Consider the following 270,859-nt stretch of genomic DNA (forward strand, 5'->3'; position numbering starts at 1 on the left):
AAGTAATATCCTTGGGTTTTGAATGAATTTTCTTCTCCTCTTCATCCAGTACAGTTTGAGCCTGGACAAGTATGGACGTTAGCTGCAGCTGTGCTGGTTATACCTGCTCGGTATGTGAATTTGTATCCCATGAGATTCTTAAAAAAAACTTACGGTGCATGTTACCTGGGGTACTCACACACACGCAGATTTGCGTAGCTATCCTTATTAGGACATTCCATTGACTTCCATTCATGTGAATATCCTAACCCTACACCCTAATCTTAATCCTAACCCTAACCAATTGATGCCAAACCTCAACCTCAAGCTAACTGCAGTTTACACCTTCACTCTAACTTTGACCAGGTGTTCATAAATTAAGTTCTGCCGCATTAGGACCGGTCTTTGGTCCCCATGAGGACTAGGGGTCCTGAAAATGTTAGTGTTTATATCAGAAAAGGTCTCCAAAACATAACAAAAACCAAGTACACACACACACACACACACACCTGGTTGGGACTGAACAGCCTTTCATTGGTGCAAAAATCTAATTTGAATAGTATCAATCCATCTAACATTGGCTGCAGTAGAGATGTTGTTATGTGTCTTGCTGATTTAGTTAGAGACTGAGACTTGCATGAGGACTTTCATTTTCAAATCTGCTTAACGGCCCCTCTAATGTCCCTGATGTCGACCATAACAGTATCAGTGAGTCAGCGCAGAGTTATCCGTCTCTCTACGGTTATTGTCAAACTCCTCCGAGGATAACATGACAATAAAGCTGTTGCCTTCGCAACTCCTTTGTCTCGTCACTTTTATGAAGGGAACAAGATTCAAATTACAGTGTTAGACCAAGCATGAAAATATTAGCAAAAAAAAAAAAAAAAAAGATTTATGGCGCAGTCTGCGTGTACCCCTCTTAATTAATAGAGTTCCACTCTGCACATGTGCGAGTTCAGAATGAGAAGACTGGGAATCCTTGACTGTTTTCTCTGAGAGGCAAACAAATAAATCATGTAGTTTTCTGAGGTGTGAGCTGTGGGGACGACATGTAATTAAGTAAATGACATGGAATCGCACTCCCATGTTCCGATGTGATACTTTCAACACGTGTGTGCTGAATGGAAATGGGGAATTGTGTCTGAGCAAAGGGCCATGAAGCCACTGAACGAGTGTAAGGTAACGTTTCACATCAACATTCAGGCAGGTGCTGCTTTCTATCTGATAGTAAGTTATTCATAACCAATTATAGCTTCCAGAGAAATACACGCTCTTCAAGTATTTTTGTATTATCTGACGTGAGAATAAAACCTCAAAGATTATTTTTGCTCACGGGAAGAAAGTTTAGCAGCCAGCGGAGGAGGGAGGCTTGATGAAACATATGGCTGTGGCTTCAAATTAAAACTGATGAGCGAGAAGTGACCCCTTCTGAACAAGCACATATCGTATAATGTTGTGAGAAATGACAAAACTCAGGGTTTCACGCACAATGAAGACTTCAGTTACTCATAACGGGGCCTTTTTTTAAATCATTGAACTCAATCTTTATTAATGCTGTATCTCTGAGTAACACTCAGTGTGAGCCAGGAATAATTTGGAATAATCAGTCTGATCAAACTAAATATTCATATTAACTCTTCAACACCTACTTATGCCTCTGTTATTAGTGCCTGTCATAATGACCTTTGACTTTTGACCTCCAACCAAAAAATTCCATCAAGGCGTGAATCGTGTTTACAAGATGGGACAGATATTGTATACATGTGCAGTGAAACTGACCTTGACCTTTGACCTCCCTCCACCAAAATCTTCTTAATTCATCCTTGAGTCCCAGAGTACAGTTCAGCTAAATTTGAAGACAGGAGGGAATGTGACATGATCTGAAGCTCCACAGCAGCTACCAACTGGACCTGGAGGTGAGATCATCTGGTCAAATGTTTTCAAGAGGAACCAGAATTCTGTAACGTGTAGTTTGACTAGACAATTCAAGAGCCTTCAGCAGCCCCTCCCTTCAAGTACAACTGCCAGAAATACCACCAATCATCCAAGACAGAGATCATGTCCACGTCTGTGCGCTGGTGTCTGCGCCCATCACTCAGCCTGCTACTGTCAGCAATTCTACCATCAAGATTCCCACACCGCCATGTGGCAATGAGGGTCACATTCTGAGAGAAACTCACAGTTAAGACCCCCTCTGGGGCAAAGCACCACTTATCCCCCCAACAATGTTGCCCGATCTCTTCCAAAAATTCTTCCGCCCCCGGGGCACCGCAGAACCCAAAAATAACTGGACACATCAGCACTTTCATGTGCATCCCGGAGCACGCTCTGACACTGCTGCAGCAGCTGCTCGACCACTCACAGCCACAGAGAGATAGAGTTCTGAGGAGTACTGAGGGGCTATAGTTGGCACACCCCCTCTCACCTCCAGTGATAGGAGCACAGACGGAGCCAGACGTGGATAAAAGTGCCAGGATCGGTGCGGCTGACAGAGCTGTCCTCCAGCTGTCCTTCCCATACACAGACGTGGATGGAAAAGACAATGTATCTGACAACACTAGGTGATTATAGTGTTGTTAGATCAGTGAAAGTGACATTTACATATTCAAATGCCCACAGGATAAAACATTAAACCCATTTGTGCTGATTAATTGATTCAAACTCATGGCGTAGGAAAAATTAAACATAAAAAACACAGGCAAAATTGAGAACTAGCAGTTTTATAAAGGGCAGGACCAACTGATACATACCCCTTGGGACTACACAGAGACAAGGAAATAAGAAAATTCTAAAATTGTTATATGGGCTGAAGTATGAGTTTGTGTTTATTTACTGATTAATTTATTGCTCATTAGAATCCCCAGATGTTGCTATCAGACATATAGAAATGAAATGGAAGCAGGATATTTCACAGTTTAAAGATAAATTCTGTTTTCCAAAATGACAGCAGAGCACTGAAATAATAAACTTCACTTGGTATTTGATATTGTAAATCACACCAATTATTTATTTCTCTGAATTTCATGGAATACAGCACATATACAGGTACATCAATACCAGTGCGTCTATGATTGGTCAGTATTATTGGCTACGGTGATATAGCGATTGCGATTGCGTTGCAATTTTTTGTACAGGTCTTCTACAACTGATTTTATTACAAATTATAAGCTTTTAACAAAGACATGTCCCTCCAGAGGAGCCACTTGCATCACCTCACGAAGGAACCACTTTCAATCTATCACTATTAAATGAACAAAGTAGGGTGGTGTCAGCAGCAGAGAGACAGAGAAGGTAGCTTTGATCAAGGTCACAGCTTGAGACAGACTGATTAGGTTGCTGTGGCACTTTGTGGCTCAACAGTCTAAAACGCATGACTTATGTTGCAAGTTGTGACTTTGCAACAGAGCCGCTGCGCTGCCTCACGTATCTGAGGTCGTTCTTTTCACGACGCCTGACAGAGGAGAGCAGACCTGCCGGTAATAACTCACAGCCAAGTTGTTAGCTGCAGGATACAATCACTAACCTGATAACATGTGTGAGGACACGGAGATTCACACCCAGCAATCCATCAAGGACATCACGGCCTGATCATAGAAAAAACACACGTTTGATTTTACGCTCAGAAATGTGTTTTTTTGTTGTTGTTTTTTTAAATCAGTGTGTGCGTATGGAACATATCCAGGACAGGACCAGTGTGCTGGAAACACAGAATTACCACAGCACGTGTAATGTCCAAAAGGCAGAAACCTTTTTGAAAACAGTACAACAGTGCACTAATACTGTCTATACATTTTGTTCATGCCTGTGTATTTGTACTGCCTACTGAGCGGTAAAGGCCTGCTGAACAGGAGGATTAGATGTCTGGTTTAGCATTTAGCACATGATGTCCCTTTGATGATGCTCTGACACACGAGTGATACAGTTTTTTGAGCATTTGATACTGTAAGAAAAGGGGAGGGAAAAAACTGGAAGGTTTTATAGTGTGTGTGTGTGTGTGTGTGTGTGTGTGTGTGTGTGTGTGTGTGTGTGTGCTCTTCTTGTTTCCCTGGCAACGGACATATTGACATGCTGCAGTGCTGCTGCTGGAAGTTGGCAGGGCACCAGGAAGCACCCTGCCTGCACACAATCTCACATTCTGTCTTTTGCCAGCATCACTCCTGCTTCACGCAATTCCCGCATCACTTTTTTGTTCTCCATCTTGGCGGGTTCCTGAGATCAGCTGAACACTGCACTGAAGACTAATGACTTGGGTGGATTGTGTGATGTGTGTGTGTGTGTGTGTGTGTGTGTGTGTGTGTGTGTGTGTGTGTGTGTGTGTGTGAGAGAGAGAGAGAGAAGTGGATGGAAATACAGCAAGAGAGACAGAGAGGGAGGCGAGGGAGGAAGGGAAGGAGGGAGAGAGGGGTGAGGTCTGTGCCATGCAGTGCTCGCATGTTAGGATGAATAGAGGGGAAAGGCGATCCTCGTGTTATGTTACATAGTACTGGCTGGGCTGGAGTGGGGGGCTGGGCCAGGGTGGGGGGCTGGGCTCCACATCAACAGATGGATAAACCCAGGAGAAGAATGTGTGCCAAGCGCCAACTGTATCAGCGGCTTGCTGGGGCATGAAAATGTCAGGTGTCAGCGACGAGCCACGCGTTCATTGCTATTTATATAATCCACCATGTGCTGGATGTACACATAAGGCCTTGAGAAGGAGAAAGGCAGGGGTTAAGGGTAAGAGTATTGCCAGGCAAAGGCGGAGCCGAGCAGGATAGATGGGAGGGTGACTCACCTCTCTATCAGCCAGACAGCCTGAGAGGTGCCTCCATGGCTCTATGTGTTCAGACAGATTGGGCAGGGAAATGTCAACACCAGGGAGGGTTGTGCATGGCTAACAACCTCATGGACAGATAAAGGCTAGCATTATCTCATCTGCCAAGCAACACTGCTGGTAAGACGTACTTAGACCCGGGGCAAGTGATGACTGGTCATGTTAGAAACATAGCAACGCATACCAGCTACTTGCCTTTTCAAGTGCCGTCTTTGTTTTCCTGCCGCAGTCTTGGCACGAGGGCATAAATGACACATGCAGTATGGAAAGGAAATTTGCAAAAAGCTCCATGCTCACAGGAAGAAATTAGCTTCTGCAATAAGTGACTGGCTGATGAACAAGTAACCCCATCAAAACACATCAGTTGGCATTTTGTTCCACGGCCCCTCAGGGTCTGTGTCAACTGCGTCCTTGTCCAGACAAAGCCTTCTAAACCCTGGATTTCATTTCCACATTGTGCCCCGGTGTCCCCTTCATTGTTGATTTTTCCACTATGTGCAAGGCCAGGGCATTTGTACCCGTCTGTTAGGCCCACGTCAAAAGAAAAAGTATCCGCTGTTGACGGCTAGGCCATTCTTGTTATTCATGTCATGCCTGGTGGTTTAGTAGGGCAGGGTGCAGAATTTTCCAGAAGCAGCTGTGTGCTAGTGGAGCTGACAGTGCGCCAGCCCAAAAGGGTTTCTATCTCTCTCCTTTCTCTCTCTCCAAAACCCCACAGCCCCTCCCTTCCCCTCCATCGGCATGTTTGGCTTAGTGCCCGGACTTACTCAAACTCACACTGAAACAGAAATATCCTCTCTCTCCCACTCCGCCCTCCCTCCCCTGAACATATCCCTCTGGCTCAACAGAGAAGCTTCCATCACTCCGGATGACATTGGATCATTTTTCTCCCCCTGCACATTCCAGCCAAAGAGAAGGACAAGGGAGGGGAGCGGCTGCTGTTTCTGCTCTGTGATTATATCATTACAGAGCAGCAGACGTGTATACAGTATATCAAGCACAACCTGTCATTAGCATACTTTATTTGATGATGGCTAAATACAAGTGTGCTTTTGTTGGATCCAACCGATTGGATCGCCTTTGTGCCAGTACCGCAGATCTGATTTGGGAATGCTTTTCCTCCGAGCGCTCCAAACTTGAGCTATAAAAACCCTTCTCCTATTTACTGTACCATTATCCCCAGACACCTGTTGTGAAATGCTCCGCCCGAGTTATCAGATACTCGAGCAAAGCTCTGCTAGTGGTTTAAATAAACCTGTCCGAGCGACAGTTGTGTAATGCACTCGAAGTCACCGGCTCCAATAATAGAACCCACCTGTCAAACACAGGCCCTGCTTGTTCTCTCTGTTGACCTGACCTCCTCTCGCTCCTTAACTCCACCTCAAATGTTCCATGGCTCGGAGACAACATAAACACTTCTCGAGAAAATTATTTCCAACAAGCCTAGACACAAAGGGAGGGAGGAACAAGGGGGCGAAATAAAAAGTAAGAATAGCGAATTTTGACTGGCAAAGGGGGAGCGAATAAAGACAATAAAAGCTTTATCCTGCCTCGGTGGAGATTGTGCCGTGGCTGCCACTCTAAAGCCTTGATTGACAACAACATTAGCACTCAGAGGAGAAATAGCTCCCACTCAGTTATGTAACATAGAAACTACAGTGAGATTGTAGATGGATATTAGTGTGCATGTGCTGTGTTTATGTGCAGGCATGTACACACAACGTATTCCCAGATAAAAACAAAAGTGACAGAATATCTAAGAGTGTTGTTCTTATCTTCTGACAACTGTATGGCGTCAAGGAGATGAAAGGCAACGTGCGACTCACTGAGGATCTCTCAGGAATCCTATATTTATGCAGCACATAAAAGTTGTCTCAGACATTTTTTTGTGGCGCTTTGTTGTTTGACGACCCGATGGTGAAAGTTTAATTGTGCGGTTGTGGTGGAGGCAGTTGATTTCGTAGCATGCAGACTCTCTGTGCTGTGTCCCATCTTGGAAAGGCAATAATTGTCCGTGGCTGAGGCCCTAAGCGGGGGGGGGGGGGGGGGGACAGACAAGGACAGGAGGAAATGAGTTGCTATGATCATCCCATAATACATCACCACAGATCTGCTGACACACCCCAGAAACCCAGCCATTCATCAGCCCAGCAGCCAGTTCCCTCGTCAGATGCGGACCGGCAAAGCAGAGACAGTTCAGCTACGGCATTTTACAACATCATAGCTGCTGTCCTAACACATATTTCTGATCCAAACCATTATTTGACATCATGTGCTTATCGTCCATAGTGTAACTTCAGGCACATTCTGTTTCCCTTACACGGGTTCTGTGCTGTTGTGTAGCTAACAAGGCTGTGCACAGATGGCCTCCACGAGCGCCGCATCCATTACAATCTCAAATTCTCAGCTGACTAAACAAGCACCTTACCTTGGTGTCACAAAGGGACATTCACCTGCTCACCTTCCACTCCCACCCGTTTACACACACACACACACACACACACACGCACGCACACACACACACACACACACACACACACACACACACACACACACACACACTCCAAAACACATCACTACCTCCACAAAGCTGAAAGCGCAGCAAAATTCAGTAGCGATAAAGAGGTGGCACATGTCTGAGCAGCAGACAGTAGATATGGCCTCAATCTGACCTGCACAGCGACCTGCACTCACCTCTATCCCATCACAAGTGGACAGTGCAGGTGTGAATTCCCAAGATGCATTGAGATCCAATCACTCAGTCAAAGGTAGCCAGGGCCACATGAGGCCACTTTTCAGGATGCTTCCATGATGTAAGAAAAAGCAAAAAGCAGAGTCCAACTGAAACTAAAATACATGTAACTTGTTACAACTGGGATCATTCGGTTCTAAATCAGATGGGCATGTAGGTCAACCAGCCCAGAGTTAAGGGTGGAATCATCATGGCAAATGCCTGGGCGAAAATCCCAATGTTGGTAGTCGGTTTTTCTTGAATAGTCTTTGAGGTTTGGGCACCTTTCAACGATAGCACCGCTGCGAGCTGCTTACCTTGTTTTGTAGGTGAACCAGATTGCAGCCAACAGTAAGGAGCAAACAGCCACATCCCCTTCATGTAGATGGACATGGACACTGAAGGACCACCCCCTCATCTTCAAAAACGCTATGCATGAACTGATTTTGTGCACAAACGCTGTTGCATTGTTATTGTAACATGATGCCTTAAAATGTCTCATAGAGATTTTTGATTATTTTGAGTGCATTAAACCTCTCACATTTCGTTTGCCGGGTAATAGACCGAGTCTTATTTCTTTGAATTTCCACCGGACGGGAAATGCATCGCTGTTTCATGCTGGTTAGAAACAACCACACATTGGTCTAAAAATGGAAATCTTATCAGAGTTTAACTGCATATCCTACAGGGAAGTGAGAGCTGATCACCGATGACACACATATGGAGATGTGATCTAATGCCAGCTGTGAGCTCATGGAGCTGCGATCGCAAGGTGTGATCGCAAGGTCCACGTTAATCACAGGCATGAACAGGTTCTCTGTTTGAATCGGTGATTTGATCCTGAAAAGATTTAGTTCTCTTGTCTTACAGAATACGTTACTTCTGCTTGAACTGTAGTTGGTTTATATCAGAGCAGCTGGATGAGAATCCTGGAGCAAAGCTGAGCTAGCTGCTTATGTTTGCTTTTCCATCCATCCATCCATTTTCTACCGCTTATCCTGTTCAGGGTCACTGGGGGGCTGGAGCCTATCCCAGCATCCTTCAGGGGAGAGTCAGGGTTCACCCTGGACGAGTCACCAGTCCATGGCAGGGCCAACACATAGAGACAGACAACCATTCACACTCACAGCCACACCTACGGTCAATTTAGAGTCTGGATTAACCTGGTCCCCTCTTGATGTCTTTGGACTGTGGGAGGAAGCTGGAATACTGGGAGAGAACCCACGCAGACACAGGGAGAACATGGAGACTCCACATAGAAAGACCCGTGCCTGAGCATGGGCTCGAACCCAGAACCTTCTTTCTGTGAAGCGACAGTGCTGACCACTGCACCACCGTGCTGCCCATGTTTACTTTTAGCCTTCTTCAATTGAGAGCTAAATCTAACTTTAGCCTGGCATCTCAGGGGGGTGGGGGGGTAGAATGTTGCTGTAGCTGGCATGCCTCTCGTGGAGACTCAGAATATATACAACCAAAAGGAAGAGTTTAGCAGGAGATTAAGGGGAGTCATGACTTTAGTAGGATGTCTATAGCTGTTAAAATAGGCAAAGTATTTTTACATTATACATCCAACACACAAGGCTTAAATTTAGAACTCCTTGTGGGCTTCATTCTGCTGCCACATTGTTATGTACTGAGCATTCTCGATTGCAGCAGATAACGCCCTCCTCTCTCACCTCCCATTTTTCATTTGGCATAGTAGCAGCACGCCATCTTATCAGCTGATCCTGAGCCAGAAGCCAGGAGTAGTTGCTCAGCAGAAAAAGAAGGGATTGTGCTGGGCTCGGCTATATAATGAGAAAAAGTCCAAACACTCATGGATCAGCCCAGTGCTTTGTCCTCATCTCTCACGTTGCCTCATTCCCTTGTTCATTTTTCATCCTCTCTCCTTTCATATTTTTGTCCTGGGCCTCCTTTCCTTCCTCTGCATTCTGCTCACTCTCCTCCTCCACCTCTCTCTCTCTCTCTCTCTCTCTCTCTAGCTCGCTCGCTGCTCCACTTACAAGATTTGGCAGCACTCCAAGATCTGAGAAAAACATTGGAGGCATAGCCTCGTTTTGATGTCTGGAAAGAGAGGGAGGCCGAGAGAGAGAGAGAGAGAGAGAGAGAGAGAGAGAGAGAGAGAGAGAGAGAGAGTCCTCATTTCCATTTCACAGACTTGATTCACAGCAACACCACAGCAGAAAGGAGAAATGCAGGAATACATAGCATGAGCGTAACCACCACTCGGAGAGGAAAAAGGATAAGGCAGGCATAGAAATACGATCGTAAGAAAAAACATTTACGAAAATAAAAAAATGTGATGCAGAGGTAAACATGAAGGACAGAGGGAGTGAAAAGGTAAAAACACATTTTCTTTAAAAAAAAAAAAAAAAAAAGATGGAACATTTTGTTTGTGTGACCTCAGTTTCTCACTGCTCTGCTTCATCCGAACAACAGCAACACAAAAAGGATCTGAACTAAGTGAACTCAGGCAGAGAAAACAAACTATTCGCAGGCTCTGCTGTACATGGATGTCAATAGCAGTCTGAGAGAAAACACAGTTGGCTCTCAGCATTGTAATCATCTTAACTTTGCAGGCCTTTATGGCCAACGAGCTAAACCAGTCCGATGAAAACCCTCCTGGATGCAGCCAAGAATCTGAAGGGAAATTTTACACATCCTGCGGATTCAGCCGTGCTCCTCCTAATTGCTGGTTGGAGCTCCAGACTCTCCCCCGGTGCTCAGAAGAGAAACCTTCATTGCTAGTCTCACAGGAGCCAGAGCCCAAATCCGAAGGGAAACTTTGATTGATGAAAATAAAAGAAAAAGGCAGATCCGAGAGCGTCCTCGATACAACATTTACTGTGACCTTGTTTTGCCTGACAGATCTAAAATTAACAGAGCGGATCAGTTATACTGGGAGCAGGCAAATGTAGACCAGACTCTCCTTTGGCGCATTTTTGTGCTAAACATAGATTGGTTAATAAAACAGCTGGATACATGTAATCTTTCACTGTCTCCCTCACAGGTCCACCCTCCACCCGGTCCATAACCGCCATGCAGCAGTTCAACTTAAGAGTGTTTTTCTCTGCAGACGGTTGAACAATGCCACGCTTTATCATTTATAGAAGCATTTCTTAACTAATGAACACAACACAAACGCTTATCTCGCAAGAAATATTGCACCGCATGTGCTTTAAACCGCACTCCAAAGACAACAACACTGAACTCTGACCAACCCAGTTACGGCTTCACCATCATATCTTTGTGTGACTGCGTGCCGACCAACGGTTCAGTTAACCATTAAAAGAGGAGAGGACGGCCGGGCTGCAGACTCCCGCTTCACCTATCTGTTATTGCCTTTCACTTAGCTTAATGAACAAGGGCCTGTCAAGTAAATCAATCCAGCAGTCAATGAGGGATTTTATGACCATTGATCGAGCGATATGTTGTAGCGACTTGATAAAGAATGACTGGGTTAGAGAGCTATTTCACAGCTGGAACATCAAATACTTGGATGTAATCCTGCGATCGTAGACAAAAGTGATCATAAAGCAGCCGACGCAGGGGGAGACTAAATTCATCTTTGCCTTGGGTGCTAACAGTTTCGCCCGACGCAGCCAGCATCTCCTACAGCAAGAAAAAAACAAATTCAAGTTAAACATTGAAAAGCCTCGGGTCGCCATAAGTACACAAATCAGTGAGTTATTAACCACAAATGTCATGAAAACAGAAGCTGTCATGAGTGGCAGTATAAACAACAGAATAAAATAGGTTTTTTGTCATCAACTCTATGTGACCTTGCTTTTGCATGCTGTTTGTTTACTGAAATCTCTCCACAATGTTCCTGCATATGAATGAGGCTGCACAGGAGCATCTGCCATGCACAGATTTCCCTGGTAACTATGCAACACCAGAGCAGAGTGTTATGACAGAGCCACTGCCAGGCACACATTATCACAGGATTACATGCAGGGCGAGCTATTTTAGTGAGCGCTGACTGAACAAACAGGTACCGGTTCTACCGGGATAAACATTTACGGGAGAGAGAAATGTTCCTTTAGGTGACATTGCATCATATCACGTTACGTCAACCCGCATCTCGTCTCCGATATTCTCGGATCTGGCCAGTTCAGTCAAAGGGCATGCAGGTCAAAGTGCTACTAATAAAAAACTGAGCTGTGTGTGTGTGTGTGTGTGTGTGTGTGTGTGTGTGTGTGTGTGTGTCAGAGGCAATCTGGAGTGGGTGTGTTGTTGACAGTTAAAAGCGAGTTTATCAAAGTGTGTTTCTGGTTTTAAAAGTCCAACTGATGAATGACTGGGAAAAAAAAAAAAAAAAACCTGAGAAGGGATTATAAACAAACAGCAGTCATCGAAATGTGCACTCGTCAAAAATCAGCCGCTTCACAGCTTTTGAGACTGAAATTCCTTTGTGAACGCTTTTATTTGCTCTTATTGTTTTGCTAAGGGTTCATTTTATCCCCCTATTTGTCTTTTCAAACAGGGCACAATAATGATCCGCGCCCTTGTGAGCGAGCTGAACAGTGGTGGGGGGCAAAGGCCATGTTTTCATTCAACATTATGAATCAATCGGGAGCTTTTTTAGAAAGTGGGTTGAGCCAAATATCATCTATAAAAGGACCACATTCATATCACTGCTGAGAGTCAAGTGAGGTAAATAAACCCCCCGATGATGAGAACACTCATTTCACTACCAAAGAAAACATTAGGATCCGTGCTGATTTTTCGGGATGGGGGGATGGGGTGGGGCTGCATTGACAGCTCAATAAAGCATGAGCAGGAAGCAGATTGTGTCTCAAATAATTACGCAACTGCCTACTACAGCAACCACCACCACACCACCCCCTCACCACACACACACACACACACACACACACACACACACACACATACACGCGCCCCCTCACCCTCCTCTTCCTCCGCTAGAACATATCCTCCATGCCTGTGTGCTGCTGCAGCGTCAGCTACATGGGAGTTCTTTGTCTGAAGAAGCGAGAAAAATCTCCAGATTGCTTCTCATTTGCAGGCACAGTAGCTGCCGTTTGTCGCTTAATGAATCCATAAGCTGCCGGCGATCTGTGGAGATGCTCTCAGCAGCCTCCTCGCCGTCACACAGGCTGAGTCGCCATCACACGGACACGTCGCCGTGAGTCTGGAGAGCTGCACACTGAGACCTGATCTTAATGAGTGACCCAGCGAGAGACAGAGTCAGAATCAGTGACGACAGATCGCACAAAAGCTCTTTTTCGTGTTCCAAATTCCAGCTTTGGGAATGTTTTTGGAGACTGTGGGATTCTCTCCCGATAAAGAGAGCCTCTGATGTCAGCACAGTTTGCATACAAGCTGGAAAATATGTGCTGCATGTCTAAACATTCTTCAGAATGATTAATTTCAGCAAAAGTTGTGTGGTTACACAACGTGCTTCCACTGTGGTATCGTGTTGACAATCACACACTGTCTCACATTACTGACTCAACAGATTCCAGCTGACTGAACATGACTTGGCACATATTTCTGTACGCTGCAATCGGTTGATGCACAAACTGTAGCATATCCGGGACGGTGTGCCATTTTTTCACGCTTTTACACGAGAGGCGTGTGTGTGTGTGTGTGTGTGTGTGTGTGCGTGCGTGTGTGCAGAGGAGGTGCCTCGGTGCAGCTTGAAACAGTAGCCTACTTGTGTTGTGCAGCGTAAATCAAGTCTCCTGAGCCGTCACAACAAGCCAAAGAGAGAGAGTGAGAGAGAGCAGAGGGAGAGAGTGAAAGAGAGAGAGAGAGAGCCCCGGTTCTAATCTGTCTCGTGTAGCTTAATCACTCAAATGAAGCAAGCTCAGACAATAAGTTCATACAAGATCAGAAATTGTATTTGGCAATTTTTAAACAAGTGCATACAAGTACAGCTAAAAGCATTTCAGTTTTGCCAAGTGCTCGTAGAGTAGCATTAGTCACATTCTACGTTAAACAGGAACTGCCACCAGACCTAGAAGTACATCAAGAATTTTGTTAAACATCAACAAAGAGGAACGTAGTCCATTATAATGAGTACATACCTTTATCTTCAAAAATATAGAAACACAATGTATTCAAAAATCAAAAATTATACAACCATGTTTACGAAGTATACTCTTCCCTTGGGTCCAATATGTACAAGTCCGTTAGTTGGTTTGAATGGTATGTATGTGATATTTATATATTTATACTCATATTTTTGCTTCCCCTCCCCATAGAAGTGTTCAGACAAAATCAAGGGTCCCTCTCCTTTTTTACTTTGACGTCTCCTGCAAGGATGGTGGCGATTTCTCCTTGCATGAAAGCCCACGGTACGTTCGAGCCAACCAGGGGACATTTCTCACCACTTGGACAGTACACTTCACCCGTGGCACCTTGCTGCTTTATGCTTTCCCTCGAGCACGGGAAGCAGAACTTGTGAGAGGGCACAGACGGGCACTGAACAAAGTGTGTGTCCTCTAAACGCTCGTGACACAGCGTGCAGCACAGGGGTATGCTGCCGGGTACCGAGGAGTCCGGAATGCTTTGGGGGTGCACTTGGTCCATGCCTGGCACGTGGGGGGTACCAGCACCAGATGCATCTCTCTGCGTCAGCCTCCTCTGATTCATGGAGGACGGCGACAGGGGGCTGCTGCTGTTCCTGCGGGTGGTGGAGTGGACCTGGTTGGCGTCCTTGGGAGAGCTGTTCCCACCTGCATTGTCTGCCGCCATGATGAGCGCCGCCATGGGGGACTGGCCGTTCTGGGCAGCTTCTGGTGGGGTGGTGCGGGCGTGGGGGGATATTGTGGAAGGGGGAGAGGCGAAACTCGGAGGGGGAACCGGTGGCATTTTCAGTACGTCAGAAGGTGGTGGTAACCACTGCTGTCCTTCTCCATTCAGCTTGGCGGCCGTCCCCTCTCCCTCTGGCTCAGGAGATGCTTTTCTCTTCATAGTCCGGGGGTGTTTTCCTCTGTCTGGAGGTGGGAAAGGGTTAAACACAAGAGTTGAGTTGCACAGCTCAGACAAGGACAAACACACAGGAGGAGAGTCCTGAATTTTTACTGTTCCAGGCTGCCACACAGGCTGCACAATGGCAACAATAATAATAATGTTACTACTACGAATAAAAATAATAATGCACAGAAACGAGACACTCTTTTTTCTTTTTCTTTTTTTTACAGAAATGCAATATTCGAATTATCACCTGACCATTTTTAACCACTTGGGTGAATATTGACGTCATAATCCCTCAACCTGTAGAGAATAACCACGGTATTATTGACACGTCGCTCCTACCTGACTTGGTCGCGGTGGCGCTGCTCTCGTAGCCCATCACCCTTTGTTGCATAGCCGCATGGTCCTTCTTGAGCCGGTTGTCGAAGGTGTGCAGAGCCATCAGGTCCCTCACCGTCTTGCCTTTGCCCATCCAGTCCGGGTCAGCTCTGCCTTTGTGGATGTCGGAGATCTCCGGCGTGAGGCTGTCCGGTCTGTGTTTCTCCTTGCCTTCTCTGTCGTGCTCGGTACTGGAGACCGAGGCGGGTCTTTTGCCCAGGTCGGCGGGGCTACCGCCCGCTAGAGCGGTGGGGAGCCCCATCTGGCCCTGTCTACCGTTGACGGCGTGCACCGGAGGAATGCTCCCGTTAACCAAAGGCACTAGATTCGGGAGGACCGTGCTATTCCTGCGCGGGTTAGGGCTTTGGCGGTTCAGCTCAGGCGGCTCGTCGGGTTTAGGAAATCCATTGGGGACAGGAATGCCGTTCGCCTGCCTGCTAGACTGATACTCCGGACCCAGCCTGGGGGGGCGGTCGGAGGAGAGCGGGTAGCGGTCCAACGGCTGCGGCGGCCGGGAGCCTGGGTCCCCCGCCGCCGCCGCCGCCGCGTGGTTTATCGCCTGGATCTCCTTCCCGGAGAGCTGCGACTTCCCCGGCCCGGGAGACCTGCCCTCCTGAAAGCCGTGAGCCCTCTTGAGCTGCCGGGCCGTCTCGATGACAAACTCAATTCGGTCTGCTCCTTCATAGTTGACACATCCCCGACACACGGGCTCGGTAAAATCCCAGATCATAGCCCACGGCATGCGGGGCAGGTCGCATAAATAACACGACTGCCTCCTGGAAGAAGCAGCGACCGCCGCGGACGACATAGCAGCTCGTCGTCGACCCCCCGAAAAGAAACCCAAAATGATATCTTCTTGTCCTGTTTTTCGTCCCGAGCTCCCGTCACAAACGAATAAACAGCAAGTTCCTTTGGTGGGGGAAGAAAAAAAAAAGAAATGTCACAGCCGTAAACTGGTCCTCTCCCGGTTTTCAGAGCAACAAGGGTGAAGTTTTACAGGGAGAAGTTCATGTCGGTGTGTACTTTACTACGGCGCTGCTCTATCTATCTCCACTGACTCGCTACTACTGGCTCAATGTGGAGCAGTGACGTCACCACGGAGCTCTAAACGCCTGCTTCCACTTCAGTTTCTATTGACTTGATTTCTTCGACAGACCCCCCCCCCCACACACACACACACACACCACCTCCCCCCTCAGTTTACTGCAGCCTCTGTCACTCACTCTTCTTTTTTTTAATTTAATCACTTGATCCTCCGCCAAAACTGCACCCAGATCAGCTCCGACTGAAGGAAGCCCGCATTTCTTCTTCCTCGTTGTTGTTATTATTATTATTGTTGTTGTTGTTGTTGTTGTTCTGCAGAAATACGACACCAGCGAGCGTGAACGCGGTTAGGTTCTAAGTGTGAGTGCAGGTTATCAGGGAGTGAAACCCTCCAGTTGCCTGCTGCTTTGTCCTGAACTCACTGCTTTATCCGGTTTAGGCAGCTTGTTTTTCTCGGTGCGAAGCGCCTGGACTCCATGTGCTGCTGCCGCCGCCGCCGCCGCCGCTGTGCGATGAATGAGGTGGGTCCCCAACAAAAACAACCTTTTTCTTTTCTTTTTTTTTTGTAGAGTATTTTTGGAAATTGCTTATAATTTATAAGGGAATGTTTTTTTATTTTAATTTTGAAATTCCCAGATCTGCTTAATTTTGTGTGCCACCACCAGCATGAACTGTGCTGACCTGGGTTTGATATGCCCCCCCCCCCTCCATGTTCACATGAAGAGAGAGAGAGAGAGAGAGAGAGAGAGAGAGGGAGGAGGGAGGGGGGGCTCCATTAGCCATTAACCAGGAAGCTCTGTCATGAGGTGGGGATTTCCAGCTGGTGTCTTGAATGGAGCAGGGTTGCAGCATGAATATAGCTCTGCCCACATTTTTTTTTTTAGTGCACTTCCAAATATACTAAACAACTCCAGTGAATCAGCCGTCCGTCAATTAAAAGATAAGTCGAATACAAGCCACTATTAGGGGGTGATTGACGAGTAATGCAGTGGAAAAATGTAACAAGCAGCATGTCGTGAAGCAGCCAAAATCCCCTGAAGTAAAAGTGTAGGTTGGAACTGGAGGAGTGTCTCAGATTCCTCCCTCTCATCTGGTCTCATTCCAACTCATTGCAGTGTTTAGCCTCAGGCTTTTTTTGGGTGAGGCAATGCGTCTGAAACCTGCAGACACAAAGCAGGATATGTTTGTGCAAGTCCATGTGACGTTGGGAAGAAGAAAAAAAAAAAAAAAGGAAGCGAGATGTTTAGTCACGTACCCTCATCCGCCTCACCCATGTATGGGACATGAGGCCATTTGGCTCGCTGCCTGCCGCCTCCACCACACAACCGTGGTATGGGGCTCGCTTCAAAGCCGGCTGATATTCATCTGAGGTGCGCGATATTTGTAGCTGCCAGCATCTGAATGAAGCCGCACAATAATAGACGTTTAGTTCCTTTCAATCGAACTGTTGCCACCGCCTCCTTCTGGAGCTTCGGAACAACACCAGGAAGTGCGAGGCTTTCTGACACAGTTAGGAAACTACTCTTGTGAGGGACAAAACCAACAAATTCTCCCCTTAAGGTTGGTGGGAAGCCGTCATCTAAGGCTCTGATCCTTCTGCTCTGTAAATGTTGGTGCGGGCAAATAACTGCACACTATTATGCAAGACGGATACATGCTGGGATTCAATTAAATCCCAAATGACCTGATTCTACAATAGAGACATCCATTTGTCTCTTAAAAAAAAAAAAAAAAAGGCTGCAGAGGCTGCAGAGAGATTGTACTGAAGGCGAAAAGGTCTGAGAGGAAGCCAGACATGCACAGATGGCTGCGACTGGCAAAATGAAGCATGTATACAGTAAAATCATCACAGTGTGACCCGGCTGACGGCTGCCTAGTTTGAGAGTAGCTGCTAAACCAGATGGATCGGCTGCAGAATCCACTATGTCTTTTTCTTTTTTCTTCTTCTTTTTTTCTTTCCCTTTCAGCAGTAAGGAAAGTGAGGCATGAAATAGCTAAATAAAGAGTGAGAGGTCGGTGACGGCCAGGGGAATACCCAGCATGTGACAGCACCACAGGCCTGATGAGATGACGTTATTTTTGTTCTCGGAGCCTGTTGAATTTTATATTGGCCATCTTTTATTCATGGGAGAGAATGATTACAAATTCTCTCTGAAGTTTTCTGCCTAAGCGGAGCACAACACTGGCTGTTTTTTCTCCCCACCCCCCCCTCTCACTCCACCAGCACTTATATAACCTCCTTAGCTGCTGAGGTGAAACTGTAACATGTTGCAGTGACATAAAAGGAGACGGTGTGAGGACACATCGGGGGAGACGTGTACCCGGTGGATGACTAGAGCGGCCGGGGTTGGGGACGCAACGCAGCGAGGTAACCATGAAGGCGCTATTCGCCTGTTTATGCTGCTATTTTTAACCACAGCAAAGAAGTGCAGATACATTTTTGAAGCAACCGTCTGTCACACGCCCTGATTTATAAATAAAACGATTCTATTTCTACACGGGGAATTTAATAACAGCACATGCAGTTTGATATCTGTGTAAAATGGAGGAATTCAAATAAAATGGAGGGTCCATCGGCGAAAGGGAAAAATGCGCTGGGGCGACTGGAATCTGGGGGCTGGAGGCTGCAGAGGTGATGTCATTGGGCCAGAGCAAGAGGCGAGTGAAAAACAAGTCTCTCTCTTTATTCTGATCCTCTTTGCAGTCCCCGCGGGGGGGGGGGGGGGGGGGGGGGTCCTGGCAGTCAGCCAAGGCAAGGGCTGCTGGGAAATGGCAAAGGATGCCAAGCAGGCCCCACCGCCAACATTAGAAGCTCACATCTTTGTTCTCAGAAACCTGGTGTGCTGCCAAAGGCCTCATTTCAGCTCCATGGCATGATTACACTGGATGTAGGCCAACTACTGAGAGCCTGCTCTCCCTCCCTCCCTCCCTCGCCAGCTCTCCCTTTATGCTCCCTCCCTAGGCTCTCTCTCTCTTTTTCCAATGCCTTCAAAAGCTTTCTGCCAAACATGCAGCAGTTGCCATGGCTGCAGAGAATGGAACATAAAAAAGTGAGTAATGAGTCAGGCTTGGACACAGATGTGCCACATGTGTATCCATTTAGAGAAAAAAAAAAACCCAAGATGGTAACATATCCGCTTGATCGGCCTGGAGACAGGCGACTTGGTTAATAGCTGAGGGTTGGGTTTGGGGTTTTTTTTGTTGTTGGTTTTTTTTCATGGAGGGAGAAGAAAAAAAATCCCTGCAACAGAAAAATGTAAACAAGCAGCAGCTTTGTTTTCACATCCATTATTATACAGAAGTTTGTTTCTGTGGCTTGCATGCAGATGCACTTTGGGTAACCAGGAACAGGAAGGCCCCCGCTTTGCTTCCGTAATGTGTTTGAGTAAGCGTGCAGGCTTCATGAGGAGACAACGACATCATTTCCTGTCCGCTGGAAACCCCCAAACATTTTCGGTTACAACCTGATGTAAACAATCTTTCACTTGCATTTTTTTTTTTTTTTTTTTTTTTGGTACATCAACTGTTTCGGCTCCTGTGATTCACGATCCTCTCTGACCCACTGCTACGAGTGTTTCCATGTTTAACACCTTACTAGGAACATTCACATTTGACTCACACGCTAAGCATCTTCACCTGAGCTGTGCAATCATTCCAGCTGTGTGACAGAAGTGAAACTTGGACAAACTGTTCAAAATCTACGTCAGCTGCCTTCTCGAAGATAAGAAAGACACAAACATTTTCAACTCCCAGAAGGACGGGAGCAGCACGCTGGTGGCTGAATGGCCTGTTTGTTCTCACGTCTCATGCGAGGTCTGGAGCGATCCATTATCCTAAAGATCTTATGTGTAGAGTGTGTCACAGTGTGAGTTTGGAAGGGTTTTTTCTTTCCTTCCTGATGCTGGAGAGATTACATGTCTTTTTTTCTAGTCCAACCAAAAAGAATGAGGAGTATTTAGTCTTATGTAACCCCTCCCTTGGAGCCAAAATAAAACTTTCCCAAAGTGGGCTTATTTATTACCAGAGCTTGTGTCTATTTTAGAACTGTCTTACTAGAAAATGGACTCTGACGTCCCCGGTGAAGCAGTTAACACTGCAGTCTGGTTCCATTTCCAGGTGCGGAGGACATTATTTATTCACAGCCTTTTTTATTTTGACATTCCCACTGTCCTTTACTGTCGTTAGCCGGAGCACCCAAGTGATTTGTTTTAACTCCTTTGCATATATTCATTTGTTTAACCAAACAGTTGCATAAACCCTGATAAATAATACATAGAAATATGCGTGAACATGCATATTTATAACATCTTTATTTTGGTGGCTATTTCAGGGCTGCTGTTGGAGGAAGATCAAAGTTATTCGTTTTCTTGAAAGCAGATGAATATATAGGGACATGTGAGAGAACAAAATAACGCACGCGTGCGAGGAAGGAGCACCAGGAATAGCAAACGCTGACCTAATTTGCAGAAGTCTCATAATTGTGGGAGAAGTTGTTCATAGATAGCGTGTGGCTGATGGGGAAGATCATGGGTAAACGCAGGGAGAGTTTACAGATGTTCAGTTTTAATCAGGCCCACGCTAGCATTTGGAAACAGGCCTTTTTTGGTCGCGGCCATGAATCACTTGAGGTTGCCGTTCAGATTCCACAGATGACTGCCCTCTCTCTTTGATCGTCTGCTTTATGGAGGATGTTTCATCGTACACCGCGAGCGCCTGTACCAGAGATGTCTGTCCTCCTCTTTCCATAAAAGTGCAAGTTGTCATGATGGTGTGGCATTCATTATCCGCCTGTGGTTCTGCAGGCCTGGCGTCTGAGCAGCTGGGGAGCATTGGTTGTCACATTCCGCCTCCTGTGGCGGTGAGAGATGGGAGGGCAAGAGATGAATGCTGTCCCCCCGTCTGTGAGATAAAGCCCCTTTAACCGCAGCGTCTGGGCATCTGGGCACATGTTCACTCACCTCCCTCATCCACTTCAAAGCTTTGTCCCTGGACAAGACGGCGTGAATGACAAGCACAACATGTGAATCCAAGGACAGTCAGGATGAGTCCAACTCTAATCAACTAGCTGCAACTTAAGCATCAGTTCTCTCAGTGGGGAAAATGTCACTGACATCTGGAAACACTGCAGCAAAGTCTAGCCAGATAATCGGAACCATTTTGCTTGCCGGTAAAACAAAGGTTGCGATTGACATTTTGGTTAATGATTTTACAGACGTGCTCACCACGAGGTTTGTGTAACTTGTCTGATAGTTAGGCGGCTTTGGTTCCTCTTCAGTGAGTAGTTAACTCCGCAGGTCAAATGCGCAGGTCAAAACGAGGCTGACTCAAACTGCTCCGGTGTGACAACATTAACAGCTGTTTCTGCCACAGAAACAACGGACCAGATCTCAGTGGGTGTATTGCTATCTACTAAGCTTCAAAAATTAGAGACAAAAAAAAAGGGCTGCTTGCATGGATGAGTCAGTGTTAGGGATGCAAAAGAAGAGCTGGTTCCAAACTGTCCAGTCCATTAGAACAGTATACCCAAACAATGACATCATTGCTTCCTAACCGAGCAGCACCGCGTGCCCATTACAGAGGCTGTAATAACATTAGTGCCACGTGGGCTAGCTAAGCATGTGGTTTATCTGACTTAGAAAAAGCCACATGAAAACAAGTGCTGTCCAAATATTGTCTGTGGCACTGAAAACCTAATCAATATACAGTATTAGTCAGGAACAAATGAGGACTCGGTGGTGATTAAGATCTGATTATGACACTGACAAATCATTACACATTTTACACTTAAACAGAAAGTTATACAGGGTTGATTTATGTGCTTTGATGATGCTGGAAATTAGATTTTTAAAATTTAGACACAGAAAGAGACGAAGCAACCATGGAAGTCTTGTCACTTGTAGCAAAAACAGACAGTTCAGCTGCTGCAGAGGCGAAGTGGGAGAGCGAATGAATGAGGGCAGCCATCAGTGCTGATAGACGGATGGGAAATTCATTCCACCTGGCAACCAGATACTTGAATGTCGAGCGACCGACTTTCAACGATGCGCTGCTTCTAATGTATGCAGCTTTGCACAGAGCCTAGCTGGCTGTCTACCACTGTTTCCAGTCTTTATATGAAGCTAAGCTAACTTAGCATCCTTATAAAAACCAATGGGTGGAAATGGTTAACAATCTAAAATTGATATTTTATGAATATTTATTCATTAAAGCGTGGATCTGGGGCCGGTGTAGTAGTTACGAGTTGTCGAGGGATGATTGCAGGCCTGACATAGTGGATGGTTTAGTCACCACAGCATGCTCAGCTGAAACGCTACGGTAATAGTGTGGGAAGCACATGGAATAAATAGAAGAGCTTTGACGCAACGGTCCCAAAGGAGCAGCGAGAGCAGTGTGGGAAAGTTCAGTGCCCTTGAAGGAGTCTGATAAGCTCAAGGTGATATGAACCGGTGTGTTTGTATTGTGCAAATTTGTAACGACTACAAGCACGCTGCTGATAGAGAGCCGTCTTACACCATGTGTTTGCAGAAAACCTGCCTGTCCAAAGGGCACGTCGAGCTGGGTGTGTTGAATGTTATCCGAGCCATCCCAGTTGGAAATGCAATACTGGGGTTGTTTAACATAGTCGCCATACAGGTTTAGCTGTTTTGGAGCTGTTTGAACACATGAAAGTTGTGATTCCCCCCCCCCCCCCCCCTTAAGTGACGGGACCCACATTGTTCAGCAAGCTCGCAGATGTGTAACTTGACCTTGTTCTATGCAAATCAAAAGAAAGCTCTCTCTCAACAAAGCAGGATAAAGTTCACCTACACAGCGTTGCCACACAATGGGAGGGAGGAGTCAGACAGCCTTGAAGAGGAAATGGTTTCACTCTGACTGACAAGTCTGGCTACACCCAGGGTAGCCCTGAAGGACAACACACACCACCCTTCCCCGCTCTTATTTTCACATGTACATATCGACCTCGCTCATCAACAAACATCTTCGCAGAGAACTCGTTTCTGCCTTCCTTCCTGAGGCGGTGTGACGTGTTCCGCTCTCTCTCTCTCTCTCCTCTCATGATAAGAATCACTCTGATCAAAAATGTGGTTGCCTAACAACAAGGTGAACAAAGTTCACCTCCCTGGAAGTGCAAAAAAGAAAAAAAAGCTTAGGCATGATCTGCTCGGAGTTAACCATTTACAGGCAGGAAGAGGCTGTTTGAACTAGTTAACACAGCTATTCAGGACCTGAGCTCGCCGTTCATTAACACACAGCATGCAGAAACATGAAACTCATCAGGCCACAAGTCATCCGACACCAAGCCCGAGCCCCTTCCCCTTCCTCCTGCCAGAAAACAATGCACACAGGCAGTCAGAGCTGTGGTCCCATTATGAAACCGCTCTGTCACAAGACAAACGCCTCGCAGGAATGCTGTTGTGACACATGTGTGCTGTTGACACAAGAGTTAAACATTGAACTGCTCACACACACTTCAGCTGCCAAAAGGGTGGGAGCTTTAACCGCCCCAGCACTGGTTTCTGTTTATCTTTCCACTTTGGTTGGCTTGCCACCTCACGACAGTCACCAGGTTTATCAAAGGAAAGTCCTCCGACTGCAGCCAGGTGCAGCACAGAGCGAGGATTCGCAGCGCGGACAGACACGCCGCTCCACAACAGATTGTCTCCTATGTTCGGAGCTCTGTGGAGGTCAGCGGGTGCGTGTGTGCGTTGGATGTCATGTGGTGCTGATCTCTGGCTTGGTGCTGGTGCAGAGAGTTCAGCAGGAGTTCAGCACAGATTCATTATTCATGCTTCTCTGTGTTCCAAGTGATGGCACCGGAGAGCTTTTTCTCTCTGGAAAGTGCTCGTCTGTTCCCCCTCACTGTTTTTTCCTTTTTTAAATGAATTACAGAATTTGGGAGGTTTATTTATTCATGTCCATACCGGGGCTGTTAAAAAGCAGTCAGTGTTGGCGTGCGTATGAGCACAGGAAATGTTTCAGTGTAATTCTTTACAGAAGGGGGGGGGGGGGGGGGTTGTCTTCAGTTTAATGTGTGCTGGCAAGACTTTGAAAAATCCCTGCTTAACAATTCTAGGAAAGCCGAGCCACCTGGAAATCTCATGACTTCCCGAATCTAATTCCAGGCCGAGCTATCAGACGGTCTGACTAGCAGCTTTCATTGAGGGGTGTAAACACTGAATGTCAGGCATGTTTGCCAGAGCCAGTGTTGAATCAGGCATTAGAACTCATGTAACGCCTGCACTGAACTCGAATGCCCCGGCAAAGCCCTGATTATATTTTCTCCAGTCTAACAAAATCATAGAACATCGTGAACTCCCAGGAGAACACTGGCTGGACCCATGAACAGGCCTCTGCGTGCTCTGCACAGTCTATTCCTGTTGTCTTCAGATGCAGGCTGCAATTAACTATGACCATACACACACACACACACACACACACACACACACACACATTCACCAGTTTGATAACCTGTAATCTAAAAGGCTCAAAGAGCAAACAAGAGGGGTGGAAAAAAAAAAAAACACAGAGCAAAGGTATGACACCACCAAGGGAGAATCCAGAACAAAATCCCCTCTCATGTCACAGTGTGTGCTGCGTTGGCGGACCGTGACCTCATCCAAAGTTTACACTCAGCCGCCTCATGCTGCTTTGTTATCTTTGAAACTTGCAAACCAGCACATTCCAGGCCTCAGCGGCAACAAAAAAATGTCAGCGTGCAGATCCTGCAGCGCCGAGAGAAACCCAGATAAGCAAATAAATGAAAGCTTCACCTAGTGAGCCATTTTAGAGAGTAAAACACACTTTCACCAGGAGAAAGATGTATATGGGTCAGTTGTGGAGTCTGATTGGAGCTTTCGCGTGCGTGCTTACTCAGCAGCCTGCACCCAGCTTAGCTCGCATTCAGTCTTTTTTTAAACAGACCACCGGGTAGTAAATAGCTACGAGGAGGATCACAGCCTTCACAGCTGATTGGCTTGATGCTCGCCTGACATAAACAGGAAGCCGGCCGTGCAAGTCAGAGACGGGAGCAAACAAAGACGGAAGGACAAGAGACAAGCAGAAGGCCGGGGCAAGACAAAGACAGAATGTGTAAAAGCCTGAGGGACTTGGATTGAAGAGGCAAAAAAAAAAAGAAGAAGAAGAAAAGAAATAAGGCCTTTCTGTTTATAGCGTGCCATGTGAGTCATGGAGGAATTCAGCCGGTGATTCAGTTCTCTGCACCGTCAGCACGCAGCGGCATGATAATGGTGATGATGTGTAAAGTATTGCAGGAGGAAGAATCACACGGTCACAATGCTGACAAGAATCTCTCCGCCCCACCAGACTTTAACATACATCACCTGACCCAACTTAAACCAGACAGTTTTACTTTGCTGCCAGTTTATTGACTGTAATCCAGTGAATGAGACCACGCAGCAACTGGAAATGTCAGGCTTCTGTGTTTATTGTCATTGAAAAGTGTGTCGTTTTAGGCGAGGCTGCCCCTCCAACGGTGCACTTCTCCTCCGAGCCTGATATCAGATGAAGTGATTGGATTTATCAGGTTGCATGACTTCAGTTTAATGGTTTCACTTCCTGTATTCACCACTTTGGTTCATACTCGACAGGTTCCTTTTTTTTTTTTTTTGTTAACCCAAAAATAAAATGTCTTACTTAGTAAGGTGTCGGGTATCCATGAGCTGCGGTGGATATTACATTATATGCTGAATATATTTCATAAAGTGTCTGGAGGTCTGCCAGAGGGATGAATAACATTTCTGTCTTCAGTGTTTTGACGGTGGAGAACTTTGTTGAACACGTCTGTCCTAAATAGCAACTCACTGATCCACCATTTATTTTCTCAGTTCTGATCCAAATCCCGTACAAATCTGCCGACGTGGTTTCTGACACCCAAGCTTATCTTCTTGAATATTACTTCCATTATTGTTGTTGTCATGTTTGAGGCTTTAGTAGAAAAACATGACTCTTCTTATCCGACAGAATTAGAAATAAACACAAATGCTGCGGATTCGCCCGACGTCTGCTGGGATCGACTCAAGCCCCCCGTGACCCCGCGACCCTTAACGGATAATTGGGATAGAAACTAAATGGATGGACGAATGCTTTCGATTTAAATTTATTCCAAAGAAATGAATTGATCTGTACGTTTGGATGGAGGGCGAAGTCTCACGTTACAGCTCTGATCCAGTGTAATCTATGGAATGGAATCTGGAGCCGAACCGTTATTCAGACGTCTGATACGTGAACGAAGTCAGCTGATCAGCGGCACTCAACTTTGTATTGATTTGCAATAACAATTCCCTCTAAATGGACCTAATCCCTGCCAGAGCCACTCAGGTACACTCAGCCACTCTTACACCACTTTACTACTTTACACGTGCGTGTACTCACAGCTTTTTCAGACCTGAGTAAATCAGCTAATAATTGCTGATTGATCCTCCTTCAACAGCCAGGAGATGAGGGGTTGCCTCTCTGTTTTTTTGTTGCCGTATTTTTCTTGTGCGTGACTCTCAGCGTCACCACAACACAAGGAAGTGGCTGCTGTATAATCTTTGGTCGGTGTAGTAGAAGCAGCGTGGAGGACGGCGATGGTGTTGTCGCTGTTTTATTATTCTGCTTCTGTCTGTTTTTAAAACTCAGCACCAGCTGACCGCTGTTTGAGCGCCGCTGCTGGAACACGGACCGGTTGAATTTGGGGCAGAAATGGCAAAAAGCCACAGACTTTACCGCTCCTCGTGTGCATGCCAGTGACTGGAAGCGCCAGAACACGGTCACAAACGACCACGTTTAAACAAGTTTTTATGTTCCCACCAATCAGTGATAAATACTCACATCTTCTGCGGGGTCATGTGACCTGGGAGCGAAGGCTGTTTAAAGCTGTTCCCACTGCAGAAAAAAAACCTGAGTGCTAGCAAGTTTTGTTTTTTTTGGTTAGCTGGAATGGGGCTGATGTACACCTCACACACGTACTCGCGCTCACATCGAACACACTGTGACACATTTGACCATCACCCCTTTACACATCTGTAGACCGGAGTCTCTCTGATCACGCTGCTGAACTCTCAAATGTGTATTCATCTTGGTATTGGGGTTTTTTGGTTGTTGTTGTTGTTTTTTTACTAACAAATCACACCAGCGCACGAGTATAAAGGTCCTCAAACGTTGACCGTCGACCTAAATGTTGACCCTGTTTACCGATGTTTTCCCGTTGATGGAGCTGCAGATGCTGCGGCTGTCATTGTTACTGAAGTACGAGCTGCTCGAGTGTCTGTGAAGGAATAAACTTCTAACTTAGAGGCTTTCTCTCGCCTTGTGCCTGCTCAGCAATTTTATAGTTGGGTTGAAGCATCAGCATTTATTTTCTCCACAAACAGGTTTTTTTCTTTAATTTGTCATTTTTAACCCATTAACGAAGAAACGAGTCAGGAAAACATCCCACTTTTTAAATTTTTTTTTTATTATTGTTACTTCTACAAGAGGTTGAAGCCCAACATGTTTAGTTGGTGAAAATAGTCGCCCCGTATGACCACCAGCAAGGACAGGGGAAAAAAAGAAAAAGAAAAATGCAGCCTCATACTCTGACGCATTCGAAACATGTCGGCTTGTACTTTAACTAGCGAAAAGGAAATTCAACCATTCCTCTGTGGACACAAATGCCAAAAAGATATGACAACATTTAAGATGACCGCACAGCCCAGATAATGATTGTGTTATCTCATCCGGTAACTAAGGCCTCTCTGCTTTGGCTGAGCGTGCAGAGCTCTGCGTTGCTGCATGCTTCTCCGAGGGCTGTGACAGGGCAAAAGCAGGGAGTGGAAATAATGAGTGACATATCAGCCCTGCTGCCCAAAGAGCTTTTAGAAAAACACCCCTCCTCCCTTCCTCCTCTGTCAACCTACTGTCCCTGCGCCTGCCTTTGAAGGTCAGATGAGAAACAAGAGACGGTGAAGCAACCCCTCCACCACCACAGCCACCTCCGACTGACTGGTTCAAACAGGCCCTGGGAGGAAGGAGGGTGTGCGGGGGTGGGGTGCGGCCCACTGAGCATGCCCAGTGATGAGGAATGCCGTGTGATGGCAACACAGTGGGCTCTCCCATCTGCTGATGCAGTGTGCACTTCTCGCCCCAGGCCCTTTTCCATCCAGTCTAGAGAGCAGCCAGATCAATTTACTGTGGGATGAGCACACACACACACACACACACACACACACACACACACACACACACACACACACACACACACACACACACACACACACACACACACACACACACACACACAAACACACACACACTTGAACACTCATACACGGACACATTCACACACTCTACATGTACAACAACAGCGGCGACGCATAGCCCTGCAATGCAGCAGGCACAGACAAGCACGCACAGGAATTTACTCATGCATGCAAAAAAATAGTAAGATGCAGGTTGAATGAAAGGGCCGATCTATTATTCAGGGAAAGTCCCCCTTTACTCCAGCTGAAGGTTACAACGCAACGCTGCACGCAACGCTTTAAAACACCCTATTCTGGCTCGGGTCCTGTCCAAATTCCTGCAGCATGGTGCCGACTCATCGGATCCACACAGGCAGAGACGCCTGAATTAATCATCAGGGTGGATGGTGATGGCTGCAGACGGTGTTTTTAGTGCCGTGTGCTATTTCATCACCTCAGTTTTGCTCAAATGCCAAAGCAAGGAGCTCCATTTTTGAGGAATGCTATCATCTGTCTCCAGTTTAGTGGAAAAAAAATAGGATGGTGGGGGTGGACTCTCTCTCTCTGTCTCTGTCTCTGTCTCTGTCTCTCTCCCTCTCCCACACATGCAAAGTGAGACCACATGTGTGTGTTTTCCCCTCTTATGAATAATTGAGTAGACGCTGACTAGGCACCCAGGGTGGCGCTCTTAACTGCTGTGACAAAATGCTGTAGCATGAAAAGTGACATTTAAGGCATATTGATGCCGAGGCGTATTGTCAGGCCACTTAATCGCCTGCGTATTAAAAAAAAAAAAAAAAAAAAAGGCAGCAGAGCAGACAGGCGAGGCGAGCACACTCACACCACCAGCTCAAGGGAAAGTGAGAGCCCAGACTGAGTGGAAATCCAGGTGTACCTCTGCTCAGTCTTAAATAAGAGTATTTGCTACAGATTTTGCGTATGCATGTGTGTTGGTCTGATGTGTTCCTTTATTTGCAGAGTCACGCCTGTGCTTTCTGATATAATAATCTCCCTTTGAGTAATTGAGCCATGCTTTATAAAATCAGCCGGGGCCTAATGGTGCATTGTCCCGAGGATGATCAAAAAGCTGCCAATATGAGGAGGAGATGTTCTCTGTCCGTCCACAGATGACACCGATAATGAGGCACTTGAGGGGGTTTTCAGGCGTGACGGACACGGCGGCCGTTTCAGTCACGAACCCACAAAAAAAGAAGCAATCAAATCCCTTTTCCAGATTCAGCTCTCAATCAGATGAGGAGTTTTCTGCGCAAGGGAGATGTCCTTTGCGGCGATGCCCTTCATAACCCCCCCTCTTTGACCCTAAACCCTGAAACCATTACAGCCCACTCCAGACAGCAGCGCCACCGCTTTGCCGCTCCTCGTCTCTGCTTTCTGCTCGAGGGTTTCTAAATCAGGAACATCTGACAACCTCGCCACCTACTCATGTGTCTCTCTGTAACTCCTCATGACCTCAATCTGTTACATTTGAATATTGCAGGCTGCATACTAATCTTCCTTTAATACTTCATAACAGCGCTGTGTTCAAACACAACCCGTGACCACATGTAACGCGTATATAACGCCGGGAGAAGACAGACAGCTGCAGTTCAAAGCTTAGCAACAGCTGTGTTCCATTGTCTGACATGGAGCTGACTGGCATTTGAAGCCTTCTATTCTTTTTCTCGCCTTCCCTCTTATTTGCTTCCTTCCATCCATCCCTCTTTGTCCTCCGCCGCCAAGCACTTCTCATTCCTGTAATGTTTTGGGTAGTGCTGAGGTCTGCCTAGATACCGCACTGTCTCGAATTCTCACACAGTTACCGGGGGAAGTGCAGAATATGCTCCTTATTTGCCTCCCACAGAAGGCAGACACTCTATCCAGCCACTTCACTGTCAAAAAGGGCAGCAGAGATATACTTGGCAAGTTGTGTTTTGGCGTTCACACCCCACCCCCTCCTCCTTTCTCACTGTGTGTATCTTTTAAGCCCTTCATTTCCCAGAAAGGAGTGCGGGATTTATGAGTGCATGAGCGGCCGCGGGGCAACATCTCCAGAGAAGGATGAGTGTTTCCTGCAAACAGTCAGGAGGGGAGGGAGGCGCTGCTGCTGCGGTGTGTGTGTGTGTGGGTGGAAAGCTACCATCGAGACACTATCCAGTAACACTTAAAGAGCGTCATCATGGGGAGGTGTGTGTGTGTGTGTGTGTGTGTGTGTGTGTGTGTGTGTGTGTGTGTGGTGTGTGGGTGTGTAGGAGCGTCTTTCTGAGAAAAAGCCCTTGAGGCCTGCAGACCTGATTGGCAGTTACCTCTGCTGATTCCTGCCCCGTGGGGACGCACCTCTCTCAACAGCTGCTGTTTCAATTTCAGGATCCCTAAATATGTCCAAACCAGACTTCTCTTTCTTTTGTTCTCGAGGAAAATTTCTTTGCGTGAATGTGGCCCCATGATCCTGCCGGAATGACATGCAGACCAACCAAGCCCTCCGTTGTGGCTTCCCCGTGTATCCTCCTCCGTCAGGTGCGGACGTGAGGAGGAAGAGTGACTTCATGGTGAGTTGTGTAAGCACTCCGGGCGAGGCTTGAAAACTGAGCCATCTGAGACAAACGAAAGTGCTGATGTGCCGGGAAAAAAAAAGGGGGGGGGGGCTGAGTTTCTAGAGGCGTTCACACACAAAAACAAACACCTTGCAGAAATCAGATGTCAGAGAGGACAAGGCCTGAACTCATTGAGGGGGGGCTGTGGACAGTGAGTGGTAAAGGGTCAGATAGCCTACAGAGGGCGGGGGGGGGGGGGCTGAGAGGGGGATCTATTCCAGTAGAGAGAGAAAGGTCACAGTGTAAGCTGATAAAGGCAGGAGGCAGAGCTTCAGGCCAGCCAGTCAGCTGACGCCTGCAGCTGTGTTTGGAACATCAATATGAGCCTTGTTCAGCCCCCCCACACTCCCCTCCTTCCATCTCAAACTCCCCCTCCCTCTCCTGCTCACTCGGCATCCCCTCTCGTCCCTCCTCCTCTCCCTTCACACTGTTTCCTTTTTTTCCAGCTCTGATTTATGAAAGTAGGGCATGTGCCCATAACTGCTGCATCAAGGCACATGGCTGAGCCTCCAGAGGCACTAAGACTCTGTTTACATCAGCCCAGACAACTGCACCGCATTGCACAATCGCCACAGGCAAGCTGAGTTATATAAAGCACGGGGGCCACATTCACTTGGCTGTTTTTGTTTTTCTGCTCTGCCCCGGATCCACCTGTAATTCCTGCACTGCACAAAAATGGACACGCATGAGGTCGTCTGATCTTTGACATCCATTTAATGTGTCAAACTCCACATTTCCCAGGCCGGCGTTGGGTTCACATCAAACGATTCCACGCTGTTGTGTGTAGTTTGTTGTTTCCACCCATTTCTCTCCCTCTCGCGCTGGATTTCAGGGGCTTTGTGTCGGGATTTATTGTGGAGAAGTACTGGAGCATGAGAATATTACAACAAAGACTAATGCTGTGATTTCAGCTGCTAGCGTGAGCCTACGAGCATGCATGTTTGTTTGGGGATGACAATTAGTCCCAAATGAAGCGCCGGGGCACTTTCATGATCAGTTTCCATGACGACAAATCAGACTGCACAGCCGGCGTGAGACGGAAAAAAATCTGTTCTTAATGAGCACGAACAAAAGCGTTGGAACCAGATGCCAGAAACAGCGCTGAAATGACATAATGGTGTTGTGGCGAAGGACTTAAGGTTCATGAGTGTGTGTGAATGAGCAAGTCAGAGGAGGAGGATTGTAAAGACACACAGTCATCCTTTTGTTATCAATCATCCGACGCACAGATGAGGCCCCATGGGTGTAACCTGACTTCTAAGGGAAAACACGACCAGCTGCTATTATCACAAATCATTAACTCACATAACATCCTAGATTACAGGCCATATTTCCACTGCATGACACCATGAAACCGAGCGTAACCTTCCGCGTCCACATTCTAGACCAGTGCTGACTCAACAGTGGGCCGCATGCCGTCACTGTGAGTCTGAGCCTCCTGGACTACAAGGACACCATCATTTATAGCTGAGAGCTCTGGCGCTCCTGATATTTCTCTCCCTGCATGAATCATTACAGACGTGACCTCGCTGTGGCCATGTTAGAGGTGGGGTCTGCGTGCACGCACGCACACACACACACACACACACACACACACACACACACATTCAGTGCTCCAATTTTCTTTTCATGAAGGGAATTATCAGGGATGCAACATGAGGCAATTTGTTTGTTGCACTCTGCTAATATTTCTGGCATTTTGTTTGTTTGCCTTTGCTTTGTTGTGCACCCAAATATTAATATTCTCTGGCAAGCAGGCAGGCAGGCAGGCAGGCAGGCAGGCACACACACAGATCTGAGATGTCTTATTTTTTCAATCCCTCACCTAAATAAATGCCGGGTTGTTTTTTTTTTTCGACAAAAAAAACCCTCCGAGATATTTTCTCCTCATGCTTCCAGTCTTTGTTGCTCGTCGTCTTTGTAGAAGTATCCTCGGCGCTCTCTCCCTCCCTCCCGACACCCACGCTTCTCTCCTCCACTCTCATCACTCAGCTGTTACTTGGCAACATAGTCCCAGCTGGACCAGCATCAGCCGCGTCGCCAAGGCAACAGAACGAACACATGCAGACGTGGTAAACATGTTTGTTTTTAGAAGCCCGCGCGAGGTGCGTATTAGAAAAAAGCTCAGACTCTCAGAGAAGAACAATGGCTGCCAGTACGGCATCGTGCACCTGCATCCTCACATCAGAATAGCCGGGAAGTGTTGCACAGTTGTGCAGCACGACGTGATGGATTGCTGATGTTGCACAATAAATCCTAATTGGAGATCCTCCATCTGGCTGTGTTTAGTGAGTTCTTAATATTTTCCTGCTTTATTAATCACATCCTGCATAAATTCTACACACTCGTACAGTTCTGGGAAACAGACCTCGTCTCCGTGCTCAGGGTAACACTGCATCTGTCGTCATAGCAACCTTATCCATCATCTGCAGGGGGATCAATTGATTCATTATTGAGCGAGGCGCAGCCCCCTTCTCTGCTTCCAGTTCACGTCTACTCGCTCTGTCTTCAAGCATCTATTATTGACGTCCCAGCCTGCCCACTCACCGGGCTGAAGAATAGGGGGCTGTCAAGTCTGCCTTGTAGAAATATAATTCAGATTCTCTGAAAAACAATGTTTGTTGACCCGATGCTAGAAAATGTACAGGATGTTCTCTTCTCCTCTTGTGAGGGATCAGCTCAATCCTATCGGATCACTTCATAAAATATCCAGACATAAATTCAGATAACGATGTAACGAAATATTCCAGGGGTCCTTTCCACATGTGGCGTGAATGAGGCGTGCATGAGTTCTGGAGAATGGGGGTCATTGTTGTAGGAGACGAGATGAATTAGTATCAGCTGAGGCTTAAGAAAGGGAGGCGTAAATGTAACAGGACATGGATAGCCTGCTCAAAACACAGCGTTCTGAAGAAGGGCATTTATAGCTGCGGGGGGAGACACGCTTTGATGACATGATATCCCGTCTTATTCCGGCTCACCGCCACACGGCTGCTCACCTAAGAGCAGCCTAGAGGCGCTGGGATGGGTGTGGAGCTCCGGTTTCAAGGGAGGAAAGCTGAGGGAAGGGAAAAGGAAAGACAAATGTGTGTTATTGGAAAAAGTGTGCTAAATGGATGATGTCAGCCACGGCACTTTGACATTTTAATGTCATCTCTCAGGGAATTACATCATTAGTCCACTCTCCTGGCCTGGCTCAGTGATGGGAAACCTCCTAATGGATGTCAACAAGCTGTCCCTCTGGAAGAATGGTGTATGTTGGGGGGGCAGCTTTCACTCAGGCCTCACACCGAGCATCAACTACACTAAAAGCCTACAGTGCATCTCTCACTTCAATATGAACTCACTCTGAGTTGAGATCCTTTTTCCACCAGTCCCGCCGACTACCCTACATGACCCCGTGTGTAATGGCGTCCTCGCGATGGACTCGTTTGTTAATCAGTTCACGCGTTTATAATCAAAGGAGCACATTAAGTTGGCAGCGGCTGAGTCTCCACTCAGCTTCTTTCCATTTTGGAAAGCTGTCGTGATGCCACTGCAAGTCAGATGATGGATCCAGTTGTTGATTCATTAATCATCTACAAGTCCGTTAAATTAAAATTCAATTAAAAGCTTTTGAAAGTAGCGCTGTGCCAACAAACATTCATATTTTAGGCATCAGAGTAGCTGCAAATAGACTGGAGGAGGGAGATGAAGGCTTCAGTGTAAAATAGGTCAGACGGAGGATGTTCATGCTGAGTCTCGGAGGCAACTGGGGATGTGTTAGCGAGAGATCACATGACCATGTGATGAAATAAATTAACAGCGAGGACAGAAATAAAGGATACCATGATTTCTCCAACTTAAATCGATCGAGTATTCGGCAGGATCAGCTCGGCCTCCAGGGGGATTTGAGTGAGAGGCTGAAGGAAAGAGTGGCGTGGCTCTGCAGCTTAGGTCCACCCAACAATCGTGAGGCTGACCAGTATTTCAAATGGATTTCCGGCAGAAGAATATCGTTTTTCCAAAGGGACACAAAGAAAGACGGCGCTCTGGCGGTAGCATGAGAAATGCTCCACTCCCCGCATCATCCTCTTGAGGACTTTCATTTGAGAGTCAAAGCCCGGCTTGCTGTTATTATCTTACTGACTATGAGCCTGTAATCTCCCTCCCCAGTTCATTGAGAAAAGCAGATTTGATGTGACAAATCCAGGGCCCCAGATGACAAATAAGTCCGGAATTTGCTGTGATAAGTACCTCTCACTTCAGCTTCCTCATAGGCTGGAAATGAGGGAATATCTGTTTCGCTCTGTTTGGTTTCTTTGCTGCTGCTGACGACATGCAAACAACTAGCAGGCATTCAGACAGGGGACACCTCTGCAAAGGTGAACATTTAATCCCACGCTCACACGGTGCCTGTATTAGTTCCTTCACCCACCAGGTGGCACTAGAGAACACACTGAATGATCTAGTCATGGGTCATGTGAAGACATCGTGTGCGTTACGTCAGGTATACTTCCTGTAACCACTAGGTTGCGCTACAACTGACTTAAATTCAGCTGGTAGATGTCCTCAGGTTGAGCCGCTCAGTCGCTGTGGGAAGTTTGGTAAAGTTCTGATGTGTGGAGTCCAGTGAAATCACTTGGGACCACGGTGATGCAGTTTAGTGAAAACTTTCAGGTTTCACAGTACCTCATCACCAAGTTATTGAGGTACTTCTGTCCAAATGTGATGAGTATCTGGCCCACCCACAAGAAGACAGACCACCCTTGTTTTTTTCAATTTCTTGAACAGTTTAATGCCTGGTACCACTAAAGGTACATTTGTTTGAACAAATTTAATGATAACAACAAAAAAAGCTCGTAAGAGTTAGCCATTTTTCCATGGTTTTCTTGATAATAACCAAAATCACTTGTTCTTACATTAATAACCATAGCGTTGCACTGCCAAAAACAGTGTTTTTAGGCATTCCATGTTTTCTTTCCTGTCTCTTTTAGTCACATGGTACACAGGAGTTAGTACATGACTGCATAACCATTGTTCTTGATGACGGCAGCCATGCGTCTTGGCACGCGATCCACCAGCTTCTGATATTGTTGTGCTGTCACAGCAGCCCATTCCTGTTGCTCAAATTCAAACAAATTTGCTTTGTTTTTGGGGCTTGTGGTTCTCCATTTTGAGTTTGATGATTTTCCACAGGTTTTCCATCGGATTTAGATCTGGTGATTGAGCAGGCCAAGGCATGGTTCCAATGTTCTGATTCTCCATCCAGGCTTTAACTGACCTTGCCGTGTGGCAAGGGGCATTGTCTTGTCGGAAAATCCAGTCATTTGAGGCAGGAAAGAGTTTTCCAGCTGATGGAAGAAGACTGTTTTCAAGAGTAGCCCTGTACATGACCTGGTTCATTCGCCCTTCACACAATTGCATTTGCCCTGTTCCACCCATACTGAAACAACCCCAGATCATCACTGATCCACCCCCATGTTTTACTGTAGGGGCAAGACAGTCTGGTTTGTAGGCTTCTCCAGGCTTCCTCCTCACCAGTAAGTTGGCTGGAGTGGGCATCAACTCAACATTGGATTCATCACTGAAGAGAAGCTGAGCCCAATCATCCACAGTCCAGTCCCTGTGAGCCCTAGCAAAGAGTAACCGGGCCTTCCGCTGCCTTTCATTGATGAAGGGCTTCTTCCGTGCCCTGTGTGACTTCAGACCAGCTTCAAGAAATCTGTTTCGAACTGTCCGTGCCGAACAAGTCACATTTCTCCACATTGCCCACTCATTTTTAAGGTCCCTGGAGGTCTGACAACGATGATTCCTGACACAGGAACGGATGAGTGCACGATCGTCTCGTGGGGTAGAAAGACGTTTCCTGCCTCGACCAGCTAGCAGTTTGGTAGTACCAAGTTCGGCTTGTTTTTTCTCGGTGTAATGAACGGCTGTCTTGGAGATCTTCAGTTTTTTGGCTACCTGTCGCTCACTCATGCCACTTTCCGGCAGTGTCAAGATGACTGCCTTTGTGGCTTCACATAATTCTTTTGTTTCAGGCATCATGTGAGAGCTGACAACTTCTGAGTTGTGCTACAGCTTGAATGTAAGCAGGAAACCACTCCAGGCCTTTGCATGTGCAGTGCTGCTAATGACATGAAATGGCCTCTTATATACCCTGGGAATACAATGCAGTTCAAGCCTGTCAAATAGGACATAAAGTTTGATGTTATCAGCTGCATTTTTTGTTATGTTCATTGTGTTCTTCATGTAATATACCTTTAGTGGTACCAGGCATTAGAATGAACAAGAAATTGAAGAAAACAAGGGTGGTCTAATAATTTTTTCCATGACTGTATATATCAAAGCCTTACAAAAAAAAACTGTTGCCACCAGGTGGCGCTACAATTAATCTGCCCCAAATAATAATGGGTTCTTCCTCGGCTTATACGTCAACCATGCACCATGTTTGGAGAAAATCGGCCTCATAGTTTTTATGTAATCCCATAATAGTAAAAAAAACAACAACACACACACACACACACACACACACACACAAAAAGAACTCACGCCACCCAAACCATGGCAGCGATAACCAGAATGACCAATGACTCAACATCAGTTTTCATCTTTTACCTACAAGAACATTACAAACCATCATGTCTGATCACTTCCTGCATTCCAGGAAAGCAACCAGTGCCTTCTGCCCCCAGTGTAAACATAGGCAGGTACTCATAAACAGGCCTGCGTATGCAGACGGAGGATGGTTACATAAACAACAAAAAATGTAGAATAATTCTGCATGCACAGCCTGTCATAAAAATAGTATGCATGAATGAATAACATTAAACGAGTGGGGCAGATAAGCTACCCCCTCCTTACTCGCTCGCCTCAGATTCAAATTTAGCTTTGCGTAGGGAATTGATGAGACACAGAGCTCAAAGCCAAAGTCTTCAAAGACCACGGTTACACAAGATGCAAGGCGTCAAACCCACTTTGTAGTTCTCGGGTGAACGAGTGGGTTGTAGCTGCCGAGCGGCGCCGGGCGATACGGCAACAGAGCTCTACCAGCCTATTTAAGACAAGAGGGTACGAGTGAGAAGTTACACCAAGGTTACGTCGTGTGCAGAGGAGAGCAGGAGGGATCCCTTTTATTAAAAAAGATTTCTACAGTGGTGGGGGTTGCTCTCTAATGTTTCAAGGTGAAGGTCCCCTTTATCGTTCTCATAAAAACCTGGCTGGTGTGGGAGAGAGATTGCATTGGGACATGCAGGGAGAGTGACACAGAGAGATGATGTTAGAGTAGTTTCATCACAATCAAAGAGAGGCAGGCGGAGGAGTGAAAGAAAGCCTCAAAAAAAGGAGCGTTTCATCCCAGATTACTGAGTGAAGACTCGTTTTTGCATGAGCCGCTACTAGACGAGCTTCTGAGCTCGGGTCCCGCTGAGAAGCTCCAGCATCACCACATCAATACCTCCACCAAGGAGGTCATGTTTACGCCGCTAAAACTACAAGGCCAAATTTCAGCGGCTGAAATGGGTTTCGTCAGGAGGGCGGCTGGCGGAGAAGTTGAGTCATCCACGAGTGGAGCCGCTTTGCACCAAAAGGAGCCAGTTGAGGTGGTTCGGGCCTCTTAGTTGGGACGCCACCTGGGCACCGCCCAAGGGCACGCCCAGCTGGGAGGAGCCGGAGACCCAGGACCAGGTGGAGGGACTAAATCTCCACGATGTCCAGGGAACTTCTCAGGATCCCCCAGTCAGAGCTGGTTGATGTGGAGGACGTTGGGGCTCCCTGCTGGAGCAGTTACCTCTGCGTCCCGACTGTGGATGATAGCACCAATGATTACACACCCAAGGATGAATAATAAGGAAAATCAGGTAAACTCTTGAAGATGGATGGACGGATGGAGATTGAGGGAGATTCATACGAGCAGCCAGCAAACATAAATTCCATGTAAAAGTTCAAATGTAACTGTGTATATTTGAGCCAACTTAAAGACAACACACGGCATTTACTACAACAGATCAATGTTCACCAGGAGAGAAAAAACCCAAGCCGGGAATTTCGCCTTTTTCTGATTCCACGAGTTGTTTCATGAACTTTGAATCATGCTGACAGTATTAATGTCAGTCAGCAGCGGTGGACTGCCAGTCTGGAACACAGCGGAAGTGGAGGATTGCAACATTCTTGCTGAGGCCTCACATTCCCCAGAGCACCGCAGCCAGGTTGTTGTAGCTCACGCCCCCCTCCCCTCCCTCCCCCCTCCTCCCCGTTCCCAGTTTCCTGTGCAGCAGCAGCACGGCCGCCCCTCCATCCTCTGTGCTCGGTCAAGTCTCTGCTCCCTCCACCCTGCCGTTCCAAATACATTATTTACACTCTCTCCTCCCCGCCCTTCAGCTCAAAAGAATCAGGACAGGGAGAAATAACACCACTGTACACCCCCCCCCCCCACACACACACACACACACACACACAGTGCACTTACACACACCGAACCCCCCTCCTTCCTACTCCACCACCCCACCTGCTCACTCTTTTCTCACTCTGTGGGATGGAAATACAGTGCAGGGCTGGGCTGTGACAATGGGAAACTCTGTGAGGCCCCGGCCCCCCATTAATCCCCCCTGACATGCCTCCCGAGGGCAGGGATTTGCTACAAGTCAATGCAGGAGACCTACAATATGCAAAACAAGCCTGTCTGACTCTCTCAGGATTTTCAAAGCCTCGCTCTGCTCTGCCTGTGAGACAGGAAGAGAGAGAGAGAGAAATAACTGAGCGTACAGTCTGCTTAGTTAACCCTTTCCTCACCCTCCCACTCAGCGTATGTGTCACTTCCCTTTTTTGGTTTCAGTCATAGCTGTGATGACAGATGACAGGAGGGGAACTGATGCTGAGCAATAGTTTTCTCCTCCCTCCTCTGCCGTTGTCCTCTTTGTCTCCCCTCATGACAAACAGCGCTCAAACCAAAACATCAGAACAGGAATCCGCAGGTCATGTGATCCACTTACGTCTCCCAGGCCCAGCTATTGTATTTCAATCTTATCAAGGATCTAGAGATGAGGAGGAAAGGGGGGTGGGATGGGGGGCAGGATGACATTAGTGAGAGGCAGTGAGGGTGGTTGGGTGGTGTCCACACCCTGCAGCTCACACTCATGGGGAATGTAAACAACAGAGCTGAATAGACGAGCTAGAAATACACACGCTGAGGTGGAGGAGGAAGGGCCACAGTTTTATTACCACGGGGAGAGCTGTGGAGAAATGGAAAAACAGATGACAGCCAGGCTTCGCCCCACAGAGGAAGAGAAATCCACCAGGATTTGTACCCTGCTTTAGATTCACGTGATTGGCTCCGCCGCCATCTCCCCTCCCTCTCTTTTTCCTCAGACCCTTTGAGATGGAAAAATGGGTCATCTGTGTGGAAGTTAATACTCTGAGCACGTACAGTGCTGCTTTATTTTTAGGCCATGCCTTGGAAATTTTTCTTCTTCCCCTCACTGGTGAATGACACGGAGGGTAATTAATATACCGAGTTGCTGCTGCACACAAGTGTTGCAGCAGACGAGTCTTCATTAGAGCTGCTGGCACAGCTCGCTCTCCATGACAACATGGTAGACCTCTGTCTCCAACGCCATGACATCAGCAACAGGGTGCAGACAGTGTGACTCTGGGTGTCAGGTGTTGGGGAAACATGTTCCACAACACAGATGCATTAGGCCCCTGCGGACACCTCCACCTCACCGCCGGTGATCAGCAAATATCTCCCCGAGAGGCTCCTGCTCAGAGGCAACACTCTAGTGAGGCCTGGTGCTGAGGCTGCCATGGCAACCACATACAGCCGTTTTTTTGGGTTTTTTTTTTATAGCTTCTTTAAAGTCCAAAACACAGCTGCCGCTCCTACATAACCAGACATCTCCACTTGTCAGAATCTGTACACAGCATTAATCAAGGCTTGACATTCAAACCCACAAACTGCAATAACAGAGCGAGGGTAATTACTGCGCGCCATAATTTGTTGACAGGATTTCCAGTAATGAATCTCACAGCTCGACTGATTAAAATATTCCCAATACAACATTTAACACATGATCGGAACAAGCTGATCGCAGTGGCAGTCAGATTGCTTGTTTTCTGCTGTGAGTCAATGACAGATTATTTCCTGCACCTGTGATGAAAGAACAGACTGACTCTGTCACTGCAGCCACATTAGGGAGAAAAAGATTACAAACTGTTAAAAAAGCACCACTCCCAAGCACGTGGGCTCTGGGCTGCAGCCTGGGCCCTTGTTATTGCTGTCAACTGGAACTGCTGTGAGCTCCTCCATTCACTAGCAGAGGACAGAATGGAGCCTGGAGCAACAGTGCCCCCTAATGGACGTCTCCTCTGATTTTAGGAGCTGACTCATAATCCATTCATACTCACAGAGCAGGAATGCGATTCGAAAGAATGTTTAATTATGATAATTACAACAAGCGCTGCTTCCTTATTTTACTGGCACACGTTCGCTGCATCGTGTTGGAATGCAAACGGATGCTTTTTGCTTCGTGATAGCTTGGAGGCAGGTCGGGGGCCTGGTATCCTTCAGCGACCTGTCAGCTGAGGGTTTATTTACCGGAGACCCGAGGAACCCGTTACTCCAGCTTGACCTCTGACACCGTTTTTCTTCTCCCTAAAGGAAACACGACCGACCAGACACACACTTAAGCCTGATGACTCCCTGACAAGCTTCTCCTCTCCACTAAGCAAAACAGCAGGAAACCCTGAAGTGAACATTAGTTCACGGAATATGAAGCCATCAAGTGTTCGCTCTACATTTCTGGGCTGCCGTTCAGTTTTCATTCCTAATGTAGAAAAACTACTTTCCCCCCCGCTCGCTGCTGTTTCCTGGCAACCTCGAGGCTCAGGCAGCGCAGGCCAGAGCTCTTCGAAAAACAGCTGCAGACAGGGATAAAAATAATTACAGCTCAATTTGTCTTCCAAGAGACACACTCGAGCAGACCTACTCCCTTCCACCCTGACACACAATAACCCCATTCACAATAAAGACGTTTGTCTTTTTGTGGTAAAATGTAACATATCCAGACATGTGGGCTCCGGTGATTGAGGCCCATGCGCAGGAACTGAAGGATCTTTCTACATGTTTAACAATTTTTCACATACCAGGCTTTCTATTATAAACAGATACAGAGGAATTTTTCATTCATTTCAGCAAAAATTCCTCTGTATCTTCAATCTTTAAACACCTCAATTTTTCCTGTGCATTACTGCTGCCATCTATAGGCAAAAGAAAGCTCCCCAGACTCTCTGTGGCTTGAAATGCTTTATTTTCTTGGATAATACAAATATGTTTTGTATGCAAGTTTGTTCTTGTGATTTTATACTCCAATAGTACAAAACATAAAAAAAAAATCTACAAATTTAACACGTCTTCTATAGTAAATACATTCATTTTTCAATAAGTACACTTTTCAAAGCCCCGAAAAATAACAATCCTGACAGACATAAATAGGGGAGAGGGAAAAACATAGAACGATTCAGTGTGAATTAGATTAGAAAGATGGAATGTTTAACATCTCAAGGACAGAACATAACTAGGATGCTGTTTCACTGTGATAAAGAGGGGATTGTGGTCATCTGCTGTCCACAGATTGAGCCGGCTGCCACAGCCAGGTCCACACACACACCAGAATCTGAAATTCCAGTTGACTTCCATCTCAAACGCATTCATTCCACATCATCTTCGGACAGAGATTGAGAATTGACAATGCGCTGAAAAACAAAAAGGGAACCTTTAAGAAGTCACGTCACCGTCAACACTCTCCTACACGTTTACTTGTCACATTAACAGCTTTTCTGTCTTAGAGGTGAAATAACAGAGAGCAACGGACACATGGCTCTCGGTTTTGGATATTCTAAGATTGATCTCGCACCCTTTCTTGTCCCAGAAACCACAGATCGCAACTGGGGGGTTTATTAAGGATGCTCTGTGACAAAGTGCAGGATGTGGAGAGGAACCTCACCTGGCTGATGCTGGGCAGCTTGGTGAGGAGCATCTGGAAGACTGGAGGGGGTAGAGTCTGCTGGAGCACCTGAAGCAGCTGCTGAGGCTGGCCGCACACCGCAATGGCGTTGGTCAGGTGCTCTACACTCTTCTCAAACTCACCTGTGGAAAGGTTACAAAGATAGACTGAACATACAATCCATACAGAGTTTATGATGGCTTCGGTGTGATCAGACACCAAAGCTAATGTTCACATTTAAGATTGCTGTACAAACGAAATTAACATTAGAGTTTGACACAGAGATATTTTCATTATATTCATTTATATATATGTTCAATATTTCGGGTTCTAATTAAGTATATCAGTGGTTTATACGCTTTCAGGCAGTTTACCTTGTAACAACAGTTCTTCTCCCAGCTGAATTTCTTCCAGAAAGAATTTCTGAACAGCTTCCGCATCTTGTAAATCCGGAAGCTTCGCCAGAGAGAAAATAACGTGTCAAACACGTAATTGTCATTCCAACGTGAAGAGAAATCTTAAGAGGTTTCCAATATTTCCTACCCTGGTAAGTTCCGACGTCCCTTTAGATCCCTTTTGTTTCCTCCTACCTGTAAATAAAAACTGGCTTTAGCTCGCTGCTAACTTAGAAACTGCTAACAACGAGCTAGCGCTTAGTTAGTCACGTGTGCATAAAAGTTCGCAACAACATTTTCAAGTACTCTATCCTGATATATATTTATTTAAAAATGTAGTACGTATTAAAATTGCACAGAGAGGATAAATTACTCTTATCAGACTTTAACTCAGTGTCCTTGTGAACTGTTAGCCACCGTGCGCTAACGTGCTACCTTCGGCATTGCTACTCAAATACTTACGTTCACGTAGCTTTTCCTTGAATTGAGGGTCACTCCGTCGCTTTCTGTCAAAATAAATACAATATGAGATGAAAAGGGCTCCACACAGCCCGGCTATAACCGCGCCAGTCTTCCCACTCATCATAACTAGCTACAAGCCAAGCGCATGGTAGCGGGGGTGAGAGAGAGAGAGAGCTGGGCGAGCTAGCAGCTAGCCTGCTGCTGCTCATTAACTACGTCATTGATGATGCGACATGTTGTCGAAGTTTCAGGCTGCTGGTTGGATTTTGCTGCTCAATGGGCGGGACCAATTGTGAAGAAAGTGCAACCTGATTGGATGAAGGTTAGACACGGACCAATCAGGCTCTTCCTTCAAAATGTGACCGAGCTGTACCTCCCGCTGACCCAGTATGGCGCTAACCCAGCTGATAAGGTCAATACGATAAACCTGAATTATTAAATAAAGTTTGAAGGAGAAAAAAAGTTCAACACCAAGAAAACATTATGTTGTTCTAATTTGTAACAAGCACGTTTTTTTAATCAAATATATAAAATTTGTTTCGTTAAAGTTATGACGCAACTACTCATTTCTTTGGACTCAGGTGAGGATTTTCCTCCATTGTTGCTTCTGTTTGTACGCGAACGATTATCCAAGAAAATGTGTCCTATATTGTTGAGTTGTTCATTTATGGAAATATTTCACACACCCAAGTATATTTCTGCACCAGAAATGCATCAACAGATTTTCTAAATTTGTACTAATAATCTGAACTGAAAAAAATTCTTGGTATTAATGAGTTGGTATTTGTGTCAGTATTTATGTCTAACCCTCAAGCGTCACCTCACGCTATTTTAACAGTTCTTTACATTTATATATACATGTATATTTGGAGGGGTTCAATAGTCATATTTATCTAGACAGAAAGAAATGACTAATTATACACCACAATCTGCTATAGCTCAAGAACTGGAGCCTACTTATGCAAAAATTTGATGCATTTCTACCTAATTTAGTACAACTAATTTATGTTGCTGAATTCCAAATTCCAGAGGCATCTGTACTTAGTACCCCAAGGAACTATTGCAGTATTCATTCATTTTAAAACTGAAGTGAAACACACAGTGGAAGTTGTGTTAGTTAGCAACAGACACACTGGGTACTTCACAAACTATGGCATTTATTTCAAACAGAGGCTTCTGCTTTGCTTACATTTTTACAATAAATTACACAATGACCATCATCAGATGAGCCTAATAAATACTATTGAGCATTTTTTCAGCAAGCTCCAGGACTTTCTCTCCTTCTATAATCCAGACCATTTTCCACGTACAGGTTCATACAGCTTTAGCTTCAGGACATGTACGGGTTGGAATATAGTTCAACCCCATCCAAAACCACCATTCTTCTCTCACAAGCACAAGCTGTAGAAAACAAAACCCAATACAAACTAAAGTAAAACATGAATTTTTTTTTTTAAAAAAAGGAAAAAGAAAACAAAAACTTGAAATTGATAAAAGAGGCAGAACAAAAAGGTAAATGAACCCAAATAACTGTTCCTACAAGAGAACAAGAATGAGGACAAAGGGGAGAACAAACATGCTGTAACCCTCAGTATTTACACTCAAACTACAGTTAAAACCGTAAAACTGTCTGTACAGAAAAGTACATTATTAACAGTGCAAGATATTAAATAGCTCGACTCAAAACACTTCTCAATATACAAATCTATAACAAAAGCATACAATTACATACAAGTGCCAAACAAAACGTAACTTCAGGTTATCATACAGAAGGGGGTCTATACAACGGAAACACTGGAGATGTCTTCAGAAATGTATACACATACGTCACTTTATGATATAAATGCACATTTACAATATCTTTACCTTTATTCTCGTCGTAGTACATGAAACGGAACCCATGATTTTTGGTGACAATGAGAAAGTGGCAAACAAACGATGGCATGTCACAACTGAGCGATGGGAGACGTTAGGATGCCCGAAGAGTTATGGTTTGCCTTGTTTAATCAAAGTATGCTCTTTTACATAACTTCACGTTTGGAACACTGCAAATGTGTGATTCATTCATACGTTCTGCAGTACAGAGTACGCGCAGAAAATACCTTCTATGGCTGCTTTCAGTCGCACGAGTGCAACTCTTCAGTGAACTCGAGAGGAATGAATGACAAATGGAAAACAAAAAGCGTTGGGAAAAGGCTGATGAACTGATGTGATGTGACCGCTGCGTTACCATCATTGCACGCTTTATACTGCCTGATGTAACAGTTGTACCCAAGCTGGATGAGTATTCAGTAGTAGACTAAAGGTGATCCAGTAAAGTTCTGCTCTATCATTTATAATTATACTTCTTAAATATGACCATACACTGATAAAAACCAACACTGCCCATCATACACAGCCCTTCACTGTCAGCTCACTCATACAGCATTCCTCGATCTCTTGGAAGGGACATAATTCCAGGTGACCCTCTGATTTGAGAAGAGGATCAGTGGGGGGAAAAAAGTGCTGTCCTTTCTCAAAGTGCCCCAAGGAAAAGAACAAAAAGGCACTACAGTATCATTCCATATCCATCCACTGAGACCACCAGTGGACCTGGTCTGGAACCCCGCCTCCATCTCTGATACTCAATGCAAAGAGGGAGGACCTCATGTCTGTACGCGACAAGGGACTTGTCAACAACTTGAGGTTTAGCCACAAGAAGGCCTTTATAAAGACAGAGAACACGGCAAGATTCTACATTTAGTACGCCCTTAATGCCAATGTGGCAATGTTCCTCTGAATTCCCCAGAATAACACGGCGAGCACACGCTGCGCCATGTTGAGCTATGAGGCCAGAGCACAGAGGGGTCTCCACTGGAAATCATCCCTTACCACTACGTTTTTATCAAATGGAAATAATTATTGCTTGCAAAAACAATTCTTATAAATGTTCAATTAAGTAGAGCACAAAAGAGAATTTTGTTTTGTTTTTTTTTTGTTTTGTTTTTTTGACAAATTTCATCCCCCTGTACAATCTTCATAAAAGTGCACTTAAGTGCCATTAGCTTGCCAAGGAAACAGTTGTCAATAGAAAATAGTGCTTGTTTCTAGTCTCTGATCTGGTATTTGTGCCCCAGTAGTTACAGTATGGAGGTTGACTTGTCCGTTGTGTTGGAGGGGAACGGGGGTGGTGACCCCAGGGTGCTGGTTAAGTGCTTCGTGCGGTGGCTCCTAGCTGGTACGCCCTGTCACCTGCATTCCACAGATACCCCAGAGTTCTGTGACGAGGAGGAGGATGACGACACTGGAGGATCAGCCAGCGTCAGCATGACTGCTGCTGTCAGGGAACTTGAGGACGGCGAGGAGGATGAGGAGGACGACGAAGAGGAAGCAGCTACAGTGCCTGCAGGACAGAGGCAGGGTTTAGTTGAGGTCAGTATTCAACACATTTAAGGATCACAAGGGTCTGAGACTCACTTTCCCGTTCCTTCTTCTTCATGCGTTTTCGTCGTCTGTCAATGGAGGCCACCTCAGACTTGAGGGAGAGGTAGTGGTTCCTGATGTCCTGAAGCTTCTCCTGAAGAAACGAGATCCGCTCCAGACTGCTCATCTTCTCCAGGTCGGCTGGTGGAACGAGAACAAAGGTGATATCAGGTCGCTGGGGCACAGACACGTGCACACTCGGTGTCATGATTTAAATCAAAGAGTCAGTCATAATCAGCGATTCAGTGTGATTACACACAGATTACAAGCAGAACCGTGATGCTCAGTATTGTTGTTCTTCTCCAGCTCCGCCCACTCGTGCATGTTTGCTAATTTGACACACAAACCTGCAGCAGATGTTGCAGGTTTGATTAAATTAATTTGATTAAAATGTCTGTTGCATTTGTTTCCTCTCAATACTTCATAAGTGGCGATCAAACCTCCACTCAGCTGTAAATAAAAATGATGAGCGTCTTTTCTTTCCCTCCTTCCCTCCATTTCATCCCTCACTTCTGTGTGTTTGACCGATAACTGAACGTCAGAGACTTTCCTGCCGCTCATGTCATGAGTAGAACTTTCATTCATAATCAGCCTGATTAAGACCCGTGGGGGTTGCAACACATTTTCTCAAATTTAACTCATACTGCCGTTTACAAGAAAGGCATTTTAATTTTGCAGGGACTCAACAGTGTCCCCTGGAGTTTTCTAAAGGAGATATTTTTGAGTCAGACCATTTTTCCCTATTCAATATGCCCTTCCCACGATGCACCTGGAAGCGATAATCACAGCAGCGCTTCTGCTCCATTGTGTTCATATTTATTGATACATGAAGCCTTGGTTTTTGGTTTCTGGATTGAGAGAATCATTACACCCCTAACAAACGCACATTAACTCCAAATATAATACGGAACGAAAGCTGAAAGTTTACCACATCAACATTTTCCCTTTTAGTCGACAGATTATTAAGAGAAAAAAAGGGAGGGTTTGTTCCTACAACCAGCACTGCATTTAATTCAGGGTTTTTTTTTGGTTGGTTTTGTTTATTGCCCTCACCAGGATTTTTTTTTTTTTTTTTTTTTTTAAAGTAGCAACAACATTTAAGCATAAAGCTTCAGCAAGAAGTCAAACAAATTAAATGTCTGCTTACACATCTGGAAGCTCCACTTGTAGACGCGTGGCGATCGTCCGTGGTTTTCGCGGTGCTGGCTGTGCTCGCTGTCAGCCTGCCGGTGGTACTTATGGCTTGAAGGGGGAGATCGCCCGTGACACTTGGGCGAACTGGCAGCCTTCACATCAGATGTGTTGTTCTTCGAGGCGGTTGGTTTGCCCTCAACTACAGCCTGGTCCTCACTGTCACTGCTGTTGGCTGGAAGGGAGAAGCAGGCAGAGGAAGAGGCAACATAACGTGAAGAAACCATTAAATATGAAGGAGAAATCAGCCATTCTGTCAACAGCTCTGCTTACCTGTTTTCCTATTCTTTTTGGGAGGCACAGCAAGGCTCTTGCGGTTTGGCTTGTGTTTCTTGGAGGCCCCACCTATCTGTGATTCTTTTTGTCGCTTCTGACTCACAGACACTACAGAGAAAATGCAAGAGACTGTGAAATTAGTTGTCAACTTGTATTTCTTTAGAATTTCATCCTGGAGATAGTAATGAATGTCAATGAAAAAGAAACCTGCCCAAGTATGTTTACGGTTTGTACCTTTGGACTTCTGCTCGCTCTCCAGCTGGCTGCTGCTGCTCAGCTCCAGGCTGCAGTTGCTGCTGCTGTTGCAGGAGAGTGTGGCGTCAAACACCTTGGAGGGGGAACCTCCCCCTTCATCCTGAGGAAGGTCTTGCAGCTCCCCACCTAGGCTCTCCACCTCCACTGTGCTGCTGTCTGTCTCGCTGCGCCCGCCTGCCACTTCCTCCTGCACCTGTCCTGGTGGAAGGGTGGAAGAGGCCGGCTCTAAAGGCAAGGCAGGAGGAGTGGACGGCGGCAAGGAAGAAGGCTGCGGTTGGCCGGAGTCTTCAACTGTACTGCTTCCACCCAAGGGAGACTCTGGTGTAGTGGGTGGTGTGTTCAGTACAGAGTTACTGCCGCTGCTAGGAAACTCCTGTAGTTTGTCGTTTTCCATCTGCTCCTCGGAGACTTCGTCCTCAGGTCCGACATCCTGTTCAACGCTCTCCTCCTCCAGGCATGGGGGTACAGGTGGGGGAGGGGAGTTTGCAGCCTCTGTGTCAGAGTCAGAGAACAACTCTTTCAGAGTCTTCTTCGGCCACTGTGCCTGGATGCTGGACCACACATCTTTCTGGCCTTTAGAGCGGACAGCAGGCTTTTCCTCAGCATTCCCAGACATCTTGGCCCTCTTATCAGGAATCTCCCAGAACCCAGCTTGTCTGCCCCCTTTGGTCTTTTCCTTCATTCCGTTGTACTTTTTTGAAGGGGAGCCTTTGGTTTTTGGCCTGCTTCGTTCACGTTCCTCAGCCTGGGACTCAGCAAGTGCTGCCCCCTCATCGTCTGAACTGCTGCTAGACAAAGCCCCTCTCTCCTCCACAGGACCACAGCCCCTCTCTTCCAGCTTCCTTGGAGGGGCTCCAGGCAACCAGTCCGCACTCCTCGTGCTCCTGGTCTTAGCTTTGGATTGGCTTTTCGGTGTTCTTTCCACTGCACTGTCAGACTTCCTCTTTCTGGTGCTTGCCTCTCCCACGGGCTCCGGTTGGCTTCTGCGCTTCCCCACCTCTGTGCTCTCTGCACTGACTACATCCTGGTTCTTCCCTGAGACTGGAGAAGGTTTGGATCCTTCTGGTGGGGTACCAGTCTCCCGTCGCTCAGATGTTTGCGAGGGCTCTGGGGGGCCCTTTCTGTCCCTGCAACCAGGACGATCCTCTTCAGTGCGTTCCTCCTCGTCCTCATGCTCGCTTTCGTCTGTGGACATCTCAGAAGCTGAGGCAAGCGAGAGAGAATGATCAGGTACATCAGAAAGAAAACACGTGTGCATGAGGACTACAGGCTTCTGAGGGTTGCTACCTTGCAGGCCATTGAGGATAGAAGTAATTTCTATAGACTTGACTGGAGACTGCTGCTGAGTCCCTTTATCCTCACCCTGGTCCATCTTGGAAAAGACATCCTGACTGAGGCCACATTTGGAGCGTGGGACTCGGTTATTGTTGGGCGAAGGGCCGAGGACTTCTCTGTCATTGAGCCTCTCCAACCTCTCCCGCTCCCTCTCTGTTTTGTTCTGTCAGAATTTAACATAATCGGCGATTTAATTCACAGTATCAATTCAGGTTTAAGTTGACAAGTTGCAACTCTCTCATACCTTTATTTTTTTGCGATGCTTTATTTTTGGTACATTCTTATTGGCAGGGCGGACAATCTTGTCTGCTTTGATCCATTCATCATATCTAAAAAGAAAAATCAAGTACAAAGACAAGAGACAATAACATCATTCAGATCTGAGAGAGGAGCTGGTAAATATTCTCTCACACCACCCACCACACCAACACCTCCACTGTCTGACCCCAACATGTTGCTGTGATACAAAAAGCCTCAACAGCAAAGGAAGAAATCCCATGGTGTTATGAGGAGAAGACAAACCTTTACGATGAAGAAAGAAACAATATTTACACCGACCACCACACAAATCAAATTCAACAGAGTTCCAACAGTACCAAGGGGTGCTATTTGGGTCATATGAGGAAAATGAAACGTTTCACGACATCACACACGACAGACACAATGCAGAGAACATCCCACTGTCTTTTTTTAGAGTGCTAGAGGACCACACAACAACATTGAGACAATGAAATGCTGATTTCACTACTTAACCTCGGTGTCATGGTACCCTAACACTCTACTTAACACTGCATTAACCCTGACCCACTGGGGAGGGGGGGAGAGGGTTGAGAGGTAGAGGTGAGTGTAGCAGCACTTTGGTTGGCCTTGCAGAGATCAGGGAAGCTCAGATATAGAATACTGGAGGATCTAGAAGACTTGAACTAAAACCACTGCTTGAGAAATCCTAGAATACACCTGATTGAAGTTCAGCCTGTCTGTGAATTTAGTTGAGAGACAGACAGCTGGGGGACAGACAGACAGGGGATTCAGTCACAACTGAGTAAGGGAAGCTGAGGAATGATCCACATCAACCCAATACCCAATTCTGTTTCTGCCACTAGATGGCCCAGTGTTCTCCATAATCAGAGTACTGACCATGGGACTGGAGTAGATGAAGCAGAATTGTGAGGAAGGGGTGTATTAGTTACTGCTGCGGGGATACCCATGTAGCGGTGATCCCGCAGGCTGATTTGAAGGTTAAGATATGATTTTTTTTCTAGGGTGAATATAGAAGTTAGGTGATTCTCCCCAGGTCCTGTCTTACCTGACGTTCCAGCCACAGTAGTGCACCAGGTAGAGCACCTCTCCCCCCTCCACGTCTGCCTCTTTCACAGTGGCCTCGTACGTCTTCAGACTGCGGCCTCGCCCATACCTCACCTGCACCTTCATCCCCGGGGGGTAACACTCAAACTCCTCCCCTTCCTCCCCCTCCTGACTGCTGTCATCCCTGCAAGAAAAACAGTTCAGCACTTCCTGGCCCTAGGCTGCCCCGGTGAGCACCACAGATCCCCACACCCTCCCGCTCCACTGACTGTTGCTGGCAAGCCCCTCTTCTAATCTACTTCTCTACAGCCTTGCCCTAGCTTTTCTTTTATGTGTTTATACAAATTAAGCCCTTGACTTCATAGAGAGGTTTCCCTCCTCAGATGTTGTCCAGTAAATTGTCCTCCCCTAAATCTCGTCCAGTGTAACCTACAGCAAACTGAATCATACACAGTGAGCCTTAAAAGAACAGTACATGGGGTGTTTCAGAAAATCAAACAATTCTTTCATGACAAAATCAATCATCTTGCATGGAAAATAACACTACTTCTATCCAGCCCTATATCCACACACGGGACTCTCATTCACAAACACACACAAACACGCACGTACGCGCGTGCGCACACACACTGTAGGAAACAAAACAGCCACAGGGAGGAGCTAGTGGGAAACAGGAGATGTCAAAGCTGGAGGTTTTACTGACGGTGCAGGTTAAGTGGTTTAGGAGCGGGGCCACGGGGCGGGTTAGCGCGGGAAAGCATGACTTTGCGGGCAGCACAGCAACTTAAAGCAAGACTACAGAATCGAGAGGAAGCGCAGCTGCAAAGAAGTCCACTTAGTCTGCCGCCACAGACCACAGCTAAGACACAGCACTCCACACAATCCCTCTCATCCAGGCTGAGAGCGCATTCTCCCTGCTGACAGCTCATTTTCAACACGCCATGATGAAGAAGATGCACTTATTTGTGTGGCAGTCCAAGTGTGACAATTTAAGAGGCTGTTAGCACTAGGCATAGACCTGAAATGCCAAATGATTATAAAAGCACACACTTCAAAGCACCTTTTCAACCTCCTACTGATAAACGTGGCCCTATACCACAGGTAAAAGTAAGGAGTAGCAAGGACAACAAGTCGGAGCTGTTTACTTTATAACTCAAAAGGAAATTGCAACTATTTTTATCATCAATTAACTGTAATTCTCAATTGTAAAACAAAAAAACCTTTTGGGCTTGTAAAAGTGGAATTTGTGGTTATTGTTAGCTTAAAGGGAATTGAATGTTTGGGGATTTTTTTTTAACTGACATACAAAACAAGGCATTTGACACCACTTTTGTCTCTGTGTTTTTTTTTTATGGATGTATTTCTGTTTTCTTAACAAATAATTTAATAATAAGTCAAAATGACGTATTCAGAAGATTGATCAATAATGAAAATAGTTGTTAGGCGCAACATAAAAAAATTGACAATTCAGAGACATCCAATTGCCTCAAAACCTGCATAGCTGATGTAGATTACTGAAAAATCTACAAAGAAAGGCTTTGGAGTCAGTCAGTCCGAGGGGTACATATTTCAGCTGAGTTGGCTTCATTCATTAGTTATACTTTATTTAATATTAAAAATAAATGAATCAATATAAATGAAAACATACGCGCCCCATTTTAGCTCCCTGAAAACTGCCTCTCATCGGCTACAAGCACTAGAATAGAACTGTGATCACACATGCTCCATGTCCCCTCCAGTTTAGAGGCAGTAAACATCAAACCGATTTGATATCATCAGGAAAGCTCAGATCAGATCAGCCTGCGGGTTTGTCTGCTTTATGAATCTGTACATCCTTACACTCCCGCATAACCTCTGACGACTGATGATCCTGACAAAAGCTAAAGGATCAGGAACAGAAGCTGAGTCCACATACGATGGTTATCAGCTCAACGACAAGACGGTGACTAAGAACAACAGCAGATGTCTGTAGCATCCTGTCATTGAGATCCCTTCAACCAGACACAGAGAGAACCGCAATGCAATAACTGAATGGACTGTTGTCACCGCTACAAGAGCGTCAAACTGTGACGTGAACAAACACACAGGTCACCGATTTAGAGGCTCTGAGGAGGAAACAATATGAGAAAAGGCCGCTCACTGAGACCAAAACATTCAACTCACAACAGGAAGCATTCGTCAACACTGGAAGTGCCTTCTAAAGGTTACTGCCTAAGAAGCACTAGCTCTCATCTGGTGATCTAATGCATCAGTGAAAACAACACTCACACACATGGAACATTTAATAAAGCTGAAAATCAAAAGCCAAATATATGACAGAGGACAGGTAGAGTCAGAGAGACGGAGAGAAATCGCTTCCATCCAGATCAGGACAGTGAGGCAGAAATCAGGAGGCACTGAAGGAGGGAGCCTGGCCTTGGTCAGACAATCCCCACAAAGAAACAGAGAGAGACAGAGACAGAGAGAGACAGACAGAATGAGAGAGATAGATAGAGAATATAAGAGAGAGAGAGAGAGAGAGAGAGAGAGAGAGAATGACATGCCAGGTGAAAGGCAGCAGTCAGGCTTTGGTGCTCTAAGATGTCTCTGCCAGCTGATGCCGAGTGAGTCGACTAAGCCATGAGAAATAATAATAGCACAGAGGGCGGTGGGGAAGAGCTTAGTTAGAAGAGAGAGGAGAGCTTCCCTCTCTCTGTTCTCTGGTTAGCAGCTGGAGGTGCATTGTGGGTATTCTGGGTATTAGTGTCATTAAGAGTCACAGCTCCTCATCTGCTCAAGGTCTCTTAGGTATTTGACTGCCACCAAGGAGAGTGAATGCCTCAGGTCTTTTTCCACTGACGGTCAGATTGGATAGAGACAGTTCTGCCACGCAGGAGCCCTACGTGGAGCTTAGCTTTGTGCCGTGAGGATATTTTTACCGCCCTGGTGGAGGCGCCATCCCTTCAGACCACCTACCCAGAGTTGTCTTTGCTCTCCTGCTCCTCGTCACACTCCTGCTTCATGTTCTCTGCACCTAGGCGGGATGTCGAAGAACCCTCGTCTGCATCTCCCTTGTGGGGACCATCGCCTTCCTCATCTTCGTCGCTGTTGTGAGTTTGTCCACTGTCCTCAGCTTTTGATGATTCAGACTCCATTTTGGTCCGTGTCAAATCAGGTTTCTCCTCCTGATGGAGAGGGATGCTGTTAATAATCGCACAAGTACAGCCTGAAGAACACAGAGAACCAAACAAGTGCGCTTCCCCGCCCCCGCCATGTTTTTAGGCAACACAACAAACAGCTGCAATACATGGGCACACTGTTGGCTGCAATACCACAGAAACATTTTGAATGAAACTGTTTTTAGTAGAATGCACCTTGCAGACGGGGGACTGTGCATTGCAAGGTTCTCCATCCGTGTGGACTTTCTGCTCTTCTGAGCTGGCTGATGTGGTGGCTGCGCTTCCCCCGTCACCCTCAGACTTCACCTCTCCCTTGGGACCCTGCTTCAAAGGGAGGTCCATCTTGAAAGTGATGGCAGTGGAGGTGCAGTATTCCTCAAATCCATAAAGGTACCTGCATGAGAGTACATGATCCTGCGGTTACACTTCAAAACATGTTCTTTATTTTCATGCAAAGAAAAGCCTGGGGAGCAGAGGAAGAAAAGGTTGTAAAACAACACAAAAGACAACAGATGGACGTGAAAAATTGGAATTAACTACAAAATGCTTGCAGGTTTTGGTGAAGAACAAAAAAGTGGATAAAAGCAGAAACACAAGCTGCATTCGCCACACAGAGTTAGTGTGGAGGCGGCGTGTGTACATACTTGCGGTAAGCACATTTGACATTGTAGCCTGCGGCTGAATTGAGCACAGGGATTCCAAGATCCTGATAGACTTGCTTCCAAACGGAGCCGCTTTCAATCTGCTCGAAGAAGGACACAGAAGAGGAGACATTGGGAGTCAGACGACCATCAAACACCAACTACAACACAGCTACAACAAAGAGTCACCCCTGTCAAAGTGGCACTCACGTTGTCGAAGCCTCCCAGTTTGTGCACCAGCCGGTAGAGCTTGAAAAGGTTGAGGTTCTTGTAGCCCAAAACAGGCCGCTTGTTGATGGGAGTTCCTGGAGAGAGGAAGTGAGGAGAGACGTACACATTTAGAAATCTGGACATCTGAGACAGTGCATCTTGGTTGACCTGTAAAGTATTTATGACACCAGCCATTGGTTTTAAGCAGTGGTGGGACAGGTATACAAATCATTTACTGTTGCCACTCAGTAAAATAAACATTCCAATGCTATACTCAAACTATTAAGTAAAAGTATAATTAGAAAAATAAAGTAAAAAACATAAAAGTAAAAGTATGCATTTTACAGAAAAAAGGTGTATGTTTTACTGCTGCTACTGCAACCTAGCATTTGATTAGTGTTAATTCTTTAAAGTTAAATCATTTATTCTAAGACCATCCTGAATTCTGCGTGTGTAAACTGTTAATCTGGGGATTAGGGGATTATTAACTAAAGATGTCAAATAAATGTAGAGCAGTACAAAGTACAATGTTTCCCTCTGAACCGTAGCAAAGTAGAAGTACAAAGTAGCGATTAATGGAAATAAAAAAGTGCCTTAAACATTTACTCATTAAATCCACCACTGATTTTCACAACATTTAATGGCCAAAAAGATACTAAAAGGTACAAATAAGCTTTTTCGGGATGTAGAAGGAGTTAAAAATATGAAAAAACACATGATCACTGTAATACCATGTAAAGAGTCAATTTTATGTCTCTTTAATGTTCCAGAGCAGAACTAAATCATGTATGACTGAAGTAAAGTATGCAGCTGTATCTGTAAAAACAGGAGTAAAATGTGAAAAAAAATATCATTTGATCAATGTAAAGCAAGACCTCTCTGCAGTTGGCTGGTATGAATAATTAATCAATACCAGGACTAAATTCTCCCACTCTACCACAGGGAGCCTAAATGATATTAAATCCTAAAAACTTTATTTTGAAGGGACTCACTTCTGTCTTCCATGAATTTGTAGAGCTGCTGGAGGAAGTTCTCCCTCTCCTCTGGAAACGGCTCCACCTCCTCCTGAAGACAGGAATCCAAACTGTTTCAGGAACTTTTCACTTAGAGCTTATGGAGATGAGAGCACATGCACCGTTTTGGTTTTACCTCCTCCTCCTCTGTGCTGGCATCCTCTTCCTGCTCCTCCTCTTCATCATCATCATCCACCTCACTACCAGAGCTTTCCTCTTTCACCTCAGTCTTCCAGGTGCTGGGAACCACCAGCTGCTGCTGGAACTCCAATGCTGCATCCAGCGCTGTCAAACACACAGATTCATAACGTATTTATTACCTGTGATAGTCAAGGAAACGCATCATAGAAATTGTGTAATTTATGTATGACAGGTAGATTATTTTACTGTTGATTCTTTTCTAAGTAATTAAAGATACAAGCTGAACATTTTTGTCTCTGTTCAGTTCTTTAGTATCCACTCCAGTGTATTTGCCTACACTGGGAATGCGCGATAACGTCGGTGAATTATTGTTGGTGGCGGATATCAATAATTAAAAAAAAAAAAAAATCAGTATCAGACTGATGGCCGATATTTATATTGACCCCCTCTTGCTCAAGTGTCCTCATCTTTGTTCATCATCAATTATTTAAGAAACAATGCAGTCAGTATATAATTGAAGGGCTTTTCCAAAAGTATTTGAAATGAAGCTGAAGAAATTGTAATATTCATAATAGTTGCATGTGTTTGTTATTATGTCAATATCATACAGTATAAACTTGCCTTTACACAAATAATAAATACACATTTTTTCATGATAACAAAGCAAGTAGACTCATGATACCGTTTGTACTACAGCACAATCACAATACTGTACTTAATAGCAGTAATTAGGCCTGTTCGGTCAGATCGTTAACGAACGATTGAATGGACTGATCATAATTGTTTTCCCCAAAGACAATTAGATGGCCTGTTTACATTTAACAGGAATTTAGGAATTCAACAGGGGTCACTTGTTCTCTACTATGAAAAAAATAGAACCAACTACTTTGCTAAATATTTTGCAACAACTGCTATGCCCTCAACCAATCTCTTCCTGCCATGATTGTATTTTACACATTTTGCAAGAGCTGTGACAGACTTTAGCAGCCTTGGCGGGACGGTGAGTCTGCAACATCCACAGTTTGGTGAAGGCACCGTTTCATCCGCTTGTCCATCAGTAATCATGGTCCCGGGTAACCCAGACACAATATTGACTTGGACCGGTTCCACTGTGGCTTTTTTATTTGTATCCCTAATCTTTATTTTGCATCGTGGCTTTTTTATTTGGATCGTGGCATTTTTCTTTGCTACTAACTCAACCTCTCTGTCCGCCATGCTTGCCACCCGTCAGTGACGTAGCTCCTCCCACCCTTTGCATGACTGGATTAGAATCACAAATGATTGGACAATCTCAAAACAGAGTAGATCGCCCAAGCCCTAGCGACAATATGACTTTACACCGACAAGTAAAGCACCTAATATGGGTTCAACAATTTTTGGTATCATTTGTTGTCACTTTCATCAATAAACTGCCGCCATTTTATCAGATGCAAAGATTTTCTGCACTCTAAAACTTTGGTATCCGCCACTGACAAACCCTCTACGTCATCCACAATTTTGCAGTGACACGTAGCAGCAGCAGCCACAGTGTTCCACGTGGGTTTGGGTAGCATCTAGCCCCCTTGGCAGATGCTCATTTTGCTGCCTGTATAATGCAGACAATATCCCTGTTGTGAGTCAGACACCTGTGAATCCCAGAGATCATACAAAACTGGTTGCTGCTTCTAATTGTAATTATGAAAAGAGTAAAAGCTCTGCAGCAGGAAACGGGGTGCTGTATATAAAAAGCCTGGTGAGGACTTCAAATAAAAATAGACTCAACGGTGACAGGAGCTCTCCACTGCTCGCATTCCCCAGAACAAAAAGAAAACTTGGCTTTCTTATGTCTGCCTCGCCGCAACCCACTCGGAGTGTATTCTCCCAACACAGACAAACCCGCCGATGTCAGCCACTATGAAAGCTCCAACTTTGAACTCACCTGGTTTGAGCACTGCGTCGGTTTTTGGGGGACAGTCGCCGTTGATCTCTCGAACATCCTTCCGTAACACCATGTAACTGCAAAATTAAAGCATGTTATTAGCGATAGCACTTACAGGCCTGTAGGAACAAACATTTGTTTTCAGGGATGTTTTTGCTTTATAAAAGAATGTTGGGGGGGAGTTTGCACCAAAAACAACCTCAAAGCTGGAGCAGGCATGACTGTATTCACATATTACATCGCTACATCAGCTGGCCGGTGTTTTGGCTGATTTGGCACATAGACGGATCGCTGGAGCTTGTAAGCTGCAAGCGGTCAGAGACTTGGCTCCCATTCTAGAGAAATGATTTGCTGTGGTATCTGAAGGGAGCTGAGCTGATGCGACGGCTAGATTTATCATCGAATGACAAGCTGCTACAACAGACCGTAGCAGACAAACACCAGGGATTATTGACATTACCTAGAGCAGAGGTCACATGCCTGGCCATCTCTGAGACGTGTGGAGGAGATCTTAACACCTGACGTGTATATGGTCCAACGCCCCTTCATGGGCTGTGGATGAACTCCCTTTTTACAGTTTCTTACTGTCATTAACAATGACTGACATATGACTAGCTTGTACCGTTGGAAGTCACAGCATAAAACCAAATGTGATTGTGTTTGGGTCTGTAAAACTATCCAGAGAGATGAACACAGCCCAGTGAGTCTCATAGCCATCAGAAAGACAGCTACTTCAAACCTGTATTTTGCTGGGGTACCTGCATCATTTGCGTAGAGCGTTTTGTTTCATCTTTTCATAAGACGACAAGCAAACAATTTCTAAAATGTTTGTTTTCAGAATGGAGTTTGGATTTGATCAGCTGCACTCAGTCTGATTTGGCATTTTATGTCTGTACTTTTCAGGCTAAAGACAAATGTGATATTCATCATTTTCAAACGATGGAGGCTTTTTCTGTTTGTAATCCTGCTATCATCCATCCATCCATCCATTTTCTACCGCTTATCCTGTTCGGAGTCACAGGGGGGTGGAGCCTATCCCAGCAGCCTTCGGGCGAGAGGCGGGTTCATCCTGGACAGGTCTCCAGTCCATCGCAGGGCCAACACATATAGACAGACAACCATTCACACTCACAATCACACCTACAGACAATTTAGAGTCTGGATTAACCTGGTCCCCTCTTGATGTCTTTGGACTGTGGGAGGAAGCTGGAGTACCAGAGAGAACCCACGCAGGCACACGGAGAACATGGAGACTCCACACAAAGATCCCATGCTTGAGCCGGGGCTCCACCCACAACCCTCTTGCTGTGAGGCGACAGTGCTGACCACTGCACCACCGTGCCGCCCTCCTGCTATCATAACGTGTCTTATTCTACAGTCAGTCTGATTTTGAGCAGTGGCTTCAATGTTGGTAAAATGACATAAATGAAAAAAACAACACACAAATATCAACCTCAGAGTGGTTTGCCAGATGATTTCTAGAAATCAGGCATTACTCTTGCAAAAGATGAAAAATAGAATTTACATTATACCTGCATAAATACAGTCACAAAAAACCTTTACATTTGGAATGTTTGAATAGCCTGTTGGTATGTCAGTGTGCAATATCTGTACGCTTCAACAATCTGTGATTTTGAAAGTTTGGGAACACTTGCTTTGAAACTTAAGATATCGAGGTTTGACAGAATTGCAAAGCAATACAGAGGGAGATGCGGCTAAAAATCAAACTGTCTTGTCCCGTGTACATAACTAGGACAGAAGGGGTTGCAAGTCAACTGTTTCCATTGCGACTATGGTAACAAACTCTCGTCTCACGACTGGATGTGACCTTAAATTCCCTAAAAAAAAAAAAAAAAAAAAAAAAAAGTTTTCCAAAGCCATTGTTTTTTTGAAAGGCATGTTGAATGGTTACCACTAAAAATACTAAACTCTCCAGAGGAAAGTGAACACAGGCCTCTTTGATGTGACCTCTTCAGAAAACAAATCTCACACAGGAGACAGCCAGTTAGAATAATCGACGAGCAGAGGCTGGTATAAATGATAAAAGTGCAACAATAAGCAGAGACACCTGGAGGTCCTGATTGTTGAATTTTTTTTCTTAACTTTGTTGAAACAAGTGTTTCCTTGTGATGGAGTAGGAGCAGAGGTGAAGCGAGCCTGAATTTTGTATTTTTGTGCACTTGCCAAGCTCACCTTGCAAGTGAGAAGGCAGTTCTCACCAGGCCTCAGCAGGAAAAAAAACATCTCTGTTATCGACACTGTAAATTTATTTCTTACATCTATGAATCAGACGATGCTATCAGCACAACTTAAATGAGTTTTGGCCCAAGAGTGTGAATGCCATCTATGTGAAAATGTAGTTCTCAGCAGGTAAAAAATACACCTGTGCATCGACGCGGTACATTCATTTCTGCTTCTATCAACTGAAGTTATTTATATAGCCCAAAATCTCACAGTTTGTCTTATGGTGGGCACCCAATACAGGATAACCAGGCCCATTTTGGTCCGATTCATCCCTACCAACCATTATGAGTGGTTTATAACTTAGGGATGTTTGAATATTGTTACCATTCCCACTGATCTGGTACAGTGAGATGGTTATACATCCAATCTTCAGCCTCCTAGTCTGCTCAAAGACTTACGAAACCACCCCAATTGATTTCAAACATGTTATACACAACATTAATAGTGACGATCAAGTCAGAGGAACCACTATAGCCAATGACAAAGCAGTTATAAAGCAACTGACATTGTTGCAAAGCAACAGTAAACACTGTAAGCCCTAAGGCTAACGTTGGCTAGTACACTGTACTGGTGTTTACAGGTACTGAACCTGACAGTAAAATCTCCCTCCAGTTCTCGCCGAAGAAGTTGTCCACAAATCTTCTTATATCTATACTCATTCATCCTCCTGCTTCATTTGTTTCTTGCTGCAATGTTACTTAAGCAACTTGTTGCACTGCATCTGTCCCCATAGTATTTACATCTGCTTCCTCATGAAATCATGTGACAGCGATTATTTGGAGTGTTAAGCTGCTTTGATAACCACACACAGTCAGACATTTTGGCTGGACCTACACAATGTTGGACATGCCTACACACAGAAACTCTGCTGTATGAGATGAAGCAGGGACAGTGTGTGTTCGATGGCAGCGAATCCACCAAACAAACAGCAGCCTTATCAGAAAGCAGGTTAAACTGTTCCAAAACTGAAAGTTTACCTCAACATCTCGGAGTGGGATTTCAAATGTAGAAGTATTTCTGTGTCTGTGTGACCAACCTGCGACACCACATAAGAGCAGCTTCCACCGACTGAGCCGTGAGTAACAATGATAATAAACTGTTTTCAGCTTGTTATTCCTTAAACATTAAAGCAAACTGATTGGAAGGAAACAGCCCTGAAAATCTCATTAACAACCAGATCGATTTTCCAGCATCTTACATTACTATTTCTTGAATCTCTTTGCAATATACTATTTCATTGAGTAAAATCACATTGCAAGAGCAGAGTGAGTAAAACTGCAACCGTGAGGAGGAGAAATACTTCACAATTATATGACTCCATTTCTCCCGTGATCTATCATACTTTATCTTATCCCTCCCATCAGCTCTACCCTTCACCTGACTATTAGCTAAAATACAAGAGATAAGAGACCCTTTTCACACTTCCCAAGCTGCAAATACGCTGCTGATGTCTTACACCGGGTATGTGCTCTGGATTGCAGACTCGAGGCCTGAGATAAGAAGACCTGGCTGGCCTGTCATGAATGAATTCCAAAGACACGGTGAGGTGAGTCTTCAGAGCAGCCAGCAAACAGCAGATGCATTTATGTTGAGTGCAGGCTGATTCTACTGCAATAACAAACCAAGAGTCATGATAGGACTTATTCTTTTCCTGTCCGCAGACAAAACAATCTGCCTGTGTGGTTCCATGCCGAGGGGGGATACACTACCTTAATTCATCAGTTAAGTTACAGCCTTAGGACAAATAAAACATCCCAGTGCTGCCAGGGAAAGCACAGAGTAGCTTACTGGAAGATTAGATTTTCCCAAAGCTATGAACAATGTATCAGAGTCATTTCTATTCATTGAATAATAGAAAGAAGAAAAAAAAATCTATGAAGCAAGAAGTGTGCTCTGGCATAACTCACAACAAATACAGTAATAATGTAGATAAAAAAAACAAGGCTTAAAATAACTACAGCATGTCCACCAACTATCCAGGCACTCAAATCATAAAGAAAACAAGCAACAAGATAAAAGATAACACTCACATTCCACTGTACATGGTGGAAATATTCTGATTTCACCTGATAAAAACAACAATCTGAAAAACACACTACTAGGTAACCACAGTAAGGTTGTGTTAAGACTGAAGCTATACTCAGATGAAGGCATGGGGAGCATTCTGATCTAGGTCGCATTACTGAAACACACAGCAGACGTATGCACCTTGCATGCTTCAAGCAAGCCCAGCATTTTACATAATCAGCATGAAGACACACAAAATATTTCAATATCGCAACATTACAGTTTCAGGTTAAATATTGAAAGTAAACTCTCATGTAGAACATAGGGATGTCATCTGGGCATGTCCTCGGTCATTAGTTAGACTACTCTGTAGCATGTAAACAGGAATAGCAATGAGATATCTTATCAGCGACTAATGTAAAAACTGTAAACAGAATGTTGTCTTATTGATAAAAAGTATGATTATCACTTTTCACATATCAGCATACTAAATAATGCTTAGTTCTGTGACAGAACAAAACAAGTGGAGTCGAGACCAGACACAGAGCTTTTAGAGCTGATCCTGATACCTATTTTAGAGAGTACATTTATTATGTGTAAAATTCAGGGTTCACATCTGACCATATCAGCTTAGTTATGTCCTCCATATAATCGCAAGTGGTGTAAATTGCTGGTTTCATCACGCGGACATACTGATTACTTCAACAAACGTACCTCAAAAATTTTACACTTGGCTCTAAATAAAAGGGTATTTTGAAATTTAACACAATACAGATAAGACACAGTTTGAACATTTTCATCATAAGCAGTAAATGACATCAATGAAAACATAGTTGCCTTGACTACTTTTCTGTGTCTGTGACACAAGTAATTAGACTAATTTCAAAAATATTGGTGTACATGCCAGGCTTTGGCTTGCTAAACATACATGTATTGACATATTTTGCATCAAGATTGTTTGGTCTGTGCTTTGGGACAGATCGATTTATGGTTATAGCCTCAACAGTACCTGCCTTTTTACAGAGTTGAAGCCCTAAAACATGTCTTTGCCCTGTACATATAGTCGTGTATGTGCTTTAGCGAGGGTTTACTTGACACATATCCCATGAATAAAACACTTCCCCAGCTCATAAAGGGGATGTTTACACTGCGACTGAAATGATTAATTGATGCTGGACAAGAAATAAATCACAGCTGATTTGCTTGGTTTTCCCCTTTCTGTGAGCTGAATACTTGAGCTTAACAATCAGCCATCAAACAGAAAGTCTCAGCCTGCATTAACTTATATTTAACTTCTTAGTAACATCATTAACTTGAAAGAAGTCATCGTTGTATTGCGGAGTGATGAAAAATGTCCCATTATCAATAATCTTTATGTGTGATTTCTGTGACTCACAATTTCCCATCCTTGAAAGAGCGCACGAAGATGTTGTCCTTCTTCATCGTCACATCCTCGTGGCAATCTGGGGAAGTGACCTTGGTGTGCAGACACAAGAGGTAGTCAAGAGGTCAGACAAGGTGGTTGTGACTGTGTGTGTGTGTGCGTGTGTGAGAGAAAGAGAGAGACTAAGTGAAGGAGGAGGCGGGTGTCAGAGTATGAGTCAATGACTAAAGATCTTTCAGCAAATGGCCACAGTGATGGATTACAAATACAGAACAAAGACAAACAAGCGAGGGAGATGAAGAGCGATGTTTGTGGGTCGTGTGCCTGATTTCAGCGTGTATAGCTGCTGGTTAATGAAGTCAAGGAGCACAACAATGGCACTTGTTCTAGTGCCGGGGTCCAACCCAGAGGAAGCAGTGCTGTCATGACTGTTATTGGATTTCCACAAGCGTTTTGCCTGTGTGCTCCTGCATTCTGTGCACACTCAAATAGTTGATTAAAAACTCACGTTTACTATACTCTGACACACGTGCTGCTCTATACACATAAATAACAGCAGCCTGTTTCCTCCATTTAAGGCCACATTATTCATCTCCATGTATCATCTGTTGCAGGAGACATTTGCCAGTGTACCACTTCACCCCACTGCCATATGTTCACATTGTGAGAACAGTGTACTGTGATTCTCTGGGCAGCCACAGGGAGGCAGCATGGAGTTCAGTCAACAGCCAGCCAAGAACAACAATCCCTGTAGGCGGAGCTCTGCTGACTACACAGTTAAAGGGACAGCTTTCCCCACCCTTTCCATCTCTCTCAGTCCTACTGTAACACTTACATAAACAAACAACGCCTGTCACCAGTACATGGTGCCCCGATGGTGGCTCAGAGTTGAGAGACAAAGGGATTGGACAAAATCAAACCACGGGTGCTGTATTTCCACACACACTAGGGACACATACATTCCTTCCACATACCTCAGTTGAGCTGTTAATGTTAGACAGCTGCAACAAAAAAAGTTTGACGGCAACATCTCGTGGTGAGTTAAATCTACAGCAGTAATATAAAGCTGCTGAGACCTCAGGTTACATAAGCATCCGTGGCTGAAACGGCACAATACTGCAAGTGTACTGAGGACCAGCAGCTCTGGTCCCTGTTTCTTCACAGTGGTGGAGCAGAGGGAGGCGAAGGAGGAGATCCTATGAGCTCACCAGTGCAGGATACCACGTGGTCTTCTTTTTATCCCCAGTAGCGACCCCTTCCACACACACCACCTTGCCGAACAGATCCTCATTCTGCCGCTGATCGCTCTCCTCCTCTTCACTAGAGGATGAAGACAGCTCTTCCTCTTGGCTGTAGAGGAAAAAGGACGATGACAAAGGTACAGTGTGCATGTGGTTTTACACTAACAGCAACCAAAGCAAAGAGCTTGTGCTTTAGACAAATGAGCTGGATATTTTTAACCATTTTTAAACCATTTTATTTGACAATTTTCATTTAATATTCATAATTATACTTCAAAACTGTATAAAATTTCATCAATTCAAAGTTGTTGAGTGCACTGAGAGTAGTGCCTGCCTCCATACACTGGTCCCTCTTTCATGTTAACTATTTGTTACACAAAGAGGGAGACCAGTGTCCAAATACCATCATGTTGCCAACTGTAAGCGCAGCTCTGCAGTACAAAAGACAAATGTTCTGGGCGCTAATAAAACTGGAATACAGCTATATGAATATGTCAGAAAAACAACACAAGGTTCAAACACAATTTTAACAATACTTTTCCTTGAATTTTTCTCTGAAATGTCTGTTTGCACATAAAAAATAAACTGAGGAATTCTGGTCAAAACTTACTAGCAGATATTTAACAAATTAATTATAAGCGACAATAAAAATAACAATTATCAAAGAAAATTAATATTTTCTGATTTTTCTCAGTCATTCTTCATGAAGCAACATATAGTCAAACATTCAGGTGAATTTCCATTATTTTTCCCAATTTTTCTTGATTTAATTTTCAAATACATTTCCAAGCCTGTAAATTTTCCAGGTTTGTCATGACAACACTTTGTGCACAGGTCTCAAAGGGGCATCAAAACATTTGTAATAACCTACAGCACAAAAATCTCTTCTGCCAATCTTTTATTTTTCATAATATGCAGCATAACGAAGCTAGTGATGAGCTCTCTCATTACCAATGAGCGTCCTCTGCTGTCTGATCCTGGTGCTCAGGAAACAGCCCAGACTGCAGCCAGCACACACAGGCAGTTGTGTCTCTAAATATGATCATGCAAGCAGCAACAGCAGGCAAACAGATTGTCCATCCTTTTGTCATGCATCACTGAGCCTGCTCTATGTACACGTACATACACACACACACACACACACACACACACACACACACACACACACACACACACACACACACACATTCTGGCACGACTCAGGAGCAGTAAATCAGCCTGGCTGCGATTACAACTCCAACAACAACAACTAAGCTGTGAATCAAACTCATAAACAAAGCTACTCAATGAAGGATTCATGTAGCTTCATGTAGGACAGAATCCCCTCCACACATGATGGCTGCTACAGCAGGGAAACCTCAGTCAGGGAAATCAACTCCCTCTCTTGTCAAGTATTAGTATGCAGCTACAGCTCATTAGCTTAGCATAAAAACTAGGAGAAAGGGGATACAGCTAAAAAAAAAACCAAACAGCTAGCCTGGGCCTTGGTATTTTTTTTCTGTTAGAAAAAAACAAGAGAAATGATAATCACACTGTGGTAATAGGGGGCTGGGAATAGTACACTGGACCACATCTTGAACTGCAGCGGTGACATCCTTGGTTATCTATTGGTTGCCTCGCAACCTCATGTTTAAACAAACAAGGTGTGATGTGTTGATCAGTGAACCTTAGCAGATATTCAGCTCTGCATTGGTGTGCTAAAAACACGTTCCAGTACATCCAGTTTGAGTACCAGGTCAATAAGTCAAACACCGCACAGCAATTTGTAATAGTCCAACACAAGATTTTATGACACTAGAAAGGTCACCCAATCAAAAATATTTCAGCTTTCATCAGTGTTGTTTTTGGCAGGCATTTTAAATTTAGGTTTCGTCTTAGTCTTTTGGACTAAATGCTTCTTAGTTTTAGTCACATTTTAGTCATTTCTATCCTTGATAGTTTTAGTCTAGTTTTAGTCGACGAAAACTCAATTAGGTTTTAGTCAAATATCAAAGATACCTATAAATAAAAGATATGTGTATGTACTTAATAGGCCAATACAGGTATTAGAATGAAGCACACTGAAACTGATCTCACCTTCAAAGGTGAGTTTTTTCCCCTCTTTTTCTTTCTCTACCTTTTACTTTTATTATTTTGTTGCAGATGCAGACAACACACTGGCACACAATATGAGTATTGTATCACAATAAAATAGGATTAAACAAAAAATAAAAGCACACTTGACTTCCATATGAATAACCTCATGTCCTACATATTGGCTTTAGCTGCTATTATTGGTTAAAGCATCCACGTGTGTTGCTTAGATAGGGAACAGCAACAGGTCTGAAGACTACCGTGTTTCCCAGTCCCACAAACACGGGTCAAAGCATTCCACTTGCCACCCGTCCACAAATGGACAGGGGTTTTATTCATAACATGCTAAATTAATAGAAGGGCTGGTTTAAACGAGCCAACATTAGCGGGGCCCCTGGCAGCTCCATTCATTCTAGCTTTAGCATGTAGCACTAGGAAGCGCTCTCTGCACCACAGGGGAGGTGTAACCACCACCACAAAACTTTAGGCTTAATACAAAAAAAGAAAATGCATCATAGGGCAGGCCTAACATAGACTAAAGCTATGCTTTAATCATCCCTCTTTTTACGACCACCCGACACCACTGCTGCTGCCATGGTGTGTGTCTCGTTTGCTGCAGACAGGCCCAGACTTGTCTCTGTGTGTGCATGTGTGTGTGCGCGCGAGAGGCTTTTACTGCGTGTGTACTGATGATGGGGGCGTAACCATTTGGACAAACAGCCCTAGCTGGCTCCATTCTGATGTTTGACCTCTTGATTGACATTGCACGCATGTTATACTTGGCGGAAAAAAACCCGCTTGTTTTGAAACTTTGATCGTCCACCCACTAACAATTTAGTCTCGTCTCGTTCTCATCAGACGAAAACGTATTCAATTTCGTCACATTTTAGTCTTTACAGGGCTATGGTGACGTTCGTCTTAGTCTCAATTTCGTCATGGAAAAAAGGGGTCTGACATCGTCATTTTCATTTTCGTCCAGCGTGACGAAAACAACACTGGCTTTCATGGTGACAACTGAGTACAGAATGATCGACCGGTCAAGTGTGCTTGCATCTCACAGGGTAACACGGCTGAGCTTGTGTTGACATCCACAGGCTAAATCAATAGTTCATCCAAAAAGCATATTTTCTGTTTCCCATGCTAAAAATATGTGCCTTGAGTTAACAAATTCCTTTTCATCAGTGTCACCTCTTTGTGACTCCACAATGCAGAAGAAGCCAGCCACGTACATTTAGCTAGAAGCTAATGGCTTCCCACAGCCACCAACTACTAACAACTTTTCTACTCTCATTAACATAGCACAGCAAGCAGATGTGTTATACTGCTCAGATACATATGGATGCAGCAATGAGTAACATCACATGCATCCATCATCTGAAATACACAACACAACATACAGTGAGAACAAAACACACAGAACACAGGGACCACATACAGCATGGCACAATGCCTGACCACTTCCTGTGAAGATTAATTTCTACAAATACAGGCTTGTGAACGAAATAAGAATAAAGTCAAAGAATCTGTTTGTCTTATGAGTGTAAACTCGATGCCACAGATACAAAATGGTTAGAGCCTTCCTTATGACCTGCCAATCATAACGGTAAGAGACCTGGACTAGGTGGCTTACAATCACTAGGGTTGGTCAACAATGCTACAGTGAGGAAATATTCCACGAACACATGATAAAACATACCAATACACCAGACATGGCATGTGTGGTTGGTACTGAAATTTGGTTTTAAAGAGCAGAGCCTAAGACTGAGGGCCTTCCCTCGGAAAAAGCTTTAAGTAATGTGTCCCCTACTCATCTTTAGTTTACTTGCATAGTTTTGATAATTTCCTGAATGCCTTTGGGATCATGATAATGTAATTTGATCCCAGAGACACTCAACAATCCAGCCAAGAGAGCCAGTTTGACGTGACTTCAGACTACATCAAACACACGAAAAAGGTCTGTCCTAAGGCATTTAATCATTTCAGTCTCTGGGAAACTGAAACTGTTGGAGCATCCTTGGGGAGGCCCGCCTCACTTTGAGATCCTCTGATCTAGATGATGGTAGGATTCACAGATTCCTATTAGTCGGACCGCATATAGATGTGAAAGTGTCAGGACTTGGAACACAGAGAGACTGGTGTTTCCAGAAGATAGTACCGCCCGTTTTGTTGTAGCTTCCACAAACAGGAGAATAGTATTGATATGCTCTCACCTAATTCAAGGAAAGAAAGCCAATGTGTGCATTTTCCAAAATGTCAATCTATTCCTTTAAAACAAAAGTAAAAGGCTGGGTGTACTCTAGTTATTCTGTAATGCTTGTAAGAGTTGGGACACCATTAGTGCACAGGAAGACAGGTCCAAAGTACTAATGTGCTGCTCGTACTGTTCGAAGAATATTGCATCAAAAACATTTTTTCCTGAGAGTGCCTTTAGCAAGGATGTCAGAATGAGATTACGAAGCAAAAGTGTCTTTTTTATAGCAGAGAGGAGTCACAATAATATCCAGTGCCAAAAACCATCGGCTGTTCATATTCCCTGAAGGAAGTCTGCAGTCTCCCAGGAGTAAGCACATCGTGGCACTGACTGGAACATTTGAGCCAAAAGGGGGGGGGGTTACAGTCAGCCAGGACACACCATGGTCACACAGGACCCTGGCATGATTAAGAGCTGGAGGAAGCGCGTAGGCACTCCTCTTCCAGGCCCTGGGAGCTTTTAATGAGGGGACACAGCCGAGAGTAAATCTTTCATTTCAACTGCTGTCAGCATATGTAGAGTAGGGGAGCCTCTTTCTAGTGACTGTGAGCTGGCAGGGAAGACTCCTCCCCATCTCTTTCACTCTCATGTTGAAGCGACACTTCACCTACAACTTTCTTTTTTTTTTTTTCTTTTTTTTTATTTTGTACTGCTGCATTGCTGCTTTGTGACTCCAGAATGGAGAAAGAGACAATCATGTACATTTAGCTCGAAGCTCATGGCAACTCATGCCTAATAACAGCCAAGCTTCCCAAAATGCCCATTTACAAACTCTCAAGGAAATTTTTGCTCTCATTTGTAGTTGGTGACCATGGGGCTCCATTAGCCCCAACCTAAATACACATGGCTGACTCTGGATTCTGAGCAAAAAAAACGCAGCGATGAAAAAAAATAAGTCTGGGACCCTCTCTGTAAATTTGTATGGGCCCTGCAAAATGCTGAGAGATGGAGGACAATACTCACATTGGGTTGGATCGTCGTCCACGGTTGCCCTTCTTGCCAATGACAGGTGTGCCAAAGTGCTCAGGGTTAGTGAGAGGGAGCCTATCCAGTGTCTACAGAGGAGACAAAAAAAACAAAGGGCCTCAGTGCCGACTTGTCGCACACTAAATACGAAGACAAAAGAATTTATCCACTATACATGAGGAGATGCTTCAAAAGGCTGGTTAGAAATACCACTACGGATTTTAACGTCCACTTTGGACATATTTGCTGTGATAGCACTTTCCAGGAAATATAAAAGCTGAGCTTCTAAATGCCAGTGTGGTAATTTTTATACTCAGCATTTTAAAAGCCTATAAGCATGAGAGCAAAAATGTTTATGATAAAACTTAACACAATTGATGCTCTTTTTTTTCCCTTTTTATATTTTTAAAGCTGATGCTCATGCATGAGCCCACGATACTTGCCTCGCTCTCTGCGAAGTGACGTGCTCCTTTAAGGCAGAGGGAGGAACGCCTTAAGGTCTTCTCGTCGCCATCGTCAAATACTGCAGAGATGAGAGTACAAGAGAAAAACTATTAGGCTGTTCTATGTAGGCCAGGACCAGCAGGTTTTAAGGACCTTCTTCCAGACAGACACTTGAATTCTTTAATGTCTTTTTTTCTTCTGAGAATTGACTGATTCTATTCATGGACTGAAATGACACTGAAGAATGGAGACAACATCAACACCTTCAGTCTCAACATTGAGCAATTCTCTCTCTGATATTAAACTACTATTGACGAAACCAATCAACCACCAAAACAAACACATTCATCACATGAAACTACAAATACCATTAAATAGCACATTAAGAAACATTTCTATTATTCATTGCTCAAATGTTCTGAGCAACAGAGGAGAAAACACTTTCGGCACGATCAGCAGAGTCTTCTGAATTTCTTTTCCCAAAGATGAATGAAAAGAAAGAATATGTGCCAAGAGGAGTGTTTCGAGGAGGAGAAAAAAAACCCTTGGGCACTTTTTAAGTAACCAGCAGCAGCTCAGAGACAAGAGATTAGTGAAGTAGTCTATAAAAGTATCACAATCAAATTATTTTATTATAGTTTGATGTCGAGTCTCGGCGTGATTGTGGGGATCAATCCACCAGTGGTGTTGAAAGTTACATCAGAAAATCCGTTGGAACTCTATACACATTACAATATAATCTACAATGATGATGCAGACTGCATTATTAGCAGTTGGTAGTCTAAATGATTTCAGTGCAAAACAAAACCACCCAGAAAGAAGATAAAACAATTGTTAGGTTATGTTACTTTGCTCCCTCCCTGTCAATCACACCCCTGACAACGAGCAACATGCCCACGCCAGTCATTTAACAGGTGTGTAGTTCGGTTGCAGCACAACAGTCAACAGGAACACTTTGGTGAGAAAAAATTGGTGCCAACGGTGATAACTGGTGGTGAAGAAATGGGAACAATCCCGATACAATTGTTAATTTACGTCTGACATAAATGATTAAATCAAATATTAAATCAATTTTATGGTGCTATAAGAACCTTAGCTGAATACTGTTGGCATTGATGTAGGTCAGTCATTCACTAAATTTTTAAAGTCCTGGACCCATGAAACATTAACCCTTCTGCTGTGTACCCTTCTACCTCTTCAGATGGTGATAGCGCCACCAATGGCTAGGCAAGTACTGCTCACATAATGCTAACTATGTCAGAAAAAGGCCCCCCAAGCAGATGGTTTTGACAGTTGGGACTCTGTCCTCAGTTGATGCACTGAGTCCGCTGCTGCTTTCACAGACGTGAGGCCAGATCCTTTTATCCATTTTACCATTTTGGAGCAAGTTTGGCAATATATTCTGTGCTAAAGGGCCTAATTTTTTTCAATGAAGAAGGAAATTAACATACTGGATGCACATCCCCAGATGACCTGCTGATTGGCTAGTACTTGGTGGCTTTAGGCATGAGAAGTAACAAGGATTAGGGTCAGGGAAAAACAGAGGAAGCGTGGGAGCAAGTCTTTGCAGATTTGTTTGTAACTGCGTGTACCCCTGGGGGGTCCTAGTTTGGGAATCATCGATCTTCGTGATAACACTGTCAGGGTTACTTCAGCAAACCTTTACTGTTCCTACCATCACTCAGTTGACCAATGTCTTAGGGTCAGATGTATTTGCACTTCTGGACTTTACTTTAAAATAAACGGTCCCCCCTGACCGCTACCCCAATACACCCTACAGCCATGCTCTCATGGTGAGGGGTTTGTATCAAGGAGGACTGGCACTGTGTTCAAGTGCACTGAGATTTTGGAGCAACATATGCCGCATCAAGATGACATCTTTTCCAGGGACGTATATAAATATTTCATGAAGACAAAACAAAATCCTATTCTGCATCCACGGCAAAGGCATAGCTGAGGAAGAAAAAGGTAGAGGTCCACAAGCACTGGCCCCCCTCTAGTCCCAACCAGTAGAGAACAGGGGACACATTTTGAAGGCACTGGACTGTTGCACACCAAAAGACTTGCTTCAAGGACAAATGGGTCATAATTATACCTGAATACTTGGTGTCCACAGGCTCTCCATGTTTATTACATGTTGTGAAAAGGAATAGCAGCACAAAAAAATACAAATACATAAATGCTGCAACATGCGCCACATGTATGTTTTTTACTCATACTACATGTCAAATAGTTTTCAAATCTCTGCTGCCATTAATTAATTATGTAATTAATTCTAATTAAACCTACGGTCTGTATGGGATTGTTTTTACACAAGCATGTCTCTCAGCTGAAGAGAGAGAACAAGTCTTTGAAAGAGGGGAGCGAGTGTCTGATATTGACTCACCAACAGTATATATACTGGCATCGGTCAGCTTATTGATTGTGGCCTCCTGGTAAACTCCATCCTGATTCTTCACCTCTACTACAGCACCCACCTGTGGGACATATGCAGTTCTGTTATTGGGTAGCCTAAAGATGCTGACTGTTAGTCTGTTCTAATAGTAAAGGTAATGTGTTCTAAAGTAATCAGACAACCATATTACTTCAGCACGAAACATAATTGACTGAAAATTAAACTGCAATCCCTATGGTAGTATGTGGAGAACCAATTTGAACCTTTTTCTTTTTTAGAGAGAACAGCAAGTAAAATACGCATAAGTCAAAGTCATTCTATACTTTAATTTCTTACCGGTGGAAACAAATTAAATAAAGCAACGAGTATATAATGACAACATGTATGTTTTGTCCAGTCTTACCTTCAGGGGTCCTTTGATGTTTTCATCATGAACCTCGGCCGTGGACAGATCTGGTTTAAAGGTCACCTGGTGGAAGTGGGAGGCAATGGGGAGGAGAATCAGCAAAGGAGTAAACAAACAATTCCCCAAGGGGCTGACCAGACCACATCAATCTCCCACATCACAGCGGCAGCATATTGCTGGACTTCATCACCGGGCTGCACTGATTACAATGATGGACTGTGTGCGGCATGTTTTTGTTTTTTAAATCCGGACAGTTTAACGTAAAATAAGGAGTTCTTGGCATCTTTACACAAGCAGCACATGTGACTGAGAGTGTTTCATTGCATAGCTGAGGGACTGATCCCCAACTGACAGCTGCCCGGTCACAGTCGCATCTGCTGGCGCCAACTGTGGCAGATTTCAATTATGAATGTCAGGGCCATGCTAACTGACCACCCCCTCCCCCACTGCTAGCTGCATCTGGAGCGTCCCCTAAGTGAGCCACAGTAGATCATAATCTGATCAAGCTGAGAGGTAATCTTGCATCTGCATGGCGACCTGGCAACACTGAGACAGGGAAGACCAAAAGGAAGGCAGGCAGGCAGGCAGGCAGGCAGGCAGGCGCGCGCGCACACACACACACACACTTTCACATATTTTCTCATGTGTGAAAAGTGTCGAAGCAGCCAGAAGCACAGATTCTGTTTAGTAAACAGATTCCCCCACCCAACACTGTATATTGAAAAAGGCTTTTCTCCCCTCAGTGTCCTGGGGGAAATTAACCTTTGAGATTGTGGGCTAGCAAAATAATAGAATTATTGTGCTACTAAACTGGTTTTCATTTTTACTGATCATGATTCAGTTTGGGATCATCTACCTATTCAGGAGCCCAACTCAGTGATACGCTGGGGGCGTCCTAATCCAGAATATGATTCCATATTTACTTCAGTGTGTCTGAGTCATGTTAAAATATCAACTGCAGCTACTAGAAATAAGACAATTTATCTGTCACAAGCTTCTGGGTTAAATACCGGAACTGCTGGTTCGACAAAGGTTTACGAGATGCAATTATGGATATGAGTGAAAGTTGAACTAGAGGAGAGAGACTTCGGACCTACAAGAGCCATGGTTCTCTAACTTTATCTGGCTCACTCCCCTTCTGAGTCCAAAAAAGCTCTCCCTCTGGCTGTGGGGTATGACGGTACATATCACTTGACAATATAAGAACGTCAATCATTTTAAATTATTTTCCATCTTTTATTTCATTGTGTTTTAAATCAATACGTTATGACTGTATTTTATAATGCTTTAAAATCCTCCACACCACTGCCTGAAGGCACTGCAGTTAAAAAAAAAACAGCAAAGCAGCAGGACAAGCTAACAAATTGTTTTTGTAGTTATGAACTGTCACTTTGTTTTGCATTCTGTGATTGTGTTGATCTGTTCTGCACTTATGGCATTTGTTGCACGTCTGTTGGTGCAGGGATAAGGATCCTCCTCTGTGACTCTTACTGAGGTTCCTGCCTGTTTCATTTTGATTTTTTTTAGGAAGTTGTTCCTTACCGTGATCAAGGGTCTACAGCCAGGGAGGATATTGTATTATTCACAGATTGGAATGTCCCCAGTGGCAAATTGCGATTTTTAAAATTTTGAGCATTATGAGTAAAATTTCATTGGTTAATTGATTGATTGGCACTCACTTATAAAAACTTATGGCTTTCTTCTGTGTTATGGAAATGGTTTGGTTTTTAGAAGTCAAAGACACACCAAAATGTACCAACAGCTGACTCAAACAGTGCTAACCTCCTCAACAATCAGGTGCTCAAATAATATAAAGACAGAAAGCCTGCAAATTGTGGTCTTAAGACATAAGAAGACATCTTTGTTTGGTACAAATCCCCGCAAAAAAAAAAAAAAAGGGAAAAAAAAAAAAGCAACCATTACCAATCCAATGATTAAATTTTGATTAAAATGTGAATGAAACAAGAATATTGTGACTAAAACTGCAATTGCAACATCAGTTAAAATAATCACTTTTTTGTTTTTAATTGTTGAAACATAAATGACAGGTACATTGGTGTGAAAAAGATACATGAAACCTCAGACATTAGCTCACGGAACACTGTGGGATAAAGAATTGCAAAGATGGAAGGACTACTGTCGTTGCTGCTCATTTGCATGGTTCAGAATAAACACTTGACACAAGTTGAGTTTCCTGGTTTATGCCAAGTGTGACAAACCACAGTAGATGAGGAAACCCACAATAGGTATATTTGGTTATGATATAATTCAAGATATTTGCATTTTAGGTCTATAATTGTATTTGTTTGGAAATTAAGATTAAATGTTTCCGTTTGTGTAAAGAGAAAATTTGTCACAAAGGACTACTGACAGAAAGAAAGTTGTATTAATCTATGAGTAAATCATTCATTTTTTTTAGAACTATAAGAAATAAGCCTTTACAGTTGGGGATATTAGATCAACTATTTAGTCTGTGAATGTGCAGTAAATTTACTGTATCATCATATGTTGTTATCAGGATATGAGATTTGGTCATGTAGCACTCCCAGACACATTTTATCAACCACAATATCAGAAGGAGGAACAAAAAATATGGAACCGTGATAAATTTGAATGAAATGACTGTCTGCACAATGGTATCAGAGCACTCATTCATTCCACTGAGTGGAACAACTCAGTGCTAATCCATCCCGATGCCGTGGCTCCACCAGTTCCTGCACCCCTATTTGAGCACCCCTACACCAGTTGTTGGCTGTGTTGACCTTAAAAAAAACAACAACAACAAAAAAAAACTCCTTTCAAAGTAGTGCAGCAGTATAAGATAGTGAGTACAGGCCAGCAGATTTAACAAGTTTAGATCTGGCCATCATCAAGTGACTCACAGAAGTGGCATTCATTAGCTGCAGCTGACACAACCTGCTACTGTAGGTCATTTTAACCCAGCAAAAGCAGCTGTCAGTGCCAGCTGAGGAGCTGCTACCTAGATGCTGCCTATGTTGGTCTTTGCTTAGAACAATCAGTGTCAGAGCGAAGTGAATCAGTACATTCTGCCAACCTCAGTGACTGAACTCAGTGCCAAAATAACTTTTTGTGCTCCCACACAAATTCTCACTCTCAACTGCAGAAAAAAAGCTGGTAGGGGCCAGCTGTGGTGAGCAGAGCAGATCTGCAACACAGGCGGCCCAGCCGGAGAAAACAGCAGAGTGATGACAGAATCTGATTTAGATAAGCCTTATGGTTGCAGATACTGATCTCATAAAATAAGCCTGGTTCAGTCCTAATATCAATCCAAGGGATTGGCTCAAAGTGTAAACACCACCTCTTGGAGAAAAAAAAGCCTCCAGGTAACAAATTCACAACACCCTCTCATTCAGTGTCCAATATAATAGCAGCAGAAACGGCAATCAAAGTCTCTGAGAAGGAAGAGCAAGACCGTAAATGAACATAACAAATACTGTAAAGATGATGTTTAACCGTGGGGTCATAAAATAAGGGAATAAAATGCTTCCTGAGGCAGCATTTCATCAGGTACAAACATCACAACATTCCTTCCCCAGAATAGAGGAATTCCTTTCTTCAAATGGAACAGCAGGAGGCAGAAGACAGAACCAAGCAAGAGAACATCAATAAAACCTGACCCTTCTGAAAAACTCAGCCCAGTTAAGTCTGTTACTGTACAGGCTTCACAACAAATACTGGACATCCAACCATTCTGACTTCAGTCCAGTGGATTAATGTGAGCTGAATGGGTTTATCAGGGTAGCGAAGGGATGTGGTTTGAAAACGTCACGGTATCAAAACCACTAGGATTTGCTGTCACACCTCCAGCCAAAGGATGTGCCCTGGCTGCTGGCACAGCTTATGCAACCCCCCCATTGCAGACAGCATGCCTGGACCTGCCTAGGGCAATTAGAAGTGTCGTGGACTGTCCTATGTTGTTTACATGTTGTTCACATGATAATGGCTTAAGGAGGTGCAGGTGAGGAGCCCCAAGAACAACTTTACCCTGTCTAAAAAGACGGCTGGATTTTTCAGCACAGACGGCTTGCCTGGAGTGAAGGTCAGTCGACATGCAAAACATGCAAGCAAAGAGTGACTGCGAGGGGAGGCCTTTTTATACAGTCCTGGGATTCTTTTTACTGCTGGACTGTGCGGGGGAGATTTCCTCTAGCGGTGTGTCAGGCGCGTGGCATTTTGCCCGTCTGGTTTTATAAACTTGTTCAGATTCTGTTGATGTGGTACTTGTTCCTTGGTTTCTGTGTTTGCCATTTGTGGTTGTGTTCCGTCCTTTTTGGTGATAAGGAGTCTGCACATGCTGTGTGGTGCAGTCTGCTCTGCGCAAATTGGTGCGCACGCACATCTGTGTGTGCGTGTGTCTGTGTCTGTGTGTGCTCTCTGAGACAATTGTTCTTTGTGTACAGTGTCCACACTATATAACAAAAGACAATCATAAATCTAATGATGAATTTATTACATAATTGTTCTATATTTTATGACAAACAACATATAAAGATCCACAATACTGTGATACAGTGGTATTTTTTCACGGTTATCATAAAGGTACTTCCCTATAGTTCATACAATCGTGGTTCTTTCAATCATCAGAGTAGATTATAGGAGCCCTCTAAAAATAAAGCCTTACAATTAAGTTTATTTAAAAAACAACAACAACAACAACATTAGCTTCACCCCTTAAAACACTCACTTTACACAAATTACAAGTTGCTACTGTCCTGCTTTAGCACCTGCCACCCTAACAGCTACTGCTTCACTTTTACAGTGTAGGCATGCTGCAGTACATTCACAGCCCAGCTACGATCCATGTGGACAGGGAACAATGACCAGTGCTGTGAGTCATGTATCAAGTACGTGAATTACAGATATATCGATACAGGTATTTGATTTGTAATTAATCTGTTTCAATATAGCACATTTTTAAGTGGACTACATCATTTGTGATTATTTTAATATTTATGTGCTTTCTGGTCATAAGCAGCAAGGAGAGAGGAGAGAAATAAATGATATTGGACTTTTTTCACCAATGTCTGAAATGCCTATATTTTACAACCAATTTGGCCAGTAGTTGATATTTACCAATACTTCTATTATCAGTACAAATCAAGTTTAAATGATGCTCAAGTTTTGCACAGGGGAAAACATGTTAGCAATATAAATTTGAAAACCTAACATTTTTCTTCATAAAATGGCAAAGAAAAGGTTATAAATCGTATTTTTATCATTCTTTCTTTATCGTTAATGATGAGGAAAAAAGAAACCACAGCAAAATGGGACAGATAGTGGTATATTAAAAAGAAAAAGGAACGATATTATCTGCCAATACCAATAACGGGCCGATTTCATCATAAATCAGAAAGAGGGAAGTCACAATCATATCATTAGCATACAGTCTTGAGATTTAAGCAAATACTACGACTGATCCAACACGGTAAAATCATCCCAACCCCCATCAAATACAAAATAAAATCAATTCATTTGGCTACAAAGAATCAGAAGAGGACTTTGCTTTCAGGACTTGTAACCTGATACAGGATGAACTGATGACTGATTTTTTTTATCCAGAGTAGTGTGGAAGTGCTAAAAGTGTTCAAATAGAGCAAATACACCTAATTCGGCAACATTTAAAGATCTGAAAAGTTCTCATCATGGGAAGAATGGCCTGCCAATCATACAACAGATCTGAATGATTCAACTTATGGCTGCATCTCCCCTTCACTGTGTGTTGCTCAATCTCGCTCTTCCCCTTCATGTGTGTCAACCACTGATTTTGTTTGCTCACATACAGCCTCTAAATACAGTAGAATGGAACTGGAGGGCGACGTTTCCCCCATTAGTAAATCAAACAAGAGCGCGTTTGATTGAACTCAGAGGGCAAGGCAGCAATTTCTGCAATAAAGAAAAGCCTTGAAAGAGATCTATACGTTGATAGATAGAAATATTGTAATCAATTTAATTCAAAATATTTTGACAATCGTTTTAAGTCATTTTTTAGCCAAACTCAGAAATTATTTTATCTAATTCGCTCACACAGAACTCGTGTTATTCATAAGTGAAGTAGATGAGGACCAGCTCATAAAATGAGTATTTTATTTATATTCTGGCACCAAATCAGTCATACAAAAATATCACTAGATTTATAATGAACACAAACACACCAACTGATTCAAAAGTAGCACATTAAATTCATGATGCAGCACACACTTGTTACTGTCGTGCAGTGTTGGTCCGGGTTGAACATTTCACACCGATATAGCTGGTGTGCGGCTAATTGACTTTTTACAGATCATTATCATAAATAAAAATGTCACATGGATATTTTCACTCAGTTTAGAGCTGCTAAAACACACCAGCGCCATATGCTGCATCCATCGACTGTGTTAAACAAGCGGGCCAGGATTAATGAACCAAAGAGCTAAAGAGGAATTCATTAGAGTGGAGGATTCAGATTCACAAACACCAGTGAATAATTGCTGTTTCAACGTTTGTGTAACTGAGCTCACATGCGTTTTACAGCTCCCCAAAAACAAACCCCACACTCAGCCAATTAGTATGCTAATTCATTTATGAGCTCAGACTGTCTTTTTAGCTTCATTCTACCCCACACAACTGCAACTATGAACATCTCGTGGTCTACTTTGTCACATCGTCTGAGACAAAAAGACACGTCAGTCGACGATTCAAGCTGGGATGGCGCAGTGGCAGATCATTGCTGCTCTTTTGTCTCTCCAGGGGGAACTACAGTGCATTGACACAGTGAAAAGCCAGCATCTAATCTTTGTTCCTCCCACACACTTCAGCAGAGGACAGACAAGCGATCTGTCTCTATTGTATTATCCAGATGCTCCAACCCCACTGGGAAATGAAATACTGTACTATGTGTATCGTGCAATGCCTTCATTAGCGAGGCATAAACCCAGTAGGAGAAACAGCATTCGCACGGCTACACAGCGTGGAAGACGCAAGGATGCCTGAGGATGTGATGGATACCTGGTGGGCTAGGCCAGACTTGGCATCTGTCACAGCTGGGCCCCTGATCAGTTTTCCAATTGTTTGAGCACATCTAACAACCCAAACCACCATGCAAGCCACACAGATGGATATCTGCCAACATCAGACGTGAAAATTAAGATAGAAAGAAAGCTAACATTCTTACTCACAGTACACCCAAACAATCCATCACAAGTGCGTGTGTGTGTGTGAGTGTTTGTGATCCAACATCTGTGGATGTAGTAATGCTGTGTGATCCAGAGTGTAGCTGCTTAGCACAGCAACAAAAGCCCAACTTCACACCCCCTTCACACAGAACACAGGCAGACAATAGCCTTTATTTTTAAAACTGGATCACAATACTTTGAAATGTGACTTACCTTGGCCTTGACTAGCCTCTTGGCAGTCTTAATCTTGGCTTCACAGAAAGCCCCTCGGTACTTGGCACTCACATCCGTCCCTACTGTCAAGTAGGGGGGCTCCTCCAGAGTCTGGGAGAACACAGGAAAAAAAGTTAATGAATTCGAAGCTTTTCCTTATATTTTATATTATATATATGTGTTCCTGGCAAGAGTATTCACACGACACACATATGAGCTTCACACAGTCTAGGCCAGCTACACCTCACCCAGCTGGCTCAGTGATTCATCCATGGAAAACACATACCATCTGCTCTGGGTATTGGAAAACAAGCCGCTGAGGGATCGAGTAAAAAGGCCACTTCACTACTGCATCTTCAGTCATCATCAGATGTTTATCACCCCCCCCCCCCCCCTCCCTTTTCAGGACAGATTTGCGAAAGCTAGGGTACATAGAGAAAACAAGGCAGACTGGGCTTGTGGGGCATGAAATGTAGTGATGACTGCAGTGGGGGGGGGGGGGGGGGGGCGACCTACGGTTTGATATTAAGACATGTTTCTGAGACCTGGCACACTTCCTGCTGACGAGACACATGAAGGCAAATTCCAATACATCTCCTGCGTACTTAGCTAATATTTAGACAGGTTTGAACTTAAGTTTTCACTGATGTTATTGTGGACCAAGAAAACATCAGATCCTTCCTCTAATGTGCAAAACTACAATCACAAAAAGACATCTTCTAGAAAGATGAATGAATCGAGTAGATTATTGCCCGATGAATGAACACGCTGTGTAACACTTTTACATTGTTAGCCACAGTGGCAGACAGTGCTCTTCATTTAGTGCTTTGCAAAAACACTCTCCAAAGATGTTATCTGTTACATTTCATACAGTTAGCTCCCCCCCCCTTTCTTTTTTAGACTTTATGAGATAGAATCACTTTGAAGATCAAGGTTGCCTCTAAACCAGTGGTGAGCAGGACTTACACCACTGAAGAAGAACGACACACTAAATCCAGCTGCTTGGATTTTTGGATGCTCCTCTCAAAATCCCTCTGTGACAGTCAAAAGATATAAGAGTATTTTGTAACGCATAAATCCTGATTTTTCCTGATTTTATTGTAACACGATTCATCTTATGTCCACGATCAAAAATAACCCACTGCACTCTTGTAAACACTAACATACAGCATAAGAGCAAACTCTAGAGAGGGATGAAATAACTAAACAGAAGCCGACAAACACAAAGAAAAAAAGTCTACAAGAACTGCCACTTGGCTTCAGCATTCAGGATCAAACACTTGTGTGTGTACTGGTCAGGCTGGGAGTCTAGGCTGTGCAGATATCACCAGCAACACCAGCACTCCTCTCTTCATGAGGACTGGACGTTACCACCATTGATGCTTCATTAAAGGAATACTGTGATGAGTCGGTATTGTAATACTTGAGCCACTCCTTGCCAAGTATATTGGACTTTTCTGTATTGCTGTCATGTATTTTAATTAGGGATGTGACTGTTTGTGTGCTACCAAAGCAACTTTCAATGCGTTTTCATGTTGACAGTGAAGGTGGGGTGTAATGATTCATCTACTACATCCATGTATCAATTTATATTCCTATGATCCAACTACATTGGTCTGTGCTCAGCAAGTTGGCCTTCCAGATGACATATCAATCTAACATTGTTTTAAAATGTGATCAATCGATTGTATCGATACAAAGAAATAATATACTAGATTTAAGCATGGTAGAATTCATATAAACGTGTTTTTTTAGTACATTTACTGATAAAGATGTTAAATAGTACTTGCTTTGGTCTGCCTGTCAGTGACGTCATCGCCACGCACCAGCAGCAACGTGAATTTCAGAACAACAAAACATAGCATGGCGGATGACGGAGGAGATGAAGCGAGAGAGAAATTATCAAGCTACAATTGCGGTCCGGTGTGTGGAAACACAGCAGTGATGGAGCTGTTCTAAGTAATTCACTGTTTGTAGGACATGTAAAAGAACATAGCAGGTAACCCTACTTTTAAATTAACCTGAAAATACGTTGGTTGCACTTTAAATTTGATATTAAATATTGTATTATTTTCTATGTTCAAGAACAAAAGCAAAAATAGCACGGAATCCTACTATTAAATCAACCTGGCAAGATGTTGGTTGCACTTTAAATTTGTTATTAAATATTGTATTATTTTTATGCTGAAGATCAAAAGCAGAATAAGGTAAAACTACTGTTGAAATGTTGGTTGCACTCTCACTGTACTTTTATTGAAAATGAGAGCTGACCAGGTTAACTTCCCATTAATTCAACCTCAAGTGTTGGTTGCACTTTAGTCAACTAAAATGTGAATGCATTTGCCATTGATATTTTACTTGTTTTTTTTATATCCATAATCAATGTATGCCTGATTCCCTGACAATCTAGGAAACAGTCACACTGGTAGAATTTTTGGCTAAGAAGTTACTGAATCGATTTCAAGTCACTGAATTGTTTCAGATCATATCGCTCTTAATGAACCAATATCATCCTTAAATCATATCAGTAACCACAAATCATAATACGAATCAAAGAATGAATCATTACACCCCTTGGTAAAAGTGATGCCTAAAAATCTGAGCTATTTTTCCCTGGGTAGACTCATCCTGGAACAGTAGCATACAAAAATCACTTCTACTGCTGTACAAAAAGCACTTCCACTGCAGTGGTCTTGCCTTCAAAATAAAAGCAGTGTTGTTTTATTATCATGGTTTTGCCAGAGGAGGCTTTACCTTTTTCTGTAAAATTCTGACAATTCAAACCATTTATGCTAACTTGTCAGTGACTAAACTAACAGCACTGTTTTTGGTAAATGCCTCTGAAATCTTGACAAGCAAAAACCTGTCTCTCACATCCCTAGTTTGAATCTAGACCTACCTTATGTACAAAGACTTCCATGGATTTCATCCTGAAACATGTGGTACAATTAAATCTGAAGAACGACATACACAATCGTCCGTACGAAAAACTCCCAAGATATTTCCTTTGTACATCCCAAACAATGTGAAACTTAGCACCCATGCACGAGTACCATGCTCCATCCTCTCTGACGTTAACTTTTACCCCTTGATTTGAAAATGCTAACTAGTATAAATAGGCTCTAAGGGTGGACCACCTCTCCCTTCCCAATCAGGAAACACAACAAAGGCAACTGGAAAGTTGGCACAAAATAAAAACTTTCGCAACTAGAGGTTGCAACAGCACAGGCATGGAGGAAAATACTATTTTGCACCATCTCCTTTGGCATTAATAGAAGAGAAAAAGAATGAATAGGAGCGTGCAGCAATGGCATCAATGTGGTGGATCAGAGGACCCCACAGTTAGCCAACTACGGCAGAAGCGACCTGATAAAACTGTGAAGTGGAGGACCCCTGACAGGCCATGTCCTCACACACATGCATGCTGATTTGGAGCAAATAAATTCAATAAAGCAACAAAATCGTATCAAGACTTCTCTGATCACACAGAGCGTCTTTGTTTCACATCATGGAGTGATCATTCTTACAGCATCAACATGTTTGACTCATGTCAGCTAATTATTAGAAAGCACTTCTTCATAATTTGACCAAGTAATTTGAGGCTTTGCTGTCAGAAATGGCCTTTTCCTGCCTGTGTCTCTCATATCTCTACCAAGATCTGCATCATGACAGTTTTGAATCACACACAGGGAAGCCTGCACATGTTGCACCTGAAATTGATATTTTTATGCTACATTGGGCACTCTTACTTTTAATTACACAGATGATTTACAATACTATTTGATTTATATCACAAACTATTTTCTTCCACCATTTGCTATTTTCATAAAGGGAATACAGCAGCGCACCAGAGAAAAGGTGAAATTGATCCAAATTACTCCCAACTTTATGCATTTTATTCATCAATGAAAAACCAACCACACAGACAACCGGGGGGTGGGGGTTTGAAGGAATGCGTCGTTTCTGTAGTTTAACAGATAAAACTAATGAGATCCACTGATGATCTGTGATGCTGTCAAGACAATGTGATAGTTGGAGGAGCATATGCTCCATGTGCTTCAGAGAAATGGAATCACTAAGATCAGTAACTGATCCCCACTTTGCTGTTTGTTAAGATCATTGAGTCACATTTGTTTGTTTTTAAATGAGCAGATGCAGAAAACAAAAGATGGAAACCCCTATTTTGAATCAGCTCTGACGTAACAAAGCTTTAACAGTGGCCTTCACAGATATTCCTAGACCGTCTTCTTCTCTGGACAGCAGCAACATATCCCACACTAGATGGTGCTTCAGAACATTTACAACTTGTCCAACTAATTGGAATTCCTCAAAACCTCTCTCCATGTTTTGCTGATGTTTCTTTTTGTTGGTTAAAACCATGCATAATGTTGACAATACCATATATCCAGTTTGCTTAAAAATCAACTCGACAAATTAAATGGGAGCACAAACACAGTCAAACCAGGAGGACAGGGGGTCGTCTTCTACAGTGGCTCCAGGATTCTGACAGATGGGATTCAGGGGTAAACTCCAATACACTTCAGCCTCCCCACCTCTCAGATAAACCCCTCATTAGTCTTTAGTGCAGACTGGCCTCAGCACCAGCTGCCCAAACCAACACTAGGTTTACACAACAGCGGACATTTCCACTGGCTAAGCCACTCTCTTGTCAGTCACAAAGCTGGACTGCTCCTGCGTACACTACTGTTCCAGTTACTCTTGTATACGAGCACTTGTCTCCGTTTGCTCCAAGCCTGTTCCTTTCCTCTTCTTAAAAGAAGAGTCATGCTACTGACACAGAGGGGAGAGCTCCGGCTATCTAGACAACTGCGCCTGCCTGCCAAACCTCTCTGAGGTGTCAAGACACTACTGAGGACAGGTTTACAGGCATCATCACGCGCACGGGCGCGCGCACGCGCACACACACACACACACACATCAGTACAATAAAAAGGATGCTCCATTGTTTCCAATGTTCTGCCTCCCTTCCCCCATTCATTCAGTGAAAGAAAATTCCATTCTTTGGATTAGATTGTCATTTAGCCTACAACTGTCTGCAGAAAAACACTGACTTCTTTTTTATTTTGTGGCCCCTGCCAGAGCTGAATGAAAGACAATGTGTTCTCTCTGCTCAGACAGGCAGAATTCCTCTGCCTTTGGGGAGGTGTAACATCCTTTTGCAGACACAAAATATGCTGAACCCAATGCAACCGACAAACACTGCTCTCACCTAAGATACTGTCATGAAAATAGCAGATTCAGTATTTATCCTGATCCTCCAGCACCACTTTTTCCTCTGTATGCAACAATAATACAATCAAGACTGGCTCTCTGGATTTTCACCCAATGTCACGGATGTGGAAAACACTCTCCAGGCCCACGTGCTTGATTGAACACACACAAATATGACTTGTCACAGGGTGACAAAGCACACCTGCGGCTGGCATAAAGAAAAACAAGCACAAACTGTTAAAAAACACCTATAATTTTACACCGCTTTAATACATAACATGTGTAAGAAATTAAATAAATGTCAAGAAGGTTCTAAAATATCATCAGTGCACATAACGGAATCTGTTTGACAGCAGCCAGGAGAGAAACACTCGGATGAGTCACAGAGACACTTTACTAGGAGCAAACATCTCATTGATTACTGGTCATCCAGAGCCAATTCAGTATTTAATCCTCTCTAGTCAGTGAACATAACAGGCACCATTTCTGCGTAAGTCAGAGCTTTGAAATCATTCCATCTTCACTGAAAGAAAATATCCAAGAGTGACACTGGCAGCAGTAAAATGAGTTCGGTTTCTGCTCAATCAAGACCCTGAGGTCATAAAAAATTTAACACCACACTACACAGAGTGCTGGTTGAAAATAAGCTGCCGCTTATAGTGCATTTCTTAGACTGGCTGATCAACTAGCATGTACAATTCTATTACTCAGGTCAAGTATCAAAGTTTAAAGCTGCAGAAAAACAACCATGACAAAGCTGAGGCAAGCATTTAACATTTAGGTCAGTTAATATAGAAGCAGAGACTAGATGCATGTTGCTAACCATGACACATGCAAGTACAACTGCAGGTGCACTTCCATCGAGCTCGTTATATGCACATTTTCATTTTGCATGAGAACATAGTGGGTGTCTCTAAAATATCTTTGAAAAAAATTAATTTGGGGGAGGTGGAAAAGATGAATACAATGCGATGAAACATGTTCAGCAAATAAAGGGTGATGCATCTCAGTCACATTTATTTGCTTCTCTGCTCATTTGAGGTTTCACTGGCACTGTTTTAATTACATAATCAATTAATAATATTAAAAAGAAATAACTAATAATTAGTATAATTTTGAGAGCATGCAGACGAAACAGATTGACAGCCACCACACAATTACAGTTAAAATGATCAATTATTACTTAACCACTAGAGGAAGTGGATCATCTGCCTGTATTCTTTTTAAACACCTCCTAATGCTTCATAGAATTACATCAACATTAACCCCCCCCCCAAGAATATGTTGCAGTACTGGTGAGGGTTGGATCAAAAATGTGTGCCTCCTTAATTAAGTCACACATGTACAGGACAAGAGCATGACAACTGCATGTAGTTACACAACAGCGCAGCAGGATAAAAGGAACAGAAACAGGTTTTTGTCCAGCTGTTGCTGCATGTTCGGGTGAATAAAAAGGGTTGACAAAACAGTTTTGGTTTGGTGTTTGGGTGCGCTAGATTTCAGGTTGAAAAATCACTTATTCAATTAATCACTTCATTCATAGATTAAAAACTACTTTATAACTGTATGAGTTTACAAAATCTTGTGTTTTAAATTAAATCAGACACAAGAGAGTATAGGAAGAATTATTTTTTGACCCATTTCAGTGTACTATTTCAAATAGGCTTGCAAGCTGAACAAAAGGAACATGCAAGAGGCATGCAGGAAAGAATTAAACTCCCTACCAGCCTCGCTAACACATACAATAATCCTGCTGTGAATCACCTCTTTGTCCAAACCAAAGTCACAATTCCAGTGACTGGTGTTTCAACAGGAGTTGCCTTGGCAATGCCATGACAGCTTTTAAAAAGAAAAAATGACTATAATGACACCTTTGGTCCATCTACTTGCTCCCTAAAAATGTAGGTCAATCCCACGGGTCTAGTCCTCCTGCAGTGTCACCACTGATTCAAACTAAATTAAAGGTTCCGTGTTTCTAATTAATCAGAAATGGATTTAACTTTTATCCAAGTCGCAGAAGCCCAAGATCTTAAAGAAATCTATTTCCTGATCACTTTCCATACATATGGACTCAAAGATAAGGACAACTGGGTGCTTTTGACTAATTTGGAACAGTCTAACAAGCCTCAGTCTGGATCTCAGGACTTCTGTTAATTTCAAGGACTGCAATTTCTAAAATCAACATCACAGCAAAAATAATTAGTCTCAAAAGGTTTCAACTGTTAACAATGAAAAAACTGGTTAATTTTGCTGTTCAGATTATTATACTGACATAGTAACAACACACACCTTATTTACATATCATTAGCCCAAAGGTACGGCTGGGCAAAACAGCGTAAATATGTGTTATATAATGTGTCATCTCAGCCAACGTAGCAAATTGTTAATCATTTTCAATTAGCCATGTTTAATAGACACAGGGAGAAAAAAGGGTTAAATCTAACCACCTCATTTTTACCTTAAGCCTTTTAGTTTACAGACCTAATTAAATTGTAAATATTTTCTGCACATACATTCTCACTCTACATTCTTTCTGTTGACAGTATCTAAAACTGGAGATTAGCAGATGTGCATGGTTAAATAGCCATCAATGTTCATACCATGTTCATACCATGATATATCATGGCAGCAGTGTACCACAGCAACCCCATTTGTTACTATCCTCTTGCTGTTTTCGATGTTTCACAGAAATGTTTAATATTTTCCTTATAAAATCATTATTTATTTGTGTTTCATAAATGTTTGGTAATGCAACATCAATTTCTTCAGCGTGTGTCAATTTCTGAAGACATGAGGAGGAGAAATAGCAGAAGAAGAAAGAGCTTGTTCACAGAACCGGATGATGAGAAAAGCAACAACTGTAGTTACGTTTTATCAAAAATGAAACATATCCAGGCCTCCAGAATAATTTTTTCCATCAGTAACTGGTGGAGTGTCAGCATAAAATTTAGGCGTACCACATAAATCCACATGCAACATAACACAATCCTATTTTTTAACCTGACGTGCATGGTTTGGTAATATCATTCACAATATTCAAATGAAGCTAAAATGAGTCCTGCCATTTGTGGCTTCAATTTAAAGATGAACGCACGAATGGAATTATTATAATCTAGTTGTGTTGTCATGATGCCAAAATGATGACTTTGATATGATGATATCTTCCTAAAATATCTCATTACCAATACAACAATTTCAATGGTGCAAATGGTTTGCTTGTTCTAAAATAGGTCACTTTCTTTTGAGGGCATGATGTCATATTATTGGTCGTATCTGCTAAACAGATCAGAATGTCTGTTGGTGAGATGCTTCACTAAATTGGAATTATTGAATCTCTCAATCTGCGTAGGTTTAAAATGTCTTTCAAGGGTTTGTAGTATCTGTGGACTTGAAGGCATGTCGGTGGTACATTCACCTAAACGGTCAGGAAGAGCTATTCTATTTGCTGCCACTTCACACATTATATACAAGCAACGCTGCAGGGGGCATCTAGTGGAAGCACTTGGTTAGACCATCTCCAACCATTTTGTCTTACCATCTCCAAAAATTCTCACAAAATGCGACTGAATAATCACAGTATTGCAACTGATGAAGAGTCTATTGTGGTCTACTAGAGTCTCTCTAGCCTACTGAGAATGTGTCTCACAAATAAACTACATTCCTTGTTCGCGCTGTTCTACATCCTTTTACCATTACTATAGCAACTCATCTGCAGGGATAAGTAGGCTCCCCTCCAGTGTCTGAGCTGAGGAACCCTGATGCCCTGATGAGAGGCTAAACATCTTAAAAGTAACTACCAGATGCCCTTTAGTTGCCCATTCTAAGACAACCAGGATCTTCACAGACATCCACGTAAATCTCATTTTTACAGCCCAGCGTTTGTTCTACGTACCAGCTGCCTTATCACGTGTTGTTTTCAAACTTTGGAGAGCCCACCACACAAGAGATTACTCCGCTAACGGTCAAGCTTTGGTTATTACAACATGCAAAGTGACTGAAGTTACAGTTCAGTGTACAGATGCCCATAATTTTGGATGGTAATGTTTACGATTATAATGTAAATTGTTCTGTTTCCATTACGTGTCTTTGGTACAAGTGCTTTATAATTGCATTATGGCTGTCATTTAAATTTTTTTTTTACAAATAAATTAAGTTTAGAAGTTGCCATCTGTACTTTCTCATTCATTAATTGCAGTATCAGCCCCATCAATCCTGTATTGGTCGGGCCCTCGACAGATCAAGTCTTCAGTCAGACCAGGCTTAAGAGATAAAATAATGATCCAACACATATCTAATTTACACAGTGCTCAGAAATGTGCGCAGATGTTGAAAGGCTGCAGACCGTAAGCTGAAGTGTCATATGAACATAATGAAAAGCATTCCTAGTTACAAAGCAATTTACAATTCAGAGCATTAAGCAGCTGCTCTGACACAGAGTAAAGTAAAACAAGTGAGACCTCCTCAAGCATCAATGAAGCCCGACGACTCATAACACTATGAAAACAACAAATGCTGCGACATTAAAGCAGAAATGTCAATGTGAAAACATAATTCCTCTCAGCTATTTTGTGTAAGCTGAATAGTCATCTAACCTGGTGCAACCCCGAGAGAATAATAATAACAGCAAGATGGCCGTAAGTACTAACAGCAACAGTTAAAACATTTTAAGCTTGACTCAGGAGGACAATTATAGAAATCCTAAGTGTGAAAACTGGGAGTTTAGAGTCAGTGTGTATCCACTGTGCCTTGCTATCATGTTCACTGCCAGTCCTGTTACCACAATAACAGTTCTATTGCATTCCTCTGACACAAAATGGGATAAACCAAAAAAATGTCAAAATTTGGGCTAAATGTATGAATAAAAAAGACAAACGTGTTAGCAACTATTTTAACAGCCCATGATTATTTGGTCTCACTTTAACCAGACTCTCTTTAAATGTAACATGTCCATTCGTGGCCAATGGTATAGTTTGATGAACCACAATCACAAGCAACGTGACAATACAAATCATTACTAGAGCTGATTTTAATTTAGCTGACGACGACTCTCAAGTCACAGAACTTGTCCTCTGCTTACTTTATTATGTTTCTCCACAGTTCTGTCAGGTTTTACACTTTCTGTGTCACACATCTAATTAAAAATAGAGGCTCTTCGTAAAGCTATGCTAAAGCTGTGACAATATTCAAGGTGACATTTAAAGTATTTCGAAAATCAGTTATTTTGAAGGACATGTCGTGTGGTTAGGGGATGGGCATTTCTAACAGATATTGTAATCTGTATTCATTGGGTACTATTCAACAATTCTTTGAGGGCAAAGTTAATGAGCCATCCATTCCTCTGTGTGTGTGTGTGTGTGATCAATGGATACATACAATCAAATATAGCTTGCGTACTGAACATTGTGTTGTGTACTCACAGTGAATACTAGAGGGCATAATCTCTGTATAACACAGGACTACAGACAGCAGACAAACCTATGTGGAAAGGGGTGTTGGACACTGATCAGCTGTAACTGTGAAAAAGTTCCTTTGAAGCAAATCTCACCACTTGGAAGCCATCTTGGGAACATCAATGGGCAATTATTTGGGACTAAAATGACAATATTCCATTGAACTGAATGGGGGGGGGCATTCACTGACCTGGAAATGAATTGGAATTACATGTAAAAAAAAAAAAAACTACATGTACTATCAAATCTGATTTAAAAAAAAAAAAGGTTTAACAAGTTTGGTGACTCTGTCTCAAAAAAAAGTTGACAAAAGGTACTCATTGTGTTACTTTGACTATGTATGCGTATGATTTCGTGACAGCACCACGCTTCAGCTCATCCCATCCACAAAACCGCATCTGTTTACATTCAAGCACTCGTAAATCTCAGAGTGAGATCAGATTCGAATGATTGCTGCACGCTCTGAAATTAAATTTAATGCTTTATAAGGCCTTAACAAAGCTAATTTAAAACCTGTTTCACAGCAAAGTAAATATAAATTACAGCAGAGCTATACACTTGAAATCAACTATGCAACATTGCTTTTTTTGAATCTCCATGTAACAGCCATATGTAAAATCTCTAGGGTAATGAGTGACATATTATGTCCATGAAATCAGATAAAACTCTTAAAAGTAAGTTCTTTTATCATGAATCTTCAGGTGTGTTTCCACTGGCTCACTTCGGCTCGGGTCAAGTTGGTTTTGCCCCGTTTCCACTGGCCCCAACACGGTACTAACCGTTACTATTTTGGTCCCTGCTCCACTGGGGTTCCAAGTGAGCTGAGTGGGGACTAAAATGTGAAGTAAACACATAGCGAGGCACTGATCGGGTATCTTACCCACTTACGTCATCTATTTCGTATCATCTTAGCCTCGCCAGAATACAGGTCATCACTTGGTAAAGTCTTTTATACTTTTCCTGAGTTTTCTGTTTCGCCACTTGAAGCCTTGCCTGTCTGTCCTCCCTTATTTTTAGTTTAAGCAAAAACCACTGACTGAGCAACAGGCATAATGCTGCCTCAATGTCATCCATTGTTGTTGTTGTGTCGCACACAAATTACACCAGGGAACTCTTGGCCAGTGAGTCCAGCCACGCTGATGTGGTACCCAGTGCTAGTGGAAAAGCATCCATACCGACCCAACCCCACCTGACCCGAGGCAAAGTGGGCCAGTGGAAAAGCGCCCTTAATTTCATTAGAATTTGCTAGGAGCTGTTAATTTTTAACAACTCAACATAACAATAAGTCTGTTTTGATCATTGTCACACTCACAAAGAAGGAAATAGATGGTTCTCCATATTAAGATGAAGACGTTACTGTATATCCACCTTTCAACCACTTTAACAGTCCATTAGATCTGTAAACTCCATCTAATCACTGAAGTAAAAGTGCACTCCTCTCCCTCATGTTGCCTGTTGGGCCCCGCTGAGTCTAGCAACAACCAGAAAGGACTTAGTGTTTTCTCTGGGTCCCCTGACCACCTGTCTGTAGGGCCCTTGTCAACATAGCAATCAATTTGGGAGAAAAGTGGCAGGAGGGTGATGGCAAATGCTGGTATTAAATGGCTCACAGCAACAGAAAACAAATGCTATGCAACGCTTCTCTGACAACAACATCTAAAATTGTATGATGGAGCCTTTTGCTTTTTATTATCAATTTGCTACATTTATTTTTTGATTTAAATTGTTTGGGAGTGTCACGCTTTCACTTTATTTCCCCTCCCCGAGGCAGGCACCACAACCCAACAGAGGAGGCACTGGTGCAGCGATGACAACACATAACCTCATCCAGCCTCCCATGTAAGGAGGCCTAACCAACCCTGGAACCACTGGTTCAACTCCCAGCGCTGGTGGGCAACATAATGGACTGCTACCATAGCTGGGCCAGCCCTAGAAACATGTTAGTTGTGACGCAATGGCCACAGTTTTCAAACACTGACATGTACTAGGTTTAGGCCTGCTGTTGTGTGACCTTAAATTCCAAACTTCTAATTTTACTTTTTTTCATTTTCAATAGGATTCAATTGCATTTTTAAATTATGTGTGATTTCATTATGCTTGGTGCTTATTTGAAATTCAGGGAGGGAATGATATGTGTCATGTAACTGCAGTTTACGTATTTTTCTATTTCAGGATTCTACAAGTGGTTTGTGCCTTCTAAAAGTCAACTTTAAATAGCTTACACATCACAGCCCACACTACTGATGACTGATTTTTCATAAATGAATGGGGCTGTGGAGAACAATGCAACAGCTGTCGAGTTGTTTGCACATTTCACCGTTCTCTCCTTCAGCTTTTCATGCATTAATAGGGATTCAACCATCTGCATGGACATCAGTGAGCTGAATTCACAGCACCCTCTTTGTGGAAACACTTGTACAAAATTCGTATACATCATTCAGCATCTGAGCCCTATGTCAACATAATATTCAATAACATTGCTTCGCCATCCATAAGGGCAAAATTACACTTGCTAGGTTGTCTTTGCAAATACAGCAGAAGCTGCAGGAACCTTAATTATCATAAAATAAATGTATTACTTTGACCAGGACGCTTGCCTTGCTGTGTTTAAATAAGGCCGGCATTGACATTTAGAAGAAGTTCACACTGGGCCCGTTCATGAGAACAGAGGGATGAATTCTTTAAATGAAATAGCAATGATGTGATGTTTTCATGTTGACATTTCTGCTTTTATGTTACAGCAGTCATTTAAGAAGCAGTTGAATCGAACCGTGCAAAGGCTGCAAATAAGGTTGGGTACCAAACACCACACTTTTAAGGGAGCCGAACAATTCCTTTCAGTGCAAAAAGTACCAATTCCATAAAAGAAAACTGTACCAAATTTTGGTACCCGAGAGGACTAAGATGTAGATGTGCAATGTTACAGGTGTTTAATTAGCATGTTTTTTTCTAATAATTTGGATATAAATTCTCTTACATGAATTTTCAGGGATAGTTCTCCCAAAAATTAAAATTCAATCCTGATCTAATCACTATAACTATTGCTCCCAGCACTTACGCTTGTAGAGGCTAAAAACAGGATGTTAGCAACATTTTTTCAAAACAGCCTGGCATATCGAGGCTTCAAGATGCCTTGATGACTTTGGATGGCATCATATTGTTTTATTTTAATTCTTTTAGGTTTGAAAATTGGTCACCCTTCACTGCAATAATTTTACTGTAACAACTTTTCCTTTGAAATTCTTTATTACAAAGTTTTCACTTGCCCTTCCATCATCATGAGGTGGAAGTAGATAATGAAGATAATGACTTTTAATTATTGGGTGAACAGTCCTTTTAACTCAGCGTTTAATTTACAACAGTACTAACCTTAGGAAAACAAATGTGTGAAATTCAGAGGCTAGTACTTTCCTTCTGCAAATCACATTCTGATTGCAGCAAAGAAGTGCCAAAAAAAAAAAGATATGGTTGCACTGCACCGCCGTATCCCGGCTAGCAGTGCCATAACGGTTCAAATGTGAAGGATACCAAACACTAGCAGCAAATGCACAAGTGACCATAGGTTAAAACACATACTAGTGAAAAAGGATTGCACGTACCTTCATCTCTCTATGAGTCCTCTAGGTGACCAGTGTGACGAATCCCAGGCTGGAACACAGGTTTGAGAGGATGTTAGGCATCACAGGCAGAGCCAACTTTAGTCTGCCACAACAAGACCATGTTATGATGACATCACTTCTCCTGCTACACTGCTGGATGCCATGAAAAACCTGGGCGGCACACTTCAACAAGAGCTGCTCCGCAAACATCCAAACACATCGTGTGCACAAGACTTCAGTCCTCAAAGAGGCTTCAATTGTTTTAGATTTTTAAAAGTTTCCTTGCTTGGATATGCAATACAAAAGACTTTGGAGCCCCTCAAATATGCGTGTTGCAAAGTAACCCATGGCAGGCTGAGCACTCTCATTCGTGGAGCCCTTAAAGCCGTTTATGTAATGCCCGGTGTGCTCTCGACAGCCAGGCAGAATGGCGAGCCAGCGATACCCAACTACCAAAACACACGACTTCCTCCTCGGTCAACACACGGATAATGTCGTAGTGTTGCACGGGGTGACAGAAGCGGTTCTCGGAGCAGGCCAGCCAGCGCGGTGTGTGCCAGCACCGCACTGACTCCCCTACACAAGCAGCGGATGACGCCATTTCAGTGGCTCACAGTCGGCTAAAACACTTGAGCTCAAAAACGCGGTGGAAATGTACGGACGTCGCTCGCAATTCACCTGTCATTGCCAGCAGCATTGCTCTCTCGGAAGGCGAATCTCTGGTTTTTAAAATGCGAACTGCTCCGAGGCCGTTTTACGCTGTTCTCCCTCGTCTCTTTGCGGAGTACACTTAAAAAAAATAGAGCGGTAATAAGGCTGCTCATCGCCGCCAGTCCTATAGAAATGTCATTCGAAAGCTGTGACCGCAACAATGCCGTTAAGTTGCACAAAGTGTGAACGGCTCACTTTTCGTTATTCACAAAATGTTCCCTCTATCGACTGGTCAGGCATTTCGCTGACTGCTCACCGCTTCTGACAAAGGAACAAGTCGTCGAAACGGTTCGCAACAAGGTCAAGCTCGAGGAAGACTTAAAAACGCGGCGGCGGCGTCGCGCGAATAACTAACCGTTTTTTGTCTTTTCATTTTTCTAAGAACAGAAGCCAAGGTCGCAGGCAGCCCTCATTTCAGGCACTTGGTGTTCACTCGGATACAATGTCATCCGCCCCAGACGATTCACCAGAGCAACCGATGCGAGTGGCCACAGACAACAACATATCATACACGGCCACCGTCTCTTTCTCGGTCGTAGACCGCGGACTGGTGCTCTTTAAAGCCCGTCAAACCTCCTCTGGTTCAGTTTGTGATGTCGGCCGTCACGCAAATGTGCAAAACACGCACGTCTGAAATAAGTCATCTCTAGCAGAGGGAAAATAGTCCACCTCGCATCTGTGAAATAGAGCCGCAACTGATGAACCGGGGGGAGTTCCTTCCTTGATGCCTCGAACCTACACTGGGACCAGTCAGACGTGAGAAGGTCCTGGTGGCACAAAAGAAACGCTCGACAATACTAACCTGTTAAACTACATCGTTCGGTTCGTCAAAAGAACACACCGCAGCTGATACGTGTCGTTCGGTGTAATATCACTTTGACGACTACCGGGGAACACCATGGCAGACTGTGTTCGACGACAACCCCTCCGAGGATTCCTCCGCTCAACAACACAACAGTCCGGTGCTTATCCAGCAGGCTCCAAACTACTCACCCCCGGAGTAGCATAACCTTTCACTGGGCTCATCAGCTTAATTTAGCAGGCTAACACTCACTCCACAACTTTGTTATTGAGCTAACCAAGTTTATTCTGCACTCCCTTCCTGATTCATTCATTCCATAAAAAATCCTCCTGTGCACAGCGAAGCGTTAGTTAACAAGTTAGCTAACGTCGGTTCTTGCTTGGTAGCAGCAGCAAGCTAGTAAATTGTTCCAAATACCGATGGCTTTGTCGAACAAAAGCAGTCTTACCTATGCTGTCAAGTTGAGAAACACTTCTGTTCGACGAAAGTGTATTAGTAATCCATAGGAACATTTATGTGACGAATCTGACAGGTTTTTAACGTCGTCCGTCGGCCCCCTGGTTGATGCTGGATGCGGATGGGTAAAAGTCGTTTTCGCAAGCACTGCTGTTTGCCTTGTTGAGAAGATTCTCTAGCCTAGCTCTTTCTGTGATCCGTCCCCCCGCCTTCTGAGTATGATTGACGTGTTGACCCGCCCCGCCTCTATCGTCAGTGCGAATTCCCATTGGACGACACAGTCACGGGATACGCCTTCCCTGTACACGGTTGGCTTATACGGGTGAAAAATATCCATGGCAATATATACGAAGTAATCCTACTGGCTGGTTATCACAATACGAGAGAAAAAGGGGTGAAAACTACAACCCCCAAGATCGGAATATATGTATGCGTTCGATATGTGTTACAGACTGGGCCGACAGCACGCACGTCTGTTTTCCGACCCACTTACAATCCGGAAGTAGATATCGGGCAATGAAGAATTATAACCGCAACACACTGTCCAACTTACTCTGCGCGTGCTCTGTAACGTCGCAAAAGCATATATAGCTAGCTCGTTCATGATAACATGTTTAAAAAGTGTCTGTACAGTCCGTTGAAGCAATAATAGTAGCTTAGCATAGTTTCCGGTGAAATAGACAGAAACACAGGGTCCTAAACTGGTAGAAGTGTGGACGTGTCGGTTTTTTGCCCGAGTCGAGCAGCGTTAATGTAAATACGTGTATTTTGTGAAAAAATATAGATATGATAAACGTTATCATTTCGGAGCATTTATGGTAGCACGCTAATGCAAGCTAACTCGCAGTGTGGCTAACAGGAGCGGCCAGTCAGCAGACTGACGAAAAGCAGCCAAGGTAGGTGGAGCTAAGAAAGTGTCTTTATGTTTTTACAAAACTTTACCGGGTAAAGTGACACTTCTGATTAAAAGACGTGTACTCTTTTGAATAGGCTACTCTGTGGTGATATTTGTACAAGCTTGACAGGGTCAGTATATTTTATATTTGTATGAATGTGTCGAGCCGGTATTTTAAATTGAACATGACACAGTTAATGAAAATAAACTCAAAACATAGATTCTTCAAAAGATTGTGGTTTTTAAGTAGGATTATGATGTAAAATCTGTCTCACCAGGTTAGTTGGTGCAACTGTACAGTGACAGGCCTTTAACTAATCCTGCAAGGTTCTTGACACTGTCATAATGGTGTTGTCAGCAGCTTGGGTTTAGGGCTGTAATTATCAACTGTCCTGCTGTGGCTCATGTGACTTGCAATAATTTTTTAGACTTATTCTATTCTTGTCACGTATTTAAATAAAGGTGAAACTTTTGTTATAATGCATTTTATGTATATGCAAAGATATACGAGCGTTACTAAAAGCTGCAAATGTTGTCCTGTAGACCCACTGGCAGCAGAAGCAAATCACAGGGCAGACGGATATTGTATCAAAAGATAGTACATGATGTCACATTCATCTGTATATGCAGGAAAGGACATTTGCTTTTTAAAAGAAACATAACTCCTGGCAACAATTACCAAGCTGTCCAAACGAAATACTGTGTCTTATTTGATTGAAACTGGGGGATGGAATTGGTAGTATTGCCTTTGTCAAGGAGTAAAGAGTCAAGAAATTCAATAATTATGAGTAGCTCTGAGGCTGTCCATTTATATGTGTGTTAGATTTTTATACTGGCTACTTCCCACCAGAGCTAACAGCTACCAACAGCTTTAGGCTGATAGACACAGACCCATGAACTTGTTTTATGAAATTGAATCTTAACTACATTTTATTGTTAACTGAAATAGGTTAATACTAATAGATAAGGAGACATTTTCTTCAAATGTGAGAGTGTGTTCTGCTTTATTCCTTCCTCATTGCCACCGTTGACGGCTGTTCGATAGTGTAAGCGGGCATGTATATATCTGTGACTGGAAGTTGAAAAAAAAGGGTTGGGCATGCTGGTTAAGAGCCAAAACTTGTAAAATGTTTGTGGTTCAGGAGTTAAGACTTTGGTCTCATTTAGACTGAGGCTGAGATGAGATCTTTGTGTTACTATTTGATCTCAGATATTGATCCCATAAAAAGGACATATTAGAGATAAGGTATCTATTTAGAGACACATTTCTGCTATATTTTCTCATCGTTAGGATCAGAAGAATTTGAGCCTAATGTGACTATTAAGCAGAAAGCAACTGTGAAGTATTTGGAAGGAAGGTCAACGAGTCAATTAGGGAAGTGTACAGCTCTGTCACCGTCATCCTAGTATTCTGTGGTTGTTTAGTACTAAAGATGGATGTATCATACTCACCTGAGGCACTGAACAGGTGAATGAATGCTGAGGGGAGTGGAGAGAATGATCTGTGTCATGGAGTGCTTAAATTAACAAGTAGGGCTGCACAATTAATCAAAATAAATCTCAATATGAACTGCTGCAATTTTCAAATTGCAGGAAGGTGCACCACTTGTTAAAAGGCTAATTTTACCTAAGAACAATCTTAATTTAGATATGGTGGTGCTGCAGCGATTTTCCAGCCTACTCATCATATTCTGCAGGCTTAAAAATATCTATATTTGATATTACCCCCACAAAAAAACACATCATTATCATTACAATTTTTTTTTCAATATGATAAGAAGAATTATGTGAAACTTAATGTTTACTCTAGAATTGCAAATCACATCTCAATTGCCATACCAGTTGAAATAATCACAATCAAATATTTCTTCCAGTTTGTGCAGCCTATTGACAAGGACGTTGTCCATGTTGAAAGAAGCGGCTGGATTCCAAAAGAACATTAAAACAAAAATTTAGCTCTCATAGATGCCCTTATCTTCTTTGTTGTGCCTTTCTTAAAGATTTGTGAAGCTGATAATGCAGGCACAGCGTACTGTATATCCAAATAATGTGATTTGTAATTCAAATTCAAAAACTCCCACTTCTTACAGTGTATTTGACTATATTTGTGTTTTGTTCTTGTTGTTGTTTTTTTTCTTTGCTATTATAGATCTGTGTACAATCAAAGCAATGGACAGCAACAAAGAAGCCTCGGGGCGAATTCTGCTTGAGCCATACAATTATTTGTTGCAACTTCCAGGTGAGTCCTGAATTCGCTCCCGACATGCTGAGCAGCGTGCAGCATGAGGGGGTCCTGCTAGTTATTTGTCTTGTGGATTAACACAAAGCTCAGTGCTGCTGGATATACACTCTGCTTTGTTAAGTGAAAGTGTGTCACATCTGTGACACAGAAGATGTGAGCTTGAGGTGCATTTAAATTGATTCAGCGTTATACATTCATTTCATTTTTTTTATTCGAAATTAATACAAAGCGCATGACAAATGAGTAATGTTGTTCTTCTATATATTTAAAGTCGGTGTTTGGCAGCAGTATATGGAGCTCCATGACTTTGGTTACATTTAAATGTTGGTTTGTGGAATTGATGAATTATTTTGTACTATTTTTATACTTTTTATATTCTTTCTTTTACTTGGATTTGAGACTGCACATCACACATTGATGGCTCAAACTTATCATGCAGTCCAGTTAACTTAAGTGAGCACTCTCTTGCTGCTTTTTTATTTTTCCTTTCCTCAATTTACTACTTTCTTGTAAGTAGTAAAGTGATGTACCAAACACACAAATCTGATTTGGTGAAATTAATAAAATCATCAGGGTTTTCCTATTTCAATACGAGGAATCTTGCTGTGATTCATTCACACCATGATCTTTTACTTTTTTGACACACCACAGGCATGAACCAGGTCACATCCCACTATGACACACACTACCAGTCAAAAGTTTGGACACACCTTCTCATACAATGTTTTTTTTCTTTATTTTTTACTACTTTCTGCATGATAGATGCATATTGAAGACATCAGATATATGAATCAAGAAATATGGAATTATGTATAAAGGAAAAATTTGCCAAATAACTGTAAATGTGTTTTATATTTTAGACTCCTCAAAGTAGCCGCCCTTTGCTTTGTTGACAGCGCTGCAAACCCTTGGCCTTCTCTCAATGAGCTTCATGATCACCTGAAATGGTTTTCATTTCACAGGTTTGCCTTGTTAGGGTTCACTTGTGGGATTTCTTGCCTTCTTAATGGGGTTGGGACCATCAGTTGTGTTGTGGAGAAGTCAGGTTGGTACACAGCTGACAGCCCTATTTGACAACTGTTAGGTTCTTTCCTTCGTATGAATTCTATCAGCTAAGTAAAGAGAAACGTCAGTCCATCATTACTTTAAGAATTGAAGGTCAGTCAATCTGGAAAATTGCAAAAACTTTGAGTGTGTCCCCAAGTGCAGTCACAAAAACCATCAAGCTCAACAGTGAAACCGGCTCACATGAGGACGGCCCCAGGAAAGGAAGACCAAGAGTCTCCTCTGCTGAGGATAAGTTCATCAAGTCACCAGCCTCAGAAATCACAAGTTAACAGCACCTCAGATGAGAGCCCAGATAAATGCCACCCAGAGTTCTAGTAGCAGACACATCTCTACATCAAGTGTTCAGAGGAGACTGCTCCAATCAGGCCTTTATGGTTGGATAGCTGCTAAGAAACCACTACTAAGGAAAAGCAACCAGAAGAAGAGATTTGTGTGGGCCAAGGAACACAAGACAGGGACATCAGACCAGTGGACATCTGGGCTTTGGTCTTTATGAGTCCAAATTTGGGATCTTTGGTTCCACCTGCCGTGTCTTTGTGTGACACAGAAAAGGTGAACGGATGCTCTCTACATGCGTGGTTCCCACCGTGAAGCATGGAGGAGGAGGTGTGATGGTGTCAGGGGGCAGCGACACGCCATCCCATCCGGTTTGCGTTTAGTTGGACAATCATTGACAATCAACAGGACAACGGCCTCAAACACACCTCCAGACTGTGTAAGGGCGATTGACCAAGAAGGACAGTGATGGAGGGCTGCGCCAAAGGACCTGGCCTCCAGTCACCTGACCTGAACCCAATCCAGATGGTTTGGGATGAGATGGACTGCAGAGTGAAGGCAAAAGAGCCAACAAGTGATCAGCACCTCTGGGAACTCCTTCAAGACTGTTGGAGAACCATTTCAGGTGACGACCTCATGGAGAGAACGCCAAGAGTGTGCAAAGCAGTAATCAAAGCAAAGGATGGCTGTTTTGAAGAATCTAAAATATAAAACATTTTTGAGTTATTCCACACTGTTTTTGTTTACTACATAATTCCATATGTGTTCATTCATAGTTTTGATGCCTTCAGTGAGAATCTACATTATGAATGGTCATGAAAATAAAGAAAAAACATTAAATGGGAAGGTGTGGTTGTGTATACTTACACGGTTTTCTTTTTTCAGCCCACAGGAACTGGGAAACGTTAATAGTTTTATTGCTCACCTTCATGAATATTTATATTTTCCCATCTGAATGAGATGGTATAATTGGCTCTAACGGACTGGATTGAGGTAAAGCTGTGTGTTTTGGAGCGTTCCGTAACAAATGATCTCGTTTACCAATACTTGGAGAACCTCTGTTGCTACCACCCACCAGCAATGTTCGTTTTGGTTACATCAAAAACTACACATCTGTTATCAGTGACTAGGGGACTAATAAAAAATGAAATGAATGTAAATGTCACCAAAGCCCAGGAAAATATGTTTGTTTGTTTTTTGAAGAAAATGAAATCATCCTTATTAAATAAAATTATAATTTGCACTCCTCTTGGGTACCACAAAATGTATTTACTGTTTATTTTTCATTCTCTACCCAGGAAAGCAGGTGAGGAAAAAGCTGGCACAAGCTTTTAACCACTGGCTCAATGTTCCAGAAGACAAACTGCAGGTGAGAAATCAGCCATTTGAAGCCTCTTTGACATTCAGAGTTGCCTGACATTTAGTGACTCAGATGTGTCCAGGAAGGTGAGACGACGCAGTGATCATTCAGAATAGGCAACATATTTTATAATGCAACCAGGGTTCTTTCAGCTGAGTTGCTCCTTAACTGAATGTAAATCTCAAGGTTGGTTGTAAACTCCTTTTGAGCATTTATGATTTATTGCTGGAGCTTATTGATGTAGCTAAGGATCAAGTGGAGTAATCCTTTCAGAAGCAGCCTTTTCCTGTGTTTATTTTATCACTAGATAAAGAAATCCTCAATAGCTACTGATTGCTCAAATTGTCAGTGTTTGTTTATGATGCCCTTACTCACTATGAATTTGTTGCATGTGGATTGGCTGTTTTAAAACAGTGGTTTACTTAAAGGTATAATTTGTAGCTGAATTAGCAACTGCTTCATATTTCACACTCAAACCAATAGGGGGTGGCACATTACCAGAGAGTTCGGGTGCCAACCCCTATGGCAAGAAAGAAGGAAATGTAACTTCCTCAACATGACCTGAGGGTCATACCAGCCTGTTCACATTCCAACACTCGGCTACGGTCATGATATTTGGTTACTGACTGACTAAATGAGATTGTGCCAAAGTGAGTTTCTTCTTTGCTCTGCTATAATATGGAAGGCCCAGAGACTCATGTATCATACCAGTTTCCAAGCAGCTGCTCTTGAAAAGCTTCAGGGAGTGTATCATAACTCATTATTGCATCTCGGGGACCAAAGTAGTTTTCACAAGACAGGCCAGCGCCAGCCTCATCGGGGCAAAATGATCCCCTTTAAATAAAGCTACAAGTAGCTTCCTCACAGTCGTAGCTCCCTCTGACCATTCTGAGGTGTGTGGCAGTTATTGTGTCGCCACAGTGCAGCTACAGGGTTCTGATCCTTGATATGTCTGTGTACATCTTTGAATATTGGTGGATATGATATGATATGACCTGCTGTAGATGTGATCAGGAGTAATCCACCAATAACCATTTGTGGTTTAAGGCTGATCATCGGGACTTAGTCTAATGCAGAGCTCTAGTTTTGTAGTCAAAACCGCTTCAACCAGTACTAAGTCATGACCAAGAGCACTGTGTATCAAGATTAAGAAAGACCGAGTGGTTTTTGGGGTTTGCAGCAAGAGCAACACTGATTCAGGACCAGACCTGTAAGTGTGTCATTCAGTGCAGGTCCCTCTCTGCATGACATACTTAACCATGAACTGAGCAGCATCCAAACTGTAGCAGGCACTCAACTGATCTGAAGTTCCACATTCCCACAAAAAAACCCAACAACAAGTGTGGATTTCCCTTTATTTACGTCTTATTGCTATGCAAATCCTCTGTGTGCACCTGTACCATGAGAAAATCATCCGAAGCCATTTCACTGAAGAAATGAATTTTTGAATGATACTTTTAGTTCAACTCAACCAACTTTATTCAGCAATCATTTATATCCACCTAACAGGAGTTACAGGAAGCAGGACAGGAAATTCAACCATCATTCAGTACAATTAGTCACGACTTCAATCATCACTTTTCTCAGTTTTGAAAAAAATATAGTCATTTTTTTTATTTTGTCTAAATCCTTTCCAATAGTTTTGGTTAATTTTTGTACTAAAAAAAAAAAAAAAAAAAACTGCAACAAAAAAAAAATCAGAAATTGTGAAATATTGCCAAAAACCTGTATGGACTGAATGAATGAGTGTGTCTTGCTCTGTAAGAGGGAGTGGAGAAACAGAAACTAATTTAGGGATCAAATTGAGGAAGAAAACAAAACATGTTTTTTCAAAAGGGGGTTTTCCTCTTCACTGAGCCAGAAATCTAAACTTCAGTATCAAAGAGATCAAACTAAGAGTTGTCTTGATCTTGATCTGAAAAATGGATTAGAAAATGGAACCCGAAACCTTCTTGCTGTCAGGCCCACTACACCACCGTGCCGCCCCAATCATTCATAACTCCTGATATTTGTGTTAACTTCTAATGGTTTGAAAAAGATGCTTTTGGTCATGTATTTAGATTAGTAATTTCCCTTCGCTAAAAATGAGCTTGAACCTGCAAGCCTATTACAGCCTTATTGGAGGGCCTCATGGTCCACCTATAGTCCACAACCCAGAGGTTAAGAAACACCGCATTAGACCATACAGTAAAGCTGTGGTTCCTAAAACTATATCAGTCTAGCTAAAAGCAAAAATAAATGATGTTCACTTTCACTTTTCATTCATTCATATCAGTTTGTGTTTCCAGTTTTGGAAACACGTTCTGGGCAGTCGCATGTCTGAGCTAGTTCTCTCTTCACTTTCTATCCTTGCCAAGTCTGTCTTCTGCTGTCCTTCCTCCTTTCTCCTCTCAACATTCCGTCTGAAACAGATCAAAATTAGTTTCAGGAGCTTCTGGCAGGTATCCCAGCAGTGCACGGAAGGTGGCTTCTTATCAAATCCAGTTTCAGACCTGAAAGTGTGCTTTTGTACTTCAGACACAGTGAAAGTGGACCCTCTACATGAGTTAAGATGTTGTTTTAAAATTCTGTACACAGAGCAGATTTCCTTCAAGCACAATCGAGCTGGCGTCAGAATTCAGCTTGATTTATGAGATTTACTTTTGTGTTTTCCCCCGTCCCATCATCAGCTTTGTTTTTAAGGTTGGATAGAGGAAACAAATTGATTGGAAACAGTGTGAGAAATATCATCTTTTGCTGTAGTTGTTGTGCTCCAGGGGCTTCCCCGGGATGATGAGTATTGCATTGCTGATTAGTTTCAAGTTAATGCTGTTGATGAAGTGAGCTGGAACTCTTTGGCAGCGCTCGTGGTTTGTTTGCTTATTTAAGACACGCTGTACACACATTAATATCCAGTGAGAGATGACGGTGTTTTCCTCCTTTGTGTCCTGATCACCTCTGCAAGCGAAGGATTAGCATGATTCAAATCACAGGCCGCCGCTCAAGCAAACACACACCCCCTCTCATCTGTAGCGGTGTTGTAACATGTTCTTGGATGCACTTTACCAGACATATTAAGGCGCACATACAGACAGCAGGCTGACTGACACCTCTGCTTTTCTTCAGTCAAATTCATTTTCACTCACCTATTGAAGAGTTGTTGGTTTTTATTAGGGTTGCTGTCATTGCCATTGTAGCGTTTAAATGTGTGTTTGCAGTTCTGATGATATGGGGACCAATCTGGGTTTTCTGTATCTAAAGTGTTTCTCACACTGCAGAATGCTCAGTGCAGCACTGTCAGACCTTGTTAGGTTTGCTCCTCACCAGATCTCCTTTGTCCTGAATGTTTGATAAACCCTCCCCAGATACAGAGCTCCTTCATCTGAGGGGGCTCACACCGTTGGGTGTGTGCGTGTGTGTGTGTGTGTGTGTGCGCATCTTATAGTGTGCAATAAAAGTACACCCCACCCCATTCTGATGGCTGGTTTCAGGCCTCAATAAAAGAAGGTGCATGTGTGTGATAGACTAATATAATTGTCAGTCTCTTCTGGGGAATTATTGAACATTATAGATCACCGCTGTCGTCTCAGCCCTCCTCCCTACAGCAGCATCCAGCTCCTGCTTTTGCATCGGTGCAGATGCATTTAATCACAGCCAGCACACAGCTACTATTACTCAGGTCACAGAATTTAATAAAAGGAGGAAATCAACATTCAGTGTGGCATTTTTGATTATTTTCACATTACACGCTTCTATATTTGTTGACTGAAGATCTGGCCTGTTCAATTCAGGAGCACATGTGCTTCGTGAGGCTAATGTCATCATTTTGTTTGCAGATAGATTCATATCATACTGGTTCCACAACACTGTCTGCAGATAATGGGAATTTTATATTATGTATGATTGCAATCATGAAATTCCATATAGCTGATAGGTGGCGATAATGCTCCTTAGCGGTGGTCACCTCTAATAAATCCACATATTCCCTTGGTATACTGCCACATATAATAATGTTATTAATTTAGATCAAGAGGGCATGTCATGGCGAGGGATTTGCTTATACAATACTTGGTGGTAATTCCACCAGGTAATTCCCACAGGGTTGCTCAGGCAGACATTGGTTTTCCATGCAACTCTTTTTGTGAGCATAAATAAGATAAATGCAATGGAAACAGAATCAGGGGAGAAGTGATGATGTACTTAGGTCATGTGATGGTCAGGGCCGTTACCAGACCCAAGCTACATAGCAGTGGTATTAGTAGTTCAAAAAGCTTCATTTCCCACGTCATCTTGCTGCACCCTCTTGTTCTGCAGTGATAGATGAGAGAATTAGCTTGCCGCCTACTGCTTATCCTTCTGAACAAAGACCTAATATTTGCTTAAAAGAAGTGGATGGAAATGCTCATAAATTCACATTTTCTTTGGCTGAATATCTGAAAATACCCTTAGAATGAACAATACACCGGGATGGAAACTTGACTTGTGAGTCTTGACAGGGGAGAAAAGTCAGGAGTAGCACAAAACTTAGGCAGTTCACGTGTTTATCTTTCTTCATGGAAGTGGAGAACACAATGGAAGATTTGTTTTACATGTATGCATGTGCTATGTATCGTTTGTACAGTTGCTTAACCTGCCATTAAAAGTGTGTTATCCACTGCTTAGTGGTCCTCCAGAGCCAAAAGAGAGCATCGGATTGCATCAGCAGATTCTGCAGGCTGTGGTATTGGTTTAGGACATGAAAAAGTGATAACGAGAGTGTAGTTGAGGTTTAAATGTGTAGCCTCTCCCTCCTCGCCCGTGCTGGGTAAACTCCTGCTGAACCCGTCATGCAGACTGTGAGCACTCTAACCGTCATCATTAGCACGCCGCTGCCAAGAAGTCGCCGGCATGGAAACAATTGTCCCCTCAGATAGATGGAGGCAGTGACAGCAGCACACTGTCTCATTCATTCAGTAATACATATTTAATCAAACTATATTCTCTCCTCTAGCGTGTAGTGCAGCACCACTTGTGGAGGTTTTGGGAAGCTCCCCTTTCAGTCTGAAGCTGACTGGCTTCACCTGTCCTCTCTGACAATGGAGAACCCTTCTCCTTTGTGTCCTCTGTCGTTTTACTTTGAAAACATGTGTCGTTCACGAGAATGGCTGCTGCCTCAGGCTTGGAGCCTTTTGTAGGCTTTGACGTGACTAATGCAGAGTGACATGTAGCAGAGAAATATCCGGCACTGGGTGGCAGGTTAGCATATCAAATAGAACTTTATGCTTCTCGTGACTGCCGCAGTATTATCCTTTTTCAAATGGTGTGTATAGAGAGTTCACATCTCATGCCAGCCAGAGAGATGTGGTGACAACATCACATCGTCTGTCTGTCAATCCTCCATCAAGCTAGATTTATTAGCATCTGTTAATATTTTGGAAACACTTCTTTTGCTGACGTGGTTAACCACCCAGAACCTGACACATTTAGTCTCCAAATAATATGAGTTAAACAATGAAAATAAACAATGACAGTATAAACAGTTGCCAGGCTCATTTACGTGAGTGTGTGTTGATTTCATTTACATATTCATTCAGAGGTGGAGCGTCTGTCTCTACATGAATGACAGCATTCAGCAGGCGTAGCATGTCGTCATCACATCCTCCAGCAGCTGTCTGACTCAGGTGTGGTCAGCAACCCCTGCAGGCCGCACGTAATTGACTTGTCTGTTTCAGAGTTATTTCTCCTCACTACAGTGGATTTGGTCGACGGGTTTGTTGTGAAGACGTGTCTGTGTTCTTAATGCATCACTGATTGTAGCTTTGAGTGTCTGAGTCAGTAACCTCCGGTCATAATCAATGAAGGCTTGGGGGGGCAGTGATGCCACGCAGCTCTTAAAGAGCAGCAGTGTAAAGTGACAGTCGGACGAGTTGCGTTTCTGAAGACACTAAAGTCCAAAACTGATGTTGTCTGGGGACAGTGTACCGTTAAACTGTGCCTGATGTCGTTGGGTCCAGGTGAAACAGTTACATCATGTTACCTAATAATCTTGTTTTTAACTTACCCAAGACCACGGTCGGTGTTTGGATACATTATATTCAGTTTTATTTTGTCTGATTGTATCCGTTGTAGGTTTATGTGGAACCCATCTGGGAAACAATAATGGATTCAGTGACATACAGTGATTCATAGATTATTCATTTGTAGATGAGGAAAATTTAATCAGAGAGTATTTTAAAACATTTTTTTTCACAGTACAGGAGCTGAATGAATGTTGAAAAACTGCCTCTATGTCATTTACACATTTACAGCGCTTCCGTGCAGCTCCTTACACACACACACACACACACACACACACTCAAAGTTTCCAGCATGGTTTCCACAGTGTTAAAAAAAAAAAAAAATCAAACTGTTTTGTATGTGGAGAATTTCTAGGAACTAGGTCAAGTGAAAGCTGTCGGTATGCGTCCCAAAGTTCAGCTTTATTTGACATTAACGTTTTTTATCAGAAACTGAAGCATATCGGTGATCAATATGTGATCAGATTTTGGCTCCTGTAATCTTACTGGAAGGCCATTGTAAAAGTGCCCGAACTGTTCCAGTCCGAATCCCCCCTCCTCCCTCTACTCTTGTAAGTGGCTCACTAAGCGTTCAGGGTGAGCGAGGGTTGGGACCCTGCCGAGGGAGAGGTTGTGTTTGGCGGATAAACTGCTCCAGCGGCCCAGTGTTGGCCATCTGCCTGACCCACTGAGCCTCTCTTTGTGCTCCTCGGCCCCAGACAAACAGCTTTCATTACCAGGCCGAACCACTTGTCTTTTAAATCAGCAAGGCGCTGCAGCAGGCTGCAGGACCACCAGCACAGGACAGCAGACACCTGATGGCAACTCAGCCTATGACCTTGACCCAGAACAAAAACCTTTGTGTCAACGACAAGGACTTTGGGTCCGATTCAGTCCTCGGCCTGCTGGAGCATTCAGGTTTTTCATTGTTATGTTGTCTCGTGTTTAGCAAATAACGTCATCGTAAAGTCAGAGAACACGTTTCGCCGTCTGACCCGGCACATTTGTGAACCAATCATATCAAATGTGCATGACGAAACCACCCACGTGTGAATCTACTGTTCTCCTGAGCACTTATCTACATCTGTGGTGGTTCTGGTTTGAGAGTGCCAGCGACGGATGCCCAGCATGACACAGTTACCCAGGTGAAGGGAGCTTTTTCACCCAAGTCAATGACAACACAACAAAGGTTAAAAAACGAAAAGGTGAATTTACTTGTTATATTATCATAGGCGTGAAGGAAAGGTGTACTTTTAACAGTTTTGTCTGTCACAATCGAGGGTGTTTCCACATTAATGAGGGGATTTTACATGACAGCTCCTCAAGCCGGTCCTTGTCCCCCACTAAACCTCTTGATCCACAGGAAACACTGTAAGTGTTTAAATTTAATTAACTGATACCACTACTGTGCGGTCAAATAATGGCCAGTTTGATCAAATGTTTGGATATGAAATGGCTAAAAATGTAGGCTTTGTCTGGCCCGCAAATATGTTTTGAATTTTCATTCCAGCCCTCTCAGAAATTGAATTTGACACCCCTGGAGCTCTGTGTGCACTACAGCCGAGCACTCTGCTGCCGAGGGATTACTGCTGATGATTTTACACAGCTACAGCTATGTAAACCAGGAAAGGTAGCTCTGTAGTGTGTGTGTCCTTCCTTGTGTTGTCTGAACAGAAATTTGTCCTCATTTCACTCATACATCCATTTTGTGTGCCCTCCTTGTTTCTGTTAGAGGAAGTGAAAGTGTGCTTATCCTTGCAGTGCCTTTTAATTTCCTCTCCACTCATCTTGCCATTTCCCCCAGCATGCTCTCTGTTAGACGGCTGAGTTCTACAGCTGACCAGATAAAATTGGCTGCAGTCGAGTCAAATTTAAATTGTAAACATCTCCAGTCGCTCGCGTGTGTGTGTGTGTGTGTGTGTGTGTGTGTGAGAGAGAGAGAGAACAACAACTATTTGTCTGCAGATGAAGACTTACCAGGAGCACTCCAGATAATGGTGTAGACATGGCGCCCTCTGCTGTTTACGTGTTGTAGTGCAGAATTTTCTCTGTTTCAAATTTAGATGACTAGGCTGGAACTTTCAGGCTTCTTGAAACTTGCCACTTCTCTCTGTGACACATAAATGCTGATCAAGTTCTGTATTTTATTTATTTATTAATGAGTTTATTCGTTCAGTTGCACAGAGTGATGATGAGGTGCATTTGTGTTCAGGTGATTATCGAAGTGACGGAGATGCTGCACAATGCCAGCCTGCTCATAGATGACATCGAGGACAGCTCCAAGCTGCGGCGAGGCTTCCCAGTGGCCCACAGCATCTATGGCATCCCCTCTGTTATCAACTCTGCCAACTACGTCTATTTCCTGGGTTTGGAGAAGGTACTGACGCTGGAGCACCCTGAGGCCGTCCATGTGTTTACCCGGCAGCTGCTGGAGCTGCACCGCGGCCAAGGTCTGGACATCCACTGGAGGGACACATACACCTGCCCCACCGAGCAGCAGTACCGCAACATGGTGCTGCAGAAGACAGGGGGGCTCTTTGGCCTGGCTGTGGGCCTAATGCAGCTCTTCTCCAATTGGAAGCAGGACCTGAAGCCCCTCCTGGACACGCTGGGCCTCTTCTTCCAGATCCGCGATGACTACGGCAACCTGGTCTCTTGTGAGTACAGCGAGAACAAGAGCTTCTGTGAGGACCTGACAGAAGGCAAGTTCTCTTTCCTGACCATTCACGCCATATGGTCCCGTCCAGAGAGCACCCAGGTGCAGAACATCCTCCGGCAGCGCACTGAGAACGTGGACGTCAAGCGGTACTGTGTTGACTACCTGGAGAAGGTGGGCTCGTTCGCTTACACCCGTCAGACCCTGCGAGATCTGGAGTCAGAGGCCTACCGCCTCATCAAGGAGTTTGGGGGAACCCCGAACTGGAGAGCCTGGTCAAACAACTTAGCAAAATGCATCATGAAGCTGAAACCACTGCAGGGTCCAGTTCTGAGGTGCTCCCCAACCAGAAATACTGACCCCAACCCCATGTCACTCTCATCCTGAACACTCCACTGACACACCGATGCACATCTGACCTGATCCTGTTCAGGAACTCCAGAAGTTCTCCTCCTCGTCCTCTTTTACAATGTTGGTTTGTTCTTTCTTTCTGTCTGGAGAGTTGGCATTGCTTTAAGTGTCTGAATTTAAAGATGAGAAATAACAAGACAGCCTTCCTTTTGATGAGCACCACAGTGCATATAAATGTGTTTTTTATGCTTCGCCACCAAAATGAGAAGAGAGTGAGTGGAAGTGTTTTTGCTGATCCTTATTCATGAAGCTGCCAGAGTGCCAATCCAGTAGAAAAGACCTCTGTAACCAAATAGTTTATTTATTATGTAACAGGCCGGTATTATATGCAAAGTGGCGCTCTGGCTGTTTACGCTTTGCTGGACATGAACACTCTTTGTTCACTGCATCTGGTTTCCATCTGGTTCACGTTCAACAATTGTCGTTCTGTGTCACGAGACTGATTCAGTCTGATTTGTATGTAGAAATTCTGTAAATCTGTTTAATAAAACCTGCAGGGATAAAGACGACCGGCTACGTCTGTTGAACACGTGTCATGTTGTTCCTGGCTTCCTCTGACACACTCTGGCCCTGCACACACACTTAAAACACACTTCACCTATTATTAGCTACGCTGCATCGTAATTCTACTGCAACATAAACGCTACATGTTTATCTTCCAGCGTTGGCCTTTATTTTACAGCTGCACGCCAAATTGAAGAAGCGGTGAGGCGAGCCGGCCGCTGCACGTCAGAATTTCCTGCCGCCTGCTTTGTTTTGAGAAACCTTGACTGAATTCTCTCACGCCGGTTGCTATGGACATGGTCGGTGTTTCACCGTGAGTTCTGTCTGAAAACAGAGAACATGAGCCATCTCAGTCCTGTATTATCGGCCTCGTGTGTTAATTCTGTTGAGAGTTTCTGAAAAGCAGCGCGGCCCTGCAGACAGAGGCTATCTCTCCCAGACAGCTCTGCTGACTTACCGAAGCTCCATTAATTATGTGTCTTTTCAGTTTGAATTGCAGCTTCTCTGAAAATGCATCTATTCATCAAAATGTCAAATTCTTGAAAATCTAGTGCAGTTCTGGTTTGTTTTCTTCTTTTTTTTTTTAGGTGGGGGTGGGGTGGGGTGGGGTTGGGGGCTCTTCCAAGCAGCCACAAGTGTGACAAAATGCAAATACGTTTCTGATTTGATAAACAGCAGCAACATATGAAGTGGCTTTCGCACAGCCGACTTAAGTCCATCACAATAATCAAAGCCTTTCACGCTTCTCATTTCTCCTCTCTCTTGCTTGACTAGATTGATTTTCTCCACTCGTAGTGTCTGAGTTCTGTCGGAGAGCAAAACAGAATAGCTTTTGTGTGAAGAGCGACATGGCTCACTCACCGTCTCCCTCATCCCTGCGAGCTTTGGATTATTTATCACTGGGCCGGGCTCTACACATTTGTGTTGCTTGGTAGCACTCTAATGGAGATTTCATAAATATTCTTGTGGCAGAAACAACAACATTTAAAAAAAACCAAAAAAAAAAAACAACCTCATGGCTGAGAATGGAAATGAAGACTGCTGAGGATGTTTACAGTGGGGGAGGGCAGCTGAACAGAAACCCATCTTTAGTAGAAGTTAGTGTTCTGTAGCTTCACGCCACTTCTTGGTTATGATCTGGGACCCGGTGTCAGCCCCTCCTCCCCCCCCCCCCCACACACACACACACACACGGCCTCTCCCTGTCCACTGACACCGCTTCATCAAAAATGTCGTCGTCCCAAACTGAACAGCAGAGACTGAAAGTTGTAAAAAAAAAGTTGTCAGCGCTGCTCTACTTTACTATGTAAGGTAAGTATAGATACACAGTGACACAGTATTTATACAGTGTGTCTGATGTATTCATGGTTAATATTTCTATTTGATAGTCAAGTGTGGTGTACTTCTGTATTTACTGCTAGAAAGGAAGCTACAGAAGCTGAGAACAGCTGTTGGCTCTAGACTGAAAACGTAGTTGTTTCCTGCCGTTATCCCGTGATAATGAGACGTTAAACTATAGGAGCTGAACGAACGCGCGTCAATGGGACGTGAGGTCATGTGGACGCGTCCTGTTAGTACGTCCCCAGCAGGACCGAACCGCTCTGCCACCAGCAGCCTATCGCAGGGCCGGATCTGTCCTGCCCCAGCCGGAGTCTTCAGGGCCACATTTAGCCGCGCTGACACACAAACTGGGTGTGAGAACAACATCAGAATGTTGCAAGAACACAATCCATCATCAGTTCGGGTATTTTCACAGGGTTTCTCGACAGCTATATCTAGACACCGCTTCTTTTACTTGATGCATGGACATCATAAGACGTTTGCAATATTCATGCTGGTGTGGTTGTCACATTCGTTGTCAGTGTTCCCAGAACAACACATGTTCTCATGCATATTTCTGCCAGCGCTCTCTTGTTTGTAAAAACCTCACAGCTCCCTCATGTCTCATTTGGGATAAAGAGGAATACCGAAGCACTCGCTTGGTTCCACCTGCTGTTATCGCACACAGAACTGTCTTTGTTGACTCCTGACTGTACATTGATTTCTGCTCCGAGCAGAACCCCGCAGACATTAAACCATACATGCCGTTGCACGGCCTCATAAATTGGGTCTCATCAACAGAACGATGAGATAATTCACAATCCTCCGATGACAGTAAATCTTTATTAATGACTGAGCCAATTATCTCTCACGAGCACTATCAGTAAATCTGCCATATTACTGCAGTAGGGGTCAAGTGCTCTTATGAAACTCCGCCATTGTCTTTGTCAAAGATGGTTGTAATGTGTTCCGTCGCAAGACCAATCAGTTGAGTGCTTCATTTAATTTTACAGCAATGTTCTGCAAATGTTTGTTTAAAAAAAAAAAGGGAGGGGGGGGTGACAGCCAAGACCTTCCCACTCTAAGACGCTGTAGCTGCTGATGGAAATGAGAGCGCCGTGCTTGCATCTTCAAGCTGGGAATGAAATGTTGCCCCATTAGGGCGTAGTTGTGTGTCTAATAATATCTCCTCATTCCTGTGAATCACAATCAGTCAGAACTACTGGTTTTGGATGCCGGGTGGCATGAATAAATGATTTCCTCCTCGTTTTAGCGCATACAGAAAAGAAGGAGGGAGGGAGGGTGGTGGAGTTGGTGGTGGTGGGGGCAGGGGTGCTGGAGAAGAGGCGCGTGATTGACAACAGTGTGTGCGGCTCTGCAAGCAGACAAAGAATGGAGTTATTTGAATGAGTGTGCAGATGGAAGCCACTCGGCAGACTGTAAGCTCCTCTTTGGGAGATCTGGGACAGCTGTGGCTGATCTCAATGGGGGTGTCTTCTCTTTGACACTGTAGCTAATGTGCTGTATCCCTCCACACTGATGTCAAATTACACACACGGGAGCGACACACTCGCTTATATCATCTATGCACCAGTGCGTTGCTTGTCGTTCACATCACTGCGTGTGTTTTACTGAACTAAAAACTGATTTGATTGCGTGTGGGGGGGGGGGGGGGGGGGGGGGGGAGACATCCACATTTGTGCATTACAGTGGCAAGAGAGAAAATGGAGTTGTAATAAGTTGGTGTGATGAATGAAAAGTCACTCATGGCGCTTGAGTTTGTTAGCTACTAAGTGAAGAGTCGGTTTAAAAGTAAGTGGGAAACTACGGTGGGCCTGAGAGCTCACAACACACCGCATTCATAAAAACACAAGACAATTAGAAAAAAATAAAACGCGAGGGAAGAACAAAACACAACTGAAGTGTTTCCAGAGGACATTTGAAAGTGTTACATATGTCCGGACACGTCTTGTTGCTCCCTGGTTGTATTCTTGGCTGCGCTTCTGTGGTGTTTGTTGGATTTAATTTCCTGGCAGCTGAAATAACCAGAAGAAACACACACACAATCACTAATAACAACACGTGTGCATCATGTTTAGGTGTCCTCTGGAAACACTTCCTTTGTATTGTGGGACTTTTTTTTTTTTTTTTTTTTGTAAATATGTTGTGAGCTGAAACTGGAAACAGGACAAATTAAACTAATTACGAGCCGGCGTCTATTCAAGATATCAACATCACTCTGAGTGGATATAACTTAACTGTAGTTTTATGAAAAAGACAACATAAAATTAATAATTCATCTTCAGATATCATATACAAAGTGGTTAAAAAAAAAGCAGTTAAGATAAAAGTACAATTATGATAATCAAAAATATCTACACCTGAAAATCGGTCGATTCCTTCACTGAAACGTACAATAATTCTGCTTTAAACACCTTTTTCTTTTTTTAATCCATCCCTAAATTCACACTCGGAACATGGCGGGTGATGTTGTCAAGGGGGTCGAACAGGTTGCCGGTTCATCTGACAGGTAAGATTGGAAACCAGAAAGATGGGAAACGGCTGCTGTGAAACACAAAAATTAAGTGTCTGTCAAAACAACCCTCAGGAAATGAAGACTTTGTAACATCAACACATTCTTGTATTCAATCTGCAGCGCAAGAAGATGATGAGTTTTGGGAAGAGGTGCGACGCCAGATGAAAAGGATTTTATAAATACAATTAACTGGAGTGCACAAGTGGACCCTACTTATTTATTTATTTTCCACAGAGCCGTGCATGTCGCAGACTAAATGGATGATTGCACTTTCATGGCAAAATATTAATAAAATGAAAATAAGTCAGTGGTTCAGGGAATTGTGCTCCTGCCGTCGCTTAGAAAAGATTATATATATGCTTAAGGGCAAAGACAAATCAAAATGAGTGGGGTCTATTTCTATCAAACAAACGCATAAATCAGATATTCTGGGTCAACGTGATGAGAGGTTTTTCTGGTTTTCCGTGATTAAATCCTGAACCATCCAGCTTCAGAAGCAACACAAATATTGATTGCGCAGAGAACAAAGAAACTGTTGAGCAGTGCTCCCCTTCTACGCTTCAAACTTCGTTTTTTTTTTGCACGTGTGAATGCAAAAAGCCTCTTGAGGCAGGAACGCAACGCAGAATAAACACTCTGAAGCCATTGCGTGTCTGCTGGCAAGAAATGAGGTGAGATTTTTAAAACAAAAAACAAAAAAAAAAACCCACAGACTCGGAGGCAAACGGCCAAGGCAGAAGTCTGAGATGATCTGAATTAAATGAAGGTGAATACGGTGCAATTTGCCTCAAGTTATTAGTAGGAACAAGGTTAGAATACAACCGATAATTTTCAAACACTCCTAATCACCTAATCATCAGTGAGTGATTCCCCCCCCCTCCGCCACCAATGTTCATCGAAGTTTAGACATGAAATCACTTCATCTTCTAAAGGAGCACTCGAGCAGAAATGAGAGCTTTTTCTTTCTCTTCTTCTTTTTTTTTTTTTTCATCAGCGTTGTTATTTCTACGCTTCTGTCTGGGTTCACAATGAAGGGCTCGGAGCCAAATCCGTGAGAAGGGCTGATTGGGGGGAGACTGTTGTCCTTATCTACGTAGGAGAGCGGAACAGATGCGGATATGACTGCGTTATCATGCAGCTGACTGAAAGGAGAGGCTAAGAACTGGAGGAAGTGGGAGAAAAATGCAACTGAACGTCAGGTTAATTGCAAGAAAAGGGACTGAGTCAGGAATTACTGTGAATATAAAAGAAACCAAGGAGCGAATTACATTCTTAAGTATGTTCAGGTGTATTATGCAAATGTGAATCTTTTTAGGATTCAAAAAAATATAGGTTTGACGTATGTGTGAGTATTTTCACTGTTTGTTGTCTATGGAAAAAAGACAAAAATGTATCCATTAAAAAAGATAATACTGTTTTAATATACTTGTTTTACCTTTTGTCCTCAATGACGAAAAAAAAAATGGTTGCACCAGCTACGGCAGACAATGAAAAACAGGCAAAATGTTAACCATACAATATATATTGTAATATAACACAAGAAAATGAGTATGCATATAAATAATACAGTTTTACAAGTCGATTTTTCAACCCACTCTTGCACATAGCTCCATGCTGACCTGAACTACACTACTAATACCACAATGGTTTACGAAGAATTCATGGAAAATTGCACAGTATTTTAGGGCCAAATCAAAATAAGTAAAAAAATTGACATATAAAATAAGTACATATACATCGTTAGCTGTATCCCAGGGGTGTATTAACCAATTTACTGCTGAGAAATGTACAAATTTATAATTGTCTAATGCATTCAGACAATAATTACCTGTTGAATTAAGATAGGGATGTTTACTGCTTAACTGTTAAAAAATGTAGGAATTTAGCCACTGCTGTACAAGCTCTAATACTCATCAGTAAGTGATAAGTGATAAGATTGCCTGATTGTGTAGGAGGAATGTAGATGTGTATAATAATTCCAAAGTTACATTCTTTTTTTATAAAAAAAAAAAAAAAGATAAGGCACATAAATCTGTATTGCTAGCTTATACAACGTTAGCTCCTGAATGCTACGCATGCAGTCACCTCACCGCCCCGGTTGGAGAGCAAAGAGTGGAGTTCCTAATTTGTTTTTTGCTTTTGTTGCTTGGAAGAGATGACATCTTGCACTACAAAAACACAGTAAATGAAACAGATAATTAACAAATACTATTTACTCTATCAAAGTACATACTTTATTGATGAATTCTGACAAGAATCATCTTTTGAATTAAGATGTTTACTACTTTACTGTATGAAAATGTACTAATTTAGCCACCTCTGTATAAGCCATAATACTCATAACTGATTTGATAAGATAGCCTGATTCTACATGGAGGAATGTAGTTAATGTAATGTATAAAATTATTCCCAGGTTTACGTTTTTGCATCTGGTAAACAAAGATGTGGCACATGAATCTGTATTGCTAGTTTATAAATAAGCTTCCTCATAGCTTGTATTCCTTCAAGGTTAGCTAATAGTGTTCACACAACGTTAGCTCCTGAACGCTACATTAGCAACAACCGCACTGCTTGGGTGGGAGAGCGGTGCCTTTAGTAGTTAGTAGTTAAAATTTAGTAGTTACCGATTTACGAATCAGAAAAGTACAAATCTAAAGGTGTTGGAATTCTGACAATACAAGAATCACCTGTTGATTTAGGAAGGTGATGCTGATTTGATGTCTCACTGTGTGAGGGTCTTTCTATGCTACTGTGCATCTGTCAGATTGATAAGTGCCTATGAGCGAGGGGTTCTCGCTCTGGTCTTGACCCCTCAATACTTTGGTCTCAGTTTAGATGGTCTGAACAACAACAACACTAATATCAGTCACCATGAAAATTAACACACGACACAAGGTGTTTGTTTAAAAGAGACACTGCTTCAAGTCACTATAACTGTGTGCAGACAGTGAGCGGAGAGATTTTCCCAGGATTCCTCAGTGGACTTACAGCCCATTTTACATTGATGGTTGAACAGGCGGCGGCAGGTGGAGTTCCTGCCCTCTGGCCCCCGTCCACAATATCGTTCATGGAGGAACGCACCCATGAAGACTCCTAAACACAGACAGAACTATTCCATGGAACAGATATCGTGACCCGACGAATGAAAATGACGAGAGGACTGAAATAGAACTGAGGAGACGGTTAACAACAGGAAACGGGTTGTGGTGACCACGAGAACAAGACTAACCGACTGACGAGACAGGTGAATCGCTCAAGAAGCAAAAAACAGAGAGCTACAGGAAGTGTATTTCAAAATAAAATGGGACAAAACAGGTTTAAGACTGGGATGATCCAAATCCACCTGCTGAGAGGCATTTCAACGCCAACACTTCTCTGATCAAACTCGCTTTATCCTGAGGTATTTCTTTTACAATAATATTGTAATTTATTTATTTACAATATTGCTGATTCTTTGGTACCCTCAAGCGTTTTTCATCTTTCAGCCTCCTACAGTAGCCGAGGTAAGCAGGTTTATCTAAAGGCTCAATGATCTAATCAACTTTCTTATAAACAAGCTTTAATACACGTTTGGTTCTTAATCCTGCATTTAACGCGTCTGTCTTCTGCTGCTCCAGAGCCAATAACTCAACCACGAAACACATCGAGCCAGAATATCCAGGAACGCACACCATTGACACAACTGCAAACCAACCTGTGCAGGTTAGCGGCGTGGCTCAGGGGTAGAGTGGCCGTCTAGCAACAGAAGGGTCGCTGGTTCAATCCGTGACCACGGTGACCATGGCGAAGTGTCCTTGAGCAAGATACTGAACCCATAATTGCTCCTGATGAGTAGGTTGGCGCCTTGCATGGCAGCCTCCACCATCAGTGTGTGAGTGGGTGAATGAGACGACACTGGAAAGCTTAAGTAGAAAAGCGCTATTGTAAATTGAGTCCATTTACAATCTCTTAACATTTGGCCTCTCAAAACATTTTGGCCTGACACAAATAAAAAATGTAAACAGATAAAACTGTTGTTGCTAATCATCGACATCCAGGACTTCAGAGAGTCAAAAGAAAAATCCACCTCCGCTGAGTTAATATAAAGAAAATAATAACATTTCTGTGGCACTTACCAATCAAGGTCTCCAGATCTCTCTGTCTGCCTCCAGGTTTGTCTTCGTGACAACGCAACAGCAACGTTGAAACGTTATTCTCAGAGTAGAAGAGTGAAAAGATGAAGGCAGTTTTTATAACGTGGCTGAGCCTGCACCATCAACACACTTGTGTAAAAGGAAAAAAAAAAAAGAAAAAAAAAAGACACCAGTCTCTTTGTTGGGAGTCTCTTGTAAATTCCTAATTTATTCACATTAATTCCACAGGAAAGACGTTAAATTTAGAAATTTAGCAAATAGATTTTATGTCTGTTTTCGATGCTTTCATTACCAGCCACCATCCTGCTTAGACAGGGGTGTTAATCAAGTGATCCACCTTTGCTTCATTTCATTATTTTCAAAGAATGGACGAGCCGATGGCTGGAGGGGTTTAGTCTTATTAACATGAAGCCACTGATCAGTTTGATGCTCAACACTCTGCAGGATTCCCTCTTCAACATTCCGCCAATGTCCAACTCGCTGTCTCAGGAAAACAATCACCGCCACAGATCAAAGTGATTTTTTTTACTCCTTTAAAGTTGGAGAAATGGACTTGCGTAGCAGCAGGAGCCGAGCCTGTTTGCTGACTGCGTTTCTCTGGTGGTGCGGAGCCGACGGCGCAGCACAAACAGCTAAAAAAAGATTCAGACTCGACGTGGATCCGAGGTGGTGTGCGTGAGCGTGTGCGTGTGTGCATCCTCCCCAAAATAATCAGGAACAACAACAACAGAGTAGCTGAGAAGTGTTCTTTATTACCTGTGAGGAGGGTTCCATGAAACCCCGGTTACAGTCCCACTGCTTGGTCAAGTTGCGGAAATCGGTGTTGCGAACACACTGACGATGGTTGCTGATATCACGAGTGTCAGCACACGTAACGACAAACACAGTAAGGCCACATCACTATTTGCACAACGACAGTTACAGTACAAACTGTGCGTTTGAGAAACTCCCGTCATAAATCTACAAATAGTGAGGAGGATGAAAAGCTTAAGACATGAATTTACAAAAAAAAAAAGAAAAAAAAAAGAGCAAATTAAAGCAGTCATCTTTAAAACACCAACGCATCCCTTTTCTGGTCCGAGCATCAGAGTATCGATACTTAGACTCTTACGGCTCCTGGCGTGGATTCTGTACATGACGACCGTCTCACGCTGCTACTGCACGTTCTAGTTGACCCTGTCAGTTCAACACATGAAGGTCATCTTACACTTGCATCAACAATTCATGTGTTTACTCTTAAATGTGATAAATGATACAAACACTGTGTGACGTCGCGCTGCTGCTAAAAATCTTAAACTAATCCCGAAGCTTTAATTGATTCGTGGTCGCATCTTCATGTCGGGGAGCCGCGATGGATCCTCAAGTTTCTAACTATTTGTCTGAGAATTTCTTCTTATTTTTAAAAATCTATGTTTTAATCGAATGGATAGAACTAGGAAACATCTCCGTTTGGGGTTCAAGGGAAAACACCCATACTGAGATGATGCTAGCGTGTCTTGTCCTGCCGGGTCTAGTGGCCCCAGGGACAACCGCAGGGGTCTCCGCACGCCCTCTTCCTGTCCCACAGGACGTGCAGCTCCTCCGCCGTGTGCTGGGGGGACGACAGCATGTCCAGGTAGCACTCCTTTTCACAGAGCCAGCCGGGGTCCTACAGGAGCAGGGAGGGGCCCATGTTGACATGTGCAGGTCATTTACACGAGTTTAACAGCTGCGTTCCAGCGATTCAACCAACGAACAAAACGCTGCTGTAACAGGGAGAATTCCTCTATCGCGGAGCATTGAAAACCAGTACTTTAGTGAATGCGAGAGATGATTTTTCTGAGTATTTTATTGTGTGCGGTTCAACGCTGATTCACAGTCCTGCTTCAGACCGGTACGAGGCAGCCGGGCCAGGTGCGAGTGCACCCTTAGACCTGGCAGATGTGCTTTCTATTTATAAAACGCATCGTCGTCAGATATCGAGGGTGTGTCGTGAGGTTGTGTTTGACAGCGACTCAAAATCCTGCAATGCAAGAGGTGATTTTTCTTTTTAACAGAAGTCTACAGTTTTGCTCCATTGTGCTATTCTCTGGACGGAGGAGGAGCGTGTAGCCAGACAGTGTGCAGACCTCCATCTTACTTCTTGTGGTTCAGCACCTGATTGAAGTTTATGGACGTGCTCACCCACTTTGTCCTGAATCTTTCTCATCTGTTAGACTGATTAACTTCAGTCACCTGGAGAGCACTTTGAACTGCTCAGATGAAAGGTGCTCAACTAACTGATTTGATAGTGGGGGGAAAAAAAGGCTTAATGTATTATTAATCACCTGGCCAGGTTTCTGTATTTTATTTTCCATCAAAACTACTTTAATGTGTACTGGAAGCAAAAAAAAAAAAAAAAAAAAATCATCTCATCAGACTCCGTTTGCCTTTAAGGGCTGTCTACACCACCGAGCTGCTATTCATCTGCTTTCTTCTTATACCTGCATGTGTCTTCAAAATAGCATCTATCATGTTGTAAATTTAGATGGATTTTGATTCGCCGTCAAACACAACCTCACGACACACCCTTGACACCTGACGACGATGCGTTTTATAAATAGAAAGCACATCTGCCAGGTCTAAGGGTGCACTCGCACCCGGCCCGGCTGCCTCGTACCCGTCTGAAGCATGCCTGTGAATCAACGTTGAACCGCACACAATAAAATACTCAACCCCCCCCAAAAAAACAGACAATTTTGCACCAGTCAATCAGAGCTAGCACAGGTTAGCGTAACTTAGTGCTCAACGGGGTCTGGAGTCCATTGCAGAGATACTGTATCTGCTAGCTCAAGCTGTCGGACCGCTACTTGGTCTGAGGCTAATTATTTGGTCCCCAGCTTCATGCCGCTGGGATGTATCCACTTCCTTCACCGAGCTACCAGATTACATCTTGTCCACATCCTGTCCTCTCATCGGTGCACCCGAACCGTTCCGGGGCTGAGAAGCTACGGATCCATCGCACTATTCTTGGGGACAACAATGCTTGAACAAGGTGCAGACCACCCAGAACGAGAGCGGCCTGAAGGTCATTACCTGATATTTCTGTGGTCCGACCGCTGCCATCCATATCCCCATGCTCACATCTTCTCCCTGTAACACATTCAATACTTCACTAATAGGCATGCTTCCAGGCATGGGTGTACCCACAATTCCTTGGTGCTCAATGCTCTACCTGATAGGCCTTTAGCTGCTCTGCGTTGCTGGCGAGCCACTGGACCAGGTCTCGTGACACCACATAGCCTGAGCCACAGGCAAAGGCTGGGTAGGCTGGACAGGCGTACTCCAGCTCCTGCCACTTGCCGATACGATCCACCGCCCAGCTCTGCCTAAAACTGGGTCAGGACGTTCACCATCACCACATCTGATCACTCTGACTGAACACGGCAACATTTAAAGTTCAGCTCGTAGTACCAAACACGGTCTTGTACTCACTTTCCCCACCAGAAATTGCTGCGTCTGAGCCCCTTGTGGTCAATCTTCATTAACACCGAGTCCACGTCGATGTAACAATCATCATCAGTCTTCAGGAGCAGATTAAAGTCAGCGTTTCCTACAGACCTGCCACAGACAATTTCCAACCATAATGAAATCTCCCCGTCTGACTTGTTGCGATATTCCAGAGTGGTTTTCACTTTCAAATGCTAGAGAAAGTGAAAGGCGAGAAGTCTGGCAAAGAAATAAGAAATGAGACCACTCCGTTTATTTTACCAGCTCATGACTCACAACTGTACTTCTTCCCTGAATGAGCGAACGCAGTTGTGAGACATTTTGAGGCAACGACACACTTTCATTTCACATTGCTGATTTCCTCCGAGGGCCCGGGCAATTTGGAGACAGAGAGTCGAGTCATTAGCACTCGACGTACCATTTATAGAACTGAAGCAGTTTGGAAGGCACGTTCCTGTAGGTGTCGACCACATCCACGAACACCATGTCACCATGCCTGAGGCTCTCCTGCTGCAAGGCGGCATCTTCCTGCCTCAGCCTAGAGGCATGGCGCTCCATCCTGGCTGGACGGCCCCGCAGGAGCCCAGACAGGCCATCTCCATCTGAAAAGGGGGAGCGGGGCATGATAGAGAGTTAAGCACAGAATATATTTGGGGAAGAGGAAAGTTTCTGTCCAAAATGAGGTCATAAAAAACATCAAAATAACCACCAAATGAGGAATAAATGAAGGTACCTTGGAGGGATGGTAGGTAAATATCAGTGGTAAACAATATATGATAAATTTTAACATTAGAGTGGATCATTAGCTCTGCTCTCAGATTTACTTAATGGTAAATTTAATTTTGTTTTCCCCAAAATGGTTACAGATCCATTTTCAGATAAATTCAAATGCAAACAGAAGCAGGAGGTAAAATCAATAATGTAACACAACAGGGTACAGAGAGGAAACAAATGTTATTTCCCCTATTTGACATGCAAGCAGGAGCCCAGAGGCGAAAAAGGAGCTAATCTCATCACCTGCCAGAGTGAAAGGTGTTTTTGGAATTCTTTACACTGGGAAGCACTTAGCTCACAGGATGAATTTGAATCTCGGAATTAATTCTTCAGCGGAACCGACCGTAGATGGTGAACGTGAACCCTCCAGCCAATCCAGGAAATCCAAGAGCACTTCTATGAGGCAATAAGCCCTCTGCGATCTGAAATTCAAAAGATGGGAACGTTTTCTCACTTTAAAAAAAAAAAAAAAAAAAAACCTTTTGGTTTAAACGTTCCTTATGCATTAATCTTCGACAGGGAGAGCGAACACGTACAGAGGAGATCTTGAGGACGCCTCCTCCATCATTGAGCTGCACGGATGAGGAGTTGACGGTGGTCAGTCTGTCAGAGCCCAAACTCTCCCACACCAGCGTCCCCTCAAAACCCTGAATAGAGGACGCGTGTAAGTGTAGCACTACGACAAGAAACAGCTTGTTTGGTAAATAAACTTTCTTGCAATCTTCTCCACAACTGGACAAGAAGATAAATACACGGCTCTGTGGGTGCATTAGGCATTTTTGGATTATTCCATAACAAATGTTACATACAACATGAGCTACATCAATACAGCCTACGACTGTTTTGGTTACGTTTATTTGACGATTTGGACAAGGGGAGGCTAACACTTACCATCCATCACCACTCACTGTGCTAAGCTAACTAGCAGGTCTCAAGTGGCCCCCTAGAAATATAGAAAGCTATCCATCATCTTGTCTGACTCAGAGGGGGGTGGATAAGAGGTGTATTTTGGCGTGTTCCTTGAGGATGTCTGACACATAGCTTGTGTATTCCTAAAATCCAGATCATACGAGGAAGAACACACCTTGGGCAAGATGAACTGCTCCACTGGTTTGTACCACATCCCGCTCACCAGGGTCCCTGTGCTGATGGCACTGAAGCGAGCAGTTACCACCGCCTCCTGCAGAAGTCCAACGGTTTTTAAAACTCATCAACTATTCATGAGGAAACCATTTTTATTCACCCTTCAATGGCACTGAATATTACATTCCAGACAAAAGCAATCAAAGTCTGCAGGAAACCGTTTCCAGCTGTAGATGGAGGCTTTTACCTCCTGGTCCAGCTGAAGAAGCTTCACCGTCACATTGCTCTGAAGCTCAGGCTGCATCCCGCTGGGGAACACCCCTAACCTGGTGATCACCACCGGATGGAGGACCTTAAAATCCAGGGCGATGGCCACCACATCGGCGGGGATGAGGACCGACGGATCAGACACCATCACGATCTCTATCTCTGCATCGTGCCCCGCCACTGGAGGGAGAGAGAGCAGAGAGGTACTGAACAAGCTGGTGCTAAATTCAACAAACCCCATGTGCTGACCGTCGTTTTCAGTGAAGATGAGCGGGGGACCAGCAGAGGAGGAGGAGAAGAGCGGCTCGGTGTGCATAAAAGTAAGACAGCAGCTGAACCATCAGCACTTTGAGGAGTCGGTTCTCAAAATGAGCGTGAGTGAGCCTTCTTAATTACAAAGCAGCAGTTTATAACCCCAGAGATCAATGGAGAGATGCAGGCTGTTAAAAGGGAAGCAAGCTTTTTACTTGTCCTGTTGGTGTTCTGCTGCTCGTTTCAAAATGAAGACAACTAGAGGTTCATCAAACCAAACGTTTGTCACAATGACTGAGCGGAACTGAGCTGCAGGATCCTACGAGTGTGTGAGGATGTAAATAAATGTATAAGACTACAAATAACACAATAACACCTGGATGAGATCGCTCACTTATTCAAGGGGGGGGGGGGTGAAACCTTGTGGTTTCAGCCATAAGGGCCATCGTGGCTCTAGAGATGCTCAGCAGGCCAGTCAGTCGGTCCAGACTTGACTGGAGTCTGATGAGTTATGGAGAGAAAATCACCAGGATTGACCTCCACCAGGACCTCAAACCAACAGAGGTGCTCCGTTCTTGACATAAAGACTGACAATAATCAGTCAACGATACATTTTAAACACGCGAGTGCAGGTCAAGAATATAATAACAAGTGAACAAAACGTAATTCTGACATTCTGACAATGTTTAATTCTGACTTTTGCACCTCTGTGGGGACGTTTTCATGACTTATCCTGCTAATTAGTGAATGGATTGTTGGGAGATGTGGTACATTCACACATGGTCCCCAGGAGATGAACTGTAATGACATCCTTCATTCATTCTGGTGTTTTGGTTTCTAACCAAATACCTTCCAAACTCTTCCCGTCAGCCTCAGCTGTGTTTGCGGCTTTGTCACTGTGAGCATGTTAGCGTGGGTGATGTCATTAGCTGTAACATTAGTGTAGCAGCAGGAGATCAGGCAGGGCAGCGCTCTTCTTCCCTCTTTTATACACCCTTTCAGGCTTTTTCTTAGTTTTGTCATTTTCCAACCTCCCCTTTTATTTTTCCTTGCGTGTTTTAGTCTAAAACCTACTTCTGATGCAACATAATTCTCTTCTATTTTCAGTGAATTTATTTTTTTTTCTTCCTCGCTCTTTCTGTTTATTTCTTTCCTAAAGCTACAGAACTTTGTACACCATCTGAAGTTAGAAAAAGTTGTATGCAAATAGTTTATTATTACAATTTAACTTGTATGTGTTTGTCTAATAAGTTCTCAAAACTCAACGAAGATAAACCTGCTGAAACGTAGCAACAAAGACAGATTCGTGCCATTTCGTCTAAAAGTATAACTCCATTTGTTTGGTGTCACTGAGTCTGTCTGGACGTCATTAACACGGAGCTCAATCACACAGTGTCGGGAATAAAATGACTACAACAAAGACTGAAGAGCTAATTATATTCACCTTATTGTAGTCCGGACCAAAGTCTCAGTGATAAATGCGGTACAAACAAACAGAGGTTGAATTATAATGAAATTAATATTTGAACAACAATTAATTGCCTGCTTGCTTACTGACCTGAATACTGAGTCGGACACCTAAATGTCTTTTGAATCACTGCATTGTATTTTTCCCTTCCAATCAGGCCAAGCTGCCGTCGCCCGCTTCCCTATCTGAAGCAAATCACGTCAACACTTAAAACCATTAACATGTTGGAGTGCAGAGAGCAGCCTGGAAAAATAAAACATCCCCGTGACCCAAGCGACGTCCGTCTGCAAAAAAAAATCTTCTGATGAGCGGTAATTATGTTTTCATGAGGGCAGCAAACATTGAATCGAGCAGCAAAAGTAGAGAAGCTGCTGCACTGAACTGCCGGTGTGAAGGTGAGAGACATAAACAATTACTGCAGACTTTCAAGCTGACAGGGAGCCTGTTCAATTATTTCCCGTACAGTGTGTCATATAGCTTTATTTTCACAGAGCGCATTCCTAGTTGCAGCTGATGCAGCTTCGTCGACCGCCACTGATTCCGTGGCCTTGGGTACAGAAAAGAAAAGAACGGCATCCTTGGGCTGTGGGTGAATATGAAGAAAAGGTGTTTTACTAAATCCTTTTCATTCTTTCACCACCTTTTATTCTGCCTCTGCTCCACCACTGACGACTGCGAGCAACAGAACGCACCTGCTCTGTGTATTCGTGTGCGTTTTGTTCTGTTCTGTTCTACCTGGCTCTGTGACGTTCAGGAGGGAGCAGGAATAAGGATCTTCTCTGTCCTCCTCCGGGATGGGGCACCCATGTTTGCCCACGATAAACTTCACCCCCACTCTGAAAAAACAACAACAACAACAAAAACACAAGCACAACGATCATCTTTTTTTAGCACAATATTTGGCGACAATTTTTTTTCCCCACTTTAAAGCGTGTCCATCTATCCGCCCAGCGTTACCATGGTTACCAAGGGTTGCTTAAAGGCCATCACACCCTATCTGTGCTCAGATTGCTGAATGAGAAGGAAATGGACAAAGAATGAAAGAAAGAGCAATATTGGTGGCAGGCTGGTCAGGTGGAGATGAAAGGCGAGACATCCACAGGCGGCTGCAGGTTTTATCAATCTGGTCTGGACAGAAAAATACAGGGAAAGCGAGAGGTGAAGTTGGAGCTCTGCCCCACTGACCTGTGCTGGAAGTGGGGGTGATCCTGCAGGTAGCCCAGCCAGGTCTCCCTTATGGCTTGTCGCAGCTCATAATGGTGTCTGGCTGATAACACTCCCACCAGAAGTTCATAGAAAGGCACCACCTCATCTGCATTGGACACAGACACCCGTGCTAGGACATGTCATAACGCTCTAACCAGGGATGAGGGATGATGAGGTAACAAGCAGGAACACAAAGAACATTCCTCTCATGTCAAGTTTGCACTGACATACTAGGATGCGTTCAAATTATCACATTTATGCATTAAAATGTGGTCAAACATGTGATACAAGCGCGTTGACTGAAGTGTAATCCTCCTCTACATGGAGCAAAGTAGTTGCCGTAACAAGGAGAGATGCTCGGCTCGACTATCCCAGCAACGCCCAACACCACTCAACTGTTACGTTCATTATTTACCACACACACTAACAAACACACCGTCAACTACCTGTTCAGACCGACAACCACAACACCAACGCGGTGAAAGCAAAGTTAGCCGCGGGTAAGAGAAAAAAGTTGCGAGGCTCGAGAAGGAGAAGCCCGAGGTTTCGGCTAAAAAGTACCGGAGTGTGTGTTGTTGTCCAGCGGGGTGGAGGAGGGTCGTTGAGCTAACCACAAGTGCACCAGCACGGCGACAGCACAGGGCAGCAGAATCAACGCTAGCCTCCGCATGGACGGAGCCCTTCATTCAGCCGGAGCAGCCTGGAGCTTTAGCGGCGTGGGTCCTCTTCCTGAGCCGCGCAGGACTGCACTAACAGCGGCGCGCTGAGTGTGTGTGCGCTTCATTTCACCTCCGCAGCTCTCCGCCGGACCCTCAGCACCGCCTCATGTCTGCCTCCGCTGCTCGGGGAGCTGCACCAATAGCAGACGAGGAGCCCTGTCTCTGTGCACTCTGGGATATTGAGTATAATGCTGTGTAACCTTAAAGACGGGACTTAAAGGGATCTAGCTAGCAAGCTTACCATATATTTGCTAGATGGCTTGTGCTTGAGAAAGAAAAACAGAACAGTACACTTTTATTCCCACCAAACAAAGATTTAATTCAAGCACAAAGAATGTTATCACAAGCCACTGAACCACTGATAAAATCTATGAAGGAGCCCTGTCGTGGTGCACTATGGGACAGGAAGTTCAAAGATGTCTGACTTCAAATACAGGATAGGGATCTAGCTAGCTAGCTAGCAAGCTCACTTGCCATCTAACTACTTATTAACCAAGAAGCTGGTGTTTGTGTAAAGACAAATAGAACATGAAATGTGAAAACAAGCAGAATACTATAATGAGCAGATGAAATATCTATCAAGCGCTACCAAAACCCCGTTAAAATCTATCTATCTATCTATCTATCTATCTATCTATCTATCTATCTATCTATCTATCTATCTATCTAGCTTGCTGCTAGCTAGCTATGTGTTCATGTAGAACACGAGAGCAGGTCGCTACACTTTTATTTCCCGCATTAAAGTCAACAGAATACAACAGTAAGCAGAAAAGTGTTCATCACATGCCCATACAAGTAAAGTGAGACATTAAAACACTGATAAAAGCTATAAAATAGCACTGCTGAGGTGGACCCTGCCTGTTTATTCCATTAAGAAGTGTCGGTTTTGTTGCTTTCTTGCTTGACTTCACGATGTGCGCCACTAATGAAGCGAGGAAAACGTTCTCATCAACGAAGAAAATTAACACACAAATCATTTCATCCTCCTAAACCCAGGTGACAAAGCTTTGAGGTTACAACTTTTTAAACCGAGTGCTCTACATAAATCATTTAAATGGAATCTATTGTGCGCAGAGAGAGGGGTGTTTGAAGAGGATTTCTTCTGACTGAGCACCGGTTTAGGAGCAGGCCACTGTCCTCCATGCTAGTAAACCTTACATTTGTATTGATTATAATGGAATTGCAGTGCTGCATAAATGCTATTTTCAAGGGAAAAAATAACAATGCAATGCGAAACACTGACAAGCACGTCTCCTTGTTTTTCTGAGCTGTAAGTAGAAATCAGCAAGAAACAGCTGCAACACTGCGCGCTCTGATTCTATATTAATCATCTGAGCAGAAGTGATTACTATTATCGTGTATTTTACGAATACTTTTGGGGGCTCAGTGCTCAATTTGGAAAATTGCTCTGGCACAGATTTGTCATGTGAGATAGCCTACTGCCCTTGGGATAATTGCTTTTCTGTACATTATATAATTTTTTCTGGATTCTTATTCATAAATATATTCATGTTCTCTCCCTGCAACACATTATTTATTAGAAAGGGAAAGACTATTCACTGCATGTTCAGCATTTCTCGAAACACCTCCTCCTCTGCTGGTGAGCTCCACATCTGTTACGTTCTCAAATATGATTCAGCTTTCTATTTATATGTTGAAATATATTTCCACCATGCGTGCAAAACACTGAAACATGTGCATAAATAATAAAAAGACCAGCTTCCTGAATTCCTAATTTTAGTTTGAGTCATCTACAAACTTTTCTTCCTATCACCTTCAGTTCAGTTTTTGGTCCGTTCATGCTGAACGGATTGCAAAGCCCTGAGGGTCAAATATGAGATTCTGGACTATATAAATAAAATTGACTTAACTCGAAATTAATTTACATAATAATGAACTTTAAAGGTTTTATGCATTCTCTGTAATTAGATCCTGTTCCCCAGAAAAAGTAATAATAATCCTTGCATCTGCTTTATGAATACCAAGTGTTCATATTTTAGTTTTTATTGTCTTGACTATGACAAATAACAACAGCTCACCAAGATGATTTCATTATAAAACCTATTTTGTCAAAAAAATAAGCACTAATTTAACAGTGCATCATGGTGACATGGTGTTTTTATTAATATTAATTTGTATTTCCAGGTGAGGCTGTAAACACAGTGCAGGTGTTGATGTCGGTGGCCGATGCCCAGAGTCATTACAGGGGCCATTCTTCATCCAGGGGGCTTTTTTTTTTCAGTGACTATCAATGACAGGAAATTGGCTGCACCTGAAGGGAATCATAATTTGTTTTGTTCTAAATGCTTGGACACATGAACGGGGCATCCAGATGGCCGGTGGAGGAGCTCAGCCACAGGGGGTCTCCACTACACACCAGAAGATCATGGTCCTGAGTTGCAGCCATAGACTAAAAGTAGATGTTGACCCCCATTTTAACAAGGACGTGCAGTATAATAAGACCTGCATCCACAAACAGTGTGTGTGTGTGTGTGTGTGTGGGGGGGGGGGGTAGACTGATAACATTTCACTCCAGCTCAGGATTCTCCTCCATTTTAGCCTTAAAAATGTAAAAAAATGGGTGAATGTGTGGTCAGCAGTCAAGGAAATTAATGATGCCTCTTTTGACTCCACATTTTCTCATTGGTCACCAGGCTATTCTGTGCTACTTCCATTAACCTTTATGATCCAAAATGGCAGCAACCCTGGAGTCAAAAAAGGAGTCTTCCTTCTTGGGCCTTTCCATTTTCTGGCAGCAAGTGTGCTGATAGTCCTTTGACCATCAGAAATTTGGACCGATATCATTTAGAGAACTGGAGAAACTGGTAGAGCTGCCAGTGCCAGAGGAACGAAGGCGTAAACAGGACGTCAGCAGACCTTTCCGTCAAAGGCTGAACTTTTTTTTTTTTTTTTTTTTGCATCACTAAGCAACTCAATTAGGACTGAATGAGGACCCGCCTCTGACAGGGGTGGGTCTGGAACCAGACTTGGTCATGTTTGAGGAAGAGCTGTAGCAGAAAGTTTTCGTCCTTATCAAGTGTGACAGAGGCGACTTTTCGACCACAAGCTAGCCAAACCTGGGAGCACATCTGGCTTGATCTGCGTAAATGGGACCCAATTTACAAAATGAGACCAGAAACTCCTTGGTAGAACAGCTCTACAGGAGCAGGCTTATTCTGCAGCTAGAGAAGTCGCCTTCTGCTGGTCATTAGAGAGAATGCAGCTTTAAATAACCTTAATTCTCAGTCCGCTCTTTTATGCAGTCTCTGTCTCAGTGGCTTGTTGTGATATCGGTTCTATCCAACAAAAACATCGGTGAGAGACATAAGGAAGGAATATTGAGGACGCTGGACATTTGGGTTGCCTTTTTTTCCTTTAATTCATTTTATCCATCAAAGGATTTTACAAAGCCTGCTAATTAAATGCTGCTAATCATTTATTAATTAATAATTTATTTTTTTTTACAAAAACAATAATACCATTTATGAATGCACCTGCACATTGCCGACATATGTGAACTCCAGTGAGATTATCATGTGCAGAGTAGCCTCCCTGACAGTCGGCGACAAGGCAGTATGTCATATCATAACAGTTCTCTCTGGTATAGATAGAAATAAATCCATGCAATATTCATCTCTAGCTGTTATATTTCTTATTTCAGATTTGGCACCGTCCTTAAGATGAGGTCAGTGAGGACAACTGAGGTCCGTGTCAGGGTTTAGAGAGGAAATAAGGAATTATCGTCCTGGAAGCAGTTTGAGAAATGTCCAATAGATTGATTCCAGTAACAGTTGGATTACCAACGTGAAGACAGTTCAGGTGGCAAGAGGAAATTACTGCTCTTTAACGTGAATCACGACTGAAAAAGCCTGAACCACCAATGGGACGATCATTTATAAACCGGCTCTTACCCTTAGCTTTAAAAAATACTCAGATAGTATCAATAATTGCATGATTTATAAATGTTTTCTTTATCCTAAGTATCATACAAGCTTAATAGCACTGCACGTCATGTAGCTGTCAGTGCTGTGCAACAAATATTCAATATTACTCTACCGATAATAACAATATTAATAACGATCATAACAATTCATTGTAAAAATTAGCAAATGCTATTTAATTACCATGTAAAGGAAATGTCTCGACAGTGTGCTTTTTCTTCCGAAACAAATAAAACCAAAAATGAAAAAAGGAAAAAAAAAGAAAAGAGAAGAAGTCTGTGGGATCACAGCGTGACACTGCTCTCACAGAAATTGGCACTGAAACATACTGTACACTCTAAAAGACTGACGGTCCCTCGGAAACAGAGGAGGCTGTCAAAAAGGAGCAGAGAAACATGCAGGCCTCCGGTTTGGCTTTAATGTCAAAGGCCTTGCCATTCACTCGAGGACAGGCAAACAGAATCAGGCTCAGGAAACATGCCCAGAAAACAAATGAGATGGTTTGGGAAGATATCCTGCAACTTGTAAAAAATACTCCTGAAGAGGATGAACTACATGAAGAGTAAATCAAACAGAACAGCGAAGGTAGAGAGCGCTGGAGTGGGACGGCGAAGGAGGAGGCAGATTCATAAATCATTTTTGACTAAAGGGTTGTTTGCACAGAGATAAGCGTGAAGAGCTCATCCCGCTGCTGAAACATCAGCTCTGCACCCTTCAATAAACAGATTCTATTATTTATTCGCAACATCGCTGATTTGCAGCTGTCTTCTTCTAATCTGGAGCGTGGATTGCACACACCAAAATCATTCACTATGTAAGATAAGCTTGCTGTTTTTTTCTCCTTTTTTGGGGGGGGGGGGGGGGCTCTAATCTAAGTGTTCGCTGCTGAATTGAGTGGGTGACAAATGGAAATAGCAACCGCTAGTCAGGGAAGAGTCCAATTTTAGCGGTGCTGCAAATACTCAAACACTCAAATTAAGTCAAATTACATTCCAGATAACTCGCCGATTCGTGTGCTTTTCCTCAGATAAAGGGAAGGGGATTAAATGTTTCAAAGACACTGGGCAGGTTTCTGTTTCCTGAGGCATGTTAAGATCTAGCACAATAAAAGAAAACAAAACATCTCTCATCTCATTAAGCACTGAGCAAGGCTGTTCTCTAATAACAAAGCAATAACAAACCTATTTAACAAGACATGATACGCTCACTGGGCTGCCAGTTTGGTAGCTGACTCCTCCATAACCCGCAGCCACCAGGACAGAGCTGACCAGAGACAGTGTCCACTCGCCTAAACTCCACTCAAGGCCGATGGCCAGTAGCTTCAGGTGTGGTGAAGACAGAGAAGCCGGGCGACGCCATGCGTGCACCTGCACAGCTCTACCAGCGGCTCATCAGAGGATGGTGCAGAAAAACTTCTTCTCTCTGAACGGGTTCTCGGAGGCCGGGACGGGCACGATGAGAGGGTCCTCGCGTATGTGGCCGTCGCAGTACGCCATCAGGTCCGCGGCCGCTTTGGAGACCTGAAGGGTGGAGACAAGGCAAGCAAATGTAGCTGACTGGAGCGGTAAAAACATTCTCTCTTTACACATTTTTGTCATTTGGATCAGACGGCTGTGAACTTTGGCCCAGATATTCAGACGACGAAAACTTGCCTTCTTTGTCAAATACAAATGGGAACAGAAATTTATTCCCAGCAGCTGCAGCTTTGGTTTCGTGCTCGTCAGCAGTGACACAGCAGGATTCTGACATGTTTGCGTCATGGTCAACTTAGCGGCATGTTAGCATGTTAGCATGTCAGCATGTCACACAAAACTCCATTTCTGCATTTCAGTGTTTCCAAAACTTTATTCTGGGGTTCACTTTTATATAATATTAACAGTCAGGACCCAAATCACTATCAGCCTTACTGATAAACCAAATGCATTTTTTTTTTCCTGCATCACTTTACAGAACCTTGAAGAGTTAAAGCAGCCCGGGTCACACATTCAATCAATGAATCCCAACCCTCATGACACGCGTGTGGAATTGAAACATGTCAAATATCTCATGAATGAAACACAGCAGGCAGAGTTAACAGCATCTGGGTGTTTTTGGGTTTTTTTTTAAATCCCATTGGACGATTTAACATTTATGAAAAACTAAATCTAGAGCGGCCGTCAAGCAAGCCAAGGGTCGCTGGTTCGATCCTCACTTCCCCTGGTGACCATGTCCAAGTGTCCCTGAGCAAGATACTGAACCCCTAATTGCTCCTGATGGCCCCCCCATGGATGGATGGAGACGGTAAGTCGAGCTTTGATTGAAATATAAAATAATTCAGATGCAAATACATGCAGGAGAGCATTCGGAATTAGCTTTTTGTTGTTGTTGTTGTTGTTGTTTTTATGAATATTCTTGAGCGTTGATAAAAAGCTCACTACTCGTCTACCTGGCTGTGACATCATCAGTGCCTTTCAACTAACATTCATAAACTTTGGATATATTATAATTCAGTGATAATATAATATTTGATCATCTGAAACAATTATATGAGAGTATTTCCAGGTTTGCACTTGTGTTTAAAGGCTTTATGCAGAGTTTCCAGACTTTTATTGAGTCAAAAAAAAAAATCAAAACAGTATGCACTTAAGTTCATGTAGATCATAAAGGTGCCTGTGGCTCGATTAAGAAATCAAGGTTATCTATTAATGATGGAGGAGATCTGAATATACAAATGAGGTTGAGAGAATGTAGATCCAGTACGATTTCTGTTTGTCCTTCTGAAAGTGAGACAGCATCTGGAGAATAAAGCCTGATGGACAGATGGAAGCTGGTTTGCATCATGGCCGCTAAGTTGGAACATGTTTTTAGAGACAAACATGGAAGCAGCCAGGAGACGAAGCTGTGCTGATATCTCTGGACCGTGTTGACATGAATGCCGTTTGAGCTCCCACGTATCGGAGAAGCTCTCCTCAGTCGTGACGTTTGTCAGCGCCTGCAGCGACGCGTGTTACCAGCCTCAGGCGGCGGGGAGACGCCTCGTCCAGATGACTGACAGCTGTTGAGGCGGGACTTTGACCAGCTGATGGGAGCAAAGATGAGGCTAAGTACACACAGTTGGCTCAAGTGGTGTATTGTGGTTCCCAAAGTCAAACAGGGACTATAAAGTTGTCAGAGACGGTGGGAGCTGAGGGGGAGGTTAGGGGAGGCAGGGCCACACATGGAGAGCAGAGGAGCAGCTGCATCGCGGGGAGGGCGAGAACTCGCACATCTACATGAAGCACAGAACCATCTGATCTCCTGCCCACCACGGCTGCTCTCACAGGAGAACACAAACCCAGGCTGACATATGGAATATTACACGTTACAGCACAGACTCATCCTATTTTATAAGAGTTGTGGATCAATACCAACAGTTGAGAACAACTAGCTTCTGAGCAAGTCTGCAGGCCAAAATTAAAACACGGTCATGCAGACACACGATAAATACCTCTCCTTTTCCTTTTTGGCTTGATTAGTTTGTATTTCTACTTGAATATTTGTTTGTGACGCATGATTATATTGCCTCATCATCTGTATCACCAGATATTGCCTGCAATCATCCTGATGGGTGATATTTATATCGGCCCAGTTTTTCCTGAAATCTCTGCTTTGCGCGTAATCATTGATGAGAAAACGACATAAATATATGATCGTGGGCTGCACAAAAAGTGAATATCAGATCAACTTGATTCTGTACTGATAATATCACCAGCCATAATCCCTCATGAAATATCAGTATATCAGATATTGGCATAAAATCCAATATCGTGCCTCCGTGTTGGATGATGTGTGAGTAGACAAGCTTCGATGTTGACTCATTTGTAAAATTCATGGTGTCTAAAAGTTCAATAAAGATCCCAGATTATTAATATGTGGCAACACAAAATAAGAAGAGACTGGAGCCACAGAAACCCCTGTCCCAGTTCTCGTCCACGCCGAGGCCATAACCTGTGAGGACAGATCCCAATGAGGCCAAACGAGTTCAGATCCACCATCTGCTGATCTAAAACCAGCACAGCACCACTGTATTTTCACCAATTCTTCACTACCACTCCAATAACTCTCTTTAATATCTCCATCCGTTTTCTACCACTTATCCTGTTAAGGGTCATGGGGGGTGGAGCCTATCCCAGCAGCCTTTGGGCGAGAGGAGGGGTTCACTCTGGACGGGTCACCAGTCCATTGCATGGCCAACACATAGAGACAGACAACCATTCCCACTCACAGTCACACCTACGGTCAATTTAGAGTATCAATCAGCCTCGTCCCCTCTTGATGTCTTTGGACTGTGGGAGGAAGCTGGAGTACCAGAGAGAACCCACGCAGGCAAAGGGAGAACATGCAGACTCCACACAGAAAGATCCCGCAATCTTCTTGCTGTGGGGTGACAGTGCTGACCACTGCACCGCCCTTCTTCAATATTTAATTTCCTCAAATTATGGACATTGACATAACTTGATGTCCTAAACTGAAAATATCCACCGCAAGAAAAGCTAAAACCACACAGAAGCCAAAACACTGAATTCCATCAAAAAGGCGCGAGCAGCACCACTCAGGCTAAACTGTGACTAACAACCATTTGCTGGCTAATGCATCCTTATCATTTAGGCGAGAAGGGAAGAGTCAACCGTAAGTCGATAATTCTCCACCACACTCCTCTCGCTCATACTTTGGAAAACATGAGTGACATTTGACAAGACTTGACTTTCAACAATGCTTCTCACCGCTGGAACAAATGTGCTCAAAGTGTGAGAAGAAAATCAATATAGCTAGGAAATGTCAAGGTATCAGTGGACATGTTTACGCCATATTCATATTGGACAGACCCTTTTCACAGAAGTCTTTTGGACATGTCATAGAAGGGCAAACGCAAATATGGTGCATTAGTAAAATAAATAAATCTCCCCTGTCTTTGCTCTGAAATAAAATATCAAAATGGCTGCTGTGAAGAATCCCAGCACTGTAATTGTGTGTTTTTGTAGGCCAACACAGAGGTTAGCATCTCTACTGGTTACGTGGGTTAAGCGCCAAGGCCAGTGAATCCAGTACACAGGATTTCAAATTAAGTGAAAATGAGCTCTGTGGCAAACAAACATTTATGAGACTCACAGGTTTCACCTCACATTATAATCATCACGAATGAACACCACTTTAGTGATTTAAAATGTAATCGTTAGCCGCCCAAAGCTAACGTTATGCTATGAAAAAACTATAACTCACATCCATAACTTCTACGTCACCACAACTAGGCTCACACTTCTTTCTTCTTCTACTACTTTGCGGTGTCATGGTGTTAAATGCCCTTGACAACCTCTTGTTTAGCCACTTGATGTTCAAGCCACCTAAAAAGCTTGGTAATTCACAAGTACAGTATTAACTGATGTCTTTTATGCAGTTGAACAAAACTTTTAAATATCTTGTGTTCACCCCAGGCTTTATTTCAGGTACTAAAACTGAAATCCCACCAACTCAAGACGAGGGACCTAAATGTTCAACTACGCTAACTTATTTCTGGTATTTAGTACGCTCACGTTACACAACCCTACACGAAGTGGGCGTATTAACAAAGGCCCTCATTGTAATGCAAGTAAACAGCTGAAATGTTCTTGCAATAAAAGTAAATACAATAATTTAATTATTTGGCAAAACATGGGACTGAACAGTTTGTGTGTGTGTGTGTGCGTGCGTGCGTGTGCATGCGTCATTAGGCTCAGACTGGCTGTAATTACACTGCAGCCCCATGATGGAAGGAGAGTCCTTCTAATTAGCACAGATCACATTGCTTTGGCTGACTGAGCAATTAATGAGAATGTGGTGATCCCTCAATCAGCAGCACAGAGACTGCTCATGTCACTGATACTCACTCTCTCTCTCTCTCTCTCTCTCTCTCTCTCTCTCTCTCTCCCTCGCCACATCCATTAATTAAATTTAAAGAACTGCCTGACGACTACGTTTCCTCCTACATTCACAGCCTTCTTCTACTTCATTGTCTCTTTTTTCTCGTAGCCCTTAATAATTTGTCGACTTAAACAACTGCATCAACAACGGCTCAGGGGACTTTTGAATGTTGAACATTTATAACCAGCTGAGGTCCATAACAGGCTGCTACAAGTGTCAGTACAAACATTCATTGAGTATTTATTGAAAAATATTACAGCGAATAACTTATTGAGGAATAACAGCACTGAACAAGTCCCCCTAACAAATATTTCATGTCAATGACATTAAAATTTAGAAATAATATTTTACTGGATGTTAGAAAAATGAACCCTCTTAATAAACGCGAAGCGCCAAAGTTCTCCAGGGAAAAATCGTTTTTAACCATAAAGTGTAAATGTTCAGGTAAGCAAATGAAAGCTCAGGGGTCAATCCTTTAAACTTTGAGCTGAAAGTCTTTCAGATACACATCAGTCAGACCACCTGGGATTCATTTATATTCGAGTCTTGTGCCATAACTTGCTACGATGGCAAGTACACTGACAAAAAAACCTACTCTGACACTTAAAGGTCACACCTAAGCTACTAACAACAAGCGTTCAAAAAAGGTCATCCTCATTCTTAAATGTGAGCATGTATTATTGTTTTCAAACTCTAACCCCACTATCGGCACAAGAGGGGATGCCAGCAAGAATGCCAACCAGGATGCCAGCAAGAATGCCAACCAGGATGCCAGCAAGAATGCCAACCAGGATACCAGCAAGAATGCCAACCAGGATACCAGCAAGAATGCCAACCAGGATGCCATGCAGGATGCCAACCAGGACACCAGCAAGAATGCCAACCAGGATGCCAGCCAGGACACTAATCAGGATGCCAGCAAGAATGCCAACCAGGATGCCAGCCAGGACACTAATCAGGATGCCAGCCAGGACACTAATCAGGATGCCAGCAAGAATGTCAACCAGGATGCCAACCAGGATGCCAGCAAGAATGCCAACCAGGATGCCATGCAGGATGCTCGCCAGTTCAGGCCAAATAGAAGCATAGAGTTTCTGTCTCATATTTCTTACTTCTAATGTTGTTGTTTGGAGCCTCCTAGTTCTCAGTTGGAAGTTTTAACTGCACAGCAGGTAACACTTTGATACTGCACTGCTTTTAGCACTGACTTGTTTTAATTGTGTCACATTAAATCAGTAGTATACACAGTACTGGCCATCTTTCATCTGTAGAATTAACATTTTTATAAGCGAAATACTGTGTCGAGTGTTGTTGTCAACTTGTATCGCAAACGGATGAGACGCAAACAATCGATTACTTTTCAAAATTTCTTCTGGAACAACTCAGGTGAGTCTCCCAGGATGGTATTACTGTTAAAACTGGAGTTCCTTTTGATGCGCAGTAAATAAATGATGGTGAACTCCAAATGTCTCAGACTCATTACTTCCAAGGCTGACGTGACCAGTTTCTCCTACTCGGCTTGATCATATTTCTAGTCCGAAAGACTTGATGACCTGTGACCTTTGTTGGATACCCAGCAAACACATGTCCACAAATAAAAGTCGTTCAAAGTGTCGAAGCCACTGTGGCCACTCTGGCAGGCTCTGATGACGTCATTCTGCTTAGACTGTGTCTCCTGTTTTGCACTTGGAAGTATTTTGAACCTTTGGACTCAGTGTTGTTGTGTCTAGAAGTGGGTTAAAAATGTCTATATACCGATATTTTATCGATATACATTTGTAGGAAAGATTATCGATACATAAGTCCCAGTATCGATCTTTTAAAATGCATTCGATTTTACCCGTTTATTTTTTTGTTTTTGTTTGCCCCTTTAGTCTCGCGTGATTTAGTGCGTAGTGCAGCGTTACTGCAGTCAGATTATCAGATCTCGTGAGATCCAGGCCATGTGCCTCCGATCAGAGAACAACAAGATGGCGGAAGCGCAACTTTATTCTCCGTCAAATATTAAGTGCCGATGTCTGGCAGCACTTCGGCTTTAAGAAGCAAGAAAACTGCGCCCAACTTGACATAAATAATGCTGTGCGCAAAATGTGCAAAGTAGAAGTTAAGTACAACGGAAATACAACTAATCTCCAGAGCCATTTGACGAGGCATCACCCAGAGTACACTCAGCAACCAGGAAACTACAAGTCACTGCAACAACCCTCGCTGGAGAAAGCACTTGGGATGAAGTTTCCATCCACGCCTCCATGTGCAGAGAACATCACTTCGGCTCTGGCAGTTTTTATCTGCAAGGATCTCAGACCGTCCTGTGTGGTAGAAAATGTAGGCTTCAGACACCTCGTCCAGACACTGGAACCACGCTATGTGCTACCGACACGGAAACAACTGAGTCCAGTCACAATCTCAAAGATGTACAGAGATGTTAAAAACAATGCAATGAAATCGGCAGAGAGAGTTGCCATCACTTGCGACAGCTGGACAAGCAGAGCTATGGATTCCTACTTGACCATCACCTCTCATTACATTGACAGTAACTGGTCCCTCATGTCCCAGGTTTTACAAACGCGGGTGATTGAAGCTCGCCACACGGCGAGTCATCCTGCTGAGCTGCTGACGGTTTGTGGAAGTCTAAGTTGCCCTTCTGTTTTGAATGACGGTCATATTTTTAAATAACGAGTGCATGATGTTGTATAACAATTGTTTAATGGTCAGTTCTCAATGTAAACATTAATTGTAATATTTAATTATGCAGCAGGTTCGAGGGTTACTTTTACAATTGAATTTACAGCACAAGCCCTTTGAGAATCTCTTCCATTACCAAAGCAAAATTGGTATTGTAACTAAAATATCGTATCGTATATTGTATCGAATCGTATCGACGTGGGACCTAGTGTATCGAAATCGTATCGTATCGGGAGGTCAGTGGTGATACCCAGCTCTAGTTGTGTCATTGGTGTATTTCCTATTTCATTTTAAAATTTCTCTCCATTTTTTTTGCTCATTTTTGTTTTATTAATTCCTGCCCTTCAGCTGCGTCTCTCCTGGGTAATGGGACCATCGGAGAGATTACCGTTTGGGAACGTCCAACCTTCCCAGTTAACAGCGCTCCTATAATGGTGTGGTCGCCGTCCTCAGTAAATCTGCTCTATTTGTTGCCACAATACAGAAAAAAATGACAAACAATCCCAATATGAAGAGTTACAGAGATGAAGTGAACCTGCTGGGGCCAATATTTCCGTTGATTTCCGTCAGTAACTGGTTAGACTTATGCTCTAGATAACAATAGTACGCAAAATTTACTACAAAGAGAAATATTTGTCAAAACCTGACAAGCTGCTCCTTTTCAAAAAGTTATAAATGGTTTACGAATTTAAAATAATTGATTTTGGGGCCTGTTTGGGTCACGTTATGCCAGTTAATGTAGGCAGACCCAAGCATTAGCAAAGTTTACCCCTGACATTTCTAAATAGAACAGGTCTAGAACATCAGGATCTATGTGGGCGGCCTTCTGCCTCGACCACTTGGACTTGCAATTCGGATAGACTGAGGGTAACTAGAGGGGTCACAAACTTCCACCAAGACCACCGAGAACTAAATGTAGTTTTCTCAGACTGACAGGTTCTGCTGAACCCGTTCACCTCGATCCATGAGAACCTTGCTGCAGGCTGGAAAAACCAAACATGAAGTAAAAACATCACCTCCCCGCCAGACTGGCGCTGATCGATACAATCATATATGAGTATGACAAACAAGGAGATTAAAAAGGGGATTTTTACAAGATTTGATTACAAATTGGGGATAATCTCCCGTTTTTTTAAGCTGAGAGCATCTTCTTGTGTGCAGCCTTTGTTGTGCAGCGTAGGGACGTCGGCTCATGGCGGTCTTCCAGGCCCGGCTGTAATGCTGAGCAAAGAGCCTCGGGGCTGTGGGGCAATCATTCCCAGAGCGCATGAGGAGCATAACAAATGAGATGACGACACAATCCCAGAAGTTGCCCAAGAAAATCTGCTCCTTCACATTCCTGAACACGGGTGACAAATAGCCTCGTGTTGGGGCTTCTGGGCCCGAATGTTGACTGGAGGAGGTTAGAGGATAGAAGCAATATAGAAAAGTCTATTTACAGTATCAGCGTAATGATATTTGTACGCACGGTTACCGACCTCCACCATCTCAACCATAAAAACCACACAGGGCCTAAAAGTCAATATTGAACCAGGCTCTGCTTCAGGAAGCGATCCGGGAAAGAATCCTGACGTAGAGCTCCAACCAAACTCAACTAACCGCGGACAAAGACACAAGGAGATGTCAGAGACGGTAAGCAGTCACGCTGTCCCATCATGCCTCTGGGCTCCTCCCTCGCAGTGACCATGTGGGGGAGTCTGGGCTCTCCCTGCTGTGAGCAGGAGAAACACACCCACAGTGTGGCACTTTCAAGGTGAACTGAGGCGACGCGGGAAGCCTGTCAGAAGATGTTTGCTGCGAACGGAGCGGAGCAGCTTGAAGTCTGTCGTCAGCTTTCTGTTGGAATTCTTTAACTACAAAACAGAGGATCCCTCTGCGGTCTAAGACAACAAACAACTCCAACAGCGTTCAGGAATCACCTCCCAACAGAATTCCCCAGTTGGAAGCGATCCTTTTGGGGAGATTGTCTCCAGAGCCGGGCAAGACGACAGATTCTCTCCTCTGTGGGACTGTCTCACCGCTAGTTAGCTAAGCATAATGAATGGTAATGGATGCAAAGTATTAGCATACCTCCAGCAACAGTCATCAAATCACCAGCTCACACTCATCATCATCCTCTCCTACAAAGTCGGCCATGATGATGTCATAGCCTACATCACCTGAAGGCTACTTGGAGGGCGAAAGGGAAAATGGGCGGGGGGATGATAACGACACCCACTTGTAGTCACGATGGATCGCCGGCTGATTCTGGTCTGGGTGAATCATAGAATCTGATTGGCTAGTAGGGGTCTAGCTGGGTGACATCACCTACTAAGGAGTTCCGATCAAACGATCAAAGTGACGATTCGTGTCCAAAGTTAAAACGCTGGCAGTTGCCCTAGCCGGGAGTAGGCGGGGATGATGAGAAGCTGCAATGCATGGTGGGAGATCTGAGAGGAGGAGTTGAGGGTCCAAACCTCATCAGAATAAAGTGGGAAGGAGTGGGAATCCAGTGATCGGCCAATCAGGAAAACTCTGGTTACTCAGCTCATATCAAGATTTTTCCAAACAAACAATTCTTGAGCACAAAAAGTATCAAAGCAGTACTTTTCAGGTCCTATTTGACTATGTTTTTGTTGTCATGATGAAAATACTGGTGTTGTTCATGGCCACCAGCAGGATGTAGAACTCTATTTTTCTGGACATAAACAGATTTCCTTCAGATTCCTTGAGACGGTGCAAAATAGTTTAAAGAAGCTTCGGTTATTCACTTTAAATTTAATTTTAATTGCCAATATTTCCCCCAAATTTCAGGACATTTTGATTACATTTTTAGATTTGGTCGTTATTAGAACTCCCAGACATGGTATGGATTATTGATTGGTGATCTGGAAAACTGAGACTTCGTAAATCTATGAGAAGAGTTCGTGACACTATGTCAAACATTCGGTGTCACGCTGCTTCTTCGGCGGAGGGATTTTCTCTCTGAGCAGCGTGGAGGAATACGCTGGCTTTGGCTGCACAGAAAATGTTCCCTACAAGGATCGATTTAGGTTTTTAATGCCGTTGTAGGAGGAAGCTGCAACATAAAGACAAACTTTTGAGACGATACGCTTTTTTTTTTTTTTTTTTGGTCAAATATTTGCACTCGTGCTCTTCTTTTAAATATTTGATGTTGATCCTCCCTACAAGGACACCTCAACAGGAAATACTATCTGTGTTTGTTGCCATGGAAACTATCGCATTAACAATCAAACCTACTTACTGCTCCAAACACCCTCCCAGTGTATATCGGCGAGGTCACACTCACTCACACACACACACACACACAAAAGTGTCACATCCTCGTATTCTGAACTCCACGGCAACATCACGACGGTGTTGATAGGAATCACACCACCAGTTTAGCTTCTACGTCAGCCGTGTTGCTACTAATCATTCAAAAGAGGAATCTGAGGTTTCAAAAGACCACAACACCCTTGAGCCTCCTCTGTAACGCAGCACAGGCGCGGCCAAACACCTCCTCCTCCTACCTTTATCCGATCCATGCAGGCCTCCATCTTCAGCTGCTCCACAGCTTTCCTGGCCTGGGAGATGCTGGCTGTGCTGTTGTTGGCGATCCCGTCCTTCATGCTGCTGCTGCTGTGACAGCAAACACGGGCACATAGGGGGGACACTGAGTCAATGAGCAGCACATTAAATCCAGAAAGCAGCAGTGGCCCCCCTGGCGGTGTCTCAGCCCCCTTTGAGGAGCCATTCTCCATTGAAAGGACCTATTTTATCTGAAGAAAGAGCTCTGAATGCAGAGCTGCTCTCGGTTATCTTTTAATCAGCACTCATGCGTGAGTATTTCTTTTTGCGGCCATGTTTGCTTTACAGTCACAGATCTGGGTGCAGCGACGGTCATGGCAAAGCTCAAGGGCACATCGGCAGGCATTTTTAGGGGTTCGTGTTCATTTTATGAGCTTAGGAGCCCCTCAAGTCTTTCTGAGCCTGGAGGAACATCAACATCACCACAATTATTTATGTAAATGTTGCCCCCATTTTTCTGACCCTTTGACACCCCCCCCCCCCGCCCCCCACTACTGATGCTGGCAGCCTCAGCAGATGGAGTGACACCTGGACACTCTGAGAGGAGGAGGATGCAGTTGAATCAATTCCCTCTCGCTGCATTTTTCTTGTGCATCGATTTGTTTATGCATTTGATCGCAGCGGGCCGAACGTTGCTACATCCCAGCTGATATCAGCTGAACGTATTTGAATCCGTAGAGGCTGAATTTACAGCTTCCATCACACCCTCGGAGGGAGCTACCAGGCCTCCTCCTCCTTCTCCTCCTCCTCCACGTAGGTTCCCCCTCGATATGTCCACACCGAGGCCGCCTCGATATGACGGTCTTCATCTAAATGTAACAGCGCTAAATGTGGATGCAGATCCGTCAATTACTCTCAATTCTAAGGGGAATCAGTAGTGGACACACACACGCACGCACACACACACACACACACACACACACACACACGTAGACGGTGCGAGCTGGGGCCTGGTGAGAGCAGGAGCCAGCAAAGATCACATCATGAGAAAAACAAATAAAAAGATCAAACATCTCCTCTCTGCACCAGCTGCAGATTAACGGAGGCTTCGGCCAACCACCTACCTGAAATGTGCCACTGCTTTTCCAATTTGGAGAATTCCGGGTTGACTCCACCCTGCACACACACACACACACACATATACACACGCGCGCGCATGCACACACACACAGTCGCGCGCACACACACACTCACTCACACAAACATACACACACACACACACACACACACACGCACGCACAAGGAGGATCTGTCAAATATCAAATGATAAGAGGAAATCCCAGCCTCGTTTCGGTGTGGACTGAACCCGCGGAGGTAAATCCTGCCGTCGCCTCAGTGAGTCGTGCGTATTCCGGGAAAGGAGGATCCGAGCGCGGAGGTCTCGGCGAGCACCGAGGCTGGACTCGGAGAGATGTTACGCATGCAGCAGAGGGGGGAAACCTCTGGATGACGATCAGATTCAGGCTTGGGGGCAGGGAGCAGTCGATGGATGGAGCGGGAGCTGCAGCGGCGGGCGGTAGACGGTGCGTTCTTCCACCGTGCAGACCGGCCCTGAACGCACCAACGCTGCTTCCGCTGATGCCTGGTAGTCAATCTGCGGTTTGTTTGCTTAATTGCAGCAGCAGCAGATGCACAGGCTTCCCCCCTCTCATCTCCACCTCAGCTTTGACATCACCGCCCCCTCTTCACAACCGACGGGCCTCGTCACACCGACAGTTAGTCACCTGAATTCACGGTGTGCAATACTATCGGAAGATATCGGTCACTTTTTCATAAACCGTTTTGGTCTGATGAGCCAGACTGTTTTTCTTCCGAATCAGTTTATGAACACTATTCAACAAATAGTAATATTTCATGAATGTGTCGATTAAAATCATTTTGTCAGAGGGATGTAAGAGTTCTTCTCCTGGCTCATGTTTCTCCACCCATCGGTGCTGGACCGCTAAACAAGAACATCGTTAGTTAATGAGACATACTAGTTAACCAAGAGTTAACTTAGAATTAGCTAAACTTTATTAATATACCTTTTTATAAAGTGCTACTTCGTAAATACGTGAGTTGGTGTCGTTTCTGGGGTGGCATAGCTCCGAGGTAGATTAGCTGTCTAGTAACCCAAGGGTTGCTGGTTCGATCACAATCTCTGGTGACCTGGTCAAAGTGTCCTTGAGCGATAGGCCCTACTTGCTCCTGATGAGTAGGTTGGCACCCTGCGTGGCTCCTCACCCCCAGTGTGTTGACAGGTGCCACCAAGGTAAATAGAGTCCATTCACCAAATGTTTGGATACAGAAAAACTTGACTTTTTCTGATTTAAACTGCTTTTTTTTTTTCAGGATGTAAAAAACAAAACAAAAAAACAGCAAGCAACAATATCAACTATCAGCTAAATCACTTATAAAATATTGGCAAAAAAAAGAATCAGCAACGAATCTTGCATCCCGGAGAGAGAGAAGCAACGGGAAGGCTGCTGGCGCTCCTCCGGCCTCCAGCTCTCAGGGAACTCTGCTTCTAACCCTGAAGAGGCAGAGACACCACGGTGTGTTTAATGACCCCAGCCACGGAAGCGAAGGCCTCTAACTTGTCAAACCTACCTTTAGTACTCGGATTTTTTTTTTTTTTTTCAATATCATCTTCAATTCTAATTCTGTTTTGGTTGGTTTTTCTCTGCATCCCTAATCTGAATTTTTCTTTTTACTGAGTTTGTGCAGCATCACGTCCGCGAATTAAAACCCACAACCCCACTTGAGAGTGAGAAACAGAGACCAGGACAAGGTGGAATAATAGTTCTTCAAATATTTATATATATTTATATATTTATAATATACTCATCACTCGCTTTGTTCATACATACAAACACGCACGCACGCACACATATGTACACACACACAAACAAAACCAAACCTAAAACATGACCCGTCAGAAGTCACAGCCAGCCCAGTGAGGTCAGTTCAGTCAGAACAACACAACCTACGAACGACAAACTTAATTTATGCATAGCTTAAGTTATCCAGAGAAAAATATTTCCTTCATGTAACACATCGTCCTTCCTGCTTATTGTCATGTTCTCAAAAAAACAAACAAAAACATTACAATCTCACATGTTCAAGAGAAATGTTCTTAAAGGTATAGCTTTATAAATTCCAAGCAGGAAATGTATGTACACACGTAAGCACAGTAAACTAACACGGGCGCGTCGTGTCCGTCGGGACGCCGAGTGGAGGCGAGGAGGAGACGATCGAGACACAAAAAGAATGACTGGAGGATCTTAACAAGAGATCTTCATTAATAAGACATATTCCCTTTCTTGTAAACACGTGTGAACGGTAAGACGTCGTTTCATCACAGAAGGCTCGCTGCAGTCGTCACGAAGGCAAAAACAAGTCGTTTCACAGGTGAGGTAGACCTCTGAAACACGATGGGAATAACCTATTGCATGTCACCTGCGGGATATTGCTTGGGGGGGGGTTCCGATTTATTTGGGGGATTAAGTCAAAGCTCAGGTTAGACCACAGATCATTGGCTCTTCCTAAATCAAAACGTCATGGATCGGCTGCTCGGCCAATCATTATTTTTGTTTTTGTTTTTCAAAAGTGCTTTGTCTACCACTTCACACATGAAAACAGACAAAGTAAAAAGTGCAGTGAGCTGTGGGAATGTAAAGAATAGCTGCTTGGATCATTGCGCAAAGGTGGAGACGTTTGGTCAGTTGTTTTGCAGTACAGTGTACAAGAAGCAGAGGGGTTCCTCAGAAGCGGAGGGGAGGGGGCGAGACGACGGGAGTCTAATAAATAAATGAATAAAGGACAGTTCCACCAGAGCAGGAGGGGTCTCCATCAAGGAGGCGCACGGTAGGGAAATCAACATCCACACAGTCAGGCATCATTCTAGCATGCAAAAGTAGGACAGAACAACATGAGGAGCAATTCATCCATCGCCCCGCCTCAGAGCTCGGACACAAAAGGATGCAAGGCCGTGATTCAGCCGTGAGTGGAGCGGACAGCCCAGCGGAGTGGTGTCTCTCTCCCATAGAGCAGGACGTCTCAGGGTGACAGACGTGAGGACCTGCAAGGGAGGGGTGAGGGTGGGGTGGGGGGGAATTCTTTTCCAGCTACTGCAGTGTCAGCAGGACAAGCTCACCGAGCTCCAGCAACAATCTGGGAGGTGTCACGCTGCTGGGGGGGTGGGGTGGGGGTGGTCTTTTGCACTTTGGGTTTGGCGTCTTTGCGCGGCGATAGCAGCGTACCAAGGAACGACAGGAAAATAACGTCAGGCGAGAACTCAACGAAGCAAACACACTGTCAGATGCATTTAGTCTAAAGTGTCGGTTTCAAGCAAATCTTTCTCCAACATTCCTCGTCAGTTTATATTGAATACTATTGCCATGATGGGGGGGGGGGGGGGGGTCAGCTGAGAATGGCTTTCATTCATAGTTGAGGGGTGGGGAGGCTCAGGGAGATTGACGCCATGCTGACACACTCTTCTCTCTCTGGGTGGAGAAAGGAGGAGAAGGAGAAGGCGACTGGACTGTCAGTCAGCCGGCGGCGTAGCTGCTTAGGAACGAGTAGAACATGGGCAGCTTCATCCGCTGTTGGTCCCGCCGACACCACGCCATCACTGTGCCCTCGCTGTTGGCTGTGTAGAGGTGGTGGCCATCACACGAGTACGTCAGGCTGAAGCAGACCGGAGAGGAGAAGGCCGTCAGTGAACCGACACCAATCAGATGGCCGACGGAGTCAAATAGACAGAGAGAACACGTTACCTGATGATGGGTTTGCTGGACTTGGGGAAGGTGATCTCTCGCACTGGTTTCAAGTCCCAGGTGCTCCACAACCTGAAGGACATGGGGGGGGGGGGGGGGTCACTTAGTGCATCGGGATTAAAAAGAAATGCTTGAACTCACAAAGAAAGGGAATAAAGGTTGGGGTGCTGACCTGACCACGCCGTTCTCCAGCCCACCGGCGATGACGTTGACAGACACGCCCTCTGGCTGGTTGGAGAACGCCACGGAGCAAATGATCTCTCTGCAGTGGACGTGGCCAATGAGGTCACCGTTCACCGTCCACAGACGAAGGTCGCTGCCTCCGCCCACTGGGTACAAAAAAAATCAGGAGTCACGTTACAGGAGATCTAGGACAGTTCCACACGCTGGGCCGGACCGTAACGGGCCGCGTGTCGCTGAGTAGCTGAGCGATCATGATGCTGCATGTGCAGAGGTCAAGACATCAAGTGCTCTTTCCACTGGATGCTTTTCTTCCCAAAATAATTGGCTTTTCCAGATCGGATTTCTACTTGACAAACATTACTGCAACCACGATGAACTGAGCATTTAATATCCAGGAATTCACATCATAGCCCCCCATTTTCTTTGACACAACTCCGACGTACAGATACGGAACTTCTACATCTTAGTGAGACCATCCTGATGGTGCCAGCTGAAGAGTTGAGCTCTGCAGCTACATCTGGATCCCCTCCTGTCTAGAACCACAATGAGACAATCAGAGGGCGGAGTTCTCGCCTTGACAGACAAACGACTTCAGCAAATCAGTAAGACAAACGCCATCGTATGTCAAATCCAGTTGGAGGAGAGTAGCAAACATCTTTTCTGCTGAGAACCTCTGCTGGCGCTTCCTCCTGTTCCTCGGTGAGTTTTATTTTATGGGTTTACTGCTGGTGGATTCCAGAGACACCGTTGTCTCCTGCTACTGTTTTGCTGCTGACTGGTCGCTGACTCTCTAATTAGCCAGAGTCATTTCAGATAGGAGGGGATCCAAACGTAGCTGCGGGGCTCAACTCTAAAGCTCCTCAGATACGGATGGTCGCATCGGGCTGTAAAAACCATTGAAGGGCAAATGTTCAGAGAGGTCTCAAGCTTGAATATCTCAGATTCAACTTTGACCACATTTAATTCGAACACCTGGCACTGGAACAATTATCAATCCATTCATCCATTCATTCATTCATTCAATCAGAAAATATTGTGGTCAGAGCCACAAGGCCCAGAGGGCGCCACTCACCAGAGTCACAGACTGTGGCGATGTCACCTGTGGTCTCGCTGGCAGAAACTGCCGTCACTGGGCTTTTGTGGCCTGTGAGACTTTGAACGTAACAGAGCCTGAAGCACACAGGGAAAAAAAAAAGAAAAGATCATTTGACGTTTGATTTCATCCAAAAGACCCACCCAGGGTTAGAGGAGCTGACCTGTTGAGGTCCCAGAGGATGCAGGTGCCGTCCTGGCTGACGCTGATGAGGATGCTGTAGGGTTTGCAGACAAACAGGCTGGTGACTTCTGCTGTGTGTCCGTACAGGTGAACCTGAGATTCCACCTCCATCTCTGAGGGCTACAGACAGACACGCCTTTATATGAACACATCTGAATACAAGCGGGGTGCAACTAAATCACGTTAATACGGATGAGGTTTCTTGCTCGTGAGAGGCCCTCAGAGACAGAGAGAGGAAACCTGCTTGCCTCCTGGTGGGGGCTGACGGATGTCTGAAAGCCTCTCTGCTGACTGAACTCCCAGACCCCTAATCCCACTTGTAGGTGCGCTGCAAATGTGTTTCAAGGGCAACTGTGATGTGACTAATGAGGCTGAGCACGGTGAGGCTCTGAAAAGTGGAGTGGGGGGGGTGTTGATGTGGAGGCGGAAGGTTAGAGGGGGACGTTGCCATGGAAACCCACCGTGGTGCTGGTGAAGCGGTTGCTGTAGGCGGTGATGACTCCACACTTGCTACCCGTAAATAGCTGGCAGCCATCGGGCACCCAGGCACAGCTGGTCACCTGGGAGAGACACAGAGACAGTTGGACAGAGGAAACCTGACAGATCATTGGTGGATGGTCAGAATCCAGTCGTTACTTCACCTGGTGCAGCTGCGAACACTGAATGAAGTTGATGGGCGGTTCGCTCTGCTTGCTCTTCAACCTCAAGATGTTGTCTGCGTAGCCCCAGCTCAAGATGGCGGACCACTGGATGTCTGTGCTGTGCATACTTCGCACGCCTAAAGTAAAGAATGTCATATTAACGGTGTGAGCCCGATGCCTGGCAAGTGTCTAAGGGGGGGGGGGGGTTCTACCTTGCTCCTTGCTGTAAATCATCATGAGGCAGAACTTGCGGGAGAGCCCACAGATGGCCCGTGTTGGCAGAGCCAGCAGTGATCCGAACCGCTCCCCGTGAGGCTGGCTGAAGCACACCACCGGGTCTGGAGCGCTGGGCGAGCCCACGTACTCACCCCACTTCAGACCTTTGATCCACGGTAGGGGACTCTGCAGGTGGGAGAGGAAACTTTCAGGTGAGACACAGATCATTTAGTGTCACTCAGTGAAGACGTCCAGGCAGTGAGAAGTTACCGGGCAGATGATTTCCTTGGCCTGTTCTCTGGTTTCTCTGAAGGCGAGATGAACCAAGCGCCCCATGGCAGCCGGCAGCTCTCCTTCCATCATGAGCTTTGGACCAGCTCTGCTGATGTGAGAGCCACTGAACAGCTGCCTGGGCGTCTGTCCATAGGTCTTGATCATGGTCTCCAGAGCCCTTCGCTGCACTGGGTCTTCTACAGCTGAGACGTCCATGCCGAAATAGGTCTGCAGAGGTTGATATGAGACCAACATGAGAAACAGCAGCTTCAAGATTCTCACGATGAATTCAAGCCGACGTGCTTAAAGCGATGGATACTGACTGCTGGGTGGAAGACGTTGATGGCCTGGACAGCAGCTTTGCCTTTCTGCTTGAGCCCAAACACGAGGTCGATCCACTGACACAGAGTCTGAGACACCTGGTCCGACTCCAGCGCTTGGCGGTGGATCAGGATGAACAGACGTGGGTCGTTACGGGCCCAGGGGGGCAAGTTCACATGATTCACCCTCTCACCATTCTGACGAACCCCGAAATCAAAACCTGTTCAAGAAGAAGAAGAAGAGGTTTATTTTTAGTGAGAAATGCATGCAGGTGTGAGCAGTAAAGGTTATTATCAGTATTAGAGAGTACAAAGAATAATCACCCTCTCTGTTGACCAGGAACTCTGGGAGGTAGAAAAACTCTGGGATGAGCTCTTTTACATCAGTCATGGACTCGTAGGAGGACAGGCGCCACGTGGTATTCATGGAGTGAAACGTCCGGTCCGGAATATCAAAGCTCTGGTCTGATTGAGACCAAAGACAAACTAATTACAAATTCAACTCACTGATTGAAAAGATCCCTTTTCATGACCTTAGACACCACGCTTGTTGAATACATTTACAATCACATAAAAAGATGCCTTGGAGGATTAGAGGAGAGACAGATGAATGGACGAATGATTAAAAGAGGGGAGGAGATACAAGGGCAAGGGAGAGGAAAAAAAGTATAAAAGGCAAATTGGCCTTTCATGGCGAACACTTGTGACGCAGCACGGTCGAATGTAAGACCCAGATGTTCACGCCAATGGCACTAAAAGCTTCACCACTGAGACATCAGTGACACGTAGACAGGCAGCACTCGGTTCTGCTAAAAGCTTTCGATGTATGATAATTATCTGCTGTTACAGAGTCTGTCAATCAACATTTATGGACTAAATCAAATATTATACACCATAAAACACAGTTCAACTCGATTCTCTTCCCTGATAAATGGACCGAAAGGCTTTTTTTTTTTTTTAATTTTGCTCCTTGAGGTCTTTGGGTGACTCACCCTGGTAGGCGAGGAACATCTTGGTGAAAGGAGGCATTCGCACCAGGAAGTGAAGCACAGTGCCGCTGTTGGAGTAGTGTGAGCCGTAGTGGTAAGGCTGGACGGGGGGCATGGGGTCGTCCTCTCGGATGCCTTTCTTGTACTCCTCCTCCAGGTACTGGGCAGGAAACACACACACCCATTCACGTTTCATGTGAATTTTAAGCGCAAAAGCTGTAAAAACTATATAATAACACCAGCAGGTGGCGGTATCGGCAACACTGGGCACAGCTGTGACTGTTACAAACACAGTAGAAGAAAAAAGCCACCTATCTGATGAAAACAGTAAAAAACAGTATTCAACCTCAAAGCAAGCATAAAAACTTTTTTTGGACAATTCAGAAAAATATTTTTTTAATTTTACAATTCTACCAAAAACTCAAATGCACATCCAAGTACAACGACGGAAACAACTCCAAAAACCTCCCGTAACACGAGAAGACCATATGAAAGGTCTTACCTTGTAATTATTCACGTATCGATCTTCCTTCTCTTTGGACTGGACAGCGATGGGTTTGTTCAGATTCCTGCATGACAACCAGATGAAAGTGGAGCAGTGAGTCCACTGATGACCATACTTCCCCGTTCATAAACGATTTGCCAGTCACAAGTCCTCGGAATGATGTACTTTACGTGCAGAGTTGGACACCGGAAGGCTGTTTTCCCTCATAGGTAGAAGAAGTAGATTCTGTGACATCGCAACATATGTTGAGCCAATCGTGGTGCAGTTTTAAACTTACACTTAAGGCGATAGTCAATAACTTTTACTTATAAATGAACGTTCAAGCCCTCAATATTCGAGTTCTCACGAAGGGTGTTAAGGTCAGGTAAATCTCTGCATTTTACAGTAAGTGGAGTTTTAAATTGTGTGTCTTCCCCTGCTAGTCTTGATGTGTTTTACATCCCCAAACTATGTTTGGCCACAGCTGAAGGGGGCAGCAGCAGCTCCTGTGTGCTGTTGGGAGAATGCAAGGAAAAGGTACGAAATCAAAGAGGATGTTTCTGGATCGGCTACTCCTGGAAAATTAAAACGTCTGCGCGGTGACAGCAAGCAGTGAAGCTTTCCCTCGTTTGAGAACGCTAAGAGGAGACAAGGAGCAGAGCGGAGAGAGGCTGCTGTTTTTAAAACATAAGGAGCAGCAGAGTATTGATTACATTTACTCTTCCTGTATAATGGACTTGTATCTTGTTACTGGGAAAATGTTTTTGTAACACAAGCCAAAGGACCTTCTGGGCTCTAAGTGTGTAATGTTTGCTAAGCAGGAAACCATTTTTGAAGATTGGCAACTGTTGTGACCTTGTTTATCCCCCCCCCCCCACAAAAAAATCACCAACAAAAACTCTGTCCCAGCAACAAGAATCATGTTTATACTGCCTGACAGGAAATCCACCACATCCCACACTTCGTTGTGATGGCGCTCAATTCCAGGAGGAGGAGAGAAATGTTACCCACTACAGCTGGGATGTGGAAATGCAGACCTCCAGTGCACAAACCCACAGAACAGACTCACACATCCCATCCTGTGACCAGAGGCTAAAACTTTTACATGAATAATATTTACATATTCATAGATTTGGAATTCATAACGAGGGAGAGGGAGATGTCACTTGGAGGTTTCGTGTAAGTAAATGTAACTTTTTTGTATGGAAAACCCATAATGGACAGAGATTATTATTCATAGTAGAATCTTGAAACAGCTCTTTAAACAACAACAAAAAAAACAACACTGTATAATGACACTTTCCAATGACACTTGCTTCCTTTGTCTGATAAAACTCTAGAGTGTAACAGAGATGCTGTCCAGCTCTGACCTGTAGATGTTGGGGTCTTGCAGGTCCAGGGTCTCACTTGTGTAGTCTCGCAGGATGAAGGGGAACACCGGGTACTGCATGAGGTCGTTGAAGGAGCGTCCAGCGTGCTTGTTGAGGTGCGTGAGGTACTCAAAGTTAGAGATCTGACCCGAGCCCCACAGCTGTGTGAGCGCTGTGATGTTGCCGTGCTCCAGCAGGTTGGGAAGGTCGGAGGTCAGGATGTTGTGGTAGACGTCATCACGAAACTTTACATAAGAAAGAAAAAAACAGCCCCCCCCCCCAAAAAAAAAAACACAGAGCAAAGTGATCAGCACTGGATTCACAACAGAAGATGGAGAAAGACTTGAACTCCTAAATTGGTTTCACGTGAAAGATAAAGTTGTTTCTCTGAGCAGTTTGTAGAAACACAGCACGAATACACAACTACTTTGAGGGCATCACATGATCTGTGGACAACAACAGACCAAACCGCCTCGAAGGCATCAATCTCTAACTGTTACATGTCATTGGGCCACTAGAAGCTGGCCACACCCCAAACGCACGGCGCACACATAGTGCCATCCAGCAAATGCCTGGCGCCATAGATCTATTAAATAAGGCCCATGATGTCATGATGAGATGAAAGAGGCTGGTGTGTGTTTTCTGCCCTTCAGCAGCAATGTCAGCATTAAGTCAGCATTTATTAGCTGCTAAGACGACCTCCCAGACTCATCACTGCCTCTGTCTTCCTTACCTTGGTGTTGTCAAAGGCCAACAGCAGGGTTCTGCCGTTGGTCAGGAATATCTCCACAGCGTTGTCTCTGAGCTGCCACCATCGCTTGTGTACTTCCTTGATCTCCTCGTACGTCCAGGAGAAAGAAGGTGCCTCCGTCTCCCCATGAAGGCTCTGCAAACACAAACAGACTCGGTGCTGAGTAGCTAGGCTGACTCATAATCAACTGCCTTCCTCCTGAATCACAGTCCCCCAGCTTTACCTGACTGTCATGAGCGTCGGCAGCGTTGTCCTCAACAAAATACATCCCAGACTTTCCTGTCAGACAACACAGGGTGAGTGAGATTTGGTGTAGTGAGAGCAAGACAAACAAACACTGCTCTTGGTGCCTTGTAACCGGCTGAGTACATTATGCATGGAGCAGCTGTGAGTGGCTGCTGGCATCTTACCCAGCAGTAGCTCCCCTGCCGTCTCTCTGGAGGGGGCGACGCTGACGCACCGCCTAGTGAACCTGAAACATATAAGAAACACAACATTTGAATAAATCATGTCGCAATGCACAGGGTCAATTAGACATTTATGCATCTTCTTCAGATCGTCTTCAGAGGGTTACGCAGTTTATTAAAGGCTTACGGGCAAAAACACAGAGAAAGGGGGATATACCTGATGGGCTCGCTAGTGGCTTTGTCTTTAACAGTGGAGGAGAACGACGAATGAGTCTTATCCTCAAACAGGAACGACAGCGGTGGCTTCACTGTGTCTGAACGAGGCAAGCAGATCACATCGAGGTCACTGACGATCAAAGAAGTAGGCAGAATTAGAAAAGTGAAATGAGATTCTCACCTTCAGGCTTTCGTCTGTCTTTGAGCAGGTATTTATTGGGGATGGTGAGGTAGCATCTTTGTAGCCTTCGTCGCTCACGGTTTGGCCCTTCAGTGGGGTCCAGCTGCCAGGACGTTGGGTAGGAGGTCTGGTCATACCAAACCGCCCTGGAACAGAACATTAAAGCACACTAGAAACGAGTCTACTCATACAGAACAAACAGAGGAAACCTCCCTGCAGGGCCGGGGGTCAAACTGAAGACAACAAGCTTTCAGGTTGGTATAATGAGACAGAAAAATTATTGTTATCAACTTGTGAATGCGGTCTGGACCAATCGGCATGAAACCCAGCCTGGAAGTTTGTCAGGAATGCTAAGAGGTCCATGTCCCAAAGTCGGTACATCAGTCTTCCCCCAGAACAGTTCCTGCAGTGGAAAACCACATGCAGTCATTTTTTAAAGCTTGAGTGAAAACTAATCTGACTTGGGAATTAATTTCTGAGTGCAATTACATTTCTGGTCTGTAGGGAGGAGGAGGTTAAGATCATTTAAGTCATTTTGTAGGTAGAAAAACATGATTGTTATTTTGACATTTTACAAATTGAATTATCATAAAGAAATATGGAGGGAAAACAAGGAGGACCTTACCGACTGGTTTGACGGCCATAATCAGGATCTTCTCCGTCATTACTTTTCGCTTTTGGTGTCGTAAATTAGCTTTAGCTGTTTACACTTGTACAGTACGTGCGACACTGCTGCTGCTGCTGCATGCGTCACTGTTTCTCTGTCCTCGTCCCATTCGTGGTGGCTCATCTAAGGTGTCTACTCAATCAAGCTGCTCTCGATATGGAACGTCATGAAGATGATACACTTTGCCAGATCTGTATTTGTTACAAACTAAACATTCCTCTGTCCAAGTGCTCTGTCAGTGAGCCATCAAGTCTGAGATAACCTTTTAATCTACTCAACCAGCATATTTTATTTTATTTATATATATATATATATATATATATATATATATATATATATATATATATAAATAAATATATAAAAGACAATGAAACTGAAAAGGACAATTACCACAGAATCAGATTCATGATTCTACTTTGTTCCTGTGATATTTATGAGACAGGATTCTGTGCCCACCGGTCATGAGTGAGCTGCTGCACCAGCTCCTGCCAGTGGCGGCTGGCGCTGAGGTCAGTCTTGTAGAGGCCTCTGATGTGCTGGATGACTTTCTTCCTCTCCATGCCTTGCCTCAGAGACACATTCTGAGTGATATCAGCTGCAATCTTAGAAATGTCTTTGGACTTTCCATCCAGCCTTTGGATGAGACTGCAGGGGCAGAATAATACAGTCAATACTTAACAACGGAATATTTTGTTGTAATGTGCTCCAGTTTCCAATCAGAAGGAAATTACACTCACCTCCTCTGGGTGTTGGCCATTTTCTTTTCCCACGCTAATTTGCTTGTTTTTTCTTCTGCTTCATACTTGAATTTTTCCTGAAAAGAGTGTTCTTAACATTCATCATCTGTATTTTCGAGCTAACGAGGAAGATAACTTTATTTCACCCTGCTCAACTGCCAAATAAGGTTTAAATGATGGATAAATGAGTGCTTGCCTCTTTCATGGCCTTGAGGAGATCTTGTTTGTGTGGAACATTGGGCGGGATGCAGCGATGGCCACAGAGCTTCAGTGAGGTCATGAACACACCCACAGCATTTTGCTCGTCTTTGGTGAGGCTATCCTTGTGGTCATGGAACATCTCATACAGGTACAGCGACAACTTGGGCCCATGCTGAACAAGACAGAGTAGAAGAGAACACAGATTAAAATCTTTTATGAATTCAAATTAGCCACGGACTGGAAACAAGGTTTATGCAAGTGTTTGACATTCGGTAAAGTCAGAGAGGGGAGGATGCAGAGAGAGATAAATCTCCAGAGACTACCAATTAGTCGTCAACAAAGGTATTGGACGGTAAGATGACAAACAGACGGTTAATTTGTTTTGCACTCACCTCCAGACCTGGACTGAGACTCTCCTTGAGGATGTCCAAATGTCTAGGATCAAAAACAAACTCCAGCGCCTCCTTCCTGTCAGACAGGGGACGTGCAGGGCTCAGTGTATGCACCAGCAGGCGACCGATTTGAATCCGAAATGTGTCCCGACACGACCATAAGATCCGTCGCCACTGCTGATGTGGGGCTCCTACTCGACCTGTACTGCCCTGTGAATCCACAATGATGGAAAAAGGTCAGGTGATAAAACAATCAAAATGAGTTCTTACATCTTAAAATCTGCTCGTACCAGGCTGATTTTTATCCCGTCCATCATGAGACTGAGGATGTCTTTCTGGAGGCTCTTCTTGCTAGCAGGAGGCAGGGTGAAGGGAGTGGGCGAGTGCGGCACAGAGGCCGAGCTGCCCTCTTCTTGTGTTTGTTCACCTGGCTCTGGTAGGAAAGGCTGCTGGTCTGGGGAGTCGGGAATATTCAGCAGGTCAAATAAGTCTTGACTCACATCTGAAACAAGAGATACAGAATAAAGTTTAGACACACTGTCTGTTAATGTGAAGAAAAAGTTGATTTCCTTTGCCCGTCAAATGTCACCGTGGTAAATGAGTCTGTTGACAGCGAGAACCACGAGCCTCTGCAGCCGCTGGACAAACTCTGTCTCACTAGCACGAATGGGGTTTTCCTGGCTCATCCTCCTCTGCATCATCTGGTTGAGCTCATCACTGGCAACGGAGCGCATCCGCATCAGAAGAGAGTCAGTCTGGGCCAGAGAAAAACGGCGCCGGCCTACAAGCACAACACGGGTTTGTGCTCATGATGGTACACCATTTGTACATACACACATACACACTTTATTTCCTTTTCAAGTTCAGAGGGAGGGTATGCAAATGTCTCATAAATCATTGAGCACACGGAAGATTACAAAGATTCACTGATCAAAATACCATCTGTGCAGAAATGCTTAACACCGATTTAGTTAAGCATTCATTTGAAAACACGCAACACAAAAGGCACCAGTAGCTCACGAAGGTACTGGGCGAATTACGAGTGAGTTGTGGGGGAAAGGGGTGAGTTCACGCCAACACTGAGAAACACGTCCCGTGAGAGGGAGGATGTTCTCTGCTCTGGACCAGAGTCCCAGCTACCTGCATCACAGTGGAGCATGTAGGAAGGTGCTCCGGAGGGGGAGGGGAGGGGGGAGTCCTGGGATAGGAAGCTGAAGGGAGGTGACAGGGGGATCTGGCCATAAGAGCAGTAGTGCTGCCTGGGGATGCGGGGGATAATGGAGTCTTTCATGGCAATGGAACCTTCAGATCAGGACAAGGACAGGATCAATGAGCAGGCAGGTGAGATGTGTGAAAACACCTCAACGAGCAGCAGGAACACAGCCGTCAAACACTCACCTGCGATGCTCTTGCGTTTCTGATAGATGGCGTGATGCGGGGAGCTTGGTGCATTAACAGAGCTGCTCAGCTTCTGCGGTTCTTGATTGGCCGTTGTCTTTATAAACTCGATAGCTGACTGAAGGACACGGAACTGCAAAGCCACTGCCATCTCTAGGAAAAAAAGAAGAATGCTATTATGCTAGAACATGGATGACTGCCAATGAGTGCAATAATGGATCCAAATATAATCAGTTAAATGACAAACAACTAAACATGAAGGGCACCATGTTCAGGGCCACTGTGCTTTTGTTGTGTCTCTAATCACAGAACGATTACATCAGATTAAAGAAACGAGTGATAATGAGGGAGAGATGGAGGAGACATATTTCAGGGAGCAAACGTGAAAAATGAGAGAAACCCATTCTGGAAAAATGACTTTCCCCTCGCAGATAATGACGCCCCGTTTCTTTCTGCAGCAGAGCTCGACAGCTTGATGTGATGCAGCACAGTGAAGTGTAGCAGATGACAACATTGATGTATTTTATTGAATTTCAGGACGCCAACCCTCACCCTGCGTACGGCGCATCTTGCTGGTCTGCATGAAACCCAACAATGTAATGAGGTCTTCAATGATGCGAAAGTACTGGGACCCTGATGAGCTGCAGGAGTGGATAGTCACCGCCACTAGCAGCTGCTGGATGTCACACACCAGGAGTTTGTAGTCATTCAGGGGAATACTGAAGAGAGAGGAAAACATATGAGATGCAGGAACTGATTCCACTACTTGTATATGCAAGATCAATAAACAGCGAGAGGATTTAAAAGTTTAATTCATGGCTCAGAGATTGTCCACAAAACTTATGGAGGCGTTTCAGTGAATCATCCTCAGTTCTGGCAGTCTTACCCATTCTCCATGCCATTGAGGGTGGAAAGGGTATTAAACAGCACATAGAGCAGCCCGTGGTCTAACAGAATGTCTGACAGCTTGGGGCAGGCGTTGAGGAGCTGCAGCAGCATGCACAGGATGTTATGAACCAAGGAGTTCTCATACAAGGAGTTCTCAATCAGACCCAGCACTGGGATGATACATCGCTTTGTGAAGGCGGAGATCGTTTCCATTTCCTCTAGATCCAGACTAGAGAGAAAAACAAAAACACACGTGTATTGTATTTATTATCTATCCCAGTGGTTACAGCACTTTAACTCCTGTACCCTATGAAACATTCAACCTCTTGATGCACCCCCTCCTTCTCCTCGGATGGTGCTAGCTCCACTAGTGGCTTGACTAACACTGATAACATTGATGCTAGCTCTGTCAGACAAGAGAGAGGAGCCAGTCTTTGCAAAACGCAGAAGAGAAAAACCTAAAACATTGGTTTTGATACGACAAAGACTTTTTGGCGTATCCCCTAGATGCATGTGCCTCAGCTTGGTAATCATAGATCCATTCTGAAATTAGGAAATACTACAAAAACAGGCAAAGCCTTGACATGCTCTATATAGATTTATTATTCTTGGACTCACTCTTCCTCCAGGCCCACTGGCCGTCCAAACAGCATCTCCAGGAAACACTCCAGGAGCCCCTGGCTGCCCTGGTGGATGTACAGCTGGTTGGCCAGCAGAGAGAAGCCGTGGTTCTTCAGGAATTTCTCCTTCTGCTCCTTGTGGGCCCTGCTGAAGTAGGCATCCAGTAGCTGGGAGGGAGTAGCACAACATTAGAATGTCTGTTCACTCAGAGCAGTACAGACACACAAGAGAGGCAGACAGTAGAATTATAGCTGTAGACGCCTTTATTTGTCACCAAGGGATCGAGCCCAAGGCGAAATTCCATTTCACAACTCAAAGCCTGATATAAGATATATATACATATAAGATCTATATAACTAATTCCAATGGTTTGAGTAACAGGTGCAGAGCTTAGGAAGATGACACTCCTGCATGATTGATTTGGGGCTTTTGATTGGTTTTCCTGGGAAAAATATACACGTTTGAGGTTCATGGCTGTTCATCCTGTGTTCACAGTGTCTGCTACACTCTCTTTACCTCTGACATCCACCCTGTTGTCTTACTGTACAAGGGACATTAGACTGAGGCACATATTACTGAATGGATAAATACCGACCTTCATGACGCCTTGCTGGATGAGGGGGGACGAGTGGTTGACCAGGACGATGAGAGCCTCTGGCTGGATCAGCTTGTCCATCACCTCCTCCAGCATGAGGTCAGGCAACAGTAGCAGGACGCCCCTCAGGAGGTCATAGAGTCCGCAGCAGATGAGCACCAGGCAGTCCTCCGTACAGGACCTGAGACACATGGCGCACACTTTACCAGCATCAAAATTTGGGTTCCTTTAGGTCCACTGTAATTACACTCAAACAGCTTTTAGCATCAACTCTACTAGTACTAAGAAGTCCATTAGTTTTTTAGTGTCATGGCACTTGAATATTTGCCAAATGAAATGCTGACATGTAAAAATAATGCTGCATGCAGCAAGTGCTTTGAGAAATTTGTTTTGCTAAGCGAGGTTAACATTTTTTTTTCCACCAGGCTTATAAAACTAGAACAAGAACGACCTAATGCACTTAATTAAAAGGATCTGTTCTCATTAATCGAACCTACACAGACCCGAGCAGACAGAAACCAAAACAGAATAGACACTTGAACCACTATTTGATTCCTGGAACACTTACTGCACTGTTCTGAACATGGAGACGAACAAAAGTAGATAATCTCTTAATGAACGGCAGCACACATTATTGGCAAAGCAAGGCCTGTATCAAACTGCTACAGAGTCTGAGCAATTCTGGATATCCTGACAGAATGAGCTTCAATACTGTCCAAAATTCAGACGCTCCCCAACACAACATATTTCATTACATTGTTGGCCTCAGCCTCTCTCAAACAGAAGCGGCCCAACCCAACTGCTCTCCTACATTCCTCTGCCGTTAATTGTTTACAGCGTATTCAGAACACTGCTGCCACTCAGTTCATTTCCTTCGTCCAGTCGTCTCCATCTCTGCACATATCCAATTCAAGACCCCAGTGCTTGACGGCCGACTGCTCCACCCTACCTGCAATCTATGATCCAAACCTTGTCACATGTTCTCCACCCCTGCAGGCTCTCCTCCAGTGCTTTGTGGGTTCAAAAGCGGCTTTATCCTGTCTTAATGTTCCTTTTCCCTGGTGCCACAATAGTGGCCCCTTCAGTCACTGCCTCATTTTTAATGTAGACTAAAAACCTGACTTCAGGTTACATCTTCTTCCTACACTTAAAACAAATGATCCATATTCCTTTTGAAAGTCTTAGCTGATGAAGAATGTAATGCATGACTGGTTCAATACAGTTTGCAAAATGTACTCTTGTAAGTGGCTTTGGAAAAATGATGTAATGTAATGCAATATGCAAATCCCTCGACTAGAATTAATCAGAAAAAGAGGACAAAACTCAATTCAGTCAAACGCAAATGTTCAACAACACATAAAAACAGCTATGGAGAAGGGCCAAAAAGTACCACTCCAATAGCAGAAAAATGTAAACTATAAACATCTCCACAGCGGCTGCGGCCACTAGCACACATTCAAGAGCAAAGAAAGCTGAAGAATGTGTAAACACCATGCCATGTGCACAAACGGGGTCGTGCTGGCCACAGCTGGTACTTTTCTTCCAACAGAGTAACAGAGAGCCTTGTAGTCAGACTGTGTACCTGTCATTGGACTCAGTCTTGCTGTGTGCCCTGTCGTAGCCTGGAGAGTAGGTGTAGCTTTCCCAGTCTTCAGGCATGGAGCTGCGGTCAGCTGTGCTGGGCCAGCGTCCGATAGCCAATGAACCGTTTGGTGCTGGGAAGGCCAGGCCCAGACTGGCCAGGTTACTGTGGCTCCTCTGGAAGGACTGGATACCTTTCAGGCTGTCGGGGCGTCGTGGTGCCTCATCACTGGCCCAGTCGAACCTGTCCTCAGACTCGACCACTCCCACGCTACCCTCCGCCAGGCTGTCCACCTCTGTCGCCTCGTCTCGCTCCTCCTCCACACTGATGGATGGAGTGCGTGGAGCTCCTCCATCACCTATTTCTTTCGAGTCACAGATCGTCTTGGCTGACTCGCAGCTGCTCAGGAGCAGTTCCTCTCCTCCTTTCTTGAGCGTTTCTGTACTACCCAGAACCTGCTGGGTGGCAAGGGAGACCCCGTCACCTCCACCCGCCTCACTTGAGCCACCATGTCCAAGGCGGGGTGTCAGTAAGGGTGAAGTATATGGAGACGGTGCCAGGCTTGGTGGGCGTAAGGACTGATCATCACATCCATGTTCAGGGGAAGGAGCGTGGAGCTGGCCTGGAACACAATGATCAACTCTTGAAGGGACCATTGACTGAGCTGTGACAGACACACAGAACAGTTCTTCTATCTGTGTGTTACTACAAGGTTTCTATGTGTATCAACTGGTATGGAGAACGTCTGAGACTTCATCAATGTGCTGATGTACTTCTCTTTGTAACTGGAGTGATCAACTCTGATGTTCCAGGTCAACTTTCACTAAACGGGGGGATACTGGCTGGGGGAGAACACAGGGTAGGTCTTTTTGAACTTATACAGCCCTACAGACAATATTCAAGTCCAGAATTTGGCATCAAATAACATAGTTGTTCTTCATCTCAACAATTCAAAAATTGTAATAAAGACTTCACTTTCTCCACTGATGAAACTACATCTCCATTAAAGAAGCAGTTTAAAATTAGACAAATGTAAAATTGATACAAAAGTGAGGATTAATAAACATCAAATGATGGAAGACCTTGTTAGTCTTACTGCTCTAGGAAAAAGGTAGAGAGGCCCTAGAGATGTAAATGTAGTGAAATTACCTTTATCATATGAATAAACTCAGTCCGTGCAGTGTATTTTCCCATCTAGTTCTTAAGGTTAGGGGGATTTTTCAATGTTGGCAGGGGCTGCAGTCTCTGACAGCTCCTCTCATCTTCGCAGCGTTGGATGTGAGTGACTGTGAGGGCTTTAATGTCAGTGCAATATATTTGAAATAGCTGTACCTTCATGGGGAACTTCAGTGAAGCTGGTGGGGGAGAGTGACACCACAGAACTACTGGCAGACTTCCCTCCACTGTTTGAGTGCCGCAGGTACATAATGGACTGCACCTTCTCGTGGTACAGCTTCCCATCTGACAAACGGGGACATCAAAAGAACCCAGTGCATTAATTTAATGGGACTTTGATACGGACGTGCTGCTTTCAACTGCAGAGTTTTCTCACCTATGTGTAGCGAGAAGTAGAAACTTGATGGAGTGTGGCAGACGTAGGTGTTGGTGGGCGGGTGAACTGCCAGCAGGAAGTTATAGATTAATTTGAGCAGGTCCAGGTCCGGAGGCGAACCTAATACTTCCTGGATTATTTTTACAAAAGACAAACAGACGTCCTGTGGGATGGCGGTCAGATGCTCGTCTCGATGTTCCTAAAGACAAATAGAAAGCTGTAAGTTGGAGAACAAGCATGTTGTCGACAAACTCCCATGACAGCGACGTACCTGTAGCACCTGACAGGTGAGCAGGAAGCGATGCACGATTTCAGCCTTGAGAAACTGACGGATGTTGAATACCTGGTGAGGGTGGTGCACCCTGATGAGGATCTCTAAAGCAGCGAGCAGTGTTTCCCACACGCCACACTGATAGAAACATGAGAGAAAAGGAAACACATCATCATCCTCTGCTCCCCACTGTTTTATTTGAATTTTACAATCAGATCTAAAAAACAAAAATCCACTTAAATGGCTATTTACCTCTGCCTTGGCCCAGATCTTCCAGTCCAACAGGATGTCTGAGAGAAGCCTGATATCCTGCACCACTGCGATGGACTCGGTGTCCAAGCGGAACTGACCGTCATCTGCCAGGATCAGGATGGGTCCACTGCAGCACCCATCCAGCAGAGTCTGGACAGACACAGCAGTGGTAAGTGAACATGCATCCTGAGTGGTCCAAGTAGACAGCTCTAACTACCCGAGTTCACACTTGGCTTCAAAACTGTCTGAAGTGACCACTTGTGATCAGATCTCACTTCCAAGTTCTAGACAAAGTTCAATCTGCAAAGACCAAATGCGTTGTTGTTTTTATCCAGCATATTTTCCCTCAAGAGTTTGTATTTATTATGACACATCCATTCATTTCAAGCGCTGACATTTGAACCCTATTTGAGGAAATACCATCTTGTTTGAATAACCTGGCTGGTTAAAGTTCATTAGAGAGAGATATCGACTGAGGGTGAGCCGGAGAGCCCTCATCACTCAATCAAACCATTTACTCCCGGCGGATCAGTTTTGTCCATCTTCTGTGCCATGATCATAAACCCTGCAGTAGTTGGGACAACTGTGTTATTAGAAGCTCGAGGTGTCACACACAGATTTCTAATATGAGGTCCAATTAACTGGGCTTAAAAGAGTTATATGACCCTGAAATTTTCTGTGAATTTCAAATAGTCCATGAACTCAATTTCACTTTGGAGGAAGCGGGGATCAAACTAGCAACCCTCTAATGACTAGACCTGGCCCTCCGATCACCACCCCACATCCTGAGCCTTGCTGCATGCACAATTGAAAATCTTTGTAGCAACTGAAACACTGCAATGGTTAGGAGTGGTTAATACACTAATAAGCCTATTCCATGCTGTTCATTACAGTGTGTGGAAGTCTAAAGGAACAAAAGGCAATCAGAGGTGCTGTGTGACTGCGTGAGCTCAGTGTTTCATCAAGTCACACAGAGTACAGAGTCCATTTCAGCATTCAGTCATTACACAGCTCAATTTCAGACACATCCAGAGGGTCAAGTAATAGCAGGGTCATCACACAGCAGCTGAGAGAGGCACCAGCATGAAGGGCTGGATCAGATTAAAGGTGAAAGCCAGCGCCGGTGAACATGTTTTACTGCAGAGAGCAGCGGGGGTCATTCAAACAGAGGGCACTGAGGAGTTTGAGGTGTGACTCACTTTCAGCATATGATATCCCACGATGCATTTGGACTTGATGAGGACCTGGTGGATCATAGAGTAACCATGGTAACAGTCCATTTCGTGGATGCGATGCTGGTTAAACTTGGAGAGAGACAGCAAGACCCGTAGGGCCAGAGCTTGGGTCTTCTCACAGTCACTCAGCTCCACCGTCTGGAGTCCGCAGACACCAAGTTGAAGGAGAGAGAGCAGAAAATTGTGTGAATGTGAACAACCACACATAAGCCTGACCTCAAATGTTAAAGGTGACATTAAAAAAAAAAAAAATCCACACATTAATTTGATTACACTTTCAGAGTTAGATGAGTGACGAATTACTGTTAGAACAAAGCTGTTCATTTAAAATACAGCATTACAATTGGTGCCTTAACTACAGGATTTCTAAACCCTCTAATTAGTATCACAGACAGGAAGCAATATCTGATGGCTGTATATAAAACTCCTTCCTCCAGGTATCTATTGTATATCTCTTGTATCTGTCAATCACCTGGGCTTGCAAAGACTCTAATGATACAAGAGGTACACAATAAATGTCAGAAGCTAGCTGTTACAAATAGCCATCACACATTGCTTCCTGTCTGCGAGACTAAATTAGGTGTGAAAGAACAAATTTCTGTGCAACATTTCATGAATAACAATGTTGTTTTATGAAAAAGAGCAGCTGAGAAGCAAAACTAGCGCCACAGATACAAACAATTGAGACTGAGGATACTTGCTCAATTCTTGATTGGCTGGTTCCATGACAAAAACACACCATGATGCCACAAAGTATTCAAGACTAGTAACCCATCATCTCTAAAGCCCCTTTCACACTGCACCAAAAATGCGGGTCAACACGGGTTTTTCAGCACTCTGAAAGAGTCGTTTCGGCATTTCAACCCGCGTCGACCAACTCGCCAAGCGACCCGGGTGTTTAGCGGCTCGGCTCAGCTCGCCAGCAGGGTGAAAAGGGCAACACATGTTGTCTCAGGTTTCATGCGACCTTCCTGTCGCATCCTGATTTTGTCACTGTGCCGCCTGTCAGGCTTCGCCTGTAGATTCTTAGGCTCCCTTCCAGACGAGCCAAAAACTCCATCCTCCTTCGCTGCATTCGCGCTCTGACATTTTCCAATCTGCGCGAGTTTGTATGCTTTGCAAAAGAGACGGCATTGCAATGCAAGCAACAACAACGCTAACGTTCAACTCAGCGACATCCATGTTGACGTTCGTTTACCTCTCAGTGTTCTGGCGCACGTTTATGTGAAATGATGACGTTGTCAGCGCGATGACATACGAGAGAGAAAAACACAGGCACACAGCCCTCACAGCGGGAGCTCAGACCCGGGTCTTCTGGAAGCTTGAATGCGCCCTAACGCTGAGCAAACGCGGGTCCAAAAACCCGTGTTGACACGCGTTTTTCAGTGTGAAAAGGGTATAAATTCATGAAAAGTTCTGATCATCCTACCTGTGCGAAGAGGAAAACAAAGTTTCCCGTTCCTCCGATCTTGTGCAAGACGCTCTGCAGGCCTTGGGTTTCCGTGGGGAGCAGAGTCTTGAGGGTGTTGGGCTCCAGGGAAATGCTCTGTACCTCTTTGGAGCTGAATGGCCGCTGGGTCACTACTGTCTTCGCTTGGCCCTTTAGTCTAATTACTGGCTCATAAATTGTGTAGACTCTGGGACTGCTGGGAGCGTACACAACTGCCAAGCTCTCCTGTGGAGAAACACAACATCCACATTGACTGTCACTTCAGGGAACTTCAGTCGTTTAAATGCCTGTAGATTTGGGAGCTGTGGTTTCCTGCATGTATTCATACCTGGATTAGACTCGGTTACAGTAAAAGAAGAGTTTAAAAAGATGTGAGGAACAGATTCTTCCTGCTTTTGTCTTACCCCAGAGCTGTTATCAACAAATCCATCAGCAACTAATGGGACAAAAACTATTTTCAGTCTCACTGAAAATAGCTGCTTAACTGTAATAACTTCTTCCATTGAGGGCTTCCTGCTAGATCTCAGTAATGACGACTAATTGCCACAGTACATTCCTCACACCCCATGAAATGAAACAATAAAGAAGACATAGGAAGGATTTGCTTTGCTAAGACAAAGCACAGGCTGTACCAGCATGGGAGTTTTACACAACTGACAAACAAAAATCCCAACAGCAGCAATCCAGTGTTTATTTCTCTACTTTATTCTTACGTGTTTTGTGATGTGCTGTGATTAGCACAACTTAATGCCAGGAGAAAAAAACAGTGCAAAACCAAAAAACAATCACACTTACAACCAAAGCTGCTGTGTCCACATCCTTGCTCTTCATCAGAAGCTCCCTTACATGCTCGCACTTCAGCCCCTCCTGGGTGACAAACTTGGAGAATGTCCTGCTGGGCTTGCCGTACTTGCAGGGCATGATTGAAGTGAGGTCGGGCCCACTTGTGTACAGGAAAAAGGCCTCCTCAGATCCCACTCTAGACCCTGAAATATGGAGGGAAACAATAAGACACAACTGTCAACACAAGATCTTCAAAAATATATTTCAGCATGCAGATGAATATATTTCTCCAAGCCTGAACCTGAATCAACACCATGAATTAATAATTGATATACCATCAATAGGCCATATATGATTTGATGCAAAGCTCGAGGCACCATGGTGCACCTTGATGTTTTATTTCTTATTTTCATGAAACTCTGGTGAATCTCACAGTCCTTCTTTTGAATTGAACGATGAATAAAAAACAGTGGAGAGGCCGAGGCCCATCTGAAGACATCAGTTGAACTCTCAAGTTGAGATGGACCAGCAGCCGTTCACAGGTGATTAGAGGCGACAACAGACGTATTCAGTAAGTCATCTGAGAGAATACTGAGATTCTGCAGCACGCCGCTCATCACAATAGATTTGAACAGCCACAAGACTGGACACGCTTTTAAAATACAACTGCACCACAAACCATTGGTGTTGTTGATAAGGCAGTAAACAATTTATCATCAGAGTGCAGCAGTGAGGCCAAACAGGCAACATCATGCAGCAGATTAAAACTGAGAGCATGGACGAGCACAGAGTAAAAGAATGAATGGCTGACTGGGGTTTAATGTGGAACTGCTCCTGGAGGTATGATAATACAGTGGCAGCAGGCGACCTTTTATTTATCTATTTTTTTTTGCTTAAATGTTTAACATTAATACACATAAAGCTGACCGTAATTTTTCTGGAAAAATAATATCATCCACATTTAAACAGGTCTCCTACAATCTGAGCTTTTTACATGCAATCTTACAAGTTCTCCAGTAGCAGTGATGGCTGACAGTGGAACCACATAAGTTCCAATCGAAAAAAAGGGCCACTTTGATGGAGGAAGGAGAGTGACGGAATGAGAGAATGGACTGGGATTCAGTCCACAGAGAGAGCTGAGGGAATTGAAAAACTTCCAAACGGATATTCAGTTGGCGCGCTTTCTAGTGAATTAGTGAGAAATGCAACCTGGCTACGAAAAGTTTTATTCGGCCTTTTATCATAGCAATGATATCAGGGTTTCTAGTTCAAACTGGTATTCCTATTCTGTTGCTTTCTACTTGGTCACCAGCGGAGCTGCTAGTTATGGTAGTATTACCGATCTTGCTAACGTTGGCTTGCATTCAGAACAGGAGCCACAAACCCCTCACCAGCCTGAAACAAATGTCTATGATCGTCACTATAAAAGTGGGGTCGGTACAGACTAGAAAGAGGACTCCTACCGTTGAAGAGAAGCACTGTGCCCATGCTCCAGCGGGCACTCGGCTTCATCAGCTCCTCAGAAGATGGCGTACAGTGGCCCAACATGCAGAAGGTCTTGTTGCTGTCAGAGGATAAACTGGACTTTCTGGGTAAGGTGTAGTCCAGAAAGACCTCGCATTTCCTGAAACAGGTTAAGTTAATTTAATGTTGATTTACAAACCATATTGGCAAACCAACAGACAGATACCAATTTCTTGCTGCTCACCTGATGCCACACACCCAGACAACCACACGGCCATGGATGTTCTTCTTGCCTTCTGGTTGCTGGGTATAAGTGAGACCAAGGTGCTGCCACTGGCCCGACCCGAGCAGTCCCTCACCAGAATCAGCCTGCGCCAACAGCCCTGCTTTGATCTCATCATTTGGGTCTATACAAACCCTAAGGGAAAAGAAACACTTCAATTTATTCATTTATTCTTTAGACACATCTGTGAGACTGTGGTGTCCCCCAGCACTCACCTGAATGTAAGAGAGCCCGTGGAGAAGTCAGCCCACACTTGAAGCATCAGTGCCTTCGAGCCCATGGATAGAATATGAATGAGACCTTCCTCTACTAATCTGGTCCCAGCCTTCGAGGAGCCATGGTGAGACTCAGCTGCAGGGTGGCTGCTCTTTTCTGTAAAATGTGAATGAGACCATCTCAAAACTAGTTTTTACTTATGGATTGGGCATGAATGGAGCTTGGTAAAGGACTACTTTCTCACCCTTTTCTGTGTCTCTGTCCCTCTCCTCTTGCTCTGCCACCCTCAGCCACAGAGAGGCGCTGAAGCCACTGGCCATGTGGGGCCAGCAGTTCTGCCCGACCAGGGGCAAGTGGAGGGGAGCTATGTGCCAGGGGGAGGAACGTAGGTGGCTTGGTCTGAACTCTGTGTCCCCCTCTCGGCGTCCAGGAGACAGTTTGCCCTTCCAGAGCAAACCAACACTTTTCCCACCTGCTGCCCCATTCTGCCTGGAGCCAGGAGACAACCCTCCTGGCGTTGAAGCCCCGAGGAGTAATGGAAAGGTCAGGAAGTGAAGAGGTTCTATGTTCACGTTGGCCTCGACAATTTGCAGGATGCCCTTCAGTAAAATCTCCTGGCAAGCAACAAAGTGAAAATGTGGTGGTAACTATACAAGTCGTAGTACATTCACAGATACATACACTTAGAAAATCACAGAAATACTGGCTGGAAAAGAAAGACTCAACTATGTGACAACTGGAAACCAATTTCTTTGTTAATAATCATGTCTGCTGCCTAATTTCAAATGAAGCCAGACCTGTGGTAAAAAGTCGCAGCGTCACATCTGTTCTACACACACGGGTGTTAATTGCATATAAAAGGAGGTGGGCTTGGGAGTTGACGCTTCCTGAAGAACCAGGAAGTGAGAAGAGAGTGCGTTAGAAACAAATCATCACTTGATCCTGCTGAGAAAACTAATGAGCAGAAGCTGTGAGCTGCTGTGTGTCAACACCCTGAATGTAAACTCATACAGAATTTAGTCTTGTTGTGATAGGGTTTACTATTTACAGTGGGTGGAGTCTTCTCCAGGAAGAGGCGAATCAACAGAGCCAGCTCTTCTGCTGTGATTCGCTGGCTCACCATGGCAACCATCAGCTCCATGATTACAGTCTGGCAATCTGAATGTAAACCAATGAAAAGCAGGTTACATAAACAGTCAACTTACTTAGGTATATACCTGAACACTGCTTGCAAAAAGCAACGATATCTGTTTTTCTCTGGTACATTAACTTTTTTTTTTAAACAAAAAACTATATTTGTATACAAAATATCAGTCCACAGGGCCCAATCTTTTAACAAGTAGAACAAATTATTAATCTGTCACAATATGTCATTTGTGCCCCGAGTACGAAGTGTCAGCAGAAAGATGAAAAAAAAAAAGTAATCAGAAGCAGATAAAGTAGACCTCCACAAACCTTTAAGGGAAGGGTCTGTTTGGCTGAGGATGTTGTGAAAGCCAGACAGGATGGTTTTGACTCCTCCCTGTATGGGTCAAAATAAGAATTCAGTCATATCTATGAAAGTACAACCAAGGAGAAAAAGTATCACAACCACGGACTGTTGAGGAAGTTAAAAGAAAGGGAGTGGTGAAACAGTGCAGAAATGACCTGGTCATAGAGCAATGCAGCGTTGCTGTGGTTGGCGCGGACCGCACCAAGCAGGCTGTGAAACACATGACTCACAACCTCCAGGTCTGGGGAGCCGGTGGCCAGTAGCTGCAACTCAACTGTGCAGATCTCCGGGAACAGCAGCACACCACGTCCCGGCCCATCTGCTGCTGCTGCTTCAAACTCACGCGGTAGGGCAGACTCCACCTTCAGTCCTGAGAGAACAGCCAGAGAGAGGAAGCACTAGATGAGACACTCAACAAGGCACACCTCGCTGACTGACATGCATCACACAAACACACGCTGGCAGGCTGTGCTGCTGAAACAGCTTCACAATCCACAGGCATTCCCTGCTTCAGCTCCGACCAACCATCTTGGAGGCAGCTCATAAAAATGAATTAGTCTCAGCTCTGATCTCAGCGTCGGAGCAGCATGGGAGTCCCCTTGTGATTTACAGGAGAGCAACCCAGCAGACTCTCACGTGCCTTGTGGGACCTCCTTATACTAATGAAGCTGGCTCTCTCTCCCCCGATGAACGACTGCTCAGTTTGCTTCCACACATCCAAATCAATACTGGCTTCAGTAAATATAAACCAGAAGGCTTACAGAGACTGCTGTCACAGCCTCTCCTCACATCAGAAAAATGATGCTTGGATTCAGTTGGAGGTGGCAATTTAAATAATAGTAAATAATTTGCTACTGGAGCCAGTATGTAACTGGGGGCTCGACAGAGCAAGAGTTTCACTTGCATGCACAACTGAAATACAACCAATGTTAAATGCAGGTTAGGATAGATCCCGTCATCGAATGGAACACGTTAGCACAGGTGGTTGGAACAGTTAATCATTGGCAAGGAAACTACTAGTTAAATTACATTCCTTGAAATGGTCTGCTGACAGCTTCATGTACATCAAACCTGAATGACAGCTGACACACACGCAGACAACAGCCCTGTCTCTGCTGTCACTGGGACCATCAATAACTGAGTTACAACCGGAGAACAATCACATATTTCTTATTTATCCTCACTCAGAGCAAGAATAAGAGTGAAAGCGAGGGGCTTAGCCCAGATCTCTCAAGGTGGGTTTGGAGAACCCCCCCCCCCCCCGCAAAAAAACAAAAAAAACAAGCTCCATTTCTATGATTTCACTCACAGTCTAAGCACATGTCTTATTTCTACTTAAGATTGATTATAAAGACCATAAAACCATGTATAATGTTAACATTTGATAAGAATGGATACTACATTTTAACTTTCTCATACACACAATTAGCACATATTGTTGTGTGTGCGTATGTAAGCCAGGATTCAGCTTCATACAAGTCTTTAGTACTTCTAATAGTAGTGCGAATACATACTGTACCCCCCATGTCCTTTCTGTGCTACACACCCCTTTTCATTTTATTTATTTTATTGCATCTTTACTTTTATTCTTTTCTTTTACTTTCTTTTTCTGTTTGCCCAATTTGTACAATTTCAATTGTTCAAAAATAAGTGTGCAAAGTATACAACTATGAATATATTGGCTTAAAACTTAATTAAAAAGACAATTTTTAAAAAATTTAAAAAAAGAAGTGCTAATATCAATTATACTATTTAAGTATTACATAATTAGTAAATAAACACAGTTTGAACCAGAGATAATTAAAAATGTAATATCTCTTATCTCTTAATTAAGGAAAAACATGATTTGATCAATTATTGATCCCCTAAATTTTGTGCAGTTTAGGAAAAAGTCATTTTCACCCGGGGGGGGGGGGGGGGCAAGCAAGGAATCATTTTAAAGTTGAACGGGAATATCAATGAAGCAGATAAGAAGGTGGAATTTCTTTAAAAAAAAAACAACAACGTTTTTTTGGTGTTTGTACCAATTAGTCTAGAATGAGGTCAGAATCTAAGCTTCATGGTTTAAAAGATGTCAGACTTTTCCTGGAATTGAGAGTCTCGTTTCATGGAGACTTTAAGTCACAAGATGCGGCTCATGAGGCCGCTCAGTGTAGATGCCCTCAGTTGTAAAACATAAAACAATTATTCTATTCTGAGGAGATGAACAAGTTAAAAAGGCCTTGTTTGTAACCTGCAAGAGCAAAGAAAGGAGGCTGACACAAGATCGTGATGAGGCCGGCTTCTGCCGTGTCATACAGTGTGTGCGTGATGAAAATAAGGTACTTGTTATTGCCGCACTTCCTCCGCAGCCGACCAAATGCGGATGTGGTCATTTACACGACGTACTCCAAGAGTGACCTTGTTTCTTAGCACCATTAATGCTTTTTAACATGCAAACTTCTAGGGAATGCAAAGAAATGCTCTAAACGTAAAAGGAACGGACGATTAATGGCAGGAGTAAACAGCTGAAGCTTCCCAAGGCTAAAAATAAGCAGGTTTAGAGGTTGAGAGGAATACATGACTTCTCAATCCATCAGAATGAGTCTGGTGGCATTTATCATGAACAACAACATGTAAGCTAAAATGATTTACAGTGTTCTCCCAATAATGCCATAAAAATGCAGAAAAATTCATTTGCATTGAAAGATTTAAAGAGTAAAATAAAACTAATAAAAAAAAAAACAGGCTATGAGGCTTTCACGAGAGCGGCAGTGTGATGTGAATTCTTCAGGACCGAATGAGCGTGTGTGAGAGTCCTACCCTCTTCCTGCTTAGCCATGTCCTCAGGGTTGCTCTCGCTGTCAGCGTCGTAGCCCTCCTCCTCCCCTGGGGGCTTGACGCCACAGCTCTGCTCCTCGTCCACCTCCTCAGATAGGTCACCTGCTGGGGCCGTCCCCTCCGCCAAAACCTGGAGCGTCTGACATGAAAAGGTGAGGAAGAAGAAGTCAAGAATTGCAGTCTCATTAAGATCATCACCAGGGGAACTTTTAACCAGCCGGTAACATTTTGCAAGAGCCTCCTGTATTTCATTAAATCTCTTTAACTGAGAATGTTACATTAAAACCTACTAAAGCAGTAGTCAGACCACCAATCTAGTGAATGCAATGCCAACAAATGTTTTCAGCTGATGCGGAAAATAAAAAAAATAGGTTTTGGTCATAAGACAAATACCAGCTGACTTGCGCGTCACTCACACAACCCAGTTCCTTGACGTGCACAATTGGTCATCATGAGTAGGTACTACACACACACACACACACACACACACACACACACACACACACACACACACACACACACCAGTAAACAGTCAAACATTTAAGTGCTGGCACAAAGAAGAGGCTTATTGTAATCCACATGCCTGTTCCTTTCAGTACAAGACTGTTCAGCTTTCTTGTGGGTGAACATAATAACACAAAGAACTCTCCTTCAGTGGACAAACTTTATGATGGGAGAGTAATCTTGGAGCTTCCCGGCACACACTGGGAATGGTTAAGTGAACATAACACTCTGAAGGGTTCACTGGAAAAGAACTAAGCTCTCAGGAAATAAGTAAATCTATTATATAAAAAGCTAAATCCTCCTGTATTGGAACAAGCTTAGTCACACAGGCATTTTAAGACTTGTGGAAAACACATCTTACATTGTGAGATAACGGACGCACCCCACCGGGTGGTATGTAGCAGGAGTTAGGACAGCAGAAAGGTCAGATTAATGGGAAGAAAAAAAGGCGTTTGTGATTTTATACCTTCTCTTTTCTAATTTCCCCGACCAACCAAACCATATATGGTCTTATGATCGGGGCTCTTCCTTTAATAAATAGCGCCATTGCTGTAAGAACCTGCCACCATATGTAAATATTAAGACAGGTTTAATTTGTATATTTCATTGGTGACTATATGGAGGGAGGTAACATCAGCATCCAGAATGGAGTCAAGCCTACAAGTGTTTGCACCCACTGCTTGCTCTGAAGGAGGACATTATTTATGTGTGCTGCTTTGTCGTCCAGCAGGGAGATAACAGGTGCTTAGCAACATGGTGTGCGTGGATGTACACAGGAGCCCTGATGACACTTGGTTGAGGAAATGGCTTTGCTTTTATGATATGTCTTTCTTCTATTGAAAGCCCACCGCTGTTTATATTTTGTCATTATGTTAAGGCGGTGTAGCAGCAGATGAAACGTGGGTGATTAGGCACAGTTTAGGGAGAAAAGGCAATTAAACAGGACAGTAAACTCTTGATGACGCATGATTTTATTATTATTATTTTTTGAAAATCTCAGTCACTCTTTATGACCATGATTATCTCCTTAACAGTGCATCTTTGGACAAAAGATAATCAAGTCAATGGACCAGAGTATCACAAAACACATTGGACGCCGCTTCTGGTTGAACGTGTGTGTTTTCTATGTTCTAAATGGTTCTCACCCTGGCCTGATGATGCATTTTAGAGGCAGTCAATTTTTCAGGGAAACCCATGAGTCACAGAATCCCTGTGGAATTCCCACAGCATCAGAGTACATCTCATGACAACAGGTCAATTTTTGACACATTTTAAACTTACGTATTTGTTGGCCCTGCCAGAATATCAACACTGAATGACACGTGTTGATTTTACATTTTTGTTACGATTTGAAATTGGCAATAGTTGTCCAGCTCTCACTCACAAACACACCAACAACTGACCGGACTGTAACAGATCTGGATCAACAGAATCTGTGAGCAGAAAAGTCAGCGTGCACATATAAAGTCCTGAGAACACAGGACTGAAACCAGAGTGGCAACAACCCATACAATGCTCTTGCTACTCAGGTCAGCCGCATTAGTTGCAGAAGTGTGTCGTACAAAGGATTGCAAGAACATTACTCATTCAAATATCAGCCCCAGCCCCTTCAAGTGTGGGAGAGAGAGAGCTGGTTATAGCATGAACTTGATCATACATCTCGATACAAAAGCAGCTCAAATAACTTAAAATGTCAGATATCAAAAGATGCAGGTAAGTTCACTCACAGTTTCTCCAAAGGCAGGACTCACCCTGTCTGGCTTCTCCTCAGGGGGGTTAGGACAGGGTGACACGTCAGCCAGGGCCACTCTCAGGAGAGAATCGAACAGGGGTACAGCGAGGTCAGAGTTCACCACACCTGAGCGAGAGAGTTGGTCTCTCACCTCAAACAGAGTCTCTTCCACTGACTGGAGCTGTAGATAGGAAGACATGGCATTATTCAAGTCACTGATTAGAGCCTAAATAAAATGATTTCTGTTAAGTGTTTGATGTGATTAGAGGTCATTTAGGTGATTACCTGATAAGAGAGCTCTGTCTCGGCCCTGTGAAGGGCTGAGTTAGCACTGTGTAGACAAATAGCCAGTAAGGCCTCTAGAAGACGAATACTTTGAAGTTGCCACTCTTCATCCAGCTTCTTTGATGGATCTTTGGTCTTTCCTTCCGTTGGAATGATGCAGAGGGTGTCAGCTGAATGTTGAGCTGTCTCATCCACTCCCAGTGAAGTGGCTGGAGTTGTGGACTCAGGGCTGCTACCTTTGCCCTTCTTCTTCTTTGTCTTCCCGTCCTTGGCCTTGCAGGACAGTTTCTGAATTACCATGGTCATGAGGCGCAAGCAGACATCCAACCCTCCTAGCCTGAAGAACTGCCTCTGGAAAAGGGGGCTTGCCAGGTAGATCCACCGACACACTGACCAAACATCAGCTGCTCGACGCACCTGCTCCTTGGAGGGCAGAACCACGCTGTCTGGGGAGAGGTATGCCAGCCGCCCGCCCAGGGGCTCACTGGCTGTGCTGTCATAACCTGAAGTGTCCTCAGAGTCATTAGCTGAGTCCCGGTCAGAATCAGCCTCTTTACTAACACAGAGGAAAGCCACACACAAGAAGAGGTTGATGACGTGGAGGTGGGTCTCTGCTTGGCTGCGCCCAGGTCCACGCCCCCGACCATGTGCCCGTCCACTCCGGCTCTTTTGATGTGGATACGCTACCTTTAAGCCCTCGTAAAACTTGGTGAGGCTCTGAGGACCCTCTCCAGCCCCTTGGGAGCCTAAATCCTCAACTTCTGCATCAGCACTCTCAAGCTCAGGCTGGTGTCCGATTCCTGTTATCAGAGTCTCAAATACCTTCAAAGCCAAAGAGCAGGTCTGGTCGAGGTAAACCAGCTCGGTCATCTGGTTGAGCCCGTTGCAGCTGATGAAAAGATCTCGGATCACTCTGGAACAGAAACAACCTGGAATCAGCTGTGTATGAACTGTGTCCTCTATTTACCTCAGAGATAAGACCAGCACAGTATAGCAGGACATATGCCTCACTTCAAAAAAGACGGGGATTAATAGGATGATGAGGTCTCTGAGCGGGTAAAACGATGGGCACAACTTGGTCCGTGCAACCAATCGTTTCCTTCCATCACACCATAGACAGAATTACACCCGAGGACATATATCTTTTAAAAGCACTTCTATAACATTATAAATGAACTGTGAAGGACTCAAAAGGATTCTATATGTCTATCTTTGCATGCTGCTGCTATATAGACCTCCTTTGTTTTGCTTTTCTTTGACTGCAAGTTATTGTCAAGGCAAAATACACATTTCTATCCTGCTTAAAAAACAACAATGACATTTTTCCCCTTTAACATTTGTCTGCGACAATGATACACACAGTAATGAGGCAGTATAGAAATATAAATTACACTATGACATTACAGGGTAAACTACTTTACCAGAATAATTAGTTTCACACTCATATGCAAGAGATGTCATGACATTGTACGCCACCTAATATTGAGAAAATCAAAAAAAATCATTGCAGTGGATTCCCACTATGTTCAAGAGCAGAAGGAGACGTTCATATTAATTCAACAGATGAACTTGCCGGAGAAAATCCCATTTATCTAAATCAACATACAAACACAGTACAAATAAAATAAATGTATTTTTTTCCATTAATGTGCAAATCTGCAGAGTTCAATGTAACGCCTTCATGTGAAAAATATGAAGTCTTTTGATGAATAAAACAATAGCAATAGAGGACCATGAGATTATGCATTATTAAGTATCTTGCAAATTTTCTCTTGGGCAGTTTGTGCACAGTAAAAATAGAGCTGTAAAAATTACTTTTGTAATTTTGGTCAATCCGTTGAAGAGAAGGATGAGATCTCCAAAAGATGAATTCTTGTCAATATCAATAAATGCACTTCTAATATTCATGTATACAGACAAACACTGCATCTGCTTATGGCAGACAACCGTACTCACAACAGTGCTCCTTCAGCCTTAACTGTCTATCGTGTCTAACTCAGTCCACAGAGCTCTGATAAATTATTGATTAGCATCAATTAGCAATGACCTGGAGAGACGGATCTAATGACTAACAAAGCCAAAGTGGATTAGGTGTCTTACAGGCTGATTATGTCTCATCTAGCTGTGAATTTAGGGGAGCCGCTGTCATTTCTTGACTGAGAAACTTTCACCATTCACATAAAGCCTATTTTAACTAGAGAATCTAAACAGAGATGACATGAGCCTCTGCATATTTACTTCATAATCAGTGATCATTGCAAACTGATCACTACAGTTTGTAGCTGTTTCTTTGCATTTCAGGCTAGCAATGTGTAAAACTGAACAAAACAGTCACCAGGGAAACCCCAGAGAAGCTGACGAACACAGCAACTGCAGACAAACAGATCAATAATGTTTTTATCTAAGAGTTAAACACTCCAAACACATTTAAAACAGCTTACCTTGATTTGAGGAGGCCAGGTAAAGTTTGCAGGTAGATGAGTAGTACCTCCACAGGCAGGCACTGTGTGTGGTAGCTGCAGACCTGAGTACAAACTGTGGAAACACCCAGCTGTTGGGCATGGTGGACCAGCTCTACTCCTCGCTGCAACACAGGGTTGAAGATGTGTGTGTAGAGCTGCCACTGCACTATGGCATTGCCCCGCAGGGTCAGGTGGCACACATGGCCAGCTATCTGCTGGCTCAGATGCCAGTCCTCACCAAACACCAGCTCTTGGTAAGCCTCTAGGGCATCCCACTTCCATAGCATGTCCTCTGCCCCTCCTCCACTTGGTAGAATACCCTGGGAGCGGTAGCACAGACTGGTAGAAATGGCTGAAGGTTCCCCATGCTGTAGTGTCTCCTCCAGGCCCGGTAGCTGGCTGTGGTCCAGAGTGCAGATGTTACAAGAGGCTAGTTTGGCTTTCTCTGAGGGCTGCCCCCCACCAAGTTGGTCTAGGATCAGTCTGGCCAGAACACTGAGTATATGAGACTGATAACTACGCAGACCTGGTGCTTGAAAGGCATGTAGCAGGGGTCCTACCACTGAGCGGGGGTCCATACAGCAGCAGATTCCAACAGCCTGAACGCCAGCCAGTACCTGTAACACAGCCGGTCCACTGGGTGAGAGTCGATGCAGGAGCCGCAGACATTGGTGAGCACAGGCAGCCAGGCAGCAGCAGCGCTCGGGGTAACGCACTGCGTCACCCTCTACCCCCTCCTTGCCTTCTCCATCCTCTTCAAAGGGGTTACGTCTAGCTGCCTGCTTGAATGCAGAGACAGGTAAACCTGACAGATCTCTGTGGTGATGCAGGAAGTGGGAATATTCACAGCGACGATGTCGACGTCGAGCACAAACGGATTGATGTAGCTGCTCCGACTTAGCCTTTTTGACAGCACTGATGATCTTGAAGACCCCTGCAATTAGACCTCGTAGCCTCTCTGAAGCCTCGCCTCCAATTTCTGAATCACTGGCCCTGCCAAGTCCCTCCAGCCGCAGCACTGTAGCCTCAAACAGCTCAAGGCCACGGTGCTGGACAAATTCATGGATGAGCTCCAGTGCCTGGCTGAAGAAAAAGGGGTTGGGTGTGGATGCCTGTAGGCAACCAAGCAGCACTTGTAGTACCCCTTCTAGGAGCTCTGGCAGCAGTAGCGCCCTGTGGCGAAAGCGGGAGAAAGAAAAGTCATCCTGGACCTCCTGCAGGGTCTTTTTGGGCCGAGGAGCAAAGGGGTTTGTCTGCCTGTCTAAGCAGCTTCGGATTTTAAGGGTGGCGCGCAGTAGATCAGTCAGGCTGCGTCTCAAGCTATCTGGAAGTGTTTCACTCTGACTCACATCCACCGACATCAGGTGCAAGATGGTACGTAGAAGCATCCTCTGGACCAGGGCGATGGGCTCTTCTGTCCAGCCTCCAGCAAGCTCCTCTGCCCCAGTTCCAGCCCCACCTCCTGGACCACAACAATCTCCAAACTCAGTTAGGATGTCAGTGAGAGTCGGTACAACACTGACTGCCAGGCCCGGATTGTGGTTTATGCTCATGTCAAACTTACACACCTTCTCCAGCAGGGAAAGCAACACATGGCAGAGATCGAAGGGTGAGTTTTCCATACGGTTAAAAATCGATATTGCAGCTGGGTCTGTCAGCATTTCAGTGTCCATTATTTGGGACCCAGGGGCTCTGGGATGAGGATATGGTGCACTCATGGTTTCCGTGGTGGCAGTTGATGATAACTGTGTCTCTGAACGGTGATGTTGACAGCTTACCCGGATGGTGGAGCCATGTGACCTTCGGTTCCTTGACCCACCTGGCCCTTGGACTGCTTTGTCTTCAGAGTTGGCTTCCGAATCTGAGGTAGAAACCTGGGACCTCCGAGCATCCTTTACAGAGTATCTTTGGGCTGTCCTGCGTGACCTCCTTGACTTCCAGGTGCCACTGCCAACACGTGGCCTCTTCCCAGAATCCTGTTCATCGATCCCAGTCTTCTGTCCGGCTCTGAGAGGCACGGCCTTCACCTCCCGGCTGAGGAAAACCTCTAGTAGAGACGGCAGGGTGAAATCTGCACACATACAGAAACACCTTTTATCAGCTTTATTCAGGACATACGTGCTTTGTAAGACAGCGTATCGACTGAGTAACCTCCAGCAGGCCAGTAGAATATTGTAAAGCCACTATGCAATCTGGTGTGACACGTGACATATCGTTGGAAAGCTGATACTTGTGATTTGATCCTGGAACAGACTGCAGACTTTTTTGCCACAAAATTGGAACAACTAGACTAAGAAGGCACATCGTAATTATCCAATCGATAACATTTCAGCAAACAAAAAAACAACCCAAAACCCAAGTTGTTTTACAATGGCAACTGTCCAGATGTCCAATCAAATAAAAGGTCTAATCTAAAAACTGTGATTACAGCCATTAAAAAAAAACACATGGACTACAACTGCATTCAAAATACCAAGCAGATGTGTGTGCAGTAAATCTGGTATTTTACCCCAAAACAGAAGCGCACACAGATGCCAAGCACTCTGCCTTTGGTATAATCAGACAAATCCAGAAATTAAACATGGCTCTTCAAATGGGCTTTCGGGTGGCAGAATTCAGGGTTGTATTAAACAGATAGTGTTGCCACTTTTAAATACCTCGGTACACAGTAGTACCATATTACCGTTCAGCCCTACTCATACAAAATGAACCTGTAAGACAACATTTGGGCCTGGAGACATTTTCTTTTCACAGAAAACAACAACAACAACAAAACATTTTTATAGTTTAAGATGAAAAACAAAGTTAAAATTGCATGTCAGCAGAATTTCCTTGCTTGTTAAAACATGTTCAGCAGGTAAGAATTAATTAAAGTAAAAATGTCTAACGTCCATGTTAAAGTGGATCATCAGTCCAGTACTAAATACCAGTGTCATCCTAAGGTCACGGGCCTCTGTGTCCAGTTGTCCTCTGTATAGTGACCATCTGTGTAATGCTGATATTTACAATTATGGATGTCAAATACCAAACACTGTTTAAAAACTGGGTATGATGCACAGCTATGGTACAAATTACATAAATCCAAAATTTACAAATAAGAGTGAGTAATCTGTTGAATGCATCACAAACACTATTCACTGTCAACAGTAATGTGCACACATTCCTCTGGCTTCAAGTAAATCAACACACCAGTTTAATGCAGGAAGCAATGCTTGATCTTGATAATTGGTGATAAAGTGAAATAAATGCGTAATATACAATGAACATTAAAGACGGATGAAAAACATTCTGCATTAGAGTCCGTCTGTACAAACAAAATCCTGTTGCACATTACAGTGTTGTAATGCACAATTTTACACTCAAGAGATGTAAATTATCATCATTCGTTACAGAACAGGAAGAAAACAAAATTCACATGCCACTTCTGTTGCGTGGTGTTCTGTATGTCAGTATGAACGAGTAATAAAAATACACCAACCTGGGGCTTTTTCCTCCTGCACGGGAATCTTCCACACCAGTGGGAGCAGAGACAGCAGCAGAGTAAGCAGCTCCTCCCTGCAGGTCAACTCCTGAGAGTGCAACAAAACACACTGGGGTTACTTAAAAAGCCTCCCTTCTCCTGTCCCTGTGGTCACACTCTGATGTCACACAAAGACACTCCCATCGTGACACACTCAAAACAAGGGTCCCCTCATACATCCCTTTTTATAAAGAACGGTCAAAATACTCTTTGAGAGAATCTACTGTTTTACAGTTTTTTTCAGTCCCAAAGCTACCGAATTATGTGTTTGTGTGACGCTAACTAGCTAGTTGCTTAGTAAGTCAGGATTCAGCGCAACAGTGTCAGGGAGCAATGTAGCATCTACATGACAGCCTTACTTCCGAGACTCGGGGGATCTCATGTCTATCCAGGGCATTCCTCACATCAGAGAGACCCAAGTCCTTCATGTGTTAATTAAAAACAATCAAACACCTCCTTTAAGTGTCAACTAATGGTCAGCTTGCATGTCAAAACATCTCATTGACACTCTTTAACACAATGTATCATCAGAGTGTAATACTCCCCATTCAATCATGAATATTTGTGCTATCCATTTACCTGCCGGAGGATTTGAAATTACAAATATTCTGTTCAACACCTTCCAATCAATCTAGTAATTCAAATATAGGCAAATACCTTTAGGTTTTTACAGCACCTGCGAGCATAGAGAACAAGGAGAACCTGAGCTACCTCAGAAAAGGTAATGAGATTCTTCAGTCCTGTATTTGCAGAGTGTATGGCTATCAGATATGCACTGATTGAAGTCAAGTAAATTTCATTGTTTGCTATACCAAAGGTGGAAAAACTCAACAGCAGTTTCCTTCTGTTTTCGCTACTGCTAGAAGAGAAACACAATGGTGACTGAGCCTTGGCACGAAAGCCCCTGTATCTGCAGTATTTGCTAGGTGTCAGTGTTGACTTTCCTGGAAAACATGCTGTATTGAGCTCAGTATTTCCTTCTGCTGTCAGCTTCACACTGAAAGCAGTTGACTACCAAATGTGAGAATTTTTTTTTTCTTTATTATAAATCAGAGACGCAATGGGATTGTAAGGATGCCATCATCCATCAGAATTGAATTTGCAAAACAAGACAACGAACATTTTCAGCGTTCGGACATGGGATCAGTTTGAGATATTGCACGGAGCAAAGGAAGAAGGAGCCGCCACAGTGAGGTGTTACATGAGGAGGTGCAGGTGACAACCATGCAACCTCCTCCCTTCCCTGTGTGCTGCTGATTCACTGACTCACACTGTAAGCAGCATAAAAATCACATCACGTTTGCTTTCAGAAAGACGGGAAAAGGGCAATTATAGTCTGAGTACTGTGTTAAAACTCACTCACGCTTGCTGCTACAGTAACTTCGGGTGATGCCAAGTCAACCATGAGCTGAAAACTCATTTTATTGCATAAAAAAGTAAACCTACAATTGGATTGTAACTTGGACATGCATCAAAAATGCCATTTGTAATGTGACAGCATATCAACATCAAAAGAATGTTTTTTTTTTTAGGTGCATTTACAGTTTTACACTTCAGTCCTCAGCTACTTATTTTCACAAATGCTTTTAGGTGTCTTTGTGGCATAGATTATTTTAAACCGTATCTACTTGCTCTGGACCACAGATGTATGATTCTCCCTACCTACCTACCAGGAGATATCTGATCTCCTTACCTGCCACTATCTCAGCATTTTTCATTTTCCTGCACTTGGTTGGCTAACAGGAACCATCTCAAAAGATAACGCTGTGCTTTCATTAACAGATCAAATAGGAAACATTCTATTTGATACCATATATACACTATGGAATCAGGAGTATGCTCATATCATCTACATTGTGTGACGGTGAAATTATACTGACATGGCAGCCTTGAGTCACATAACACTCAGAGACAGCAGGGAGTCACGGTGGTTGACTTAAAACCACAGTAGAACAAAACCTCTCAACATAAATCTTCCGCTGAGTTTAAACTCTAGATTTATGATTGGAAAAGCTCCTCTGTTAATGAGAAATTATTTCAAGCCACTTACAAAGAAGCATTTGTAACCAAAGGCTTGGCGCACACAGCTGGAGCTTGTGATAACACATGAATGTATTACAATTTGGGAATGATAGCTCCCATTAGTGGAGAAAATACAATGAGAACGTGTGAAATTAGACAAGAGATAGGAACTGCATTTGGCCACAGGAACACACGGGGTCATATTAAGTACAAGAGAAGATTTAGCTCAATAATGAATTTGCTTCGCTAAATTAGAGGATTAGGAACTTCTTTAAAAAGGCACAGTTGTGCATGGAAATGATGAGCTAGTGAGGGAGGAGTGCGAAACTTGAACATATTAAAAACAAACTCTCATATGTTTGATTTGTACTGCTCTTGTTGCTATTGATGGTGTCTACCATCAGGACACATCACAATCATTTTATTTCCCAGGCGGTACCGTTTGAAACAGTGGGCTTGTTTGGAGTTTTATCGCTCAGTTCCTCTTGTATGCAGTGCAGCAGAAACCCCCCTTAATTCACTCTGAACAACACAACAGCAACTCTTAAATTGTTCCTTAACACCGCCACACTGTTAACGTCACAGATCTGATCAATATAAGCACGTGCGAGACCAGTGCATCAATGTCAGGGCAAGTCAACAGTACAACCCATCAAAATACAACTCAACTCAACGTCAGACATTAGCAATGTTGAGAAACGGAGAGGCTGCGTTCAAGTCAAGTCACGTCAAGTAAGTTTTATTTAAATAGTGCCAAATCACAGATGTTACCTCATGACACTTTTCAGGTAGAGCAGGTCTAGCACCTCACTCCTTCAATGAATCTACACCTAACAATTCTCCATCAGCAAGCACATCCTGCAACGGCGGCGACAAAAACCCTCCTTTTAACGGGCAGGAACGTTGAGCAGACCCAGGCTCAATGAGAACGGACGTCTGCATTCAATGAAGACTTGATGACACTGAGCCCCCCCGAATCCCAGCTATTGCTGTAAAATCTATTTATGAAAGAGCCACAATCCTTTTTTTGCGTTTCTTAAAGATAAAAATACATGACTTTTAGTAAATGGCTGGCATCATATTTGTTTGAAGCAAAATGAAAGAGACATTTTACAATCAACCAGATAATCAAATGACGTTTGAACACAGCAGGGCTGTTTCCCGTTTACATGACAGCAGCCTGCAACACCAGTCACAGTTGCAGATGCCTAAATGGCTACAAAGGTGTCCTATAATGATTGAGAGGTTCCAAAATCAACCACCACCAGCCAAATAAGATGAAAAATCCTACCCAATAAAGCTTTTTTTTTTAACCAAGCCACAAAATATAGAATGTATACAAACACAACCTTTTTGTGTCTCAAATCATATACAAAAAAACCCAAACAAACATGATGGTGGTGAATTAACATTCTTGACTTGATACGATTATTTCTGATAAGCAGTTTTGATAATCTTATTGCATTTTTATGACTGGACTTTATGAGTTTGCTTTGCTAGTTGATTGATATTGCAGTCTTGTTTTTTTTTTCCACTGCAGCATTTTTGATAGACTCATAATCGTCATGTGAAGGAATGTACTCACTTGACTCACTTTATGTGTATATGCATGTATGTACGTTTACTGTATTCTCAGCAGCAGATGATGTATGTGTCCGAGACAAATTTCCTTCTAGACAATAAAGTTCATTGTGTTTTATGTATTCATTTCGAAGGGGAAAAAAAAAGTTGAAAGAAAGAAAAAAAAAAAACGTGCGGGATTAGTTGTCGGAGTTTACATGGCGCAACTGAACGCACTGTGAAGTCTCACATGCTTCTCCAAACGAACCAATGTAGATTTCAGAATTTACAACATGCAACTGAAAGCACCATGTTTCCAGTGGTTGCCTGTGCTTTACAAAGTCTTGAAGATTCAAAATGGGTTTTATGTTTTCAAAGGAACGCATCAACTTATCGGGAAAAATGCTTCTTGTCCATCATTTTTAGAGCCAGATGAAAAGATAAATACCCTTCTCCCCTCTCTCTTCATGCATCGTGGAGCTTCACACCACTGTTAGCGGACTACTTGTTAGCTTCGCTGCAAAGAACGCAGTCTTTAAAAGTCATCAAATACACTTCCCTCCAAAATGTTTTTTTTTTTTTTACTGCATTTAGAGAACCTGGGTTGTGTTTTACATTTTCCATTACTTGGATTGCCTCAGCCTGCCTTCCCGTTTTGCTCTCTGACCTTCCAAAGCCTACAGTTCCTCCTCTGTGCCCTACATTATTCCATTTCAAATAAATCAGGATCAGGATCAGGATCTTGTCCAGAAGCAATCTTCCTTATCCTCTCTTACAAAGTAGGCCATGATTAGTAGCAGCACTCATATGGTTTTTTTTGTTGTTGACTGAAGTTATGATGAGGCTTTTGAAATACTGCAGCAAATCACTGCACCCAGTCAGGAAAGTAGTTCCATCTATGTATTCAACTCTAAAATAGCAACATCTTGTAACTTTCAACAGTTTTTTCACAGCTTTAAGCACAACCCTAGTTCAATCAATCCAGGCTGAGGCTGTTCAGGAAATGTGTATTTGATAACAAGTGACAGTTTTCTCCACTGCAGGGGGGCAGTAGAGAAAACTGTCAGTCATTGCAGCTGAGCTAACTAGCAGTCAGCCATCCAGAGGGGGTCTGTAGCCAGGAGAGGAGCCAGGGGTCTTTATCATCCTAGCTGACTCTAGAAATCTTGCACAATAAGTATTTGCCAAAAAAATGGCACACTCCTTCCGCCAGTAACAGACAGCATCTCTCAGATTTAGATGATGTAATGTGTTTTGCAGGGTGAGAGCTCATGTTTTTGAGTAGCATTGTGAGGATGAATCATGGTGCAGGTGTCCCCTTCCCAAAAGGAGCATATCAGACAGTGAGCATGATGCACAGCTCCAAAAGTAGAAGACAACCATGAGCCTTGGGACAGTGTTTGGCTGGAGCTCCTTCGTCTTGAGAGCTTCAGTAGTTTTGTTTAGATGTGATCATGCAAGATTTTTCATCATGTTGGTAACAACATTTACCCACCAAGATTTGCATGTCAAATAGGAAGTCTACCCTCATTCAGCGCTTGGCAGGCATTCCTTTTGGAGCCTGGGTTTTGGCAGAGGTTTAACATGGCCTGGAATTTAAACTGGTCCTTCATTAACAAATGTCTGAGTTTGTGTGAATCCCATCAAGTCTGTTTATGAAAAGATAAGGCATATTATCATTGCCAAACAGATTTTTCGCCACTGAATTAATCACAGTGCTCATTAAATGCCCCTTTAAACTTACAAACTGACATCCCTCTGATGTTTCAATAATCTTTTTTTTTTTTGCTATAACAGACGTTTCCATTATGCTGCATCTCATCTGCAATTTCTTCTTGACGAAAAGAGATTAGTCGCAGCAGAAGCTGTGAAGGCTCATCTGCAGAAATTTGAATTTGTAATGCTCAGTGTATAACACTGGAAGCAGAACCCCGTAGCCCAACGTTGCTGAAATCAACGACTTAAGTTAAAATGCACATAAGTTTCACTGGAAAATCTTGACATTTCAGGGCATTCCACAACGAATTTGTGGTGATGAGCCTCCTCACCTGGTCAATGATGGAGTCCAGGGTGCTGAGCAACAGGAACCCTCGTCCTCTGACTAAGTACTCTCCCAGCGCAACCATGTGACTTTCCTCCTCATCCTCCTCCCGAGCCTCTGCTCTCTGAGCCACGGCACTGCACAGTTGATGCACATCTGTCAGGAACTCCCTTGCCAGTGTGTTACTGGCCCCACTCATGTCTGAGCTACAACACAAGAGACAAAACATCATAAGATGTCACATAAGAGGACACATCCCTACTTGCCAACTATTTGTAGTACATAGTTGAGTATAGGATTGACAGTTTTCCCACGAATTAGGGACAGACCTGGGACTAGAGCTTGAGGTGGAGCAGTAAAAACTAGATATTCAGGTGCACCTCTACTCCAGTAACCAGAGGCACACAAATGTGGACATCTACGACAAAAACTGTGCATGTCGAATGTAAGCACGAAGCATGAATTAGCTTGATTCCCACTTCCATCTTTAGCCATCAATGGATATGGACACTCACTTAATCATTCCTGTATTTAAACAGTTCACCAGACAAGAGCAATGAGGGCGTGCAATTTCACAGAATGCAAAATTAAGACAGACTGGATAGACCTGGATATTCTATATATCACCATTACAAAGAAAACAATACCAGGCTTCTTTAAAAAAAACAAGAAGAAGAAGAAGAAACCATGCTGCATTTTGTACAGGTGTGCACTGACTCAAAAGACCCGTCGCTGGGTGATCTGGCCTATAAATTAAATCTGAAATGTGAAACACCAAAACACCTTTAACGCCATTCCATCTGCGCCATCTTCCTCACCCTGTACTCTATGATACTGTGGGAAGACAGTTCTGTTGTTACGGCATTTTAGCCCATGTTAGTGCAACACACTTTTGCTCTTTTGGTTGCCTGTGTTTTTGTTCGGGAGGGAATGGAGTAAAATTCCTTGGCAGTAGCATTTCTTACTACGCTAAATAAAAAGGGATTTAAAGAGCTATCTGTCCCCCAGTCAAAAAAAATTACATACTTGGTAACAACTGGAACATTTCTGACTTAACGGTTACAAGGAACATTCAGTGGTTGTCAAAGGATACAGTGTTTTACAGCAGAAAAAAAGCGGAATCAAGAAGAAAAGCGTGACTTTAGTCTTATTCTCACTATTTGTGCTGCAGTGAAACTTGTGGAAACAGTAGATACACATACAACACACTAACACCTTCCTATCATCAAGGACTTACAAAAAAACTAAACATAAAAAAAAACTATACCCAAATAGACTTTTTTTTTAAATAATTAAAAAAAAACTACAGTGTGTCGATGATACCATTTGGTTTCATATGTGGAATAGAAATAACTGAACTTTAATGATACTTCTGTTGGTTTGTGTGACAGAAAGCGTTGACTGACTTCAACCGTGCAGTATAGCTACACGTCTTGGTCAATGGTATTTACAACAAAGTTGGTCTCAATTCATGCAAAACCCAAATTAGCTCCTGTCCTCCCTTCACATGTATTATGGCCATAAATAATCCCAGTCAGGTAAGGATGTCCTAACCCATACACGTCTCCTACATGCATACCATGTAAATAAACTGTCAATCTCAACACCAGACACACACATCTAACAAATCTTGCCAAACACACAATCTTTACAAGACAATCCCATTAACTTAGTTAAGACAACATGCCAACATTCTTGTAACTCTGGTGTTACAGTAATTTCATGCTGCAGGAAAGTTCCTTCTGCTCTGATCCAGATTTCAACTGTACTGATAGAAGTGAGCTTATGAGGTTCTACACCAAGAGTCAAATGTTTCTCCAACATATATACAGGTATGGCCGTCTTACCAAGTACCACTGGGCCAAAGCGCTCCCTTCCAGTCATGCTGTGTTCGCTCCAAGCTTGACTGCAGCTCTGCTTGCTGTATCCGCATACCTCCTCACACGACTACTGACTGAATTTTCTGTTCTGCAGCACAAATTCCATTAAATTGGAATTTCAAATGGAAGCTTTCCAGATTTGCAGCAGATCAGCGTATCACATGAAAGCATGTGATGTCACATGGCGAGGGGACTGGCCTTGGGAACACTGACGAGCCTCCAATGACCTGTGGAAGACCTTCGTAACCAGGCATCACTCACAGTAACAGCCTTTGTATCCTCCGCTACAACAATCATGTTGAGGATTTCACATCAAGAAAAATGCATACAAATAAACCAGAGGAAAAGTTCTGTCCTGCAAGACATGAATCTGTGATATTTACAATCTCAAAACGCCTCTGTGGCTCATGTCATACGTGTCAGTGTCAAGACGCCACATAACTTCCTGTTTACATGGCTTGTTTCTGACACGATTCCTACAAATCCTCCCTTGCAAAAACTCCTGCAAGGATCAGTTACTTTGTAAATGAGTGTCACAAGAAGATGGCTTGTCCCCAGACAGCAGGCAGGGCAAACAAACACCCAATAAGGTGCTGCGCTGTTGGCAATCTGGTAACGGCTACACAGTCCAACCCTCCTGCTCCCAAAAATAATGGATTAGTCTCAGAAGGTCATTGAGAGGAAGCAATTTACTCTTGGTAAAAGTAAAAAGGAAAAAGATATTCAAAAAAAATCATACTTTTCTGTCTAGTTTCCTCACCAGCATTGCGTCTCTGTCCTTTTGTTTATGTTATGTGTCTCCAATTGTGGCTTTCCCTTCAAGCCAATTACTGGACTGTTCATCACTCCAACTTTACTCAACTCAACTCTTTTTCTATGACTGCATAAAATAGTGAGACGTCTGTTACTGATTGCAAAAGGACTTTTATAGGACATTTAAGGACACTGTCATCAACCGATAACAGTTTATATATTGTCGAAGTTGGCACAGGTCCAGTGCATCTAAGAATGCAGTATGCAGGACCTGTGTACACCCTGGACAGCAGGGTGAAAAGGTCTGTGTCATTCGTGGAGGCCAATAAAGCCATAATTAACTGCTTCGATATCTGGGTCTGTTATAAACAACCAGAGGTGAAGAGATATCTGGAGTGATTTTACCTGCTGTGGAATGTCTGCTTTGAAACTCGGCACTCTCATAAGATAGACTGAAAAATTAACACGAAACCCTTGACCGCCGTAACTGAAGAGATCCATATGTCCCTCATATCAAAGACGAGTGGTTTTTACAGATACCTGTGTCGTGCAGCATCATGAACCCTTTTTCCCCTCCTCTAACTATAAATTTCCAATTTCCCTCCATTTCTAAGTCGTCCCGGTCATATCTACCATGTGCAGATTGTATTCATATCCACAACAAATGGTACAATAGTATAACATTAGAACATTCTACAAAAAACCCATAATAATTACCTTTATACAACTTCTGAACACGAACTGCACATTCAGTACTTGAAACATTTAATTGCCACAAGCCTGAATTCATACAAGGACATTATTTCAGGGATGTTAACCAAACCTCCATTCAAACAATCACTTTTCAGCTGAGAGAACACACAGTTCACAAATGCTAATTCATACACTTGAGTGAGAGAGCAAGAGAGTGTGTGTGTCATTTACACAGAACAGAACACAAATAAAAAGGTACTTGAGGGCCCTAATGACCAGCAATGTTCTTCATCATTATGTTAATCTATGCAACAAGGTACTCCACTCGCGAATGTTGTGCACACTATCTTGAACATCTACTGCAGTGGAAGGATTTACTCCTTCTGAACCGCTAACACCTTTTTTTTCCTTCAATGGAAATTCCACTTATGGTCATAATTGGCTTTATTCTCACAGAATACACACTGGTATAAGACTCCAGTGTGTATTGTGATAGAACAGAATAGAACAGAATAGAATAGAATAGAATAGAATTATTGTCATTGTATGGTCAGATACAATGAAATGCTGGACAACGAAATTGGGCGTATTGGGGGAAACTGATGGATCTTGATGGATAATTAAGCATTTACAGCATCGCAACTTTGCAACATTAGTCGTGGTACTTTTTTAATTACCGAGGTGCTGACTTAAGGCTATACACTCTTAAAGGCTGAAGCTTATTGTTTTGAACTTACCAACCCTTACTAGTGGTATTGGTTTCCATGAACACACTCTGAAGTGTGGCATTAGAATAGGTTAATGGATACAGCATAATTCAAACAAAACATTTTGAAAGCAAGGTTTTTGTATTTGCCTGAGGTTCTTTTTAACTTCAACACAGAAGCGTTAACGTGCTCTATGAGAGATGGGAACACCTTTTGCAAATAACCTCGCATTTCAGGAGTCTTTAAATCACGTGATTAAATAACAAGAACTTCCATTCACAAAAAGGACAAACACTGACATGTGCATACAAACAGTGACTTTAGACAGTGATTAAATAACTGATTAATATCCAATCAGGATTCTGACAATAAAACTCTTTTCTTTTCTTTAATAGCTGTGAAATGGACTGAATGAATGAGGAATGCGTGCCTGTTTCCATCACTAATTTAGACTTATCAGACACATTGGCATGGCAAACTAAGTTAACTCCTCTCAAACCAGAGGAGCAATAGAATATATATGTGCTGCAAACTGTCAAATGTAAAGACAAAAAATACTTGATGTGTGTGAGAAAGTAAAAAAGATCTCTCTCTCTCTCTCTCTCTCTCTCTCTCTCTCTCTCTCTCTCTCTCTGTGGAAACAGGTTTCTGTCAATACATATCAAAGTTTCCTCTTCACTAGAGGATGAGGAGGGCAGGCTGAACTCTGATCACTCTCACTCGAGGTGTTTGTTAATGCAACACAGGCGTAGAGCTGTCCCTCTGTATTCCCCTGCAGCAGACAAATCTAGAGGGACTGGTGCGTGACGTCCCTGCCATATGGAAGTGCTTCTGTCAGTTACAGGTGCGCACACAGGAGAGGCAAAACGGGTCCATCCTCACCTTTAATTTTAAGCCTCAGCAGAGAGCACCGGAGTTCGCTCTCTTGAGCTTCTATACACTCTTTGGTTGAGCTTTGCTGAGTTGACAGATTAAAATGCAGGGGGAAATGCTGCCAAAACACTCAATCAATAAAAGCGCTTCACTACTGAGAAGCTAGTTCATTAAAAAACAACAACACACACACACACAAAAAACGACAGCAACGATACCACCAGCTTCACTGATAAATGTGGTTAAGCCTGAGCCTGTATGTAACACAGAGAACACTCCTAGACAGTGCACTCAAAGACAGAGACTTACCAGAATTTCAGAGCATCTTTGGTGCTGTGATTGGGGCGATGCTGCACGTAGTGGAAGAGACACAGAAAATTCTCCAGGCTCTGAAGGCTGACCTGATAAGACACAGACAGACGAATAGATTGATAGATAAGAAGCCAGAGTAGCTACATGAATTAAACCCAGGTTATCACTCACGCTTACATTAGGAGCAACAAAAATGAAAAACGCACTGCACAAATACATTTGCCAGACCCCAATTACATTGTTAGTGATGTAACCGCAGCTAACCTAATTTTGTGGAACTATTATTCCAATAAGGATTAATCAGATTAGATGCACTTGTGACCTGATATTTTTCCACTCTCTTTCCTGATAATACATTTTAAACAAAAAGCTCCAATTCATACTTTCACACACACATCACATACAGGTATTAAGATTAGGAAGGCAGTAATTTCTGGTTATTGTCCAATAAACACTCACAGTCAAGACATTTGGCAAATAGCTTAGCAGTGGGGAAATAAAGACCACTTCAAGATGAATGGTCAGGGCCAGGCAGCAGAGCAGGAATCCCTCCCCAACAGAGTTGGCATAACACTTTTATTTCTTAAAAAGTGAGACGAGCCACTAAACCGTTTTTAATTATATTACAGTTGAAGGGTGGTGTGTTAATACGTGGCCTGCAGACGAGTCGTCTCTGTTTCTGAACTGAAGCTAGCTATACACTGCTGCTAATGTGACACCGCTGACTGGATTCATTCATGCCATGCTGATCCCTGACTGATCTGGCGATGCGGATTGTCTGGGACACCACGTAGGACCAATCACATTACACACAGTCTGACCTATGATGGCACTGAACATGCTTGCACAATGAAATAAAACACAAAGCCTCAAATGTATAATAGGGTTATATTACTTCATTACAAACAGATGGCATCGTATGTAAGTTCACTACAAAGTGGAAAGCTTGTGAGATAAATCAGCAGCATGCATCCTCTGTTTCAAAAAGCAAGATAAAATTACACAAAGTGTAATTAAAGAAACGGAATGCTGAATGCTGCTTTTAGGTATCATGGAAGCAGGCAAGAGTGCAGGCGACAACCACCTCTGTTTAAACTCCTGATTGACAGTTGCTGGTTAAACATATCCTTCACAAATCCACGCAGGAGGAAAATATAGAATATAAATATAGTAAAAATTCTTTACTGTGAGAAGCAATGAATGGAAATTTAAATGTATGTGGTTTTTTTTTTAAATGGGAATCTTTTTGCTTTGAAGGAATGTGTATCAACCAAGTCAAGCACTGATCCTTGCAGGTAGGTATCAACCCTGACAATCAAAAATTAATGTACATTTACTTTTGCCCCACTGGGTCCTCCACGAAGGTGAAATTGGTTATTTTCCTTTCTATTCCATAGAAATGTCAGTGAGAGTCCCGCAAAGTAGAAGTGATTTAGTGATTGATATGAACGCAGCGTGACACAATCCTGCAGTCAGTGATGTAAACCATAATTTGAAGACAGTTGTATATTACAGTTGTATTGGCTTCTGTCCATTCTTTCACGCAAATCTGTCAGAAACGAGAATGAAACTCTCTAACTGGTTGTTCAGGTGCTCTCAGTTTGGTCACACTGACATTTTTGGTGTTAAAGCTGCAGTGTTGCACTTCTGCATCATCTTCTGGCAAAGTTATTTAAACAACAGTTAATGTGCCTATGTCACTGGGCCGGCTGCAGCCTACGCAGTTGTAACACTATCAGTCTGATCAAACTGGCTGTTCCACAGTTGTCTCGAGTTTGGCAGTGATCGTTTTGTTGTCTAGTCTATTTTTTCTGCACGCAGGGAGGGAGGGAATGCATCAAGCCAGGCAGGAGGGAAACACACAGGATGGAACGGACAGTCCATTAAACACTCTTACTGAGGAGATCTGCGTATTTGTCAGCAGTATTTGACAGCGAGAGAGACAAGCAGGATATCTGCAGTGGATGACGTCTGTTCCTTTTAGACAGACAACGCCTGTTTGGAAGTTTTCATTGATCTTACAGTAACTAATGAGCTGTCATCAACTCCTTGTCCTTCATCTGCTGCACCGCATGTGTGAATGTGTCTTTGAGCCTCACTCTCAGTGAAACAGAAGTGCGACTGGAAAATGACAAACACAGTCGTGACTGTGATGTCCTTTTTTTTTTCAAGGACTTGAATTTAAGGGACCTTCATCTATAAGTAAAAGTGATGCATTATTAGCTTTCCATCAGCAATAATTCATCCAATAAATGTATTTTGCCTTTCAAGAACTCAAATAGGTGTCCCAGAGTACAGAAAGAGCTAACCACGTACTGAATATAAATATATATCTATATTTCTATCTATAGATAGATTGCAACTGAGGGCAACAGCAATAAAACAACGCCAAAATGTGTTTTAAGATTTTAAGACTCCTACTTGCAAGTACTTGAAAGGCTAAAAAGATGATTTAGCAGAAGTATTTGCTATAACCGCCACAGGCAAGGAAAGCGCTGCTACTGCAGCAACCATAAATGCTTTAGGTTTCAAGTGATGCCCTTTATTAGCGATCTTAATGGCACTGAAACGCTCATCAAGCATTCATGTATGGCACCTGACAATCTCCCCGATGATGACGGTGTAGAGCTGGTCACACTCACCAGAATCAAGGGGGAGGTAGAGAGGCAAAAACTCACCCAAAAACTGAGGACAGTGGGTGGGTGGGGGTCACAGCACATCGGGGGGGCTGGATAGGACATCATCATCATCATCATCACACACAGGAAATGGGAGGAAGAAGAAACAGCAAGGCATGGATCATGAGAAAGCCAGGATAGAATAGGGGCAAACATGACAAGAACACAAAGGATGAAAGAAATCAATGCAGCAAAAGATGAAAGCAGAGATAAACGGGGGGGGGGGGGGGGGGGGGGCTGACTGACAGGAAATGAAGGCTTCAAGGTAGCCAGAGCTATTATTAGTTTAATAAATAAGCTCTGCAACAGCTGTGCTCTCATTCTATTAAAATAAATCACCCAAAATTAGTATCTAATTTGACTTGGTTTGTCCTTGCCTTATCAGTGTGCCAGTTGTGGCCGTATTCCTCAAATGGGAAAGGATAAATGAGTGGTGCATGATAACGCTAATTTCCAAGTAACAGAGTTGGGGTTTTTCCTCTGAGGCTTTAATCCAATATTACAAGGCACTCTGCACAAAGCAGCCAGGGTGCTTTGATAATGAGAGATTGTCAAAACTAATTAATACAGCTTGGGAGGGAGGGCAACAACTCACAAAGCTCAGGAGAACACACTTTGTAAACACAAAATAAATCACTGACCTTTCAAACTATTTGCTCCAATTGCTCAGTTAATGCCACTCGCATGTTGAGCTCCACTTTGCAAGCCAATTTGCAGAGGGAAGCTACTTGTCGATAGTGTGGGAATATTTCGCAAGACAGACCAGTAAAGCAGAAAGACATTCGCTCACACTTTTGTGGCTTCACATCAGCCCAAGTGACGTTAAAGGTAATCACTCTGACAACGTAGCTGTGTCTTTAATGCTGCTTTTATCCAACATCATGAGAGGCCGAGTCGTGGGAGTCTAATCGCTGAGTCACCCAGGCTGGTACGGGCTCTCTGCTCAAGCGCTCCTCAGATAATTGACTGCAACTTGGCAGAGGGAGTGAAAGCGATGTGATCCTGTCCTCGTGAGAGGGGATGTGGGATGTTGGTTATGTAATGGTGTCCTTTTTTTCCCTCTTTTTCCCCCCCCGTTTCAGATGCCGACAGATCTAATTTGATATTTGAGTGATGAGCATCATGAGGACTCCCTAACGTTCCGCATTTCCTCACAAGCTACGAGTCGTTACGCACAAAACCATGAATAACTTGGGTTTTCTTTGCCTTTTAAAGACACTCAACAAAATGTCAAGGGGCTCCAATCAAAAAGTGTGTTTTTGTCAGTGTCGGGGAAGTGACCTTTTAGCTGAGTGACTATACAGGAAATGAAAATGTCTTGCGCTCTGCTTCATTGTTTTCATTACAAGTAAATTGCAACACAAACAAGCTCCTCTGGACTTTATCTTCTCTGATGGCATGAAGAGTTTGTGGGGTTTTTTCTCAGAGATCTGACTTAATAACATGTCACTGCTGAGGCGCAGCAGTGTTCGCTGAAGTCTGACTCAACCTAGAACTAGAGAGATGAATTATTCATCCTTTCCGCCAATCGCTTGGAACGGCCTTGGAGACAACAGTGAGTAGGAGTTGGGCTGAAACTGTGGGAGGAACAATAAATGCAGATGTGAAACAAGTTTTGTGGCCAACCAGCGGACTTGAAAAGCTGGCCTCATTACTGGTAAATATTATTACAACATATCATAGAGATCAAGATGGAAACAGCCTCAACCAAGCAGCATGATTCTCATGTTTGATTTCACCAAAGGAGCAACGACCTTATTCATGGTGAATTCACAAAAATTAATGACACGGTTTCGACAAACTAAAATGTAGCTAACAATGTTGAGCAATACATAGGCCTGCCACTGCTACAAGGACTGAAATATGTCACAGATTCCAAGCAGTAAGGCCCTTTATCAGATTAAAAGAGCTCCCCAAACAAATTGCAGAGGTTGTTTTTTTTGATTAGAGGTTGATTTTTGTTAATTTTATCAAATATGATGATTACAGGGGGTCCTGCATCTGCATAGTCTAAGTTTCTGTACATGTTGGTAGTATGAAAGTGCTCTTAAAACATGACTCTACTAGGTAGGTAACACTGTCAATTAATGGGTTCCTTCAAAGAAAAAAAAAAGTTGTGCATCACTGGTCAGTCTCACTGTCCCAATGTCAAGGAAAAAAGGAAAACCAATAAGAAATACTTTCCCATTTCTACTAACACGCAGGATGAAAACTACAAAGTAGACATTGGGGTTGTCATTAGTGTCTAAATCAATCAAGAGTGTGTTCTCACTTATTGCCTTTGATAACCAGGTGCACCATCACCTCAGAGTACTGCTATTTCAATGCTGCATCGCTCAAGTTTGACTAACTCTTTTCTGCTGAGGAAACAACTCGATTCTCGCTTGACTGCTACAAAAAATATTTCAGGGAGCTAAATGTCTTAAATATGCGCACTATAACAAATGCATCAATACTGGACATAATTAAATATTAGAGATGAAGACTCCTCATTGTTCAGTTCTGACAAGTCAAATAATACATTTGGGGATGGATGTGAACCAGCAGCACAAATTCTCACATTCCCTCCTGAGCGTGCACTGCTTTTGGTTTCATGCTTGGCTCGACAAGTTAATCTTCCTTAGACAAGGATTCAGGGCTTTACCACAGAAGAAATGCCACTGAGCTAAGAAAGCTAATGACAAGTAGCATGGCTGGACGATGCAACTGGTGTAGTACAACAGCAGAAAATCTCTACATTTAATTGTTTTTTTACACACAAGTACCCAAACTGCCAGTGCACGATTGACTTGACACTAACTACAGAGTAATACTTACAAGTAAAGTTATATCGCAGTGAGGGAAAGTGTCCTTTCAGCTGCAGGTCAGCCCGTGACATTCATTTTTACCATAAGGGTTTGCAAGACTTAGTTGTTAACACTGAAATTCATGGGAGTGCAGAGCAGATCAGATCGAAACGCCGGACCTCCTGAGTATGACTGTAAAAACAAAAGTGAAGTGTTCCAAATACCTTACTTTGGTGTTGTGAAACATCCGCTTGTCTCATAATACACTTCCACTTGCACCAAGGCTTGATCGGAGGCTTCACCACAGGCGAGAAAACAACACTACAACGCAGTAATTTGATGCTAAAAGTGGAATTAAAAGACACTGAATGCCAGAGATTCTGTTATGCTGAGGATAAAATAACATGCCACGTTAAGAGGGATGATGCAGGTCCACCTGACGAGTTTGCACCATCCAAGTCTTAACTGTTGCAAGAGTGGTACCGGAAAGTGTACTTTTGCGAGCCAACTTGAAAGTTAGTACCACCATGCCATTTTTTTTTAAATGATCATTTCTAGAATGTTTTCAAAAATAAAACTCTACAGCTTTAAAAAAAACAAAAAAAAACAAAATTGTGACGTAAACATTTTGATGAGCATTATAATAATAATTTTCACAAAGAACATTTATGATGTTGAACTCACTTGATGATGAGGGAACCTGACAGGTTTTTTTTTTAGGACTTGGCCCTTTGCCAGTCTGTTGTTTTATTTCAAGCCAATGGTGCTGAGAGGCAGTAAGAAACATTTATGACTTCTCAGAAAATGTTCAGTGGCACTCATTCCACCATCAAGGTGGCCCAGAACAGTTTCAGGCGTCACACGGATAGAATATACTGCACCTGAGCTTACAGCAAGCCACAGCTATTCCATACCACCTCTTTCTTGAAACGATAGCAGCCAACCCCGATCATAAATCAAAATCTGCTCAATAATTCATCGGTGCTTTCATATTTTCCACCACAGGAGAAAAGAGAGGGCAGGATGGCATCGGTTGTAGAGCTCCACAATCAAATAGCATTAAATAATTGCAGGAGAGAGCATCAATAGTTATAAATAATGTCTTCTCGTACTTACAAATCATCAAGAGTACATCATTTTCACATAGTTTTAGAGCGTAGAATTGTTGCAGTGAACAAGACTGTGCTCTCGGGCACACAGGAGGAACACAATGGGTCCTGAAGCTTTGCTCCATACCTCCAAGACTAATATAAGGGTCGAAACATCCTACAAGAGGCATGCGAACAACGCATGAATGAGGAGACCTGCGGACTGCAGGTAAGCATACACACATCTGATGAACTGACACACTATTTCCAGCTTTTGTGCACACATACACTTACAGAACGGGTCTTAAGCTACATTTTCATTTTGTTATTCATAATTTTAAAAGTAGAAACTAGAGCTACATGACACTGGATTTTTTTTCCCCCTGATAAATCCACGATTGATGATGAGCAAAGAAGAAGAGATCTCAGCAAAACTGGGCTGATTTAAATATCAGACATTAGCCCGATACAAATGTATCAAAAAAGTTACAGGTATCTGATGATGATGAGCTGACATCGTGCAGTTGGACACTCAAAGAGAGAATTCCTTCATCACGGTGGCTGCATCCAAGAGAAACTCAAGTCATTCAACTGACTAAACAGAAGAAGGGATGCATAGAGGACAAAAGGATAAAAGATGAAGGGGGCAGAGAAAAAAAGTGAGGTTGCAGCCATACTGGTTTTTTTTTCAGACTCTTCTATTTCTTTACTGATTCCAGCAGGTGCAGAAATCTTTTTTTAATCTTCACAGTCAACTGATGTGGTGACGAAAGAGCAGGACGACAACTCACTACCTGAGGGGCCTGACTGACAGCTGCAATGAGCGCGGCTCTGTTCAGCAGAACACTGACAGCATCTTGGGTGAGGTGACAGGAGGCGAACGCTTGTGTACTGACGGGGCCAGTGCAAAAACAATGTTACAGCATATACACACGCACGCACGCACACACACACACACACACACACACACACACACACACACCACTCTGATCACTGCAAATGTGAAAAGTAGCAGATCAAACACAGTGGTTCCAGGATATTGATCACAACAAAATCTGACAGGAAATGTTACCATTAACAGGCAGCGCCAGCTCAGTGCAGTCCAAGCATTTATATCACCATAGCAACAAGCCACAAGCACCGTATCTACAGCTGAAATCCTAATTCAGAGATTCCTGATTATTTTTTTCTTGGAGCCCTGCCAAATTGATCTCTCTCTCACACACTCAAACACAAACACACACACACACACACACACACACACACACACACACACAAAATCATCAAAGCAACCACATTTTGTAGGCAAAAATGAAATTCTACGACAATTTTCAATATAATATGATATATTATGATGTCTTTTAGCATGCGCAACTCAAATCTGAACCATTGCAGTTCAAGTGCCGTGAACCAGTGGTGATTTTTGTTGCCCCCTTTAGGAGGCTGGGACAAGTGTTGCACAATTAAGATCGTCACAATCTATAATTCATGTTATACAATTGTTCTTCAATGCAAGTACAAAACAGTATGATCTAAAGAGTACTGCACAAATGTGACAGAAATGGCGTCACTGTTGTGAAAGATATTTTGTTTGTGCTATTCAATTTATCAAAACACTGTGATTCACCTTAATGACACATTTTCTTACTCGGTAAAACTTTTTTTTAGTTAAATTAATAAAACATTGGTATTTCTTTTTATTTAATGAAACATTGTTATTTTGAAAATAGTACTGCCCAGATTTTTTGGGGGGGTATTTTTTTGGTAGTGCAAGATTATTATTAAGAAATACATTTATTTTTGAGAAATACATATCCTAAAATGATCATTGATTTGTGTGTACTTTTCTAGATAGCCAAGCAAGCAGACTAATAACATCATCTATATACGGGTCACAATATTGTACACAATAATCGCAGTAGAACTTTTTCACCACAGCATGCAGGGCTTGCTCAGCCCTCAAATTGGGAAATACCCGCGATAACCAGAGCAACAAAGCGTAGTAACACACTGTAATGGACATGGTGAAAACAGCGGAAGGAAGCCATTATTCCCAAGAACTAAAAGACCCTACTAGCTTTTCACAGCACTAATTAGCTTGTTGTTCTTCAAAGGATGACTCGCACATTAGAAATGAGAAATAATGGACTGAGATAATGGCTAAATCAGCTCATCTGTGCCTGGCAGCCCCGTCCTAATCCCAGTCTCGTGATCTGGCTGCTGTTCACTGTCTGGCAGCAGGATTGCAAAGGGGGGGGGGGGGGGGGGGTTCAGACCTTACGCCATTCTTTCCTATCATATACCAACACAAATGGAAACAGAAGTGCAATCGAGCAACCCTCATGATTGGGAATGTGAGGTTTCCACCTGTGCGCAGAGACACACTGCTGGTTCAGCTCCATTACATTTCAGGCAAAAATGGAGGAGAATGACTTTTTTTTTTCCTCTCAATCTCACAGCAATCAAGGAGTGACAAGAAATGCATGACTGCCTCTCGCTAAAGAAATCAAGTAGAGCAGAATTAAAATATCGGCGTCTTTGTTACAGGTGTAAAACTGTTCTCGGTTTACACAGCATTTTGCAACTCACGCTCATTTACTGTGAAAAAGGAAAGTAAGTTAGGCAGCTTAAATTGTAACAAGACTGAAGCAATTTCTTGAACAATGTTTGCTATTGTCGGACGAGAGGAAAAGCATTTTATTCCGCTCGGAATCAAGCAAAGCACCCTACAACTTCTTAGAAGTGAGTCCCTTCACATTATAGGGTGCGGCAAATTAAAAATTTGATCAGACAACACAACCAAGCATATCATCAAATCAAACACTCAAACAAAGGGAAAAGCTGTTTTATCTGAAGATAAATATAAATAATCTCATTGACCTGGAGGCTTCAAAGGTCCTGGGTCTGATGAATTTTGGACCAGAATATTAAGGATGTAACTGTACTTTAACTTTTAAATCAGATTTACAGGGATCCCAGAGAAATTATGAAAACAGCTCAAGTGTCAAACTCACTTCACTCTACAAAATGAAACTATTTTGATCTGTGAAGGACTTTAATTTAAGGAAAAAAGTGATATTAACACTTTTTGAGAGTTCCCTAGACACCGGCCCCCCACCTCACAGTCTTCCAAGTGACAAGTACGTTAAAGCAACCACCACTCAGAAAGAGCCACATGAGTTAAGTTCATGTAATTAACACCGACCTGCAGGTCCGCTCCCTGAAGCCGACAGTCCATGTACTTTTCCCACGCATATGACAGATCTGTCTGCGGTGGGCTGGCCATGTTGTCCACACCTCCAGGTGCAACGCCAATCAAGGAGTTGAGGAAGTCAGGGACCGCTGGATAGTACCTGAATGTCCCTCCAAAGTGCCCTGACCAGCACCGTCCGAATGCCCCAGTGTTGTCCCGAGTCGTTCATAGCAGATCCATGAGTCACCGCGCTGCTTTTCCGCTTTTAAACGGGGCATCTGCACAGAAATACACAAAGTGGCATTTGTTGTTAGCAAAGTCTTCCTTACTTCGCAGACATTCGGCTCTTGTCCAGGGAATTAAACCAGTATATATGACGCACTTGAACCAGACTTCAACCCGCAACTTCGGCCACTCAAGCCGGACATTCGGCGACTGCACCAAAACAAACCGAATCCTGGCTATAGATTTAGCTAGCTTGGTAGCTAGCTGGTATGTAACGGACCCCGCGTGAAGTCAGCAGGCAGTTCTCAAGATAGCTTTTTCCGGTATAAACATTTGTTTTCAAAATAAAAGCACATGATTCGTTTGCGTTAAACTGTGCCCCTGTAAACATTACAATAGTTAATAACAATACTCGAACGAGTAAAGTTTAAACCACCCACATATATAAGTATGGATGCCACTTTAAATTCAAATCATGGTATTAATCAATTATGGCAGTGCACATTTACTGTAATGCAAAGGCATTTGATTACCATACACAAAATATATAGTCAAAGCAAATGATAGGTATGATATTGTATCCAATCTAACAGTCAAACGTGTAGAACTAGCAGTAAGATGCTAGGGATTCCATCATGCTGGACTTCTGAAACAAAATTTTGAGAAAAATTAACAAAAACATTCAACAACTATCCCTCTTTTGAGTAAAAAAAAAAATACATAAAATCTTATAGTAGCACCAATACACGTATTTAAATGCTCAGCATTAGTCCAAAAATTAAATGTTTTTAAAAAATAATTTATAAAAAAAATTATCTATGTATGGTGACAAAATCTACAGAAAAACAACATGATTGCGTATTTTACATGATTAACTTTAATGAAGAGGAAAAATGAATTTATTTAAACTATAATATACCAAAGCAAGATGATTATGTTGGGCCTTGTCAGGATTTCCTTACTCAGCGTTGAGTAAAACCTGTATTTTAGCCTTCGTATTGTCAGTAATTACAACTATCATTCGTCGGTGAGTGTTTACATCGAAAGCTCTGGCCGGAGAATCAATGAACTGGTCTGGTTAGCTTGACTGCATGTCAGACACGAGAAACTTCGATATTTCCAATATAATATTTGTCTAATTTCCCACATTAGCTCCAGAGCTGCTACACTTCAAAGCAGTACAACCTGCTCCAAACAAACAGTAAATATTTAGCTAGCGTTAGCTGTTTCCTGTAGCATCACACCGTAATGTAAGCTGTCAAAACTGTTTGTGAAGCACTGAGAAACGAGAACATTTTAACTACCTTCACTAAATTAACCATGTGCTTCACTAGCATATTTTTTACGTGATTAAAATCCAGCTGCACGATAAAGGTATACATTGATTTTAATCGTCATACATACCTGTTTTTTCCATAAATTAAAGCCAGCTAATGCTAGCCACTAAGCTGTGAGTTCTGTGGTAAATAAGCCCTGCGTTTTGACTTGTAAGGCAATTCCATCACCCGTCTCAATTGCAAAAACGGTACACCCACCTGTTACGCCAGCAGTTGACAAAAGATCTTGTGACAACAGTTACATTGGACGTCAATTTTTGTAGATGGAATTTCATAATGTGTTCGCTCGGCAGGCGGGGATGGCTAAATTCATCATTTCGGTCAGTCGCCGATTGCACGGTTCGATTTTGACAGGTAAAAAGATATTTACAGCAAATAAATGCAGACACACGGTAAGATGTACAAATTTAGAACACAAACTAGAAAAAAGTCCCAGAAAATGTTCATTTAGTTCCATTACTGACGGCTTGGAAAAAATGTCCTGGCAGACAAGATTGAGGGCTTATCAACTTAGTGCTTCTATCGGTGACGTCCCCGCATACTCCCGATTGTTTCCAATTGGATGACACACGAGCCATTCCCTTGTCAATCAAAGTATCTCGTTCACGGAATGGCGGTGCGTTTAGAAACTCTCTGTAAAAACAAAGTGTCAGAGTCTGTCAGCCTAGTAACAGATTTGGCTACGTTTTATTCTCTTAAGTACTTCTTGCGAGTAGAGGACACGTCACAAGCTTGGGTGTGGTAATTATTTTCAACGTTTATCGGTAACGTTAATTTTTCAAAACTGCGTCTAATCTAATTAAGGCAGTTGATTCAACATTTTAATTATCAGCAACTATATTGAAAACTCCTCAGTGGTTTAGTAACTATTAAGTCGTTTTTCAAGCAAAGCAATAACAAAACCAAAATAAAACAGCAAGATCCAGCCGTCACATCGTGTGACCGTGACTGTTTTTGTATCCATGACACAAATGTAGGATGTCTGTGTGACACATTAATGCAGCATTGACGTCAACAAGAGTCTCCCTTTGCCTTGAAAGCGTCACAGTTTGTGGACGTCACTCAGTATAATTTCACACAAGAATATGCAGCAACTTCTTTCACAACACACGATTGTTTCCACTTCTTTGCTACTAACCCGTGCAGAACCATTTTAACCCAGTAAATATGGCTCTAACACTCAGACTGGTAATTTATTCATCCGTATATGGAAAGATACAATGGTAATAAACCCTTGCTGACACAAGATGTCACTCTTCTGACGTTGAAGCTACATGCGCGCGCGCACACACACACACACACACACACACACACACACACACACACACACACACACGCACGGCAGACCATGTTAGAAAAACTGTTTATTCATTTGCTGCCCAGCATGTAACCTCATCCCACCATCTCATACAGAAACACTCAATCCTATTTCAAGATTAAACTTCCATGAATTAGCCTTATCCATCACGCCACAACCGACAGGAGATGACTTCATGCGCCGCTGTAATGAATTTCACATTAATTTATTCATCCCTTGAGTTTAATTCTCAGTCTCTGTGCACTCAGGAAAATGGTCAACACAATAGTGTATGTATTTACAATTCTATATGTCAGTTGGGATTGTATAAAGGCGATGGAAGATGTAAAATATAGATAAGTATAACACTGAGCAATAAAAGGCACAGTAAGTTCACCTCGGGGGTTTTTCAGTGGCTTTTTCAGCAGCTATAGTTTAGTAATGCTGAGTGGCTCCTAACTTGTGGTCAAACATCCAAACAGTGTGATCTCTCATAGGTCAGCTGCCTCCTTTCAGTACCCGCTGTCTCCCTCCACACAGCTCACGCCGATTGCGTTGTCAGGACATTTGCAGGAGCGGCCGTTCGGTGTTGCTAAACAGAGGTGGGTGCAGCCCCCGTTGTTCACTGCGCAGTAGTTTTGTCCTGGTGGGAAGGGGAGCAGACACACAGTGGGGTTTCTTTGTTTAATAGAAATTATAAGTCGTCATAGCACAAAGTGGCAGGAAACTGGCTCTTCACTGTTTGGTCAACAGATTTATACACACTTAAAGGAAATACTTAGGAAACTCCAGATGTTGGAGGCCCTCTCCCAGGTCTCCACATTCCCTTGCCTTATCTAGAAGGGAGGATGAGGTCTGGTGCTGCTATGCACCCAGTAACATCAGTCATTCCTCCAGTGAAAGATGAATGCAGGCTGCAGAATTCCTCCTCTTGCTTTCAGGTTGGGGAAGACTTTTTTTTTTTATGACATCACAATATGAACTCAGAAGGAGAGGGCGCAGAGGTCATGAAACAGGCCTTGTTGGATCCCAAAGAGTAAAACTTCCGCTAACTAAATCAAAGGTATCCCAAAAGTTGTCTCTAAGGAAGGCTCTTCAGCAGCGCTGTGATACACAAATGACTGAGAATTTCAATCAACATTTGCTGACTTTACTTAAGCGTAATTATTTTAAGGTGAAGATATGGTCATATTGCAACTGTACCTGAAGGACACTGGGAGTAAACTGTGGTAATCCCATATAACTTGGTGCGTTTCTGCGGCTGGAACTCGTCAGACTCCCTGCCAGCATAGCGGTCCACTGCAACCACAGCATCCCTGTTGTAAACAGCACAAGAGTTTAGCAATATTGGAAGAAATGTTAGTGAACTGCCCATGTTTTGTATAAAGTCGAGAATGAGTAACAATGAGTGTAGGTTTGCCCCCCCCCCCGACACACACAACCTCTCAACCTTCTCTTGCGAGGCAAAAGGCAGGCCTGGCGAGATCAGAGGGAGGCCCTGGGCAGGTCATTCACAGACGCTGAGGCTGAGAAATTGCAAGCAGCTGCCACTTTTAAGATGCCTCCTAACCCTCCACACTCACACACACAAACACACACACACTCACACACACACACGCATACACACAAATAGACGTCCCAACCCCCGCCTGCTGAACACTGCTGGCTAACTTACAGAATCAGCTGCATGTGAAAAAAGCTCCACAATTTCAAGCTGGGAGTGTCCGAGCCTGCGAGAACATCAAGGCTCCAGGGTTTTCTGTGCAATGCTGAAGTGTGGGGTGCTTCTTGACCTTTGACCCAACCTCTACCACCTCGACTTCAACAGAACTCCATTTTGACCATGCAGCGGGACCATGGATAAAGGGTGCTTTATGTCCTTGATGCTTTAGCTCTATTTTATCAATGTCAAGCCTCTTAATTCCAATGTGCAGTAAGTATCTAAATCACTTTCATGAGAGAAACATTTGTACATTAAGTAGTATTGTCCACATGACACACACAAGCATTAGTATAATATGTACTACAACTACTTCAAAATGACATGATAATACAAACCTGCTCCAGTCAGTGTAGTAGATGTTCTTTCCAAAAGCTGTCATTCCAAAGGGGTACTGAATCCCCTCTGCAACCTGTCTGCGGTCGCCCCTGCCAGGGCTCATGCATTCTATTTTATGCGTGCCTGCAAGCAAGTGATCGGGGTTTTAGTAAAGCAGGTATCACATCATTGAGTAACTGTTTCTGCCCAAGTCACCTGCATCTGCCCAACAAAGAACAGCGCTCTGGGGGTCGTAGGTCAGGCCGTTTGGCAGGCCCAGATCGTTCTTCACCAGCACCCTTCTATTCGACCCATCCATGTAAGATGTCTCGATCTTCGGGGATTCTCGGTTCCAGTCGGCCCAGTACAGATTGCTGTTGTAAGAGATTGATCTTTTAAATAATTGATGGTGGTTCTTAACGGTAGCTGATCAAAGATGACTTTTTTCTTTGTGGCTAACAAGTTACATATTTGATCCCTGGATATCGAGATACTGGTGGTTTCTGTCCCTCATACGTGAAATCTCTTTTTGCTTTGCCTTCTTTCCTCCCATTTTTCCCACCACTCACCAGTTGTACATCACCAATTCACCCCACCGAGCTTTCCGAGTGGGGGGTTCACCCCCTCTGCCCTCTGCTCGAGGGAACACTATGGATCACCACACTTCCACCATCATACTTCAAGTCATTGGTCACATTTTTCACCCGACAGTGAGGATTTTCACCAGGGGGATGAGTGTATGTGGCATGATCACCCTTTTACACTCTGTTTACTCTTCCCCAAGGACACAGACCAGGACGCAAACCCTCATCCAGCTTCTCACTGACAGACCCATGTAGGGACACCCAACACGGGCAACATGGGAAACCAAACCAGTCGCCCCCATACTGGTTCCATACCCCCTTTGTTTTTTGTTAAAGAAACAACCCTTCTAGTTTCAACATTTTACTCCAAAATCTAAGAACCCCTGGTACTAATAACAGGTTAAAATTCTCCAAAAAAAAAAAGTTTCATTACACACCCATTGGGGGGGTCAGCAATAATGGCGCGGGGGTTGACCAGATCAGAGTCAACAATGACACGTCGCTGGGATCCGTCTAAAGAGGCCACCTCGATTCGATCCTTCACAGAATCCGTCCAGAACATTGTTCGGCCCAGGTGGTCGATGGCGATACCCTCGGGGCTGTCCAGGTCTTTGACAAGAACAATAAAAGCCACAATTTAAACATATTTGCTTCGCAGTCTCCTAAATCACACAGGCGTAGGAAATGAAAGTGATTTTACCTGATCGAATGACGACCATGGGCTCTCCTCCCTGGAGGCTGGCTTTGCTGATCGACGGCGATGTGATTTCTGTCCAGTAGACCATTTTCTCCACACAGTCGTAAGCCACGCCGATGACGACTTTTTCCTGTGAGGGAAGAGGTCAACAAGTAGCCAACTTTGAAGTGTATTTAGCTAAATAGAAGCGGTTGGGGGGGGGGGGGCATGAAGCAGATGTTTCTGTTACACCAACGTCTAGACATATATCTCAACAAACAGAGCCACACACTGAGGACGAGCTTGAACAGACTTCAGGCCAGCTGGAGTGGGAATCAGCGTAACAAGAAATACCGATTTTAAATCCAAAGACGCTGAACTGATGTTAGCAATTAGTGTGAATGTCACCATGTGCCACCAATAAAGTGCAAGCTGAGAATGCATGCAGCAGATTTGGTATTTCGCATAGCTGGAACAAGGATTAGTGCAGCAGTTTCACTGCACCACACTCTTGAAGTCTTTACCACTGAATCTAAACTGTTACGACACACATTTCCCAAAAATATCCTCTCCAAAGTATTCCTTCATGATCTCTCCATGCCTGCTGATTTTGACAAAAAATCGTGGGGATGAAACCTAAGATTTCCTAAAAATAAAAAAAAATAAATAAACAGAAGTTTCAAACTTTCACGATTCTTTTGTTGCCTGAAGGGACAAAAGTACGAGGATGATTTGTTGTTTCAGCACAAAGCAGCAATTCATAAAAGCTATTGCTGTTTCCTCTGTTACCATCTGGCTGATCACACGGTGGAGACAAATTTGGAGTTCTTCCTCAACTGCCACTGACACAACTAGGTTGCGGCTTTTTTTTTAAGCATCATTCATACATTGCTTCTGTTGTTCAGCTGTTTATTTATAAAGCTTAGCTTATCTGATTTTAATGGTAACAGTGTCATAAAATAATCCCCCCCCCCCCCACGTGATTTTCAAAAAATGGTATTACAACCAAACAGACAGACTTTTTTAACCGGCTCCCACCAACAGAAAAACATTAAAAAAATATATATAAATCCTCCCAACCTGCTTGTACTTCCTCTGTACAAGACATTTGAATGTAAAGAAGCTTACAGGCAGATGAAGGATAGCCTTGGCGTCGTCTTTCTTCATGTCATAACCTTCCAGAGGAACGTGCTCTATCCTGCCGCTCTGGGCATACAACAGGTTTGTTCCTGGAGGCAGGGGGTGGATATCAGGTCTAGGGGTGGGTCCAATAGGGGGTGGCACCCCACCATGGTCGATGCCTAATAGGTTAACATTGAATAATCAAGAGGGGAAAATCACTAATATCTAAAGTGTAGCTGTTTTCCAGGTCCCGTGTTGCTGCTCAACTCTTTGTCATTTACTTACACATTGGTGTACTGCCGGGCCCAGAGCGAGTCCCTGGGATCTCCTGCCCATTTCGATCCACACACCAGCAGTGTCCTGTGCTGCCGTGGCACTGCATGGGTTCATAGGCACCATTGTCATCACATGTGGGGATGTACTGTCCGACGGAAGGCCGGGGACCCCGCGGACCAAACTCTGTGACCGCCAGAAGGCTGTCTCTGTGGCTCTGACATCTCGTTTTCGTTCTCTCTGAGGAGAATAGAGACTCACAGCTGAATGAACACAAATTCCCAGAGACAGTGTCACAACCCCACGCATGAGCTCATCTATATTTGGTTACACAAAATCTCACACATCTCACACAAGATGTGGTAAATTCCTACTGATACCGGGAGAAAATGAAAAACAGGCTCCAGCTGGCACCAGATGATTCTGGCGAGGAACTCACTTCCAAGAACTCCTCTTGCACAAATGGGTAGAATAAACAATGGTGAGAACGGAAAAGGATCTGTTTTGCATTTTTCTATTATAGAGTCTGCAACTCCATCAAAGAAAACTATGGCCCAACTGTCAAAACTCCCATTGTAGACAGCCACAGTACACTTGTTTCAGCTGTGGCTGGCTGATTGTTACCAGACTGAATGGAAAAAATGTCCCCTCCACAAGACTTACCTGGAGCGCAGTTGAAGCCGTCACCATAGTAACCTGGCCTACACTGGCAGGTAAAGGATCCTTGGGTGTTATAGCACACGGCGTCCTGGTGACACCTACCAGGCTGGCACTCGTCTATGTCTTGAGGCAGGAGCAAAAGAGTGTGGACACAGAAGAATCAGAAATATGTTTATATGTCTTTTGTAGATTCCTTTTTTGGTCAGGCCTGTAGTGTATAATCTGGGTCAGTCTGTGGCTGAAACTGGCCTCTGAGTGCAGAAAACCATGTGAGAGACAAGCGAAGAGTGGAATCTATGAATGAGCGATATTGTGGTACAGCCAAAACAACTACACTGCAAATCTGGACCTCCACTCATGAAATACCCATCTGTTTCCCATGTTTCACTGCTCACTTACTGCGGGACTGTTATGTAACTCGTCTCACCTCCCCCAGTCTTGAGCAGATGGTTATCCAGTCACGATTAAAGTCCATGTTTTTTTGTCACTATGCTTTACCTTCGCAGACTCGGCCATCTCCTATGAACCCTGGCAAGCAGGAGCAGATGTAGGAGGAGCCCCCGGTGTAGCTGCACTGAGCACGCTCGGGAATGTCACAGGTATGGGTGCCCTCTTCACAGGCATCGCTCGGTCGATGGACCTCTGAGGAGGAGACCATGAAATCCATCTGAGCGCATTTTTGATTTGTCACGTCCAACGTGAGCTGAGCGCATGAGACCTAATTACACTTTATATGAGATTATCTGAAATCACAAGGGTTGTGTGTAAGTAGGGTAAGTCAGTATACACACGTTTTATCTATTTAATACAACATTTAAGTCATATCAGTATAGTTTATGCTTGTAAACTGTCACGCAAGAATCCTAGCACATGTAATTGAAGTTGTACTAGCAGCACACAAACAGCACTTACCAATGCAGGTCTGCCCATCACTGCCAAACTGATACCCATCTACACATTCACAGCGGAAGGTCCCAGGCTGGTTGTTGCAGATAGCGTGGGAGCCGCAGATCTGAGGATTTTCTCTGCACTCATCAATGTCTGACAGAGATAAGAGCCAATTAACATATGTTAATAACTGCCGCATCAGACCTACGAGTTTGGAGCTCTGAAGTCTGGATTTGTCAAATCTGTCATCAGATGTCCAGAGATCAGAGAAAAGAGCTTAATTAGATTTCTTAATTACGAAGGTTTCCAGATAGCATCTGTCTGAAATACATCCTTCCTCTTTCTACTCGATGTGCCCCGCAGCACTTCCTGTCACTATACAGCGCTGGTTGTATGGAACTTTTCTGGGAATGAGGATCACGCTGGATACGTTAACCTGGTCTTTTGAGCAGAGGGACTCTTTGTTTACCATGTGTGACTCCCTTTGCTAATGGACCAGATTGTCCAGTTCCCCAGGAAGGAAGGAAGGCTGTGGAGGGTCTGTGCCAATTAAAAAATGTCTGTTGAGCAAACTGACTTCCAACAGCTTGCAGGCGGAAAATAAAAATAACTCCTCCTTCCTGCACACTTTTTTTTCACGTGTCAAATTTCCTACCGTAGCATGTGCGTCCATCACCGTTGAAGCCGGCAGCACACTGGCAGGTGAACTGGGTCTCCTGTCCAGCCCGGCAGATGGCGTTGGTATCACAGCCATGCCTCCCAGTGAAACAGGGGTTCTCCTCTGGATCTCCTCCTTACAAAGGAAGATGTAATTTAGAGAGTGTTGTTAATATCTAATTAATGTTTATGCCAAATAACAATACTGTCTCTAAGTCAGGATGTTGTATGTTGGGATCTAGGAAGAAAATGAGCTCAGGACAAAACAGGAAGACAAGAATACTCTGTATGACCTCACCATTGATGTCCCCAATCTTGTTGCTCATGGCGAAGCGGATGAGCTCGTTATTAGCGTCAAACATGACAAAGACCTGGTCCACATTGAGCATCTGGGTGGGTTTCATGTCTCTTAAAGACTCATCATGCTGGCAACCCTGGAAGGAGATGGTCTGCCTCCACTGGTATGTCCTGGTCTCAGAGGAGCCGTCGGGCAAGTTCACCACATAGTCCCGAGTAGAGGAGGAGGTGATCACTGAAATACAAGATTATTAGGTCAAAATGTGTACAAGATTGTTCCTCTAAAGTTTTGGAAAATGTTAAAATAATGTGAATGATGTGATAAAGTGAAATTCTCCATGTTTTATAATTCAATCATCTTCTCTGGTCACTGAGTCTTACAGTGGTTGCTGTACTGGTAGATCTCAGAGTAAGGGTTGATCTCCACGGTGGCGCCCTGAGGCACCTCAGGGAGCCGGCCTTCCAGGGTGGTGCTCACCACAAGGTGGTCATGCTCATCGATGCCTTTGAACTCCTGCCTGATGGTCAGCTTCTCATTCCCTGGCAGAAAGGTCACTTCAGCCTGCCGTGTGAACTCCCCCCCTACAGAGGATGAGGAGGTTAACTTGAAAACTCTGGCCTTGGATGAACTTAAGTCACCCCCCATCTGTCCCAGCTGAGGTAATGTGAGCGGAATTCAGCTGGACTGAGAAAGTACAACTGCAGCTGTGTGGCTGTTCTTGCAGCGGCACCAACTCTTGTAAACAGAGTTTTATGAATGTATTCTCTTTTTCTTTTGTTACTATCAAGCCAAGACAAACGCAAGATGCTGGTAGATATTAGATATTGTTGTTAGTGCAGCTGTAGAAATCTTCCTCTCACCGATGATACTGAAGCCATTCTTGAAGCCAGGCTGCTCCAGAGCAAAGGCCCACCCAATCACACCACCCAGGGCCGACAGGGGCTGCAGCGAGGGGCCAACGGTGTAAGGGATGTCACTGATGGCCACATAGGAGCGGCCATCATTCACCACAACGTATGAGTGGAGATCATTGCCTGTGAACGTCTCCGGTGTGGGAGAGTTGCCCACATAAACTTGTCCATGCACTTTACCGTTCATCCTCTGAGGCTTCCCTGTGAAACGAGCGTAAAGCATAAATGACAAAATAGCCCAGGATTAAGCCTCAGGAGTTGTGTGAGCAAACCCTCAGAAGAAAGAACTGAAACTACCAAATGTTTTGAGCTCAATTATTAACACGATATAATATTAAAGCTGAGCTACAGCAAATGTGAGATTTCTATCGGGTATTTAATTAATTTAGCTAACCACTCTAGCTATTGTTTTTATTAGCAAGTGAAGCTAAAGCGCGGTTTGGCAACACAGGAAAAACCTATAACTACATTTCTAAAGACAGTTGAATAAATCATTGCAGTTAACTTCAATCCAACATAACCACACCGCACTACTTATACTGTTATCACAAAAGCTCAAAACGGGTTCCATCCATCCATCCATCCATCCATTTTCTTCCCCTTGTCCTGTTAAGGGTTGTGGAGGGGCTGGAGCCTATCCCAGCAGCCTTCAGGCGAGAGGCGGGGTTCACCCTGGACGGGTCGCCAGTCCAATGCAGGGCCAGCACGTATAGACAGACAACCACTCACACACAGTCACACCTACGGTCAATTTAGAGTATCAATTAACCTCCTCCCCATTTGCATGTCTTTGGACTGTGGGAGGAGGCCGGAGTACCAGAGAGAACCCACGCAGGCACAGGGAGAACATGGAGACTCCACACAGAAAGATCCCGTGCTTTAGCCGGGGCTCAAATCTTGCTGTGAGGCGAGAGTGTTGACCACTGCACCACCATGCCACCAAAATGGGTTCCAGTTAGCTAAAATGTTTAATCTCACAGGAGCCATGGCTCCATTTCAATGAACCACATATCTCTATAAAACATTTGAATGCAGAATCTGAAGGAAAGGACGTGATTTTGAGGCCAGGGGCATTGCTGAGTAGAACTGATCAATCCCAAATAAGCTGGCTTTGGTTCCAAGTATCAAAGAGGGCGAAAGAGGCGGAACACATGATCACATTTAGTTTTTCATTTTCTGGATCAATATGCAAATTGTGAAAGGGTCTGGTTGTAAATATCATCTCTCAGCTCCATTATTCTCTCAAGTCACTGACTGGACCACAAGCAAAACTACAGAAAATGAAAGGTGAGGTTTTGGCTTGAAAATACACTACCTACACTTGAAGCCCCCCGAAATGTTGTGCTTTGGCCCCAAACTATTCATAGCTATTGGTTACTGATATTGCTGAGCAAGAAGTAATAATAAATATACCCATACCTTCAGCCACACATTGTATCCCATTGCCATAGAAGCCAGGCCTGCAGTGACAGCAGTAGCCACTGGAGTGGTCCTTACAGTCAGCAAACTGGGAACACTTATTTCTGTTGTTTGCACATGTCCCAAGGTTGTATGCAAACACTAAAATCATGGATAAAAGCACAGTTAGAAAATGTCTGGAAGAGCCAACCGATCATGTTTCTCCGGAGGACTCACCATCCACATTTATATCTGTGTCGTCCACCACCACCACCTCTGGGTTCTGTGGCTGATGTGGCTGATACTGAACCGTGTGGACGCTGATCTGTCCCTCATCTTTCCCATAGGGAGGGTACTCCACTTGCTGTCCATCAGGATACACAGGCCCCCTCGCTTCAGGGGCCTCCCCGTAGCCTTCAGGGCCTACCTGCGGACTGGCCTCAGTGGGCAGGTCGGTGACCTCACCTGGATGTATGTTTGTGAAATAGGGATAAGTTCCAATCTCATACACCCAGACGCCACGGAGGCCAGAGTTGGTCTCTCTATGAGGATGGAAAAGTTTACTTTGGTTAACACTGTTGCTCTTTAGACATCATTCAACCTGTTCCTCTGGTCAGAAATGGTGTTTCAGTGCTGACAGCCACCGGCTGACTTACTCTGCTAAAGCCCTGATAGATGACTCGTCATCAGTGGTGGTGCGGTAGTACGGTCCCTGACTGGAAAGAAAGTAACCCCGCACCAAACCCTTACTGAAGCCAGCATGCAAAATCACGCTCTTGTCCTTTACTGGTGTGGTGGAGAACTGCAGCCCCTGTCTTGGATACAGGAGGATAGCATAGGTGGACTTCTCCAGGGAGGCAAGGACCAGCTGGAAGGTGTTTCTCTGTGTGATGAAACATTAGAAGGTGTAAACAACCAGCTCAACCTCAAACCATCTATATAACAGCGAGATGTTTACCTTCTTGTTGATGCTGTCTCCTCTACTTGGTTCACTGGTGGCAACATCTACCCATGTGATCACCACAGCATGGTTGGGACTGACTTCATCGTCCTCTGGGAAAGCCCTGTTGATGTGCTCAGCTGCCTGGCGCAGAACTTCTGGACTATTGTCCTGACGGAAGTAAACTTTCCCCACAGCGTCACTTGTTTCCAGGTCTCCTTGCAGAGCTGCAATCATGCCAAACGGTGGGGGCATTTTGCCAAGATATGTCGACTCGCTTATTGGCTTTGCTGTGGCAACAAAACCGTTGGTGTTGATCTGAAAAGACAAACTCGAGTTGTTCATGGGGATAAAAAGTTGATTGCAACTCTGGATGACTTTCTTTATAATAACTAGGACAGCTACACATGAGGAAGTGATTCACAGCAGAGGCAAACCCAGTCCAGTCCTGACCCACTTTGATCTTTAAACCAAACTCATTAAACTAATGATCCAAGTCTGCTGCCATGTTGAACAAGAGCGCTAACGAACAAACAAGGTGCCTTTTGACGCACTTACTGCTTCAAAACACATAAAACCTGCGCTCATGTCAAAAACACACACTCCACACGGGGCTGCTTCACTTCCTGATCGGGGGAAAACAAGAGCACTATTCCTGACCGAGAAACACCATTTCCTGTCCTTGCCCCTGACGAGCAGCCCCAGAGAGCCCGAAGATTGCACACTAATCTTCATTACAGAGACTTCCTGGAAAAATGAGAGCTGTGAAAATGATCAGTGAATCTGATCTTGCAGATGTAGTGAAGACAGACTCTTAAAGTTTGAGGCTACCTGAACATACCAGGGATTGATGCAATATGAATCATGCCTAAAACCTCCTAATGATTAGAGAGAAAAAACTGTGTGAAAAGTGTGACTGTCTCCCCACAGGGCACAGACAGCAGACTGTCTCGAAGGCTATTAAAAGAAAAATCTTGATTGCAGTTGAAAAATATGTTTGTGGTGGGTCACGTCAGGACAATTTGGATCAAATCAGCTGTGGGAACCCCCCCCCCCCCGACTGTTTTGTTTTTTGTTTTGTTTTTTATTCTGAGGGATTAAAAATGTATTGTCAACTACAGGCTTTTGTGTTAACTGCATATTTTTGCCTCCTTACACCCCCACTAAAATCAAACCACTGTTCTGCTCACTTCAGGCATGTTACTGTTCCAACTCCCAAATTAAATGTGGAAGTCGTCTTTTTACAGAGTGACACAGGCTGTCTATTTATATCTATCACAATACATTTAGTAATTTCGATGACCATATCAGAGCCTTAGCAAAACATTATCAGCCACTGCCAATATAAAGTGAGCTTAACTGCTGAGTTCCTTTCTTTCTTTTCAACAGGAATGATCTTTTTGTACATAATTACTCTCTGATACCCACATGCATCACAATTAAAACAAAGATGCAGCACTTTTCTTTGAAAAGGAGAATCATGGGGAATAAAGGGCTGCTTGTCTGTCCAACACAATGGTGCAGCTTTCACATAAATGTTACAAATGCCTTTTCCAGCTTATTTAAAAGTTCCTCATGATAGCAGCAAATTATAAACACATTTTAGGGAAAGTTTGATCATAGAATCTCAAACTCACTTGGGTTACCCCCTTAATGGAATGTTCCCCACACACATCAGCATCTTTGTTATGTTACATGCTAGATATTTGGGGATGGATTGAAAACAAAGCTCCTGAAGAACTTTGGTCTTTTGGTCCACAGTAAAATGATAACCTCGGGGGAGGCTGTAAGAATGTGTGGACACTCGCATTCCACAAGAGCCAATGAAGCCTTTGTGATAAGTAAACCAATATTTACAAATACCCGGGGGGAAAGGTATACCCCTGCCCCAGATAGATGTTGCAACGGTCATTATTTCGTGCACCCGGGGTCCCGAATGCGCAATTGCGCAAGGTCGATGGCCACTCTAACCAGTAGCACGCGTTTATTTAAAAAGGTGACCGTGGCTGAAAAGCGTATAAAGCTGTGGTTTAACTTACAAATATGCTGTTAAACGTGCCATCATAAAACAAGACTGGCTTCTCCAACTCCACTTTGTGCGTCTGGTCATTCCCCGGTTCTAGTAACTGGTCTCTTGCGCTTGGACCGAAAGGAAAAAGTTCCCCTCGCGTTATGCTCTTCACCGCCACCACGAATCCGAGAAAACTCGCACATATGAGCCATCCTCGGCCCTGCCAACCCATTGTTCGTGTTTCAGGAGCAGCTGAGAAGTCCTGTGGTTAGTCCAGGTCAGGTTCGTGGAGAGTGACGCTCAGAAGAAAGTTCAGGGAGAGTTTGAGAGACTTGGGGCGGAGTTGAGTTGAGAGGGGCGCTGAGAGTGGCTTTCATAAAGCCACCAACACTGCAAAAGGAAATGAGAGGTCGCCTATACTTTTCTTTTCATGTTGTTCCTAAAGTAGATTCCTGAAGTGGTACTCAGTCTTGGCTGGCAGGCTATGTATTGTTTTCCATTTGGCACGGTTGTTGTGTGGTGGTGGTGGTGACGACGACGACGACGATGATGGTGATGATAGACACCAAGAAGCACAGAGGTCTGTCTCGCATCACATTATTCCATTGAAATTTGGACTTGCCTCTCATTGATCCACTGTTGTCAACACAGCAGAAATGTGTTTGGATGATAAGGTATTACAATAAAGGCTCCAGTGAGTGGGAGGTCCCGTCTCTGGAGGGACAACACTGAAGCTGTATTTGAGAGGTTTGGACGCCAGCCAGGGCCATCAGAGCATGGACCAGTTACCATCAACAGAGCCCCATGGCCGGTTTGATAGAAACATTATGTAAAGGACATGATCGCAGAGCACTGTAGCATACACTAATCATCCCAGGCTATCAGACTCAACTCCAGCTGGGATAATGAAGTGTTTCTACCTCACCAAATGATGACCAGTCATCCGACCCGCACTTTGATCCACTTATCTGAACAACTCCAGGCTACGTTGCCATGACATCTGAATACGGGTCCTTTGTTTGGCATCTGACCTCTGCAGCTGTGCTTCTTGAGCCATACTCTGACCCACATTTGTGTAAGTTAAGGTAAAGGTGATGGAACTTTAAACTGTAAGAATTCTCATGGTCCTCAGATGACGGATTGTGTTTTGGTGATCCTGTCCCCATGACAGCGTTCCATCAGGCCAAGATGTTCACAATGTCCAAACTCAAAATACAAGCAATCAGAAATTTCCCTGCACATGGAAATAAACTGCTTTATCAGGATATAATTTTTCTCCTTTACTTTAATCACTGTCAAGAAAATGACACAGACAATCAGCATTATAATGAAGAGAGTTTCTGCCAGATCCATTAAGGAAGAACTGGAAGAAGATATAAATATAATCAATCATGCAGTCTGAATATTGAAAACAAACACAACAAATCTGTCTTGGCTTTTGTGAGTGAAGAATCATCGGTCAGTCCTATCCGAAGGTGTTCCACAGGGATCAATGTTGGTTCCACTCTTGTTTATTCCGTACATTCATGACCTGCCAACTGTTTGTCCAAATTTCAAAATTCAATTTTAATCAGAAAATACAGGGATTTTTATACATGTTGGCAGTGTAGATACGTTAACAAACCCAAGACAATAAATCAGTGCAAAGTAATGTTAATTACGCCATCAACAAGAACAGAACTGGGTAAAAGAGCTTTTCATCATATGAACCGAATGCACCTTAAATCTGGAATCACTCCTGCCTCTTAATACTTTTAAAAATCTTTTAAAATTGAACCGGACTGAACAATGCAACTGTTTTGACCTCGATGCCCTTCTTAGGTGTTTGTATGTATGAGCTTGTACCTCAGCTTGATGTTAAGTGTAATGTCTAGCATTCTGGTGTGTGTAGTGTGTGGTTTGTGGTGTAGTGTGTGGCCTTATCTTGTCTTTGGTGTATTCTGAAATTTTCTTTTGCCTCCTGTCTTGGCCTGGACTCCCTGGGAGAAGAGTTAATGTAACTCAGTGGGACCTTTTCCTGGTTAAAAGAAGGTTAAATAAAAAAAATAAAAATGAAATAAAAAGCAAAACTTTGTTCAATTGAACGTATTCTAAAACACTCTAAATACTGTTATGTAGAGCCAGGTGTATTTGAGGCAGGAACAGAATGAAGTGTTGTCTGTGAGTTCATACAACTTGGGTTGTTTCTTTAAATCGTAGTTCTAAAGATCAATATTGCAATTATTAAAGGTATGTCTCAGGGGTAGAGTGGCCGTCTAGCAACCCAAGGGTCGCCGGTTCGATCCTCGACCCTTCGGTGACCATGTCGAAGTGTCCTTGAGCAAGATACATCCATCAGTCACATCACTCTCGTTCTACAACATCTCCACTGGCTTCCCATTCAGAAGGCCATTCACAGCCTCGCTCCTCCATACCTCTCTGACCTCCTTCACATCAACATTCCTACCCGGTCTCTCAGGTCTGCCTCTGCAACAGGCTGACCGTCCCCCCAGCCCATCTGTCCACCATGAAGGCTAGGACCTTCAGCCGCTCTGCCCCTCACCTCTGCAACCCCCCAGCATGAGGGATATAGACTCCATTACCCTCTTCAAGTCCCACCTCAAAACCCATCAGTTCAGGCTGGCATACAATCTTTGAGTGCTCCATTGTTTGGTGTTCTACTGCTAACTCCGCGCTTTCACTTGCTTTTTATTCTGCTATGTTTTAATTGTATTACTCGTATTTTAATTGTTGTAGGGCGACCTTGAGTGCCTTGAAAGGCGCCTTGTATATAAAATGCATCATTATTATTATTATCATTATTATACTGGACCCATAATTGCTCCTGATGAGTAGGTTGGCGCCTTGCATGGCAGCCTTCCCCATCAGTGTGTGAGCGTGTGTGTGAACGGGTGAATGAGACCACACTGTAAAGCGCATTGAGTGCCACTGAGGTAGAAAAGCGCTATGTAAATTGAGTCCTTTTACCATTTTACCATTCTTAGGTCAAAAGAGGCCAAAATTCTGTATTGCGTTATGCACTTTATGCCTTTCTCTTATGTCACATACTACATCACAACCCGGTCCAGCTGGTCAGGGTTGGAGCGAAAATACGACTCAGTAAGGTGGGAAATCGTGATCAAATGTGAAGGCTCTTGTCTTGTGCTCAGTAAATTTGCAAGAATGTAAACTTGTGATCAGCTGCAGTAAAAGAGGTTCGCACTATGCCCACAAGATTATTTGTCCAGCTCCATTTTTAGCTGTAAGAGTCGACCTCAACAATAGTATTGCAACACACTTTCTTGTGCTCCGTGTGTGCTCCATTTTGCAATGTTTGGGTTGAACTTTCTGGTTGCTGTCTGGTTGTGTCTTGCAATTTTCTTATCTCTCTCTCTCGTGTCGCGAATGACTTTCAACTGAAAACCTGCCGACGACACCATACTTTGATTTTTAATGGCTTTCTTTCTTTTTCGTGTTTTTTTTTTTTTTGTGGTAATTTCTTAACATTTCTGCACCTCCAGGCACATCACATGTAAGCATTTGTGTTCACACGTGAAAAATGACTAATTCATAAGAGGTCTCATAGAATGTTGCAAACAATAGTTTACAATACATTTGTAAAATTTTAGATTTTAAATTTAACATCACTTTATGTTTCAGTAAAGGCGCACACAGTTATTTTGTATGCGCACAAGTGTCTTGAATAAAGACAGCAAACTTTTTAATTTAGAATTGATGTATTTGTTTGATTTTTTTTTTTAAATCAATCTTCTGACTTGTTTCCTGTGTCCTGTCTTGCACTGGTTCATTCAGCAGGTTTCTGCCACCCTGGATCCGTCCCACTGTTCCCATAACGCGGTTGAACAGTGCCACCTTCTGGCCCTTTTGAGAAGTTCGCATTTATGATCCTTGGATAAATTCACACTGAAAGATTTCCAATTAAATCATTTGTTTATTTGAGTGTTGATTCACCACGCACAGATATGTACAGCAAGAAATCATAACAAATTTGTATTTTTTCAGACTCTCTACTCAGAAGAAGCCAAACGAGATATCTTTAGGATGATAATACGCCCAATCAAAGTCTGACGGTCTGAGAGGAAGTTGCTCTGTGGATGACAGCATCCTGTTTGTCAAGGGTGGACGGGGGTCTGGCTGGTAGTGGTCCTCAGTGAGGTAAGATGAATGTAGCCCGGCGGTCAAAGGTGAACCAGGATGACCTCCATCTTGACCCAGCTCATGTTCACATGCTCCAGTCCTGTGAGACACCCCCCCCCCCCACACACACACACACACACCACTAAATAATAAACTTTACTTTGGTTTGTGTTTAGATTTCTTAAAGGTTCGTAGATCATGAACAAAGTTTGCAACTCTCACCAGAGATCAGATGGAGGTTGTTTTGTTTTTTTTTATTCTGATCAGTTTAGAGGCAGTGAGCTCAGAGGTGCACCAGCTCCCGGCGGTGGATGAGCGACCCTCATGTCTTCAACTTGGTTCTGGAAGCTGCAAACTCGATTACCAAAAATGTCAATTTTTCAGCTTCTGTACATTTGATTCTATTTGGTACATTTATCACGTAAGTGAACTCATGATTGCAGGAGCAAAAGAGAGCGGCGGTCCTCCTGTTCATGAATCTGCCTGTGTTTGTTTTTGATTTATGGATTTGCAGCAGTCTTATAATCTAGTCTGCCGTTTGTAGTTGTGAGCCAACTGTTGAATCAGACGTTGGATTTTTCCTGATGCGATAAATGCAGCTTGTTTGAGAGAATATTGCTGCATCGCTTTTGTACTTTCAACTGCATTTCACTCTTTGGCAGTTCTTGTTCATAATTACTTGATAAAGTGAAAGTAAATAGAGGAACCAGGTCTGAGCATCTCCCAAGGGACCCTGCTGTGGTGGGAAGCCCCATCACGGGGTTAAAGGTACAGAAGTGTGCGTCAACTGACGATGGGAATGAACGCTCCTTTCAACGTACTGAATCGCTAGAACCCGTTCACTAAAAATGATTCGTTCAAAAGAGCTGTTCACCAAACAAGTTCAGCACTCGGTCTGACATGTTCTCCGTCTCGCAAGATCATCTTTACAAAAGAACACTTTTATCATTTTAGACGTGAGAATGTGAATATGGAGACATAATAGGCTCTGCGCATGTGCAACGCGTGCAGCTGATATTTGATTTAAACGTCATCACATCAGTTCTGATGTTTGTAGTCTAGATCGGCCTCCTTAGCAACAGTCGTTTGTCAGATATATAAAGACTTCAAAACCCGACAGTGCAGTATTTACTTGTGTTTTGATACCATTGGGGGAAAAAAACATGAAACTATTTGAAGCTGGTCTTTCCCATCGTCCTCATATCAGACCTTCAGAGAAACCCCATTCGGATATGGTCCTTCAACTACAGTACTTCCGGGTTGTAGAACTCACTCCTGCATCTTCGAAGAAATGGTAAATGGACTCAATTTTATATAGCGCTTTTCTACCTTAGCGGTACTCAAGAGCGCTTTCCAGTGTCGTCTCATTCACACACTCACACACTGATGGTGGAGGCTACCATGCAAGGCACCAACCTACTCATCAGGAGCAATTATGGGTTCAGAATCTTGCTCAAAGACACTTTGACATGGTCACCGAGGTCGGGGATCGAACCAGCGACCCTTTGGTTGCTAGACGGCCACTCCAACCCTGAGCCATGCCGCCCACATGAACCTAATCATGATTTCATAAGAGTTGGTGGTGGTGAACTACTTAAATACTTTTCACCGAAAAGAATCATTCTTTACAGTAAATCGTTCAAGCGATCCACGGCAGCTGACGTAGGGTCACGTCATGCGGCGGGGGCTGGTCCTCCGGTTCATCTCCCGGCTGCGGCTCTCGACAGCTTCCTACCAGCAGCTGCTGCTCGTCGGCGCGATCTCATCCCGGATCATGTGCCGCTGTCTCCGGCTGTCTCCGGTTCTCAATACAGCGGGACGTTAGCTCCGCGTCCCCGCTGCCTCTCCTTTCCTAGCCGCTTCTCGGTCTCTCCTCCGCCGGGCTTGAGAACCGTGTCCCGGGCCATACACGGGTGTCTCTACGAAGCCAGATCGGCGCTGCACACCCGCAGAGGGCAGAGGCCCCTCCGCTCCGCTCCCTCCTTCCTCCGGCCAAGGAGAGCAGGACATGGAGGCCCCGGCGGAGGAGAGACAGCCGTCACTGATGGACAAACCCCTTCCTCTGCCTACTCTCAGCCCGGCCGTGCCCCCGTACGTCACCCTGGGTCTGACCGCGGTCTACACGGCGTTCTACTCCCTCCTCTTCATCTTCATCTACGTGCAGCTGTGGCTGGTCCTGCGGTACCGACACAAGCGCTTCAGCTACCAGACGGTGTTCCTGTTCCTGTGCCTGCTGTGGTCGGCGCTGCGCACGGTGCTCTTCTCCTTCTACTTCAGGAGCTTCCTCACCGCCAACACTCTGGGGCCCTTTCCCTTCTGGCTGCTCTACTGCTTTCCTGTCTGCCTGCAGTTCTTCACTCTCTGTCTCATGAACCTTTACTTTGCACAGGTGAGTTCAGTTCCGGGCTTCACACGTGGTGTCTGCACCTGCACCCCCAGTCCTGTCAGTTCAACCTGGGACTACTACTCACATGTACACATAGTCAGAGGACACACCACACACTCTAAACAGCTATGGATGGTCACCTGAAGAATTCCTATGTTGCTGTTTCCTGGATCATGTTCAGACAGAGAGCCCTACTTGGAGCCTGTTGGTTTAGGGTGAAAACAAATGTAGGAAATTTCACCTGACGATGATCAAACCTCCTGAACCGTCTTCAGTCTCGCCATCAACCCAGAAACTACAAAGGAAAACCAGTTTGCTCCATTTAAAAGGCGATTTTATGTAACCGATAGATGCAAATCAATCATCAGTCACCAAGGTGACGGCTTGAGCCGTTTATTTTAAACCGACTGATCAACCGATACGTTGAATATTAAAGATAATCATTTGCAAGTCTTCATTTTAGTCTCTAAGCCAACCACAGCGGCTCAGGCCTCCGCGCTGCATCACGACCGTGAAAGCCTCTCAAGTGTGACACATTCAGCTGTAGATTAACGCCATGCAGTGACTCACTCCTGGTCGTCTTACATAATCCAAATAATGACTGCTTATTTTTAGTGTGAAGTCCTTGTGCTGATTGGAGTCGATAACGAGGCCTTACAGCGGCTGGATGAGAACATGGGTGTTTAAAGTTGAACTCGGGGAGCTTCCTGTTTCTTTGGATGAGCAAGAATACGGAAGTGAAAACAGACTCGTTAAATAGAACCAGGCATTTTGCATAATTCACTGTTTGTTCGTTTTTTTCCTTCTGTCACTGCAGGTTGTGTTCAAGGCAAAGTCAAAATATGCACCGGAGCTCCTGAGATACAGGTGAGACCGGGAGACGCACCGTAAAACGGGTTCCCTTTAGGAAAGGCGTCAGTTAGCGTGTGTAAAAATGAGTGATTTAGTTCATCGGTTAGCTGACTGGTAGACTATCAGATAAATGATCTGATGTAGAATTTATTTTGTATTATTTCGCGGTTGTGTGGCTCATGAGGTGACAGTGACCTTTGACCTCTGGAATATTTACAGTTCATTGTCATATCTGGTGGATGTTTGTGTTAAATTTGCAGAAACTCTCTCAAGGTATTTGTTTTTAAGGAGAAAGAAACCGGTATCTCTTACACGTGTCAGTGACCTTTTGCCCCCCCCCCCCCCCCACACACACACACACACAAACACACAATCAGAAATACTTTATTCTGGTGTTGCATTCAAGTACCAGAAAAAATGATAGATATGAATTACAGATGTAAAAACAAACGTTAAAAAATAACAAGAGATATATTGGGTAGATATACAGACGGTACCTGATTGATCAATGTTTTTGCCCCCCCCCAGGCTGCCGCTCTATCTGTTCTTCCTCTTCATCAGTCTGCTGTTCCTAACTGTCAACTTAGCGTGTGCCCTCCTGGTGAGGATGTCCTCCGCCGAAGTCCGCACCATCGTCCTGGTCAGAGTCGCCATCAACGACACGCTCTTCGTCCTGTGCGCCATCTCACTCTCGCTGTGTCTTTACAAGATCGCCAAGATGTCGCTGGCCAACATTTACCTGGAATCCAAGGTGAGGAAATATTACCTGCCTCAGTGTGAGCAGTGTGACGATGCACTTCCACGTGCACCGCACAGGCATGGTTGCCGAGCAACAAAGCGCTCCCGACAAATGGGTGGAGCGTGCGCCAGCTGGATAATCACTGTTCATGTTTTCTTGGATGTGTGTGTTTCAGGGGACGTCAGTGTGTCAGGTGACGGTTGTCGGGGCCATCGTCATCCTCCTGTACGCCTCCCGGGCCTGCTACAACCTGGTGGTCCTGGCGCTGTCAAACAAGAGTATTAACTCCTTCGACTACGACTGGTACAACGTCTCCGACCAGGTAGAACGGATGATTCTGTTGGCATGTAGATCAGGGGCGAGCCGTCACGGCGCTGTAGAGTTACACGTCCGCGTTTGTGTTCCAGGCAGATTTACAGTCGACTCTGGGTGACGCCGGCTACGTTGTCTTCGGGGTGATCCTGTTCATCTGGGAGCTGCTGCCCACCTCGCTGGTTGTTTTCTTCTTCAGGGTTCGACAGCCCAACCTGGACAGGGTGAGCCAGGAATGATCCTGTACCGCTGGCTCCCTACGCCTCCTCCAAGGGTTACAGCTAAAAAAAATATACTCAAATAACAGAGAATTGTAGCATGGAGTAGGTGGAAGGAGATCAGTTTTAAAGAAAGCATGGAACAACAAAAAGGCTGTGAACACCCTTTCTCATCCATCTCTCCCTGCAGAGCGGCTCCGGGCTCCCGGGTCACGTCTTCTCCTCCAGGGCTTATTTTTTTGACAACCCCCGACGCTACGACAGCGACGACGACCTCGCGTGGAGCGTCATGCCTCAGAACATCCAGGCCAGGTAGATGTGGAACATGTGCTCCCGTCTAACACGTGTGAATACGTTCAAAGCTGAGATTTAATGGATCCCTTTGTTCCTGCGTGACTCCTCAGTTTGGCTGCTGACAGTTACGAGTGGAGCAGCCAGAGCAGCGGCATCAACGCCTACATCGGAGGGGACGACATTTACCACCTCCCCCCTCCTCCAGAGGAGCTCAGCCACTACTGACGATCCAGCGGGACTCCAGCTGACTGCCGGCGGTGTCGATTTTTACTCGTATATTTTTGCACAGTGACATGCCCGGCACACACGGAGCTGAACGTTGCCTTCAAGTCGAAACATTCAGAACTAACGAACTTTCACGCCTGCCGGTAAATGAAGGTGGACGGCGATTTGCACATTCCTCACTCCTACTAGCCTGATGTTGACTGCTCTTCATTTTCCATTTGTATAGTTTCTATTGAATACTGCATAATATATTTCCCTGACCTTTTGTAATATGTTACTATTACTATTTTATGTTTTCATACAGATGTTTATATAGATGATATATTCCTTTAACTCATTAAAAACATTTAAATCCTGAGTGAACCACATTTTATTTATATTTATAAGTATATGAAATGATATGATATGAATTAAATATATTTGTAAACAGGCGAAGCTTGAGGTTTCAAAGTTCCTGTTGTGGGTGAACACATCCCATCCTGCAAATAACTACCATTGCCTAACTTCATATGTTATCTCCGTTTTCCAGGAGGGTCTCTGGACACAGACGGTTGAAGTTACAGAAAAATAAACAGGCTCTTTTTTTCTTTTAAAACATAGCCTTTTTCTGGTGTTTTGGAAAAAAAAAATCAAGTGAATTCACTGAGGTGAAAACAGGCAAGCATTAAATTAGATGAATACACGTCAGATTAAGACAAACTGTACCTCCACATGTCCGTGCATCACTAGCGATTCCTGGATCAGTTTTCAAATTCGAATGCTTGTGATGAAGCTCATCTGCATTTCTGCAGATGCGAGAGGAATTCCATTGCCGAGTCACATCTAGAACAGCATCTAGAACACCAACGGCTGATCTCAAAGCCGTCCCCTCTGACCAGATAGAAGCGGCTTCATATTCTCCTTAAACATCTCCCGCTACTCCACCAGAACAAAGAGACCAGCAGGCCATGTGCAGTTTATATGTCCTCATTTTATTGACAAACTGTTTTCATGGACAATTGCAGTCTAGATGGCAATATACATAATGTACCCTGTGAAATCTATTGATGGATGTTGACATTTTGCAAAAAAAAAAAAAAAAAAAAAAAAAATTTGCCTTCCGTTTAAAAAATGGTGTTTCAGGAACACTGAAACACATCAGATGTGTATAATGTAACTGAAGCCAAATAAACTGAATCAAACACTGAAAACCCACGAGGCAACTCTGGTATATAGTGCAGAAAAATATATCTCCTAAAATCTTCAATAAAATCTATTCATACAATAATTTATTCACCTCATGATCAACGGATTAAGATGGTTTTTTGTAATGTTGCTGAAATATTAGTCGCATTATATTTTCTGTTGTTTTATGAGTTTTGTTTCTAAGATCCACTGAAACTAAGACTTATTAGTGTAAAGCTGAATTTGTAAAGCTTATGAACTTTTCCTCTCACCGATCGTAGCTTCCATCATATTAAAAGGAGCAAAATGAGCGGTGTGCTACGGGGTCGACCTGCAGGGGGCAGCATGCAGATACATCTGGGCAGCAGGAGGCTGTTGGTGTTCCTTGCTCTCTGGGTTCTAACTCCTGTAGGTGCGTTGATCTAGACCACACGGCACTTCAAATGAACTCAAACTAAGACCAGTGAGGTTCTGTCAGAAAAGGGTGTTTTTAATTCAGATCATTCCTCATATTATTGCAAACCCAAGCACATTTGCCATACAGTAGCTCAGAACAGCTGATTCCATGTGAAAAGCAAAACACATTAAGAACTGTACCTTTAAGGAATTAACTGCAAAAGATGAGCTTGATTCCTGTTTAAAGTGATTTTTCTGAAAAAAAAAAACAAAAAACGTCAGGTGTAATGTAAGTATTCTCCACCTAAAATAAGGTGAAAGGAAAAACATAACACACAATCCCTTTCTTGTACAATGACATGACATTCAAGGTCCGCTAGGTCGTCCAGGTTGACTGAAAATGAACAGAAGTCACTGTGTATTTGCTTGTTTTTGTCTTTCATAAGCATTCACACACTCAAGCAACAGTTTCTGCCATAAAAACACACCCGCATGCTCTCTATAGGCCACTTTCTTAGGACAGAGCACTTAATGGCTGTTTGTGGGAGACGCGAGGGTCCCGCTAGCTGGGGTCTGACGGTTTGCAGAGTTCACCCTTTAGTCATTTTTCACCTGCACCTGTACACACACACACAAGAGAGAGACAGGTACTTGTAATACCTGTATGTTACAGGGAAGGGGAGATCATGTCAAAGACAAAAAACACACCTGTTGAGTACTTTTCTTTAGCTCGGGCTCGCTCGTCTGCATCAAAATACCACACGGTGATGGCATACCTGGGGAGGTGGAATTAGCGCTGTGAATCACTGCATAAACACACACAGACGTCCTGACCATGTGCGATGCCTACCTGGTGGCGAAGGCAGGCTGAACCTCGTGAGGGTTCCGTCTGTCTGACCAGAATAACAGCAGGCGGTCAAATTTGGGCTCTATGTCAGCAAACGTGGCCTTTCCTTCAGGGAAGATTCGGAGAAGGCCGCCGTGTTCCTGGAAGAGCAGAGCATAAAATGCAGAAATGACGCCGTTATGTACACAAAAGAGGACAAAGCTGGTGCAGGAAGGTAAAGATGGACTGTAGGAAGCAAACGTGATGCTGCTGCAATAGACACCGCCAGCGCTTTGATTCCTGGCGTGTTCAGCCACATTCAAAGTGTGTTTATTCATGACTCATTAAAAGATCCACTGCAATATATCCCAGACTTGTTCAATTATCAACACAGGGCCACAATGTAGGGGAAAAGGCTTGTCCAAGCCCAAAGGCTACGAGGAAAGCTCAGGATAGGAAGCAGCAGCGGGGGGACGGCTTTCCTGTGGACGGATAGGAAGAATAACCCACAGGAAAACTGCTCCGGCTGGATAAAGGACCTGGAGAGTGAAAAAGCAGATTGCTGCTAGCATGCCGTTTAAACTCTCACACAGCTGATATGATAGGCCCCTCTCTTCACACGCAAACTAGCAGAGCTAAAAAAGGTTCATAACTTCACACCCTTTGTCCAAGGAGTAATGCTACTCTCATTTAACCGGCCTCCAATGAGGGGGAATACCGGCGGTGCGGCTAAACTGAAGAACACACAATGAGGTCAAAGACGGCAGAGGAGAAGTATTTTTCGTGCTCAGCAACTGAACACACACCAGGGACTCAGAGTGTTTCTAATCATGAAAATCTCCACCTTTGCAGTCAGACTGACATTTTGACCTGGACAGATGTTAAATGACAAGTACCTCCCAAAGACATGATGTCATCAAGACATGGCCATCGCGAGCGTGACATCACTCATTGGCTTTTGGACCCCAGTCTCGTAAGTCTTGGGTTTCTTTTTGTCGTAGACTCCAGCACGCAAAGTTGCGAAAAACTAACAAGCCAACAACTGCGGTACTTGTACCCGTTATTGCCTCAACGTAAGAAGCATCCACTTCCTGGACAGCGTTGTCAGCAGGTCGGTCAGAGCCGCACCTCTGGGAACACAAAGTAGAACCATTTCAAAATGAGAAAATCGCAAACAAGTTTCCCATTTTAATGTTCAGTGATCGTGTTTTGTGTCTTTATTACCGTTTGCTAAGCGTGAGAAGGTTTGACATAGGACGCCATGTGACTGCAGGTTTGTTGCGAAGACAGCTGGTGAAGACATTAATGGTACAGAACCTCGTTATTGACCGTGTATCTCTCACTTCCATGAGGTCAAATTCTACAGAACGTGAGCGTGCGTTCATTTTTTTTGCAGGTCCAACTCATTTTCAGAGACCACCTAAAACCACTGACAACCCGAAGATTCTCTTTCAGGAAGAGCACATGGTACATCTGGGTTAGCGTGGAGACTAGCGGGCTAACACCCTGTGGACACTGTGTTCGACGGTTGAAGTTTGGTGTCGAAAAACAGTACTTCCTTTTTTCTTGAACACGTGGTTCAGTACAGCTAACCCAAATACTTGGGGCTTCATTTGCTGCCATGGTAACTGAAGTCAGCAAAGCAGTATCAGTGTTCGAAGGTGCCGTGTTTCCCCCCCCCCCTCTTTCCTTCCATCAGGCAAAGTCAAACATCCCAAATAAGACAGTAGTCGTGGCGCAACATTGGGCATTTAATTCATGATGCAAAGCGTGAATATCAGTTATTGCTAGAGCTTAAAATTCATAGTTTTATGAGTCACAGCTCTCATCTGAAGTCTTCAGCATTGCACGGAACCAAGAACACTTCAAGAACAATGCTCAGGTAAGACGCCATAAAAGTCAAACATCTGGAAGAAGTGCCAAAGTTGCGAAACGAAGCAGGAATATCCCAAATCACTGGCTTATCACCTGAAAACTGGGAGTTGCTGCTGAACCGTCGCACTTTGCTTCGTGGATGCCATCTACAATCTAATTAACGTTGATTCCAGTAAGGCTTTGATTATTCCCAGGTAACTGACACCTGAGCGCGGGAGCACAAACAAAGGCGCTACACACGGCCCTGCTGGCCCGAAGACTGTTCCCTCTCAACTGCTGAGCTCTTCCTCTTGCCTCCTCCCATTGTCATGTTCACCGCTGCACTCTCTCCACCCCCAGGTCGCATGTAGCTGTCACAAATACGTTTGTAGTTTAAAATGTGCACGATTTCATATTTATCAGATAGTCCAGCTAATATCAGCGTGTTAGGAAGCTCGTCAATGACGCAAGTTTACATTCAGACAATCTCAGCAGGTTCTTTCTGCCTCTTGCCCTGTGTCAAAATTAAAAACAGATCTCAGAACAGCTTCTCCTCAAGCTGTGAACCTGCTACACATGAACTACATCACACCTGCACCGTCACCTCCCGGGCACATGGATGTGCTACATGTGGAGACAGACTCCAGCATGAGGCACATTTTACTCGTAAAATAAAGATTTATTTCTTTCCCTCGGGTTTTGGAGTTTAAACAACCTTTCCAAGAGTGGCATGATAATAACACATTCAATTTATACAGCACTTGTCCAAGTTTTTAAAGACATTTTACAATCACAGGATGAAAACAGTGAGTGAATAATACATGTATTATATGAACGGTAGTAATTGCTCACTTATTATCTCAGTCACCTGTTTATTTCCTGTATTTATACACGCTTCAGGTGTTGTTGACTGATAGTTTAAATCCGTGTTCGTGTTGTGCAGGTGTAATAAAGGTCCTGACCTCTTCGTCTTTAACTTGCTGATGGTTTTACTGGTGCGTATCTACTGGTGTGAATTTTAAAAGCAAGTGTAACAAGAGCGAAGCATTAAGAGTGACCATGCAGCCCAAATCAGCTGATATAACGGATCGGTTGATGAACCAGCGGGGCTCTGAGTACAGCCTCCCAGAGCTGACAGCACGACATCATCATAATTCCTTGAATCTGTTGTAATTTTTGCTCTACAGAGTCATCACACCAGTTGCTGCGTCCAGCTCACTGACGCGGAGGAGCTGTGAAATCAGAACGTTTATAAACAGCTACATGATTTTTCTCTCAAACCAAACTCAACTTCGACTGATACGCAAATGAATTTCTATTCGACCAGTGTTCAATTGCACCTGCTCTTTTCCTAGATGTCTAGAATGGCCTCAAAGATGAGACGAGCTGATATTTCAGTCACACGTTGCTCCACGCCTGCTGATGACACGTCATATGCTGCTGCCACAGATACCAGTACGACTGTTTATCATTCTCAGCAACTGTCCTGGAAAACCAGCCCCAAACTGGTTTCCCTCTCAACTTTCTTAGCTTTAATTCAGAACCGCAAACACACAGTCATTTCATAACAGATCCATGAACTGTTTACCGGGGTCACGGGGCAGTCGCTCACGTGAACTCCTGAATCTCAAACGCTCATCTGTATCGTCTGTTATATCTTTACAATGTCAAGAATGTTTGACCCATTCTTCCATGCAGATCTTCTCAAGAGCTGGGATGTGTGGGGCTGTTGCTGGGCAACACAGACTTTCACCTCCCTCCATGTATTCTCTACTGGATTGAGGTCCGGAGACTGGCTGGGCCACTCCAGAACCCTGAAATGCTTCACCTTGTTGCCCGGGCGGTGTGTTTGGGATTAATGGTCGACCGATCGATCGGCCGGCCGATTAAATCGGCCGATTTTTGCTATTTTTTAGTAAATCGGCATCGGCCGATTATTTAATTTGGTCGCGCCGATTTTCAGTCAGGCACATCTGCGGGCAGCTATTTACGACCCGGCGCAGCGCTGTTCATTCAGAACCAGAGGGCCAACAGGTAAGGCTTCAATTCTTATATTCCAGTGTCCTAAAGTCATATATTTGCTCTCATTATAAGTTGTAATCTGTTGCTTCATTTAGCGAAAGTAAAAACAAATAGCATTTTCTGCTCAAAATGAAACGTTGCTAGCTCATAGCTGTCAAGTCTCCCGTTTTGGCCGGGAAACTACCATATTTCACCCCTCTTTCCCGCCCTCCTCCCGTATTAGTATTTTCCCGTAAATCTCCCGTATTATTAAAAATAAAAACATTCTAGTGCCTCTCCAAACTGAATTCCGTCACTAGCCTTGCGAAATTACCACCAGCAGTAGCCAGGGCGGAGTATCTAGTCCGCGGTCCGTGTAATGAACAAAAACATTGCCTTGGTTGCCGGCCGCCCCCTCATTATAATGAATAAAGCCCCCCCCAAACAACGCGCATTATAAGAAGTAGCAGGCCGTGCGCCGCGCGTCCCCCCCCGGTCGACATCGGAAAATTTCCCTTATTTTCTCGACCAAAACTTGACTTTAACGCGTTAATTTGTTTAATTAGAAAGAAAGCATGAAAACGCTTTACTTTAGTTTTTATTTCGTGTTGTATTTCCGAGTAATGTCACTGTGTAACAGCGAGGCAGCGAGGGTCTCTCTCTCTCTCTCTCACACACACACACACACACGTTGTGCGTCCTCTTATTAGTATGATATTTGAGCATGCCAATTATGGACAATACGATAGCATGTCGGCCCTAAAAATCGGCCCAAAAAAATCGGCAGCTCATATCGGCCATCGGCTGACTCTGACTTCTAAATATCGGTATCGGCATCGGCTTTAGAAAAACCCATATCGGTCGACCTCTATTTGGGATCACTGTCATGCTGGAAGATCCAGCCACGTTTCATCCTCAATGCTCTCACTGATGGGAGGTGTATTCCCAAAATCTCACGATACACGGCCCCATTCATCCTTTCCTTAATACTGATCAGTCGTCCTGTCCCCTTTGCAGAAAAGCAGCCCCAAACCATCACGTTTCCACCCCCATGCTTCACAGCGGGATGGTGTTCTTGGGATGCAACTCAGCAGTCTTCCCCCTCCAAACACGGCGTGTGGCGTTTATACCAAAGAGTTCCATTTTGGTCTCATCTGACCACACGTCATTCTCCCAATCCTCCTCTGGACCTTCCAGATGGTCTCTGGCAAACTTTAGATGGGCCTGGACATGTGCTGGCTTAAGCAGGAGGACAGGTCTGGCACTGCAGGATTTTAATCCATGACAACCTAGTGTGTTACTGATAGTAACCTTTTTTTTTACTGTGGTCCCAGCTCTATTCAGGTCACTGACCAGTTCCCCCCATGTAGTTCTGGGCCAGATCATTTGTACCCCTGGAGGTGAGACCTTGCATGGAGCCCCGGGGGGAGGGAGATTGTTAGTGATCTTGTATTTATTCCATTTTCTGATAATTGCTCCAACAGTTGATCTCTTCTCACCAAGCCGCTTGCCTACTGTAAATTGTACACCTGCACAGGACTGGGATGAGCCAGTCTTGTCCCTGGTGTCCTTAGACAGGTCTTTGGTCTTGGCCATGGTGGAGGGGTTGCAGTCGGACTGGTTAAGGGTATAGACAGGTGTCTTTTATACAGATAACACGATCAAACAGGAGCCATTCATACAGGTAACGAGTGGAGGAGAGAAGAGCTTCTTCATGAAGAAGTAACAGGCCTGTGAGGGCCAGAACTCTTGCTTGTTCGTAGTTGCTAAAAACTTATTTTCTGCACCAAAATACAAATAAATTCTTTGAAAATCTTACCGTGGGATTTCAGGCCCCATTCTGTCTCTCACAGTTGAAGTGTACCACCCAAATACCCCCAACCACTACTTCCCTCTAACAACCACCAAGAAAACAATCCACCTTAACTGGTAAATCAACAATAACCCCACAGCAGCTCACTGGAACCATTTACTCTCATGAGCCTCATCGTCTCCAAAGAAGACGACAGCATTAAAAAATAATCAAATGGACTCCTTTCACCTTCACCCCCCCCCCCCCCATCCCATTTCCCAGCATCAACACGATATACCAGCACGTATGGACCATTCCCAGATAATAATGGTGACCAAATACCCAACATCTATTGGATGGGGTTGTCATGGTTACCCCTGACAGTTAAAGAAGATTTTAATGATGGTGGAAACAATGATCATCCCCACATCATCATCATCATCATCATCATCATCATCATCAACGTCCTTGTTATTATCATTTTGCACTGGAGGTTGGTTTGGACTGTGGGTGGAGGTGGTGCTGACGGGGCTCCCTGACCCCTGACCCCGGCCACTGACTGAGCATTTATTGCGATAATAACTGATTGTAAAGAAGCTGGCATGCTGTTGCTTTGTTAGACTTGACGGGAAAATGTCACCTCTGTCTTCTTTGCAAGTTCATAAGCAGACTGGTGATGATGGTGAATCCCTGACTCAACTCTTGTGTTTTGACTCATTTCTTGGAAATGTGACGTTAAATTGTGCCAACAGCAACATCAAAGCCTTACCCAGATTATCCATGAATAATTACTATTTCATTTAACACAACATTCAATAGCAGAACATCTCTGAAGTTTTCTTTCACTGTATCTAATACAGGGACTGTGTCAAAATGAGATTTAATAATGCTAATCTTCTGTGTTTAATCAGGATAAGTGAGATCAGAAATGACGACGTCAGTGACGGACAGCTGACTTCTCTCTCCTCGACTGATAAGATAGGAAATGACGAGTGGAGGTGTGAGCTATATCTGAATGTCTCTGCTGTGTGTTTCAGCTGCGACCCCACTGGTGACCTGCTCTTGCTCTGACCCAATGCATGTTGGGATATGCTCTCCTAGGATAAGCAGTTTAGACAGTGGACGGGTCACTGTAGAGCACCAGTGCACCCAAGAGGGGCTTGCTGGGTGGGACACATTCAACCAATGTGACTGGTCATGGATGATAATTGAGCCTGATTGGATTAAGTGTAAGTACAATTGGCTGAACTGCTTGTACTTCTGTTTTTGAAACTGCAGTATTGAGAAGTTGTATGACAGGACACATGTAGTTTATTGACAACTGGAACTACTGCAGTTTCATAAGAATGTTTTGTAGACGTGGGGCAGTATTAAAAGGATGTTGATTACTAGAAGATAAATCAGTGGAACAACTGAACCTGAACATCTGGTATCCTGGCAACCACATTCTGTAAACTTCGTCTCATCACACGCCTAAAAAAAACAGCCAATCAGAGAGCGGGTTCTAATAATTCACATGTCCAACACAACATGGCTCATTTAAATAACTGAAGCTCGTGACTGAGCAAAACAATGGGAACCGTGTGACAGCGCGGCTGATGAGGGCCTGTCGACCCACCTGATGAACACTGTTCTGAGTGTTGACAGGAAACGAAACCATGTGCACATCCACAAACCCAAACTATGATCAAATTAACATTCGGGACTCACATGTGAGGGAGAGATGAAACAAGTTAATGCATTACAACTGAAGTGGGTCAGAGGCCAGTTGGAATGCTCAATATCAGCATCTGTTGGCTATGAAAGAGGTGTATTGTTGATGAGGAAGTCTTCAAAGAGACATGAGACAACTAAGAGTGCTGGAAAAAAGTCAAGTTGAAAATGTTCACGAGCACTGCCTGGCCAAGCCTGCACAATGAGTGGAAGTTAGAACCCAGGCTGGACAAACAAATGCAAATGTTCTGTAAATAAAGACTCAATAGTACAAATGTACAACACAGACTCATCATGGGCTGGATTTCAAAATCCCACTCAAATCCTCCTTTTTAGCTTTTAAATTGTGATTATGACGCTTTTAGCCAAAATTGCAAAACCTGTGCCATTATCCAGGACTCTGCTTCCAGTAGCTCATTAGCAATTCGCCTGTGAGTTGTGGGCAGAGACAGCGCTCCTCAGTGCCCTCCCTCGCGCGCAACACAGTGGTGTGCGTGTGAGGAGGGCGCCCGTAACCTACGCTGTCGATGCAGACCCCTACGCCGTAGCCTGACGTGCACCTCCAAAAAAAATCCTGACTACGCGTCGATTCGACACGTCATGACGTCAATGTCAAGGACTGTGATTGGTCCGCTCAGAGGAGGTCGCATTAAGAGGTGGAAGAACCTCCGCCACAAATATGTGCGTCTCCGGAAGAAAATGGCCACAAGAAGTCATGTTTGTCATGTTCAAAGTTTACAGTTTGATTCATGAAAGCAAACAGTCGTTCAATGAAAAGCACTGGACTTTCTGTTGTAAATAGTTTTGTTTTGGAATCCAACAAGAGCCCCCGAAACCATTCAAAGACACAGCCACACCCCCCTAGCGCCTCGGCGGTGAATTGCAGAGCAACGCGTTCCCTCGACACAGAACTTCGAATGCTCAATGATGCCGTAGGGTCTACGCTGTCGCCGCGACGCAGAAGCATAAACCAAAAAAGAAAGTCTGCTTGAAAGTCAGTCTGCTTGAACTTGCCTGTTAGGGTTTGCCATTGAGTCACAGTGATTTCAATGCAGAGATACTCAGAAATGCAATTTTGAGCTTGGTTTTCTCAAGATATGTCCTTTAGCATAAGAAAATGCCAATGAACATGTGATCAACATGAAAAACATGATTTCCATGGGAGTGGGTCTTTAAATCATCATGGATGATGTGATGTGGTGCAGCCCCAGTTCAGATATTTCAGTCTGGAAGTCAATGCTGGTCTGAACTGGACTGAAGCAACATCTCCTGCCACCTTTGCTAGTAGGCTAGCAGTGCTAATGTGCACACATACACAATAATCACACTTGCCTTCTTTACTCAATTCCACATTTTAAAACATTAATTTCATAACTAAAGCCATGGCTGAGCTAATATCTTTGACATCCCTTAAGAATATGTTCAAATTTTAACAATAGTTGGGTCATTCTGTGCACATGACACAGAGCACAAACTTGTCTATTACCAATATCGCTCCGTTATTGATTCTGTACATCGGTCAGATTCTTTAGCGATCCCTGATCCGGTTTTGATTTGGAAACACAGACGTCTTACACAGGTCTTCAACAATTTTATTTCCTCTCTGTCTGAACACAGATGTAGACATCTGAACATGCGAAAATAAAATTGTGCTGCTTGCTATTTAGGGATGTGCAGTTTGGGGGGAAAAAAAGAAGAAGAATCTAATTCAGATTGTTCTGGCTAATAGGTCAACTGTGATATGCTTTGCGATATTAGAGGAAATCCTCATTGTCACATCATTATTCTGATTTTCACTGACAAACCTAAATAACGGTGGGATTTTTCAGGGAATCTGTATCACACAAAGATGTTTTGTTAAGTTTTTAGAGGATGACGTGTAAGCAGGACGTCTCCGCAGAACAATTCTTTTAAAATGCCATTTTGACACACGGCCAGCCTTTCATAAATATTGCACCAATTGCAGTTGGCCACTATGTGATTTTGATAAAATTCCAGTTATTTGTGCAGCCCTTCTACACAAAGAACTTCTTATTTTCCATGGCAGAGATGCGTGCATCGTTGCTTTGCATGAGCAGCTGTCAAGACAAATGCTGGCGTTGATAAAAGGAACTGATAAGCTCACAGGTTTACAATGTGGACTGAACTGCTGCAGAACTGTTATGATACATAGACCTTTTCCCTCTGACAAAAAGTGCGCTGTCTGTTCACAAACCTTATTCTGACTGTTCTCACCCTCAATGTATTCATTCCAAACCCCCATATCAGGTTTGCAGTGCGACCCGAAAACCACCTTTTCTTGCAAACCCTGATTACATCTCACCTGCCTCCTCCTCTTTCTCTCTTTGCCATTTTACGGGGTTAAGATACACAAGTGATGAACGCACGACACACCAAAGTTACACTCCAAATTCATCAAAACACCTTAATGTGTTTAATCTGCCTTTCTGATCCATGTAGAATGCTACTTATTTCCCTTCCACAGAAAGACCTCAATTAAATAATCCGCCACAATAATCTCTCTTCATCGGCACATCAAGCAGCCTGTCAAGCAATGGATGTGTGATGAGTAGCATGGGGGTGCACGAGCCCCCATTTGGGTGTGGCTGGATTAGCAGGAGCCCTGCATTTTAATGGGATTAGAAAAGCAGAGTGTGGCAAGCAGCACGTACTGACACTGCTTGGGTGTGGAGTGTAGAATAAAGCCGCATTGTGGCTGATGACTCTGCCACGGAGATGAGAACTGGCTTGTCAGAGGCTCGTAAGCTGCACTATGAAAGCCAGAGATTGTTCCTTTTGCTTATTCTGCTTGTTATGGTGGTAATAGTGATACAACTCAATAAACATCAACAAGGTAACCCCTTCAAATCGGTATCTGGTAGTAATGGGCATCCATCACGTACCTTGGCATTCCAATCTTTGTTAAGGTAATATATGCATGTGACACACCGTCCATCGCCGTTGGGGTTATCCACATGGCGCACGTAACCTGTCCCGTTTCCAGGGTAACACGCTACCATTGCCTGAAGACAGGAAGATGAAAAAAAAAGATTAGTAAAAAACAGACACTCGGCGGTAAGAGCAGGAGCATAAAATGTTAAGATCACCTACATCTCATTTGATGAGACAACAGAATTCGTGTTGGCATGAGGAGGGAGGGAACAGCCATGGTGGCGTTCGAATCGTGTGTGCGCGTGCGTGTATGCGTGCATGGGGAGTCCAGTCAGACAGAGTCGGGGCTTTTGAAGTAGCCTAGATTGCCTTTGTTGGTCTGTGATGCAGAGATGCAGGAGGCTGTCTTGGCACAGCCACATGGCATTGTCCTGGCCTCACCTGCATCAAGACTGATACAAGCCGTGTCTGCTCACAACACAGCTGCCTCATTATAAACTTTAAACTAGCGAGAAAATAAACCGGAGATATCGTGATATGCTCAACTTCCTCTTGCCTTTTCCTGCTCTATTAAGAATCACATGATCTGCTTGGGTGTTGGCAATGAACCCCATTGAGCTCTTGTAAACTTTTTGGTGTAAACAGGGAGTGAATGCACCAATACAGTGTAGAATTTCCTTCGGGAATAAGATGCAAAAGTGGGAACACACAAACAACAGGAAGGATGGATCGAGACAAATGCGTCTTCTCTTCAGAAGTAAAGCCTCTGAGGAAGACTTGATGTTGATTTCAAACAGGAAAAGAAGCCACGTTCATCTGCAGAATCTTCAGCCTTTTTCACGACGGCCATTTCACACCGTACTCGGCACACAGTATCAGGTTTGATCGTAAGCACTTGAACCAACAAATTAACACTCTTCTTGTCTGACCTGAAGGCAGATAAATGGGAGCTGCGATGAGTGGCAAACATGCACCAACACAGAGGGCACATTCAGCCCTCATACAGCACGTTTGCAGTGATAGGACAAACAAAGGGCAAGTTACTCCACATTCTTCCACACACTTGAATCAACACAGACCATAGCAACATTATAATAAACAGTTGCAGCACACTAACCTCCTTAACTTGGTCTTTTGCCAACTGAAATAATGCCTGTTGATATCTTATTCACACACAAAAAGAGAGATCAGATCACTTACATCCTCAAAATTTCTGGGCTTCGAGAAACAGAACCACTGTGGTGGCACACACACTTCTGAAAAGGTTCATTCTCTGCATCTGCGTTGTAAAATCATGTTGTGTTTAGTCATGTAATACTTCATGAAAGTGAATGAAAATCCTCCATCAACGATGCATGCAGTTACGCATCTCACCGTCACTGCTTGCGTCAGTCCGCATTGTGCTCACATCTTTAGAGTGATGCAGGTTACCACTGGAATGTGCAATGTGCAGGACATTAAAAGCTGGAAAACACTGCTTCCACGTTATGATGGTGAGACTGACACCATCAGCACAAGCTGCTTTATCAATTTAAAAAGAAGCAATCGGTTGCTGGAAATCAAAGCAAGCAAGGGGCACCCAAACCAACAGAAGGTTTCCTGGATGTAAGATGCAACATAGTAAATGAGGTGTGTGTGTGTGTGTGTGTGTGTGAGACTGAGAGGGGCACAGACAGAGAGAAGAGGGGTGGGGCTGGAGAAGAAGAGAAGACTGAACTGCTGTAAACTTTGACTCCTGGCCTCCCTCCAGAGGGAGCAATATTTTAATGGTCGTGCTACGTGCAGAGCGTGAGGAAGGTTGGCTGATCCTCCGCTATGTCAGCCCCCCCCACCCTTGAACACTCAACTCATGCTGCAAAGGCTGCAAGGAGTGTGTTTATGGCCGAAGGTGTGAAAGCCATGGAACACCGCAATAAACAGGACACAGCAGTTCTCTCCTTTGTTTCTACAAGTGGACAGCTGGAGAAACTCCACAGGCCTTCGTCTACTGCAGGAAAGCCGCGCTACAATTACTGTACGCACACGCACACGTGCAAGATTGTTGGATAACATACAACTGTTCGCGAAAGCAAACGTTTGATATCTGAATTAAAAACCAAAATGGTCTCAACATCAACGACCCATTTTTTTCAATGAGTAGTAGAGTGAGGAGTAAGATCAGACTAAGTTACTATTCTGTGAGAGGAGGAAAAGGTAAAAAGTAGTAATTTACAAACTCAGATTATGAATAACAAAACCACACAGATGACACACACAGTTACATAAACCTAAAGCGGGGACAGTAATCCCATAGCACTGCAAAGTAGGTACACTGAACAAATCAACAACTGGATGTACCAGCATTTTACCTCTGTCAAAAAAAAGACAAAGCTGAGGTGGCTGTCTTTGGAGACGAGAACGAGCGACGAAAGAAGTCACTTTAAGATTGTGCATATATGAGTCAACAGGAAGTCTTTTTCTATGGAAGTGCCCCGCCATCCCAACCCTTTGTGGGGGACGTACCCCACAGAATATCTGTCCAGTGTCCTCTGGGTTCAGATAAACCAGGGAAACTGTGCTGGCTAAAGCAAGCTAACAGGCTAAAAGTGAGCTACGTTACGCTTCCCTCTCTGAGCTGGTTGAGGAAGTTTCACAGGTCTGGTTGTCTAAAACAGACAAATTAGCCTCTTAATCCTCCTTCCAGTGACGGTCCCAGTCGCTGTGTGTAAGAAATCACAGACCATCCTCAGACTTTGGTTTTTATGCTCCAAATATCTGGAACCTTTTTCTCTTCCACTTCCTTTTAATCAAATTTCAGGCCTCTGATAAACGCATCCTACTGTAACTTTTACTGTCCTGTTTTATCTTAAATTCTATATCAGCTACTTAACTCTTTTTCCTCAAGCTTACGTTGCATTTGGTCAAGATGCCTTTTATGTTGTTTTCAAAGCATTACGAATGGCCTTGCCGTTAAAATGTAGCATACAAATAAACATGCAATTAAATCTTGACAGCATACACAAGCGACAGTCTTGTGAAAGACAGAGAAACTGCACTGCACATCAGCCAGCAAATGCCAGCTTGTTAATTTCTTGTGATTCTGGTCACGAGGACGAGGTAGCTGAAACATTCAGGAGACGACGGCGCTTTAGGTCCAGTCTTCAGAGAGCAACAGCATCAGGCCAGCTTTGTGATGCAATATTTAAAAAGATGGATGGTGAAGTCTTGACTCAGCTTAATATTTAAGCTGTTGAAGGTTAAAACTGAACAAAAATAAATTATTTCTTAGGCAATGATAGACTGTAAAGTGCACATCCTCCCTCTGACCTTTCTTGCCATTTGAGCTTCCTTTCCTCTTAGCCACGTACTCCTCGCCGTTCCACGGTGGCCCTCATTAGGAAGTTGACCCTGTTTGTCATTTGTTTACATTCCACAGGCACGGCTTCTGATGCCAACTGGCATTCACAGGCAAAGAGTAAACAAGAGAGGTCATCAAACTGGATCGCTCAGGCCGCAAACCAGACAAACTGAGGGGAAGACGTTAAAGCCCGCACACACACACACACACAAACTTCAGCGAGCATGTGCATCGAGAATAACTACAAACGCATCTTCAGACGAGCTGACAGACCTTCTACCAACAACTCATCACTTAACAATTCTTTGACAGTTATTTAGCCGTCATGTTTTTGTGCAGTTAACTGTCGGAGCAATGAAGCCCTGAAGCAGGGCAGCTTTTCTTATATTCAAGTTGACTTTACTGGGACCATTATACAATCAAAAGAGACGCACTTACAAATTCAGCAGAAAGCAGCAGAGAAAATGTTTGACTTGATCCCTTTTATATCCCAGATGCATCCCTCCGAGGGAGAGTCCAGACTGCTCAACACAAGTCTACCACCGCTGTTTATTTGTTACTCTAAATCTCATTATCCTACACAACTGCAACTCCAAAAGCACAAATAAATCAAGCTCACACTGGACGGGACACGATGACCAGGGCAACCAGCGTGTTTGCTTATGCAAGGATGATCAGGGTAAACCAAGACACACGCACCTCCAACTGTTGTCGTCTCTGTAAACTGAAACTTTTTTTTTTTTAAACACCTTGGGAGAAAGACGTGACAATATGTGAAGTGATTTGTAGAACCAAAAGTAAACTGAAAAGGAGCATATTGCATCTTAATAACTATTGGAATGACAAAGCACATCTAAACAGTAGAGAGCAGGGATGTACAGCACCACTTACATGTTTGTGAATGTAAATTGTTGACGGACCACCTGAGCTGTTACCGAGGGGCTTATCCCACCGAGACTGGTCTTGATGTTCCTGAACCAGCACTGTTGAGTCTCATATTCAACTCCGTAGGTACGTTTATCCCAAAGGTTGCAACAGTGTTCAAACCCAGAGAGGTTGTCTTGCTTCATAGCTTTCATGTCACTTCTCCTCTAATCCACCATAACCAAGAAGGATCATACATGCGAAATTCACCCATGTGCTTGAACCTTCATGCTAGCTAAGTAGCTACATTTGTGATGTGCTGATCCTAAAGTCGTTCATAAGTAAGATTCCATGATGAAATCAAACTGTCTCACAGGGGCGACGACCAATTGGACCCCACACCTCAGGCGCATTCCAAAAAAGTCTTTTACTCTGCTTTAAAGAAAAAGAAAGATGAACAATATGTCTCATATAACAACTATTTGAACCGTTACTGTACATGCAGAATACCATTAATCATATGTTTCATTAAAAAAAAGGCACTGAGAGCCTAAAACAGGAAGTCCAACCACGTCCCCAGAGCCAATGACACCCACCAGCTCCTGCCGGTCGAGGTTAATGCTCAATAATAGCTGCCACCTCGGGTCCATTACTGACTGAAGCCTGCTCTCATGCTCGCGCTCTGTTGAATGATATTGACAGTCAAGGGGACAGAGGGGAAATCCCTCTATTTAAGGTACAGCGTGGACAGCTTCTGTTTTAGTTTTAATGTTGAGGTCTTTGGTGGGTCTATTAAAAGTTAATTTTACTTGCTCCGATATAAAATGGTTTTATTAGATTCCTGCAGGGCTTCTGAAGTGGAGATTACTGGGTTGGGCTGAGGAAATTTTCTTAAAATGGCCACAAAGCAAATACATCCAGAACAGTAATGATATTCTTATTTGACCAATGTATTGTGTTTTTTTGGGGGGGGGGGGGGGCTATTGTTTAATTTTTGAGATAAAAGCTCATTCAGCGTTCTCAGTCCAAGAGGCATGAGGCGTCAGCCCGACAAGCTGAATGCAGAGCCTGGGGAGTGACGCTGGTGTCACCGCAGGGTTCCGCCATCGAGTTACAAATATATGACGACTCCAAACGAACGATCACTTTAAGCTTTTGTATTTGATCTACACAGGAAGACTGACGTAGCGTCACGGGTCAGCTGGCATAGAGCAGCCCAATCATGGTGGGTGGACTGGCCTGAAGATAAAAACCGTCACGTGTTATTGGAACACGTTAAGGAGGCAACAGAAGGCAATCGCTCCTGCTATCAGGAGATCTACAGTTTTCCAATGTAGCGGATGTGAGACCACAGAGAGCCAGCAAATATGAGCAAGGAGCTTCACTTCAGGAACTCAATCGAGAGCTCTGTTCTGGCCTGAGGATACAATGACGGCTGCAACACTATCAGTTCATCCACAGTTCACGCGCTGCTGGGGGGCGGAGCAAAGACCAGAGCTGCCTGGAGACTCACAAATACACACAGGTGAGATGGAGATCTGAAGAAACCGAGCCGGCGTTGTGCCTCAAGAGGAAGATCTGCAGTGAAGCTTTTCTTCTTCTCTGTACAGCTCTGAACAATAGAGGACTGCCCGTCACCATTAATAGTTAGCAGCAGAAACCAGGAACTAGTGTCATTAGGCAAAATTCTCTGGAAGGGATTATGTAATGTTCTCAAGATCTGGAGATCGCGGTGACCGTCTTTAAAAAGTAAACATCAGAAATTCACAGGCTGAACTCAACGGTGCCGAAACTCAACTCAACAAATACGGAGCATCAATGCCACTGCAGTCACACAGGCGGCGCTACCTGTGGTTCTCAGCCTGGGGGTTGGGACCCACACGAGGTACACAAAAGCATTTCTGTAGATTGCAAAATGGTTGTGAGAAAGCTAAGAGGCTGGAAACTTGTTCATGATTCTCAGACAGCAACACTGGTAGAATTTGTCATAGCAAAAATGTAGCAGGTTAAAAACAGTGACAACTGGTACACACAAATGAAAGCAGTACCTTAACAACTCTATTTTACCACTGTAACATGAATATGAGAATGTGTTTCACATCATTGTTCTTTTAGGCTTAGGGGACAGATGTTTACAGTGACGGTGCGTTCATTTTTAATAACTTTAAAACACTGAAACCCAAATCTAATCAATGTTCTGTCTGTGGGCAAAACAAAAACAAAACAAAAAACAAAAATGCAGAGCAGGTGCGAGGAGGGGCTGATGATTCTGGGGGGTCCGCGCCCCAAAAAGGATGAGAACCACTGATCTGCAAATCTGCAATTTGTGACCCATCGTCTTAGCAACTGGGTGGTGGAAAAGAATCGCTCCATGCATGCTCGCGCGAGCCAAGTGAGCTCAATGTAATTGGATCAGTCACGGACACTTTCTTGCTGCCAGTGGAGGAAGATCGAGCACAGACGCCAATTAGCCAGAATATACTGATATTTTTCATTCTAAACGGTCGATCAAGGAGCCGCTTCGGCCGCTGTGAGCAGAGCACCAGCATTAAGTCATCAAAGAGGCTGGTGGAGGAGCAGTTGTTTCAGAGGCTCAATGACTCGATCAACATCACAATCAACAGAGCTAATCCCGGAATAAATGTTGTTTTAAATGCACATCTATTCTGGTGTCACGCTCCACCCATAGTCGTCTCTTTCTTCAGCTCCACAAATGCAAATAAATAGAGAAGAACTCCTTGGAGGCTCCACTTGGACCGGAGCCAGCTGCTGCTTCCACTGTCACGGCATAGTAAACGCAGACACAAACACGTGCTCAAACCTTCCCCAAACGGAACGCACAGATCTAAACGCAACGCTACCAGCTGTTTCAAGTTTCAGTGCTTTAAATAATGAACTAGAAACCAGCACCGTGTGGCATGACACATCGATCTCTTCATTTATCTTTCTATTCAGATCTAAAATCACAACTCCTCAGAGTGCGTGCAACATTAGTTACCAGGGAGTAATAAATCAAAAACCCGCTGATGAATTCGATTTTTTCCCCCAAAGATTCCTAATCTCATCAGCCACGGCTTGCACTTGACTGTGAAAACTCGGAGAACTATTACGCGAGCGTTGACTGCATGACGGTAGAACAAACACGTGGCTAATGTACACTCCCACAACTACAGTCCGCCTGCACCAGCACTCGAGGACCCCCACCACATGACTTCCTTCAACCTACTTAATCTATAGGGCTCAAAGATTTAGGTCAATGGTCAACTGCCTTCCGAAAGCAGTCGTGTCCACAGTCACTCCGTGACACCACAGATGAAGCAACACATAACTCAACGCTTGACACCGTTGACGCGGGCTTCTCAACCGCTGTGCCCGGGGGAGGTCAAGGAGGGGTGATTATAAAGTGCATGCTGTGGAACAATAGAAATCTCACAGTATCGCCGCTGTCATGATATTCACCAGGAACAATACAAGACTTTGAACAAACAGATAGTGATTGAAACACAGACGACACTCCTGCTTATTGTTCATCCCACAATGGATTTGGACCTGAGCTAACATCTATTTTTGTTACATAAGAATGCTGAATTGTTTTCTTCGCTGTATCAACTCTCTGCTACGAATGCTGTTATAAAGCACAGAAGCAGGTTTAATTTACTTTCCAGGTGTGAAGAGTGACATAAACAAAACGCACAGAAATGTGGACTTAATTGATCACCATCAGCGGTGCGACAAAATGTCAACATAACACTCTGAATATTAACAGTTAAAAAAAAAAAAAACAGACTGGTGTCGTCTTTCGTTTTTGAGAAGATGTTGGTTGTGCGGTGCTACATGCTAGGACTTCATACTTTGTCTCGTTTTATCTATGAGCTGCACTTCAAAATTCAGTGAATAAACGCATAACTAACGCTACCTTCAAGAGTACCGAGTATTTTGGTGTTAACAGACTTGAGAAGACATCTTTGTTTGATTAAAGATTCACGCTAAAAATCCCGCTGTTGTCATTTGATGGCCGTTTCAATGAAGATGAGTGTGATGTGAAAAGGCATCCTTCCTTCAAATAATCACTATTCGACATTTCTCTAAATATCAAGCAGCCCTAACTGGTATTGGTAGATCCTGCGTATGTTTTAATGTGCCAGTTTTGTCCCAGTTGGTAGGAGTCTGGCCAGTTCTGCTTCTTCTTTGCTCATGTTATAAATGGGGTGGAAACAATGCAGTAAATATATGCGTTTTTTTCAAACATGTTGGGGAAAAAAAAAAAAGTTATTTTGACCAAAAATGTAAAATATTGGCACAAGATTTTATTTATTTATTTGTATATATTTTAACCTCTCTTTAACCAGGAAAATGTCCCATTCAGTTACATTAAATCTACTCCCAGGGAAGAATCTATCTATATATATACACACATATATAGAAATGTGCTAATCTTCCATGAATTCCATATTGGTTTATGATGCATTTCACAGGTTTTCCCATCACTGTGTCCAGGAGCCTCATTTATACACCTACAATGTGCAGGAAAGCTGACTACAGATGGCGTGCAGATCAAACACCAGACAAAAATACCCTGATTTATAAAACAGGGCACACGCGCATCCTACAGCTGACTGCCTTCATAAATCAGTCCACCTGGAAATGTGTGCAGGCGAAATCTGCCTGACATCCTGACCCACTGAATGAATGAAACGAGCCGGCTGAGAGGTGGTTCCTCTCGGTGAATCACAACAACAACCGCGAGGCATCAGGAAAGGCGCACTGACCGTCAGTGTGCACGAGTGTCACCGCAGTAGTCAGACTGATGACGCCACACTTTAACAACATGCATCGATCCCAATATTTGAAAACTGACTTTTGAGGAGCGTCAGCATGAAGACCTACTTCTGGCTTTGTGTACACACTTCATGAGTGGCAATTGCTGCGTGTGTGGTGAAGAGTGCGTGGTCCTGCTGCAGTGTGACCGTCTGACAGCTCATGAGTGCTGCAGCAATTTTACACTCTAAAACTACATGAAAACAGCAGTGGTACCTGGTGATGCCCACCACAGGAGACGTTAGTATTAAGTCTGTAGTTCTTGGTCATGCGCGCTCCTCTGCTCAGGATGTGCAGTAACAGTCAGACAGATCTAGTGAAGCGGACTTTTACTAAGAACTTGATGTTCTACGTATCATTTCAACTCCAGCTGTGTTCACACGGCTAACACTACAGCAGTTCACTGCAGCTAACAGCAACTGCATGTGCCTAACACTTTAGGATGTGTATGATATAAAAGAAATGAAATGTGTTAAGTTAACAACACAATCAAGTCACAACCTCACTGTCAGTATCTCCACTTTCCCTCGTCTCCAAGGCGTCCGTATGCACGGCTCAGAGGATCCTCGGATGACCGCGTTTCGCCATCAAGTTTGTCCCGAAGTCAGCATACAAAGCGCTGTACGCCATCTTCCACCCGTTCGAAGAGCCCACAGGTCGCTCACGTCTGAGACACAGCAACACAACAGCCATGTGCACCAGCTGCAGTAACAGTGATGAAGCTGTCTGTGTTTCGGCGCACCAGCGTTAACGCGCTGGTCTGACTGCTAACTTCTCTATCTCTTCACTGATATTACAATGTCACCAGAAAGACTTCCACATGCCGGAGCAGCGGGGAAACAAACATCTCATGCTGCCTCAGACTCCCCACAATGTTATCAAGTGAAGAGGGGAAATGGAAACAATCACATTAAATAACTCTTTGGGCAAAATCTTTTTCCTCTATCTTTGCCAGTGTGAACTGTGCTTACATTGTGTTGGATCCCTTTGAGCCATTGATACTGGCCGCCTTCCATTTGTGCAAGCACATGCTAATTTTCACTGGTCACAGTCCAAAGCGTGTGTTTGCCAAGGCAACTAGGGCAGTAGGTAAGGAAGTCATGTTCTAAACAGTGCTCGGCTTAGTGGGCAGCTGCACAAACTTATCGCTCACTGAAATACTGCGTTTTCTGGAAAACCTTTTATGTCTACCGAGAACAGGCAGGGGAAAAACTTCTGGACTGGAGGAGCACTCTAAAATAGCAGCGTGCTGCAATCAGACCTCATCTGATATTTAGCCGACCCTCAACGCACCCTCCACCCTCTAAGCATGCGGAAATCAAACATGGTATCCTCCATATCGTGTTTATTTTTTGCTGTGGATTGTGTCGACCGACACGTCCGTTCATTTAGGACGCTGACATGAAAGCGCGAGAGTGAGAGATTGACTGTTGGCTAAACAAGACTGACCTTCATCAGGAGAGAGCAGCGGGGGCTAAATGTAACGGGGGGTTCAACAGAGATGGATTTCCACGCCCAGAGTCAGAATTTACGACAAAGGAACAATACTACAGATTAAGACTACAAACTCAAGATTACACACGTTATGTGCTTCACCTCAGCTGCTGCAGCTCCATCAGAGCAGAGCAGCCGTTGAGACACGCAGGGTGTAAATGCAGGGTAAAGCTGCATTAGCCTGCAATCACTTAAGCTGTGACTGAATTATTAAACAAAAAAAAAAGTACTAGAAAAAGCATCAGGCTTAACATTTAAAAATGAAATTGGTCCTGACCACTCCACCCAGGAAAGAAGAGAAGAGGGAGGCTGAGAGCCGCTCATCCCCTCGGGGGGGGGGGGGGGGTGAATCCTGTGCCACAAGGTCAGGGTGACCAGATCTGGTTAAAGGAAGAGTCGCCGCTCGCACGCAACTCAACAGCTGAGCTGGAGCGCTGCTGACATGGCTTCAGTCTGACATGAGCAGCTTTTCTGAGGCAGCGAGTGGGAACAGAAGTGGTTTACACCCAAATGAACCACCGCTGACAATGAGACGGCCTGTCATTTTGTTATAGAACAAAGCTTAAGTGTCCCAGTTCCCTTACAACATCCAATTTTTTTTCAACATTACACCGCTGTCTTGGTGCAACGCTTTACTGAATGGGTCGGCCTGCCATTTCTCTGGCGCGAGCGAGGCCTGAGGTCACCGCGAGCTACAGATGAGTCAGCACCACAGCTGGACTAAGTCACATTTAACCGACTGTTGCACCTCCTTCAACACACATCCTGTCAGACGACTACAATAGGAACAAAAGCTAAAACTGGTTGTACAATATGCGCCTTCTTCCATCCTTGTGTGCGCGCAATTAGCAGCACTTCCAGTAAAGAGAATCGAGTGGAGCGCCACGGGTTTCCTGTCAACTGCCAGTGTGACAGGTGTATTAGACAGCAGGGTGAACGACACAGGTGTGATTCATCGCGGCTCTGGTGTTCTGTATCGCCCATGAATGACACATTTAATTTGGCTGATTACGCCAGCGTTTGCCCCGCTGCCAGATGCCAAAACGTCTGCTCTGAGAAGCCTGACAAGATGAGCTGAATTTATTTAGAATCTATTCACTAATTTGGCAAATAAATGATTATTTCCAGAGGACCCCCCCCCACCCCAGTTCCGACACACCTCTGCCAATAGTGATTATGAAACCAGCTCTTTACTTTGATGTTTTCACTTCGGTTGCTGGCCTTGTGTCTAAGGCTTTTCCAACTCACTAACACACGTCTTCAACGTGTCTTCTAGGTTTTACACTATCGTAACACTAATTAACTGCCATGTTGAATGCTGTTGCAGTTGATACATTTTCTATTTTAGAGGGAACGTTAACTTTTACATCACCATTTTCATGAAGAAAATACATATTTTGTGAGTCGAACGAAGTTGTTTTCTTGAATGTGAGGAATGTGATATCGAGGTAGGACGTGCCTGTAACATCACAATATTCAATACTTGATCTAAAATGTACGCTTGACACCAAGTTAGCCTCGGACAAATCCCTGCCACCTCCTGTGACTTGAACATTATAGAAGGCCTCGATAGGATTTCAAATGAATTCTGATCAAGTGTGCAGCAATAATTCCGGAGAAATTAATCACAACTGTGCAGCTCGGCGCCGTGTCTCACGTTACGCTGCAGCAGTTTCACAATCCAGCACCAGCGGAGGATGAAATCTGGACCCGTGTGTGGTTTGGCTCCTTTACTCTGACACCTGAGTCGTGAGTGAAGTCAGTCCGTATTTAAATGACGTCACTATTGCCACACGCTTCCGATATCCCGTTTCTGATAATATATGTACTTGTTCTGGGAAAAAAAACAAACAAAAAAAACCAGCCTCCAAGCTTCCAACAAAAACGATCAAGAAGGCATCAATGCGACATTGAGGATGTTGTGGTGAGCATTTCCCCCTAATTTATTAGGGTTTAAAGGTAGCAGAGCCTGCAAAAGGGTTCTATTGTTCAGTTTCTAATCGACTGTCAGAATTCCCATGACTGAAACTGGGGACGCGCTGACACGATGTGGAGATCGGCCTCTTTCTGACTCAGCTGGATCACCTTTCTGAGGTACTGGGCCGCGTTGTGACGTCACGCAGCAGCAGTGTGTCGGTGGGCCTGTCGGCTACGCCTCGCATGGAGAGAGCGAAGAAGGGGATGCTCAGCAGTTTTCAAGGTATTCCTTACTTGCTGTGTTCGCTCCGTTTCTCATTACAATTATGACACCGATTCAGTTAACATTCACGTGGGTGCTATATTTTGTTTTACAATGATGAGAAGGCAGGAAGACAAGCTTGATGATGTATCACAACTTCCAGAAAGTGGCAGGACGGTTGTAATAACGTCAAACAAGCAAAATACGCTTTCAGCTTTTTCATATTTTGGTTTATGGTGGTGTGGTGGTGGTGGTGGGGGGAGTCATTTGGCGATATTTCAGAAGCCATAAACACCTACTTCTCTCATATCCTCCTGCTACCTTTGCTTTGACGTCCCCTGGGTTTTGTGAAGCTGCTGGAGACACGTGATGGACTTGTCCTATAAATCTAGTTCTCCGAGTTTACATCTTTATGAACATTTGGAATCATGTGCCTCTTCATCACAGCTGCTCACCTCTGCTTTCACAGTTTGTAGATGAAGCGTGGGATGTATACAGGCGGAAGAGGCTTTGGGGAAAATAAGCCACCTCTCTGACTCAGGGCATGAGCTCCTCTTACCCAGCAGGCAGAGAGGACTTACTCAGCCTCTTCCACCTGGACTCAGGTTGAAAAGGCACACAGCACAGACACACTGGGACGATGCGTGAATAACAGGCTGGACACATCTGCATGCAGCAGCTTTGACCAGGCTGTCAGGCAACTTACTTCTGATTCTGGTCCTCTGGAGTCAAGAGTAAAACCTGAATTTGGACAAAGTACCGTCCACTTACTGTAATACTTACTTTCGTTCTTCCATTTATTGTGTAATTCCCGAGTTTGCCGTTACAATGTCTGATCAGGTCGTCCGTGCGATTCATGAGGAAGAGGATCTTCTCACAGCCGGCCTCCTTCCCCTCTATCCATGCGATTTTGTCTCCTCGAATGTCTCTGGTGGAGTCGCTTTTTTGACTCACCAGCTGGCCGTCTCTGAACTTGCCCGTCTTGTGCAGGGCTTTGACATCCTTCAGAATGCCCAGTCCAGTCTCTACTCCTAGAAAATTGTCCACCACGCAGATCCCGTGCTTGTTCATACACGGGACTATGTACTCCAAGGCAAGTTTCTGTGGGGATGCACTAGTTTGTCCGTTAGGTGTGGCGGTATTGTTGGACCCGTCCTCCCCTGGTCTGTCGCCTAACCGAGGTGAACCTGTGTTTGTGGGCTGTGATGGTTCAGACGCGGTGTTCGCCTGCTCGGAGCTCTTCTTCTTTGGGCACTTGTCCGGCGCCTTGTCCTGCGCCTTGTCCTCCACCGGCGGCTGCGCTTGCTCGGGTTGCTGCTTGGGGACCTGCGTCTTCTCCGCGTCCTTGCAAATGAGCTTGTGTTCCTTCCAGTGCTGTTTCTGATGCTCCCTGCTGCAGTAGAAGGAAGTCAGGCACCTACCACACTTGAGGAGGTTCTCCATTTTCCCGCAAAGTTCACAGTACTGTTTGTCTCGGTCCAAGTCGCTCTGCTTCTGCTTCTCCATGTTTGCAGCGACAACGGGTGCACTGCGCCTTTAATTCCGATCCTTCACACGCGCCCTGCTAACCGACAACTTTGGAGACGATCCACCGCCTCTGCCACGCTACACCGAGCGAAACGGAAAAGTAAGAGTCACAACCCGAACATTTTATCACGCTTCCTCCCTCGTCACATCTTGTATCAGTGCAGTAATACAACGACGGGGGCCCCGGGGCGAACATTTCGAGCTGGGTCGAGGTCTCTCTTGGGCATTTCGGCTAGCTAGCTATCCGTCTGCGAGGAGTGCATGGCGCCGCTCAGTGTCCTCAGCTCGTTTATGTGATCCAACCCGCTTTGACGTCGCATGATAAGCCCCGCCCCTATTATGATGTGTTTGATGACCGTCGGACAGCTGACCTCGCCTGAAACACGTGGAAGCGGTCAATCAAAGTCAAGCCACCGTAGCGGGGGGCATGTTGTTTCCCGAGCGCGACACAATCTGCCTCATGTCATTTAGTTTCAGTTTAAAAAGTGGGAAGGTTTTCTCGTTTGATCTGTTGTTCTCGAGTTGGATTACGGAGCCCTGGAGTGGCCGTGAAGGTATATTTTGTTTTGTTTTATCACACAAAGAGAAAAGGGTTTTTTGAGGCCATGATATATGATTAACTTGTTCCCTTAATTTGGTATCATAAAGCCACAAAATATAACTTGTGGATATATGATACCAAAATTAGTTATTTTTTAAGTTTTTTAAGTTTGTTTTTTTTTTTTTAAATAAACAACATATCTTGTGGCCTGTGGTCAGCACTGTCGCCTCACAGCAAGAAGCTTCCGGATTCGAGTCCCGTCACTGGCACGGGATCTTTCTGTGTGGAGTCTGCATGTTCTCCCTGTTCCTGTGTGGGTTCTCTCCGGTACTCCAGCTTCTTCCCACAGTCCAAAGACATGCAAATGTGACTAGGTTAATTGGACACTCTAAATTGACTGTAGGCGTGGCTGTGAGTATGAATGGCCCTACGATGGGATAGGCTCCAGCCCATTAATGCTTACCAGTTAATGACCTAATAATTTTACTGACCACTGAAAAATGTCCACAAAATATTTTCAGTTTATTAGGTTTTATTTATTTTTTAAATTGTAATGTGTCTCTTTTCTTAGATGAAACTCATTTTCTTACATAGTTTAAATATTTTTATTTGAGTTTTTAAACATATTTGAAACAGAAATAGTTTGATTGAATCGAATTGATTCAGAAGAATTAATTAGTCTGTCAAAGGGTGTGCTTGCATCATTATGCTATTATTTTATCATGGTATCAGTGTCATAAAATGGACCTTAAATGACATTTACCATTCCTGGGACAATTAATTGTCTAACACATTTTGTCATCATGACAGCCTAGCCTTTACCCATAGTTTTTGTTTTTAGAGTTATGATCTAAAAAGGTTTTGAATGCCTCTGTCAGTGCAGAATGGAATCCTCCCCTGAAAACTAAGTATTACCATTCCCTCATTTACACAAATACTGTGCTTGAACAAATCAGATTCATAATTCCTCCTATTTTACTCTACTACTACGTTAAGAGAAATCATAGCAATTCTCTCCACACTTATATTTGCTCTTTCTTTACTTTGTGAGTCAAAAACACCTGAATCCCACTCTGATTCTTCACGATACTTTTAAATTTTTATATAAAATTTTGCTCGCGCTACCATATAAATCATCATAAATCAAGAGCCATGTCATGGTTTCTCTCTCATAGCTCCGAGTAGTTACATGTTGCCCTTTAGTTTGTAAGTTAAAATGTGATATTCAGGAAATGACACTGGACGACCAGGGGGTGGAGAACTGGAATGGAGGAGCCTGAGGCGCGTCCCTGAAGGCACCACCAGTTAACGTCAACGTCAGTGTGATTTGCCCTCATTCCTGGCTCGCATTTGTGAAATTCCTTACACACAACAAAAGAATATCTGGCGTAAAGGTTTTTTCCTGTTGTTGTGACAGACACGAGTGGACAAAAGGAGATTTATGGAACTCGAAATTGTATCTGACAAGGACCGAAATCGATTACTGGAATATATTAATTACATTTTGGAGGAACTGGTCTTATGAGTGTAAACACGCTATAATCAATACACTGGGATAAATGGTGCTGTGTTCTATCGCTCACAGTAATAAGTGGATGAGTTTCTGATGACAGTCAGCCAGAGTGTTATGCACTCAGACCAAAGCACTAAGTTAAGTTGCCACCAGTCATATGGCACGTAGACAGTCTGCTGGAGTCCCTGGAGGAGGGGTTACTGGAGAGAGCTGAGTAATCTGATCAAGAGAGGCTGAATGAAACATATTCGTATAGAAAATATTGACGTGAGCAATTTAAACGTTGGTACAGAGATCGTCCTGATTACTTGAGACAGTAAGTGCTCTTCCTGTATGTGGAGGCAGGTTGCCAGCTCCCGTATCTGCAAACTCCTTATCACATAACCATATATGTTATTCGTCAACAATTAACTTTGCTGGACACTTAAGGGGGAAAAGCGCAAAAATAGTTATTTCCAAGGTGATAAATATGAGGATTAATTCTTCAAAATGAGAATCATTTCAAATAAAACCTAAAAGATAAAGCCTGTTAGCTGCTCCCGGGCTGTAATAACGATGATTTGTGAATACCGAGATTTATCTTAAATTATAAACCAGCAGCAAAGAGTTGGGTAAACTGGGAAAAGGCAGTAATTAAGCGCATGTCTTTCCCCTCCCGCAAGTCCACTACATATCCCACAATGCATCGCTCTTCAGTTCCTGTTGCGCATGAAAACGGCGCTGAGGCCCCGCGAAGAAGCTGCCTAGTCAAATGCCTGTTTGTAAAAAAAAAAAAAAAGAAAGAAAGAAAGAAAAGAAAAAAGACGCAAATACGATTTAAGTGTTATTGCAGTGTATTTCTTCCTTGTTCTGCTAGTTGATTATCGTTCAGAGATGGCGTCTTGTATGCGTGAACTGAAAAGTTCAGTCCGGTAAATTTATTAATCCCTAACAGCAGTAAAGTCTTGTATCACATGTTAACTTGCTTTTAGTTGGTAGCGGGGTCTTTATATTTACATTAGTGAAAACAGTTGAAAAACAACAACAACAACCTCAACTGAGTTTAAAATAGTTTGTTCTTCATCAAGACTAAACTGCAAGACTAAAGTATGAATAAGCGAGAAGGTAAGTCTTAGCCCAAAACACGAATTACGTTGTCGTGGATGTGTTGTTGTTAGCATAGCACGTTATTAGCTAGTCGTGTAATGCACCGTGGTAGACGTCAAGAAAGCTTCGACCAATTAACCACTTGTCCTTTAAGTACACCGCAGTTTGCCTGCAACCTAAGATCGTATTCTCGTTTGGTTTTTTTTCGCCTGGACTATCGGTGTTTTTCATTGCTGATTTAAGTGTTGATTAACCAATACATTTGGTAACTCTGTGATGCAACATTATATATATATAAAAAAAGATCATATCTTTCAAGTGCCACAGATTTATGCAGATTTTTTCTTGAAATAAAGCCTTAAAGAGAAGTAAAACAAAAGGATTGAAAGCTCCTTTAGGGCCACAGAAGAGGGGGCACTAAAGGATTCTTCATTCTATTTGTTACTTAGGCTTAAGGCTTCATGCAACATGATAAAATGATTACATCTTTCAAGTGCCACAGACTCATGTACATGTTTTTCTAAAAACAAAGCCTTAAAGAAAAGCTGAAGTTAAAAAAAAATGGATTGAAATTCCCTTTAGGGACACAGAAGAGGATATAGAATGTTTTCACAGCTTGATGATGATGATTCTGTGGGACAAGCCAACAGTTGACAGGATTTTAAAAAAAGAGACGAGTCCACATGAGTAATAAAGTAACTTTAAGGTGCTTGAGGTTTTTGGTATGGATGGAACGGCAGCATCACATGACTCTTACTGCATCCTGACAGCTGAAGGATGTCCACAGAAAAATGCTGAATTGGCATATGACCGCGATGTGACCACCAATTCGTCCTCACATGTCATGGCTGCCTTCAAAGGTAATCCTCAGTATTTTGATTCTACTTGCTGCCCTGCTGAATGTGTGGAGGCAGGCGTATCCAAACCTAACCAGTGCTTGTGTTAAAGCTTTCCAGAAGGAGCTTGACACCAGACACGACAAATACGAGCGTCTCGTCAAGCTCAGCCGAGACATCACCATTGAAAGCAAGAGGACGATTTTTCTTTTACACAGAGTGACCACGTATGTATCATTATACAAGGACTTGTAATTCAGTGAGGTTTAATTTTTTAAATATATAAAGATATCAGGAGCTCTACGCTGCCTTTATTAATCGCCGTTAAATGATGATATTTTCCCCAAGATTGTGGAGAAAGATTTAAACATGAATAGGGCTTATAAGCAGATTTTTTTGCATATTGTGTTGAAAATTCTTTTCAGACAGGATTTTCAAGTCGTGTACATCAGTTAACCTGCAGGGTTTGAGTTATCAACTATGTTTTTTTCTTTTTCTCTCTTCATTGCAAGTGTCCCGGATACAGAGGAAGTTGTGAATGAGGCAGATGTCAAACTCGATGGAGTCAGGCAGAAAATTGGTCAAATTGCAGAAGAGCTGAGAGGAGAGGACATCTTTCAGTTTCACAGAGCGTTCACTCCAGGTGAGTTTTACACCTGGTGTATTGTTTAAGAAATAAAACAACACCTAATTCCTAATTTTATGATATTGCAGCATAAAACACTTCATAAGTTCAAGTTTGGCTATTGAGGGAGATTATTCTCACAAGCTTATCATGTCAGGAATGTAACAAATGACTGAATTTAAATGCTGCAGGGGGATTATATCCAAATATCCCGCATAAAGACACTGTATTGCATGTTTAAAGTGTTACTGAAGATATCAAAATATTCTAGAAGTTTCAAATTATCAAATCATGATGCACTAGTCTAAACACTGTGCATAAGTCACTTTTTTCTGCTCAAAGACAAACAAGAGTCATGGAAGGTTTGTTAATATTAACAGAAGAAATGAATAAAAGCACTTCAATCTGAGCATGTGGCTTCATTCATCAACATGTTTTCGCTGGTTCTTCCTCCCAACTGGATTCACCACTGCCAGTGTTTCTGTTAAACTAATTATTACTAAAACTAATATTCTCAACTCGTTTGTATGAGTTGAATTTGCTAATTCCCTTTGCAGAATTAGAAAGAGAGAGCGCAAACCTCCACCTTGGAGTAGGGTACATGGAGGTAGAATATTAACGCAGTATCATTAAAAAAAAAAAAAACACTAAATGTTTACTACCATCAAAAATGGTTCCTCTGAATCAAAGACCCAGAATAAGATCAAGTTGATTTCTAGAAGCCCAAACCATTTTCTTTCAGCCATTTAACAGGAACTTTAAACACTAATACGTAGCTACTTCCTGCCAGTGGCTTTGACAGCCCTCAGAGCTCAGGATCTTCAGTTTGATCCAAATGGTTTCCAGCTACTCAATATATTTTTTTATTCTTTCCAAATTTAATCAGAATTTTTCCTTTTTAGTTTTTGAGTAATAAATCCATATCAAATTGTTAAGATAGAACTTGGTGGGATAGATAAGCAGGTATGAGCAGTTTAGAACATTTCGTCATGCACTCATTTCTGTCCCATCTCTGGTTGAGTCGTTGCTCTCATGCTCAACATGCACATTCAGTTACAACGCTGATATTATTTGACATAAAAGAAAGTGATTGTCCTCTACATGGCCGCTAATATGCTCACATAATGCCAACTCAATGATGTTAGTGAATAGGCAGGGCCATTTCTTGCTTTTTTGGGGGTCCCTGTGCAAATTACTTTTGGGGGACCACCCAAGTGTGTGTGTGTGTGTGTGTGGGGGGAGGCATCATGTGGGGATTCCACACACTCTGATGTGGAAGCATTTTACATTAGCATTTAACCTGCTAGAGTTGAACCGTTGGTGCAGTTCAGCCTCTGGTGGAGGATCCCACCTTGATCCACCTTGAGTCGGGGCTGTGTCTGCATGTGCTGTGTGTTCAGATGCAGATACAATGACAGAATCGTGTGCTGAAATCCCATATTTGCTCAATCTGGGCCCAAGAGTTGACATTTTCTAACGCTACATTTTTTGACTAATTACTTTAGAGAGTCACATTTCTGTGTCTGCTCCATCATACAAACCCTAGCAAATGTTTTTTCTTGATTTGGTCTGCTTGAATTTGTGCACTGTAAAACTGAGCGAAACAGAACTGACTGTGTCTCTGAGCAAATCTACTTTAAAGAGGAAAAAAAGGCTTCATCTGTGAAAAAACTCTTTCAGCAAGATTTGTTTTCTTTCAAATTAAAATCAAGACATCTCAAGTTCACCCCAGCAGTCACAGAAAATGAGAACAAATAGGAAAAAGGGGCTTCCTTTCCAATTTTCAGTAAGATGTCTAAAAATTAGTATTTTCGTTTTCCCTAAAATAAAAATAAAAAAATTAGAGACTAGCAATGACATTCTCGTCGAGCCTGGTAGCTAGCAGGCCTACAAATGTAGTTTCTCTCGGGCAAGAATTCCTGCACGCTAACATTTGCACGTTCGCTCTGTGCTCTCGCCAGGCCACATCTATGAAGCTAATTTAACCACACAATTAACATGATTAAAACTGGTTGCTATGAGATACTGAACACCGCTCAGGTCACAACTGAAAACAACTTACAAAGAATGGGATTAAATTCAGTCAAACAGATGATTTGACTTGCACCACCCGACTCTCCCCTTCTGTGCTTGAAATTTATCTGAATGTCAGGGATTTTGTGAGTGTGCGACCTTGATGCAGGCCTGGATATGAACAACACGCCCTCTGATAAAGTTGTTTTCCCACTTGCATCAATATCAGTTTTTGTTAAACGCAGCCAAAATGTCTGCAAAGTTTTGAGGAAAACATCTCTGGGAGCGAGGCTGAGCTGTTATCTACAGCTGGGGAAGTCATTTTTAGATTGTGGTCACTCTGGAATCACTGCTGCATCCTCGGCGACGTGACCAGCCGCAGTTCCCACCAATTAGCTGTTTCTCTTTTTTTTCCCCCCATTTTCTATCATCTTTATTAGATTGAGACTGAGCACAGGCTCTCCAGCTAATCTTGGCTGGACCAGAAGTCTCCAGGCATGGTTTCCACATATGGACCACTATAGATTTTGAGAGCTACCTCTGAGCATAATTGCCACTGATAAGAGGTCAGTGGGCCACTTTGAAAAGCAGAAGCAGCTACTAAGGGGACAAACCCCAGTAAGAAGGTCACACACAACTCGGTGAAACACTTTTTGGGAACAGACAAGCCAGATCATCAGCGACCCTTAGTATGCAATAATAGTACTTTTAATAAACTTCTAATTACACAAATGTGCGGGAGTGCTGCTGTGCAACAAACAGTGAATAACAGCTTCAAGCACATGCTGCTTTTGCACGTTTGTTTCTGTACACAATGCGAAGCCCTCGTCTTCCCTCAAGTCGTTTTCCCCGAGTCATTATTTAGACATTAAGTGTGTGATTTACTGAAGGTAGCGCTGCTGCTTCTCAGTAAATAACACCAACAGTTCCTGGCAGCAAACTCAGGAACTGAGCTCCGCCTGCCTGCCTCAAAGCCTGTGTAACCTTTTCATGTCATATCCTGTCCGCCTCAGATTGTGTTGTATTCTCCGAGCCCGTGTCACAGCTGTGGAGCCACCGGCAGTGTTTACATGTTTGTGGTGGTTTTAGCTGAGCGCGATAACAACAACGACTTGGCATGTAAAGATTTTGGAGGGTCAAATTAACGATTTCTTCTTGATTAGTTTTATGATTTTGTGGATAACTGTGAAGGACAGTTGCTTGATAGTTAATTATAAACTGATCAGGGATTATGATTCATTCAAATGTGAAGGTTGAGCAGTTTAATACCTCGAGAGATCAACCTGATTCAGAGTTCTGTGGAAATCTGTAAAAAAAAAAAAAAAGCCCTACATTACATTCTTCAAGAATGATATTTGTAAAATTATGAAGAAAATAAAGACCTCTAAATCAGATATTCTGTTCCATGAATGCAGCATTTCCAGTTCGACATCTTTTATTAAATTAACCAGTGAACTATCGAATCTGCTCAATTCCATGAAAACTAGAGAGGAGTTGATGTCTGCGTCAGCTCCGGCTTCTCTCATGTGATTTTTAAAAAAGCATTGCTGCATGCAGGAGGAGATTCAGAGCGGCGAACCCACTGCAGCTGCTTGCTCCTCTGGCATCTGCGCCGTCATGTGAGTGTCGGTGTAAGTGTGAGTGAAAGTCAGTCCGAGCGGGTGAATTGGAGATGACCCACATCCTCCTCCCGGCTCTGCGTAGCCGCCACGCTGTGGTTAGCCAGAGGGAGATAGCTGGCCCTTTGAAGTTCAATTGCCGCTCCAAAAGTAAACTTCAGACACAAAGTCTTCCGTCCTGTGATTATTTGATTGTTGTTTACACAGGGCCAGAAAACAAATGAGGGGTCATCTCAGCCTGACACAAAAAATGGCCACTGTTGTTCAATCAAAAGACTGTGACCGGAAGCAGGTTTTATTTGAATCATTATCTACATCTGGGATCTATACCGTGCAGATAGCATGTCGTGTTTATACACACTCTACGTGCTATGTTCACTTCATCCGCTGTTGACCCTTTAAGCAAATGGTGGCGATGTGTTGATCTGTTTTCTGTGACTGTCATGCATTAGGGATCCAGGAGTATGTGGAGGCCGTCTCCTTCCAGCACTACATCCGTCACCGCAGCCTCATCAGTCTGGAGGAGATCAATGCCAGGCTGGTCTTCGTGAGAGCAGAGAAGCTGGAGCCGAAGGTACGTTCAAAGACGCTGCCTTTATATTTGCCAGCAGACACAAGGCATGGTCACTCCACAGGCTGCACTCTACTCGAAAAATCAAATGAATGAAAACAGTGATTTAAAGGAACAGTTAGTTTGGGAAACGTGTGTTTGCTCTCTTGCCGTAAGTCTGATCGATACCACTCGTCAGACACTGAGACCCCAGAGTGGTATTGATCTGCTCATACATGCTAAAGACAACGGGTGAAATGTCACAGTACTCCTGTAAGAATGCTTCCTTCTCATCGCTCTCCAGAGACAGTGCCCACAGTCAGAAACTTTATGTACCTGTCTGTCGTTTCATCATTTTAATTTGTAAAGAGGATGGATTCTGTGCGATGCAGGTTAAATTGTTAAATTGTGTGTTTAGCTGCGTCTCCATGCTTGTCTTTTTACTTTCCGAACATGTAAGGCTGGCGGATGTCTGAGGGGGTTTTATTCAGCAGGGTGCAGCAGGGGAAGAGAGAACTAAATGGATTCATAAAAACCCATTTAAATGTGGTAGTATGTTCATGCTGTTCAGGTTTCACTCTGATGCTCGCTGCTCTTCACACTCACCTGGTGCTTTCACAGTCAGCCGACAGCCTGGCGCCGGGGGCTCAGGTTCTGACCTTCCAGGTGACGCCCTCAGACTACCTGCTCGGCGTGGCGGACCTGACGGGAGAGCTGATGCGTATGTGCATCAGTAGTGTGGGCAACGGTGACATAGACACGCCCTTCCAGCTGAGCCAGTTCCTGCGTCAGATCCACGACGGTTTCTCTTACATCGGTAACACGGGACCCTATGAGGTGTCCAAGAAGCTGCACACGCTGCGTCAGAGCCTGGGCAAGGTGGAGGACGCCTGCTACACCCTACGCGTTCGCGGGTCCGAGATCCCCAAACACATGCTGGCTGATGTGTTCTCCAGTAGAAACACACTCATTGACCCAGAGGAAGGTGTGGTTTAAATCCTACTCTGCCTCTGTGGCGTCACGTCTCCTTTAGTTTTGTCGGGATGATTTCGCACTGGGGCTTCATTCATGTTCGATATGTTTTAAGCGCTCTATATTGTGTTGTTGTTACTGTTTGGGTTTTTCTTTTTTAATTAAAAAAAAAAAAGTTTATGTTGATATGTCCTCTGGAATAAAGATCTGATGTGTTTCCCTGTGTGGCTGCATGAATAAATTCAGTGCCAAGCATGCCATGCTCTCCCAGTCTCTGGCTTGCTTTGATAATGTGTGTGTTTATTTTATTTTTCTCTCTGCCCTCCCCTTCGGCTATCACACACAGATAATCTAAGGTAGAACCATTGGTTGCCTGTTCTCACTGCACACTGCGGAGGGGAAGGGGGGGGGGCATGTGACCTCTGTTCTTGTGCATGTCAACTCTTTTGGCAGTCTTGTGCTTCGCACACATACACACACAAACAGACACATACTTGGAATTGTTACTACATCCCGAGCCGCAACGAGCGCTGAGCAATTTTGTGTTTAATTATTTTCTGGTTCCCTCTGTAGAGTGAATTCTAGCATGTTGATGTTTCTCAAGTGTGTCATCTCCTGGTAAATATCAGCATTACACATTAGAAGTCACCACGGTTGAATTTGATGAAAGGCTAAACAGCAAATCATGATGATGGATGTGTTCGGATGCACAGGCTGTCCTAACCTGTGCTATTGAAAGACTTTCCCCTGTTGTTTACTGTGTCATTCGGGAATTTTCAAGAAAAGTAAACCTTAAATGTATCATCGAGATGTTTAAAGTTGTATTCAGTTATTTGGGTGAAACCTCCTGCTGGTCCTGCTATCAGGGTTCATGTGAAGAAAACCACTCCACTGCCAATGCTGATAAAAGTAGATGGTAGTCAAGGAACGTCCCATGTTAAATTCTGCTGTTCTCGACATACAGCGCTGCAGCGTAAACAAACCTCAACGTAGAGGGAGGCAGAACTGAGCCCCGCACTGAAATCTATCTAAAGCTTGACATCTACTGGTGACCGCGGGGTACTGAACCCACAGAATCACTGCAACTCGTCAGAACGCCTCATGAAATAGATCACAATCCCCTTTAGTAACTCTACCAGCAGTCGGTGTCCAGCTCCTGAGCCTGTTTTCTATTTGGTGGCCTTCCTCTTTCATGTGCTTTTTCCCCGCAGCGAGACAATAGATTTCATGGTTATTAGTGCTTTGATCAGGATTTCTCAATATTTTCTGCCTGTTACCCAAGCAGCCACGTGAGCGTGACTCTAGCAGAGATATTAAGCAATCCCCCTACGTTCATCGTTCATAAACTCCAACAGTTACCGAGTCGTTTTTCTCTCTCCGGGGTATCAAAGAGGTTGAGCTGAATGGAGGGTCTCAGCTGATGAGGTATTTTACAATCGCTTCCACTTGGGAAAAAAAAACAACAAAAATGGCTCCAAGTTTCAACTGTACCAACGTTCAACCAAAACACCCAGTTTTCGTTCTTGTCAGCCCACCCCTGTAGGTTTGGATCCACTGGATCCGTTAAGAGAAAACAGCTCCACTTCTATACACACACGCGCGTCACATTCATTCAAATTAAAGATGGACATTTATTGGTGTAAATCTGTCAGTTTGAAATGTGCTAAGTCTGTTGTCTTGCTTTTCTGTGACTGGTTTAATAGAGAGTGTTTCACTTCTCACATTCAGTGTGACTCATCGTGATATTACTCATCATGGTTGCGCGCTACGTGTCAAACTATTAGCTGCACTTGAAAGGATCTGCATCCTCTTCCTCCTCCTCCTCCTCATCATCATCGTCATCAAATTTCACCAATACCTTAAATCTGAAGCATGAAAAAATAAGTAGGAGTGCAGGCTTCTACCTCTTCTGGACACATACGTGTGTAGACACATGACGACATATACATGTGTGTGTTTAAGTGCACACAAGTGTTCAGATTTGATCTACAGACTTTTATCAGCTGTAGTCCAGCAGGCAGATGGTTGGTTTGCCAAAGGACACTAAGAATTTAAAATCTGTCAGGTGACATCCCTCTGCCCGAGAGTAGTGGTCTAACTGGAGTAGACCGAACCCTGGAGGCCATAGTGGTCTAACTAGAGTAGACCGAACCCTGGTGGCCATAGTGGTCTAACTAGAGTAGACTGAACCCTGCTGTCTGTTGGGATCTCACTTGACTAAACCAGAACCAGGTGGACATATAGTCTCAAGAGGGTAGACGGAACCCTGCTGTCTGTAGTGCTCTCAGTAGAGTAACCGGACCCTGTTAGCCATAGCGGTCTAACAAGAGTAGACCTGACCCTGTTAGCCGTAGTGGTCTAACAAGAGTAGACCTGACCCTGTTAGCTGTAGCGGTCTAACTTGAGTAGACTGGAAACTGTTAGCTGTAGTGGTCTAACTAGAGTAGACCGGACCCTGTTAGCCGTAGCGGTCTAACTCGAGTAGACTGGACCTTGCTGGCCACTGTGGTCTAACTTGAGTAGACCGGTCCCTGTTAGCCGTAGTGGTCTAACTAGAGTAGACTGGATCCTGTTTGCCATAGCGGTCTAACTAGAGTAGACTGGACCCTGCTGGCCACTGTGGTCTAACTAGAGTAGACCTGACCCTGTTAGCCGTAGTGGTCTAACTAGAGTGGACCGGCCCCTGTTAGCCGTAGCGGTCTAACTAAATAGACCGGACCCTGCTGTGTGGCTGAACTGAGCCTTTCAGGGTCCACCAGCCTGCAGCTGAGCTCAGTCAAAGAGCTGCTGGGTTGAAAAGACTCGTGTTGAGTCTCTGTAGTTTCCTTGTCTTCACTGCAAGACACAACCTTATACACATAAATATAATGAACAAGTGATTATACTCAATTCACATTTTCTGGTCTTGGTCACTTTTTATCAGTTTGCCAGAGCTGCAGATGTTCAGTTAAACCATAGAGTAGAACGTCACTTTTCTAATGCGAAGGTGTAACAGATTTAATTTATGGAGTTGAATTTCAGATGAAACAATGCATGACATGATGATTTGCAGCTCTTTAAAACACACTTACACAAACTTAAACAGTAAACAACCTGTCCAAATTAAGATGGTGGATTTATTTTATTTTTTTTATTTTATTTATTTTTTTGGTCTAAGCATCTCTAAACTTTGTCTTCTGTTGTACATTTCCAGCAATGTTCTTCATGGAGATTATTTGGACAATTCTATTTCCCATTTATGAGCTGTATAATTTCTCAAATGTAAATGCATGAATCAGCAAAAATGTACTACAATATCAAGAACTTACAGACCTCCATGAAGCAAAATGGAAATATGTGACATTTTGTTGATCTCTCCGACAGAAACGTTCAGTCAGAGGCTGAGGAGGGTTGGCACTTCTTAGCTTCCACACCAAGAACATAAACTAGTGACCAAAATATTGAAATCAGAGTATGAAAAGA

At 43.8% G+C, this 270,859-nt stretch overlaps 11 protein-coding genes, 1 long non-coding RNA gene and 1 other non-coding gene across 27 annotated transcripts; 4 read left to right on the forward strand and 9 right to left on the reverse strand.

Annotated features, from left to right (window-relative positions):
• Positions 1-13,368: 13,368 nt before the first annotated feature.
• irf2bp2a (interferon regulatory factor 2 binding protein 2a) lies at positions 13,369-15,983 on the reverse strand. The gene is made up of 2 exons (XM_086180898.1): positions 14,811-15,983; positions 13,369-14,488 (listed from the first exon to the last, which is right to left on the reverse strand). Exons 1-2 carry the CDS (start codon positions 15,652-15,654, stop codon positions 13,770-13,772), a joined length of 1,563 nt encoding a protein of 520 aa, XP_086037024.1. The 5' UTR covers positions 15,655-15,983; the 3' UTR covers positions 13,369-13,769.
• A 25,985-nt stretch (positions 15,984-41,968) lies between these two features.
• tomm20a (translocase of outer mitochondrial membrane 20) lies at positions 41,969-43,722 on the reverse strand. Its single transcript, XM_086180991.1, has 5 exons — positions 43,541-43,722; positions 43,227-43,273; positions 43,058-43,139; positions 42,684-42,826; positions 41,969-42,432 (listed from the first exon to the last, which is right to left on the reverse strand). Exons 1-5 carry the CDS (start codon positions 43,662-43,664, stop codon positions 42,388-42,390), a joined length of 441 nt encoding a protein of 146 aa, XP_086037117.1. The 5' UTR covers positions 43,665-43,722; the 3' UTR covers positions 41,969-42,387.
• On the reverse strand, positions 42,515-42,648 carry LOC147247856 (small nucleolar RNA SNORA14). Its single transcript, XR_015109637.1, has one exon. It is a non-coding gene; the product is annotated as a small nucleolar RNA SNORA14 (small nucleolar RNA).
• LOC147247857 (uncharacterized) lies at positions 43,101-47,572 on the forward strand. Its single transcript, XR_015109547.1, has 3 exons — positions 43,101-43,230; positions 46,785-46,951; positions 47,044-47,572. It is a non-coding gene; the product is annotated as an uncharacterized LOC147247857 (long non-coding RNA).
• arid4b (AT-rich interaction domain 4B) lies at positions 44,659-97,697 on the reverse strand. Of its 8 annotated transcripts, none has more exons than XM_086180985.1 (24): positions 97,484-97,697; positions 95,523-95,571; positions 81,242-81,352; positions 73,854-73,919; positions 73,442-73,532; positions 71,055-71,134; positions 70,609-70,700; positions 65,289-65,430; positions 64,093-64,172; positions 58,446-58,522; positions 56,523-56,671; positions 56,366-56,435; positions 55,374-55,468; positions 55,167-55,264; positions 54,718-54,916; positions 54,320-54,528; positions 51,366-51,548; positions 50,304-50,388; positions 50,012-50,222; positions 48,704-49,927; positions 48,467-48,577; positions 48,150-48,368; positions 46,997-47,143; positions 44,659-46,922 (listed from the first exon to the last, which is right to left on the reverse strand). In XM_086180985.1, the coding sequence occupies exons 2-24, from the start codon at positions 95,526-95,528 to the stop codon at positions 46,768-46,770; spliced, it is 3,900 nt and encodes a 1,299-aa protein (XP_086037111.1). In that variant the 5' UTR covers positions 95,529-95,571; positions 97,484-97,697; the 3' UTR covers positions 44,659-46,767. The 8 variants fall into 8 exon arrangements, with proteins under 8 accessions (XP_086037111.1, XP_086037112.1, XP_086037107.1 ...); XM_086180986.1 differs by having other exon boundaries at positions 50,087-50,222; positions 56,366-56,438; XM_086180981.1 differs by having other exon boundaries at positions 56,366-56,438.
• A 192-nt stretch (positions 97,698-97,889) lies between these two features.
• On the forward strand, positions 97,890-112,921 carry ggps1 (geranylgeranyl diphosphate synthase 1). Its single transcript, XM_086180989.1, is given in 5 exon segments — positions 97,890-98,387; positions 100,536-100,625; positions 103,271-103,341; positions 111,559-112,249; positions 112,252-112,921. Coding segments are annotated over 4 exon segments (942 nt in total). The 5' UTR covers positions 97,890-98,387; positions 100,536-100,555; the 3' UTR covers positions 112,362-112,921.
• An 8,030-nt stretch (positions 112,922-120,951) lies between these two features.
• b3galnt2 (beta-1,3-N-acetylgalactosaminyltransferase 2) lies at positions 120,952-130,257 on the reverse strand. Of its 2 annotated transcripts, XR_015109383.1 has the most exons (13): positions 129,986-130,257; positions 129,404-129,530; positions 128,954-129,054; positions 126,479-126,678; positions 126,233-126,328; positions 125,685-125,795; positions 125,492-125,570; positions 124,793-124,976; positions 124,360-124,485; positions 124,100-124,259; positions 123,961-124,017; positions 121,663-122,554; positions 120,952-120,967 (listed from the first exon to the last, which is right to left on the reverse strand). XR_015109383.1 is itself a non-coding variant. In XM_086180125.1 (12 exons), the coding sequence occupies exons 1-12, from the start codon at positions 130,092-130,094 to the stop codon at positions 122,417-122,419; spliced, it is 1,488 nt and encodes a 495-aa protein (XP_086036251.1). In that variant the 5' UTR covers positions 130,095-130,257; the 3' UTR covers positions 121,640-122,416. The 2 variants fall into 2 exon arrangements, 1 of the variants encoding a protein (XP_086036251.1); XM_086180125.1 differs by lacking the exon at positions 120,952-120,967 and having other exon boundaries at positions 121,640-122,554.
• A 3,254-nt stretch (positions 130,258-133,511) lies between these two features.
• gng4 (guanine nucleotide binding protein (G protein), gamma 4) lies at positions 133,512-147,897 on the reverse strand. Of its 2 annotated transcripts, none has more exons than XM_086180821.1 (3): positions 147,320-147,897; positions 146,198-146,303; positions 133,512-135,604 (listed from the first exon to the last, which is right to left on the reverse strand). In XM_086180821.1, the coding sequence occupies exons 2-3, from the start codon at positions 146,294-146,296 to the stop codon at positions 135,476-135,478; spliced, it is 228 nt and encodes a 75-aa protein (XP_086036947.1). In that variant the 5' UTR covers positions 146,297-146,303; positions 147,320-147,897; the 3' UTR covers positions 133,512-135,475. The 2 variants fall into 2 exon arrangements, with proteins under 2 accessions (XP_086036947.1, XP_086036946.1); XM_086180820.1 differs by having other exon boundaries at positions 146,198-146,306.
• A 1,151-nt stretch (positions 147,898-149,048) lies between these two features.
• lyst (lysosomal trafficking regulator) lies at positions 149,049-208,003 on the reverse strand. Of its 4 annotated transcripts, XM_086179819.1 has the most exons (55): positions 206,690-206,824; positions 206,320-206,585; positions 199,241-199,290; positions 196,560-196,651; positions 191,352-191,550; positions 185,680-185,770; positions 182,181-184,272; positions 179,740-180,652; positions 179,450-179,635; positions 177,201-177,357; positions 174,554-174,768; positions 174,362-174,428; positions 173,955-174,064; positions 173,151-173,520; positions 172,906-173,062; positions 172,652-172,825; positions 172,407-172,567; positions 170,956-171,146; positions 170,140-170,385; positions 168,675-168,848; positions 167,476-167,625; positions 167,224-167,361; positions 166,953-167,151; positions 166,733-166,861; positions 165,401-166,022; positions 163,819-163,999; positions 163,221-163,390; positions 162,601-162,831; positions 162,267-162,433; positions 161,715-161,867; positions 160,906-161,097; positions 160,607-160,818; positions 160,317-160,526; positions 159,920-160,096; positions 159,724-159,800; positions 159,443-159,631; positions 158,320-158,465; positions 158,140-158,236; positions 157,926-157,987; positions 157,739-157,794; positions 157,498-157,650; positions 156,765-157,009; positions 155,413-155,479; positions 154,914-155,070; positions 154,246-154,386; positions 153,925-154,142; positions 153,599-153,829; positions 153,325-153,514; positions 153,113-153,249; positions 152,933-153,031; positions 152,452-152,591; positions 152,268-152,365; positions 151,185-151,341; positions 151,013-151,084; positions 149,049-150,923 (listed from the first exon to the last, which is right to left on the reverse strand). In XM_086179819.1, exons 3-55 carry the CDS (start codon positions 199,280-199,282, stop codon positions 150,785-150,787), a joined length of 11,439 nt encoding a protein of 3,812 aa, XP_086035945.1. In that variant the 5' UTR covers positions 199,283-199,290; positions 206,320-206,585; positions 206,690-206,824; the 3' UTR covers positions 149,049-150,784. The 4 variants fall into 4 exon arrangements, with proteins under 4 accessions (XP_086035945.1, XP_086035941.1, XP_086035942.1 ...); XM_086179815.1 differs by lacking the exons at positions 199,241-199,290; positions 206,690-206,824 and adding an exon at positions 207,937-208,003; XM_086179816.1 differs by lacking the exon at positions 199,241-199,290 and having other exon boundaries at positions 179,474-179,635.
• A 1,196-nt stretch (positions 208,004-209,199) lies between these two features.
• On the reverse strand, positions 209,200-221,947 carry nid1a (nidogen 1a). Its single transcript, XM_086180052.1, has 20 exons — positions 221,651-221,947; positions 219,630-219,929; positions 219,328-219,554; positions 218,909-219,213; positions 218,693-218,833; positions 217,223-217,474; positions 216,743-216,943; positions 216,363-216,596; positions 216,063-216,200; positions 215,432-215,560; positions 215,018-215,161; positions 214,523-214,642; positions 213,872-214,099; positions 213,593-213,765; positions 212,489-212,615; positions 212,226-212,397; positions 211,421-211,578; positions 211,225-211,348; positions 210,370-210,482; positions 209,200-209,809 (listed from the first exon to the last, which is right to left on the reverse strand). Exons 1-20 carry the CDS (start codon positions 221,852-221,854, stop codon positions 209,679-209,681), a joined length of 3,621 nt encoding a protein of 1,206 aa, XP_086036178.1. The 5' UTR covers positions 221,855-221,947; the 3' UTR covers positions 209,200-209,678.
• Positions 221,948-227,620: 5,673 nt separating this feature from the next.
• gpr137ba (G protein-coupled receptor 137Ba) lies at positions 227,621-231,143 on the forward strand. Of its 2 annotated transcripts, none has more exons than XM_086179560.1 (7): positions 227,621-228,148; positions 228,963-229,012; positions 229,526-229,748; positions 229,912-230,058; positions 230,144-230,272; positions 230,457-230,578; positions 230,671-231,143. In XM_086179560.1, exons 1-7 carry the CDS (start codon positions 227,768-227,770, stop codon positions 230,783-230,785), a joined length of 1,167 nt encoding a protein of 388 aa, XP_086035686.1. In that variant the 5' UTR covers positions 227,621-227,767; the 3' UTR covers positions 230,786-231,143. The 2 variants fall into 2 exon arrangements, with proteins under 2 accessions (XP_086035686.1, XP_086035687.1); XM_086179561.1 differs by having other exon boundaries at positions 227,621-228,013.
• Positions 231,144-231,735: 592 nt separating this feature from the next.
• egln1a (egl-9 family hypoxia-inducible factor 1a) lies at positions 231,736-257,939 on the reverse strand. Of its 2 annotated transcripts, XR_015109317.1 has the most exons (6): positions 256,899-257,939; positions 243,435-243,554; positions 233,196-233,332; positions 233,054-233,121; positions 232,834-232,963; positions 231,736-232,600 (listed from the first exon to the last, which is right to left on the reverse strand). XR_015109317.1 is itself a non-coding variant. In XM_086179562.1 (5 exons), exons 1-5 carry the CDS (start codon positions 257,619-257,621, stop codon positions 232,947-232,949), a joined length of 1,065 nt encoding a protein of 354 aa, XP_086035688.1. In that variant the 5' UTR covers positions 257,622-257,939; the 3' UTR covers positions 231,736-232,946. The 2 variants fall into 2 exon arrangements, 1 of the variants encoding a protein (XP_086035688.1); XM_086179562.1 differs by having other exon boundaries at positions 231,736-232,963.
• A 2,472-nt stretch (positions 257,940-260,411) lies between these two features.
• Positions 260,412-267,652, forward strand: tsnax (translin-associated factor X). Its single transcript, XM_086179564.1, has 6 exons — positions 260,412-260,800; positions 261,553-261,642; positions 261,731-261,845; positions 262,131-262,261; positions 266,328-266,449; positions 267,047-267,652. Exons 1-6 carry the CDS (start codon positions 260,785-260,787, stop codon positions 267,419-267,421), a joined length of 849 nt encoding a protein of 282 aa, XP_086035690.1. The 5' UTR covers positions 260,412-260,784; the 3' UTR covers positions 267,422-267,652.
• The last annotated feature ends 3,207 nt before the right edge of the window (positions 267,653-270,859 follow it).

Source organism: Aulostomus chinensis, chromosome 16 (assembly GCF_037954235.1).
Source record: "Aulostomus chinensis isolate RoL2024-O1b breed Wild chromosome 16, RoL_Achi_v1.0, whole genome shotgun sequence".
NCBI classification, from domain to species: Eukaryota; Metazoa; Chordata; class Actinopteri; order Syngnathiformes; family Aulostomidae; genus Aulostomus; species Aulostomus chinensis.

Excerpts from the sequence above, each read along its gene's own strand:
- irf2bp2a (XM_086180898.1), bottom strand. The coding sequence starts at position 15,654 with ATGTCGTCCGCGGCGGTCGCTGCTTCTTCCAGGAGGCAGTCGTGTTAT. Across the intron at positions 14,489-14,810 it reads CGCCACCGCGACCAAGTCAG|ACAGAGGAAAACACCCCCGG; the intron begins GTAGGAGCGACG and ends TCCCACCTCCAG.
- tomm20a (XM_086180991.1), bottom strand. The coding sequence starts at position 43,664 with ATGATGAGTGGGAAGACTGGCGCGGTTATAGCCGGGCTGTGTGGAGCC. Across the intron at positions 43,140-43,226 it reads GGACGTCGGAACTTACCAGG|CTTCCGGATTTACAAGATGC; the intron begins GTAGGAAATATT and ends TCTCTGGCGAAG. Across the intron at positions 42,433-42,683 it reads AGCTGCCCAGCATCAGCCAG|CGCATTGTCAATTCTCAATC; the intron begins GTGAGGTTCCTC and ends TTTGTTTTTCAG.
- arid4b (XM_086180981.1), bottom strand. Across the intron at positions 73,533-73,853 it reads ACATCAAAGGACCCCTGAAG|GTGGGTGCTGTAGTAGAGGT; the intron begins GTAAGACTGGAC and ends TATGTCCCACAG. Across the intron at positions 50,223-50,303 it reads AGCATCGCAAAAAAATAAAG|AACAAAACAGAGAGGGAGCG; the intron begins GTATGAGAGAGT and ends AAATTCTGACAG.
- b3galnt2 (XM_086180125.1), bottom strand. The coding sequence starts at position 130,094 with ATGCGGAGGCTAGCGTTGATTCTGCTGCCCTGTGCTGTCGCCGTGCTG. Across the intron at positions 124,486-124,792 it reads CTGCTTCAGTTCTATAAATG|GTCTGTAGGAAACGCTGACT; the intron begins GTACGTCGAGTG and ends TGTCTGTGGCAG. Across the intron at positions 124,260-124,359 it reads AGCAATTTCTGGTGGGGAAA|TTTTAGGCAGAGCTGGGCGG; the intron begins GTGAGTACAAGA and ends GTCCTGACCCAG.
- gng4 (XM_086180821.1), bottom strand. The coding sequence starts at position 146,296 with ATGAAGGACGGGATCGCCAACAACAGCACAGCCAGCATCTCCCAGGCC. Across the intron at positions 135,605-146,197 it reads CCTGCATGGATCGGATAAAG|GTCTCCAAAGCGGCCGCGGA; the intron begins GTAGGAGGAGGA and ends TCCACCCTTCAG.
- lyst (XM_086179815.1), bottom strand. The coding sequence starts at position 206,400 with ATGGCCAGCCCACCGCAGACAGATCTGTCATATGCGTGGGAAAAGTAC. Across the intron at positions 191,551-196,559 it reads AAAGATGCTCTGAAATTCTG|CTCAGACATGAGTGGGGCCA; the intron begins GTAAGTCTCTGT and ends CTTGTGTTGTAG. Across the intron at positions 174,769-177,200 it reads CATGGCTAAGCAGGAAGAGG|GACTGAAGGTGGAGTCTGCC; the intron begins GTAGGACTCTCA and ends CTGTTCTCTCAG.
- nid1a (XM_086180052.1), bottom strand. The coding sequence starts at position 221,854 with ATGGGTTGGCAGGGCCGAGGATGGCTCATATGTGCGAGTTTTCTCGGA. Across the intron at positions 219,555-219,629 it reads GAGACAGCATCAACAAGAAG|AGAAACACCTTCCAGCTGGT; the intron begins GTAAACATCTCG and ends TTCATCACACAG. Across the intron at positions 215,162-215,431 it reads TGATGGGCAGACCTGCATTG|AGGTCCATCGACCGAGCGAT; the intron begins GTAAGTGCTGTT and ends TCTCCTCCTCAG.
- gpr137ba (XM_086179560.1), top strand. The coding sequence starts at position 227,768 with ATGGAGGCCCCGGCGGAGGAGAGACAGCCGTCACTGATGGACAAACCC. Across the intron at positions 229,749-229,911 it reads ACATTTACCTGGAATCCAAG|GGGACGTCAGTGTGTCAGGT; the intron begins GTGAGGAAATAT and ends TGTGTGTTTCAG. Across the intron at positions 230,579-230,670 it reads CCTCAGAACATCCAGGCCAG|TTTGGCTGCTGACAGTTACG; the intron begins GTAGATGTGGAA and ends GTGACTCCTCAG.
- egln1a (XM_086179562.1), bottom strand. The coding sequence starts at position 257,621 with ATGGAGAAGCAGAAGCAGAGCGACTTGGACCGAGACAAACAGTACTGT. Across the intron at positions 243,555-256,898 it reads CAATAAATGGAAGAACGAAA|GCAATGGTAGCGTGTTACCC; the intron begins GTAAGTATTACA and ends TCCTGTCTTCAG. Across the intron at positions 233,122-233,195 it reads CAGCCTGCCTTCGCCACCAG|GTATGCCATCACCGTGTGGT; the intron begins GTAGGCATCGCA and ends CCACCTCCCCAG.
- tsnax (XM_086179564.1), top strand. Across the intron at positions 261,643-261,730 it reads TGTCATGGCTGCCTTCAAAG|CTTTCCAGAAGGAGCTTGAC; the intron begins GTAATCCTCAGT and ends CTTGTGTTAAAG. Across the intron at positions 262,262-266,327 it reads TCACAGAGCGTTCACTCCAG|GGATCCAGGAGTATGTGGAG; the intron begins GTGAGTTTTACA and ends GTCATGCATTAG.